At 32.4% G+C, this 243,793-nt stretch overlaps 12 protein-coding genes across 20 annotated transcripts; 7 read left to right on the top strand and 5 right to left on the bottom strand.

The window, feature by feature from the left end:
* The first annotated feature begins 938 nt into the window (after positions 1 to 938).
* LOC124535261 (eukaryotic translation initiation factor 4B) lies at positions 939 to 8,090 on the top strand. Its single transcript, XM_047111399.1, has 14 exons — positions 939 to 1,016; positions 1,482 to 1,598; positions 2,081 to 2,265; positions 2,375 to 2,482; positions 2,568 to 2,656; positions 3,723 to 3,832; positions 4,770 to 4,872; positions 5,295 to 5,357; positions 5,428 to 5,495; positions 5,593 to 5,779; positions 6,027 to 6,111; positions 6,217 to 6,256; positions 6,354 to 6,976; positions 7,062 to 8,090. Exons 1-14 carry the CDS (start codon positions 1,004 to 1,006, stop codon positions 7,122 to 7,124), a joined length of 1,854 nt encoding a protein of 617 aa, XP_046967355.1. The 5' UTR covers positions 939 to 1,003; the 3' UTR covers positions 7,125 to 8,090.
* Positions 8,091 to 9,471: 1,381 nt separating this feature from the next.
* On the bottom strand, positions 9,472 to 19,617 carry LOC124535055. 4 transcript variants are annotated; one of them, XM_047111083.1, is made up of 6 exons: positions 19,111 to 19,615; positions 13,102 to 13,180; positions 11,649 to 11,909; positions 11,390 to 11,516; positions 10,630 to 11,303; positions 9,472 to 10,547 (listed from the first exon to the last, which is right to left on the bottom strand). In XM_047111083.1, the coding sequence occupies exons 3-6, from the start codon at positions 11,817 to 11,819 to the stop codon at positions 9,963 to 9,965; spliced, it is 1,557 nt and encodes a 518-aa protein (XP_046967039.1). In that variant the 5' UTR covers positions 11,820 to 11,909; positions 13,102 to 13,180; positions 19,111 to 19,615; the 3' UTR covers positions 9,472 to 9,962. The 4 variants fall into 4 exon arrangements, with proteins under 4 accessions (XP_046967039.1, XP_046967038.1, XP_046967041.1 ...); XM_047111082.1 differs by lacking the exon at positions 19,111 to 19,615 and adding an exon at positions 14,846 to 15,137; XM_047111085.1 differs by lacking the exon at positions 11,649 to 11,909 and having other exon boundaries at positions 19,111 to 19,617.
* Positions 19,618 to 21,909: 2,292 nt separating this feature from the next.
* Positions 21,910 to 29,102, top strand: LOC124535056 (transmembrane and ubiquitin-like domain-containing protein 1). Of its 3 annotated transcripts, XM_047111086.1 has the most exons (10): positions 21,910 to 22,025; positions 22,148 to 22,248; positions 22,557 to 22,735; positions 23,032 to 23,091; positions 23,241 to 23,378; positions 24,099 to 24,263; positions 24,995 to 25,223; positions 25,713 to 25,887; positions 26,909 to 27,051; positions 27,672 to 29,102. In XM_047111086.1, the coding sequence occupies exons 3-10, from the start codon at positions 22,561 to 22,563 to the stop codon at positions 27,817 to 27,819; spliced, it is 1,233 nt and encodes a 410-aa protein (XP_046967042.1). In that variant the 5' UTR covers positions 21,910 to 22,025; positions 22,148 to 22,248; positions 22,557 to 22,560; the 3' UTR covers positions 27,820 to 29,102. The 3 variants fall into 3 exon arrangements, with proteins under 3 accessions (XP_046967042.1, XP_046967043.1, XP_046967044.1); XM_047111087.1 differs by lacking the exon at positions 21,910 to 22,025 and having other exon boundaries at positions 22,027 to 22,248; XM_047111088.1 differs by lacking the exons at positions 21,910 to 22,025; positions 23,241 to 23,378 and having other exon boundaries at positions 22,038 to 22,248.
* A 3,044-nt stretch (positions 29,103 to 32,146) lies between these two features.
* On the bottom strand, positions 32,147 to 34,960 carry LOC124535190 (60S ribosomal protein L15). The gene is made up of 7 exons (XM_047111291.1): positions 34,855 to 34,960; positions 34,418 to 34,610; positions 34,170 to 34,306; positions 33,877 to 33,987; positions 33,201 to 33,670; positions 32,949 to 32,996; positions 32,147 to 32,557 (listed from the first exon to the last, which is right to left on the bottom strand). Exons 2-5 carry the CDS (start codon positions 34,587 to 34,589, stop codon positions 33,476 to 33,478), a joined length of 615 nt encoding a protein of 204 aa, XP_046967247.1. The 5' UTR covers positions 34,590 to 34,610; positions 34,855 to 34,960; the 3' UTR covers positions 32,147 to 32,557; positions 32,949 to 32,996; positions 33,201 to 33,475.
* Positions 34,961 to 36,164: 1,204 nt separating this feature from the next.
* On the top strand, positions 36,165 to 52,113 carry LOC124535043 (double-strand-break repair protein rad21 homolog). 3 transcript variants are annotated; one of them, XM_047111068.1, is made up of 20 exons: positions 36,165 to 36,418; positions 38,146 to 38,445; positions 38,935 to 39,050; positions 39,317 to 39,500; positions 40,113 to 40,302; positions 41,227 to 41,339; positions 41,742 to 41,875; positions 42,594 to 42,696; positions 42,820 to 42,967; positions 43,147 to 43,367; positions 43,774 to 43,887; positions 43,959 to 44,049; positions 47,104 to 47,223; positions 47,352 to 47,426; positions 47,606 to 47,767; positions 47,861 to 48,133; positions 48,462 to 48,646; positions 49,290 to 49,382; positions 49,730 to 49,903; positions 50,028 to 52,113. In XM_047111068.1, the coding sequence occupies exons 2-20, from the start codon at positions 38,188 to 38,190 to the stop codon at positions 50,151 to 50,153; spliced, it is 2,880 nt and encodes a 959-aa protein (XP_046967024.1). In that variant the 5' UTR covers positions 36,165 to 36,418; positions 38,146 to 38,187; the 3' UTR covers positions 50,154 to 52,113. The 3 variants fall into 3 exon arrangements, with proteins under 3 accessions (XP_046967024.1, XP_046967023.1, XP_046967025.1); XM_047111067.1 differs by lacking the exon at positions 36,165 to 36,418 and adding an exon at positions 37,823 to 37,916; XM_047111069.1 differs by lacking the exon at positions 36,165 to 36,418 and adding an exon at positions 37,938 to 37,955.
* Positions 52,114 to 58,672: 6,559 nt separating this feature from the next.
* LOC124535422 (zinc finger BED domain-containing protein 4-like) lies at positions 58,673 to 60,992 on the top strand. Its single transcript, XM_047111634.1, has 2 exons — positions 58,673 to 59,022; positions 59,314 to 60,992. Exons 1-2 carry the CDS (start codon positions 58,803 to 58,805, stop codon positions 60,990 to 60,992), a joined length of 1,899 nt encoding a protein of 632 aa, XP_046967590.1. The 5' UTR covers positions 58,673 to 58,802.
* Positions 60,993 to 62,455: 1,463 nt separating this feature from the next.
* LOC124535291 (ATP synthase lipid-binding protein, mitochondrial) lies at positions 62,456 to 65,556 on the bottom strand. Of its 2 annotated transcripts, none has more exons than XM_047111463.1 (4): positions 65,423 to 65,556; positions 64,891 to 64,967; positions 64,235 to 64,421; positions 62,456 to 63,067 (listed from the first exon to the last, which is right to left on the bottom strand). In XM_047111463.1, the coding sequence occupies exons 2-4, from the start codon at positions 64,933 to 64,935 to the stop codon at positions 62,904 to 62,906; spliced, it is 396 nt and encodes a 131-aa protein (XP_046967419.1). In that variant the 5' UTR covers positions 64,936 to 64,967; positions 65,423 to 65,556; the 3' UTR covers positions 62,456 to 62,903. The 2 variants fall into 2 exon arrangements, with proteins under 2 accessions (XP_046967419.1, XP_046967420.1); XM_047111464.1 differs by having other exon boundaries at positions 65,286 to 65,451.
* Positions 65,557 to 65,605: 49 nt separating this feature from the next.
* LOC124535290 (juxtaposed with another zinc finger protein 1) lies at positions 65,606 to 75,118 on the top strand. The gene is made up of 5 exons (XM_047111462.1): positions 65,606 to 65,889; positions 66,228 to 66,416; positions 66,844 to 66,952; positions 68,659 to 68,805; positions 70,486 to 75,118. The coding sequence occupies exons 1-5, from the start codon at positions 65,790 to 65,792 to the stop codon at positions 70,931 to 70,933; spliced, it is 993 nt and encodes a 330-aa protein (XP_046967418.1). The 5' UTR covers positions 65,606 to 65,789; the 3' UTR covers positions 70,934 to 75,118.
* A 131-nt stretch (positions 75,119 to 75,249) lies between these two features.
* On the bottom strand, positions 75,250 to 87,698 carry LOC124535289 (vacuolar protein sorting-associated protein 16 homolog). The gene is made up of 15 exons (XM_047111461.1): positions 87,396 to 87,698; positions 87,052 to 87,241; positions 86,538 to 86,684; positions 85,900 to 86,026; positions 85,228 to 85,361; positions 84,631 to 84,806; positions 83,963 to 84,209; positions 81,644 to 81,900; positions 80,303 to 80,441; positions 79,830 to 79,964; positions 79,113 to 79,274; positions 78,387 to 78,606; positions 77,036 to 77,213; positions 76,182 to 76,382; positions 75,250 to 75,601 (listed from the first exon to the last, which is right to left on the bottom strand). The coding sequence occupies exons 1-15, from the start codon at positions 87,443 to 87,445 to the stop codon at positions 75,457 to 75,459; spliced, it is 2,508 nt and encodes an 835-aa protein (XP_046967417.1). The 5' UTR covers positions 87,446 to 87,698; the 3' UTR covers positions 75,250 to 75,456.
* A 5,148-nt stretch (positions 87,699 to 92,846) lies between these two features.
* Positions 92,847 to 145,948, top strand: LOC124535171 (chaoptin). Its single transcript, XM_047111269.1, has 7 exons — positions 92,847 to 93,183; positions 137,193 to 137,450; positions 140,752 to 141,015; positions 141,273 to 141,372; positions 141,700 to 141,989; positions 142,284 to 142,430; positions 142,611 to 145,948. Exons 1-7 carry the CDS (start codon positions 93,103 to 93,105, stop codon positions 145,524 to 145,526), a joined length of 4,056 nt encoding a protein of 1,351 aa, XP_046967225.1. The 5' UTR covers positions 92,847 to 93,102; the 3' UTR covers positions 145,527 to 145,948.
* A 34,715-nt stretch (positions 145,949 to 180,663) lies between these two features.
* On the top strand, positions 180,664 to 181,594 carry LOC124535421. The gene is made up of 3 exons (XM_047111633.1): positions 180,664 to 180,868; positions 181,151 to 181,427; positions 181,591 to 181,594. Exons 1-3 carry the CDS (start codon positions 180,664 to 180,666, stop codon positions 181,592 to 181,594), a joined length of 486 nt encoding a protein of 161 aa, XP_046967589.1.
* Positions 181,595 to 211,603: 30,009 nt separating this feature from the next.
* Positions 211,604 to 213,699, bottom strand: LOC124535420. Its single transcript, XM_047111632.1, has 6 exons — positions 213,688 to 213,699; positions 213,364 to 213,528; positions 213,019 to 213,135; positions 212,842 to 212,949; positions 211,900 to 212,050; positions 211,604 to 211,776 (listed from the first exon to the last, which is right to left on the bottom strand). Exons 1-6 carry the CDS (start codon positions 213,697 to 213,699, stop codon positions 211,604 to 211,606), a joined length of 726 nt encoding a protein of 241 aa, XP_046967588.1.
* Positions 213,700 to 243,793: the final 30,094 nt, after the last annotated feature.

Genomic DNA, 243,793 nt, shown 5'->3' with positions numbered 1-243,793 from the left:
TTTGCATATGACCTCATCCTCATCCTCCTCACAACAACAACAACAACAACAACAGCCTGTAAATTCCCACTGCTGGGCTAAAGGCCTCCTCTCCCTTTGAGGAGAAGGTTTTTGGAACATATTCCACCACGCTGTTCCAATGCGGGTTGGTGGTATACACATGTGGCAGAATTTCTATGAAATTTGTCACATTAAGGTTTCCTCACGATGTTTTCCTTCACCGAATTATAAAGACAAATTTAACACATGTATCAGCGGTGCTCGCCTGGGCTGGGCGCACTGGGCCATCTCGACTCTCATCCTCCTCTCCTTATCGAAATTGTAATTGTGGTCGACGTAGAATGTCTTCTCCTTCCATAGCTCTCTATCGGACGTCATCTCACAAGTAACATTCTTTCTAACCATATCGTCTTTCACACAATCCATCCATTGTTTCTTTGGCCATCCTCTACCTCTCTATCCATTCACATCAATGCATGCAACATTTTTGCATAATATGACCTAACATTTTATATATCATTAAAATTGTTGAAGCAAAAAGTCCAAAAAATAATATTATAAAAAATATATTTCTTTAATATACATATAATGTTACAGTGAGAGGGCTTTATTTATTATAACAAAGATTGAAATGTTTTAACCGATCTAATTTACAAATCTGACTACTGCTAAGTGCTAACCGACTGTAGCCATCGTAATTTTTTTATTTAATTTGGTGTAAGTCCAATACATTTGAATATTCTTTTTATACTTTTGTTATAAATATTGTATTTAAGATTTACAAATATACACTAATACAATTGTTTTCTTAATAAAAATAGAATTTAAAATTTGTATACTTAATTAGTTTCGTGGAATTTAAAACTACAAAACTGAATTGGGAAGGTTTGGAGGTTTAAAATATGGTAACAATTTTAACTTTGGTGAAATAAAATATGGTATACTCTCGTTTCAGAACTATAATCTGTGATGTCAGTGGCAACACTGGCCCCAGCCTTGTAATATGGCCGCTACAGGTTAGTTTTATTAATTTAGTCGTTTGTAAAACTGTTATTTTTCATTATATTCTGTGATTTATTTTCAATTATTTTGCATGTATTTTATGTACGTTCCTTTAATTTATCAAAAAGATAGTTTACATACGCATCAGATTTAATTAGGTAATGCTAACGTGTCATCAATTCACCTTTGCGGACGTTTGGATTTACCGCGTGGCCACATTTTCAACTTTTAATTTCTTAAACTTTTTCCTTTAATCGAAATGGTCCTATTCTGTTGATTCTGTATACGTATGGTAAATCTAGTAAACTTTTATCAAAAGCCAGCTGTTGTAAAATCATCGCAATGTCCTTTGAACTTGCATACGAATAACCACTTTCCAAAATCGGAGTAGGTCGTTCACATGCTATGCGTCATCGTAGTATTCCAAAAAGATATGCCTGAGGGTTAAAATGTACATAACTTGACGCAACTTATCGCAGGCAAGAAATCAAAGAAAATAAAATGGATCAAAGCCGACCCCACAAACTTCATTGCGGAGTCAACCACAACCACAACCCCTGCAGCTAGTGACTGGGCAGATTCTGTAGACGATGGACGTAAGTTAAAGAACATGTTTATTTATTTTTTTAGTGTACGTGTAAAAACATCACCCGATGATGATATTTTACGGGTAATGGCAAGCCAATGGTAATCTCGTACTTGGGGCGCACACACTGGGTGCACGTCACTCACTCCGCCCCGGGAAGGTCTGAGTAAAGGTCTTTGTGTTTTCATATATTCTAGCCGGATGCTTTCATCACAAGGAAGGTGGGGGAACCAGAAATACCAAAGCCATATTAAGCCTAGGATGCCTGACCAGTGGGTTAAGGAGGAGGTGTAGATTTGGCATTGTTGGAAACCCTCATGACCAGCAATTTTAGCACGATCTACGAGATGACTTAGGTCACAACTCAATTCAGACTAGTCTTTCATTGGCCTGCTCCCATAACTAACTGAGGGTGCATCTTTTTAAAGCAAATTATGTAAAACCATCTAATACAGAATATAAGGATCATTACATCAATGTAACTGCTTTCAGATACATATGTATCATCGCGACATCGTGCGCCGGTGGTGCTACCATCAGCGTCGCGCGCCGCCCGTGGTGGCCTTGCGGTGGATGATGAGTCTATACCGCGTCGTCCTCCCTATATCGCGCACATCTCCAACTTGCCTTATGATGTTGAGGAGAGTGCGATCATGGAGTTCTTTGAAGGGCTTAAGGTATGAAATTTCATTAATTTAAGTATCATGCTAAGTACAACTAGAGACACTTAGAAATTATCTGATAATATTAATATCAAATTATTGATTAAAAATTGTTTGCACATAGATAAACAATTTGCGGCTGCCCAAAGAAGGAGGCCGTCTTAAAGGCTTTGGGGATGTAGACTTTGAAGACAGAGAGAGCCTTGTCAGTGCTATGAACATGCCTGATTTGGTAAGTTAAACACAGTTTATTTTAAAATCTACAATTTACAAAAAAATATTTTGAATTGTAATATGGCTCAATTATTTAAATATAGATGATAGGAGGCAGAAGAATCAGAATAGAAGTGTCTACTCAAGACAATGATCGTCGAATGGGTAGAAGTGGCAGATCTGACAGAGACAGGTAAGAAAAATAAGTCAATCAACTATAAGTACTTTTTCTTGTATTAAATGACTTAAAATACTGGTAGTTTTCAGTGAATCTTTGCAGATAACCTTTTAATAGAACTAATATTGCAAAATAACAAATTATTACTATATACATGTTTGATGTATAGTAAAAATTGTTACATAATTCTGTCTAAGACTACCTATGAATTAATTAAAGTATAAGGAGTATTTTTTAAATGTTATTGAACTTAGGACATTTGTAGGTCAATTGAACATTTGCATTAGTACTTATTTTTTTGCTTTTATCTGTATAAGTTTGAAATGTCTGTCTGTCTCTTGCCACACATTATGATGGAAATATTCTTTGATAGACAATTTAACAGCAGCAATGTATGTGGTTGATGATGACAACTTGGTATTAAGTGCATATATATGCACGGTATATATATATAAATATGTGTGTGTGTAAAAGTAAAGAGTAAAGGAACAGGCTGTAAATTTCCCCCTGCTGCTGGGATAAGGCTCTTCCATTAAGGAGAGGGTTTGGAACACATTGTTCCAATGCGGGATGGTGGAATGCACATGTGGTAGAATTATCTTGCTTATGAATTGTTGTTACACAACAATTTCAACATACACCACTTAGCAAGATTTTTAACAACATAAAACAAGGATTAATTAATTGCTTGCATTGTTTTCAGTATATTATAATCAGAAATTATTTTTAAATGTTATAGTTTTGTTAGAGTCGAGATGGCCCAGTGGTTAGAACGCGTTCATCTTAACTGATGATTGCGGGTTCAAACCCAGGCAAGCACCGCTGATTCATGTGCTTAATTTGTCTTTATAATTCATCTCGTGCTCAGCGGTGAAGGAAAACATCGTGAGGAAACCTGCATGTGACAAATTTCATAGAAATTCTGCCACATGTGTATTCCACCAACCTGCATTGGAACAGCGTGGTGGATTATGTTCCAAACTTCTCCTCAAAGGGGGAGGAGGCCTTTAGCCCAGCAGTGGGAATTTTCAGGCTGTTGTTGTTATAGTTTTGTCGGCTACTAATGGATATGAATTTGCAGAGAATATGACCCGGAGCGCACGATGGGCGACTGGCGCTCCGGGCCGCGCGCCATGCCCGAGCCGGCGCGCCGCTCCGACGCCACGCGCGACCGCGAGCGCGAGCGGGACTGTAAGTTATATTCACACGTTTTGTACAACATATTATATAGCTTATTCCATGCGATTTAGTAGTAGATTACCGTTATTTAAATATTTATAATTGAACATTGAACTAATTCATTCATTCAATCACAATAACAACTTTGATGACATTCAAAATTTCCATCTCTTAATCAGTATGAATATCATAAAATATTACTTTTGGACTACTGATATAAATTTCATTTCAATATTGAATAAAGAATTCAATATTATGATTTTTTTCTTCACGCAAACATTACACTTCTCCCTGGAATAAACTACATTGTTGCATTATTTTATATATAAATAGTATTCTAGGTTGTTATTCTTAAATTACTGAATCAAAACTTTTTTTATATGATGTGATATGTCACTATGATGAGTATGAGATTTGGCTTGGAGTGAGCTTTAATGTCACACTTGGGATGCACATTCAGAGTACAAAGTTATCTATTCAATATCTATTTTAGTAACGACTGTTATTTATACAATGAAATTTAAAACTTAGTATTTCCACCTTTGCAGCAGCGTGGTGTCGTTATGGAAATAAAATAGATGATAATTAGTTACTCCATTCATCTCGGGAAGGTCTGAGTAAAGGCCGTTGTGCACTGTGGTCACATAAAATCTTTTAGCAAGAGACGTTGCTCACAGCAATGGCAGGAAAACCAAAAAAACCGGCAATTGGGTTAGTTGAGGACTCTATAGGTAACTCTAGATGAGACGTAACCCTTGCGTCGATGGAAGTTTCCTGTGGCCTGCAATTTTAGTACAATCTGTGACACGACTCCCGTCGCAACTCGATTCAGACTAGTCTTGGGCTCGCTCCACCTTGTCTCCTCTGAGTGAGACTACCAATCTCATTACCGCAGCAAACTTAAACTGATGTGTATAATGTATTTGATAACGTTCGTCTTGTCCTGCAGCCAGCGCGGACAACCGTCCCGGCGGCTGGCGCGACGCGGAGCGCAGCGAACCCGCTCGCACGCCTTACGGCGGCCGGGACTCCTACGGCCGCGACCGGGACAGGTGTGTGGACTAAGCTTGATTTACTTAGATGAACATATAATTAATATTACTTAGATGAAATTATATAAATTTTAAACCATACTTAATTGTTATATATACAATGATTAAATTTTAAGAATTAGCAGTTCATAAAAAATTGGATTGCCCAAAAGTTCGATCCTACAGCGCAACTTCTTTGTAAAAAAACTATTTTTGTAATACGTAGTCAGCGCCTGCGAAAAAGAGGCTCGGTAGAGCTTATTTTACTAGGTAGTTTCAGAAATCCTATTATTAATGTCTAATCTTAGCTCTGTTAAAAATAAATAAATTTCAACCAGACCAACCATGATTATGTAACAAACATCCAGTCACCCGAACTTTCACATTTGTAATATTAGTAAAATTGCTGATTTTATATTGCTATTTTATTTCTTTTTTTATAGTGGACGAGATCGTGGCTACGGAGGTCGTGATGGTTTCCGTACAGCCGAACGAGATGGATATGGGTATGGTGGTGAAACATTTTGTAATATTTTCATATTAAATAAAAAACATTTAACTAATTTAATTTCTTAGGAGTCGCGAAAGTAGAGGATTTGGTGGTAGGGGATTCGGAGACAGGGACCGTGATCCAGTGAGAGAAGGTATTCAACCATTATCATTTGTAAATCATTGAAGAAAATTTGCGATTCATATTTATGCAAGTGCAAAATAGTTACTGGTATTCTTATCCACATTTAGACAGTAAACCTCGTGAACGTCCCAAACTTAATCTACTACCAAGAACTGTCCCCCGAGAGACCGAGACGCCTACAAAACCTGCAGATGGAGCCTTGCTTGAAGACAAAATCCCAGAGAAGAATGTGCCTAAACCCGTCCCCGCTGAAAAAGTTTTCGGAGCTGCCAAGCCTGTTGATACTGCAGCTAAGTAAGTCCAATTCATGTTAATAATTTTATTTTTTTGCGCATAAAATAACAGTCTCAATTTTGTTATTTTGATTGTTGAGGAGACATATTTGTCTATGCGCTAAATTAAAGAGAGGGTTAACTAGACACCGTGTCATGCGATTTATGCGCGACTCGGTCGCTTTACACCCACAACTTATCTACGAATTTTAATCAATAACAATATTTAAAAGAATAAATTCTTTGCACTTATATATATATACTTATAGGGAACGAGAAATAGAAGAGCGCTTAAGAAAACAAGAGGAAGAATCAAGGCGCGCTGTTGAAGAGAAAGAACGTTGGGGTCGCAGGGTGAGTTAAATCATCACTGTAGACAAATTACAATAGTAATTATATTATTTTTTTATATAATTAATAAAATCTTTACTAAACATGCGTTTTTTTTCACATTTTTAGAACGACCATTCTGGCGATCGTCGTGGTGGCGCTAGACGTGGTTTGTACAACCTTACAACTTTTGTACCTTACAACTTATTCTGAAGTATAATATATATTTTTATGAGATGTATTTAATTTATTTTTATTATTCACAGATGATCGTGGTAGAGATTCTCGTAGTTACAATAGAGACCGGCGTGACTATTCCCGCGACGACAAAGACGATAGAGATCGCCGCGACTATTCTAAAGACGGCAAAGATAGACGCGACTATTCCAAGGATAACAGAGATAGGCGCGACTTTTCCAAAGACGATAGAGACCGGCGCGACTATTCAAAAGATGACAAAGATCGACGCGAAAGAGACGACAGGGACCGCCGCGACAGAGACGATAGGGACCGCCGCGACAGAGATAATAGAGACCGCGATTACAGGGACGATAGAGACCGCGATTATAGAGACGATAGGGACCGCGATTACAGAGACGAAAAGGACCGCGACTACAAAGACGAAAGGGACCGCGATTATAGAGACGACAGAAACCGCGAAGGCAAGGACGACGACAGGCGCGACAAGGACGACGGCGAAAGCGAAAGAGACAATCGTGATAGGCGTGATATTTCCGGTGAGCGAAATGAACGCCAGCGCGACCCGTCGTCGGAGCGGAAAGATGGAGAGTCACGCGACCATCATAACGGTCGCCAAAGTCGCAGCCGCGACAGACACGACGTTGTTGTCGACAAACCTATGCCTAAGCTGAAGGAGCAGGAAAAACCGGTATGTCGTATATAAATATTACTGAATACCGTTGAAATGGTCTTTTTAGTTCATATCTGATTTACAATATATCTTATTTTTTCAGAACTTTGTAGCATCAAATAAATTTAGCTTCCTGGAAGACGCAGACGACGGCGGTTCCGATTAACACGTGCTTCATTTACCAGTTTCCGTTTTTACTGACTCGAGTGTAAAGTGTAAATTTACGAGTATCAAGTGCCGGCGTGTGCGGTGCGACTCTCTAAGCGCTCAGACGATCATCAATTGTGCTATGTAATAGAACTCATTAGTCCTTAGTGCGGTGTGGTATACGTGTATATTAGGGTCGCTGATGCTCACACTGCTTCGAGGCCGGCCCCAGCCTTTATTGTGCCCCATTAAGTACAGCTGTATCTTTACTTGTCTTATTATTCTAATGTTAATCGCAATTCATTCCGATTCCTAAATTCTTCTTCTTTCACATATTTTAATTAATTATATAGCTTATGTATTGGTCATAGTACAGGCTGGGGCAGCTAATTTGTAACCATGAACTGATTGGTGTAAATTTTTCTATGGTTTGTTAAATTGTAATAATTATAAGCAGGTTACATAACGATATCGGCCGAGAGCAATTATTCCTACTATTTTGCAATGAACTGATAAACTGTTACAGGTGCTCTCAAATTAAATTCTTTTGTGAATATTTTTTTATTAACATTGTTCATGTTTCTTTTATGGAAATTTCATTAAGAAACATTTCAGTACCACCACTGGGAATCTGTTTTCCTTATTTAGAGTATGTCTATACTAAATATTTAGTCGATTTAGAATTATTGTTAGAATGTTAATTGTATTATTTATCTTTACACTCAAAATTTTCAAGCAGTTGTAAAGTGTTTATTTTGACGCATTTTACATAAATTTTGCAAGTATTTAATTTGCCTGCCTTGAGTGAATAAAAAAGTCATACAAAGTACCTAATTGTAAATATTACAGATTAGGCCTGGTCACAAGAATATTCTGATCTATGACAAAATATAATATTATGTTTGTAATATCTATCTTCAGGATTTTTTTGGTACATATTCTCCAATTGTGAATTATAAATAAATTACTCTTTTTACAGCCAAAATTTCATTTAATTTCTTCTCCTTTAAAACAAAAATGAGGTCTTTAAAAATTTGTTATACTGATTTATATTATATATTAAAAATTAACTTGGAATGTACAAACTATAAAAATATACTTGAACTGGAAAAAAACCTACAAATACTCAAAAGTCAAGGCAAAATCTCTATATTAAAAGTTATATACGACCTTTCCAAGATTAATATGCCTTTATATACAAAAGTCTACCGCCAGAAAAGCTATGCCTTAAATATGAGAATTAAATTTAACCTTTTCTAGGATTATCTTGCTTAAACGCACATGACCAAACAAACTTACTCATTCTGTGGAATCTAAAAACAGGTTATAAGTTACAAGGTTACTGGTTAAATTTGGACATCTTTGAAGTATGTAATTAATTAAAATTAATTCAATGACACTTAAATTATATTAAGGCCATAATGTTAACTGTTTTGTGATGAGTCGAATCATACTTCATATAATATTATATACATACTTCAAAATAAAAACAGCAGTAGATCAAGACTTCTTGAGAATCTAGTTGAAACCTAGATATACTACAACAATTTAGATGTAGACAAATCAAATTATTATTAATTTTAATTTGTCAATGCTTTTATACTGTTATATTATAGTGTTCTAAATTTCCTTACTTTTACTTTTAATAAGGTAAATAGTGCCTTTTTAAGACGGGTATTTAGCTATTTCTCTAGAATATTGGCTATAGACTATTGAGTAGCAACTCGTTCCATCAAATTGTACCTTCTAGCTCCATCCAGCAGAGCCATCTAAATTTTAAAAATTTTGAGGGTCATTTTTTATATACAAGATACTTCCCCTTACCTCTACAGGTTAGACTAATTGTATAAAGTCTATAGAATTATAGATCCGATTCCTCCTTGACATAATTGACAACCGGGCTCGGATATTGTTGATTTATTGCAATTGTTAAAATATTTACCTCACACGGCTTATGACAATAAATATTAGACAAATTACCAATTTAGAAATACAGTGAAGACGTATCAATAATAGAAATCATTTATTCAGTAACAAAAAAGGATTTCTTAGTTTTTTTTTTTTTTCTTTGTTTGTTTATATTCTGTTTTTCGTAATTCATGTGATTAAGTGCTTCTTATATATGAAATTGCGTAAGTGAAAAAAAAAAATGTTATGTCAGCTCTATTATTTTAAGTTGAAGCTGTTTTTATTGAAAACTTAGGGCACAAAGGCGTAGTATTTAATATCGATGTGACCTTGATCACTGTGTGGACCCAATGTAAATTTATTGTAAAAAAATTAGCCACAAACTTCAGCTTTTCCTGAACTAAGAGATAAGTAAAGTATTTTTTTTGTATGGGTTCGGTTTAGAAGTCAAACAATTGTTAACAAAATGAAATCATTTATTCCAAATACAATAAAAACAATAAATCTATTTGCTTCATTCAATTGAACATCATGCATAATTTAATAAACTAACAAATGTTCTACATTATAGATGAAGATTTTTTTTTTTATTTTTTTAACATTAAAATCGAGCATTGTATCAGCATCGAAAGACTAAGATAATATGACATAAGTTTGTTAAACTTAAGAATCTTCTGTAAAATATATTTCAAATGTATCAATAGTTTTTTTATAAAATGAATGCTTAAATCTAATACATCATAATAGTCAAGTCCATAAATTAAAATTATATTTGTCAAATCCGAGATATATAAAGCAAATTTGTAATGCTTATGTCATGGCTAATTGGGCTATCTATACAATATGTTTCAAATAAAGTAATTATAGTTATAGCCCCCAAAACATTTTTTAAATCTATTCAAATAGATTTGAATGTATAAAATAGTGCTATGCACCAATTTTAATAGTCTTATCCTACTTTTTTCTGGGACACAGCTGTCATGAGTGCGTCCCTCAACTTCTTAGTCATGTCTTCAAGAAGATCTGCTCGAACTTTAAGTATCTTATTTCTCTCTTCTAATTCATCAGCTAACTGTTCCATTTGTAGCTCTTTGATTTTTCTATTCATTCTAGATCTTTTTGATGCTTCATTATTCTTGTCCCTTAATTCTCTGTACTTCATCTCATGTGTAGATACTGATGAGTTATCACTTACAGTAGATAGTGTACTCTCTCTCCTCTTTGGAGGTCTACCTCTTCGAGTTTTTGTTGGCTGCTGTGCACCTTCCAGTGCTTTTATCATTTCCTTTATAGGTATATTAGGCTTTCGCTTTCTGTATTTCCTAGGTGATTGTTCAGTATACGGAGTATAAGTCTCATCTGAATCTTCACTGTCATGGCGTCGCCGCTTTTTTGGATTCGATGTGGTATCTTCTTCTGAATCAACTATAGGTTCACTTTTAGGAGTTATAGGTTCATAGTCTACTGGGGCTGGAGATTCTTCTGTTTTTGCTCTTTCTGCGTAGATCTCGTTCTCGGATGTCAATGCAGTAGTCTATATGAATAAAATTATGAAAATTAAACAAATAATAACAACAATAGTTAAACAAACTATATAAAAAGGAAAGGTAGCTTACCGAGCTTGGAAGTATGCATTTTTCTTTCTCCAGCTGCTCAACAAAACTGAGGACTTCTGGTGTACTTATAATATCCACATCTTCAGGCCATGTCTTTGTGTGCGCAGCCACATCTACGGAGAGCCGCACCCCACGCCTCTCTGGTCGTGCAAGCAGTGCTTGTTCATGCGTCCCCACATCCCTTTCCTTGTTGATTATGTACTCTGATATTATTATGTTGTTATTTTCCACCTCTCGCGGTGTAACCGATACAAATTTCATGTCCAGTGAGTCATCTTGATGGATGAAGGGCATTGTGTTGTGTGTGTCTGATATTGATTTAGTGTAATCTATGTCGTGTATATCCTGCCAAGCAGACTCTGTTGCTTGCCACGGATTCATGTCAGCGATTACTTCGGACGCTAAATCACCTATTACCACTGGCAACGTGTTAATATCTACAAATTGCTCTTGGAATGGTACTTTATTATTGTTTGCTATACTTGAATTATAAAAAAAATCTGTGTTAAACTCTGCCAACCCATCCACGTTTGGTGAAACGGGATAGCTGGGTGTTTGATTAATCGTTTGGGCAGACGGCGAGTTAGCGTCAAATACATCCCAACCTTGCGGCGAGATGGGCGTGTATGGTGTGTCGGTTTTGTGTGCCCTTGTTTCTGGTTTGTTTGGAGAATCTGTTAATAAGAAATATGATTACGATAAGTTGTTTGCTATGAACAGTGAAACAATAAATTTTCCTATAGCTTGTTTTACTTCTTACCAGTGGACTGTATTTTTTCTTCCTCGGCGACTGGCGTGGCGCACCATTCTACCAGATCTTGGAAGAACTCGCAGTCCGAATCGTGAAACATCGTATTCTCGAATATCGGCTCCGGTTTCAGATAGTCCTGAAATTTAAGATTACATATTAGATTGTGTTTACAAAAATTAGAGAGCTAAAAATAATTTAAACGAACTTATTATAGAACTTAAAAATAAAATTATGATATGTACTCACGGACTCGAAGACACCCCCTTACCTCGGAAAAGCTGGTTGTAGGCACGGGCGATGATGACGTTGACTTTGTAGTTCCGCCGGTAATTACTCCGGTTGGACCGTTCACCTGTTGATTCTTTTCGGACTTTAAGCGATTTATTTCTACCACTTTCAAATGACGTTGAGTATTGACACTCGTTTGCGAAAAAACCATGTCTTTCGGTATTTTGTTCGAACTTATTTCCGTTATCGTCTCCTCGACACGGACTGACGGTGATCTTTTGAGCAACCATTTTGAATAGAACTACAAACAGAAATGATACGACGTAACATAATGTATATATTTTATGAAGCATAGGTAAGGAAAAAAGGTGGACCATAAAAGCATGATAGGATCGTGGGAATGTTTAGATGTCTGAATGTGATATAATTTTTTTTTATTTTAACATATGCAAGGGTAAGATATTGAAAGATTTTAAATTAAAGAATCAGTTTTAAGATTCGAACACTAACTCCGTGCACACGTACAGGACTCACAAATAGATATATAGAATATCGTTTACATGACATTGCAAGGAATGGTGTGAGCATAAATATCATTTAAAATATATATATGAACCGCGAAACATATCACGCATTTTTCTATTAATTTGCGTTTTCGATTTCCAATAATATAAGTAGTTTCGATTTAATTTAACATTGTAAAAACAAAACGAACTCCCAAAGTCATGTAACCGATTAGAAAAGAAAAGAAATAGAGCTATGGTTGCTATTCTTTGTCGAACTATATAAAATGATTTTTTTCTTTCGTTCAACCGCCTTTAATGATAAAATTTTGTTTTAAACAGAAGAATAATTGCATATAATGTGTATTGTAATGACGGCAATTTGGTGTCATGTTGTGTGTTTGTTAGTGATTTGGAAAGGAAATGAGAATTTGAAGTTTCTATGTTATGAGATCCTAAATAATAAATTCGATGCCACCGTAACTAAATATTGAATATAAAATCCATACTACGTTTTTTGATTATACAATTTAATATTCTTGCCTGGTAGTTGCTATTTAAACGCATATTACTTGTACTACAATATCGCAAGATGACCGAGAATTCGTTATAGATATGCGTTTGTGTGTCCAAAGCTTATTATGAATCTTTTTCTTGACTTATGTATTAATTGGCCAAAATACAAAATGAATAAAGACGCGATTATCAAACAAAACTTGATATGTAATATACCGTCTAAATTGCTGTAATAAGATGAAAAAAATGGTGTATTCAATCCTACAATAATTATAATATTTATTAAGTCCATCTCAATTGTACAAAATAATCTATTTGAAATGAACCCTGATAAAACTGCTAAACAAAGTTTTTCAAAAATTTGAAACAATATATATTTTCTGGAGAAATTTTCTCTTCAATGCGCTGGAATCTTGCAGTTCTGTAACAAAAAAGTCATTAGGGGAACAAAACCGCTACAGCGGTAGTACTTACTTTATTGAACTCTTCTTGAGCCCCTAAAGAAATTTTAACCCTCTAGGCTCCCAGACAAGAAACTGTCGCAGCGATAGACCTGCAACAATAGATAAGAAAAAATATTAATAATGGAATTAATTAACACAACTTATACAATTACATTATTATATAATAATAAATGGAGAGACAGTTTGTATTATCTTAGTCACTGTGGACTGCGGAAATATGGCATTTTAACGACGATCATGCTGTTAAACGAACTTTGGAACTAAAATCAATGATGATGATGTATGATTAGTTTGTGTTTTTTGTATGAGAAATAATGATTTATCAAACAAGTACTGTACGCAGTATACAATATAACTGAGCATTGCATGAAATACGTAAATCGAAGGTTGTTTAACTTTATTCCGTCTTTATTGAAATAAGCCATAATATAACAAAAAATTCGTTGGTACGCTGTAATTACAAAAGTTATTTTAATCTCAATAAAAAATATTATTTCTAGATTTTTATACCACCATATAAAATAATATTAAGGCTATGCAAACTTGATATATATAAATTATCAAGCTATAACAACTTGTAGAGTCGAGCTGACCTTGAATAGTCATGATGACCCGCCTACACTTATCGATTGATACTACTTTTAACGTTATCTTTACGTGTTGTATATATTACAAAGTTTCTACATTAAAAGTAGAATGGACGAAAAACTTCTAGAACATCATAATTGACAGTATATCAGTTATCAAACATTACAGTGATTACACTATTCCTACATTTACATACCTAATTATGCTATCATTAGATATAATTGTGTTTCTTGTCCTATGACTAATTATTATAATTTATATATACTTTATTTGTGACCACCTTTATTAAGTACCAAAATGGTCACCAACAGTCACCATTTTGATACTTAATAACTGAGAAATAGATGACAATATAGAGATATAGACATACTTAATAAAATTTGTTCGCAGCATGTCTTTGATATATATAACTTTACCGTATGTAATTTACAAGGAATACTTTCACATTTACTAAAAAGTCTACCGAACAACAAGGTCACCATTGACGTAAACAGGCGTTTATATTATACTAGTTTCCGGCCGTGGCTACACCCGCGTGTGAAGGGAGGTGCGGTGGGGGGTGAAGGTTTTAGTGATATAAACTAGCCTATATGACATTCCCGACTATGATCTATCTCTGTACAGAATTTCATTCATAGCCGTTCAGCCTTTTTGCGTGATTGAGCAACATTTATCCATCCAAACTTTGGTATTTACAATATTAGTAAGATTCGCATAGGAAAAATCGAACTACGGAAACCAAGACTACTTTTTATTCGACTAGAGTCACTAATGAGAATTTAATAGGTCATTAAAATTTACTCAAGAATAAATTTAATTGTTACGCAATAACATATTTAAAATACTTATTTCGAAATAAAATTGATACGCATACACATTTTTACTTTTCAATGCGTACAATTCGAAATAACAAAATATTTTAAATATTTTTTTTTAATTCTGAAACATTCGAGAACTTTCTTAAAACCACAGTCTACAGGTACTCATGCAACAAAACAACGTGAGTGAGCAGGTCTAAACATGCTCGCGTGTATCCAATCAGTAACGTTAGATTAAATTTCTTTATGTACAATTTATGGTTCCAAAAAATTAAACAGGTGGAATATGTATAACTTAATAATAAAATTACTTATAGATATTATTTTTGCTTAGTTAAAAATACTCACCTTACAAAAATAAAATTTTTGTAGGCACCAAGATGCACAAAAGTAACTAATTACTTTTTAAAATTAATAAAAATAAGTAGCTGTAAACGCTGTAAGAGCAGCAGGCAATGGAAACTTTGTCAAATGCAATGACAACCGTGAACTTTCGACAATTATAAGTATTCCAATCACTTAGGATTCAAGTATACATTCGCTCTATGAGAGAGCCAAAAACATTGTGCAACATAAAGAGCCGAAGCACCGCAAACAATTTTCCTTAATCCCCACTGTCGCGTTCACGTTCTAAAAATATCTTGGCTAGTCTCCGATTGGTCTTTTTATATGACGTCAATTACATTGGCCAATGGGAAACGAGTCACGAGACCATCGCGTTTTCTCATTGCTATACTACTTTTATACTTGTATTTAGTTGATTCTCGCAAACAACGAGTTCGATCAAGTAGTTCGGTGGGGGATTTTCACTGGGGTTTTACACTGTTCAAATCTGCCATCTACATAGCATAACAACATGCGCGAAGCTAATGTTTCTTTATGAATCACCTGATAATTTGGTCTTCGTTATTGAATTATTTAAGCTATTCAGACATTTATTGTTTGTTTTAAGAGATAAACTAAATAAAATATGATCATATTTTCATTCCGCTAAACTTTAAGCCCATTGGAGCGATAAGATTTTTAAATAAATTACTAAAACTAAAATTATTGTTGTAAAATAAAGCAAACTAAATCTATCTATAATAATTTGATCCAGTTTTCAATAAACTCTATCTAGCAATCAATAAATTTAAAATATTTTTATCAATGATTCATCATAGCTACAATCACGACATAGAAAAATATTATTTAATCATCTGTTACAACATGAACGTGAACGTAATTGATTAAATGCATAATATTTTCTCAGAAAATCTTCCTGTAAATAGAGTTAATTATATTGTAAAGTTTAAAATTCATACACTGACGAACTTTTATTTCAAACGCTTATACATATCAACAAAAAACATTGTTTTAGAATAACGTAGGTAGTTAATCCTCATTTTTTAACTTACGTCATATCCGTCTGTTACACCATCGTAACTTAATTTTTATAAATAATATTTAAAATTTATAGGTATTGCTTTCACCGAAAATCATATACTTATAAATTATAAACAATTAAAAGTATTATAACATTGATTAATATACTTGAGGTAATCAAAAAATATATAATTAAAAAATCAGACCTATCGTAGTGCTTCATGCACATAATAGAGGATAAAATTTATTTTCAATAGAATTTCCTTTTCAATCAAAAATGTAGCGCATCAACCACTGTCAATAACCACACGAGCATTCCCAAAATCTCCCAAATCTTTTTCAGACAGTTCACGAGTTGTTTTTAAAAACCCCTATTGCGTGGAATTTGTGAATTAAAACATGACTTGGTAACATTTTAGATAATCATAAGTATAATATGTGCAATTATGTTTATATGATGAATCATGCTAGCTTTTAGTTGAATGACCTCAAATTTATTTTTGTGTTCCGTTTTTTTGTCATAAAACAATGACGCCAGAGAACTATTGCAATCTGAAGCATGAACAAAATAGGAATATCTGTATGTATATGTAAAAAAACATGTTGTAAATGTATTTGTACAAAACATTCATTACAATGGCGATGTCATTATATATGGCAATTATGACTTAATAGCTATACAAACAAAATAAGGGAACTATGCAATTACTAGACTACAATAGCGCGTCTTATATGACCTTGAACATAAGAATGAAGTCCTAGAAGTATCAGTAATGGAAAATTATGGTTAAAAATTCTAGTATTCAAAGGTATTTTGGAGTACGGGTATTATAACGTATACTAAAACCTTGTAATCACATTATTATTATTATTCATCTAATTTTATGGCTCAAAGTAAACTTTAAAACATAATATTTTATTATGTATTTTCTCAATAACTGTATTGTTTTATTTGTAGAAAGTTTCCATGTGTTAAAAATAACATATATATAAGGTTTCCAAGCGCCAAAGAAACCTTAAAAATTTACTCTAATCTAAGCTGAACGGGAGACAGAGTACATGGCATTGCCCACCCTTCATGGCCTCTGTCGGCACTACGCCATCGACATTTTGCAAAGTCATTGCGATAACATTGTTATATTCACAGATTGTACGAGACTGTTAATATTATTATCACTTAGACATGGTATTTACGATTGTATCTTATTTTTATCAATTTTTCATTAAAGTGAAACGTTACTTGATTCAAATAATATTTTTTAAAAAAACGGTTCCCGATAAAAAAATAGATTTTGTTTCTGAAATAACCACAACTCCCATCCCCGTAAAAGTTTGGGCCGCCTTCCGAGTCAAAACATTGGGCGACGTATATTTAGCAGAATTTGTTTTTGACGACACGCACCACACGACCGTGTCTGATGGTCCAGTAGGGGTTTGCGCTCATTTCAAAGGATTCTATGACTCTTTACCAACCTCTTGGTCTTTTATACTGATCACAATTACGAGACAACAGAGGTACCTATATAGTATATGGTTCTTGGTCATAATCCATCCCAAATGTTTTAACAGCAAGAAATTTGAATACAATATGTCTTTCTTTGACAATTGCATCAAACGCTTAAAAATAAAAATTTCATTAGAAATTAATAAATGTGGTGTTTATTTAAATATTTTATTCGGCTGCGGCTGCGGACAACATTTAGATTATATTAGGCCATTCTGTAGCAATAAGCATATTGCGACGATCAGAATAAGTATTATCAACAATCATTCTTATCAAATGTCGTCAATGTCGAATGAATTATACGCCAATGTATAAAATACGCCAAATAGTTCGATTTGTGATGCAGACACTGGCTTTAAGTGTACTGGTAGGATAACACTCATGCTGAGTTTCATGTGCATCATTTTTATGTAGTTCTTTACAAAGAAAAACGATTTTAATCTGCTTTGAATATATAGATTTGGAGCATTACAAGTAAGTTTGGGTTAATGTAAATTGAGCTGACTACAAAATAATCATCAAAATTTTTTGATAATGAAGGCATGATGTGAATTCGAGAGATCTGCTATGAATACTAATTAACCATTAAATTTTTGGACTGAATTTAATAATATTTCAAATCTCAGATTGCAGATCTGAGATAAACCTGCAAACAGCAGGCAAAAATACCCTTGTGTATATCGGCAGATCTGAAAGTTGAATCCTTAATATCTATTTCTAAAAAAAATCTAAAAAAAATATAAACTAGTAAATGTTTATATATTTATATGTAAACCCCAAAACTAGATTATATTGTGTTTAGTTCATCATATGTTCTAGTTCCAAAGTGCAGAAATTCTTCAAAAGGGTATAGGTATCAAATGACTGCATTTATAGCAATGAGTCACAGAGAAAACAACAATCTGCAACAGCAACATGCCATGCCACTCTTATAAAGTGTAAAATAACCTATTATTTTTATTTAGAAACAACATTTAATTTTATCATTACACAATCAATGCAAACTTTTGCTTTGCACTGATATACTCATAAAAAACAATTAAAACAGACACAAAAATTAATATGGAAAATTTTTAAAGTACAACCTGGTATCTACAACATTATTTTCTTTCTATTTAACAAACAATAACTGCCAAAATAATAATTTGTAACTTAAGTTACATTTGTTTTTTTGAAACCAAGCTCACACTTTCAAAGCCATATATTTATTAATGTTTTTATTTTCAACCAGTTGTTTATATTTTTTAAATAAAATCAGACCAAATCAGACTACACAATAAAAATTAGTAAAATATTTTACATAAGTCTTTATCAGACCAAAATAAACAATACCAAATAAAAAAGAAGATGTATGAACAATGGACTCATCATTCATCAAATTAATTCTGAAAAAGACTTAATCAAAATATTTTTTAAAACAACTTATAATAAGTAGCTTCCACTACCAAAGTAAAATTTGACACTTATGGTAGCAAAAATAGCATAACATTCCATGGCATTCATGATTAACTCAAAGTTAAGTTACATAGTTTCTTAAGACCAAATGTCTTAAGAAGCAATATGCAATATTATAATATTAATATTTTTAGTCAATAAAATAATTTGTTTTACCTTTTTTATTAAAAGTATATACTTCAAGGATTAATATTTAAGTATCAATGGAGTTATTGAATATAGTTATAGATTAAATAGTACAGGCACATATAAAAAAATTGTTACCAAAATTTGTTCATTATTTACTTACATATTGATGTTTCTTCTTGTAATAACTAGTTTAAATTTCTTTATTTTGTCCTTTCGCATAAAACAATAATTCCTTCGACTATGCAACTGCTTGGTGGTATTGTAGTTTATGTTCAGCAAATTGTTATAGTAATTATTATTTTTTTGTTCAGTATATGCGTAGCTCATGTTAATCACTTAATACTTTTGAAAATATTTATTTTTGGATATACTTCTTTTTTCTCTCGTAATATTTGGAAATATATAACCAGTCGGCGGTCTTATTACTTTACAGTTAATAAGACCAAAATAAAAATAAACAAAAATAATAACGTCCACTAAGAGAAATATTTTTTTAAGGATACAAAACACTTTAATATTATTTAATGTGTTGTAATTAAATCAAAGCTACTTTATGAACTCCAAAGACACTCCTAAAATCAAAACTTTAAGATTCCTCTTAAGTTATCTAGTGCACTGCTCTTCTCGATTTTTATAGTGATATGATGAGAAAAACAGTTATGTGTGAGGTTAAATCCAAATTGTATGAAAGAGCGCGACTGCAAAACTAATAACATTTGTAATAAGAGAGAGTGAGAACGACATTGGTGGGCTTTTGACATTTGGTCAGAAATGATGTCTCAAACATTCAAATCCATTCTACGCATATAATTTTGTCGCAAATTTTCTGTCTAACTAACTTTCGCCAATAAAGATAAAGGGTATGATAACAAATAAATTACAAATGCGTCTCATATGTCATTTTTTGTTTTATTAGCTCTTATAAAATTAACTATCAAGCATTAAAAGAAACAAATATTATTTTTATTTTCTGCGTAAATCGTTGCGTTGTCAAATGATTGATATTCTTAGATGATGCAATTTTCAGACAAATTAGTTAATACGTTTAAATCGATAATGTAAAAATTATATAAGTTGCACACTAGGCATTATGAGAATATTTTATAACATTATATTATCATTTTTTGAGTCAATCAGTTTTGATAACAGAATCAGCTAAAAATTGTTTATCACAAACAACTAGTATTTTAGAGATTAAACAGATGAGCGATCCTACTATTAAGGTATTTTTTTATATCAAGCTGAATTACAGGTAAATTCGGGGTAATTTTTTACAAAGAAATCAATTATTTATACCAGATGGTTTAAAAAATTGCTTAATATGAAAGTTGAAAATAATAAACGAACAAAGTTCTCTCTATAGAATACCAAAATTTAAATTGTGTTTCGATTTTATTACAACTATCCTCTACCAATATTCCAAAATACTAACTAACGTACAATTTGTTGTATTATCTTATCTTGTCAAATATTATATATTATAATTATATTATGTAGGATTCTTTAAGTTAAGTTAAGTTATCTTATTGTTCTTTCGTTTGTGTATACATTTAATTGAATTAAAATATGTCTTAAGCGAGTGGAGGATTCTCTATGTATATATATTAATTTTCGAAAATCACTCTTTACCCGACAGATTTGATAAAAATCCGAATGCTATAATTAAAAAAAAATGGAACTACCATTTCAATCAGAAGAAATTTCTTCTATACTACTGATGATATTGCTTAATCACTTAATTCCAACAGTTTTTCCATATATTTATAATTGTAAATTTAAAACAATTGATAATGGCTACATTAAACCTAGACCTTGTCTGATGACTCATGACTGTATATTCCGAAACGCTTCTGCTGAAGAACACGAAGAGCAAACAATTAGAGAAGCGTTTATTGATGGTATTACTTCTCAAAAAATTAGAGAGTAGACTTTAAACATTACAATTATTTGGGATAAAGCTTAAAAATAAACTATATCATAAGGAACCGGAGAACATTCGTTCAGAATCCTTACATTCTTGAGTAGTTGATCTGGACCTGCAATAACAAAAAAAAATTGATCCATATTTGAAAAAGTTGAACAATACAAAGTGTTCTTATAAATAATGAAAATAGACGGAAATCAAGAGATTTAAAATGGAATTAAGCTCCACTATCCACTCCACTGAACACTGTAAAGATCAAAATTATAGATGGTCAATTTAATTATTTAAATATATTGGATTTATATACAGAACCACAAAATATCGTAGATGTATGTATAAGCGAAACATAATGATGTAGAGGATATACAATCGGCATTATACGCTTACTTTTTCTTTTAGTTTTTTTATACTTATTTATTCTTATTGTTTTATTATGTAATGCGTCCTAATAAACATTTCTTTCTTTCTTTGCGTAAGCGCTAAGTACGTCTGACCTCTGACGTTTGATGATCATCATCTTAGAAGATTCGAAAGAACAAGACGAACAAAAACACTGTCAGGTGTGAAAAAATTATAGAAATCTTTTATATTCTTAAATGTAATTATTTTAACTTTATTCTGTATATTTATTTAAATTAATGAAAGTCAAGTTATCTTATGGTTTTGTCATTTATGTATCACTAAACTGTTTTTGTATTTAAATCTAGTCCACTTTATAATTTTTAACGTACTTACTTAGTGTTTATTTATTGTAGGTATATTTTATGTAATAATTCCAATAGAATAACATAAAAATACCTTTTGTAAGTTAGGTATATATACACATATCTTCAGATATTTTTTTGGCATCTATAGGAAAATGTCTCACTACAGTAGTTAAATATATTCTTGATCACATATTTTAATTTTTAATTTCAGGTTTAATCATTATGTAGATAAAAGTAAATTGTCGTTGGTCGTTGCATAATATGATTGCCATTTAAAAAAATCCATAGGTATTGTAGAAGTATGACTTTTTTTAATTATTAATGACATTTTATCGTTTGCCATTTAATAAAAATTGAAAATACGATTTGTCAGTTCGTAAAGTAAAAATTTATACTTTTTATTAATAAATAGATATAATACTACAGTGCATTCATTATTATATAGTGAGTTGTATTACTAAATGTAGCTTGTGTGCAGCGAGCGTTCTTATGTTATAGTGACATATTGAAAATACCTTGATATTTCGTCAATAAACCATTATTCTTATTTAGGTAATTATTTTCAGATTTTTCCGAAATGTCTTACGATAACTCATACTACTTCGAACGAATACTTATGTAGTTTATACTGTTTGTATCTTCAACTATATAAACACAACAAAACGAGGTAAGTGCATATGTTGTTACTTGTTGTATATTATTCGTTGTCATGTATATGACCTTGATGGGATTGTAATTTATAACAAGTATCGTAATCATCTTTCTTATAATAAACCTGTATTTATAAGTATAGCAAAATATTAATAATTTCATCATTATATATTAATTTTACTAAGCAAATACATTTTATAAACACTGAGGAATATCCAAATATTTTAATATTGATGTAAATATTTAAATTATTAATTAGTTTTTTTTTAATCTCTATAATAATAGGCCAATCAAATGAATTAAATTTTTTCATTACTGTTTTAGAAGAATGTCTTTAATAGAAGGTGTTGGGGATGAAGTGGTGCAGTTCGTGGTTGTTGTGTTAGTTGTGGTGGTAGCTTCTCTAGCTTGGTGGTCCACCAATGCAAGACCTGATAGATACAGAACTGTACTTGTGATGAGATCTCGACCTCATCACCCTGTTACAGTCAGCATTTTAACGAGTGAGTTCAGTTGTTCCTTTGCATTGTAAAATTACTAGGTCAATTAATTAAAATTTAAAAAAGGATATATTTCATAGAGAAAACACTCTAAGCTAATAACATACTTAAGTTTCTGTTGTAATATTAATATATTATTTATTTATACAATTTAGTTATTTTTAAAAAAAGTTCATGGTTACCACTGGTTTTCATGATTCATGAGGCTTTCTGTTTGTTGCTTATATTGCTTGGCCTTGTTTGTTCTATGATAATTTAAATAAATATTGTCTTGAAAATTATAAATTTGCTGCTTTCAGGATCAAACATAACCAATACCCAAGTAAATACTACACCACCGTCAACTTTAGAACCTATAGGTATATACTTTGTTGTTTGACTGATTTCATATTGTAAATATTATTGAATGCTGTTGTTCTTATTTTTAGTAAATTATTTTGCAGTATATAATAGAGCTTGAATATGAAATATAAAAATTAACTGATATATTTATTTCTTTAAATGACAGCTGCAAATAACACAAGTTCTGATAATGAGAACAGCAGAGACAATAGAGTGATACCTCTACAGGAAATGGACAGCATTGTTGATGCAGATATGGCGATGTTGAACAACAATCGTTTACATTTCTATCGAAGGATTGATTGTAAGATTATAAATGCATACATGCTTTTTACATAAATATAAACCTATTTGAACATACAATTTTAAACCAAGGAAATTTCAGTGTTCTTCTCCTGATTTTTTTTAAGTGAGTCGGGGTCACCTTTTATATAAAATGTGTCAATGACTCCAGAATTGATACTCGTAATATTATTTCTTTTTAAATCTTTATATTACTTTACTTATTGGCTGACTCAGTGGATCAGCTATCAAATTTTTTTTACAATAATTGACATTTCCCTCTTCATATGATGAAAAATAATATTTTCGTCACCTTCATTTCTCTGTTTACTGTTTACTTATTTTATATACCCAGCGTTTTTATGCGCAGGTACATATTCACAGAAAACTTGTGTGTACAATTACACACCTGTGTTTGTTTGTATTTTATTTGCTTACACTGCATTCAACTGATTGAGTTGAGTTAAAAAATGCACAATGCATTTGTCAATTGAACTTGCTTGAAGTTATACCAGTTAGAGTTAAAACAGATGGGATTTAATAAATTCCAATAAATAAGCTTTTCGTTTGTTATCCATAGTTATAACATTTTATTGTTATTGTTATAATAATCAGTATTTCTTCAGAATAATTACTTGAAAGAACTATTATATTTCTATTCCTGTACTTTTTCTAAAGTTTTAAAAGGAAATTACATCATAAAAATAGTGGTATTAATAATTTCATTGTATTTTACTTTTAGCTCCTCCAAATAACCAAACCATCTCTGAAACTCAAAGTGAAGAAACAGATAATATGGAGGAACAAGAGCCCGCCAGCAATGCTCAGATAAGAGAGATGGACAGCATAGTCAGTGCCATGGAGGCTGATGTCACGACTGGATGTGACTTTTTTACAAGATCAAGTGGTATTTATTACAAATATATTTATAGCAATTCTAATTATGACTGATATTGGCTTTATAAACATTCAGTTTAAGAAACTTCTTTGTTTACAATGACACAAGTGCCTCAGTATCATATGTAGATAGATATATGTACCAAATACAAATATAATCTTAGTTTATTTGTATGACATCCTATCCAACCAGTTATTCAGTTTTGGAATTTTAATTTAGAACTTTAAAATTCTAAAGGAAGGATTATATATATTTCATCACACTAAAATATATATAATCTATGTATGTATTGTACTGTTAGTGTTAATGTATCAGATTTTTTTAAACATTATTATGTTAATTTTTTTTTGTTAAAGTATTTCTACATTTACTGATAGGTTTCAAATTTTATAGAATGAGAATTGGACAATCAAATAGTGTTTACAGATTTCATTAGTATTATTTTGTATTAAATTAAGATAATCATATAATAATATTAAATTATAAATTAAATACAAGGAATATTCAAAGGCAGAACATTTTTTTGTTTATTGGCAATACCAGATACATATAAATCTAATCTACAATGAAAGTGTTGAGTTGCCGTTATCACTAGTTCCCTCTGGCAAAAAGTGAATAACTGTTTGGACAGGGTATAAATTTCTCTTTTTACAACATTTTAGCAATGTTATCTACCACTTTTCACATCTACAGCTCTATAGCTCTAACTGACTTAACTTTGTCTTTTTTTTAATATTCAGAATCACATTCTAATTCAAAACCAAAATCAGCAATATCCAGTCAAAAAGAAGAATCATCTACGGACAGAGAAATTGCAGATGTTGAGACAGAAAATGCCGTTGGGACATCAAGTGATGTAATAGACAGTGCTGGCGATGAAAGAAAAATACTAATTAAGCTTAAATATCTAAATGACACGTTAAAAGAAGTAGAAGGAAGCCTTGATGAACTTTTAAAGGATTTCAAACAGTAATTTTTTTTTTCTCGACTTATAGTTACTATGTAAATTTTTTTTTTTATCGTATAGGTTGGCGGACGAGCATGTAGCCCATCTGATGGTAAATGGTCACCATCACCCATAGACAATGACGCTGTAAAAAATATTAACTATTCCTTACATTGTCAATGTGCCACCAACCTTGGGAACTAAGATGTTATGTCCCTTGTGTTATGTCCCCTGTAGTTACACTAGCTCACTCACCCTTCAAACCGGAACACAACAATAACGAGTACTGTTATTTGGCGGCAGAATAACTGGTGATTGGTAGGTACCTACCCAGACGGGCTTGCACAAAGCCCTACCACCAAGAAATGTAAATATGTATGTAAATATAAATTGTTTTAATGGAGTAATACAAGAATCATAAAAATCAATAGATCTAAAAAAAAAAATTTTTCGCTAGTGAGCTTGTCACAGTTAGCTCTTTAAAACTTTAATGTGTGGTGTTCATATTGCAGACGGCACTTCTCGGCGGAGCTGTGCGCTGACCGTCGCGTCCGGCTCATATTCCGCGGTCGTGTGCTTGGCGACGAGGCCGCCACGCTGCGCGCGTGCGGCCTGCACCACCAGGCCGTCGTGCACTGTCTCGTGCACCCCTCGCACTCGCCCAGAGCGTCGCGCGGCGCCTCGCAGGTGACACATACAGGCACACATGCACACACCCGCACCCACAAGTTCACACACACACCCACACGTTCACACACACACACCCACACCCACAAGTTCACACACACACTCACACACCCACAAGTTCACACACACACACCCACACCCACAAATTCACACACACACACACCCACACCCACAAGTTCACACACACACACCCACAAATTCACACACACACACACCCACACCCACAAGTTCACACACACACACACCCACACCCACAAGTTCACACACACACACCCACAAGTTCCCACACACATACCCACACCTCTCTAATATATTGGATTTGAAGATCTCTGTATTTAAATCAGAGGCCCTCATCGGGCCTATCACAATAGCTATGGTTTTTCATTCGGGAATTATCTACTCAGTCTTTCATTTAGTGCCTTGGGCCTGATAGAAAATGGAGTTTTAGGCCGCTTATCACTCAACTCACATAATGGCCAATAAATCATTGGTGATATAACGCGTTATTATAGCACATCATCATAATTTTCTGCTCCACGGCAATACACGCTGTACCCTTGGATTATCTCAACTCACAAAATCTTTTGAACACACTAGCACAAGCACTCCATCACAAATACTTACTACTACCAGACTATGGTGCACTGTCTCGTGCAACACTCTTTTCTAAAACTTAAATATAAAGTAACGTAAGTAAAGTAACAGCCTGTACATTTCCCACTGCTGGGCTAAAGGCCTCCTCTCCCTTTAAGGAGAAGGTTTGGAACATATTCCACCACGCTGTTCCAATGCGGGTTGGCGGAATACACATGTGGCAGAATTTCTATGAAATTTGTCACATGCAGGTTTCCTCACGATGTTTTCCTTCACCGCTGAGCACGAGATGAATTATAAGGACAAATTAAGCACATGAATCAGCGGTGCTTGCCTGGGTTTGAACCCGCAATCATCGGTTAAGATGCACGCGTTCTAACCACTGGGCCATCTCGACTCTAACTTAAATATATTTGTTTATTATCAGCAACAACAAAACTTATCAGAGACATCCGCGAACACTCACGAGCTGGTGACTGAGACCGCGGCGGTGCCGGAACGTGCGTGGGATCTCGAGAACATCCTTATGACTCTAGTCTCCGTCGCACTCACCGTAGTATGGTTCTTCAGGTTTGTTATAAAAAAATATATTCAGAGAAATGTTGAAAATATTACAATAGTTTGTTCGCGTTAAGAATGCAGTGAGTTGTCATTGTTTACCGGCTTTACTCCGCCCCCTGACCAATCAAATCTTTTTTAACAGCAGGGTGAAGGTGTATGCATATTTGTGTTAAAATTCCAACAAATTATATTTGTTTTAAAGACTAAGTATAATGAATTTAAAAAATACACATTATAGTAAAAATCGAATCGGGATGTTTAATCAACAAAATTCTAACCACTAGGTATATACAATCGTTTGCGAATCTTGCCATCGCGATGTAGAAATTTACATATTTTGACATAACGTCATCTAGTAGCTATAGGTTAAAATAATTATTACGTGTACAGCTTGAATAAATTAAATATAAATATATAAATAAACAAAATTTAAATTATAAAAATAAAAATATCAGTTAATAATTAATTAAATGTGAACTTGACTTTGTAATTTGAATAGATTTGATTGGTCAAAGGGGGCGGAGTCAGGCCGGTAAACAATGACAACTCACTGCATTCTTAACGCGAACAGACTATACATACATTACTTTTTATAATTCAAAGTTTAAAAATAAATATTTTCTTTGCAGGTGTGAATATTCCAACATGTTTACGGCCAGTGCCAGTGTTGCCCTATTTGGATTGACCGTGTTCTATAGTGTTGCTATATTTGGTCTCTATCTATCAGATACATTCCATTTCGACCGACGACCTGCGCAACCCGTACCCAATAACTAAAACGTATCTAAATGTACACATTACTTATGAACCGCCTTTTGTAAACTTTAATGTATTTCATGAGCCTGTGGCCGGTTTATGTAATAGTAAATCGGTGTTAAAGAGATATATATTACCACAGTATATTTGCTCATAAAACATTTTAGCTTGAATTGCAACATTTAAAATAGTTTGCTGCGTGAGGATATTTAATGCATAAAAATCTTCTCGAAGTTTCTAAAAAAAATGTTTTAAAACTTTGGATAAAATGCTTGCGTAAAGTGAAATTAATATAGACATAATTTAGTCAAACGGAGGAAGTACCAAATAATAAATTAGGTACAATTTTCTATAAAATAACACTACAGAGTGTGATATTTTTCATCATTTTAAAAATATTTTAATCAGATGATATTTTATGCTTCCTTGAGTTGAGTATAAATAAAATAATTACTTAATTATTATTAAAAATTAGTATACATTCATGTAAAGCACAAAGCCTTTTTATTTTTACCGTCCAATTAATCTCAATCATTATTGTACCGCTTATTTATTTAATTGAAATGGATCATATCGCCATCATGAAAATATTAACGACAGTATCTGAATAAGTATTCAGAAACTGTAGGAAATACCTTTCCTGAAATTATTATTATACGTTTGAATATAGTGCTATATGACATATTTACTTATATCCTTTTGTTTTTGAGGTCAAAACATAAAGAAGTCATTAAATCAATTAGTGTATTTATAAATCAATATAATAGATATCATTCATAATGGTGAAATTAAAAATGAAATAAACATATGTTACTAAAATTAATATTAATTTAATCGTTATCATTAGTCTTGTGAATTCAAGACAACAACAAATAAATTTAAGAAACACTTTCATTTTCCCTATATATAATAAACATACATTTGCAAAACGTAGAAATATTATTATGTAATAGTCAGCCGTTTCAAAATCTGTGCAATATAATTACATTCTAAATACAGTTTGTATTATAAATTATATGATCGCGACATGATCCGATGCAGGTATATAGCGACGGTTTTTGTTTATAATAGAATGAATATATTTAATGTAAATGTATAAAATCATTATTGGTTTCAGCGAATGTAAATAAAAATAGGTTAAAAATTAATGTATTTAATAAGAAATACGGTGACTGCTGCACACTTTATTTATCTGAAACAGCTTAGTTGGCGCGTTTTCTCGTGTATATTGTACATTACTTTTCTGCTAAAACATTTTATTGTTATTTAATTTTTAAGTTCATGCAATAAACCTAAACCAAAAAGCTTTTCTTTTATTTTATGACGTGCATAGTTAATAACGTATTTTCATGGTTCGAAAATAGAAATTCATTTAGAAATGGCTCCTTTACAAAACGAAACCATATTCACCAACAGTAAAAACTCCACTCAAGACTCAAACTTAAATTCCTTTATTCAACATAGAAGCATTACACTTACTTATTGCTGGTCAAATTAAAGACTATCACCGGTTCGGAAAAAGGAACTCCCTGACCTAAGAAGAACCGGCGAAAGAAACTCAGCGAATATTGATTTTTTTTGTCAAATTAGTAAGATACATAATTGTATATAAATAGAAATAGCCGGGAGGCGATCGTTTCATTCCCAAGGTGTAATATCAAACTTAAACTCGCCAACTGCATAGTAACCTTTTGCACACATGCGTTCCTTAATATATTTTTTTAATTTGGCAACAGAAGCATTTTGAACGTTTTCCGGGATCCTGTTAATGACTTCTATGCAGTCAAATAAAAGGAGTAACAAGATTGTGTTTGTTCCTTGTACCAATGTTATGAGGATCACATTTTCTCATTAAATCATTAATATTTTTTCGTACATACAAAACATTACAGAATATATATTGAGAAGCAACAATACATATTTTAATTTATTTAAATTTATACCTTAATGATAATTTATACCTTGGTGGTAGGGCTTTGTGCGAGCCCGTCTGGGTAGGTACCACCCACTCATCAGTTATTCTACCGCCAAATAACAGTACTCAGTATTGTTGTGTTCCGGTTTGAAGGGTGAGTGAGCCAGTGTAACTACAGGCACAAGGGACATAACATCTTAGTTCCCAAGGTTAGTGGCGCAGTGACGATGTAAGGAATAGTTAATATTTCTCACAGCGTCATTGTCTATGGGTGATGGTGACCACTTACCATCAGGTGGCCCACATGCTCGTCCGCCGACCTATAACATAAAAAAAAAAAAAAAAAATGATTCCTTGGCTCCTAGGTTATAGATTGCGCGAATAGCCCTCATCTACAGCAGAATTATAGTATGGCTTTAATTAATAATATTATATTATATGGCTATAACATATTCACACAGATGATAGTCTAATTCTTATCGAATTTATCAAAATAGAAAACACGGTTGGAAAGAAAATGAAAGCAAAAATATTAAAGGTTCGTAAGTACGTATTACTTGGAATGTTATCTTAACGATGTCTTATATCGACTGGATTAGCCCAAATTAGAATGACAATAGAATTATATTGAGGAATTATACATTCGATGTACATCACTTAACAATTTTTTTTATATATTTGGGGGCCTCAAGGCGAGCTGTAATTTAAAATTATACCAAGGAATTGGTTTTTCCTAAAACATCCATTGCGTCCTTATTTATACTTAAAGTCGGTTTTCAGATCTTACATTTGATTGGTGAATTAAATATACCTAAAGTTTTTTTCTTTTTGCTATTAGTTACAAGTTTGCCTTTTCAGATATATTCAGCAATGTCATTGAAAAGATCATAAAATAAATGGGAAAGGAAAAGAGACTACCCCAGGAGACGTATTTCCATTTTCATCGAAGCACTAAATCAGATTCCTTTCATAAACTGATTGCATTCTCTAAGGGCATAATGATGTAGCTTCTTGACCAACGTTCTGTGTTGCACACGATCAAAGGCCAGATAAATCACAAAATATACCTGAGGCATTATGTGACGTTTCCTAGGGTTTTTCAATAATAAATATAAATTGGTTTTAATAGTGTAGATTAGTGTAAAAACATGTAGACTAATTATTCTTATGCGTAGTAAAATTGCATATTGTCGAAATGAACTAACAATTAATTTAATATTTTTAAAGATTGGCTACATAATTTAAATAATAGGACCTTAGGTATAATTGGTCTTATTCGTTTACCCAACATTTCGATTTAATAATATCGGTCGAGTTATACACATTGATTAAATTTAAATACAATCGAGGAAAGAGACGAAAACGAAAAAGTGGAGGCCTGAGGCCAGGGAATTGCACTCCAATTTATTTCAACAATGAGCGTGCGCGCTGCTTTGCTTGGCACTGGCAGTCCGACACTACAAACTAGTGTTGCATATCGGTAGTTAAGATGTTAGCCAAAGTATCGAATCTATCGATATTATTGTTACGTGTTAATACGATCGGTAGTTGCCCATGAGCAAAAGTATTAATACTATCGAGAGTATTGCAAAAAAATTACTTTTAATTCAGGCTAGAAAAATACTTGCATATTAAATCCTGAAATAGACTTTAAGGTCAACTATCGATAGTTCCTTGAAAAAATTATTGTGCTAACATGAGATGGAGGAGATTCATTATGAAAACTGCTTTTCGACGTTTTATAGAAATACAAATCAATACAATTGATATGCATATGAATTCAGTTTTATATCATGGTATGGAGACTTAGAAGGGGTTTTCAGTCTTGAAATAAATTTAAGTTACTGACAGTATTATGTTATACAGAATAATATACAAAGATATTCCATAAAAGCTGATTTACTATTAATACAATTAAGCATAAACTTGTTAGGTTATTCAACCAACACAAATATCAACTAGATGAAAAAAATATATAATTTATTTAAAAACAGTGCAATGTCCCTATGATTGAAAATAGTGAATGACTAATGATTAAATAAAATTACAATAAATAATAGGTTGGGGAAAAAGTTTCTTCGTATTTTATATGAAAATTCAAAAAGTTTTTTTTATAGTTTATTTACATTTGACTAAAGTATGTAGACTGACTATGACTAAATGGCACATTTTGTTCCATAACTTTTTGCCATCTTGTTGGTAGTGACATGATCCCATTGCTGTAAAAATTTTGGGGCTTCTGATCGAAAAACTGCGACAAGTGGTTTTGGCAGTCCTCTCGTGATGTTAACCTGACACTGCCTAAGGAATTCTGCAGAGACCGAAACAGATGAAAATCTGAAGGTGCAAGGTCAGGACGGACTATACGGCTATATTTATTCGATTAATCCAAATAAGCACCGTTTTTGTCTATGCACTTTTGGTATCTCAGTCTTATCTCAAGTTAATAGAACTCTTTACTAACAATACCATGGGGGCGAGCATCTATACTCTTTGAAGGCAGTTTGGATTATAGCTCATTGAACTTATTGTTTTGTTGTGCAGTAAGTGGTCTTGTTGTCGTAAAACAGCAGTGGCCTAAAGTGATTGACCCATTTAGATGGTTTAGTAGTTAGTTCTTTCTTCATAGTTTGTAGTTACTGACAATAGATGTGCCACTGTCAAAACCACTAGTCCACTAATTTTCATAGATGAGATCATCTTTGGATTGAACAATTTCTAGTGAGCCAGGTCTGCCTATTTGTTCAGGTGGTTTCTTCTAGGTCAAAGAAGAATGCTGCCATAAAATAACCACAATAGTGGAGCTTCAGTGGGGCATCACATCTTAAACTTTATCTTTAGCACCTGAAATACAAAATTTGACACTGAATAACATTGAAAAACAAATTTAAGAGCATAGATTACATATGTGTATTTAAATTAATAAATGTATTTCGCCGGATTGAGGTTTATTGAAAATTTAATAACAATAACCTCACCTAGACGATAAATTTATTATATCCAATTTATAAACACTTTAACAAATAAATAGTTAAGTGCAACAGTCATTGTTGATTGGAATAACTGTTTATCAATAATGTATTGTGTTAAATTATTATTTCTTTATGAGCAATCAGTCAACATTTTAAATTAATTATCTAAGCCCTCTAGATGAATTAAGACAAATTTGACATAAAATATTAGCTTAGGCAAGTTAAAAATTTGAATATTGGAAATAAAATAAAATGATATATACCTTTATTTTGCATATATTCTACAGCTGATAGTGACGCTGAGGAAGTACCTGAAGAAAAATAAAACATTAAGTAGGTATTCTAGCAATAATTAAAGAACAGTTATGAAGATAATTATCAGCCATCCAAGGAAGTTAATAATGCGTGGTAATCATGGTTGCGCATCTCATAAAGCATTTTAACATCATTTAATTTATTCAGTGAAATAAATCTACTAGTATTACTAAAACAATAATTGCAAAACAAAAATTTACCTTCTCATGTGTTAATTAAGCTGAACATTTTTATTCAGGTGAGCCTGTAATATAAAAACGATTATTAAAAACAAAAATAAAACACGAAATACATATTCCGACATACTTGAGACAAGAATAATACTTACATTTTTTTATTGTTTTTTTAAAGATTGTAAGAAATGTAACTCAATAAAAAGATATTTTTTTAGAATTATTTTATTGGAATACCACTGACTTTCCATCTGAGAATAATACACACAAATAGAAAGTCAATAGTAATGACAAAAATGTTTTTATCGCTTGCGACGAAGTTGGAGAGTGTTGCGTCTGATCCAGGCAGCACGTCGAGAACCACCCTTGGTTTGAGAGAAGCGGTGACCCTTTCCAAGGCCACGGGAACTCTTGCCTGCTGATGTGAGACCACGCATTTCACGGTGCTTGTGCACAGCGTTTACTATCCAGTTGATCTTAGGATCACGACGAATAGCCTGAAATACATATTACATTTACTTACAAGGCCTTTAAGTGAATTGTTTAAATTGGGATATAATAAAATTATCAGATAATACGGTAGGTGAGTATTCAGCAAAACCTTTCAGATTGGTGCATGACAAATTTGATCATCATATAAAATAATAAAGATACTTGAAAATTAAGAATATTTATATAGAGTATTAGTAGATGATTATTTTACCTTGTGTGAGGGATCAACTAAGATGACTTCAAAGTATTTGTAAGAAGAATCTTGAGCCACCCAGTATGAATTGAGTACACGGAGTCCTCCACAACGACGACCGACGCGTTCCTGTAATTAATAAAACTATTATGTATGGATCTTAAAAATTAATATAAATGAGTAAATTAAAAAGTGTATGCTTATTGTTTTTCTCTAAAAAAATGTAAGTTTCGATGAAGGTATCATTCACGTGGACATAACATAAGCTGTAAGTAATCGAAATACATGTGTGTATATTAAAAAAACAATACCTCTGCAATAGATTGTAGATTGCGAGTGGGTTTCAGTTGGTTTACTCCGTGGCTTTTAGGTTTGCCGTAAGTAGCACCCTTGGGGACTGGACGCTTGCGACCACCTCGTCGCACGCGGATTCTGAAGACAACATAACCTAAAAAAGAAAAAACCTTTAGCATACTTAGAGCCGACTGGGATGGTTTAAACAATATTCTTAGAAGTTCAAATAATATATAGGTCATTAGATTGGTGTCCTGATGCTTACCTTGCTTGGCGCGATATCCTAATCTCCTGGCTTTGTCTGGCCTCGTTGGCCTAGGAGCGCGGTGCATACGAGTTAATTGGCGGTATTGCCATACTCTTACACGTAAAAGGAAACGCATAACATCGCTCAGCTTTTTACGATACAACTCTTGAATATATCTGTAAGCGCCCATCTTGGGAAGCCTGTGGCAGACCTAGCAACAAAATCAATACAAATTGATCAGAAGTCACATCATCGGTCTGGCCACAAATGGGGCGATCCGAAACACTTAACAAACATGCCGTGGGGTATTTTCTGCAATCGAATTAATACGAAACACATTGATAAAATATACGTAACGTAACAACAGAAAGATAACTAACATAGCTTGAGAAGTCACAAAACACATTAATAAGTCTGGATTCAAAAGATATAAAAAGATTAAAAATTACACATACGTCTCGCGCACTCCACAGGTAATCAGGAAAAGAGAACTGTTACCGCTGAGATTGACAATCCGTAGTGGCTACTGGTAAGACTTTGTTGCCATTTGTAAGGCACACTATTCATAGTATTTTTAATTCAGGCAATACATTACAGCGCTATATATCTTAACTATCGAAGTGTAATTTAATTATTAATAATAATAAATAAAATCAAAGGACTTGTATTTAATACAAATAAATATACATATTTTCGTTTTACTCTAAGATTTTCTATGAGAACTTTTCATGATGGTTCTTTTCATAATCGATGAGGGTTTTCAATCGTGCATTTTTAGATTTACCTTTTTTTAAAAGCTGGTTTTTGTGAACTATAATGTTCAATATTTTTTGTTTTATATAATTTATTTTAGTTAGTAATTTAAACCCATCCTTAAAGTAAGTGAAATAAACCAAAAAAAAAAACGTTTTTACAGTTCTATAAAATTGGAGGAAGAAAATTTTTTTTTATCTATTCAATGTACGATCTAAAATATTTTTTATTCTATTACATAGTTTATTAATTAATATATTTTTTTTACATTGATAGGGCTAAATAATTTTTTATTATACACTAACAAAAACATTTGTGATCGCACATTGCATTGCATTGCATGTGCAGCATGGAGAACAAGGCAAATAATAGATTTAAACTAGTAATTAAGGCAAAAAAATGATTTCTGCGGCTTCGATTTGTTTAGGTCTATTGAAAAATTAGTGTTACATAACATGGTAAAGACTTTTGTAGCACCTGTGTTTTTAGAAGAAACATTTATGGACTTTTAGTTATCCTTAAAACAATATTATTACTGAAAAATTTGCTTCTACGTCGTGATGAAATTATTCAATTATTGATTTTCTCTGATATCCCCTCGCAACAAACAGCTCATGCGTGTATCACGACTGGACCTATAACTATAAATATTTTAAAGGGGTATCGATGATAGGGGAACGAATGCAGTTAGTGGCATTTTCGTTTTAAAATTCATAGTACATCGACGTATACAATATACATTACTATTTCTGTAGAATATCTCTAAAAATAAAATAAATGACTATAATAAACCTCGTATTTATAAAAAAATTATCGCGTATTGAAAGAGTTTTTTTTAATAAAGTGTTACCTCTTGAAAAAGGAAGGCAATTAAAAACATACTTTCAAACATTTTTACTATATTACAAATATGAAAAGAAAAACTCAATATATTCATAATACCAAACTTAAGGGCCATATTAGATCCACGTCTAAAATAAGTTCCATTGGTCGTAACTGCGCAAGTCCTTGTAAGTAAAAATGGCGAGAACAAATTTGCGGTGGTGCTTTAAAGAAAATATCAAAGACAATTTTTAAACAATTTACGACTAAGTGGCATGTTTAAACGAATGTATTGGTGTTTTAGTACTCTGAGCTGAAATTGTTAGTGTTAATAATCAGGAAAACATTTTAGTTTCATACAAATGCTGTGGACATTGTATTGATTTTATAAAAGAGCGGCCCCTGCGTAAAATGTGGGATATTGTAGATTACCCGATATGCACAGTAAGTATATAAATATATAATTTAACTGACGCAAATAGTTTTATATATGATTAAAACAAGAACCTAATTCGTTTAAAAATAGGTAAATTACGTTTGCTTACATTAACATTTAACAGAATTGGATGCGTTGTATTGTACTCTTATTATGATATACCCAGTTAAATCTAATATAAATATGTATTCGAAAACTAAAACTTTTCTTTATTTTGTTTGTGATAAAATTGGTCGATCACTCGAATAAATAATCTATGGTATTCATTATGGATTCGCAAAAATGGCTTTTGAATATTCGTGAAGTTGCCATCGCAACTTCGGAAGTAAAATTAAAGTGGATATAAATGGTAAATTTATGATTTGTTCATAGCTATTATCCTTCTTTGAATTGAATACAAGTAGTATTTGCATCGTTGGCTATTAATAATAGGATATATCATATAGCAGATAACGCATTTACGACCTTTTTCTTGACAATTTCACTGCTGCCTATTTTCGGTGTGCATTTCTTCAATTTGATTTTGTGGATCACTTTTCATTCTACTGCTAAGAAGGTACAACCTGTACTTTAAGTTAATATTTATCAAGTATATTACCAAGCCAACCAAGCTTGAGTACCAAAGTCGTTCTTAGACACAGTCTTCCGTTACCTAGTCATAGTCCTTCTGGAGTCTAATCTTAGTACCTTTTTTTTAATTTACAAAAAGATCTTGTTATTACTAGTAATTACCATATTATCCTACTTACATTAGCCTTACCCGAAGTTTTCTGTTACTTAAATTATATGAGATACTTTTTGTAGGACCGCGCGTATATACGTTGAGTAAAAATGTAGAGAATAACATAAAAAGTCAATAACGGCCTTTTGTGTTATATTTGCATGTTTATTACCTTTTTACATAACTTCGAAATAATAAAAAAATATTCTTAATACCGACAATTGTAAGTACAATCGTATATGTTGATTTTGAAAACGAATTTCGAAAACCGACATTTTCGACGAACCATATTTTGAGAATCGATTCAAAATTAAACTAAATTCTCGTGGAAGGATCTTATAAGAGTAAAAATTCAATTTAGTTAGGTATTAATTACAGCGATAAAAAAACTACAAGATAGAGGCTAAATGAAATATTACAATCATAATCACTTTTTTAAATTTACATTGTTATGCTTAGTGAAAATATGCATGCAATATGGATACAGCATCATGAAAATTACTGTAAAATCTATCAATAGAAAATAAGTTATATGTGATTATTTGAAATAAAATTTATAAAATAGCACATTATAAAAAAATAATTACTTTGAAATAGTTTTATAAATAACTAAGCAGTTAATTTCATAATCAAAAAATATAATATACTAAAAGTAGTCATGTTTCTGAACGACTTATTTCCATAAATTAACAAGAAAATTAGGACCCAGCGCCATCTTGAAAGCGTAATTGTTGTCATGTTTACGTTGTATGTGGAATCAGGAATATTTATTTCTAATAAAATAGGTGTGAAACGGTTTAATTATGTTTTGAAAGTATAGATAAGTAAATACTAATCACTGAACTTCTAAAAATAATGATTTTTTAATTATTTTCTATGTTAGTTATTGAAAAGTAGAATAGGCGCCAAATCGACGAATGATTAGTGTCGTTACTTTAATGTTTGACCATTTGTTTCGAATATGACTATTATTGCTCAATAAAAGTGTATTTGTGAATAACTCTTTCTTTTCAGAACAAATTTGATGTAACTGATCAGATTAAGTAAGTTAGCACAATGTTCTACGCACATTTTGTGCTGGCCAAAAAGGGCCCTTTGGCCAAAATTTGGTTGGCAGCTCATTGGGATAAAAAACTCACAAAAGCCCATGTATTCGAAACGAATATTGAAAAATCAGTTGATGGAATATTAAAGCCTAAAGTGAAGATGGCTTTAAGAACATCTGGTCATCTACTTTTGGGTGTGGTGAGAATATATTCAAGAAAGGCTAAATATCTATTGCAAGACTGTAATGAAGCCTTTGTTAAAATCAAGGTATGTTTACTAATATGAATACATAATTTAAACTCAGCCTGGTTTTCCCGAACTCCAACAATATTATACAAAAGTGTTGTATTTACTTATTCTATTTCAACCAGAAGTATTTTTTACAAAGGGTGTAAAACACTTTCAAACATAGACATAAAATTAGCCTTGTTATTTTTAAAATAGTTATTTTATATAAAGGCTTTTATAGAACTAACAGCCCAAAATGAAATTTGTATGTTCAATGGTTTTAGGTTACATTGTCGGAAACCATAATTGTTTAATCTGAGAAAGTTATACTAAAATATGCTTAAAAACAAAGCCAAATTATTATTATTTAAAATCTGAAACAATCACATAATCTGATTATTCTGATCTGAAATTATAAATCCATGACATCCTTGATTTATATATTTTGCATCAATTTTTTATTGAATGTGAATGAAGTAGTTTATTAAATATGAAATGAAAAATGTTTACATTTTTGAGTCCTTTTAGATGGCTTTCAGGCCTGGTATGGTTGATTTGCCAGAAGAACACAGAGAAGCAGCAATGAATGCTATTACTTTACCGGAAGTCTTTCATGACTTCGATACTGCAATGCCAGAGCTAAAGTAAGTGTTAAACCATGTTGATTGATATCTAAACAATGCTATAATCTCAAAGAAATATGTAAATTTTTATATAAAATCACCCATCAGAGATTCTACGGTCAAACAGTTACTTATTATTGTTATATTTAAGTTTGAAGGGTTAGTGAGCCAGTGTAACTTAAAGCACAAGATACAAAACATCTTGGCTATATGTTGGTATAATGGCCAATTTTACACATATTGCATAAAAAAAGGAAATATTTTTTATTAATTATTATTTTCTACAGTGAGGTTGATATTGAAGCTCAGTTTTCCCTAAATCAATCGAGAGCTGAAGAAATAACAATGCGCGAAGATTATGGCTCCTTGAATATGGTTACACATGATGATGGATTTGGTGACATGGGATTTGATACAGACAACCCAGATATCATGAGAGAAGCTATTGGAAATGATGGAGGACTGGAACAGGTTTGTAATTAGAAAAAACATACTAGAAAATATTATACAGTACATCATTATCTTAGTTTTAAAAATTATCTTGAAAACAGAATCCTATCACAAGAATGCTTTAAATTTTTATGGTAAATTGTACAGATACAGTACAGAAGACAAATATGTATTAATCATGCAACTTGATATGTAAATCATGCCAGCATAATCTTTATCAAATTATGCTTTAAGTTATAGTAAGACACAAATTAGATGTAGCATCGGAAAATGCCATGGAATGAAAATAAAACCGATTACTGCCGATTTACACAACCAATAGAAATAGCTCCCTATCGCGCCATTCGACGCTATTCGTCGCTATAGATTCACAAGTCAGAGAAAGCAAGAGCATGTACATCGACGCGTCAAATTGACGAATATATAAGGTCATATGATATTACAAGTTATTACGTTTGTGCAAAGATCATATTCGCGTGAGAAATAAATATTGATAATTTGGGATAGCGTACTTAATTCGGATGTGATCGGTTTTACGAATTTTGCCGATGCGACATCTAAGTTGTGTCGTACTATACTTGACTGAGTGGACTAATTTTAATTTTGTTTTTTATCATTTTCTTATGTTTTTAGAGTAACTTACTGTTTGCTGATGGGTCGTCATTGGAGCTGGCAGGCAAAGATGCAGGAGTGGCCAGTACTAGTGCTGCAGGAGTTCCTACTCTAGCTGCACCTTCACACGAACCAAGAATGGAGGCTGCTCCACATGGACCGATGGATGATGGCTTTGGAGGGACTATTGGCGATGTTGCGGATTTTGGACGTAAGTAGCTTTTGATTATTATTTATGTTGATTGATATGATTATTAATTTTTAATTTATATATTGGTTTTCATTTCTACATTTTAATTGAATTATATATTACTAGTGGTTCACCTGTGAAGCATTTTTTAAGATTTTTTTACAGTTGTCGAAACTTATGACAGATTTTGTTTTAATTAATTTAATTGTAAAGTGGAAGTTGAAGTTACTCATCTTTATTTGGCACCACAATTATGAAAACTTATTCATATTCAATCTCAAATAATATCATACATAATAATTAATAATGTACATGAGTTAGAATTAAGGTTTTTTGGGAACAATTTTGTTCTTTTTATACAGCCATCTTATATTATATATACATAACGTATATCAACACAACTATCTTATCAGTAACTTTTCCTGCTTTTTTAAAATTCTTACAAAGCAAAATAATTCTTTGTTAACTTGTAACAATTTATTGATTGCAATATTCTTTAATTTCCTGTAATTCTAAGGCATGAGTTCTTCAAAATGAGACCATAATCATTGTTTTATGTGCACCTTTCGTCCTATAATCACTATTGCTCAGTAATTAACTTAAATCTAAAATTAACCTTATTCCAAATGCCACTTAACATAAATATAGGTCCCTGATTATGTACCAATATAAGTCTCTAATGCTTTTTTCATAGAGTTATATTAGGTGAATCCATGTACTACTCATTTATTTTATATATTTAAGGCAATAAGGCCATAACAATTACAACCGATTATATAAGTAAGCTCACCAAAAAGAGCTGTATAGTATGTTTTATTTGTGAAGCTGGTCACTGTGATTAAGATAGATATGTACTCAGATAGATGAACTGATATGTAACTTCTTAACAATAATATGTTTAATTTTAGATAGATCTAAATGAGTTTATTTTTGTATCGGTAACAGATGCCGGAGGTCTATTCGAGGGTGACCTCTTCGGCGACGTGACCGCTGGTAGCTCGACCGGAGGCGCCGGCACCGGTCTACCGGGAACTTCCACTCAGCCTCAGTCGTTGCAGGTAACGAGTTGCACAGTCTAAATATCTATAATAGTATTGTTATGAATGATTATGATATTACTTGGTGGTAGGGCTTTGTGCAAGCCCGTCTGGGTAGGTACCACCCACTCATCAGTTATTCTACCGCCAAACAACAGTACTCAGTATTGTTGTGTTCCAGTCTGAAGGGTGAGTGAGCCAGTTTAACTACAGGCACAAGGGACATAACATCTTAGTTCCCAAGGTTGGTGGCACATTGACGATGTAAGGAATAGTTAATAATTCTTACAGCGTTAATGTCTATGGGCGATGGTGACCACTTACCATCAGGTGGCCCATATGCTCGTCCGCCAACCTATACCATAAAAAAAAAAGAATGATGATTGCAGTGAATAAGAGGTACTTACTATGCGTGTTGCGCAGGCTGAGATCGAGGCGGCGGGCGGCAGCGCGCGCGAGCCCGACGCGCCGCCCGACGCCGACCCCGAGTCCGACGACGAGATGCCGCACTACGACGCGCCGCCCTCGCCCGCCTCGCCGCCCTCGCCCGCGCACAGGTACGCCGCCGCGGACCGACGATTACTCGCCGTCCTATACATTCGTCTCCGCGTATTTTGTATTGTTAAATATTTGTTTTTTTTTTTTTTTTTTTTTTTTTTATATGGCTTTTATTAGTGCTGAAAAGGCACAGATTATTTCGCCAATGTCACGTGCGATGGAGAAGACACGATGGAGATTGATCGGTTCGGTCGAGATTACATGCTCAAATTAATTTTGAAGGCATAATAGCACTAGACGAATTGGAGACCCATAACCTAAAACAACACAACAATAATAATTACATAAAAAGTTCATAAAATAAGGCAACTACTATTAAAAAGCATAACAACAATCACAAAATAATTTACAACTTAATCTTATTACTAAATATTTGTTATAGAGAGTCGAGATGGCCCAGTGGTTAGAACGCGTGCATCTTAACCGATGATTGCGGGTTCAAACCCAGGCAAGCACCGCTGATTCATGTGCTCAATTTGTCTTTATCATTCATCTCGTGCTCAGCGGTGATGGAAAATCATCGTGAGGAAACCTGCATGTAACAAATTTCATAGAAATTCAGCCACATGTGTATTCCAGCAACCCGCATTGGAACAGCGTGGTGGATTATGTTCCAAACTCTCTCCTTAATGGAAGAGGAGGCCTTATCTCAGCAGTGGGAAATGTACAGGCTGTTACTTTACTTTTTTTTTTAAATATTTGTCACTCCGGTCTCAGCTGGGGAGGATCACCTCCACATGAAAGTGAAACTCCGAGGTCGGATGACGCCGGCCTCATGCCCCCGCCTGCCGCGCCGAGACCTCCGTCTACTAGACCGATGGTAAGTTGTATAAATAAACATATACATGTATATATGTTACGCAGATGCACTATCATTGACCCTTTGAAATAATAAGTGTCTCTAAGTAGTATTGGAAATTATTGTAAAGTTTTTTCCAAATAGGAAGTGGATTGCGTCGATACTGTAGCGGAGGAACCGCCACCGGCGGAAGCTCCCGCCACCCCGGCCCCTGCTATCGATTCTACAACGTTGCTCCAGAATGATGAGGAGTCATTTGCTCTGGCACCTGTGGATGCTACTGTTCTTAAAGGTATTCATTCGCTAGATAAAAATTAATAAAATTACTTTAACAATTAAGTATTTTTGACTAACATGTAACCATATCGGGCCATTTGCCACAGAATTTATTGTCATACTTAATGTATTATAAAAGTATGTTTTTATGTGTAGTGATAGAAAAATCTTAAATATACTATTTAATTTCTATAGGAATTACAAAAGCTAAGAGAAAGCGTAAGCTCATCGTTGACGAAGTTAAGAATATATCCGGAGAGGAAATGAAGAACCAGCTGAGCAACACATCAGACATTGTCACCACATTAGATTTGGCGCCGCCCACTAGACGACTCATGCACTGGAAAGAGACCGGGGGTGTTGAGAAATTGTTCACTCTGCCGGCCAGGCCTATACCTTCTAGAGTATTATTCAAGGTAAAATTATTTTTAGTATCTTTCGCCAAGAAATACTTGTAGGTATACCCAATGGTGATTTATTGTAAACACTAAAGCCAAATACGACGAATTTGACGACCTCCGTGGTCGAGTGTGTACACCGGTTTTCATGGGTACACCACTCCGAGGTCCCGGGTTCGATTCCCGGCCGAGTCGATATAGATTATCATTAGTTTTCTATGTTGTCTTGGGTCTGGGTGTTTGTGGTACCTTCGTTACTTTTGATTTTCCATAACACAAGTGCTTTAGCTACTTACATTGGGATCAGAGTAATGTATGTGATGTTGTCTCATATATATTATTATTTATTTAAATAATATACTCATATTCCAACTCGAAAGTATTTTATAAAAGAGAAGGTTCACGCTCTTACCCATGTTTGCAGAAATACCAGCGCAATATGACGCTGCGCACGGACGCCGACGACGGCGAGGCGCGCTCGCCCGACCCCGAGCCGCCCGTCGCGCGCCGCGCCGCTCGCAAGCGCCGACACGAGGAGGTGGGTGGGGCACGCACGCACCACGCACTCGAGGGGAGACTGATTTTTCATGGTCATTATCACCGTTTCAGACCATTCAACCGCCGGAAACCCCGGCACCGACTCCTCAGCAGGACTTGGAACCCCCCACTCCGATACCGCAGGAATATGAACCTTCAGTCGGTGAGTCGCCGACGATTATGCATCGTTTTCCACTAATCGATCTAATTCCTTTTTGTACTATCTCAAACTCTTTCTAATGTTCAAAGATAATGATAATAAAAATGAAACCTTCGCTTAGTGATGGTGCGTCTGTAACCTTCTCGCTGTGTCCGACTAAAACTTTCACTCCTCTATGCTTTGTATTAACTCGCGTATGAAAAGTATGAGCTTCCGATAGTAAGGCAAATATGATAGTATAGTAGGACACAAATTAGATGTAGCATCGGAAAATGCAATGAAATGAAAATAAAACCGATTACTACCGATTTACACAACCAATAGAAATAGCTCCCTATCGCGCCATTCGACGCTATTCGTCGCTATAGATTCCCGCGTCAGTTATACCCAAGAATCATCGTCAAATTGACGAATTTATTAGTTCATACGATATTACAAGTTATTACGTTCGTGTAAAGATCATATTCACATAAGAAATAAATATTGATAATTTGGGATGGCGTACTCAATTCGGATGTGATCGGTTTTACGAATTTTGCCGATGCTACATCTAAGTTGTGTCATACTATACCTTACGGTCGGTAAGCTCATGCGTCACGCGCGGTGCTAACGTGGTGTGGTGGCAGAGGCGGAGGGCGAGCGCGGGGCGGCGCCCTACGCGTCGCCGCGACACGACGACGTGGAGCCGCCCAGCACGCCAGGTACTAACCCGCACTACTCACTGCTCACTACTCACTGCTCACTACTCACTGCTCACTACTGACTACTCACTGCTCACTACTCACTGCTCACTACTCACTGCTCACTACTCACTGCTCACTACTCACTGCTCACTACTCACTGCTCACTACTCACTGCTCACTACTCACTGCTCACTACTCACTGCTCACTACTCACTGCTCACTACTCACTGCTCACTACTCACTGCTCACTACTCACTGCTCACTACTGACTACTCACTGCTCACTACTCACTGCTCACTACTCACTGCTCACTACTCACTGCTCACTACTCACTGCTCACTGCTCACTACTCACTACTCACTGCTCACTACTCACTGCTCACTACTCACTGCTCACTACTCACTGCTCACTACTCACTGCTCACTACTCACTGCTCACTACTGACTACTCACTGCTCACTACTCACTGCTCACTACTCACTGCTCACTACTCACTGCTCACTACTCACTACTCACTGCTCACTACTCACTGCTCACTACTCACTGCTCACTACTCACTGCTCACTACTCACTGCTCACTACTCACTGCTCACTACTCACTACTCACTGCTCACTACTCACTGCTCACTACTCACTGCTCACTACTCACTGCTCACTACTCACTGCTCACTGCTCACTACTCACTACTCACTGCTCACTACTCACTGCTCACTACTCACTGCTCACTACTCACTGCTCACTACTCACTGCTCACTACTGACTACTCACTGCTCACTACTCACTGCTCACTACTCACTGCTCACTACTCACTACTCACTACTCACTGCTCACTACTCACTGCTCACTACTCACTGCTCACTGCTCACTACTCACTACTCACTGCTCACTACTCACTGCTCACTACTCACTGCTCACTACTCACTGCTCACTACTCACTGCTCACTACTCACTGCTCACTGCTCACTACTCACTACTCACTGCTCACTACTCACTGCTCACTACTCACTGCTCACTACTCACTGCTCACTACTCACTGCTCACTACTGACTACTCACTGCTCACTACTCACTGCTCACTACTCACTGCTCACTACTCACTGCTCACTACTCACTACTCACTGCTCACTACTCACTGCTCACTACTCACTGCTCACTACTCACTGCTCACTACTCACTGCTCACTACTCACTGGTCACTACTCACTGGTCACTACTCACTCGACATACAATATTGAATATGCAATTAATTACTATGTACGCTTGATGCACAGCTAACTAAAACAATATATGAAGACTTTTTGTGAATTAATAAATCAAATCATAAAAAGTCATCAAATATTTATCTGGGTCTGTTAGAAAATATGTTGTTATACATGTATTGGTGCTTTGTTGTAAATTTTCTTTGCCTCATATATAAACATCCCGGCTAAAAATTAACAAATAATACAACAATCATAATCATAATATATTATATAACAAAAAAAATTCTATTCATAGAATATAGTGATTGCTATCACAACATTAATAAATATTTAATCACAAAAGTGTGTACGTGCAATAATCATTGAATCAAAAAAAATAATTATTCTAAATATATTTGATGCAATGCGATGCAATTAAAGTATACATATTTTATCAAGTAAAATTAATGAAACGACGCTTTTCGACGAAGATCTTGGACACAATTAGATTTTTTTCGCAAGTAGTGTTTTCAGGATGGAAAAAATTTGACCCCATTTAATTATCTTTAGAAGGGCATGCAAAAGTCTGATTCCAATAATTACTTACCAGACTATAAGAATAAAATGGAAGTCCGGGAAATAAGGCTAAAGCCTTTTTTCTTCATTAAATTAATTCCTTAGTTTACCATAACTGATAAGCATAAAAAATGTAAATCCGAAATTGGCTTCTGTTTGGACAATGTATTTTTCTTTTATTAATTACTTTTGTATAAGCTGTGGATTTTGTTACAAATAAATAAACAAATAAACAAATAAAGAATTCTCTGATGCTTCGCATTTCGAGTCGTGCAAACTCGTTGCTCGTCATTTGTACCCTTAGATCTTTTAAATTACGTAAATAAGTTCAATAAACAGGGCGATTAAAGAGGGAGGTTAACATGTATTATAAATGTAAATAGCATTTTCACAGCAGAAATATTATACATTTTCTTTTCACTTTTCAAAGTTGTATAATATAGAACCTCATTGTACCCACATGAAGCCGGAAAGGGTAGCTAACTATAAATAAAATTTATTTAGTTATTTAGCCACTTTCTATAGTGGAACTAACTATTCAAATGTGGTCTTTGGTTTTGGTCATTACTAAAAAAATATTTAAGTTGTGAAAATAAGCAAAATCTATCGAATTATTTAAGGTATGCTGAGTTCTCTCGGGGCACCTCTCACACCTGGTGTACTGGGACCTCTGACTCCGGGTACATTGCTTCAAGGCGGACTCACGCCCGGTAGTTTACAACATGGGTCTATGACGCCAGGTGAAACATCTTTCACTATTTTTTTTTACATTTATGTAATTAACAATTATACAAAAAAAATGCAATGAAATAAATTATGTGTGTATAATTTTTGTACTTGAATATTAAATATTACATTTCTTGTTCAGGTGGATTAACTCCTGCTGGACTTCAACATGGTGACCAACAAGTAGATTTAGGATTGTCGGGAGCTTTACATGGAGGTAACTATTAAATAGAATTCAGTAGGGGTTGCTCAGAATACAAAATTATAAATGTACCAAAACCAACATCAATAATTTAATTTGATTGCTTCTTTTAAGCTGACTTATGTTTAATTGATATTGCAACCTATATAAAATTATTAATTATAACAGAAAATAATGTTTTGTTTTCTGTTTAGGCATGACCCCAGGTGGCATGACTCCAGGTGGTATGACGCCGGGTGGTATGACGCCAGGTGGCATGACGCCAGGCAGAATGACTCCAGGTGGTATGACACCTGGTCTGGGCTTAGATGGTGGTATGACTCCTGCAGGTTTGCATCATGGTACCATGACGCCAGGTATGCAAATATATTCACATATTGATTAGAGTTTGAATAATACGAGTCCTATAAAATTTTTCTGTATAAAAAAAACTGACTGCATTTTTCTAGGAGGACTAGATCACGGTGGTATGACACCTGCAGGACTTCAGCACGGAGGAATGACTCCAGCGGGATTGCAGCACGGAGGCATGACGCCCGCGGGATTGCAGCACGGTGGTATGACTCCAGCTGGTCTGCAGCACGGTGGTATGACTCCCGCTGGTCTGCAGCACGGTGGTATGACTCCAGCGGGCCTCCAGCACGGTGGCATGACGCCTGCGGGACTTCAGCACGGAGGCCTCACGCCGGCCGGTCTACAACACGGTGGCATGACGCCCTCGGGTAAGTAACCAAGTCGGTTAATAAATTGAGTTGACATATATTAATTCGATGACAATAGCATGGAACACTGCTCTCTTATTCGTTTTTAGAGCAATTTTTGTGCATAGCCTCATCGACCTAAAGTTCTCGATGGCTCGGTATTAACATGGTGAGGACGTTTAAATAAAACTAATTATAACGGATGAATCGCGTATATTAATTATTTTTAAACATCCCGACGTTTCGAGCACTTTGGAGTGTTCGTGGAGTCTACCCGTGACCACCCGTGACACCAATGTGTAATAATCGCGAAAATTTAAGACAACATTATGGTGGGGACGCTCGGCAGGGCTGCAGCACGGCGCGCTGCTGTCGCACAGCATGGAGCTGCCGATGATGCCGCAGATGGGCGGCGAGCACCCGCTGCTGCAGTCCGTGACGCCGCACGCGCACCACGCGCACCACGCGCACCACGACCTGCACACGGGGCCCATGGAGCCGCTGCCGCTGCCGCTCGACCACACGGACTACCAGGTCAGAGACATTACTATGGTCGGGTTTGTTGACCTCGATGAGAAAAAGATTAAGCCAGCTCATTTCCATTTCACAATATGTTATGCAACTAATATTGTTGTGATTTACAAAACGTGTTAGTAAAAACAAATAAAAATTATTCTAATATTTATTCTTTTGATAAAATATATATCAAAATGCTTATAAAAAAGTTACTTTTGTGTTTATGGTGTGTTTCGTGGTAATTACTAACAAATAACCTAAGTGCCTATAGTGAGTGCGTAATCTTCATCAATTTGACTTTTAATGTCCATGTTACACAAACATAGGATTGGATTTTCTATGTTTGTAAACATTGAAGCATATAAGCTACCATACCATAGTCAAAACTATAAATCACGAAGATATCACTAGATGCGGTAAGATCATTAATAGTAATAGTTTTTGTAGAAACAGTTATTTATTTTTGCTTTTTTGTGTTCATCAATGATTGCATTGCGATTGTTTTTTTTTTGTACGCGTACACGCGCGTCCATATATATATATATGTTAAATGTTCTTTGAGTAGACATCTGACAAAGCGTGTGATATTTTTTTATTATAGTTGTTTGATACGTAGCTCACTACTCATATCAATGACCAAGTTTGCATCACTCTATTTCAGAACGGCATGCAAATGACGAACCTGGGATACGACGAGCAGCACGGACAGCACAGCCCTCAGCACGACTACGACCTGCCGCTGAGCGTCGAGAACGTAAGTAGGGGGGCGGGCGACGGGGGGGGGGGGGTGACGGCCGGCGTTGTTTATACAAGGTGGTTGTGTGCGTGGTGTGTGAATGAGTTTTGTACATATCTCGGAAATCTATCAATTATCTGATTTTGCGTTTAATTGTTGCGTGTATACAGCCCAAACTGAATGCGTCTCGATTTTTCGGTTTGTATCCATTTCGGTTCATTTCTTGACTTGAAATTATGTAAAATTTCCAAAATTGAAGCATTAAGAATGCCTGGAACTGTTTATTAAGTTAAGTTACATTTAGAAATTTTTGTAAGAATGTATTTAAGAGTGACGGGCGGGGCACTAACGAACGCTCTGCGCAGGCGGAAGATGGCGAGCGCGAGACGCGCGAGGCGGGCGAGACGGAGGAGCAGTTCGAAGAGCGCGTGCTCAACAGACGCGCGGCGCAGCTGTTCGCTGCTCTGCGCGGCAAGCTGGCAGCGCAACTGGCGCTCGCCTTCGCCGACCTGGCGCCGCCGCACAACAACCGCAAGCAGGTGCGCGCATGCCCGACACGTGCTTGTTGCTCTTTTCGTTTGACGTCTTCTATATTTGGACACGTGCTGGTTTTACTTTTCGTTTGACGTCTTCTATATTTGAACTTTGTTTATATCCCCGTAGGTGGCGCAAAAGTTCTACAGTTTGCTAGTTCTCAAGAAGCATCAGATGCTAAAACTAGAGCAGAACGAGACTTACGGACCTATAACTATAACGAAGGGTGCACAGTTCGAAACGGAGGCGATTTAGTTAAGTTTTTTGTACGAGCGAGACGGAAATATCAGTTAGATATAAAAAGGGTATTTTTAATATGATTGGTGACTCTTCGCGGTTAGTTCCCTTTGGAGTAGATTGAGCCAAAAATGTTATGTGTAAGTGAGGCCGATTCGAATTCATAGAAACCTATTTTGGACCAAAATAATATATTACATGCGAGCTGATCTGAAAATCAGATGGCATTTAAATTTACTTGACTAAAATGTACATATAAATTAAAAAAAATTAAACAACTCCTATTGACACGAATATATAAAAACATATACAATCAAAAAATCTAATGATCATGGAAATATAATAAGTACGCGAAAAGTACTATCAAGAATATCACATAAATACTTCATATTTTCGTTCATTTCGAACGCAGCCCAAATGTAGTTAAGTCATGAAAATCGAACATACATAATCGAAATTATATTTTTATGTGCTTTCTTCTTTACTTATTATATTTCAATGGTTTTATATAATATGCTTTTTAAGTTTGATGTTGCATGCCTATCTGTCATTTCAGTAACAAATACTGTACGAATAATGTTTTACACTTTTCTTTAGTTGGCTGCAAAGATATGTGTGTGTGTGTGTTATTTTATTTTTTATTTTACGTATTTATACAAATTTGAATTTAATGTGGTTAAGTATTAAAAGGGGATTTGACTTTACATTTAGGGCAGTTTCTATGGACTCGATCGCTTGAAGAGTGCAGTGTTTATTGCAGTCCGTTGATGACGTGTAGGGAAATGCCTTAAGTTGTTTTGCTGTAGTTATAAGTAAGATTATTGTGTTTAAATTGTTTATAGCTTTCCCCTCAAGATATTGATATATTGTTAAATGATACATAAAGTAAATAAAGGGAGTTATCCATTGGTGAATAAATGATTGATCATGTTTATGAAAGGACAGAATCAGTGTAGTGATAAAAATCTAAAAAACACTATATTCGCCACACTAGGAAGTGGTCTCCTGCTACTTTCATTAGCTATAAAAATATGCCTATATAAAGTAACTTATTAATACACATCATTTTCTAGAACATTAAATTAAAAATTATCTAATCGTATGATCAAAAAAACCGCCGACGCTATCATATCAGGTGACACTGCCAATGGGTCACCCCTTCGAGTGTTCTGTTCTCATTGTTTCTAGAGCAATGAATACGTTGTGTAACGTAAACTTGTCTTTCAAGACCCCAAACAATACACGAGATGCCGACAACGCGGACACAGAGAGATTGTATCTCGAGTGACGACATCTTTTGTATTGCTTTGATAGATGTTAAAAGCGAGGGTAAACAATCATTAATTGCCTTAAATTTTGTTATTGTTAGAAATATTTTAATGTTAAAAACCATTCTGCGTGTAAATTACGTGTAACATACTTGACTTCGAAGACTTTCTAGTGATAACAGTATATTTTATTTAAACCGATCACTTTCGATTTATAGTAGAGAATGTAATAAAGAAAATTATGTACAAGTAGTCTTAAGAGGTAACTGAGAAACACCAAATAAAATCATGCAGACAATGTCTATTACAAGAAGATTTAAATATATTTACATGTTTATACAAGGTGGTTGTGTGCGTGGTGTGTGAATGAGTTTTGTACATTTCTCGGAAATCTATCAATTATCTGATTTTGCGTTTAATTGTTGCGTGTATACAGCCCAAACTGAATGCATCTCGATTTTTCGGTTTGTATCCATTTTGGTTTATTTCTTGACTTGAAATTATGTAAAATTCCAAAATTGAAGCATTAAGAATGCCTGGAACTGTTTATTAAGTTAAGTTACATTTAGAAATTTTTGTAAAAATGGATTTAAGAGAATACCTCCGTCGCTACTACAAACCACGCAAACAGTGCGGTCTGCTAATACACACGGGGGTACTCGCTTAGATGCTTTTCAGTGAAATTATTTGCAATAAATTTGTTGATATAACGTCTTTATCTTTGATTACCTATACATTACGCCTCGCCTTATTTGTTACGGAAGCTGTTGCTGCGCTTGTGTTTGTTATGCTTTACATGTTCTCTGCATGGATTCTTAAGAACGAATTTCAAACATATTGTTCGTACAATATTGGCCATCAATCCGTCTACATTGACTGAACCTGCTACAGATTTAGTATCTTATGGTCATTGTATGACCATAACATGCTAAATCTATTAATATTAGTACACATAATGTACCCATATTAAAGACATATACGACACTTGTTCTAATTTTATTGCTTCTGAACTTTTATTTCTAAAATACAAATTTAAGTAATAAGTTTCACCTAAGTGTTACCACAAAAAAAATAAGCATGTTGATGTCGGATATTATTTTACCTAAAGACTAAAGCCAAGTGGCTAAACATTTTCTTATTTATATACTTTTGCTTTATATCTGTATCCATTGATTGGCTAATATAATACTCATTAACATAACATGTTTACCCCAAAAATTAGATAGGTATTAATATCCTGTTAATATTAAATATTTAACCTGAAACAGTTTCATACACAGTTACACACCAATAATTATATTATTTTGGTGTCTCGGGAACTGATCTCGCCTGTTGTATGTATTAAATACGAACTATTTAAATAATAATCAAATACAATTATTTTTTTCCAGTAGAATGATTTTTTTTAAGAATAGGCTATTTGACTAGTTTTTAAAATCCATTTTATATTATTTAGTAGAGGTTAACCCAGTAAAAGTAGATTTTTTTTATTTCTAGTACATATTTGCCGAAATATATCATATTAAAAATTCCATATTAAATAGCGCGCGAAAACCCTACTTGGACAATATGGCGCTGCAATGGGGTCAGTGACGTCACCTTGCTTTATTTTAATCTGGGGTACATATAGTAGAAAAGCAAGGTTTACAACAAAGTGACTTCATCATAAACCCGGCCAATCAGGAGCGTTTTGTGTCACGTGACAAACGTTTGAAAAAATGCATTTTTATTTATTGATTTTTGAATAAATTTAGTATTATTTTCAAGTTTCGTTAGTAAATAACCATTTTTAAACTCATAATATACACTGATTACAATAATTCACAATTTATTTTTCGCATTGTCAAATAGCCTATTATTGTAAAAAAATAAAACAAATGTATTCATAAGCACTTTTTTATAAATATAAACCTTATATATTTAGTATTGTAACGCACACTAAAGATAATTCCATTGTTACTTGCTATGTGTGCTAACTATTAATTTACTTACGTGCAGAATATTGCAGAAAAACGTAATCAAAATTCTTCGTTGCCTTTTTTTATCTTACTGTTAATATTACAATATTTTGATCAGTCAAGTAACATTGATTTTAATAGTACATAAGTAGTAAATTGTAGTGTAGTAAAAATATCATTAGAAGTGACATCGGCTTCAATCCATGTGTCATTCAAGTACTCCAACCATAAAAGGAAAAAAGCCAAATAACATTTGACAGCAAATTGACGCCATATTATTGGTTAAGAGCCTATTTTCGGAAATCCATAGTGAATATCATAGATTAAGGCATTTTTGAACGACAGCGAAACTGTTGTCGGTATTTTCGAAGTTAAATTAATGTGTAGTTAAGTATAATACTGTTGTATTATAAATAAAGATATAGTAATCGTAAACTATGTAGTGTTTAGAATTAAATTTTTAAAAGTTAATAAGGATTATGGGAATGTCAACGTCTTCAGTTTGAACTATATTATATGTATGGAATGAACTCGTAATTGGGCTTGTTGGTTCTGTATGTTTAATATTTGTGCAAGTTAGCTTTGAATGTCTTTTTATTTTTGCACATCTGACATGAAATTCTTGTGGTTATAATGAATTTAATAAATACAGACGGAGGATAACTTTGTTTAAAGTATTTTGAACAAAATTTTAAATATCAGCGCACATAGCACCCATGCAAATACGGAAAAGTTATGACGGATAGGGATTGGAACCGGATTCCCATCGACCCGGTGGGATCGGACCAGATCTTAAAATGAAGTAGTGTAGTTAACTAGTAAAATTTAAGCGATGTTATCTATACCTATAGTAAAATTGGAGTGTCTGTTTCAAATATTAAAATAGCCATTTTTTATTCAATGCATATGTATGTATACGCGGTACATTTACCAAAATAACATTTTTTACAATTTTTATGTCTGTTTGTTCCGGCTAATCTCTGGAACGGCTGGACAGATTTTGACGGGACTTTCACTGGCAGATTACTGATATAATACGGAACAACTTATCGCACGTGACATTGGCGAAATAATCTGTGTCTTTTTGGCACAAATAAAAGCCACAAAAGAAAGGAACAACTTTTGCTACAATAATGTGTTTTTTGTTAAATTCAAACGCGTATATGGTCGCGGGTCTTATATTTATGTCATACGCAATTATGATTTGATAAATCTGTCTAATGAATGGCACAATTATCACAATAATGAGGATGTATTATAATTTCCACTTTATTGTTTAATCAACTTACGAAGAATGATTATTTTAAGTAGCATTTTAGCGTCGATCTAACATAAGACCTTTTTTCTTCTGTCACGTAATTTTGCAGATATATATCGTTTTTAGTAGATAATCTTTTGAAAAGTTTTACCACTTTTCGTACTTTTTGAAGAATATGATTTTATCTAAGATACTTTGCCTTAGAAAGATAAGGATGGAATAAATCAAGGATCCGTTATTGTTAATGTAGCTTCTTGCTCATTTAGATGTGTCTTCGCAGTGGCGCAGGGTTTTCGCTGCCGACCGAAAATCTGCCGCCCCCTATTTTAATTACATATATCTTATTTAAAGTTTTAAATATTATATTGAAGGCACCTAAGGGTTACAAGGTTTCTAATATTATTAAATATTATTATTAAACACGATTTTTTTCAAAGCAAAACCTTTATACAATCGTCAATACCAAATTTACAATTTTTACAAACTCTGTATTTGATTCATTTGATGATGACGTTATTGAAGGGTGGTCATCTAGCAACAACGCTAATCATAGCCCATGTGGGAAGCACCTACTTAGACCATGACTCTTACTGAAGCCAATAATATCAGTTCAGTATTAAAACCGAACATAAATCTTGTTTAAAGTTTTTGTAGATTTTTTTGCATTTAAAGTCTTCTGATACAAAAGCTCTATCATTTTACCAAAATTACTAGCATCGGATATATACCGCCGGATGCGTTTTACCCGATAGCAATCTCTATCGCCGTGGATAGAGAGAAGCATTCAAGGAACAGATAGAAACGTTATCATATAATGTTCAATAACAATATAAAAAATGTACAAGATTGTCCAAAATTTTCTAATGAAAATTATTGCACTAATTTTATAAAATTCATTATAAAACAAGAAATGGAAAATTCACATTACGAAAATAAAATTTCAAGTTTTAAAACTACATGTTTAAAAGAAATAGACTATTCCAGAAACTTTTTTATTTTGGATAATACACTATCATAAATCGTTATTTTCAATGAGGTATTCCAATCTACCGTAGCATTTAGTTTTCATATTCCACAAACATAGTCAATTCAAGATTTTGCCTGTGTTTGTGGACCGTGGAAATTCGAAGCTACTCAATTCAAACTACGGGCACCATTTAAATGAAGAAACCACTCAAGACGAACTTCAGCGCTTCTAAAATCAAGTGTTCATTTAAGCGTACAAGTTTTCATATTCCACAAACATAGTTATTTCTAACATTACCTGTGTTTGTGGACCGTGAGAACTCGTAGCTGTACTGTTTGAATAGCAAGGACCGATTTTATTAGAAAAAGCCATTTTATTTAAGTACATGTCCACATCTTTATGTCCCTTATTTTAATGTAATGTCCATTTCAGCACATCAAGTATTCCTTTAGTTTCCATATTCCACAAACATAGACATTTGTAACTGTTGCCTGTGTTTGTGGACCGTGAGAGCTAAAAGAGGCATTCTACTGGATGAGACCAAGACATAGATAGACGAGAACACATACGAGAAGATATTATTTTCGTCACTGACGGCCGAATACTGAAATGTCGAGGGTCGTGTCGTGTATTGATTATTATTTTCCATCTCGTTCGATTTTTAGCTTCCCTTAGCGCAGTTGTTATCTATGTATACCAGAGCTGTTACCAGGTGTTCGGGCGCGGAGTCTTTTATTTTCTTCTTTATCCACTTCTATCAACTTCTCTGTTAGCTGTATAGATCTTCTCTGTACCTTTCTGACCGAAATGTTGTAATACTTTTCAGTAGTATATTGTCATTTTCAAAATATATTTACTTTATAGTATTCATCTTTATACCTATATAATGAAAAATGCCTGTGTCTTTTTATTTCCTAGTATTTGTCTGTATTTTTAAACCATAAGAACTAGTAACACTAATCAAATATTTGTTTATACTTATATATATAAATAATAATATGTAATTCATTTATTTTACAAAAAAATATGGTACATTGTTGTTTTTGCACTGTGTATAATATTAATGAAGAAGTATGTAGCCATAGTTTACCAACATACTCTATTTCTGATATTATTTTTGAACCCTGAAAACTCGCAACTACATTTTGTTTAGCGCCGTGATCAAACTAGATCGAAGAAATCTATTTGACCGAGAATTATTTTGATGCTGCATTTGTGGTGATTAATTGTACATAGCATATTAGTTTTCATATTCCACAAACATAGCCATTAATAATGTTGCCTGTGTTTGTGGACCGTGAGAACTCGTAGCTATGATCACTGGACCGAAGACAGTTTATTAGAAATTGCCATTGGATTCAAAAGGTCTTTTTCTTCTATAGATTAAAAAGAGTATATTGTTATGTAGCACATCATGTAGCCAGACTATTAGTTTTCATATTCCACAAACATAGTCATTTCTAATATTGCCTGTGTTTGTGGACCGTGAGAACTCGTAGCTATTTTATATAGATCGAAGGCAGTTTATTAGAATTGCCATTTGATTCAAAAGTTTTTTTTCTCTCCTGTAGCTTAAATATAGTATATTGTAATGTAGCACATCATGTAGCCAGGCTATTAGTTTTCATATTCCACAAACATAGTCATTTCTAACATTGCCTGTGTTTGTGGACCGTGAGAGCTCATAGCTGCTCTGAAAACTCTACTCTACAATGCGCTGTGATCAAACTTAAATGAAGAAGCCTATTTTATCAAGATTTTATGTTGATACTGTATTTGTGATGATAAATTCGAGCACATCATATAAGTTTTCATATTCCACAAACATAGTCATTATGAATGTTGCCTGTGTTTGTGGACCGTGAGAATTAATAGAGATGTCCCACGGAAGTCGATCAGGGGCTACACGAAGAGGCGCTAATAATTGGTACGTAATCTTGTATTCATTATTATTTTTTTATTTACCCAGAAACAGCTTCTAGTTTTGGACATGTAAGGACTGCAGCATATAAGTTTTCATATTCCACAAACATAGTCATTTCTAATATTGCCTGTGTTTGTGGACCGTGGGAACTCGTAGCTGCTCTGATTGAACCATGAAGATCACCTTGCATTGAAGAAGCCATTCACCTATTTCAAGAAATAAATTAGTGTTCTGTATCTTAAATATAGTGTAAATTATGTCGCTTGTTTTGTCATATTTCACAATCATAGTCAATTCTCAATGTTGCGGGCCGTGAAAACTGGTAACTCACATAAGTCTTGCTATTGCTAATGAAACTATTTGAAAAAAAAAACAAGTAAAAATAATAGTTTTTTTTTGAGTCTATTAATAATCCAATATGTAAATTACTGATGTTGCTAATCAACAAGTAGAAGGCACATGTATCAAATGGATTTTATTCAATTGTTTGGAATTAATAAGTTTTAATATTTCAAATAAATAAAGATTTGATGGCATGTATATTGTTTTCTTTTTATCTTATTTTATTTAGCGTTGTTTTGTTGAGACTCTAATAAAATAACGTAACAAAAAAGCATAATCTAATTTGTATGTTTTTGCTGCATAAATTTACTCTTCTCGTGAATACCTGCTAAGGTATTCTGTAATTACGCGCGTCTTGAAGTCATTAATGTACACTCTTAATAATTTAATTTGGATTTAAAATAGTTGGAAAAGAGTAACTTTTGAGTATCCTATTCAACTTCGTATTTAAATAAAAAAAAATATTAATATTTTACATATTTTAAAATAAATTCCCTTACAAAATGTAAAACGAAACAATTGCAAGTCTTGATCTTAAATCGGTACTTAATTTTAACGTTCCGGAACAAGTCTAGGAGACTTCTAATTCCAATACAATTAGAATCTATTTGTGTTAGAGGTAAATAAATATCATGTTCATGATAATTTTTATATTTAGATCAGGGCGTTGTAGACAGTCGCTTCCGAATCCGCGAAAGCGGAACTTCCGTGTCAAATTATACATCCGCAATAATCGATACGAAGTTACTAACATGCGGACGCGGATGACACACATGTATACTGCAAGATGGCGCTTGGCCTCATTGGCCAATAGGAGCGAAGGTTCGCACGACGACAAGTATCGACGCGTTTGTAGTCGTGTCTCATTTGATTACTGTGAATTAAGCGCTACGTATCCGCTTATCGTAGCAGTTTGTGTCAAGAGAGATTTATTTGCAACAAAAATTACAATGCCACCACCGAAACAAAGTGATATTTGGAATTATTTTAAGCCAAATGAACATGAGCGAGATAAAGCTGATTGTAAAATATGCGATAAAACCTACTCTCGCAAGGGCCGCACCACCTCATCTTTAAGAAGTCATCTGAAATCGATGCATCCAGAAGAGTTAAGATCATTTGAGAGCTCGAGTAAAAAAAAACAATTGCCGATGGAAAATACTGACGCAGGTAAGTTTCATCATAAATTAAAGTTAAGATCCCCCGAGCTATATGTAAGATTTTTTCCATTTTTTGCTCCGTTTGGTACAGTCCAGAAATCCTTAAAATTAATAAAGATAAATACAAGAAATATTAAATATTAAAAAAGTTATTAAATTTAAGTAAGGCCAAAAACAATTAAATTCCACATTTTTTTTATTTAAATTATTTAGGTCTTTATACATAATGCCAATAATTTTTTGTAAGTTTTTAATTAATTATATAAAATAAGTAAATTTTATTTATTGTGTTTTGTTTAAGATAAAATTGCCATTCTTCTACTAGAAGCAAAAAGACGGCTATCTTTAGAGGAAGTCGTTTTAAAAGAAGAAAAGTGGGACACTAACGATCATAACGCGGAAAAAATTGATAAGCTCATTGGAGAAATGATTGCACTTCAAACTATACCGTTTAACTTTGTAGAGGGGATGGGTTTTCGCAGGCTTATACAAGAATTAGCACCACGATATAAATTAAGAGGACGAAACTTTTTTACCGACTTTGTGTGCAAAGACTTATACAGCAAGGTTGCAGAAAATGTTAAAGAATTAATAAACAAATTTAATTACTTATCGTTCACATCTAACATTTGGTCGGATCCAAGCTCAAATGTCTCTTTTCTTAGTCTGACTTGCCATGCAATAGCGGAAAACTTTGATAGATCATCGATTATATTAAAATGCGATACATTCGACGGCCGTCACACTGGAGATATAATTTTCGAAAATTTTAACTCAATGCTCTCTGAATGGAATATCGAAAAGGATCGAGTGCATTGCTTAATTCGAGATGAAGGATGTAACATGAAAAACGTCTGTCGATTGGCATTGAATGATATCGATTGCGCGGTTCACAAGATGCAACTTACTATTGACTGCAGTTTAGATTCACAAGAAAGCATTAAATTAGTCATACAAAAATGTAAGAAAATATCAACTCATTTCAATCATTCTACTATCGCTCAGAAACAACTGCAAGCAATTCAAGATAGACTAAATCAACCACATCTCAAAGTATTCCAAGATTGTATAACACGATGGAACAGCACATTTTACATGTTCGAGCGTTTTTTAAAGGTAAAAGATGCCTTAAGTCTTTATATAAATAATGACAGTAAATTTAGCCCAATTTTACCTGAAGAATGGAAAATAATTGAAAGTTGTATAGAGCTATTGATACCTTTCGAAGAAGCCACGCGGGAACTCAGTAGTTCTCATGCTCTTATTTCTTCTGTAATTCCAATAATCCAAATGCTTAACAAAAAAGTTGAAGACTTAGCCAGATCAGAAAACTTTGAACCAATTCAACAGGCCGTCAGGACTCTAAAAACTGAACTTATAACAAAATTTTCTAACTTATCAGACAATAATTTGTATGTCATCGCCACCTACTTAGATCCTCGCTATAAGCATAAATTTTTAACACCAGTGATTGAGGTAAAAATTAGAGAAGATATTTTGAAGATTGGTAAAAATATTGACTTTAATGATTCCGATTCTTTTAATTTCGGAAGGGTTAAAAGAATTAGAATGTCAGTGTCTTCGGAAAACGATTTGGAACAACCAGAACCAGGACCGTCCGGTTTGGTCAGAAAGTCCTGCTTAAAGTACGAACTTGCCATGATGCTGGATTCGTCGAGTGACGATGACAGTGAGCTAATAGGGGAAAATGTAAGCGTTGAAACTATACTTAAAAGAGAATTGCTATCTTACCGGAACAAAAAAAGGGTCAATGTTTATGAAAATCCTCTAAAATGGTGGAGTGTTAATCGAGAAGAATTAAAACTTTTATCAGAAATAGCTCGCAGATTTTTATCGACACCTCCAGGCAGTGTTCCAAGTGAGCAATTGTTCAGTACTTGTTCAGGGCTTGACCCCGAGAAAGCGGCAATATTGCTTTTTATTAAGTATAATGCTCCAATTTTCAATTTCTGCTACTGAATAAAAGAAATATGAAAAATAAATTTAGTTTTTTTTTTGTATTTCTGCACCTAAACATTTTTTGTTAAAAAAAACTACATCCACATATGCAGATGTAATCGAAAAAATCCGCATCCGCGGATGTGAAAACATATATAGCATCCGCAACATCCTTGAATTAAATAATCATATTATGCCGTTAGGAAGATATTTTAGAACAAATCCGAACAACCAAATTAGTTGCGAAAGGACAAGATTGAGTCGTTCAAATCGATATCTTCACCATTCTTCTCGAAAATCTGGAATTTTCACCAAACAAATAATTTAGGTCAAAATAATTGCAATTGCATACTGAAAAGAAATAATCACTTTTTTCAGATTCACTTCAAAGCATTATTTCTGTTGTCTGACTTAATAGTCCAATATTTAGTCTTTACTCTCAATATTCTAGCTGTGTTTTAGCAGCAAGTATCCTCATATACCTCGACTTGTTCGCTCTAATGGCATAATTTAGAGGCTTGAATTGCGCATCTTATTGTGCGAATTGACGCAAAAGCAGTTGTAAAGGCAAGAACGAAGTAAGTCGAATAGCAGGAAAGGGTGAATGACCAAGTTGTAACAGTATATTTCAATAGCTACGTTGTCTACAACTAGGTTGTACCTAGTAAAAAAAAGTTATAATGCAGTAAGCAATAAACTAACATGAAAGGTTTTTAAATTATTTAGTGATTCCATTAACAAATAAACAAAAACTGCATTAATACTCTAGCTCTAGCGATGCTAAATGTGTATACGAATTTATTTTAGAATTCTATTTAGAGGCGCACATTTACCGTGTTTAATGATCTAAAAACTGCCTGCCCTAAAAATCGACAACGCAGAAGTTGAAATAAAAATGAAATGTAGAAGCAACTTATGTTAGGAGTAAGTAATTGCTATTTTTTTTGAACAGTTTGAAGTTATGTTCTTAATTTATAGGATATTTGGAGAATCTTTATTGTCATCAAATGAGTCAAGGATAACCTGTTTTCTTATATTTCGTGAAATTAATTATAAAATTTTAATATTATTTATCATTGATATATTCAGAATTTCAATTTGTATAGATACGTAGGCTATAAGCGATAAGTGTTAAGCTAAATAGTAATAGTATATTGTCACATTAATTATTTATGATAATAATCAAGCCACAAGTCCAGATTACTGTTTCGGTTATCCTAAATAACTTTAACTAATGCTTGCATTAGTCGTTTGCTTTTATAAAAGATTTGAGCACTGCATAATAAAAACTATTATTAGAAACCAAATAATGATGCATTCTTATTAAACTTTAGATTTTAAAATAATCATCTTGTAAAAAAAATACTAAGTCAGTTGTATTAATTTACTGTATATGAGGATGAGGGTTGTACTTTTCTATCTGACCATTTGAACAAAAATCTGATTTTCTGTGAATATACAGGTGTACTGTGAAAAAATTCGCATTGAAATTGGTTTGTATCATTTAATCGCCCTAAAAATGTACAATACAGATGCCGACATTCCCAAACAGCATAACAAGTGTAAAGTCGATGACAATACTCACACGCAAAGTGCAATTACTGGCTTAAAATTATCATCACCGGCTTCTGACATAATTATACTGAGAATATATGCATAACATGATTTGGATAACAGTCTACAATGTATCAGGAATAGGAATAATTAAGTGTTTACGTACAATATTTTATTTGCAGATTTTTTTTATACTACATAATTAAATAAATTGCGTTTCCTGATGATGCACTGAAAGTGTAACACTTAACACATAAGTCCTCGCACCACTATGAGGGTGAGGTTTCACACATTCGATTCCATGGCCGTCCACTCCAGATAGTATACACTGAAACCTCATCTAGGATGGCAGTAGTAGTGTTCTTAAAAGTAAATAGCTTAGAAAGCGAACAGCAGCAAGAAGGCCATCATAAGACAGAAGAGACCCATGGCCTCAGAGAGGGCGAAACCCAAGATGGCGTATGAGAAAAGTTGCTGCTTGAGGGAGGGATTTCTGGCATAACCAATGATGAGGGAGCCAAACACCGTTCCGATACCAGCACCTGAAAGTTAAATATATTCTATTACACACTGAACTATATTATGTAATACAAAGTATTTTTTTCTACAGATTAGATAATAATTACGAAAAACAAAATTTAGATACATTGCCAACTATTCTATATAAGAGGTTATAAGCATTGCAGTCAATAAACCTTCATTAATGGCTAATAACTAACCTTTTGATGATAAAATATATTATGTGTGTAAATGATTTGTTATATACATTCTGTTGAAACAAATTGGCCAGAATCACAGTAATTCCTTTTTTATTTGAGATATATATGTTATAATAATCATCCATCATTTATTTTATTTGTAGAAAATCAGGAAGTGGTCTTATATTACGATAAGCTTGGTGATTAAGTTTTGGGATAATATGTTAGCAAAATGTACTCACCGTATGTGCCAACACCCACAGCATGCAAATGTTAGTTGAAATGTACACACATCATGCATATTCATAATATATATTAGTTATAGTGCCCAAATTCCACAATGATAATATACACTGTACAAAAAATGTCTTAAAAAAATAGAAAATTAAAAAGCAAATAGCATTAGAAAGGCGATCATCAAACAAAAAAGACCCATAGCTTCAGACAGCGCAAACCCAAGGATGGCATATGAGAAAATTTGTTGCTTGAGGGAGGGATTGCGTGCATAGCCAATGATTAAACATCCAAACACCACACCAATGCCAATACCTGTCGGTGAGACAAAGGATAAGCCAACCAACTAATTTAGTATTCAATTCTACTGTTGTTATAAATTATATAAAAATTTACTTCCCCACACACTAATCCCAAAATTTTGAACACCAAATCCAAGCATTAGTAGAGTATTCAAAAGGCTTTGGTTCGTCTCTAAACCAATTAGGTATGAAGGGCCCAAAAATCAATAACTCCTCCATCTTGTTATGCAATCTTGGGCGGTTACATAAATGATTTTATAAGGAGTTTTATGTATTTAGTAATGCTTTTAATTTTCCCCATAAGGATGCTAAGATCATTTATAATATGATACTCTTGATTAATTGATAAGATGCAGATTTTTAAATGTTTTGACATTAGGGGGCATGCAATATATAATTAACATCTAAATAAGCAGGTTTTGGTAAGTAAAGCGAAACAAGATGAGGCACTAGAACGTGATGTTATGACACTTACCAGAGCCGGCGACACCGACCGTCGCAGCACCAGCACCAATGAATTTGGCAGCAGAGTCAATGTCCTTTGTGACCGAGGTGGTCTGGAAGGAACGGACTGCTGACAGCTGAGCTGGGGCAGCTGGGACAATCTGTGTCTGGGTGGGCACAGCCGCCAGCGGCCTTACAATAGCTGTGTTGCTGAAGATCTGCAAAATACAAAGAATTCAATATGATTTTGCTATATAACTATTGTATCTGTCAAATTAGAATCAAGTCATATGACATGCAAAAAAATTTAAAAAATTTGGAAATTGTGAATGAATTAGTGAGAACCAATGTATGAATAAGTATTTTTATTATCAGGTTTTATATGAATTGAAGATTTGTAATAAATACTGGCCTCCTAAGTTATCATATGATTGTGTTGTTATATAATACTGAAAACTTGATATTGGAAATCAATGGTTTATTATATTATGTATTATATCACAAATTTAAAAATTGATAGCACATAAGTATTACTATTTAATTATAAAAATAATAAAATCATAAAATGTTAACATTTTTAGTGTACAGTTTTAGTGTGTAAAATAATTAATAGAATCCTAATAAATGGTATGATTAATATTCTATTCTGTTTTAATTAAAATGTTTGTGATAATAGTCGGTACTTACAGCAGACCTGGCTGCAGGGGCGATCAATCTAGCAGCAGACAGCATTTTTGTGTTATTAAGGGTGCGGCGATCGAGAACTGAAATAAATATGGTACTAGTGAACGTTAAGCTGCTTTACTTGAAGTAATTTGAAGTAAATTAACTTCAGGAGACTTGACAGTTTGACCGCAGAGCGTTACGTAATTTACTGGGGCTACGTAACGTAGTCGGAGATAGAGTTTAATGAAAATCTACGATTTTACGTAAGTGACAATTTTGATAACACTATAAACCGACGGTTGCAGTAAGAACGGATATATTATCATATATAATAATACACGGTATTCGGCGGAAAATGGCTGAATCGGCGATATCTATCGTTTCGAATTTAATGACTATCTTCAATGATAACTTACAAAATCACTGTAAAATAATTGCACCGACACACACTGTGCGCTTTTCTTAAATGATATGAGCACTTTTTATTCGACAATCGTCAAAGATTTAAACACTTTTCCACGATTAGTTTGTTCACAATTTCTGTGACACTTACCAAAGAACACCGAGAAGGAGGAGACCGGCCTTTGGAATGTTCAATTTCTGAGTGGTCAAAAGAAACAGAGTATAAATTCCGTGTCGGCATTGGCTGATTTGCGCAGTGTGCGCAACTTCCTCTCGGCGCAGCCAACTATTGATCGAGCTGCGCAAATGACATAGACTTTAAGTACCAACTACTCGAAATATTATGTAAGTTTTAGTAAAGCTATTTTATGAAATGTGTAAATACTTGCATTTAATTTTAAATCAGCTTAGAAACGGCTTTTAATTAGATAATGTTTTAAAATAAAAATTATATCTGAGTATATATTTTTATATGAATATAGTTCTACATTTGACTAGTCCATTATCCTACATTCGACATGGCCGTCTTCATGATAAACATCTGTAAATTTAATGGCTGCGGCATAACATTTCCACGACTAGCGGATTTAATTGAACACATCGAAGACGTTCATATCGGTGAGTATCAAAGATTTTTTATAATATTGTGCTATAATCATTATTTCGCTGTTGCAAAAATTACGATAATCCACCCATAATACGTCTTATCAATATATCAAAGTTGCCAACATTGAATTGAATCTAAGCAACAAATACAAATTAATGCGGGAATAGTTATTTAAATGTAGCAAATGCTATTAATAATCTTGAAATGTTTTATAGCTAACAATGCATAGAATTTTCGGCTTATTTATAATAGTAAACATTGAACAGCTGATTGAATTCGGAAGGGGCAACTTAGAAAAATAAAAATAAATGAAATGCTTAAATCGCTGTTTCTGTTCTGAATATTTCAGATTACGATCCAGCAGTCGTTGAGCAGAAAGAAGCTTCACAGCCAGCGTGTATTCCGCTAAGTTATGTTTTAAAATTTTTCACGGAAGCCTCGAGGCGGGAAATTCAAAATATGCCAGCTGCAGCCGACGTGCGCCGGCGCTTGCTCTCTGCGCCGAAAACGCCCTCTGTCCGAAGCAGTACACCTACAGGTTATTGTTATTAGATCTTAACACTGTTGTAGGTTGTTTATATACTATGTATAATAATCGAATATACTAATGTTTAAGATCATCCCATTGCTCTATTCGATGGCAGGGATATTCTTGTGAGATATAAAGCTGAGTTGTGGTGTACCGTATCGGTAGAATTATAATAAGTATGTAATAAGAATTACATTATATAGCGACCGATAGGTCAATTTAGAACAAAAGTGATTCGTTTAGAACAAATATGGCAAAAAAGTCTATCATTTGTCTTTCTGTCTTTCGATCTTACAGGTTATTTTAGAAATATCTTTTTTAAATCAAAAGAATGACGGGCAATTTTAAACTTATAATTAATTGTGAAATCATTTTAGCTTTGTCTAATATAAAAGAGACTGAACTATTCTTTATATATTTTTTTTTTAAATTTCAGGGAGCGAGGTGGATGAAGATGAGCTGATGAGCCCCTCCGAAGACAGTAACGACTCTTGGACAACAGTCGAGGAATACAGCTCTGAGTTTATTCTTCGCTATGGAGTGAAGTAAGTTAAATATTTATCTCCGTACTTGAGATCTTGACGAATTCTTAAAAACAAAATCAGTATTTTTATGTAGATAATAAGAATTAACAACTTTAAATGCTTAAATATATATATACAGGTATGAAATAAAACTAGTTACTGTATAAATCTTGACCGCGTGGAATGGTGGCAGGAATGCTAGCAGCATTTCCCCGTTGAATCGCAATTCAATTTTAATTTCAATTGTAGATAATTGATGATTTCAATAATATAAGGCCTAAACAAAGCTTAGCGTTGCTTAGTGACTGATTTTTATCATATGTCTCGTTCTTCTACCATATGAAAGAAGAAGAAAGCATGGTTTACCTAAACAACATCGTAGGTAAAGTCGTTGAATTGAATTTTAAATTTGTCTGCACTTGTACATCTGTTACGAGAACACTTTTCTTTCGTCGTTTCATCGGAACACTTGAGTCTAGACATCTGGTTGCATAACTGCCATAGACTGGATTTACTGCAGTATCGTGGATCGATTTGCACACTTTGACTTCAAACAAGGAGCAGTTTATAAGTACTTGAATCGCAATTTAATAAGATTAATATCGATTTTCGCAATTATTCTCGAGAAGAACCTTAGTTCTTTTTGGTTGATACACTTTTGCGTCAATTTAATTTCGTTTTTAAATGTATCCAGAGTAGCGACGACATTATCGCATTTAATAAAACAACAATTAATACTGGATAATATTAGGTTGATAACATTGTCATAGAATAAAAAAAATGAAATTTTCGAACAAAACACATGGAAATTAAATTTAAGCACTGTTACATTTGTAAAAAGAAAAACTGCAAAGTCATCAGCACCATATAGGCTATTCCAATTGCAGTAGAAATAAAGATAAATCAACCTTACATTAAGATAAGGGATTTTTTAATAGTTCAGCTATATTTTGCTTTAGATTTCATTGTAACAAGATATTATAATTATTATATCTTAAATACTTATATCCACTTTAACTTTACTTTCAAAATCCTGATAACAGTTTCGTCGATGTTCAAAACTCCATTTTTTCGCAGATCCATCTTGAAAATCATAGATTAATCAAACTCTGTGCGCTTTGCTGACAAATGTTTTTTATTGGACTTTTTTCTTATTGTTGGAATACATACTGTATTAATGTAATGTATGAATACGCAATTATTTTTATTACTTTTTGGTGCGTATTCATTTGTTTTAAAATAGTGTTTTGTTTAAAGTCGGTTTTTCTTTTTGTTAAAATTTTCATTTGTATCTACTCACTTCGTCAATCAAGATCATTTATTTACCACATCGGCGTACTCCGAAGCCGTAAAGTTTACGCGCTACATGGCGTAAGTAGAAGAAAAAAAAATTAGAAACTAATTTTGCTGGTGGAAGACCAATCACTTTATTCAATGATCAAGATAAACATAAAATACAAAGGAAATAGTCGATCGTCTAAAATAACAATAATCTTACAAACCCGTCAATAATTAAAACAATATAAAAATTTAATGGTTACTGAATTATAGTTTGTAAATCATACGTCATAGAGATTTGGTTCCATCGAGCACTCTTTCCTACCCGCTAATACTTAAATAAATAAACAAATATTATTTTCAGCAAATAAACGGACGTCGTAACTTCATGTACACAGGGGAATTTGCAAATTAATATAATTAATTAAGAAAATCTCTTTCAATTTCAGAATGAACGCTAACGCATCGTCGGGAGCGCTCGGTCCCGCAGCGCAGGAGAAACCCTTCGCGTGCCCGGTGCCAGGTTGCAAGAAGAGGTACAAGAACGTTAATGGCATCAAATATCACTCAAAGAACGGCCACAAAAAGGATGGCAAGTGAGTATCCATACTAGTTTGGCTATGTTTGTTAGCAATGAGACATTAGGAGATTATTAATTAGTTTTAGGCTATAATCAAAATTGTAAATTATATAAATAAGTGTTTATCGATTTCATAAATGACGCAATCAGAGATATGCCTATGTGCTGTTTTTAATTACAATTAAACAATCTAATCGAATAACAATGTAATAAGTTTAATGAGACCAATTCTATGATAACATTGGTTTGGAGTAAATATAACCATTTGTTCAATCGAATTGTAACCCAAAAGATTCATGTGTCGTTATTGGTCACACCCAGTGCTGTTGTTGTTGGGCGCCAAATTTAATGAAGTGTCTTGCGCTACTTCGGTGCTTCGAATAACGAATTCAGATAAAAATTGTATAGAAATATATGCCTCTATTAGAAAGTTCTCAACGGATTTAGATGCAAAATATTTCCTCTTAAAATAATCAAAATAATTCACATAGAAAATACCCAGTCGCGCCAACTCCAGCTGCGTTTAGACAAAAACTAATCGCCGGACATAAAAAGCGTCTCACTGCCCAAGAATATTTTTGGAAGAAATGGGTATTTTACATATTTCGTTTCGTATTCGTCGATAGATAATAATTTGTGTATGAAGTTGAATTAGAGTGTACAGGGTTATTGGTAACTTGACGTATATCCGTTAGGAGGTGATAGGGGTGACTATTTGCAATAATTTTAACCACCATATGCATAATCCAAAAGTGACCCATTTATGAGTTATTATGTTTTTTAGCTTTTTTCAAAATTTGGCAAAAATGCAACTTCAAAAATTTATTTAAAAAAAAGTATCAATTAAAATCTATATTTTTCTTTTGTTTTATAAAAACGATTAAAAACTGGATATTTGTCAATATTTAAGCATTAAAATTTTCCGTCTGGCATTTTAAAATTTGTACCGATAATTATTGTTTAAATATTAACAAATATCCAGTGTTTAATCGTTTTTATAAAATAAAAGAAAAATATAGATTTTAATTGATACTTTTTTTTAAAATAAATTTTTGAAGTTGCATTTTTGACAAATTTTGAAAAAAGCTATAAAACATTATAACTCATAAATGGGTCACTTTTGGATTATGCTTATGGGGGTTAAAATTATTGCAAATAGTTACCCCTATCACCTCCTAACGGATATACGTCGAGTTACCAATATCCCTGTATATTGAATATAGTTCGAATTATTGTTGTTAGATATATGTATATTTCCAATTCGTCACTACTCTGTAGTTACATAGTTTTTTTTATTATTTAGATGAGGTAAACTTATATTTGTTTTGAATTAAGAGACACATAGATATTTTAATAAATGAGTAGTTCAAGAGCTTAATATTAAATGTTCCTCTTTATCAACGGTGACGTAATATGATGAATTTGCTTCATGATGATGGCAACATTATTCTAGAAACATGTCAGACATTCTCACATTTTACAATAAAAATATGTAAGTAAATATGTCTTACGATATATTATACTGAAATGTTGTCTTAAATTTTCGCGATTACACATTGAAATAAAACTAGCTATAACGGATTTGAATCGCGTATATTAATTATTTTTAACATTCCGACGTTTCGAGCACTTTACAGCGTTCGTGGTCACGTGTAGACTCGTTATAACTAGTTTTATTATTATTCTCGGATTTCAGGGTAAAAAAGGCTTACAGGTGCCAATGCGGCAAAAGCTACAAAACGGCACAAGGGCTTAAGAGCCACTCGATATCGCAGCACATGGCGGCGGGCGATGCGCGCGCGCACGCGCCCAAGATGGCGGACCTCGTGGTCACAGCGTCGCCCGCGCGCGCGCCGCCCGCCGCGCCCGACGGCCTCGACGCCACTAAACTCGTGCGCATCTACGACACGATCAAGGCCAAGGACCTGCCCGCCTTCACGATCCCCAAGCACAACCTGACCCACCTCAACATAATTGCGGCGAATCAAGGTAAGGGTCTGCGACACTCGGTCCTGCTGACTCCGAACTCGTCGCCCGTCACCAGTCTCGATAAAATCAAGTACGATAGATCTCCAAAGGTGACGGTGACCCAGGAAACGTATGAGGTGTCGGGCTTGTCTATGCCGAGCGATCGTAGAGGCTGACTTGTTTAGTATACATTAGAATAGATACGATCACGCAGTTCCTATATGAAAAATGAAAAAAAAAATCCTCATTTTTTTTTAAGTTGTTTATTGAAGGTGGTGATATAGCCTTGAGAGTTATTTTAATTATTTATTATGTTCATATTATTTTAAATGAGTCTAGTCAAATTACTTTTGAATTTGGAATTTGCTGCGTTACTAATATAAATAACTGATCTGATTATAATTGAATTAGTCCAAAATGATAATAATTCGTATTTAAAGTATTTTATCGATTGGGCATGTAGACATAGACAATCTTAGTCCTTTTTTTTGTTACTCTATTGATTTATAGTTTAAAGCAATTTGACTAGACATGCATGTATTTGCATATTTGCACATAATTATATTATTTTAATTTAAAAGCACCTTCGTTTGGTTTGCTCATTTATTTATCGAAGTAAAGAGTTTATTTCATTGTTACGTTTAATTAACATTAGTTTGCTGTGATTGAAATATTTATGTAATTATTTTTTACCAAAGTGACTTAAATCGCTAGTATAGCGTTAATCCAAAGGATTATAAACATTTGACGGAGTTATGGAAAATGGAGTCGGTCCTTAAAACGTGTTTTTGGACTATTCTCATATTTGTATATTAACTTTGTCCTTGCAAAAAAATCTAAGCCTCAGAGGTTTTTTTCAATTATATTTTAAGTCTTGTTACGTCAATATGACTATATTTCAAATTATCTCAAACAGTTTTTGTGGCTGGTTCCGTTTTGCATAACAACGTCCATGCTTAGTTATTAGATACCCATTACGTGCAATAAACCCTTTTAATTTCGCTTTTTAAATTGATATTTCAAAGGATTTTCATATCTGTTACAACAGGGTAATATATTTGATTAGAGAAGTCCTTTGAGCTCCATATCCCTTGACGTTGGAAGTTTCCTTTAGTAAAGTGACATCACAATCGCGACTTCCCGTGCCATCTCATGTATCTTCGCTCTATGTACTTAATGTGTATTTCACGCTTTCTAAATACGTGTTATACATTAGAATTTTGTATTTAAGTAATGAAAAAAAATAACAAAAAACAAGCATTTGCTGTTAAGAGTATCCATCTAGGATAATAAATTATACTCGTAAATGTGATAATATTTTAGAAAAAAAAACAAAAAAAAAATGCTTGTAAGCGTATACCGTATTAATGGTAATATAGGAATAAGGCCTGATATTGTTTGTCCTGTCACAGGATATAAGATGCTTATAATTAGTGTGTAAATATTAAACGTATGAGCTATGAGTTTAGTCTGAATGTATCGGGCATATTACGTTATTCAAACGAAACGACATAAGTCCTGGTCTGATTGTATAAAAAGCAGACCTTGTGGTTTTGAAGCATTAAGAAAATTCACTGAAAGATTACGTAAAACTACTGAACTGGTGAACGTAATTGACGTAAGTTGCACCAATTATAGGAGTTTTAAATTTAATGATGCTATGATAATATTGTCTCGAAGAGATTCGCACGCCATCTAATCCTAGTCTAAAAGACAAATGTATGGTAAGGAATGCTCCTTCGCAGACAGCCTTTTTATTCAATTTCTATAGATATTAATGACTATAGAACTATATTTTTTCATGATTCGAACAGCTCCGAATGTTTGGAAGTAAAATGTTAATCGTCTTTGGCACCTAAGTGCTCCGTGCCTGCTTGCCAAATATCTAAATTACGTGACATTTTCATTTCATGACCATTGTTATATGATATACTTAATATTCTTACGGCGTTTTATATGTGTTAGATACTCATAAATGTTAAAACTAATGTTATTATGATAAGGTTAAAATCTCTCGTATTTTAAATGTATGATGATCAGTTTCCAAACGCATGCGAGTAAATTTTCAAGGTCGAACGTTGTGATATAACATTTTTGATGCAAAAAGGTTTTACTTCTGACACGTGTACTGGTTGTGCTTTAATTATTTGTTTGCATGTCAATAATAAGCGGAAATCGATAGTATTTGAAATTAAAATAAAAAATATCTTGAAAAAAATTGTAGAGGTGCTATAAACAAGGGAATTGGAAATGTTACGAATGAAAATAGGTAACGTTCGTAGTTATTAAAGAAATGTATGGAGTAAAGGATATACGGTGCTTAACGGGTAAAAGTGTGATATTCGGAAACATGTAGCTGCGGTGTGAATGGTAGAGAAGTGATATCTTATTTTAGTGGTCGAAATAGAACGTCACAGATGATACAAGTCACAATTGAAAAGGATTAATTTAACTCTTTGCTGGGAAAAGAGGTTATATTGAATTGACATCCTTGCACAGATAATCGATCAAAAAAATTGGCAATTATTGAATTGTCAACACGCGCTGGAAACAAAATATTCTGTTTCAAATTAAACTGCCATAGCAGTTGATCGTTGCAAACACTGAAATTGTAGATTATAACCGATCAAATACCATTGGCTGTTATAAAAAGCTCATTTAAATGAAAAAGTGTTAACGTTTTTTTTTATTATTGAAATTATAAATGTACGTAATTTTTTAAGCTCCATACTAGATCTTCTTAAGGACTCGTCGCAATGTGTGACGATTATTGTGTGTTTGTCCGTCCTCGAAATTAGAAATTTTATCCGATATATATTATGTTTCTCCTTCGAAATAATAAATACATGCCAATACTGATGTTTTAAACATTTCGAGGTGTTATTTATTTACGAACTTACTTTAAAAAAAACTAAAGAAATTGTCAGTTACGCCTATAGGATATTTGACTTTGTATAGAATGTAATTAATATCTCATTAAATTAGAGCATAATATGTTATATGAAAGTAATAATATTATATATTATTATATAGTTTTGTTGACGCTACATTTTATTTTACCCGTGTAGTTTGAGGGATACCATAGTTATTCCCATATATTCATCTAACTGGTCAAAATTGTCAAATTTCCTATAGTTGTAACTTTACGTGCATATATATTGTACTGGTTCATTACGACTACTATAACCCATATTGTTTATTCGACTAATGTATGTACATTATTTAATTAAGACTGATTGTTAAAAAAATATTTATAGATACATTCGTGTAATTTTAGTGTGGTTTGATATTCATTTAAAAAACATATTAATATCAACATCCTATATATTATAAGAAATATGAACGGAAATATCATTGGAATTACACGTCTGTCTTTATTACTTGTTATTATTTATTTATTTGTTAACCTTAGAAAGACATGGTGTGCTCATTTTTCTCATTTTGTTAAAACGTGACTGAATTTGTGTGTTTGAAAATTTAGTGGTATTGTGCGGCGATATAGGTGTGTAAATAAGAAAGGGCAAGTTTTATATGTAAACTCAAATACGCAATTTCGAAATTCTCGTAGTGAATATTAAACTCAAATAGTAAATGTTAACTAAAGATCCAGAATAATTGTAATTCTTATTTTACACCCAATAATGCCATGCTTGTAGCTTTAATGTATTGCTAGTCGTGAATAAATTGAAATGGCAACTTTTAAACATTGACAAGCCAATTGTCAATTAAAATAAATATAAATGACCAATTTTCGAATGTAATGTTGTAGGGACGAGTTTTGTAATGAAAAAGTGTTCGACATTTGAATCGATTATTCGAATGTATGGTTCCAATATTATATCCTTGTATATATTGAAAATATGATATTCTTCCACGCTAAATGTTTTTCTTATACATTAATCCATAAATGGTTGTGAATATTATACCGACGATATACTGAATATATATATTTCAATCTCGTATGTACGATTTGTGATTACTTCAGGTACTGTGAAATTGTTTTTCAATTTATTTATTCAATTTCTATTTGGGAAATACTCAATCGTACTTCAATAAGAAATTTAGTAACACAGGTGCAATATAATGTAGTTGCATAAATGAATTCGACGTTGATTTTAATTTTTGTGAAATTAATGTGACTTTGCACCTTAAAATGCTTTAAGTAATTCGTGAAGAAAATTAAAATTTTCAATGTTATTAAATAATGTATGGTTATAATTTTTGTACCAATTTTGTATCGTAAAGTATAGGATTCACTCATCGGTGTTTTATCTGCGTACGAAACAATACCAACTACCTTCGTTGATGTCGAAGTCATGATTGTAAGACTAATTAAATAAAGCCAAACTGCAATCACGCCATACAGGAGTTTTATTTACCAATAACTAAATTACGATTACAAACATATCTATTAATATCACAATAAATAATGCTTAGTTATAACTTTTATAATATATTTGACTTACAATTAGCACTATAATGGGTATTATTCTGATTTTATATAAAAAAAGACTAAAGGTAAGATTAACAAGGTAAGCAATTGAGGCTAATTTTATAGTAAAAAAAAATATAATCGGTTGCTTGTAGACTTCATTCCTTATTTATATATTAACGTTTTATATTATATGTGAGCACGTCTAAAAAAGTACATTGACTATTGATTTTTTATATGAAATTTAATAAATTTTTGTTTAATTTACTACTTTTTGGTTGTAAGTTGGTCCAAGAGGGCTTGAATTTTGGCGTGCTTGCTGGACTCCCGAACCGGACACTTGTTCTGGACGAAAAATAAAGCGCTCTCGTCTTTCTGATCAAAGGCCACTTGTGCTGCTTCTTCATAGAACCTAAAGTCATGAATGTGTTATTGATATTAATTCATAATGGATTAATGTTCATTTACAAAAAAAAAAAAACACTCAAAATTAATGATGAATTGAGATAAGCTTACACTGCTTATATTATGAAAACGCCTGCTTTGTTGAATAAAGCTCGCGTGTGTATCGAAAAAAATCTTAAATGTCAGAATTTGTTTTTATTATAATTAATAAAAGTATTCCATTTATTCCCAACCACCAAAGAAAATTCTATACCAAATTCTATGTATAATGTACAGTTGAATTAACTCTGAGTAAAACATCCAAACACAAATTTTCGCATTCATAATAATATTATGCTAAGGGTAAAGCTGGAATTACTTAGCAATAAATCTATTTGTAGAAACCAAGTTTTCATGTCTTCTACATATTATTTAAGTTTATCAATTAAATTAAATAAATATAATATTATGAGAAGCTATTTTGAGGTCATTTTTGATTGAATTCTGTGTTTTTAATTTAAAACAACAACTACAAGTGTTGCAGAAAAGTCGCTTTTTCATTTATAATACTGGCCAATAGGACAATTTAAGAAAAAAAAAATACTTACCCGGCCTTTACGTAATATTTGACCTTGATGTCGTCCCTGCATTTCGGTAAATAGTTAAGAGCTTCGTCGTTCTTGCCGTATTTGAGACAGGCGTCGACGAAGGGCTCGTAGCCGACGGGAGATTTCTTTGATTTTGAAAATACTTCTAACTGTGCCCATTCATCTTTTTCGGCTAAGGTCAGTATTCGTAGCCACCAATATCTTAAAAAATTATAATATTATTGACAGATCCTTTATAGGTGATAAAAAAGCGTGGGGTTAATAACTGTTGACTTCCAAGTAGGATATATTAATTTAAATAATTGTATTAACTAACATGACTTTGTATTTTTTAAATGTTGAGAAAGAGTAACTAATAAGTTTCTTGCCGGTTTTCTCGGTAGAATCTACTTTCCGAACCGGTGGTAGCTTCACTTAATTGTAAAAAGACGAATAAAGTTTATTTTAATTGTGTTTTTTGATTAATAAAAATAAAAATTAAATAATTGTAACTTAAATGTTCACTAAAGTTTTTCTTAGATAGGTATTTAAGGTGTTAAAATTTATTGGAATTAACTTGGCCATTTTTGTAAGATTGGTTCCTATATAGTGAAACAGTTCAGTGTCTTCTTTTATCGAACGTTAAATCAATGGCGTTTTTAATGTTAGCGAAGTTTTTATCGGTACTTTGGAAGGAGAATTATATGTATGTTTATATAGTATTGTACATAACGTGATAAAATTATGCTGACCCTACTCTCCATAGCTAAATATTAATCTTAATTTATACCATATTTCCACTGGATCTCAGAACAAATAATAAACGGGAATGGTATTGTTTAAATATATGTGATTCTTTAAAATATACGTTTTACCTTCTGTCGGGCATTTTGTATTCAGATCGTAGTTTATCAGCCAATTTAACTTCGCCTTGATTTAGAAGTTTTTTTACGGTATCCTGCAAGGAGAGACCCACGAAACTTTCGCCGTAAGTTTCCTGGAGACTGGACTGCTGTTTGCATAATTTCCTCGCTTCTTCACAAATTGCTACGCCTACGAATTAAAATTATATTTATTTTCAAAATACATATAAAAATAATACTACGAACAAGAAAGAGATAGACGATGGATAGCCTTCTCATTCTCATTTTAGACAATTCTCAATAGTCATAGTTTTGAAAAGAAGACAACATAACGAATATTTGATGAGCGATATATAAGATACAAACATGTGATCAAAAAATGAAGCCCAAAAGCTCTGTAAATATCATAGGAGAAACGTCCTTGAAAATGTATTAGAATGTGACCGGGACATGGACATTGGCGAATGACATAGGAAATAACTTGGTATTCAGAGGTCACACACTGACGTGAGTGGACATTCACGACAAGGCTAGTCCACCAGTTTAAAGTCGCTCAGCGTGCTTCTCTGAGGGATCGCATCAGAAATGAGGTGATCCGTCAAAGAACCAAAGTTCGACGACTTCTGTGGTCGAGTGGTGTGTACACCGGTTTTCATGGGTACGCCACTCTGAGGTCCCGGGTTCGATTCCCGGCCGAGTCGATGTAGATTATCATTAGTTTTCTATATTGTCTTGGGTCTGGGTGTTTGTGGTACCTTCGTTACTTCTGATTTTCCATAACACAAGTGCTTCAGCTACTTACATTGGGATCAGAGTAATGTATGTGATGTTGTCTCATATTATTATTATTATTATATTAAAGTCATCGACATAGCCCACAGTGGCGTGCGCTTGGAGAGGTATATCCAGCAGTGGACAACAACAGGCTGATGATGATGATGAGGATGATGATGATGATGAGGATGGTGATGATGATGATGATGGTGATGATGATGATGATGGTGATGATGATGATGATGAGGATGATGATAATAATGATGATGATGATGATGATGATGATGGTGGTGATGATGATGATGATGATGGTGATGATGATGATGATGGTGATGATGATGATGAGGATGATGATAACAATGATGATGATGATGGTGGTGGTGGTGATGATGATGATGATGATGATGATGGTGGTGATGATGATGATGATGGTGATGATGATGATGATGGTGGTGATGATGATGATGATGATGGTGGTGGTGATGATGATGATGGTGGTGATGATGATGATGATGGTGGTGATGATGATGATGATGATGGTGGTGATGATGATGATGATGATGGTGATGATGATTCAGAGGTCGCTCACCGAGGTCGTGTCGCGCCTTGCGGTAGCACTCGCGCGCGGAGAGCAGCGAGGCCTCGGCGCTGCCGGGCGCGGGCGGCGCGAGCGCGTCGCGCACGTGCGTGGCCGCCTGCGCCGCGAACTCGTCCTCCTGCACGAACACGGCGCGCAACGCCTCGCGGTTGTGGCTCGCGCAGTACTTGATGTACAGCGCGTGCGCCAGCGGGAAGCTGCGGATGGTCAGCTGCGCCGAGCGCACCGAGCGCCCGTTAGTGTCAAATTGCCAAATTTGGTGTCTCGGCGGAATTACGTCAACTATTATAGTAATTTCTCTGTGGAGGTTAGAGGATATTTGCCCTCCCCTTAATCTGTCCCTTGGTGGAACTGACGAAATACGCGCCACGCGAAACGTTTTCATTTTGTATTTATATTGAATTTATATAATTTAAAGAAAATAAAAGTGCATTAAAGTAATCGATATTAATCATGTTATTTCTGTGTCCGAATTGAAACTCATTCCAAACTTTAAATCAAGTCAAGTACCAGGGACATTTGTGCAAACAAACGGATGCCCGTCATGATAACTAATTACGATAACCGTAATAATTTTTTTGCATTCATTTAAGTATGACCTTTATTATTTATTGTGTAAATATATGTTGGTATAGTACACATAATTTAGATAAAACTTAAATTAGTATATTATTTTTTCTTACTATACAAACATAATTAAAAAGTACTACTACTTACTTCAAATTCATGTTTTCCCATCTTTTCCTTCAAATGCAACAATACTATATAGACCAAGTCCGTATCGCCGCTAGCTGTAGCTTTCAACAGCGCAGTAGGGCCCTCTCCGAGGGCCAATAGCAGGGGAACTTGAAGTTTACTTCGGGTTTCGTATTCTAATATCTGTAAAAAATATATTATAATATATAATACGCGACAAAATAAATCTATAATTTCAGTACGTGCGGTATCAAACACGTGGAATTACTTAGTACCTCGTTCCGACAAGCTACTTTAGCCTATTGTGTTTCGTCTTTATTATAAAGTACAGATTTAACATTTAACAAACAGAATTATAGAACATTACAGAGACAAAATAAAAAACAAGAGATAATGAAAAAATAAGATATAAAAGGTGAGGGCACGTGGTAGTCCCAGGCGGTCCAACTAAGTATTTGACGTCCTCAGAGATGCTTAACTTCGGTGATCGGATGAGAACTGGTATACTAACAGTGGTATGGATGTTTGACTGCCCTGACAGAGAGAGACGGCTAAGAACTGATTACATAATTAAAGAGCGATTGAACCCTTTGTTTATATTTATTAAAAGGTTGTTCTAGTATTACTGGCCACCTGTTTGATTTGTTTTAAATTACAAACAAAATGCACCTTAAAAAGCATTTGAATTCATGCCCTCCTGTTTCCTTGTAACGCCTACGATTTTCTTTCAAAACCAACCTTAATAGCTAGCGTCTTTCGTCCCTTCTCTGCAGCTTTCATAGCAATCGTTGAGTAGGATATACCAGGAATGTTTCTTAGTTTTTCGCCAATCTCTCGAGCGGCACTTTCGTTGTCCAGGTGCGGCTGTGTTACCTGGGAAAGATCGTACAAAGTGAGATACGAAAGTTTTATTTCGACCTTTTTTTTTACAAAATCCTCCTTTCTTTAAAACAGAATATTTCCTGTTGTTTTCATTGGTAGGTAAACTTAAATAAAAAAACTTCATTTACTGCTTTTTTTTAAATTGGACCTTAAAATGAACATTGGACTAACAATTGGACTGGAATTTCTATGTATAATTTTTTTTTTAAATCGATAATTATATTGTTTTTTCTTATTAGTTTTAACGTGTTATGCACACGCGACTTCAAACTGGTGTAAGTAGAATGTGGTAATTTTTCAAATTTATAAATGAAGGTTTGAGGTGATACCTTATAACAGGCCCAATGTGACAATACTCTCGTCTGTCCGTCTTTGAGCTGCAGGTAGGACGCGATGTGTCCCGCGAGGCAGTGCAAGCGCCGCCATATGAGCCTGTCTAGTAAAATTCTCTCGCCTAGATTTTGAACTCTGTTTTCATTGAGGAATAAAATTGCGTTTTTTCTTAATACTATTGCCTTAATTTTAAGTTTTGACAGTATATATATCTTTACACATCAACAGTGAGTACATTCTGATTTATTGAAAATTATTAACGCATTTTGAATTTGAAGTAAGGTGTTTTAATTGTTATACTCATAAAAATACATTTATCTAAATTTTTTAACAAAATCCTTTTACATTGTATTTTGTTATTATGTAGATTTTCTATAGTCATTATATAAAGTCACTGATAATGCGATGCAAATTGTATACGGCTAAGGACGTTAGACTAATCAATGAACCAGAAGTTAAGGGTTACAACTAAGACAGACAGGACAGCTAAACTAACTAAATATTTGGATCAACATTTTTCAAGGCTACAATGATCAGTTTATTGTTTATGTTTTTGGGTGCTAGCGTAGTACTATAGTCTGTTCGCGTTAAGAATGCAGTGAGTTGTCATTCTTTACCGGCCTGACTCCGCCCCCTTTGACCAATCAAATCTTACAAAGTCAAGTTCACATTTAATTAATTATTAACTGATATTTTTATTCTTATAATTTAAATTTTGTTTATTTATAAATGTATATTAAATTTATTCAAGCTGTACACGTAATAATTAATGTAACCTATAGCTACAAGATGACGTTATGTCAAAATATGTAAATTTCTACATCGCGATGGAAAGATTCGCAAACGATTGTATATAGGTGTTAAGAATTTGATTTGATATTTTATTTTAATGTGTATTTTTTAAATTCATTATACTTAGTCTTTAAAACAAATACAATTTGTTGGAATTCTAACACAAATATGCATACACCTTCACCCTGCTGTTAAAAAAGATTTGATTGGTCAGGGGGCGGAGTAAAGCCGGTAAACAATGACAACTCACTGCATTCTTAACGCGAACAAACTATAGGTTGTATTTTGTACAAATTTTCTTTAGTGAATATCTGAAATCATTATAATGCTAGGCAAGTTCCAAGAGCTTTAGTCGTATACAGATATAGTTGCTGTTGGATTAATCAATTTACCACAAGTAAGAGTTACAACTAAGATTTCCAACAGAACAGCTAAACTAACCAAAATTTTGGATCAACAATTATCAAGGCCACAAAGATCAGGTATATTTTTTTAATGTTTTGGATGATAGCAATGGTCGTCGGTGGGTGCAGCGGCAAGGATACTGCAGGTAGGTGAGCGGCACGGCGACGCGCGGGTCGCGCACGGCGTTGAGCACGCGCAACCAGCGGCACGTGCGCACGTAGTGCTCGGTGAGCGCGGCGTCGCCGAGGAAGCCCTTGCCGAACTGCGCCGCGCGCGCCAGCTGCTTCTGCACGGCGGGGCAGAACTCGAACGCCGCCGCGTCCACGCAGTCCTGCACGGCGCTCGCCAGGTCGGGCTTCACCAGACGGATGTACTCGTCGGCGCGGTGGCTGCGTCTCTGCGCCGGACAGAACCCGTCTGACTGTAGTCTATTCCGATCGCAGGAGGATTTACGGAGGAAGAGGAAGGAGGAAGGAGCCACCTGACGAAGTTGACCACAGCAAGTGGAGAAGTCGTTTCTTCTAAGCCTAAGGTTATACGCATCGCATGCATCTCGACCTGATCCCGAAAATGAGGATACTAGAGCTACATTAACACGCCATTTCGCCGAAGACCTGCCTGAAGTCAGTATTGGCGAAATCGAGACAACTCTTGGACAGCTTAAAAATGGAAAAGCCCCTGGAGAGGACGGCGTTACCACAGAGCTATTAAAAGCGGGAGGTAAACCGGTACTTAGGGAACTTCAGACGCTTTATAACTCTGTCCTCTTCGAAGGGAGAACTCCGGAGGCGTGGAGTAGGAGTGTGGTCCTCCTGTTCTTCAAAAAGGGAGACAAAACCCTGCTGAAGAACTATCGTCCCATATCCCTACTGAGCCACGTCTATAAGCTGTTTTTAAGGGTGATCACGAAACGTCTTGCGCGAAGATTCGACGAATTCCAACCCCCGGAGCAGGCCGGGTTTCGGACCGGATACGGCACCATAGACCACATCCATATAGTGCGGCAGATTATACAGAAGTCCCATGAGTATAATCGGCCCCTGTGTCTTGCATTCGTGGACTATGAGAAGGCCTTTGACTCGGTTGAAATCTGGGCTGTTCTGGAGTCCCTGCAGCGTTGCCAAGTTGATTGGCGATACATCCAAGTGATGAGATGTCTCTACAAAGGTGCCACCATGTCCGTCCGAGTACAAAATCAGCAAACAAATCCCATACCATTGCATCGAGGAGGAGACAAGCGGACGTTATTTCCCCCAAATTGTTCACTAATGCAATGGAGGATATGTTCAAGACGCTGAACTGGAAAGGACGTGGCATTAACATCAATGGCGAATACATCTCTCACTTGAGATTCGCAGACGACATCGTCATCGTGGCAGAAACGCTGCAGGGCCTACAACAAATGCTGAACGAGCTGGCTGATTCTTCTAAGCGTATCGGCCTACGGATGAACTTGGATAAAACCAAGGTCATGTTCAATGAACATGTTCTACCGGAACCGACTACGATACACGGTACCGTCCTCGAAGTTGTTCAAAAATATGTGTACCTCGGGCAGACTCTGCGATTAGGTAGAAACAACCTTGAGGACGAGGTGAATAGAAGAATTCAGCTGGGTTGGGCAGCGTTTGGGAAGTTACGTCGAATCTTAACATCGTCGATCCCACAGTGCCTTAAGACAAAAGTCTTCAATCAGTGCGTCCTACTCGTCATGACATACGGAGCCGAAACGTGGACACTCACGACAAGGCTGGTCCACCAGCTAAAAGTCGCTCAGCGTGCTATGGAAGGGTAATGCTCGGCGTTTCTTTGAGGGATCGCATCAGAAATGAGGTGATCCGTCAAAGAACCAAAGTCATCGACATAGCCTACCGGATTAGTAAGCTGAAGTGGCAGTGGGCTGGTCATATTTGTCGTAGAACCGACAACCGTTGGGGAAAACGTGTTCTAGAGTGGAGACCGCGTCTCGGCAAACGTAGTGTAGGACGTCCTCAGGCACGGTGGAGTGACGATATACGCAAGGCGGCAGGCAGGAGCTGGATGCGAGTAGCCGGAGAAAGACCACAGTGGCGTGCACTGGGAGAGGCCTATGTCCAGCAGTGGACAAAAACGTGCTGATGATGATGATGAATATAAACAATGTCATAAGGCATTGGGTCTTACAAAATGACTTATCGACAAATAGGTCCTTAATAATGTTTACTGGCTATATAGTTTTTTGTTCTTTTTTCGTTTGTGTGTCAAACGAGTTTACTTGTATTTTAGAATAGTCTCGAATAAGTTAGTACGATAATTAAATCCTTTGACATCGTTACATTTTGTTTGCTTTTCCACATTACATTTTCTACATCTTATTATCTACCAGTGTGAATAATTCTATGCTTGTTCTCTGAGCGTTCCTGAACCCTTGATCCGAAGTAGTTATGTACCCTAAAATATACATATAAAAAATTACCAACCTGAAATTGCTTGGAGGCCTCCACTAAGTACGACCCGGGCGCCGTACTATTTATCCTGAATATTTTTTCAACAACGACCGGTACTTTTTGTATAAGTTCGTGTGTCATTTCCGAAATGATCCGAACGCAGTCCATCTCTGGTATGAGGTGGAAGGGCCCGTCGTACGGGTACGAGACCGTGGTACCGTTGAAGCCGTAGATACACATCGTGTCATCCCAATGGCCTATTATAGCTTGGGAACCACACCTGAAATACCATATATGTCGCAGTCATCTGGTTGAATCCGCTATTTGATTGTATGACTAGCGCGTTCGTTGAATGACGACATTTAATTGAATGACTAAAGGCTAACTAGTCAAATTGTTTAATGTATCTGTGACCCACGGAGCAAGAACGTTAAGCTAAACAAATATGATATATAGAAAGAAATGTTTATTAGGACACAGTACATAATAAAAGAATAAGAAGTTTAAAAAAATTAAAACAAAAAAAGAAAGGAAAAACAGCAAAAATGAAAACATATTAACCAACTATAACTACCTACTCACTAACTACAATACTATTAATACAAAACAACACAATGATACCTAACGATATACTACGACTATGGTTAAATACTATACTAAGACTATGTATAAATAATATTTATTTACGTTATTTTACTCACCAAACTAATTCTTTGGGTTGTTTGATATACCCGGTATCGATTTCACAGTATTTGCTCTTGAATTCCGATGAACCAATCCATAAAATACCAGAATCAGTGAATAGGGCGACATGACGTCCATTTTGTGAGGGCACTATTGTTAGGATTTGCGTGTAAGCGTTACTTATTTCAGGTCGCTGTAAAAATAATAATAACACATTTATAAATATTATTTTACTTTTAACGTCTGGATTACCACAGAATGACGTCAGAGAGGGTTAGCTCATTCCGTTCAAAAGCATCTGAGTGCTTACAATAAATAAAGTAAAATTTATAATTATCATTCTCACATTTTAGCAAGCATTACTCTTAAGTAAATAATAATGTTAGCTGTTTTTTTTTGGGGACAAATAACTAATAATTATTTATCGACACTGTATGTTCATTGGTGTTTGCATTTTATTTTTTATTTTTCAGGTAATATTTAAAATTTTACATGATTTTAATAAATAAAAAAAAAAAATTGGCTGAATTTCTATTTTATATAAGTGTTTCATTATGTACATACATATTTAAGGGAAGGTTCATTATAAAAATATACGTATCTAAAATACTAACCATAAGAAGGGGTCTTGATTCACCAAGTTGACATCTATAGACCTCTTTGTCTCTGCATACAAGGAATCCTATAACAGCTGAAGATCGCAGACCACTACTCAGAACACACCAACATGTTATCGGTTCATTGGCTCCTGGAAAATATGTATTTATTTGGATTTATAAGATTGAAATGCATCACCCATAACAACAGCCTTATATATGTCACCGTAAGATTACAAAATTCGTTAGATTACAATCTGACGAGACGGACAATTTAACGCGGGACAGATTGTAATCTAACGGTTTAAATTCGATAGATTACAGTATAGCGAAAAATAATACGTTAAATTGCAATCATATTTCAGACACTACTCTATTGCATAGACCATAATATTTCAACAGTTTACAGTCTGTCTCGTCAGATGGTAATCCAATGAATTTTCTTATCTTACGGTGACATATACAAAACATTTTTAAGTGAGTGCTTGTTTAAGCGGTGTTTTCTTTCTTTGTTATTATTGATTAATATTTCTAGCCTCTTAGGTTTATTATTAAGTTAGTCATAAATAATTAGTAAGTAATATTCTATTATCATTATTAATGTAAGACAAAAACAATTCTTTTTATAAAGAAACAAAAGTAATTAAAATATTAACAAATCTAAATAAAGGTAGAGTAGTTGATTCTTACTTGGCACATCCGGCACAGGTCTTACTTTTGGTTCAGATACATTACTCACTAGGAACATGCGATTTGTTGTAGTCATAACAGCCAGACCGATCCCATGAGGGTTTGAGAATAATTGTGCCTTACAGACCTGAAAAAGTTGATTTATTTTCATTAATATTTATTTTAGTACATTTATGGATAAGTAAAAAGTTATATAAACATTTTCATAGCTTTTTAAAAGGAACACTATAAATGAAACAAATTATACTTTATTCAAGTAAGCACAATTATTAGCCATTAGGCTAAAGCCAATATCTATGAGTGTTAGTGACCACTTATCTTACAGTGGTTCATTTGCTTGTCCAATATTATGAAAAAAAAAACAAGGATATCTTTTATTCACACTTGTGTCAGATAAATGTGAATTTTGTATATATTGTAAAAAAATGCTTGATAATCATTAATCAATTTTAATATTTTTTTTTTTCATTGAATATTTGATATCTCACTGGATAACAGGAAGATCTTTGACAAATTATATCATTAAAACAAATCAATCTAAGTTTATTCAGTATTTCTTAAAGAACAAAATAGGGATTTAAATGTGATCACATAAAAAAAAACTTGGAATTGTTAAATAATACTCAGCTTTTACTTACCTTTGTATCTCTTGCTTCTTGTCCCATGCTAAAAGTTTTTTGATAAGCACCAAACATGTCATAGATAAGAACATCTCCACTCTCTTGCACACACAGCAACTGTTCCCCATCCGACCATCCCATGTGCACAAGCACACCATTATTCCACTAAAACATTCACTCTTGTCAATGACTCTTATGCAAGCAATCTTCATAAACTGGCTACTGGGCCATTACAATTTCAAAATTAAGGCAGCTTTAGCTCATTTAATAAACTTATATTAGTATATATAAACAAAATGCTACTCATTATGTCTTCAAAAACTATAGATCATATTGACTTGAAATTTAGCATAGTTACTTCCTACCCTTCAAGAAATAATGATTGTATATTTCAATTTTAAGGGTGAAAAATGTATAAATTCTATCCATACAAATCAGAAACCAACAAGTAGATAATTTATTAGAGGGAATGAATGTACACAGATGATTATTTAAAATAAGTAAAAACAATTTTAATGAATAGCGTACTGACCAAAATTTTTGATATGATATTTCCAACACCATTATAAATAGTAATGACTGGTTTGGATGTTGTCATAATACGAACAAATTGTTTTCTGTCTCTCACGACAGCAATTGGACCCCCATATGGAGCACCACTTACAATCATGTTGCCTAAGCCTTCGTCCATAGACCAGACCATATTATACAGGTCAAATTTCCTAAAAAAGTTTCAAAAAATCATAATTATGGTCAAATAAATAAAATATTCTAGATTCAAGTGTTTTGATATTGTTATAAAATTCTATATTTATTTAATTTGATTTTTTTCAATAAATATTTTTTGAATGTTAATTTTTTTATAAATAAACTAACCTGTAATATGAATCCAGTTGAAACCAATCCGCGGTTAATAACGCTGACATTTTTGTATCTTGTTTTTATTTAATAGTCGGAAATATAAGGAAAAACTTATCACAAGTTTATACTTTTAGCAGACATTGAAAAGGATGGAAGCAAAAATTTAACAGCTTTTTTCGTGTAATATTAGAATACTGATAAACTGTTTTCACCCACAAAGAATAATAATGAATTACAGAATTATTATAGATCCAATTAATGATGTTTCATGTTTTGTTTTTCAATTTTTGACAATACGATAACATTTGACATTGACACTTGACAGCCATTGAATTCTGACAATTCTGTAAAAATGTTACCCATTAAAATTTGTTAATATATTTAATTTATATGTTGTGTACATACTTAAAGTTTTAATAAAATGAATTTTATTTGATTTAGCTTAAGCTCATATTTCAAACATATATGCTCAAATACTTTAGATCCGTAGTTTACGAGGTCGATTAATTTAAGATCATCGTTTCGAAATATTTATTGTACAAATAAAAACTCGGCAAGAACCAAAGCGAAAACATCCATAGATTCAATTTTAAGACGCGTTACCGCTTCCGTTTTCTAATCTCTTCTCCTCTTCAGACCAAGAATCTGCAAGTCATGTAACCATGTTGTAATTCCACGTAATTCTTTAATAGTTGTAGTTGTCTGAGACGGACCAATCAAATGAATTTTTTTTAGGAAATATATTATCATTAAACTTACTAATTTTTAAATAAAACACTGCGCACAGAAAACAACAAACTTTGTCTTATAAATAACAATTTTAACAAAAATAAAAACCGACTTCAAACAAAACAATATTTTAAAACAAATGAATATGCACTAAAAAGTAATAAAAATAATTGCGTATTCAACATATTTTTTAGAGTCCTCCTAAGTAAAATGAAATGAAAAATATTAGACTACTTAAAAATCGATTTACGATTATATAACGTAGTTATAGTTATTGTTATATTTGGAGCCGGTGTCAGTCAAGAAAACCCTACACTATATCTATTAAAAATCAATAGACAGACAAGACAAAATATTGATGTTATATACATTATAGAATTAAAATGTTTATTTGAGTTAGCAACTCAACTTCGCTAATTTTCAGTAGTATGAAATGATTGATAATTAAATGGTGAAAATATACTGGTTTTAAATAATTTAATAATGACTACGTCTTTGACGATTTTCACTTTCTATGTATGAAAAACTAAAGGAAATAGGCTCTTGCAATACCGCTTTCAACGTAAACATGCCGGACCTCACGGTCATGTGTTGACGATTTCTTTAAAAGGTGAAGCCAGTTCTCAAAACTGGAATGTGAAATTCACTGAAGCTACAAGCAATTTGTATTTATAAACGTCAATAGAACTGCAGTATTACGAGGGGAAGATACCTAGAAATATTGAACCTTTCTACTTTTCTAAATTATCAATTGCTTGATTGATAACTTTGTGAGCCGTTTAGCTTATCTGGTAAAAGCATAATGTATAATCGATACTAATTATTTCATCTTTATATTCCATTAATCTATAGTTCTATACATATAACAAAATTGGAGTGTCTGTTTGTGATATTAAAATTTTGTCCGTCTTGACTTCCACGGGCAGATTGCTGATGTAATCAGCAGTAACTTAGGCTACAACAATAACTTTTTGTTTCAATTCAAGCGCGCATGAAGTTGCAGGCCCATCTAATCTTAAATGGTTTAAGCATTCATTTACTCTTATGTTTTACAGCTTTTTACTTTAGAGTAACGCCATTGATCTTGTACCTGGAAATTTCTATCGGGATGTTTTAATTACAGTAGGAATACCTATTGTTATAATCGTGATAATAAATACCGTAATCTTTCGTCATATTTATATATCTAATTTCGAGTTGAAAAGAGTAAGTATCGAGCATATTGCTGGTTGTTTTCCTAAAGTCTGCACTCCAACGGTCGTAGCTGTAAGCATATAAATTTAATGTAATCGTGATAATATATACGTATAAATGATATATATAAAAATGTTTAATAATGTAGATATTTTGTACATGTAGCGTTTGGATTAAATTGTATAGACAAAAATACAATCAAAGTAATGTTCGGTAGTTGATCATCGTTAATGGCTGCGATGAATGTACTTTGGTTATTAATAGCCGTTAACATTTCAACAGTCTCAGTTGATAATTGAACTCCAGTAAATGTTATTGTATGGTCGTAATTCCCTGCATAATATTATTATGTTGACACATAAATTATTAGGTTACCTTGAGTCTTATATAAAAAAGAGTACAAATACTGTATTTATACTAGTATTTTTTATCTCTTTGGAAGAACGCGTTTCCCCCGCTTGGAATGGAATTGGGGGAGTATGTGGGACTGGACGCCCCGTGTGCGCCCCAAGAACACCGGAATAGCCACAAAAAATCCAGCGGTACCCTCTCCGTCTTTTCCGCAGACGCCAAGGGATCGCTTTCGCATGCTTTCGTGACATCCTGACGTTCGGCCCGCCTATGCAAGCCTCCCAGGTGGAACACACCTGCTTTTATATTATATATATGAGTAAAACACTTAAATAAGAATGATTAACATATTTAACATATTTATTATTATTACATACTTGTTTTTGGTAAACTTAAAAAAAAAAATTTTTTCTCGCCGGGGCGTTCAAGGTAAAGGATTACCTACCTAAAAGCCAGCAATACCCACTTTATCTTAGGAAGCATCATGGGATCACTTGCGCATGAGTGTCATACTCTAGTAATAGGTATACGGTATACATGTTTTCATGGGTACGCCACTCCGAGGTCCCGGGTTCGATTCCCGGCCGAGTCGATGTTGAAAATTCATTAATTTTCTATGTTGTCTTGGGTCTGGGTGTTTGTGGTACCGTCGTTACTTCTGATTTCCCATAACACAAGTGCTTTAGCTACTTACATTGGGATCAGAGTACTGTATTTGATGTTGTCCGATATTGTCCGACATACAGTATAATTTGTTTTTATGAAATATTCATATTCTGTTAACTCTTTTCAATAAATAATTAATTATTCTGTTTTTTTATCTATTTGGTTTATGATATATTCTCCGAGAAGATATTTTCTTGGAAAGTGTATCAATCAGGCATAAAATTATGTTTTAAAAAAGTTATATAATTTATGATAATTATCCTTGAAAGATAGGTTGATAACCTCAAGCAAACAAGTTTTAATAGCTACTGACATCATATAAAAATTCAAGGCGTGCCATAGACTTTTAGTATTGACTCAGCTTAATAACTAATTATTACGTTTTCGCATGGATGAATGCTTGGAAGTATTTTCTCACGACTGGTCCCTTGTCCGTGGACTATTAAGCGGTTGAAGGAATTTACATGAATATCTTTAGTAATGGCGTCTCTTTCGGTTCGTCACCGGTGTGAGAGAGACGACAAATACGAAAGTATAATTCATCATTGAAAATAACTTCTCCTTGCACATACCAGCGCGAAAGGTAATATCGGTTTCATAGGTACTGTAAGTAATTGTTACTTCGTGTGACGCAGTTATATATTTTATATAAAAAATATATGACTTTAAAATTAATTTGAGAATACATATTTTACTCGACTCTATTTAAAAAAAAATCAACTAAAAATAATAATCACAATTTCTGTTTTTGAACCCTTTTTAATATTCTAATAAGTCTATAAAGCGATTAGTAATTAAATTAAACAATTAAAGATTAAAGCAAAAGTATTTATTTATTTCCTGATGAATTTACATGTAACATACATTTATATAACACACTAATATTATAATTTTACATTACAATCAAGATTCAAGGCAATTTCATATAGCTCTATCAAGGAATGTTGCTTAAAGTTATTATTAACATTTTTAATTTACACAGCCGTTATTTTCTGCGAGATCTGTGCGAAGACAAAAGATCTAGAGCCTAGATAGCTTATTTTCGTAATTCAGTTGGCTTCCGTGTCGGTTATAATTTAACTCTTATTTAACCTTTAACAACATTTTTTGTCTTGTACACAACATAAAAATAAAAAGTAACAGCCTGTAAATTTCCCACTGCCGGGATAAGGCCTCCTCTTACATTAAGGAGAGGGTTTGGAAGGTATTTCACCACGCTGTTCCAATGCGGGTTGGTAGAATACACATGTGGCGGTTTCGATGAAATTAGACACATGCAGGTTTCATCACGATGTTTTCCTTTACCACTAATCACGAGATGAATTATAAACACAAATTAAGCACATATAATTACATAGTGGTGCTTGTCTGGGTTTGAACCCGCAATCATCGGTTACGCGTTCGGACCACTGGGCCATCTCTAGAGCTGAGACACAGCATAATCACAGTTTTATTGTTTAAATAATAAATATTAAGTAGCGAATGTTAAAGAAAATATGTTCTATGTATGTTCTTCCTGTTGTATGTCGTGCGTATTATAGTCCTGTCGTAATAATGTTTGAAATTTAACATCAATTATTGCATCACGAGTTTCAATAAAATACAATTAAGAGTATATTTTTTCTCTGATTATAATTAATTTTCTAATATTTGATTCTATAATATTGAGAATGGAACGATATGTAGCTTGAAAGAAATTTTTATTTAATATTTTCAAACGAAAGTGATGAGATTACGATGTTATATGTATTCGATTTTCTGAGAATGTAAAATGGACGTACAAATGATTACAAGACGTCTGCATAAACAATATTCACGATGAAAGAACATGGAATCTTAATGTTTAAAACATTTTTTTATTCAATAGAAAACTGTGTGTACGCGTTGAAATCTTTTATATGCATTGCTTATGCGCAACTAATGCTTATAATACTTTAATACGTAGTACAGTAAGTAATAATGATATTTGAAGTACATACTTTCTAGCGCAGTGATAATTATAATTTGTCTTAGGGTTCGAAGGTATAATGGTAGTTCGTGTAATAATAAATATAGGCCAATGTTGATAAGCTTTACCCACTACAGAAATTAAATAACTCATTTAAAAGATAATAATGTGACTCATTTAGTTCTAGGTAGTAAGTAGCTTAGTCATTATTATGTTATAAATAGTTCAGTACATTTCAATGTATAAATAGCATACACTATTATGAAATATTATACGATATAGATAAAATTAAAAATTAAAAAGTATTGGGAATTCTTAAAAGAGATCTTTATTCTTAGTGTTTTTTAATAAGTTTAACCCTGAACAACTTATGATTTTGTGTTAAATAATAACACTATTGGTCTAAGCTTTACTAATATGTCTCAATCAACGTATTTAAGGAATGTCTCGTTACGGTATTGAAATTTCATTAACGCCTTAAACGTGCCGACATGTGCAATCAAAACACTCATGACATCGAAAAGTAATGAAGTTAAAAATACCAAAGCCTAGATGTATCTCGACCTCGCTCCCACTCTCAAAACAACGGTACTCACGTCGCGGCAGGCGCAAGCGGCGGACTGCTCACAAACTTGGGTCTCTGCCCTCACACGCTCGACTGCGCTCGCGCATCTACATTCCAATAACTTATTTTTAAACGAAAGCTTCCATACAAGTGGCATAAACGAACGTAAATAGTGCCTCTGAAACAAATACGAGATTCATATGGATACCTTGTATTTGTGAAATTATTTGTGATATGTGAAATGTTGTGGATTTTTCTTTCGAGTTCGTATGACGGAGTGGCTTAAGTGCTTCGACGAAGTGTTTGTGGATACCAAAAGCTTTGCAAGTCGGATGTTCGTTGCGTCAAAGGCAAGTTAAAACATTTTACATTTTAAGCGCGCTTTTATCAATATGAATAAATGTTAAAGACGGGCAAATTTTGTTTTGCAAACTGCGACTGTTTTAGTTTGGTTAAACGAATTAAAATATAAGTTGTTTCGTAAGAGCAAACAAAGTTCAAGTACTTATTCTGAAGTATAAATAATTACTTTATCAAATTGTAATTATTTTAAAAGGGTATTTGCTTTCTTAGCACTATGCACTACAGAACAGTATCAGCGTCTCGTTTAAATAACTTTGATTAGACTATACAAGTAAAGTATATTTATTGATATTATATCTGTGTATTATGTACGTTGGAGATCGAGAATAAACAATTGTTTAACATTAAGAGGAAAGCTTGAGCAAAGTCGTCCTACTCTAGTCAATAACATTGTCAATACGCATCAAGTCAAGTTTCCAGCTTTTGACGTTACTTGTGCTTTACAGCTTTTATATAGCAACGTTGTTACAACGTTACGTTATTACTTAGTGAGTTGGTAATAGACCGGCTATCAATTATGGGCCTTGAAAATAAGCAATTAAATTTGTATGATCAGATTACAAGCTATTCGTTCTATTTCATATTTTATTTGGTATTCAAATATGATGAACTGCAATGCTTGCTGCAATTTGGTGATTTCCTGTTATACAAGTTTATTTCTTTATAACGTATGTATTATTAAATTAAAATTTTATTTCAATTTACATTTGATTATAAACACACACGAGAAATTTATGAAATGATTTATATTTTGTGAATGTTTTGGTTTTATTTTGTAAATAATATATGTGTGAATTTATCTATCATACAATGTTTGCATATAGATAATGCAAGGAATAGCAAACATTCCTTATTCGGATTATGCGTCTCCAACCATTGGAACTGAGGTAGCATGTACGGGAACCTGTTGTACTTACTCCAGTTTTTTTACGTTTCATTAAAAAATTTAAACGGTAGCAGTCAGACCTGCAAATATACACGTATGAAGAAATCCTATTTAACTACGTAAAGTATTCATACATTTATAATTAAAACCTGGAACAGCTATAAAAAAGGAATAACTGTCAACAGTTTCGGAGAAAAGTGGCTGTAACATACGGACAGACATAAAGAATCAATAAGGGTTCCGTTTTCTGCCATCGGCTACGGAATTCTAAATAAGAAAAGTTAACAAGAATAAATGATTCAGAAATTTATAAGACAATATATTGACGCCTTATTTCTAATCCAATTGAAGGTTAGCTACGTATGAATGAGCAAGAATTTTATCTTCGTTGAATATTATTTGAACTAGAAAATTCTCACGCAGGTTTTTTTACTTTCGGTCAAGTATGGAACTCTATAAAAGTACATTGAGAGTAGCGTCTCAAGGGGTAGTCTTAGGTATTTGAAAATTTATGTAAGCTCCACGAAATGTAAATTTCTTCTATATAAATAATGTTATTGTATCAAGATAAGCATACATCGAACACGATGTACATTTTCAGTACCTTAAGTTCATAGTTACTTGGAGGACTAAGGCATAACAAGGTAGCAACCTATCTTAAAAAAGTGAATTTATAAATCGCACTTCAAACAAAAGCTTTAAAATTTAATTTCAAACAATAAAGCAATCTAATAATGATGTAAGATTAATTAATATTGCAAAGAACTTAGTAAACAATACATTTAAACAGAAATCGTATTGTAATATAAATGCATTCAAAACATATAAAGCTCATTAAAATGCTTCAAAATATCAAAGTTAAATCGACATGAAACTGTACCAAGCCATTTACAAATTGCATCACAGCTATTTGAACGTGGCCTACTGAGTATTAAGGAAACAGCACATAGTACCAGTTACTGCTCAACAAATAGAAAGGGGAATAAGAAGATCTTCGTATTGAAATGCATTGGAAATCTTCATGGCATAAATTATCTTCTATTTTAAAATATTTATATTACAAATAAAAAGACTATAGAATACATTCTATTATATATAATAATATATATAATTATAATATACTAAAGCCATTGTCTATTAAAAGTATACTGTATACTAAGTATATTTTTTAATTAAAAAAAGGAAATACATTCAAAATATATCAGGTTAATTAGGATTTTTACCAACTAGGTAATGTTAACTTTTATATTCTGATTTCTTTTACGTTTAAAATTATTTATTCGAAAAACTTCGAATTTAATCGTAAAACAAAAAAAAAATCCTTCGATGTTACTCAATAACTTCAAAAATAAAGTTAAAAGAACTGTGAAGAATTGATATTATTCTTTAAGAAGTTATTATAACACGACTCAATCTATTTCTTAGATAACTTACCACGTTGTTACGTCAATATTTACAAGAAATGACCACTTTCTTTTAAAAACAAACTGTGAAACGATAAATATCGAATAAAAATGAATTGTTATATTCTGTTACTAGGTAAAATATTGTTTGTATACGTCATATTAAAATTTTTAATTTATAGTTTCGGTAATTCAATATTGAATAATTAATCTTTTGATCATTTGTCATAGCAATCAATGATAATAAGACCTTAAGTATTATACTTATTTATGACTCTACTGTTTTGACAATAATTTAATTAACAAGATTATTAAAAATTGTGTTAGAATAGTAGTAATACGTACCTTAAATCAATGTGTTAAATTAAATATAGAGTTTAATATTTTTGTATCACAAAATAATCATATTAAAAAGCTTTTAAAAAATAAATATGAAAGCGACTCTAAAATTGCTTTATTTAAAATTTATGGATAAATTGTATCAACTCAACATTTTTTCGATTTTGTTTTAATGATTAAGTGGCATTTAAAAAAAAACGCTGTAAATATAATTAAAAAAATATATACCTAAAAACCTTAACCTTTTTGTGTTTTAAAATGACTGTCCAATATTATTTCAGTACAGAAAGTAAAGTATAATACTGTTTACGTATACGAAGTAAACATTTACAAAGGTGGAATGGCGAAACTCCTACCACAGAGCTATGAAGATAATGCCAGTCTATTCAAACGTCAGTTAAACCTATTTTTATTTAACAGCGTAACTAAAGTTAGTTAACATGTACATTGTCACACGTATTTTCACTTGAAAGTGAGTAAAAGTGTAATGTTATAAGTTCCCTTGGCGAGACGAAAGCTAGTAATATAAATCCGTTGACACCTTAAGTAAATGTAATTTAATAGTGTTATTACAAACCGACTTTCCTTAAAACATGCACATCTGATGTTTGCTGATTTCTAAATCGATATGCCGTTTCTTCTCGTTGGTTTTATGTTTAATGGCGAGTGTAAATAGAATTTCGTAAAATCTTTCTATTTGTCTGCAATGTATTTGAATATTTTTAAATATTTTCACAGGGTGGGGTCATATGTTGTGGTTGAACTTTAAAATCTTTTCAGTCAATCGAAAGAGTTGTTATGTTGATTTTTTTTATGTAATAGGTTGGCGGACGGTGGTAACTACCCAGGCGGGCACAAAGCCCTACCACCAAGAGTTTGATCACAGTTTATTCGTTACTGATGACATTTTGCAAGCAATTTATAAAATCGTACATTTTATTGATGTGGGTTAAATACAAACTTGTTTTAAAACATATTTCTTCTTTATTTTTTGTGGCTTATGCTCTTTCATTAAACTAGATTTTAAGTATGTAATATTACTTAGAAATTAAAACAATATAAAATACGTCAAATTCCTCGTGGTTAAACCGGGATACAAATATAATTAGTTCATTTTCCAACTTATGAGAGCATGACTTCGACGCGTACGCCAAACTATTCGCCACCGTTTGTATAACTGATTTCTAGATGAATTAGTTTTATGTTCGTATGCAAATTATATGTTGATTCATTAATTTGATATGTTTTTATTCTTAGAAAAGCATCATATAATATGGAAAATATCTACAGTGAACTATAGTCTATAACTATAGTTTTAGCACAAATATAATTTTAGTTATGTCTTTTCTAGGTCTGTTGCTACTTAAAATATGGCCTCTTTAATTTATTGTATATGATACGTAAAAGTAGTCTTAGCACAAATATAAATTTAGTTACGTCGATTCTAGTTCTGTTGCCAATTAACGCATTTCTTCTTCAATTTATTGTATATCAGTGTGTAGAATGCATATTTATTAAGTATATTAATTTGTCCTTTGTTTTTCAGGACAATTATATAAATATCCTTAACGTAAAACTACAACATTTTTAATTACATTTTTTACTCTGCACAGAATCGAAATTGTGAACGTATATAGCGGTCTCAGTAGTCAATAGAAATTGATACAATATTTACTCCAACTATAACCCTTCACAAGTTTGATTGCCATCCACTTATCCACGGTATAGTTAGTTTACGTTTAATTTATATATAGTAAATAAAGCGTGCTACACAAGTAGGTACATATGTAAATTGAAGTTAAATTTGCATGTTACAGTTAGTTAAGCCTTATACGAAGTTACGTTTCAGACTGAATATGTTCAGATAGCCTGACTCTATTCATAATCTAACTATGATTACTCGTACAGAAGCTATTGAGAATGTAGTTAAAAAAATCAGTAAGTCAGGCTCAATTAAAACACACCATATTCAATTATATAGGGCTTAATATATTCAATTGTATGAATCATAAAATGAATTTAAAACTTCAAATTTTATTATAATAAAATGAATATAATTATAAAATCACAATAAAATTCAACCTAATGTGTAACTTATTAATTTTAAAACGGAAAGTAAATTTTAGTGATGTTATTAAAATTTTATATTTGCATCAGAAGAGAAGAGTGAGTTACTTATTTAAGACGTAACTCTTTAGGTATTCTGCGTTTTGTTTTATATTTTATTAGTCAATTATAACAGAGAAAGTGCTTAGAATATATTTAATTTGAATGTTTATAAACGGCATGTAAAAGAAAACATGTTAATTTAAATGTAATAGAAGAAGCTGAATATATTAGTAATTGATGAAATTTTGATATTAATTAAAAGTTACGTTTCTCATTAGAGCGCGAATATTATTTAACTTTATTTAAATATTGTTTAGATAATAGGTGTTAGACATACTAAACGTACGATACATATTAAACGAGGCTCTACGTGGGTCTTAGCTTTATGGCTGATCAACAAACGGGCTATCAAACACAAAAAGTTTCAAATTGTTCTGATAGGCCCTGAGATTATCTTCTTCAAACTACACGAACTCTTTCGCTTTATGATATTAATATAGTTAAATATATGAATATACAATATAGTGAATACATTCTAATTCATAAAATCTTTGTACTTGCAAAGTTACATCCGTGCGTAGTTCCTTCGATTCTCTAACGTCTGCCCTTTTTGAGATGCATAATGGTTAAATCAGATTTAACGACGTTTTCGTGGATTGAAGACTTATTTGAACGAAAATTTACAAAATACTGGAATTTTCCACACTGGATTTTTTTTGAGAGTTTATGATTTATATTAGAACTTTCTGTCGTAATAGCAGCTTCTATGATTTTATGTTTGTTAATACAGTCACTTACTTATTTAAATAAAGGGTTTAGCGGCACGTAAATTTATTTCACAAATATCAATTATTTTATTTTTATGAGTGATCGTTTATTTGAGTTATATTTTAAAAAAATGGTAGGTCCCATCCATCATCATGTATTTTGGAATAGCCCAAAGGTTGACTGGTAAGAATGTCTTCAGGCATTAATTGCAACATTTTTATAATATTTCGTTTTCTAAACTAATAAGTCTGTATGAAATATATATGAATTAAAAGATATAAACGTACGCAAAAAGAACAACAATAACCGCTAACTTTCTTCTGCCAATTATTTTCTTATTTGGGAAACCTTGCATAAATTTGAATGATTGATTGAACTAAATTCGACTTATTTACCATACGTAGAGCAATTAAAACATGTGTAGTTCTAAAATAATATTATGCGGTTAGGATGACATTACAAATGACAATATTGATACATTGAATATGTTGGTTATCTATAAATATAATAAAATTGGAGTGTCTGTAATATTAAAATAGCCGTTTTTTACTCAATGCATACGTATCTATACCGGTACATATATGTAACAAAATAACATTTTTACAATTTTTGTCGGTCTACCTGTCTGTCTGTCTGTTTGTTTCGGCTAATCTCTGGAACGGCTGGACCGATTTTGACGGGACTTTTACTGGCAGATAACTGATATAATAGGGAGTAACTTAGGCTACAATATTTTTTTTGTTAAATTCAAACGTGTACAAGGTTGCGGGCACAGTTAGTATTGAATAAATGATTCGTCCCCGACAATGAGGCGCTCACCAAAAACTAATCACTAAATTTAGCCGTATATTACAAAGTAACATACATTTTTCTTTACTATTGAGATGAAAGTACGTTGTTTGTAATATTTTTTCACACGAACCGATCTTATCGACGCTTAAGCTCTTTGAGTGTGACAATATGAGATACACATCAGAATGAGTACACGTAATTATATTGTCATTTCGACATGAAAATGTAATAAAAAAATCTTGTTAAGATGACAGATTGAGTCTTTACATAAGTACTTTTATAGTCTTTTCCGCTATTTATTTTCAAGCTGACCTTTAAACTAACACTTTCACATCGAAATCTTTGAACATGATTTTCATATTTATTTGTTATCGTTTATCTCTATGGCCGTGTTATTCTGTAAGAACTCACTTCGAGTCTCGCTCGTGAAATGTTGTGAAGCCTATTTCGATCGAAGATTTCCTATAATTTTCTAATAAATAACAATAATATTGTGCATTACTAAGAGTCTATAATAAAACACTATGACACTTAACTACTTAGTTTAACTTTAATTTTACTTCCAAAATTTCGATAATAATGACATGTCTATTTTTATTTGTTAAACTGAAAACACTTCTTCAAAAGAACTGGGAGGTTACATTATGGCCGTTCTTAATATAATATTAACTGGGGTAAGTCTATTACATGTATAGCGGGCACAGTAATAAAATAAAAGTACTCACGTTTATTTCCTAACTTGGGACAGTAAGCTCGTAATTATGACAGGTGCAACCGTGAAGTTTAAGTATACGATGGCTATCAAAACTCAAATATAATTTAAACTTTTCATTTGAATAATTAGAATAGAATAAAATACAACTTGATATATACGCGATAAAAGTTACCCGAAAAATATTTTCTTCATATAATATATAATAATAAAATATAGGTATATAAATAATAACATATATTTTACATTTGTAAATGTTTAATGTTATCTTTTAAAAATAATTCCTGATTACGTTTGAAAATTATCAAATATAATGATATATGTTAGTTATGTGCGTTAATATTAAATTAGCATACAATTAGATTATGTCAATTTAATGGCAAGCATAAAGAAGAATTTTTTTAGTAATACAAGTATATAATAACTGTAAATAAATGCTTGGAAATGTCATTCATATGCCGCAGAGTTCAAGTGTACGATTACCCAACCGCAGGAGATACCGCGTGAATAATAAGTATCACGCTGAGCGCATTGAAGATCATATGAACTAAACAATGTTATGACACACTCGTTTATGAGACTTTAAAATATTGTGACCTTAATTCAGCTGCAAGGATTTCAAAATAAAAAAAAGAATAATTGTTTTACATAATTTGCTACTTAATACATAAAAAAGTATCTTGTTTTTCCTCCACGCGATCCTAAACTGGTCATGCGATTACGATGAAACTTTTGTAATGTGTTCTGCGTACATACAATAATGCCAATAAGTCAAAAAAAGATAATTATTTCGTAAGGTTGACCTTCAATCTTAACTGCGCTAGACCCTACAGGGTTGTATCTTGTGATACATAAAATTGAATATGTTAATCCTTTTTGCATTCCTATTATTTATCTCATAATAATGAAACTTTTGTTATGTGTTCTGGGTAAGCAATAGAGTCGACTCGACTCATATATATTTGTCTAGCTGATCCTGCAGCTGTTTATTAAAAAACAAATTTTCCCCGTTTCACCCCCCTAGAGGTGGATTATCGTAAAATCGTTCATAGCGGATGTCTGCACCCGATAAGAAACCTACCTACCGAATATTAAGTTTGTAGGTGCTATAGTGTCTGAGATTTCGTTATAAATAAAACTATTCATAATTATACAACTGACAGTTTGAATTAGTCTATGGTATATAAGTGAATTATCTAACTGACATTTAGTACTTAGTGCGTGTTAAGCCGTACGCTTACGAGTGACGTTACTAAGTGGCAGCTAGCGGCCTACGGATTGGCAGATATCTTATCCATTGCACGGGATTTCGGTATTGAGATAATGTAATGGAATCATGGCATAAATATCTTGATGACCTAATCTGCTATTTACTCATAATTTTTATATGCTTACCACACAATCACCTTTCATTACACTGGCAATTTTTTAACAAGTACAAGCGTTAAATCAGCTTAGATTGGAATTATTTAATAATAATAATAAACATACACTACATTTATATTTTTGTATTAGAGGTCAAATTATTGAAATTATGTTCTCCTTCTTATCTTTGGTTCCGTTTTATACAAAAAAACACATTTTTTTTTATAAATTAAACATTCATTACAATACAATTCTTATTTTTTAAAACATCTACAGCTAGTGGTGTAGGTTTTTACGTCGTCAATGCTAAAAGAAAAACAAAATTGATTAAAAACTCGATTTGCATAACTAAATTGCATAAATTTGAAACTAAGATGAAGAAATCTGTTCTGCTTATATAATATTTCTTATTTTCTTTAGAAGATTGAAAGAATATAAATAAAAACAGACAGGTTTTTTAAATGTCTAGTTATACCGGTATGTATACAGATCGCCTCAGGATTCTAATCGTTTATGGTACAATACTACATGACAACCGTTAGAGATCGGTCAATAACCTTTTAATTACCCACGTAATCAACGATTGGCAACGGGATGTGAAGCATCTTAAACTATAAAAAAAATATTTGATTAAAAACGGAATTAAAAAAGGTAATAAGAGAGACCTTTATAGCGTGTATGATTTTATGTATATAAATATTACGAAGAACATGTACAGCCTGTAAATTTCCCGCTGGTTTAAGGCCACCTCTTCTTTTGATGAGTATCAAAAAGAAGTAAATTGAAGTTATACAATCGATAATAATTGTTCCAAATAAGAAACACTTATTAAATTTTATATTTGGAAACACTTACATTTTCATTGAGCTGAGATGGCCCAGTGGTTAGAATGCGTGCATCTTAACCGATGATTGCGGGTTCTAACCCAGGCAAGCAACGCTAGATATGTATATGTGCTTAATTTCTGTTTATAATTCATCTCGTGCTCGGCGTTGAAGGAAAACATCGTGAGGAAACCTGCATGTGTCAAATCAAATCAATGGAAGAGGAAGCCTTATCCCAGCAGTGGGATATTTACAGGATGTTACTTTACTTACTTTACATACATTTTCATTTATCAAATACAAATAATATAAAAAAATATATATTATTTATGTCTACTGCTAAAAAGATTTGAATAATATTGTAAGTGAATATATAAACTTACATATATATAAAGTTTCCTGTTTATATGACGAGCGTTAAAATTATAAATAAGCCTGGAGCACCTGTTAGCTTAGACTTAAGTTAGCTTGGCTTACGACTTCTAAGTTACTGAGCACGGAATTGTAAGTTACAAGTTTTGAAATTAAATGAATTTAGCGTTCCTCGAGTGATTTCAATTATTTGTTTCATTCATTAAGATACGAGTTAAAGTATTTTGGAAGATACTTTTATACATGTGTGGTTCTGTATATAGAACATCAACATAATTTGACTAATATACAAGTTGTTGTTATGACTAAATTGAATAAGTTATATCGAATTATAATTTATGCATCTGTCGTAAATATCTTATTACCAAATATGCTTTTACAATGATCTCATAGAGTTTATGACTCAGCATTAGCTTATTTCAAAATATTTTAAGAATTAATGGGTTTGAGCATTAAAATACACATGCAAGCAAATATTCAAAAATATTCATTATTATAAAGCTAGCCCATCTAGGTAGGTACCACCCACTCACCAGATCTTCTATCGCCAAACCAGTATTGTAGTATTTTGGTTTGAAGGATGAGTGAGCCAGTGTAACTATAAGAACAAGGGACATAACATTTTAGTTCTTAAGTTTGGTAGTACATTGATGATGTATTACAGCACTATGGCTGTGACCACTTATCATCAGGTGGCCCAATGGTTACTCTTCCACCTACTGATATTATAAAAAAAAAAATCATTAATATAATATCCTTTTGAATATAGCATTGCAATAAGTTAATATATGAGAAAAGTCACACTAGGAAATAAATATATAAAGGAATACGTTAAAACATATGTCCGTTTTGATATATCATATTATTGTCATTACTAACATACACGTAATATTTTTCGAGACAACACATCGTAACGTTATTTTCATATTTCCCTCATCAAATTAAGAGCTCTGAAGATAAACAAAACAATCTCGCTAAGTACCGAAGCTTTTTGTGAAGTTGAGAGGAAAATGTCGTATTATTTGTCACGGGGATACGTCCGCGCTTATGTTTGTTTGTTTTTATTTTTCTGGTTAATGTTGAAACACATTTGTCGGAAAGGAAGGAACATGATGTTGGTCAAATCTTTTTTTAAAAATAGAATGTTTGTTTATAATTTGAGAGAAAGAGAGAAAAGAGGTTTACTTCCTCCACGCTCACTGACGTATACTCCATGTTATTGGTTCTTTTTGGTTCTAATTTTTGGTGTTAAACAAGCACACCGTTAGTAATGTTTTAAGGTAAGACTCGTAAGTCGTTACGGCAAACGGCATGTCGCTTTCTCGGTCCGCAGTCCCCACTCCCCACCGCCGCTATCTACCCGTTGTGTGATAGTGGCGTGAAAACTTCGTTGCCATGACTACGTATTATAAAACAAAGTCCCATGGCGTGTCTGACTGTCTGTGTGTTCGCGATAAACTTCAAACTACAGAACGGATTTTCATGCGGTTTTCGTTAATATACAGAGAGAATCATAAGGAACGTTTAGGTATATAATTTATTAAGGTTTTGTGAAAATAAGTTGAAATAGAACGACATTGACAATTGTGACGACAATCATTAAAAATGGTGGAAAAAAGCAACGAAATTTATAACGAAAAGGTAAAAAAACTATATTAAAAAGCCTTTGTCCACCCGGGCGAAGCCGGGGCGTGCCGTTAGTGTATTATACAACTAGCTGTGGCCGCGACTTCGTGGGCGTTTGAATGTAACAAAAAATTTATTGTTGTAGTCTAAGTTACTCCTTATTACATTAGTTATCTGCCAGTGAAAGTCCCATCAAAATCGGTCTAGCCTTTACGGAGATTAGCCGGATTAAATAGACGGACAGACAAAAAACAAAAAAATTGTATTCTGGTATATGTACATACACATACATACGTATATTCATTTAGTGAAAAGCGATTATTTTAATATTACAAACAGACACACCAATTTTATTACATGTGTAGATGAAAAAGGTTAAGGTAATTAGAGTGCAAGATGAAATGAAATGCGGTCACAAAAATGCGGTCAATTATATTGATATACCCACTAAGACACGCACACACGCGTACTGTTGACTGATCGCAATGACCTCCAAATAAGAATGTATCTATACAGCTAGGTTCGTTTCTGTTTTAAATATGTCTTGCATTGTTATTATTTTCACATTTTATTACTAACATTTGTTTTTCTATTCAATAGCGTCTTAGAACAATATCTCTGAATCGTCTTTGTAACGCTCGCAAAAAATAGCGACATGATTTGTTCGGTGAGAGTTAATTAGATCGATTAAAGATTAAAGCGTTTTATACGTATATTAGTAATTAAATTTTGTGTATGTATATATACTTTTAAGTTTTTATTTCACCTGATGGATAGTGGTCACCACTGGACATAGACATGCACTGTAAGAAATATTTATCATTTCTTACGCTGGCAACACCTTGGGAACCAAGATATTATGTCCCCTGGGCTTGTAGTAACACTGGCTGACTCATCCATAAAGGTGGAATATAATAAGCTGGTTGGTGTTAGAATGTCTGATGAGTGGATTGGATGAATGTGTTTGCATTACGTTGCACCAGATAAAATTTCGCGGGGAAAAGATTATTGTTTCAAAATAATTTAGCTTTATAAATAAGATTATTGTTGTAACTACGCCTCACTTAATACCTTAAAACATATTAAATCTACCATAATGATATGTTTTTCATTTGTTTTTTTTTTTAACTTTGGAATAAATAAGTACCTATATTTTACGCTTGTATTTCAACCCGCATATTGCGTTTTAAACAGTTATAAAATTCAGGAACTAATTAGTATAAATTGCAAATATAAGTGAAAGTACATAATACTTTCCAGCCGTTTTAAAAATTCTAAATTTGCTATGATATTTTACGTAATTTATTTTCTTCAATCTGTAAGGTTTATAATAAATGCCTTAAGTCACATTATTATGTATGTATATTTTATGTAGCTCTACTGTAATCATAGTTCTTGGTTACGCTCGCGTTTTAGAGGGTCGTCGTTTGATTTAAATGTTAAATAATTAACAATGCCTTGTCTTGAAGGTCTAGCTTATAACAACAGCAACAACAGCCTATAAATTCCCACTGCTGGGCTAAAGGCCTCCTCTCCCTTTGAGGAGAAGGTTTGGAACATATTCCACCACGCTGTTCCAATGCGGGTTGGTGGAATATACATGTGGCAGAATTTCTATGAAATTTGTCACATGCAGGTTTCCTCACGATGTTTTCCTTCACCGCTGAGCACGAGATGAATTATAAAGACAAATTAAGCACATGAATCAGCGGTGCTTGCCTGGGTTTGAAGTTGCAATCATCGGTTAAGATGCACGCGTTGGGCCATCTCGACTCGTTTGATTTAAATGTCAAATAATTCACAATGCCTTGAAGGTCTAGCTTGCTTCATATCAAATTTGATCAAATTAGGTTCAGTGATTTTGACGCATTTATAATGTAAGTATAGACTAGTATAGATTAGATCGTGTAAACACTTGAGACAGTTAAATATTATTGCAGTTATTTATGAAATTAACAGAGTTACAAAATTAGACACAATTTTTTATTAAATATTATCAATCAATTGCTGACTACTGACAATTGTTCACGCTTGAGCAAAGTTATTAATGAGCATGCAGTCTCTACTTAAGTTTGCGTGTTCCAACGTAATGTTCATTGACATGTACATCCTGATTATAAATAAGAATTAGCAATATGATAGTTATGTTGTTAAGAACATATATAATAAATAAACATTTTTTCACTTACGTTGACGCGCCTCTGGTAGTGCTTACAATGTTTTAGTGTGCGTGCGATGAACTGTTACAGCACACTAATGCTGCTTAATCTCGTCTAAAAAAGAATATGTGCAGCTTATTAAACTATACTACCGATTAACGGAACCACTAGTAGGAATATACGTGGCAGAATTTTGAATATGGTTTAATGATGAGGCGTTAGCCTAGTGAGATAGCTATGGCTGTTTTATATTATATTTTACTTTACTTTTTTCTGTTGCTCTCATGTTTAGATTTACCAAGAACGATGTAAATTAAAGTTTGCTATTTAAGCACACCGTGTGCTCAGAAGTTCGCGAGATAGATCAATCGATGCTTAGAATTTGTGACATTATTTATATTGCATCATTTTTGGGCTCCGTAAAAAAAGGATAAAACGGGATCCTCTATTAAGACTCCGCTGATCGTCTGTCAGATCGTCTGACTGTCTGTCACTATCTATCATTCGTGTTCGGCTATCTCTCGTGAACCGTGATAGTTCGACACTTGTTTTATTTTTATTGTACCAGATGAGTACTGATAATTTCATCAATATCAGGAACAGATCTTATATATGTATAGATCAGAATAGCTATCCTGTAAGAATTAAACTAGAAACTCACCACAGATTTCGGAACACGATCGTGAAATGCCAAAATATTACACGTGACATTGACTATACTTATAGTGACATTTAACGATTGACGATTTTTGGTATTACACGATAACGTACAAAGTGACTTAAGGATGTGGATAAAAAAATGTATCGGTGTGACAAATACGAACAAGTCCGTATTAAGGACAAGTTTATTCGAGCAGGCTTTTACAGTGAGTTACGTAGGCGTTGACCTCCATACTTGAGCTTGACTGAGATTTCGTTGCGAGGTATTGGCGGTAAAAAGGAATCATTAATATTCTCTTATTGACTGATAAAATTTATAATAAGCGTAAAGACTTTTTCTTAATTTAAATATTTCATATTCGGGATATTTCACATTGCGAAATAATGGATATGACAAAAAAGGTTAATTAATATGGAATGTGAAAATACACTCGATTTAAATAGGCATCATCTCATCATAGGAGCTTAAATCATATTACAAATAAGGTAACTGTAAAAATTCATTACAATTAATTTAGATGAATGAACAAACTGCTTCTTCTTAGCTAGAACTTGCTTGCTTTACATTGTTGGTTAATATAGGCTTTTTCTTAAGTCTCGATGTGCATGGCCTGACCAATTTGAATAATTATTATTTATAGGTTACATAATAATATGTTTATTGAGGAAGGTTATAGTTATATAACTTCCTGTTATAACCCAGCTAAGTAAAGAAGCAATAGCCACAAGCGTAATCATCATCGGATATTGTATACACGTACTCATTATGAAATTAGCCGTATAATATAGTCGTTTAGTCTCAAATAATCCTTATTACTTTTATTTATTCTTAGTAAACGTTACTGTAATACATTTTTCTAAGAAATCTGTAGGTGAAGGTACTATTTATTATTACACTTGAACTTCTGAATAAAACATGATTGACCTTGTGCATTCTTAATGGAAAAGGAAGGTGTGATTGTCATTTGTAATATCGAGGTTTAGATACTTTATAAAAATGCATGTGTTTATAACATTATATAACTTTTTTATTTATTGCTCGTTGTTTAGATTTTCAAAGGTACAATTGAAGTTGTTAATAAACAGAATATAAGACTATAACGTTCTCACGGATTTTTAAATCTTAAAAAACTAATTAATATTGAAAATGAGAAACAGAGTTTGCTTATAACTCTTTCATACTTTCACTTCTCAACTGATCTCTACGTTATCAGAATAGAATAAACAAGAAGAAGAACAATGTAGAAATATTTGTCGACGCAACCGCGGACTGAAATGAGTATTATAATATATTTTACCAATCCGCGACGTACTACGGTTCCTTTAAGACAAGATTGCAGTATTTGCAATTTTAAAGGTTCTTACACAAATATTCATAAATATTTATTGTTTTACTTAGCGGAAATAAATCGCTTAATGTATTCTCAAGAATGCAAATTATTACTGAATGAGCTCTAGAAGGGAACGCCTTAATAATTTTGTAATCCGCTTCGTATAATTAATGTATGGGACCTTTTGATTCTAAATTACCCCATTTATCCGTGAAGCCTATCGAGATTTTCATTTGCTTATTTTTCATCCGAATATCGTAAAGAGAAATTATTCATTGGATTGGTCTATTATTTTCCTCGAAAATTTCTTTAGGAAACCCTTCAGAATTTGTTCGCTCATTTTATTTTAAGATTATAGTTAATACCCACGAAGATTCGAGTTTTCGAAATGATTATAAATCGCTTATCAAGAAATTTCGTTGGAGTTTTCGGAGCAATATTGGCAAAGTTTCTGAACGTACCCAATTTGTATACGTCTGCTTATATGTATATCTGATAAGAACGACTTATTTTAATTTATAAATTGAGGTCTTCATAATCATATGACAAAGTAATATTGTATGATAAAATTACAATATCAATAATAATAAAAACTTTTTTACTCAATTTTCATTTGAAGTGAACTATACACCAGCATTCAGTTTCTTCTTAATAAACATAGTTTTTTAAAAATAAATAAGATTAATTACAAAACTTCATATTGTGTTCGAATATATATGTGTTTGTTTGTGTTTAATATGTTGAGTGTGTTTTGTCTATTTAATTTTTTTTAGGTTATTCTAATAATGATTTCATCATTACAGATTTTTCACAATCTCATTTCGATAATTCTACTAAGAATAAAACTAATTTTCAATAAAAAAGTTTTTTCCAATTCAATCTGAGACAACAGTTCTAAAAACGCAGACTTGTCTTTAAATTAAGAATCATTTTATTTCTATTAATATGCTAATATATTATATTTAAACAATAAACATATTTGCCGATAACGATGCCTCTTATAAATTTACATTTAAAACCTGTTAAGCACAGATAATTAGTTTGCCTTATATTTCAAAAGAGATTTATCGCAAGATAAACAGAAAAGAAATAAGAAAGGCGACTAAGCGCAATGTTGGCTGAGTAAACAGGCTTACAGACGTAGCCTACGTTCAGCAAATAGAACGATACCTTGCGAAAAATCTACCTTATATGTGAATGGAGAATATTTAGATTTAAATTTCTAGTATTTCCATCGATTTTTTTTTCATGATTCAGAAGAAACTTGGAACAAATACCGAATAAGTGCGGTGCAAACGATTTCGAATCATTTTCTTTTAGGTTGTCAAAGAGAATATAGAGTAGATTTGAATTATTTTTTATTAGTAAATTTGAAAACGTTCTTTTTTTATTCATATTAAACGGGATGTGGCACTGTATAAGATTTTATATGTAAATGGGTGGTATGGGTTTCTTATTTTTTTTTAAAGTTCAAAGGGCAGAAGCAGAACTGTTTTTTTGTACGTTATGTATAGAATCGTTACACTCTCATTGGTCTTTTCACCTTAACACTGTTATGTCACTGAAAGAAGTTTATCACTTCAAAGAGAGCAACTTAAAGACTACCTGTTCCAAGAAGATCGGTTGGACGGATACAATGTGAAGCTTGAAAACGAGACATACAATATTTGCCATCAATTTTATTTCAATTTTGTCATAATTTATTATTGATAAATTTTAGTTTCTTTTTATTGCATAATTAATACATTAGATTTATTTACATTTTGCATTACATACAATTCCATATTAAAAAGTAGTATTACTGTAGTTATAGAGTATGAGTTTGATATAAAAAGATTGATCATGAAATAGTGGCAAGAATGTTAGCAGCATTGACGTTATGTCAGGTGACAGAAAAGCTGGTTAAGAATGAACTAGCCCAAGTCCAAGGAGGTTTTAAGACGAGATGTTATCTGTTGAGAAGCGTATTTGTATAACTATTCCAAGCTCAACGTGTTTCAACTTAAAGTCTTTCAAACGGAACGAATATTATTTTAAAAGATTTTAGGAATTAAAAAAAACTTTACAACTTAACTTTTTAGTAAGAAATTAAATGATAGATAATTGAATTCCATATCGATGATTATATTTTTATTAATATTAAAATATAATTAAAACCGAACCGCATACTTGGTAATTTAAGAAATAACCGTATCACGCTATGTCACGTGAGTTACAATACGTTGCCATCATACTGGTTAGTTAGCATACGTTAACTGGTACCGTTCAATAATACAATAGATTGTGTTAATTGATCAAACCAATGAACGGAATTTGATGAAATTTGGTATAAAGCCAACTTGAACTTTTTTTTGTCTAACCATGACAACCAACAACCTAAAACGCGAGTGAAGCCGCGGGTGACAACTAGTAATAACATAAAGTATGGCAGTTTGGCGGTAGAATAACGGCTCGCAATAAGCCATCTTACTTACGATATGTAGTACTTTATATAATACATCTCTGAAATAAATTATACAATTTTAAAGCAAGTTCTCAACATATAAATCTCACGTTTTGACGAAATAGATTTCCATTGCTTATAAAATTGAGTCATCGTTGTAACAAAACGAGTACAATGTAGAATCTGAAACGTTGATGTAAGAATATGCATTTTAAATATTTCGGTTTTAAAAGTGCTCACACCTATTCAATAAGTTTGCTACGAATCATATTAGTGTCAGTATCATTAAGTGCTAGTATAATCATGATTATAACCTTAATAATAATTATGTATAATGTATAACATACATCGCGAAAGTTGTAAGTGAAATAGGAACAGTTTTTACTGTTATAATTTGATAACGTTATAGTAGGTACAAATAAATACTTACTCACACATAGCTCCATCGAATATTGATATATGTTTATACATATGTGTGAGTATACTCGTATGCGCGTATGTGTATGTAATATTCTTATAAAATATCCCATGTTAAAATGATACGTAAAAATAACACTCCGCTGAAGAATTGCAGCAATCCTTCAGTATTACGTATTCTACACGTATTTTATTTCACGGTGCGAGTGCAGATATCTCACTGGCCTCGGCGAGCCTTATTTTATCAATGTCAGCGTAACTCCACATCCCTTGCAGATATCGTAAGATTTCAAATCCTATAAAATACGCAGTGATAGATATTTATTGAATCCATTAGTACGTTGAATTGATTTGTAGAATTATTGGATTGAGATACGTTACTTTCGTGAACTGTTTTATCCTACTTATCGAGGCTGTTTGGAACTTATGTTGGAATTGCTATTGTTTTTATTTGGCTTTTTTTGCAACATAAGTTATTTCTTGGTGGTTGGGCTGTGTGATGTTCTACCGCCGAACAACAGTAATTGGTATGGTTGTGTTCAGGTTTGAAGGGTGTGTGAGCCAGTGTAGCCACAGTCACAAGGGACATACCATCATCGGTCCCAATGTTGGTGGCAAATTGGCGATGTAAGGAATGGATAATGTTTTTATCAGCGCCAATATATATGGGCGGTGGTGACGAGCATATGGGCCACCTGGCGATAACCTATCATCAGGTGGCCCATATGCTCGTCCGCAAACCTTTAGCATAAAAAATATTATTTTTAAGTGCATTAATTTATAATCTATACTATTATTATAAATGCGAATGTAGCTTTGTCTGTTTGTTAATCTTTCACGGTCAAAACACAGCACTGAATTTGATGAAATTCGATATGATGGCAACCTAAAGTTTAAGGAAGAGTATAAGGTAGGCATTTTTATGTCAAACACCTGACAATCAAATCTTAAATCAATCGTCTCTAAGTAGTAGTACAAATAGTCTCTAAGGAAGGTATGGCCAGTGTGATAAAACGAAACATACAAAAAAATACAATCTAGCTTAGCTTGATTGCTCAGGTGTAGCGTTACAGAAGATCCTCCATCGCTCTTGTTTCGCTTGGTCGCTTCAGTTACTTAACGTGCTAATGAGCAAAACTGAACAATAGACGTCTGTTTTTAACGATTGCTAAATAATAGGAGGCGTCTGCACATAATGGTATCGCTATCCTAAATTTAAATGAATTTGTTTAAATTAAATATATCAATTTTTCTATATTTACTTATATGACATTGAGAAGCTTAGATCAAGGTTTAGAGAACAATAAGCTTATTGTAAGGCTAATTATATTTCCAAAGGTTAATTCATATCATTAAAAATATCTTTTATTCAATTAAATGTAATTTTGTTAAAAGATTTAATTGATAAGATAATTAAATAATATTTCACGTTCAGTTTAAATATTGTACTGGAGTACTGAGTAAGATTTTATATTTAATTTTATAAACTTTGTATAAATCACTAATTAATTCAAAAGTAAGTCAAACGTCGAGAGAGTTCTCTCTAATCGCAGCTTAAAATTTTGTGAATTTACAATCAAGAATTATTAAAGACGAGTGTTCAATAACAACTAATCCTTTAATATAGCTTTGGAAATATTTTAATGTATAATAAATTATATCCGAAAATCCCAAATTATGGATGTAGAATACATTATTATCAATATTTAGTAATACTTTTTTTTTTAATTTCGTTCATGAATAAAGACATTCGTTTAGATGAATCACTTGATAATAGTATCAACAATAATGTAACACTGTATTTGAATGTTTTACGGCAACGATTCGAAAGAAATGTCAAGAGTACTATTCGGTGAGACATAACGCAGCCCCGAAGATACGCAAGGTAACAAATTGCCAATAAAAAGCCAACAAAATGCTGTGGGTAAGCATTTCGGTCAAAGCTGTAAATCCGACGGCTTGAGCAATAAATCTAGGAAGGAATATCGGAAGCGCCGTAATATAGTTATAACATCTTTATAAGAGCGTTTTTACGATGTGTACTATGATGTGATGTACTTTATTTGTTTATGAAAATTTTTAAGACAATTTGATTGGACTTTAAGTTAAAAAATAGTATAACAAGTCTTAATGTAATGCCTATGTATTGCATAGGTTGTTAATGGTTATTAATGTATCAACTAATTACCAATCACTAAATGCGTTACCGAGAATTTGCATATGAAAAATTACATGTTCCATGTACTCCTGCCATTTATATTTTTATAATTCTGAGATGTATTGTGTCAACATCTATTACATAAATAATAAGCTGAACCTGCAGCTTTACTTGCGAAAAAAATATAAAAATTTACTTACAACACACAAAGTATAAAAGTAGCCTCAATTTTTACCCAGAAATTAAACTAACTCCGTACCAAATATTATTCAAATCGGTCCTGTGGTTCAAATTTGAACTAAGACAGAGGCAGAGTTATAATCGGATTTATTATTTAAAATAAATGGTAATGAAAAGAAGATGAGGAATATTTTTTTTAATCTCAAACATATTTTTTCCTTCAAAAATTTTTTTTTTTTACGTCTCTAGTTCACTTTAGTTTGTACGTGTTGTGCATACTATGCTTGCTATATTATTACTTTTATAAAAAAAATAAATTATATTATTTATGTTATTAAAAAAATTCATTTATTTGACTCTCTACTTAGGTACAGGTTTTCTTTAATAATAAATGTTTTCAATGATCATCAATTTTGATCATTCACAACTGGCATGCCGTGCTTTGACAGCAACATTTTTTTAATACATAATTAACGGTTATCGTATGTAGGTATGACAGAATGAGGAGGACTACGTGATCTTGGAACTTCAGCTCGATCGCGACAGAATGAGTAATTGGGGTCTGTTATACACAAAAGTAAAGTAACACGTCATGACAATTTATTGCATAGACTACTACATATTAAATTTACTATATATTTAACTGTAGATTTGTCATTGCAATCTTTGCTAAGATCCACGTGTTTTAATCACATAGTTAAAACTAATGGTTGATACAGATATTGATATTGATAAGTTTACTTGGTGGTAGGGCTTTGTGCAAGCCCGTCTGGGTAGGTACCACCCACTCACCAGTTTTTCTACCGCCAAATAACAGTACTCACTATTGTTGTGTTCCGGTTTGAAGGGTGAGTGAGCCAGTGTAACTACAGGCACAAGGGACATAACATCTTAGTTCCCAAGGCTGGTGGCACTTTGACAATGTAAGGAATAGTTGCTATTTCTTACAGCGTTATTGTCTATGGGTGATGTTGACCACTTACCATCAGGTTGCCCATATGCTCGTCCGCCAACCTATACCATAAAAAAAAAGAAAAAAAAAGATTCGAGTATATTTGATCTCAGGATCAGTAACCATATATACAGTTAGAATATTCAGTTGAGATTAATAAAAATACAATAAAATAGTACATTATTATAAATGCTAATTAATAGCCTATTCAAACTGAAGTATGACTAAAGAAAAAATTACCTATGCCAATCACAAAGACTTAAATGCGTATGTTCACTTAATTTGACTTCCAAAGTTCCGTTAACGACTTCACTAATTCTAAATAATAAATACTATAGATGATTGGATAATTCGGTCAATGATATCATGTCACTTAAATTCGAAATATATTCAATTATCATTAATCTTCTTATGATTTGATATACGAATAGGCTATATCTATTCATAGTATTATAAGGCAATCATTTGTTTGGTTTTACGATACGCAACCTCTCGGAGTAGCAGTCATATACATCAACCAAAATAAAAACTAAAAGAAACTCACACGTATACCTAAACCAAATTTAACGCAAGTGAAACTGTGTGGCACAGCTTGTACGGAACAAATGGTCAACAGTTGCTTAACCAGGTCACGTGATATCTGGTAATTGTAGTTACCGTGCTAACCGGTACGGTAAACTGAAATCGTTTGTCCAATTGTATTGCCTTACTCATTGTACCGAGGTTACTTTTGTAATATTACTTTATTGGTCATGTCACTCGTGATTTGACTATAATATATGATTATATTCGGTAAATGATTTGGCACAAATCTTTGGGCCAACGTTCTGTGTTACGGAATGATTACCGGAAAGAACAGTTTGTGTGCTAACAATGTATAGCTTGTAGACTAAGAAAGTGTTTAGGTATAGTTAATGTGGATGATATGTTTTGACAGATCAAGATAAATTGGCTTATACGATCGCCAATCTTCATTGAGACGCACATCATGAAGATAAATGTTGGAAGTATGAAACAGGGTGAAGTAAGCTTTAATTTTATTTCTACGTGATAAATTTACTAACATTTTTCGTTATAAACGAACTATAACTACAAGATCAGGACTTTAATTTGAAATGAAATTTTAAGCTAAAAATAAAACTAATATAAACAGTTGCCAAGGCAGCATTATTATACTAAATACACAGGTGTAGTCATCGTCGAGGAAGGCTGCTTTGATGATTTATTTATGTATATAGAAACATTAAAAAAGCAATTATAGAACATTTTTGATTGGGTTTTTTAAGTTTTAAGTAGGTAGGACTCGCAAATCTCCAGATAGCGAGTGGCGATGTAAGAAATATTAATCATTCCTTATATTGCTAATGCTATTCCAAACTAGATAATTGAGATGTTATGTCGTTTGTGCCTGTAGTTCCACAGGCTTGCTCACCTTTCAAACCCAAAGATACTCAGTATTGCTGTTTGGCTGATGATTAAAAATGAAAAAGGCTTGAATATAATGAGGAACATTTGTCCATAGTAATAGAATATGAGACTAACAATACAACGCGAAACAGTAACAATAAAATCTGTGACACCGTTATTTTAGCCTAAATTCAAATCAAGCCAGTATGATACTTTTTACTTTCATAATATATTTAATCTCTTAAGACTTTATTTACTGGGTCAGTTTTGACAAATGATATAAAAACTTTTTTGTAACTGGTTGATTTTATCACGAATGATAATTTTTTTTTGTTCAACATTAAAATAATGTTTCTTTTATGTGTTAATGTTTTTAAATAAGGCAGCTAACTAACTTTGTGTAAAATATGTTTTTATTATGAGAAATGTTAAGGATTAAAATATGCTTTTGTTATAAAAGAAAAATATTAAGTCAATGTCTATTTATCTAGGTTAAGTTTCTTAAAGAAATATACCGCTATGATAATAAGTCGAGGAAAGTCTAACGCGGAGAGTGTTTTATTGTTCAATTAAAGTAATTCAACTCAAATACATTGGCTGGCCTTTACAATAAAATTATACTTGTATGAAATATTAATAGCACTAATGCGATATTATCTTTATGCAAAAAACTAAAAACGTAATCGTAAATATGACTTTTAATACTAGGTTTTTTTTTTTTTAAGTAATTATTTATGACTATGGACTATGGACTATAACCTCCTTTTTGGTACTAATACAAATTATTATAATACGTTGAATGTGTATCATCTAAATTATTTTATTATCTATCAATCATTGTCGCCAAAGTAATAAAAAAACAAGATACATATATACGATAACCGTTCATTATGTATTAAAAAAATGTCAATGCACTGTATGCCAGTTGTAAATGATCGAAATTGATGATCATAGGTACCTAAATAAGGTCTTAATATGTCGATTCATACATTCAATAGCAACGCGAACATATTTGCTGAAATGAACACCTATCCTATGTTTAAGAATTATGCAAAAGATCTCTTTGAAGATAACTCTTAAAGTTATACTTCAAACATCGCACGAACCAAAATCTTTAGTTGTACTTTCGCAGTACGTGTTAATTTGTAACTTATCTCCGCATCGATTCTTGAGAATGTAGTCATAACAGTACTGAAGGCCATTTAACGGTACAGCAGTGTCTTTTTGAGCTCAAGTAATCTTGAATGTAAACACAGGACGTTTCTAAGAAGCAACGGCCGCGTACCTTTTTTATAATTACGCGTAGTTCAGCTCAGGTATGAGTGTTAAGAGATGTCAGATCTAACTGTTTTAGAATCTAACAGTATTAACCCATATAAAACACAGAGCAGTCATATTTGTTAGACAATTGTTGAAATTATCAAAAATAGGTTATTCTTATAAAGAGAAAATGTTGTTTTTTAAACCAATTTCTTAAATAAATAGTTTCTTAATAATAAAAGTTAATATTTTTAAATGTGTCATGTCATTAATTTATTATAATTTTACTATTGCTCTTTAATACTTTTAATATGGATATATGTATCTACCTACCTACCTTATATTCCATGATAATACATAAGGGTTGACGACACGTAACTAGTGTAAAAGTTACAAATAAATTTATTTTCAAATTAAAATATATGGTAGATTTCTCCATCGAATATATTCATATAAAATAATCACTTTGGATTCATTTAGCAAAATACAAAAAAGTGGATTAGATTTGAGTTGAGTTTTTTTGCCCATAAGCAGTGATATAAATATCTGTTAAACCATTAAGTTAGGAAATAACAAATTTTCAGTCTGAAATTCCAAAACTCATAATCCTGTTTAGGCTCCTATTCCGCTCGAAGGCTTAAAGCTAAATGAATATTTATCGTACATATCCACAGCTCAGATTATGTGGCGGTTATACAATCAAATTTGTGTCATTACTCGTATTGTACAAAATATTGAATTAATTTTAGATAAGCTTATTAATTATTTAAATGATTATTATCCTGTTATTATTAATTTAGAATCGTTAATAAGTCTGTCTCGATCAGTCGGTACTTTACCCTACTAATTAATATTCTACTGCCAAAATGTAATACTTTGTATTGCTGTTTGGCTTAAAAGGAGTTTGAGCCATTATAATTTGACACATGGTGTAAATAGGTTATATAATAAGCGGGGTCATGGTTGATGGTCTTGGTAAAGTTGATCGCTTTCCCGGAAAATGTTCTTCCTCTCCGTTTATAAATAGAGCATAATTGGTTGACATGTTCATTAAACATATTGTTATTTAAATAAATTAAATTTAGATATAAAAATAAAAACGGTAAAATAATAGTCGAGGTTAAATTATGAGGATACGGAAGAGGAAAATGAATGCAATATCAAATTAGATTAGCACTGATATCATTGTACACAATCTATAAAAATACTAATTTTTTTACCAAATATTTTTCAATAATAATTTTTTTCTGTTAATTAAAATTAATATGTACATGTATAATACTATATGTAAGCCACATATGTGGGCTATTTTAAGGTGTACTATTATTCAGGGTACAGGGTACAAGGCACATTCGATTACTAGATAGACATCGTTACAAAAAAGTTCAGTATGAATACACTTGTCTTAAAATTAAATTTTATATAAATTTATAGGATTCTTCCTGTTAGTATTTTTTCTATGACATTAAATGTTAGATTCCAAGTAATATTAGGCCATGTTACATACATATATCCTACTAATATTATAAATAGGAATGTTTGTATGGATGAATGTATATATATGTTTGTTACTCTTTAACGAAATAACTAATGAACGTAGACTACGATTTAAAATGTTATTAATTTTGTCATAATATAACGGTACATATCAAGTACCGTCCAAAGCCAGGGCGGGTCGTTAGTATTATATAAATGCAATGTACACAACACTTATAAGAAATATAATGTAACCAAAGTAATCATACTTCTTACTACATAACGTATCACATAGTACGGGAGGATTATAAATGTTTATTGAGATAACTTAATATGTTTTATTTAGTGTATTGGCTACACCAATAACGAAATTATTTCTCAAATATTTTGTTTGTTACGAAATGTTTTGGTTACGCGTTTACTAGTTAGGACAGATCTGACCAAATTTTATTATATAATGTTATGAAAATACGAGTCTACAGAATCTAGTACAACATTTTTTTAGAAAAAAGTCTGTTGTTCACTTTTCATTCGTATTTAAAATACATTTCTATACAATTATTCTATAGGAAAAGGATATAGATGAAGTTTCATTTACAAAACTAAATCTTCGATTATCAATATTTGTTTTTACTTATTAATAGAAATAAAAATAAACATTATTGTATATATTTATCCAATCAACTAATCAACCAAAATTATCAAATCTAGTGTTCCTGAGATATATTATGGCTTACAAGATATATTTTATTAAGATTTAAACTTATCCGCATTTCATAATTTCCAAGTCGTAGAAAAACATTTAACAATAGATTCATTTGTTCTGCGATTTCGCTCAAGTATCACCAATACAAGAAATGAAAGGAAAAACGAAACCCAAAGCCATATCTAGGAAAGAGAGCGTCTGTGACAGTCGCAAGATACACAGAACAATTCGTCATTACATACGTACCATGATATTCTTTACTTCTCTAAATAAAAAAGATTTTTTCAGATTTTTTTTTCTCTTAAAGATTCACAACGACAGCCTGTAAATTTCCCACTGTTGGGCTAAGACGTTTTCTCCTTTTGAGAAGGTTTTGGAACCTATATATTCCACAATGCTGTTCCAATGCCGATTGGTGGAATACGCATGAGGCAAAATTTTTATGAAATATGACCCATACAGGTTTCCTCACGATGTTTTTCTTCACGGCCAAGCACGAAATAAATTATAAACACAAATTTAAAATAATTCAGTGGTGCTTGCCTGGGTTTGAATCCGCAATCATGGTTTAAGATGCAAGCGTTTTATCCATTGGGCCATCTCGCCTCTGATGCACATTGCGACCTTTTTCTTTGATAATTTGCACTGCATATTAAAATAGTCGTCTAAACACAAGAAACATTTATGTTCATACAAAAGTGCTTCATAATGTCTGATGATGAAATTTTAATATATAGTTACTAGCAGTTCAATTGTGTATATAATTAGGCAGTCCTATGATAATTATTTAGGCATTTCTAGTTATATATTTAGCTGATACACATCGTTGACGTATAACTGGTAGAATCAATGTAATTATATATTTAGATCAAACTATACATAATAATTATGTCAACTAATAGATACAACTCTGTAATATGACCCCCAATGATTAGTATTTGATTACATCGGCTTTGATCTCCACGAATTTGTCAAGGTTCGAAATGAAACAAGATTATAAACAAACGGAGGTATTTCATTCGATATCTTGTTTAAATAACAGTTTTAATTACTTAGTATTTACTGTATTTCTGGTTTGCTTTTAATTTGGAAGTGTATTTAAAACCCACGATGGTATACTGAAACTCAATATAAGACGAGAATCTATATATAAAGGAGCATTATACCACTCATTTATTAATCAAGAAATATCAGAAACTATAACACCTTCCTTACTACATCCCTTTATAAGGGGGAGTTATCCGCTAAGAACAGATTTTACCAAAATCAATCCCTAAGGGGGTAAAATAGCGTTGGAAATTTGTGTTTTTTCTAATTTTCTAAAGCCGTATCTTCAGCTACTGTTTAATAAAAAAATGAGAGTTAAAAATGCATACAATTTGTCTCTTAATTTTTTCTAAATTTTCAATTTCTGGATTGACCCAGTTGTGATATGCATTGAAGACTATTGATAGAAAATATTTTGATATAATATCGTTAGTGGGCAGGAACAAAGGGAAAATTATATTTACTAATTTAATTTAAAACCAAATTGGCAAAACTACCATTGTGGCGCTTAAGCCTTTCATCTTTTTCAATAACGATATGTTGATATAAATTCTTCTATGATAATAAATAAACAAAAGCTCTATAAATTAAGAGTTAAAAAGTAGCAAAATCTACTTTATTAATTTATTAAATTCTACGAATTACATTCTAGTACCATTAGTGTTATAACTTAGACTTAAACAAAGGCGCACACAGTTTTTGTGATTACTTACCATGACGACCTCCGTGGTCGAGTGGCGTGTACATCGGTTTTCATGGGTACGCCACTCTGAGGTCCCGGGTTCGATTTCTGGCCGAGTCGATGTAGATTACCAGTAGTTTTCTATGTTGTCTTGGGTCTGGGTGTTTGCGGTACCGTCGTTACCTCTGATTTCCATAACACAAGTGCTTCAGCTACTTACATTGGGATCTGAGTAATGTATGTGATGTTGTCTCATATATTTATATATTTTAAATACTTTTAAATACTAAATACCATAACAATTATATATTTAATTGGAAATATTGTTATTAAATAAAAATGTAAGGTAGAGAGTGTGAATAACCCGTTTGACCTTGTATTTTATAATCGTGAACAAATCAGACATGCTATTCTGTTGTGAAAGTTCTATAACATTGATTTATTCATTTTTCTGTTACGTCCGTAACTATTCACCTAATCTAATTTTTTTATAAGATTTTTTATAATACTATAAATACTTTTTATATACAGTAAGGGCAATAATACGGCCCAGCTACGTGAATAGTCGTACGCTGCAGATCCGCAAGCGACTTTTATGCGTGATTTTGATACGCGTGAGCCGAGACTGTCCAGTGGTTAGATCACGTGCATCTTAACCGATGATTGCGGTTTCAAATCCAGGCAAGCACCACTGAATATTCTTGTGCTAAATTTGTGTTTATAATTCATCTCGTGTAAGGAAATATGCATGTGTCTAATTTCAACGAAATTCCGCTACATGTGTATTCCACCAACCCGAATTGAAACAGCGTAGCGGAATATATTCCAAACCTTCTCCCAACGGGAGAGGAGGCTTTAGCCCAGCTTTTGGAAATTTATAGGCTGTTGTTGTTGTTTATTTGATACGAGACAAGAATCAGCGGTAACGAACTATAAAAAAAATACAGAGCATGCAATTACACGCGGCGGTTCGCGCGCTAATAGATTATAGCACTAAGTCGTATTCTATAATTATAAAAGAGAACTAAAACTATTATAACTTATTTATTAGGTTCGTAATAAGTATGTTTTGACTTTCGAGGCATCGGACGTATGTTTATCATAATATATAATTACATAGGTAATTTCGTATGGTCTCCGAAATATAATACGGCATTGTAACTCCGACAACGCACCTTTAAGCCTCCGGTGTTGCAGGTGTCCATGGGCGAGAGTAATCGCTTTCCATCAGGTGACCCTATTGCTGGTTTGCCACCAGCAATAGGGTCACAAAAAAAATGTATACGTATAATTACGAGACACATTTCTCAAAATAATATTCAGTTAAATATCAATAGACATAAAAAACAAGTAATGTGCTCAAGAAGTAACTGTAATTTGAGTTTGGAAGGACCATCAAGAAACTATGTAGTTTCTTAATAGGACCGATAGAATCTCCTAGACAAAAACAGTATCTGCAGTAGCGTTTCGAAAGCTTACGTGAACAAATATTTTATAAAGCCTAATTATAACTAGTAAATAATTACAATATACTGTAATCGCTGATAATAATTACGATCGCGTTAGGCCAGTATAAGATAAATATTCTGCTATAATTGATTCTTTAGTTGTTGAAAATTCATTCCTCATTTAATAAACTACTTTTAAAAAAAAGTCAATTTCTAATTATGCTTGGTAAAATAACTAAACAGTTTGTAATATCAAATTGATTACCTTTTTTGATCGCAAGCGTGCAGTTAGCTCTTTTAATTTAAAAATAATTTATATCATACATATTCGTATCTTCTAAGTCTATCAATTTTCAGCTTAAATAGTTTCATATTAGAGTCGATTACAGCTCTGAAAATGTACAGCCGACGGAGCTGGTTTGATCAAAAACAATTCAGTGTAAGCCGTAAGCCAATTTACCGTAAAATCGACCAAGTCGTTTAAATTTATCGAGAGGAAAATTTAAATATTCGATGAGATTTATGACTTTACTCGTGGTCTTATCGTTATAGTATCGTTATATTTTTCATACTTGCAATTTGAATCTTAGACCTGTTGCATTTTTTAATTATTGCATTAATATACTCTTTTTTATAACAGTAACAGCAAGTAAATTTCCCACAGCTGGGCTAAGGCTTCCTTTCTTATTAAGGAGAGGGTTTGGAACGTATTCCACGCTGTTCCAATGCGGGTTGGTCGAATGCACATGTGGCAGAATTTCTATGAAATGTAATACATGCTGATTTCCTCACGATGTTTTCTTTCACCGCTGAGTACGAGATGAATTATGAACGCAAATTAAGCACCATAATATATAGTGGTGCTTACCTGGATTTGAACCTAAAATCATCGGTTAAGATGCACGCGATCTAACCACTGAGCCATCTCAGAACTGTCACACTTTATTTTTATCAAAATAACATCTCCAGATTTACTAAGAATACAAAGACGATTGCAAATAAATCTTTTTACGGTAGATTTGAGTAGCAATACGTTTTCACTGGGACTAACGAACCAAAAAAGCGCCCTGCGATCCTTTACGAACGACAAGGGTATATAATAGAGGCTGCGATTTTTATATAAATCGTTCTATGTATCGGAAATCGAGTTACGTTTGTTATCAAATATTTACCTGTTCGAAATAAAATTAAGTACATTTTTTGTATTGATAGTACGAGCTATTGTAATTTACTGTTGCTGCTGCAGGCATCTTTGGGTAAACCATTTCCTGTTATTTCAACGCCAATCATTGCACTGTTGTGTATCAATGGTGGGTTAGCCTGGCACAAGAAACAAATACTATATAGATCCCTAAGCTGTAAGATGATAAAATCTTAAATTACTGTGATAGTATTTTGAGTTTTAATTAAATAGTTTGTTTTACTATTATGTGTACTTTGTCAATATTATATTGATATATATGTGATAGATTTGAAGTTAAAATTATTTTGAAGAAAAAATGTTAGGTTAAATTTTTATAGCCCGTGTATATAGTATTATAGTAAAGTATTATTAATATCCATTATTCTATTTTTTATAAAATTTCTTATATTTTTTTTATTTATAAAAAAATAGTATGTATTCGTTATTAATTCTTACGAATAAAGTATATTTAAATTATAGTATAGTATGGTGTGATATGAAAATTATGATTGGCAGTATAGTAAAGAAATTCATCAGATTACGTTTGTTATTAAGAAGTTCTAAGTAGACTACTTCACATCTTATTAACAGTGCAGCACTTGCTTTTATTAGAAATTTAAAATGTGAATATTTCCATTTTCCGGTGTTATATCAGTCTCAAGAATAATTAGTGTACGTAATATATTAAAATTTGCATGCAATTAAAAATTTTTAATTTACTCTTAGACGCATAATTTCTGAGGCGCATATATAAGTACACGCACTTTTATTTGTATGTAAATATGTTTGATAATTCAATTTATATTCATGACATCATCGTCAAATATTTCGTAATAAGTAACTCGTTGCATTTGAATTAATAATAATTTTATAAAGTAACATATTTGAATGAATGAATGAATGAATAACTTTATATTGAAATAAATATAATTTCGACATTATCTGTAACACATGTATTGTATTTAATGGTTATTAGTTACAAAGTATGTACTTTATTTAAGTAAACATTATTGATACACTAAGCAAAGTTTGCACAAGCACACAGATGCTCCAATTCAAATAGATTCGTGTTTGTTAATTAATATTTGGTAATGGTTTGACACTATTATGGCTTTACAATAAGGTTGTCCCTTAAATTGCGGTTGCATTATGCATAAGAGCGGATAATCTATACGTTCTCATACAATTGTCCAGACTATCAACGATCTGTTAAAACTACTGTCACAAAGTTCAAATTTGGAACAATGGATTTTTACGAACGCTACACGGCACAGATAAAAGCAAAAAATATAGAAATCGATTTACTTTATGCAAGTATTTATTAAAAAGTTTTTTAGTTTTTTGAACTTTAATGGATGAACATGGTGAATATTTGTATGATTTTTTAGAGGTAGTTAATGCATATCAAAGTTTTTGTATTTGAATTAAATTACAGATTGCACAGGAATTATATGTTATCACATATCACGATATACCAACATTTCTGATATAAACCTAACAATTCATTTAATTCTGAGATTATTAGAATAAACAGAAAAAAAATATTATAAAAGATTACATTGAATTACTTAAATTAATTAAATGTGTTTTGTTAACTTTTCTTTAAACGCTATTTCGGCTATTAAAACGTATCTTAATACAAACATGGATTAAGATTAGGTCGCTGCACTTCAATAGAGATAATTAAGCAGACCTCGGTTGACAGGTCTTGTGGAAACATCGGCGAATGTATTCAACAGTTTGTCTTTGATGGTTATAACACTGTTACAATTGTTAATGTTATCATTATTTCAGGTCAAATGTAATCTTGACTAAAGAGGCTAGCCTCGCTTCAGAATATAAATCCTGCGTCTGAAAGCAGATTTATTATATTTATAAGAATAAAAAATTGTGCCTTCAAATTGTATAATGACGATCATATTATAAATTATATTATCTATATTTGGCGACCTCCGTGGTCGAATCACCACCCGGTTTTCATAGGTACGCCACTCCGAGGTCCCGGGTTCGATTCCCGGCCGAGTCAATGTAGATTATCATTAGTTTTCTATGTTGTCTTGGCTTTGGGTGTTTGTGGTGCCGTCGTTACTTCTGACTTTCTATAACACAAGTGCTTTAGCTACTTACATTGGGATCAGAGTAATGTATGTGATGTTGTCTCATATTTATTTATTTATTTTTTTATTTTATATTTTACATAGGTTTTAAATATTATAAATCATAGTACAAAGATCCCATACACGTGTCTCTTCTAGAAAGCACTTAAAGATTTGACTTCTAGATTATATAGAACCTCTAATGCATGGAACTTTTTTTAAATTTTTTTAAATTATTTCCATTTTCTTAGACTTTAGCGATCGTGCCATGTTTGAATTTTTTGTGTTTTGGCTTTATTTTGCTCTCAAATCTGCACATATATTTACATCTTTTATACTACTTATTATTCTTTTTTTTATAATTATTATTCGTCTGTTATATAGCAGTCGTGGTTCCCGCGCTGCAGAGTAACTTTAAATAATGTCTATCTTCAGTCAGATTCTCGAAAAATTGTTCTGCCTGTATCATATACTATAGTAGTTTCCGGAAAGTTGAACAACCGTATAGAATATATCGTGTACAGTCCGCGTTAACATTTCTGTTCTAGTTTATAGTGATTTATGGGTTTTATTGCAATTATAATGATGTGTTAAATATCATTTCAAAGCGTTACTAAATATTTCTACACTTGTTTCAAGACATGAGGAGTATTAATCATGATCATAATTTCACAAATCATTATAATCGCAAGAATTTTCCACTTATGATATTATAATACTGTCTGCTAAAATTATCTATTTTGATGGTGATAGTGATGTCATAAATCAGACTGATTCGTATGCCGTGACGTCGAACGATATGACGGTATTTTATGCTGTCGTGCCGTATAATCTATATGTGTAATAAAATTGAAGTGTCTCTGACATATACTATTGTACACATGTGCAAGTTAAAAAAGACGATATTTGTGTATCTGCCTATGTGTCTGTTTGTTCCTGCTAATCTCAAGAATACTGGGACCGATTTTGATGGGAGTTTTACTGGCAGATAGCTGATGTAATGAGGAGTAACAAATATTTTGTCATAAACAAGCGTGCACGAAGTCGCGGGCACAGCGGTATAAAATATTACGAATACTGCACAACACTTATATACTTTAATTATTTAGAATTTTTCTACAGTGATTTTGTCGGTAAAACAAAAGACCAAAGAAAGAAAGTAACATTAGTACAAATCTAGTACATAACAGAGATAGTGTTAATATCTGAATTCCTAACGTTGTAGTTTCATCGGTTAGCAGGAATGTTAAATTAAAAGCACAAATAAGGCTCATACAAATATAGTCGTTGCACTTTATTTCTAGAGGGATTCGAAATCTTGGGACACTTAGTTTGTCGCAAAATTCTCTTCTAAACATCTAACCGGACCATCTTGGTATATAGTACCTGACGTAATCATTGTTTTATTATTTGAAATAGGTAGGCAGACTGCCAAATCAATTACCTGATGGTAAGTGGTCACTTACTCGTTATAGCTGCAAGAAATATAAACGATGCTTTGCAAAGCCAATGGTAATGGTACAGTTGGTAACTAAAATTGTATGTGTCCATCCGAGCAGTCACCACGACATCGGATGTATGACACTGGATAACTCCAGGTGGTAGAATAAGTTATCACCTATTATATGAGTTATCACTCACAAGTACACGTACAGTACCGGCCTTGAACAAAGCCCTCCTACCAAGTTTACACAATTTTCTGCATGTATACAATAAAAACAAAGTGTTTGATGATGAAAGATTATTATTGTGTATTTTGTAAGAAAGGAAATTACTTTTAATAATGAAGTATAAAGCGCCGCTTTTATTATTATGCTACTACTAGTACTATGATGTTTTTAAAGTGAATATTCCAATAATGCGTTATATAAAACGTATATTTCTTTTTAAAACGGTGCAATCTCGTCGTCGCTCGCACCATTTCATCGAAGCGTCGGAAGTGTCATACGCCTTCCGGATATTAAGCCGCATACGTCACTGACTGCGAACTAAAATACGTTTTAAAAATGTTCCGAAAGAGAGATTTATATCGCTGAACTGATTTTTTTAAACAAAACCAAAAGGTTGTATACAGACAATATTCGCTAAGCTCTTATCATAGGTTATAACGATCGTTATAAGATTATGCAGTTTCATTAATTCTTGTCAAGAAAACTAAGTAAAAAATAGTAGTCTTTGGACAATTATGTAAAGAAATGGTTATTATTTATTATTTTTTTATAATGCTCAACATTTTTTTTTAAATCATTATATTTCATGTACACTATGGTATGAAGGCGGAACGAGAGTTGGTTATACTGTCATTATACTTAATCGAAAATTGTGTGTATTTGTTTACTATTAAAAAAATGATGGAAAGGTGTGGTCGAATTCGGATTCCGCCTTCGTTTCCCATTTAAATTATTTCTGAACATAAAAGTGAAGGTAAAATTTTGTTCATACTTTATTTACTTGTAGTGTATAAAATTAAATTGAATTTATTCTTGTTTTCGTTTCGCTTCGCTAAAAGATAACGTTGTATCCTTATTAACTTATCTTTAGAAAACGCTAAGGTTTTCATAAACATAGTACTAACAATTTACAAAGCAATGCTTGTATTGCTGAAATGAGAGAAAAGTTGTTTTAGATTTCAGCTTAAATAAGACTTTTGAATTTGGAATAGAAAACAAATAGCTTAAGCAGATAATCTTCAAAAGATTTGTTAAATATTTCGAATGTTTTTCTTATCATATTTTTCTTTTCATTTTTTTTGTATGTATTGTAAAACTTGTTTAAAATCTTGATAAAGACCAATTACGCATTGAGAGGACAGGTAAATATAACCTTGCATTATTATTTATTCCGTACTTGCCGTACTTGGAACTTTTTTTCACAAAAAACTCTTTACTAAAGCTTATATAGTTTACGATTTTTAAAAGCATCTTACTATTTTTTCTTTACCCGTATTTTTAAATATTCAAAGCATCACCAAAGTTTGCGTTATCTCAGGTGTAAGTTTGTATGAGTTCGTAAAATTTGATTTGGCTTTCGTTTGTTTTTCAAGCAAAATTGCTTACTATAAAACTTGCTTACATTGAGAAAATTCTTTGAAGAAAAGTACACATTAGACAAGTTTCCCTTTTCGTTTTGATAAATAAAAAATAGTAGATGTTTTAATTTTTTTTGTCTAAATTACTTAAAGTTTTATTTATCTTTATAACTGAGCATCATATCTTATGATTGATTTCCAAAATTTTATGAAAATATATAAATAACTAGCGACCCGGCCCAGCTTCGCACGGGTACTTGATATGTATCGTTATATTATGATCAAATTACATAAAATCATTATAAATTGTGGCTAATATCTTATTTTATGTATAACCTGCATTATTGCAAAATTTCATCCAAATCCGTTTTGTAGTTTCTTCAGGAAACAGTAACAAACAAAAATACATCCATCCATCCTCAGAAAGTTGATAGAACAGTTGATAAATATTCACTGAAAATGTTGCAAGTTGCAATGACATTGCAACACTTGTTAAATACTAGCTAGTATTTTTATAGTCATTTTTTTATAATAATAAATTAATCTCATAGATTCTGAGACACTAGCTATAGATATACCTTTACGTTAATTCTATTACAAAGAAGAATACTTAAATTACGGATGATTAAGATACGGATTAGCAATATTTACGCTGACATAGTTCTATATTTTTTGCTCTTACAGCTCTGTTAAAGTTGTCTTATACAACTTTAACAGAGCTGTAAGAGCAAAATAGCAAAATACCTGTATATAGCCTAGGAGCAGCGTATCTTATACAAAGACAATTCAAATTAAATGAAGCCTCTGTAATTAAAAATGCAGCGCGATGTTACAAACAAATCTGTGGAACCAGCACGGCAACACGGGTGGTTTCGCCGGCGGTTTGTCCGAACCGATACGACCTTAAAAAAAGATCCTGCTTATTTTTACAAAGCCGGTGACTCTTAGCCTTTCGGTATTGGAGATGCCCATAGGTGTTAATAGTCATTTTCTATTAGGTGTTCCTTTTGCGATTAAATGATATATTAGTATGAAATATGTTTGGTGATTTAGTAAGCTTAATATCCTAAAAGAAGTTTTAAACGACGTCATTATCAGACGTAAAATTTTTATAATACTATTAACTTTAATATGTTATACTAATCATTTTTCGAATTTTGGAGTCAATATTTAATTCCATTATGATAAATAATCTAAATCCTAAGTCGCATGCTGCTGTCTGTCCCTATATATGCTTAGATCTATAAAATTACACAAAAGATTTTGAAGCATTTTTTTTAATAGAAAGATGGATTCAAAAGGAAGGTTTATATGTATAATGCATGCATATAGTGAAGAATGACTGAAAAACTGTACACATTGAAAGACATTTTCCAGTATATTTAGTAAAATCATTGCAACCGTGCGAAGCTGGGGTAGCTAGTACAATTTAAATTAAGTTCTGTTACAATTTTGTAGATAATATAACATCATACGTGCATGAGTAGTCGGTTTATCAAATGGTAAATCGTCCGTATATGTTAAATAAGTTAAACTTTAGCTCAGAGGCTCTTTAATTGGTGTTAAAGAGAAAGTTTTAACTGGACCGCCCTCAGAGGTCTGCTGTAATAGAGCGTAACGATCTAACAGTTACTCAGAAAATGAATGTTATATGAAATTGACCACTTTATTTTGTAAATTAAGTAATGTTGAAAGTCGTAATTGTTTTATGAACAAACTTTCTATGTGCATTATGTTAAATAGAACAACAATTAATTAAGATAGCTCAGTGGTTGGTATATATAGATCTTTATCGAAGATCGCGTGTTTATTTCCGTGTAATTTTATTATTACATTACGTGCTCGACGACGAAGGAAATTATCATGAGGAAACCTTTATGCTTTATCGAATCAATGTTCGTTAATAACTTCTTGGTAAACTAAGCTACTTTACTTTCAAAAATAGTCCGTTAGACTCATCCAGCGGTGGGGAAGTCATTAAGCCTGGTTTGTACAGGGTTAGTAACGAGGCAGTACAGTAAGCGATTCCAGCGCTGATTTGATACTGTGCTTAATATGTTTCAAGCTATTCCAGCGCTGACCTTGTGCTTAATAGTCAGACCCATAACTAGCCACTCCTTCTATTTCCGAGCCCAGTAAGTCAGTCCATTGTGACTGACGTTGGATGGAGAAGTTCGGGTAGTCGCTGCCAGTTTGTTGTAAAGTGTCTACGTAGGTATTTGTAAGTTTCTGAATGTCTTACAACTGACTTATTGCCCCATCCTGTCTACAAGTTACCAGCCAGTTAATGAGGTCGTAATACCGAGTCACTTGGTCCAGTCATTGACCCCGGGTAAACCATGCATTATCGTTAAGGAAAAAGAGGAAAGGAGAAAATGAACAACAGAACTTCAATAAATTAAAAAGACAAAAGTAAATAATGCATGCATACATTTTTATATTTCCAATTCTAATCTTATTTTCATATTTTCATGAATATTAATAAAAAATACATCGTTTTGTATTAAAATATTTGAATATCAACTTGTAAAATCTGTACCAATAAAATGAAGTAGAATAAATATTTGAAATATCATACTAAGAAAGGGAAAAGGAAGTGAGTGATAAAATAAAAAAAAAACTAATTTTATTTCCACAGCACGATGACGTCACAGATGCTTGAGTTTAAAAGGTCACGAATATTAATTATCAATATGCTAAGGAATAAATTCGAGTTATTGAGTACTTTTGGTCCTTTACAAAAAAATAATTTGGTTATATATAAACCAATGAGCTGAGATTGTTTACTGAGTTTAAAACATTTGCATCTTTGTCGAAGTTTGTTGATTCAAACCAGGTCAAGTACTACTGATTTTTTATTTGCTTAATTTGTATTTATTTTGTGAAATAAAATTTCCTTCTCAAATTTTCCTTAAACGGAGAAAGCCTTAGCCCAGCGGTAAGAAACTAGAGATAACAAAACCATTTAGAATTTTACAATTCGTGAGTGTATTATAATCGATTTTATAATAATAGATTGTATAGAAGTATTTATTTACGAACGTTTTTTTTACAATTAATCGATGCAGGACGCGATTCGAATGAAATGCAATAACCCGTCGGATTTTATAGACCACATGTTATTTGCACAAACAAGTGTGGAGTTACGGAAAAATATTCCTGTTATTACGATTTTTATTATAACCATAAAGCCTGTTTCTGTTGATAAAATGAAAATATTTCGTAACGTGACGTTGTATAAAAGTTATAAATAAGTTGAGTGAAAAATTCAACGGCCTATGTAAAGTATTGGATGTTTCATACAATGGATATGATAATAAAGCATTGGTTTTAGTTTACACATAAATATTCGCTTTTATGAAACGGTCACATCATATCCGCCCATATGACTGTCTATTTGATGGTATCTCATAAACAACAACGGATTCTATTTTAGTTTTTATTTACGTCGATCCACGCAGGATTTACGGTGTGATTTGTATATGTCAGATGCACGCATTGAAATGAATATTTTGTATAAAATCGTGGTCCTTAGAAGATTTTTCTTCCTACTAATATCACAAAGGCGAAAGTTTGTGAGGATGGATGACTTGGTTTTTTGATAGTATTTACGGATTTGAAGTGAGTGAGTGATAATGTATAAATATTATGATAAAGCCAGAAATATTTCATCGGTTCTGAAGCGTTTTATAAAGGTACACAATATCATCAATGAGTGAAATAAAAATGAACGATTTTGTATCAAATATGCATGATACTCGTCACGTTAAATGAGCTTATTGTGTTATATAATTAAGCCGTATTAAGTATTAACATTCGTTTGAATAAATATTCACAAACAAAATAATAAATTAGGTAGATATAAAACACAAATTGTTTTAAATCAGTGTTATAATTGCAACTCATCGCATGCATTTATACTCCAGACTGGCCTTTATAAGCAAGGTTGTTTAATTTTTAATCAATTATTATTATTTGGAAAATCGATCATTTTTTTAAAGACATCATAAATAGCTAGCGAGTGTTATATCACGCAAGCTACGGCTGAATTTATATAAACCTTCGATTCTAATAATAAATATCTAGTCGAATGCAGATTCTGTTTTTATTGCATCACTATATATATAGCATATGAAAATCGACAAGGTATACGGTTTAAATGACGACCTCGACGAGTGTATACAGCGGTTTTCATGGGTACGCCACTCCGAGGTCCCGGGTTCGATTCCCGGCCGAGTCAATGTAGATTATCATTAGTTTTCTAAGTTGTCTTGGGTCTGGGTGTTTGTGGTACCGTCGTTACTTCTGATTTTCCATAACACGAGGGCTTTAGCTCCTTACATTGGGATCAGAGTAATGTATGTGATGTTGTCTCATATTTATTTATTTAATAACAATAATAAATATATTGTTATTTGTTATGAGGTTATATATAAGGTAAAATAAAATCTTTTTTAAATTAAAATCAATGCTCAAAATAAACAATAAATCATGTGTATGCGTATCCGATATACTAAAATTATTAGAATAAAACACGACAATCATCCCAGCTGTGTGATTCTGTGATAATTCACTTCGTACCTCACTCGTGAAATTTTGACAAATGCCTAAAAGTAATACGCCATTTCTTACAAAAAATTTTAGAAATTAACTCGAAAAATTTAAAAAAATCAACTCGAATAAAAAATTATTTTTTTAAATAAAGAGATTATTATAAATAAAAATGTAATCATAATTAAAAGTATTTTTTTTTAAACCGAGATTACCCAGAAGGTTGGTTATAATCAATTTCGGATATAAAAAATGAAATTATGTTTCGAATGAAATTCTGTCAGTTTGTATTGAAAATTAATTCAATTAATATGACAAATTATTTAAATTAAGGCCTTAATTTTAAACGAATATTTGTGAAAATCAATTAAATATGATTACAACCGAAACCATATTTAAATATCTGCAAGGTAATTGAAGGTAGAACGAGTTATATTAGAATGTCGTTAACATTGCTCGACTGCTAATGAGAAAGGATTGAATTAGTTATAAAATATAAATGTAAACAAATATATTCAATGACATTTTGAATAATTATAAATGAAATATCTACTAGAGGAATTTAAGATTAATAGTATTTATGAAATTCAATCAAATCGGTGCAATATAAATAAATGGTCAAAAATAAAAATCAAATTTTCGATATTTTGCTTGATATTGAGATACCAAATTAATACTTACAGACTGAAATATACTTTATCTTTATTTATTTGATTATATAATTAATTATTTAATAATAAATTAATGTTGTAGGTCGTGTAATTCATGCTATTTCTGTCAAATGTAACTGCCGTCCTATCCTATATATTGAAGTTTCAAGGTTTGTGCGTTTTCCAGACTATATTGACTTGTGTAGTAAACATAGATTTATTTATATCATACGATAACATAAATGATAAAAGTATCGAAAATAATAGTTTGCTATGTATTCATATCATATCACCATTGTTTATTATTTCTTGCTACTTATTTAATATATTAATTTTATATTTATGTGTTAAGGGGTAAGTACAACACGACAGAACTTTGAACTTTGATCTTTAATTACGAATAGGAAGTTAAAACACGCTATTAATCCGTAAACGTGTACATAGATTATAAACGCGTGTTAAGCGAGCGTGTGCGAATGCTCATTATTAATAATCGGGAATCGATTGTCCTATCAGCAGTGGGGCCTTTTCGCCCCTGCCGCTTTAAACGCGTTCGAATTTTAAAATCATATAATGTTTGGTATTTAATAAACCGCTTTATATGAAAGCATATATTTTATTACATGACTAAACACCTAAAGGAGTAAAATAGTGTAGACTATTCTGTAATGTTTCGTCGTGTAAATAAAAAATAATTACGATTCGAATTAAGCATTTGTAATAATGTATATGCATTAAACATATAAGATGTATTTGAATACTATTTCAATGGTATTGATACGAATGATGGGGCTTTGTGCACATCCGCCTGGGTAGGTTACCCTTCCCACTTGTATTGCCGCTAAACAATAATACTACTTAGTTTGTTTTTTAGTTTAGCCTCTATCATTACATACACGAGGGGCGAACTTCTGAGTTCTTAAGTTTTTTTGGCGCATAAGTGATGTTCGACGGTGTCAACGTCAGGTGGTCCATTTATACTGATAAATTGTAATTAATAAAAAAAAAACGATTAAATAGAGGTCGTTGACTGACTAAATTGATATTTAAGATTTGATGTAATAATTACATCACGAGTACTTTGCAACTTGATTAAAACAAATTTAATTTGGAATGCCGCTGGACTAATTCTAATGGAATAATTCATGTGTAATTATAATATTTGAGTGCAGTTTTCCGTAAAATTAACATACCATAAAATATTTACTAAAATTGGGTTGATCACTTTATATCAAAATCTGACTCTAAGTAGTTTTGAGGGAAATAATAGGTAATGTTGGTGTTGAAAGTATTTTAATTCGAAAAAAAAAATAACTAAAATAATTTTTTAGAAACTATAATTGAAAAATAACAAACTGATTATAATCAATTTTTACCTAAAATACCGACCGTGTTATCATAAGATCTTATCAATTTTTAGTAGTTGATCTAAAGTTGATTTTATAACTTTTCCAAAAAAAAAAAATGAATAATGTAGAGCCACTTCAAATGTTTTAAATTAAAAACAAAAGAAGTGAAGTTTAACAATTACGTAAGCAGGTACCAGATAGTTCACCTGCTAGTAAGTCCTGCCTGTCCGGTGCCATAAATGCCAAAAAACTAAACTAATACACAACTTTCACAAATGTCTCGATTCAAATTGTGCCTCACATGAAAAATAGTACTGTAATTCTCCAATACGAATATAATGTGATACCCGAGTCTACTCATATTCATACTCATCAGCCTTTTGCTGTCCACTGTTGAACATAGGCCTCCCCCAGAGCGCGCCACCCTGTTCGGTCCTCTGCCGATCCTGCGAATGTCGTCGGATCAGCGGATCGGAGGTCGTCCTACATTACGCTTACCGCGACACGGTTTCCAGTCTAGGACTCGTCTGCTCCAGCGGCCATCGGTCCTACGACCATGGCCAACCCACTGCCAGTTCAGTTTCCTGATCATCCTAGCTAATGATTAGTTAATATTAGCTTAAATTAATATCAAACAAAGATATACCTGGTATATTTATATTAGTGAATACCTTTAATATTTTCATTTCGTCTACAATATTATAAATGTCAAAGCGTAATAACATCGAATCATAAAAAAATATGTATAAATTTTGATGGCGTGATTAAATATTCATGATTTCAAATAAGTTATCTTTTGGGTGAACGTGTGAACTGTGAAGAGCGTGTCTTTTAATATTCACCAAATTGCTTTGATAGGATATCAAAGGCGTATGCGGGCTGGAAAAGAAAATTTTCTCGCATAATAATAACCGGAGTACCTGTCGTATCCATAATGTTATATTGTTATTGCAGTTTTTGCTTCAATTTTTTAAGTAAAAGCGGTACTTACTAAGGTATACGTAATCAGCTCAATGCTTGGTTAAGAGGTTAGCTGGAGAACCTGAATTTAAGTTACAGTATATCTAGTAAAAGACTGGATATTTTTGTTACTAAAATATCGAAAAAAAAAACAGTTATAATCAAGTTGGCAACATTTTCTCTTAGGAAGTATATGTAAACAGTATACATATACGTTATTCATTGCTTCTTTTCGGTCGTATAGCGTTACCAAACTAATGCCGTCTTGTCGCCTTTATAACTCGTTTTTTTTGGGAAAAAAGAGTACAGTGTGTTTGCGTAGACACTTGAGTTGTATGATATACTTTGTGAAATTGGCTAGTCCAGCTAAGAAGTCAGGCACAGCCAAAACTAATCCATAGCGTATTTTTTGAAATAACTAACACTAGCGCGAGACAAATTTTTGAAGAAATCATCATGTTCTATATTTAAATTATGTGCAAATATGCTGTACTTGCAATATTTATATACTGATAATCTTTCAAATTTTATGTGTATGTTAAATTATGTTATATAACTTTAAAATATAATCCATTAATTCGCATTGAAAGAGAAGAAAGATAGATCTAGTATAGATCTGTTGTTTGCAAAACTAACAATCTCTGTTTTTACTTTCAGATGGCAATGTGGATACTTCTGTTGCTCTTTACGCCGTTTGTGGTCGGCCAGCAGCCGTGGGTGCCGTGTTCGGAACTTAACGATGACCTTCGTTACCCTTGCCGGTGTCGAGTACAAGTGGACAGAGCCCTACAGCTGCGTATCTTGATGAATTGTGACAGGGTAGTTTTTGCTGGAGATTTTCCACCGCTACCATATGGGGCACCAATTGTCTCGTTCAGTCAAAAATGGGCTGGTCAGCAATCTTTGCCAACACAAGTTAGTATTTTTTCCTTTTTTTTTGTTGATGGAATTCGATAAGCAGGCTGGTAAATGCGCCACCTGATGAAATGGTTATCACGTCCAATAAACATTAGCGTCGAAAGAAGTATTAACCGCTCTTAGTACACGTACCTTTTGTCAATCTTCAATTGCCTTCAAACTGGTCTATAATAATATTAAGTATTACTGTTTGTAATACTTAAAATTATTATAGACCGGTGGCAAGTAAAGTTGCATAAAATTCTGGCACCAAATGAATATGTCATTTCTTACCAAAGTATTACACGTCGGATATTACAAAATAAATGAGAAATTCTTATCAAATATGATTACAAAATCCATAAAATTATAAAATGTGATGAATATTAAAATAAAATTAAACTTACGTAACGCGAATGAGAGAAAGATATTAGAATCTTGTTATGAAGTATAATTTTACTACTAAATGGTTTAATAATCTCGAATACTATTCTATAACTACTCGTCGAACCATGTTGAGAATATATCGATAAATAATTAAAATAGAAGTAGTTAATTTAAATAATAATTAGGGAAGATATACAGGGAAAACATTACTATTTAGGGAATCGTAGAAGTGTAGTAAGTGGCCCTTATATAACGAAAAATTTCCAAGAATGTTGCCGGAAATTGAAAATTATCCATTGAAACACTGATCTGATTTCTATCTGTTGTCACGCGATCATTCATGATCTGATAACCGTAGCCGGCAACGCTCTCGATACATCTCGGTGTGATCACAGGAATGTGGAACAAATCTATCAGCTATTTTTATGAAAATAACTCTAACGACTCGCACTTTCACATATCTACTAATTGTTATATGAATCACTGTTTATAGTAACTTTATATGTGTATGTTGATACGCAAAGATAAATAGGGCCACGTTTTTTTCTCCTTAGTTTTTTTTCAATCTAGGAGCAGAAATTCTCTTTGAAGCTAAGAGCACAACTGAAACTAAGTGTAGAAAAGTTTATGTCTTTGATGTTGAATTTATCAACAAATTTCGACCCCTGATTGATCACGTTTTTATGAATAGTTAGACAAGACAAATATTAACCGTTTTATAAGTGTCAGGATTCAAACGAAAATATCCTTATGATATAGTAAAGACGATTTTTAGTATGTTGTATGTGTAAATTGTTTTTCTCATAAATTAATTTAATGATCTTTAACAAAAGTGCAAACATCCAGTTACATTATATTCTACACTTCTAAAGGTTGGCTAGCAGAAATGCTTTCAGCATTAAGCTCGCCTTCTGCACAATATATTATTATGTTTTTGTTTAGCAATAAAATGGGTAACTAAACCAAATACATAAAGGCCGCAATGTTAATTGGAGTTTTACTACATTCCAATTGGAATAAAATGTCGAAATTTTTATAAAAAATTAGGTAACTTTTTTACAATATAATTTGAGGCGAAAATTTTTATAAATGGTTAGTAATTTCATCCAAAAACCGATTCTTGTTAATCACGTTAATCAATTAATTCCGCAGCTCGCAGGCATGTTCGCGATTTAACGCAAATTTTCATCGGTTCATTTATCTGCTACGATAACGCTGCTTTATATAATTACAATAATGTAATGAGAGTATTTAGTTTCATAAAATATTATGTGATAGATTTTATTACCGAGTAACAAAATCCATGTGACATTATTACGTTTAACATCACGGGCAGAACCGAATTACGTCGTATATTATGTTTGTTATGTCACGAAGTTTTAAATGCTAAATGCCGTATTTGTATCACAGAATAAACTTTAAATAAGATCTTTTTGCTTGAATATCATCAAATTTAAATCGAGTGAACGATATGAATGATGATTAATAATTATTAATTTACAACATCTATTTAATTCGGATTCATTCGGCGAAGAAAAATATCGTAAGGATTTTTTTGGACCAAATTTTATTTTCTAGATAATGCGTAGAATTCTTATTTATTTAATTGGATTTGCTCAATGAATTTTACGGACGATATTGTAGGAAAAATAATATTGTATATTATATTTGAAATAAGTGAGCTGTTAATATTTATTAATATAACTTATTTAAATATATAAATGACTTCTTGATTTGTCTTTTAAATATAGAAATATTAAATATGATAAAATTAAATTTATTTCTACGTTGCTTGGGTAATTAAATTTCGATATGGATCCAATGGTAAAAATATATTTGGATCCATACGTATTATATTATGCATTATATCTTTAATTGAATATCTTAGAATAAAAATGCAATGCTCATACTAAGCTAGCTTGTAATAAAATTTAGCTTATTGTGAAACTTCTAAAGTAACATGTGATTCCATCGAGTTTATGAGATTGTGTATCGATATCGTATATTGGATTTTAGTTCAAACAGCGTGGAATAAGTTATTTTTGGGAAAGAATTACGAGGGGCGATATGGCGAACGAGAAGAGCTCAGGTATTATATGAGGGGCATATTTATAAGATCATATCTTACTTTTTCGTTGGATTTCCTGTTGGATAACATTTATTTTTTATTTAAAATCGTATGACTGGTACATTTGCTACTTGGTAAGTGGTAACCATAACGGCTTTTGGTACTGTAATAAATATTAAACATCCCTTTCATCGTCAATGTTATACCAATCTAGGGAACAAAAATGTTGTTCTTTTGTGTCTGAGTTACTATGTACACCTTCCATCCCACAAATCGGAACGTAATTGTTGTAAGTATTGCTAAGTAGGATGTGTAATGGGTAACTACTTAGGTGTATTTACTCAGACAGCTTGAAAAGGCTTATAGTTATTATTGGCTTTGTTTATAATTATTCAAAAGGTAGACATCATTCCCAAATGGTATTTTCATCCAGCTAACTTTTAGTTGACCAGATGATATATGGCGCACATAAATAATTATATTAATGGTGGTTAACTTTTTTAAATTAAAGGAAATAAAAAAAAAACATTTAAAACTTTAATTTTTATTATTGTATTTGTAATAGATATGTATTATTGCTAAAACGTTATGAGTTCTTGTAGCAGCTTATGTACATATATTGTATTGAAGTACCTTGCTCTATTGTAGAATTTCTAATGATTAGTCATGCAAATTTGTGTCAGTTTGGTTTGTCGAATTCCTATTGTAGTTTAAATTATATTTTAGGTCATCTAAGATTTATTTATTATTTATTTATGATATATACTTTGTGTTGCATTAGATAAATTATTGTCCTTTAACTTTTACTTCTTTTATAAAATCCTTTCATATTATTTTGTAACCTTTTCTTAATTTATTTTTCAGATATTTTCGTCATACGGCCTGCCACTTAAAGAATTGGACTTCTCTCATAACAGCCTTCGACGTCTACCCGATCGTCTTCTATCAGGCGTCCGTGGCAACATAACCAAAGTAGTTCTAGCAGACAACCTGCTTGGAGATAATCTGAACCCAATATTCTCCACCGCAGAGTTTCATAACTTACCAGCCCTGGAAGAGCTGGACTTAAGCGGAAATAGCATAAGAGGTCTGGAAGAGGGTCTTTTAATAGGATGTGATGTTTTAAAAGTAAGTCTCGGTATTTTTATAATTAGATTATTTGATACACCTAAAAGTGAATGCATTGTTATATTTTTATCTCAAAATTATAATTCTACCTTTTAATTTTATATATCATAATAAAAATATAAAATATAACGTGCAAAGGCACAAAGCCGGAAATTCTCTCTTCAATGAAATTCACCGCTAAATATAAAACCTTTTTACACCGAACATTCCAACTTAAAATATTTCCAGCCAACGCTTGAAGTAAAAAATTCTTTCAGGTATTACGCCTGGACCGTAACAATATGAATTTCGTTCCATCTTCCTCACTCAACGGCCCACAGTCATTAAAAGTTCTCTCGCTCAGGGAAAACAGAATAGGTAAGTTGGTTTTTTTCCCGGTTCTATTACAGCCGTAACTCTTTTGACAGAAAGTTGTCAGAAAGTTTCACAAGTTTGACTGTAATTTAGCTCTATGTTTAAAAACTGATATATCATGAATTCCCGAGTTTAACTAATTTTAGGACTAGATGTTCTTGAATGATATTAATTAGCCTAAAATATGAAATCAAAATTAGTATGAATTACAAAAAAATATTATTACTATTTTTGGTTCCATATTATTTTCATAAATTTTATAGTATTTTATGAAAGTCTCATGTCGAGATAATTAAATATAAATCTATTGGAATTCTTGCATTATTTCAGGTACAATAAGGCAAGCGACATTCGTTTCACAGAAGACACTTGAGGAAGTTGATTTGCATAGTAATATGGTTTCGACGATTGAGGGCGGTGCGTTTATTAGCCTGAGCGAACTACAAAGCCTCGATCTCGGACGTAACAGGCTCTCAAAGTTCAACAGTGATGTATTTCAAGGAATCGAGAACTTGGAAAAATTGGATCTCTCTGAGAATTTCATAGCTGATTTTCCGACCGTTGCCCTCAAGTCATTCGCGAACCTCAAAAATTTAAATCTATCCAGCAACATGATATCGGTAATTAAATCTTGTATTCGGACGAAATTAAATGTGATAAAATATTCCAGCATTTTGCGTCATTAATATAATTTATACATAATTGAAACGAGAACTGGTTCTTGTTTTAAATGTCGAATGTGCAATTTATTCATATAAATCCTTAAAATAATTTTCCATTTTTTAGATAATATTGATATTTGAACGATTAATTGAAAACAATTTTTTAAATTGAGAATATTTAACAGAAATACGACCAACTATTATTAAATATGAAATAAACTGAAACGATAAACTGTTACTATAATATTTCAGAATATGGATCCAAGTCATCTTAACTCCTTGACCTCATTGCAAGTATTGGACTTAAGTAGAAACAATCTGGTGAAGCTGTCTCCTGGAACTTTTGTTGGTCTCACTGATTTACGTTATTTAGATGTTGGAGTGAATTCACTGCGAACCGTAAGTATATTTTATATGAAAATAGTAATCATTAATTTGTCAACAACTCATTGACGTATTTCTTAGGAAATATTAAGATTTCATTTATATAAATACTCATTTTAACTATTAATGTCCTTATTTAATAAAATATATTCAAATATTCTGGTAGAAGTTGTAATGATGACAATTTGATTGCAGGTGGAAGATGACGCATTTGACGGCTTGACAAGTCTTCAAACTCTTTTGCTGAGGGATAATAATATTCTTCTAATTCCTACAACTGCATTATCTCGACTGCCAAGCCTTACATCTATTCATTTGGGTTTTAATAGAGTAACAGCTCTTTCAAGCGATATACTGCGAGCAGTCTCTGATAGAATTAATTCGTTGGTGTTATCAAGAAACGTGATCAGAGAACTACCACAAGGAGCGTTTGAACATTTTAAAAATTTAAGACATTTGGATCTATCAGGAAATCTCTTAAACTCTATATCTGCGGAAGTTTTTAGTGGGTTGGAGACTACTTTAGAATTTTTATCCTTAAATCAAAACAGAATACTGGGTTTCACTGGACAGCAGCTCAAGTTTGTTAATCTTTGGTTTTTAGATATTTCTGGTAACCAAATGTCGGAAATTCCTATTGATGCTTTTCAGTCAATACCGAGTTTAACTCATCTTAACATGAGTCACAATTTACATATCAATGTTTTGCCACAAAGTGTATTCAACCAAAATGATGCTTTGTTATCAGTTGACATTAGCCACGTTGGTTTAAAAGCACTTCCGGTAAATTTGTTTTCAAAAAATCATAACTTGGAAAGGATTTACCTGTCTCATAATAATTTACAAGAAATATCGGAGAATTCTTTTAAGAATCTCAAAAATCTAACGTATCTCGATCTTTCGTATAATTATATTGTGACAATAAGAACTCCAGCATTTGTAAATGTTATGTCTATCCAATATTTATCGTTAAAAGGAAACCAATTAAACGCTTTTAAAGGAGAATTCTTCAATACAGGAACGAGCTTAGAAGTTATTGACGTTTCGGATAACCAGTTAAGCTACCTATTTCCTTCTTCGTTTAAAATTCATCCTCGCCTTAGAGAAATTATACTGACGAACAATAAGTTTAACTTTTTCCCGTCTGAATTAATAAGTACTTTACAGTATTTAGAACTAGTTGATTTATCTGGAAATGCGTTGAAAAATGTTGACGAACTTGATTTTGCACGTCTTCCAAAATTAAGATCAGTTTTGCTGGCTAGAAATGAGCTCGAATCAGTCAGTGAAATGGCATTCCATAATTCCAGTCAAATTCAACATTTGGATCTATCATACAACAAAATTGATCGTATTGGGGACAGGCTATTTGAAGGTCTTATAAGACTAGAACATTTAAATTTAGCTGGAAATCTACTAACTGAGCTACCAGATAACGTTTTTGATAGGTCTAGACTTCATATGCTCGAATCGATCACACTCAGTCATAATTTATTTGAGCAAGCTCCGCTTAAGGCCCTACAGAAACAATACTTCTTTGTCTCATCGGTCGATCTGTCACATAATGATATTGCCGATATACCGGCGGAGGATAGCGTTATGGTTAATATAAAAAAATTGGACCTCTCATTCAATCCTTTGTCCGAAAAAACTATTAATAATGTTTTGACCGAACCAAAAACGGTGAGAGATTTAAATTTAGCAGGAACTGGCATGAAATCGGTTGGACAGCTAGAAACACCATTTTTATATAAGTTGAACTTATCATATAATAATATTACTAAATTATCAGAGAAAACATTTACCAGAACTACTTTATTGGAATCTTTAGATCTCTCGCACAACCAAATTGGAGATATATCTAATTCATTAGCGATTTCTTGGCCAAAACTAAAGAATCTTCAAAGGCTAAATGTTTCTGATAATCCAATCATCATGGTCTTGGAAGGCAATTTTGAAGGTCTTTCGTCACTTCGAATACTGGATATGAGAAACTTAGAGAAATGTACAAAAATTGAAAAGAATGCCTTTAGAACATTGGCTAATTTAGTGGAACTACGTGCTTATGGATATCCGAGATTGGGCTACTTTGATGTTCAGGGTGCTTTACAATATGTATTAGCTCTTGAAAAATTAGACGTTGAAGTAAAAGATACTAACATTGGTGCTGATCAATTACATTCAACATTACATCCACGTCTGGAAGAATTGGGATTAAGAGGCAACAGATTAAAGACAGTATCATCTGGTGTACTGGCCGGTCTTAAGGCTCCCGCTATTATAGTCCGTTTTAGAAATACTTCTGTTTCAAACCTTCCACCAGCATTATTATTTCCCTTGCCACGTTCATCACGCATAACGATAGACGTAGGCGGAAGTCAACTATCTACTTTACAACCACAATTATTAGTAGCGCTAGATGATCGTCGAGCAGATCTCTCAATGTTTGGCTTAGACACAAATCCTATCCGCTGTGATTGCAACTCAAGAGCTTTGAGACGCTGGATTCCAACTGTAGGAATTGAAGAAGTCCGATGCAATTCTCCAGATCATTTATCTGGATTCTTACTCGTTGAGATAGGGGATGATGAGTTATCCTGTGACAGTAAAAGAAGAACCACGGCTACATCTTCTAGTGCTTCAACAACTTTACCACCACGACTTGTACATCGCACATCTGCCGAACCTGATATTATCTGGTCAGTTGCTCCATCCCATGAACGTCCAAAAGTCGCAGGTGAACCAAAAGGAGCGCCTGTTATTGGTGTAGCCACTTCAACAAATGATGATAATCTAATAATCGGAATAGTCGGTGGAGTGGTTGCATTTATAGCTATACTAATTGTTGCCATATGTATCGTTCGTTTGCGAATGACGACGACTTCGTACAGAGGTGGTCCATTAGCCAATAGTCCAGGAGCAGGTGCGGCGCAAATGTGGGGTGCTGCTTGGCCAGGCTATGCAGCTACGTTGCCTCCACCATCACTATCTACTGCTACATTGCCCCATAAAGTTCAAGGTGGTCCTGGATCAGTTCGGTACTTAGCTCCACCTCCGCCAGCGCCTTATTTCATAAGCTTGCCACCACATGATGATAAAATTTATCGGTAATATCAGCACTTTAATTGTATTTTCAAGTATTGTAATAAAATATAACCTGTAAATAGAATACTAATAAATTATTGGATGTGGTCCTTTAGAAAATTACGCTTCTAATTTTTGTTTTATTTTAATATCAGTGTCAAGTGTTGTGCTTTAGTGTTTGTTTATTATTATATTATATTGTGAAATACTCCGTACGTTGAATTGGTAATTGAATACAGTTGAGCTCGGGCTAGGTTTGAATTATCTAGTCACAAGTTACAGGTCGGGTCCACGAGGTTGCTTGAACAGATTAAAATACAGCACGAATTTTGTATAATATAATTTATTAAGCATAAAACTTCTAAATTGTTATGAATTTTAAGTCGATAAAATAGAGATAGCGTAGTCTACGTTTAATAAATAATTAGAAAATAAACTTTAATAATTAGTTTTTGTGTTTCATTTATGACGTAACTTCAGCAGAATATTTTAATATTGAATATGTTAGGGTAAGTTAAGTATAAGCTTTGCATGTAAATAAGTTTTATTTAGGAATGTATATATTTATATAGATTTAATAAAATTGAGGCACGATATGCGTTGAAGATAAATATTGAAACTCGTGTGAAGCCACACGTGGTAACTAGTGATATGAAAACGGTTTATATGGGTCACTCACAGTAAGTGCAATCGTAGCACATGGATTTCAGAATAGTGACATGGAATTGCAATTTAGCCTCACCTGCAGTGCGGATTAGAGGATAGGCTATCAGATATTTTAAAAAATTTATGCAATATGCAATTTTTATTCCATATATATACATATATTGTTTGAATTGTGTGCGTCAGTTTTAGTTAATAGATTTTAGTCAGCGAAAACGTTGTAGGTTGAATTTGGAAAATAAATAAATTTTAGACGACATTTCAAACTTGGAAACCAAAAAATGAGTTCCTTTGTACCGATACACATGATTACTTAATAGTGCTGTTTAATGAAATAATAAGTCACAAAGGTAGTACCTATCTAGACGGACTTGCACAAAACATTACCACCAAGTATTTTACGATACTTTAAGTTATATTCATACATTCATAGAGGTAATGTAAAAAAGCGATATAACGATATCTTATCCAATCTCATAGAGCATTATTTGTCTCTGTGTAGACTAACCACTTCTAATAATGTTATTATAATCGTGTTCTTTGATCCATAAAATATAATTAAAAACAGATCATTTAATAGAACAGTAACGTCATAAATATATACAGAGTGGGCGTAGACACAAATGAAACCTTATTTTCAATGGAAGTTTGATTGTATCCGTATGCAAATATTCTGCATATACAAATAGAAACTATTTATCGAAACGTGATAGGTTTGGTTTAGTACAATCGTTTCAATAAACATCGAATGTTTCGATTGTTTACGAAGCCATAGTTTGACTGTGTTTTAAACGTAACAACATTTTCAATATGTGCAAAAGAATGTAGGATTATAATCATTACGAAAACATTTTATGAAATTATGAACGTAGTGAATACATGACCAAAGATGATTTTATAGACTGCATTAAATTTATAAAAGATTCATTATATTTATAACAAAAAGCTGCTGATGAACAAGTATAGTATTAGCGATATTTTTTTCAACTGTGCATTCAGACATTCATAATGAAAAACATAAAACTAGTCTAAGAAAGATATAAGCATAGAAATTATTCGAAATGTCTTTTTTACGCAAATCCGAGTTGAATGTTAAGGAATTTTTATGAGACAATTTTTGTGTAATCTCACGCGTGGCGGCACATTGCGCGGAGTTGGAGAAAATGGGAATTCTCTGCTAGTTCCCTTGAATTTACACCACATAAACACAAATTGCGTCCACAGTTAGCAAAGCGGCATTTGAACACATTTTGTCTCTTAATTTGCATGAAAATAGTCTTCGGATATATTAAAATTTTATTAATATAGCTCCCAGCGCCTGTCATCTACATGTTCTTTAGTCATTATTAGAACTACTTACGCTATAATCATTAGTTAGAGTAGTTAAAATCATATAGATTAATATTTTATTTGATGGTGATGATTATGACTTTTAATTTAATTAATTATTAAGTGTAACTTTCATCAAAGATGTAATAAGTATAGTCTTTTTTTTAATGAATATTGATTTTATTGTGATATTTTGGTGATATTCACACAATCACAGATCAAATTTGAGAACAATATTGAATATATAAATAAATATTGGACAACATCACATAAATTATTCTGGTCCTAAAGCACCTGTGTTATCGAAAATCAAAAGTCACGACGGCAACACAAACACCAAGATCCAAGACAACATAGAAAACAAATGAACTTTTTCTACATCGACTCGACCGGAAAACCCACGAAAACTGGTGTACACCCTACTCGACTATGGAAGTCTTCAAACAAGAGTCTTTGAAATTATAATATTGTCATCAATCTATCGTAGTGCACTGCTGAGTATTGACTTCTTACAATCCAGTTATTGACCTTGACTACATCCAATTGATCTTTGGTACATGAGCTTGAAGCGTATAATATGATATAAAAGAATATTCTCCATTTTTGTATTTCTTCAAAGTGTACCCTTGGTAGTAGATGTGCTTAACATATAATTTTCCGTTCATTTCATCTCGCTGCTCTAATGCAGCTTGGGTGATACAAACTGGGAGATTATTTTCTGACACCTGCAGAATTCCTTACAATATTTCCTTTCAACGCTGGATGTCAGAAGAATTATAAGCACGATTATTAAATTTCTAAAACTTAACCGTAAACAAATTGACATGGCTTACGCGACAAAATTCCTAACATTAACCTTATTTTTCATAATCAATCATAAATCTGTACATAATTATCATTATAATATCAGATTATCTTTTCCTTTGTATTAATATTAAAGTTATTTTTAATATGAACAAAGCAATATGATTGCTTTAAAAACATCTAGCGTTTAGAAATAGTTAATATCGTTACGTTTTGAATTGCTATAAAAATATAAAGTGAACGGACCGTAAAGAAATTCCACGTTTTCATATTGTAGAATTTATATCCGCGAAATTTTGCCATCTTTGTTATTACATTCTGTCCTCCACTCCTTAGACAACAATATATTGTTGAGTTTTCGGGATCAGCAAAAATGTTTCCCGTTCATAACAGTTATTCTGCGCTTGGATCATTTATTTTATTTATTAATTGGTAATCCAGCAGCGTTCTATATTGACAAAACCTAATTAGTCAATCACAATAATAATACCAATAAAATTGTAGTACTAGTAATGTATTATATATATTGTGATATGAATTTAAATATGATGTGTATACAAAATAAATAAGTCAGATGACAAAATGCAGCAGACAATGATAATCGTAACAACCTGTAAATTTCCCACTGCTGGGCTAAGGTCTCCCATTGAGGAGAAAAAACATTTTCTACCACGCTGTTTCGCTGTTTGTGGTAAATTGACATGTGGCAGAATTTCGTTTAAATTAGACACTTGCAGGTTTCCTCACGATATTTTCTTTCACTACCGAGCACAAGATTAATTATAAATTATAAATAAAATTAAGCACTTGGAAATTCAGTCGTGCTTGCCTGGGTTTGAATATGCAGTCAACGGTTAAAATGTAAGCGTTCTCACCACTGGGGTATCTCGGCTACGAACATATATAATTATATACATATATATATATATATATATATATATATATATATATATATATGTATGACAAACAGCTAACGATGACAACCGTTGTTTTGTTATATCGATGTAGGATATTTTAGAGTCAATCCCTATACTCTTGTTTTAATTAAAAGTGTGATTTTACGCTGCATTTTATGTGCGAAGTCAAATGAAACCCAACACTCCACACTAGCAACCGTTCACAGTTTCAGTTCACTTCAGTTTTTACGTTCAACTTGCAACGCTGATATATAAGCTTCTGCTGTAGTAGTTACGCTGTGTGCTTTAGCAACTAAAATTATTACTTGGGTATAAAAAAGAGCCGAGATAGCTCAGCGGTTAGAACGCGTGCATCTAAACCGATGATAGCGAAACCCAGGCAAGTACTGAATTTTCATGTGCTTGATTAGTATTTATAATTCATCTCGTGGTCGGCGGTGAACGTAAACATCTTGAGGAAACGTGCAGATGTTTCTTTTCAATATAATTCTTCAACATGGGAATCAACCACGTTGTATTGGAGCAGTGTAGCTCCAAAAAACCAAATTCTTCAAGGGAGGGGAGGCCTTAGCCCAAAAGTGTGATATTTACAGGCTATGACTTTATATTAAAAGAAAAAATGACTAGGTTCTGCTTTGTTTTTGCGTTTCCGCAACTTTTGCAATCTCAAATTCTTTGTTGCTGGTTTAACACGGAATGTTAGCCTGCGGTTTCCTCTTAACGCCATCGACGCTCACAGCGACGTGCAGTATGTCGCGTCACGATAGTTAATATAAACTTACTCCTGTAGTCTCTTTTAAACACTGATGTCTGCATATGAATCTCATGAGCGACATTCAAATGTTATCTGCTCGTCTCTGGTGTTTTGTCAAAACAAACAAAAGGTCGTCAGTACAAAAGGTCAAAATTAGAGCTACTCTTGGTATCAGTCATACTTTAGTCCTACTCGTGCCATCATCGAGCAGATCATTACTTACCATTAGGTCAGTACGATAATGATCACAGATTATCTTACAATGTTGTCATAACAAATCTTCATAAAGAGGTTTAGAAAACTAGGTTTAGAAGTATACCAACTTTTTATTGACATTTAATTTCTTTTGATACTGAGATGGACAGATGGCGTTGAATTAAGTAAATATGAGTAAATAGTTCACTTTTAAAGGGAATTTCAAAGGGATGTTCATGATCTGAAACCCTAAGGTTTTTTAAAAGGTGAAGTTGTGCCGTTTCCGCGACTGTCTTTGTATTCGAAAATGCGCAGCGTTTTACAACTACGTTCATTCTCCCGGCAGCGATTGTCGCTAATGATGTGTAATTATGGTGCACTGTGTAATAGAGTAATCTGCTTCATTTGTAATGCTACCTTCACGCCATTTAGAAGTTACATTTATCTTAGCGCGGGAGTGCAGCCTAGTTTCTGAGTTTTTTGCAGCGCCTTGCTACTTATTGATAATTGTTTCAATTTTTTTTGTCTCGGCAGCCACTATCATTCACATGTTGCGACATGTAAATATCTATCCTTGCTACTTTTTTTATTACAAACAAATAATAATAATAAACTACTTTTGTAAAATGTGAAAAGTGTTTTCTTTTACTGTTGTTTGTGTTGTTGTTGTTGATATGAACCCATGTATGTTTTTATTATTGGGATTTTTTAAACTTTTCTCGAATATATACACAGTGTAGCAGTCAATGATTAGACAAATCGTCTAAGACTCAATTTATGTTTATAAGACATGACACGACAAATATAATTTGAAATTATGTTACTCAGATGAACAGTATATGTTGTTGTACTAATATTACTGAAAAGAAATATGTATTTTTCTGGGCTGTCTGCTTCACGTAAAATGACAGTTGAAATGTCAATCAAGTAAGTCTGCAAGCCTATTCGTACGTCTGGTAACTCGTCTAGTCTGTCCGAGCAGAGTGGATTGCGATCATGTACTTGTGAATGCGTATTATGTATCAAGTTTAATCCTACGTCAATACAGAACTCAAGGTCAGATAATTGTTATTTAAATAAAGATTGTAATACCATGGAATATGCATATAATTCTTTTTTGTTGTTCAAAGGAGTTAGTTCGATACGGACACTTATAATATTATCAGCATCTACCCGCAAACTTCAGTCTCGTGAACAAGACATTCGTAGACAATGTCGAAATATCGAGCTCCACCGAACAAAAATAAAAAAAACATGGTAAATATCCCGAAATTAATAACTTTATACCTACGTTTGCTAGAGCTCTTCAAAATGAGACCATGACCGATTTTTTCCGTGCAGCGATCGTTCCATAATAACTGGGACAAAAATCGGCTTACGCTATTAATCTATAAGATACACATATAACGTTAAGTACATTTCAGTCTTCATTATCGGCTTTTGCAATTTCATGCAATTTCCGAGACAACAGATTAATTTTATTAGTACGTGAATTCGTTCGTCAATTACTGTCTGTCGCGTTCATTTCATTCGTATTTACATAATTGGATGAGTTTCGTATGTTGTGGGCTTATATGTCTACTCGAGTAAACATATCTCGTTTTAATGACGTCACATGTACGTGATCAATATATAGTGGTTGTATTGATTAGTATTGTATTATATGAAAATATGGTAACGTAAAATACCTTAAATATTTTTTTCTTTGGGACTTTTTTTGTAATGTGTGTAGGTACTCTAGCTTTTTTTTAATAATGAAAAACAATTTGATTACTGACCATCTTTTTATGTATTTTTTTTATGGCATAGCTGGTAAACGAGCAGGAGGCTCATCTGATGGAAAGTAACTAACACCGCCCATGGACATCTGCAACACCAGGGGGCTAACAGGTGCGTTGCCGGCCTTTAAGAAAGGTGTACGCTCTTTTCTTGAAGGTTCCCATGTCGTATCGGTTTGGAAAAACCGCCGGCGAAAGCTGGTTTCACAAAGTGGTTGTACGAGGCAGAAAATGGCTAAGAAATCGCGCTGTTGTGGATTTTCGGACATCAAATTATTAGTTAATTATTATTTATTAATTAGGTAATGTTAGGAATTAAAGTCTTTGTCTTCTTTTGGAGTCCAAGCTTTCTTCATACCATTTCAATCAAATAAGGTTCAGTGGTTTAGTGGTGAAAGAGCAGACAGACAGCCGAGATGACTCAGTGGTTAGAACGCGTGCATCTTAACCGATGATAATATATAGTTCAAACCCAATAAGCACCATTGATTATTTATGTGTTTATAATTCATCTTGTGGTCGGCGGTGAAGGAATCTTGAGGAAACCTGCATGTGTCTAATTTCATAGAAATTCTGCCACGTGTATTCCAACAACCCGCATTGGAACAACGTCGTTGAATATGTTCCAAACTTCCTCAAAGGGAGATGAGGCTTTAGCCCAGCAATCGGAAATTTACAGGCTGTTTTTGTTGCTTTAGCAGAAAAATAGTAACATATTTTATTCTACTTACATCAATAAGTCATGTAATAAATAGTAGTCACCTTCATTCATAAGCATTGGTATTGTTAGAAGTATAAGTCTTATTAAAATAAACAATTTTAATAAACATGTACATTTAAAAGTCACTTAAAAAGCATTTAATTATATAGAATTTGTTATCATACATCTCATACGTGACGTAATCGTAGAAGGACGTTAGAGCGAAGTGATTAGAGATCTCGAAGTTTACCCAAACTTTATCACACGAACTTAATATTAATATTACCCAATTAAGCTCTCAAACTTCCACATCTGAAACGTGTCCCCGACGAGTTGGAAAGCATTTTAGATAAATACATCTGTGAAAGCTACTCGATAGTGTTCTAACTTGTTGTAACGTGTACATTATAGTCATATTACCTATACTTTAATAATATTAGAGAGTGTAAAAGTAGTTCGAATTCGTAAATCTAATACATAAGAGATATTATTCTCATCATACTAACAGCCTAGCAAACAGCAAAATCTCCTCCTCTTCCATTAAGGAGAGGGTTTGGAACATATTCCACCACGCTGTTCCAATGCGGGTTGGTGGAATGCACATGTGGTAGAATTTCGATGAAATTAGACACATGCAGGTGTCCTCACGATGTTTTCCTTCACCGCCGAGCACGAAATGAATTATAAGCACAAATTAAGCACATATATATAACTGTGCTTGCCTGGGTTTGAACTCGCAATCATCGGTTAAGATCCACGCGTTCTAACCACTGAGCCATCTCAGCTACCTACTGCTAACAGCCTGGGCACGGGAAATTCGCCGACGCGAATATTCGCGTCTTGCGACCGAAACAAACGTACAGTAATGTACTGAGCATGCCACGCGCAACGGCGACCGGCGAATTGTGACGAGGGAATCGCACGCGTGACTTGCGACGCGACCGGCGGGCGAGCTAAACAAAGCTATGAAACTGTATGGCGCACACCATGGAGTCGGCTGCAGTCGCGGCGAATTGGTGCCGTGAGTTACGAGTTAAGTTGTTTTCAGCAGCAGCAGGCCGTAAGGACATAATTATAGTATGTACTGTTACAATTATAAATTACATAAATTTTTACGATTGAATATGATTATATATTACATAATAAAGTTTTAAGAAAATCCATTTATATTAGCTTAGGCTCCTTGTGTATTAGGTAATTGTACTTTATAAATGTTTAATACACACAAAACTAAAAACCACTAGGAAATTATTATATAAAAACAAAGTAGCTTCAAAATTCCCCATGTCATAACCTCTATATATCCTCCTGAATTGTATATAGCTTGAGGGGAGTTAACTAATGTGCCTTTATCGTCATAAGTCTGTTCGGTATGTATCCTGTAGATGTATATCATACATCATACATATATAGGTAATCTGTTTAGCCATTATTTATATATTATAACTGTAATTCAAAAGAACTTTAGTATGTAGAAATACGAAATTAAAATGCAGTAAAAAACAAGAGGTTTTTTGTAGGTCGTGGTTCTTTACATCACTAATGCGCCATCAACCTTGGGAATCAAGATGCTTAGACCTTCGTGCCTGTAGTTGCACTGGCTCACTTGACATTCAAACAGGAACACAACAATGCTGTACTCGTGTACTGCTGTATGGCAGTTGAAGTATCTGATGAGTGGGTGGGCAGTCAGTCAGTAAGGGGGCATCTACTGAGATGGGTGTGAATAAAGCCCTACCAAATAAAAATACTATACATATACAATAAATATAATGGATAAATTACTATATTTGTAAATTTACCTACCAATACCATTATCAACTAGTAATAGGTTATCGCAAACAATACGATTATCAGTTTATTTTCACTCTTACATACAAAGCAATAAACTCAGAAAATTACAAAGAAAAATTATTGTTTGCTAACATGAAAGATAAATAATACAAAAATACATAAGATGATAAAAGAACAAGGCCTTTCAAACTAATCTCATTGAACATAAATAATAAAAACGCCGTGAATATTTTATTTATCAACGATATTTTGGCAACGAACACCAGAGAAGTAGGGATTCGGGTATGATCTCAATACTCTTACAACAACAACAACAACAGCCTGTAAATTCCCACTGCTGGGCTAAAGGCCTCCTCTCCATTTGAGGAGAAGGTTTGAAACATATTCCACCACGCTGTTCCAATGCGGGTTGGTGAAATACACATGTGGCAAAATTTCTATGAAATTTGTCACATGCAGATTTCCTCACGTTCACCGTTGAGCACGAGATGAATTATAAAGACAAATTAAGTACTTGATTCAGCGGTGCTTGCCTGGGTTTGAACCCGCAATCATCGGTTAAGATTCACGCGTTCTAACCACTGGGCCATCTCGGCTATTACAATACTCTTAAGCCAGGTAAAGACACCGGTCTTGTACGTTTAATTTTAATTTTAACACATAATTCAAGTAAATGCAGTTGGCGATTTCGAAAAAGTTTTTTTAAATTCAACGAATTCAGATATAAAAGCGCCCAAGTCCGTCATACTTGAGTTATCATGCGGTTTTTGAGTCGTAGATTATTTTTTTGTGTTTGTAGACTTTAAGCTACTTTAAACGACTACGAGTGTGTAGTTTTAACATATTATGTAACCAACAATTCAAATTTTATATTGATATGAGTATTTTAATATTAGTATTTGAGTGTGGGACAATTGGTTCGAAATTTGAAATTGGATTTTTTAGTTTTTAATCTGTCAAAGAATGACATTTGGTCCACGTTTTTTGTATATTAATTTCTTATAAAGGTTAAAAGTTTTAAGATGTGTTTTAGAAAATGTAATATTCCATAAAGGTTATTCAATATTTTCTAAAGAAACAAGCACTTTGATAGCATTGCTAAGCCGATTGAGGCGAACTAGACTGTAATCCTCTTATTTTGCTGTAACATCTTCATAACTATTTCTAAAATCTGTCTAAATAATAAACAATAAGTACATTAAGTAAATAAAAACAGATATCTCGTTCATATTTAATATTGGAATAAAATAAAAGTTTTTAATTTAAGTATTAGTTCATCTGGTAGTTTTCGTGTACTGAATTTATTTTGATTAATAATGCACATTTTGTCCGAAAGCGAAGGAAAACGTCATTATGCAGATATAATTCTCCTACATGTGTAACCAACCCAAAGCTGCAGCGTGGTAGTTAATTGTACGTCACATAAAAGCAATTTTCTTAATAATAGATGGTTCTGTTCTGTAATAGGATATTTTAGAGTTGTTACCATCACCATACCTAGGTTGTCTCTACCATTCAGTTGGTGTTATTACGTATCTTACAGTTGAATCCATGTTTCACCATATTATTATTATTGAAATTATTACTTAAATAGATAGAAATCCAAATATAGACAGGCATGCACAAAGAAAACATTAAATTTATGGAACACTACGAAACACACACAAATACCTATCTATTTTAATTCAACTCTGAAGTACCAAATGTAATAAAATAAAAATACAAAATTATATAACAACAACAAAACCAAAAATTGTAATTGAATTGGAATACCGATTGCCGAATTTGCTCAATACTCAATACTACATTTATTGCTTTTATACAACTCTAAATACAAATTATTATTTAATTATTTCTCATCGAGTTTAATATAAGCGTCACCCCCATTTACTGTATAAAATACCAATACGCGGAGATTTCTTCATCTTCCTAATTTTACTGCCCCTGAAATTGCCACTCTAAGCACTGGCCCCGACTGTTCCCAGTGTAAAGTGTGTAGGGTTGGCTAAATAAATAGTCAATCATAATCCTTGGCCATTTATAATTATATACCTACAATAACGGTGCCCATATAAGTTATCAGACAACTTTGTACAAAAAATAATCACTATTTTTTAAACAAAGCTTAGATCTTTTCAAACTTGCCTTAATTATTATCTATTCAAAGTGTTATAAAATGCTAGAATAATGTTCATAACAATTGATTTGTGTGTCACTTCCAATTTAGATCCCTTTCAATCCAAATATGAAATTGGCCCTAAAAACGTAAACAATCATAGACGGTCACAATACAACAACCCCGTTTTAAAATAAAAATGCTTTAGTTTATTAACAACGAAAATTGTTCATGCTCCAAAAGAAACTATTTAAGCATTCAAATATATATATACAAACATATAATAAATATAATTTGCAATTAAATTTGAACTATTAATGCAATTACTATTTTTATTTCAATATTAACTCGTTAGATTTGATGAAATACGCACAACGCAATAAATAATCATTCAATTTATTAAAATATACCAACGTGATTTTTTGGATCGTTGAATTTTAATCAGTATTTTCATTTTAAAACGACAAAGTATATCATCAATTTATTAAATTGGTATCAAGAGTAATATTATTTTTAAGATATTGTGTTTCAGCGTAATGAAACAGCGGTAGGACTTCAATGATACCGCTTCGCTGAACACCAGTTAAATAGAATTATCCTGCGTTTGACATTATCTGGTGCAATATATGCAAAATGAAATGAATATTCATTTCGTCTTGTTTAATAAGCCGTGTATCAGATATACAAAAAGCCATATCTATAGATACACCTGTCTTTAATACGCTCGAGTGAATTGTCGATAATACAAAAGGAAATAAACGATTTCAAAAGAGTAAAATATTCTTTGAGTTTGGGTAATAAATTCCTCATTTACCTCCGTTTATATTATGACATATATATTTGCGAAAGATAACGAAAAGTATACGCTCCTAAACAAAAAAAAAAAATTTCCAATTCGGTTCATAAATGAAGGATTTATGTTCGGAGAAAGTTCTGAGGGCACGAAAAAATACAATTTAATTGATAGCCTTCTTTTTTTTATGAAATTATTTAGAGTTGAATATAGGCTATATTTAGGTTTTATACGTATGTGTATATGTACATATAACGATAACTTTAATATGTTCAATGATTTACGAATACTATGTGAATGTATTGTTATCGTACATTTTTCCAGAGAATAAGATTCTATTGTATTATGAAATTTATTTGGTTTTGTAAATATAATTTTAAGAAAACACAGTTTGTATGTCGTGTATTTGTTGAAGTGTATTTCTGAAAATATATTTTTTGTGTAAAAGTAGGCCTTTTTATAAATAATATAATCTTTGTTCCGGGTTGAAAGACAGTAAATGCCTTTCCTCTGCCCTTTTGAGGTCACCATTGTACTTTAGTGAGAAAAGTGTGTCCCTTAAGCTTAAATTAACCCTTACACACACTTCCCTGTAGCCGGCGGGGTTAGAAAAATAGCTATCTGTTTTAATTTAACTGTGGAACTTCAGAATATTTTTATACATCACATTGAAAGTATGGAATTACCAAAAACAAAATATGTATGATGATAAAATTTATGAAATCTGTATTTTATCGGTGGATTTTGATTGCATTTTGAAATGCGGAAAAACTCAGAAACCAAATCAAATTTATAGGTAGTATTAAAATGTTGCAATGCACACACGACAGAAAATAGGGAACTGTGGTATTCGCGTGTTTTCATTAAATATATACTTATAATTATAATTTATTAAATATATAGTCTATGTATTTAAATACATCGATATTTAACAGATATAGATACATAAACAATAAACGTGATAACAACTAAAATCAGAAACAAAATGGAAGGTTTAAAATGTTTCTTTAAACTTTTTTTATTAACCTTATATAAAATATTGATGAGTTGAGATGGCCCAGTGGTTAGAATGCGTGCATCTTAACTGATGATTTTGGAATCAAACCCAGGCAAGCGCCACTATACATATATATGTGCTTAATTTGTGTTTATAACATCTCGCGCTCGGCGGTGAAGGTAAACATCGCGAGGAAACCTGATGTGTCTAATTTCATCGAAATTGTGTCGTATGTGCATTCCACCAACCCGCATTGGATCAGCGTGGTGGAAAATGTTCTAAACCCTCTCCTGAATGCGAAAGGAGACCTTAGGCCAGCTAGGGAAATTTACAGGCTGTTACTTTACTTAACTTTATATAAAATATTCGCAGTTGAATCTGAATGATAAGTTTCCACTACCTGGTTTACTAGTTTATGTATTTCATATCTAGTTTTGTAAAGTGTCGATAGCTTTGTCAATATTAACAAGAAACGGGACAATATTATCTCCAGTCACCAAAATTGTGACGCGCAAACATAAAAACGATTGTTATGTAGATGAGTTTCTATCAATACATAAAAAGTACACATTAATCGCATTAGCAGCATTAAAAAAATCAAAGTATTAAATACGTTTAAACGTGATTTTTTTCCTTTCTTGTTAGTTCCTGAGTGGTACTTCAATAACGTACTATTCGTTTATAAATTGGGCACAATTGCTCCACAAAGGAAGCGATTTAAAGCTACAGATCCGGGGCTGATTTAATGTTTGTTCTGCTTTGGAATTCGAATTCGACGCACATTCTCCTAGTAATTTTAGTTATTAGGTCTCTTTAAAGCTCTTTTAAGCATCTATTCATAATGTTACTTCATTTCCTTATATTTTTAGTAGGTAAGTGTGACGTGCAAAAAGGTTTGTGAATAATCGTATAGTGAAATCCATAGTTTCATATCGATTATAATTGTTACTGATTATTAACTCGAGAAATATCGAATAGAAATTGCTAATAATAATTCTTATTAAAACAGGTAGTTAAATGCGCATTGTCTGATTGAAGTTACACATACTCTTCATATCTTTCTTTTTACTGAGACCAAAATGAAGATATACAGTGCTTACACCTTTTCACATCTGAAGTATTCAGCCAGTTAGCCGGATGCGTCACGTACAATGGATATGTCATCGTACTATTTGAGCAGCCCCCATGAAAGCAACGAAAACATCAACAATTTGGGCAACGAAATGGTAGGACGATAGCGGCACGCGTCCACTACACACTGCATTTTAAGCAAGCAATCTGTTTAGCGCTTAGATAAGAATATTATTGATTTTCGGTTTTGAGGATATATAAACCAGTGAAATTGCAAGTATATTTTATGAGGTGCGCTGAGTAAGAAGTGTTAAAAGCAGTTATTGCTGTAATAGGAAACAGTTTGCATTGTTTTAAATCAATATTATAATATATAATATAAGTTAGAAATGTATTCTAAAGATTTACATCGGTGAATTTGAGATAAGTTCGTCAACTAATCTTTTAGTATGTTATGTTATGGAGCTATGTTATCTTAGTTAATTTGAGAGTCATTAACAATCCTTAACATTACGCTATAACAACTAAAATAAGTACGCCTATTCTGCTAAAAATGTATGAGAATGTTTTCCAATGAGGTATATATTATTTATCAATTTAAATCTAAATAAAAAAATCCCGTGAGCAGATCTGCCCACGCGTGCTATCATATTTCCCTTTTTCGTTATTTCAGATATCATATCAATATATTTGATCCAAATTGCTGTCACAGTGAAATAAAATAATTTATTATTCATTTCAATAAGGATCACAGTATTATCAACATTTGCCTGAAAATACAAATAGTCTGGTAATTTCTTCTCCGATTACATTAAATATATATATCGAAACATATACAAATTATAATTGTCTTTTCTATATCCAATCGTCCTATAAATAAGTAATTTAATTCTGTAGACGTACAACAAAATTGAATACTTTATTGAATTATCTAATAATGCTTATTTAACAAATAGTTGACTTATGATTATGTATTTACTGTTTTAAAACTAAAAACTTAAATAAATAAACGATTACGCAATTATTACGCAAAAAAATATATTTTTTCAAGTTCCATATATTTATATGGTAGTAACAGTTTTTATTTTTCAAATAATCATTCAACGTCTTACTTTACAACTTTTTCCTTGTGGAAGACGGAACGGCGTCATTTCAGCCATTTGCGTCACCCCTGAATTTCATCGAGGATGGACGGCGGTAATAAAACTGAATGTTATGGAACTAATTTTTTCTCCGCTTTCAGCAAAGTAATCTTATTTGCGTTGTATAAACTGTTTTTTTTTTTTAAGAATACTTTGACAAATTTTAGCCTGCGATTTGAAAAAGGAAAAAATGAATTTCTTATTTCAAAAACTGTATTAATTATTCTTTTTATAAATATTTGAAACGAACATCAGAATGCTGATTGGTCTCGTTTAAACTACGACTACCATTCGAGGAGTCGGTGATAATTAATATTTGGCAGATTTTTCTGTTAATTATTGACTTAATGTATTGTGAAAGGAGATGTTTAATATTTGAACAAAATTAATTGAAGGCATATAAATATATTAAAAAATTCGTTACTTTTATTTTGTTTTGTTTAAATAATAATAATAGGTTTCGTTAATTTGTTTTTGTAATTGCTCAGTGGCAGAGAAGCGAAATAAAGAATTGATTGTGGCCAATAAAAACACAAAAATAATTCGAAGTTAATTAAAGATTGACAGTTATTTTTTTTTTTAATTTATTAAGAACCTTTTGATGACTGCAGATACTTTTACAACTAAATCGGTTATTAAACGTCGAATAAAAATGGTCTTACATATATATCATTTATGTATATAAGTGTAAGACATATATGATATATATGTAAGACCATATTCAGATATCGTATTAAAATTACGGTAATAAAAAGAAACGAAACAGAAAATGAATTTCTCGCTTACTCTATTAAATTTTATGACAAGGAAAATCAGATATACAACAGAATCTGCAGCAGAAAAAAAAATTTCATTCGCCAAGGTCGTAAAATGTAGGCAGCGACAAACAAATGTAAATTACAAGGGTTACTTACTTTAATTAAACTTTTTAGAGCCTCGACAATACTGACGGACATTTAAATTTCTTTGTGCCGCTACATTTAATATTAAAAGAAAAATTTAATTAAAACTCATAATATGAGGATGCCAAAATGGAGCTAAACGTGTCATACAAAATTATGAACACTTGGTGAATAATATGTTTTATATTAATTTCTGTCATCTAATCTTAATATCTTCTTTTATTTATTTCAATTAAATTACACCGCGACACATATGTCGATTATTTTCATAATCACGTTACAAAATATGTGATTGTTTTATTAATTTTATTAACGATTGATTTGGTTTTAATATGAATTTGCATAAGAAGGATACAAAAAGTTTTAATGGAATAAAATATAGAGCGTTATAAAAAATTCAAAAATATTAAACATTTTTTTGATACTGACATCTTTCAAAATAGAGGGGAAAAGGTGGTATATACGTCCTTTGTGTAGCACCCACAGTTTATACTCAAAATGACGTGATCGTCAACTGAGTTAAGATATATAAGTGTAAGAAACATAGAAATAAACTCACTTTTGGCATATTTGAACTGAGTACGAAACCATATACTTACAATTAGTAGTAAGTAGTAGTAATTTTAATTATATGTTTTTGAAACTGGCAATCTGAGTCGAAGTTACTGTGTGTTTTTTAACCATCTGTTTATATCCTGGATCAAAGAGAGTGCTCTTTTTATCTCCGCAAATGAAGGGATGAAGGGTTACTAGGGGATAATTAAAAAACTCTCATCTCTCTAAAACTCCACGAGAGCGAAGTCGAAGTCAAAGGAGGAGTTTCCGCTTACAATAAAAGCAGTGTTGCCACAATTCGACGTAACCAAGCCTTCGTATAACAGACAGGGTTACCTACTCCATTTGATATTTATTTTCTCTCTAGAAGTATTGTACCGAATACCTTTGTAAGAATTCCTAAGCGTTATTATTAGATGCTTCGAGAGTGTGTTAAACGAAAAGCACACGAATGGAATCGGTAAGGAGGAATGTTGTTGAAATGCGTTGTAGTTCTCAGAATTTGGTGTTAAGTGTCCTTGTACCACAATTATGATGATTAACTAAGTTGGTATCCTAATGAATTTACTTTAAGAAATAATAAATATTGGTTATTTATTTATTTATTTATTTAAAAGACACCATCGGCATACACACAATAAAATAGTAGTTAATAAAAGAACATCAGACTTATTCTGTGTGGTACACCATTACAGGCGTGTACGATACTTGCTACAATAAGAATATCAAATAAAAAAAAAATGTGAGACAATATTTTGACAAAAATGAAAACAAACATAAATTTAACACAAATTCTAACGAAAATTACTGCTAACTAATCACACTAAAATAAACTGAAGAAAATATAAAAAAAAAACTAAATAAGATAAAATTTAAATTAGATTAAGACTAAATAACAGAAATATTTTTTTTTCTTTTTAAATATGACGCTTATACTTACGGATCAAATTCGTATTTTTAGCCTCCACGCATCTGAAATATTTTCGAGTAATATTTTGTCTCGAATAAGGATTGCATCAACTTTTCATTTCAAGAGATAATAAACTCATACATGATGTCGATTTACGTCCAAATTCATAAAAAGTAATATTATGTAATGTCATTTTGACTTATATAAAAGTTAAGTAAAAATCAAGATAGAGGAAGTAATTGAATAGGAACTCATTAAAGCTGCGGATCTCTGTTAAAAAGAAAACTTTAACTATTATCACACTGAGCTCTTCACAACAGCGAAACGGTTCGAATTTTACAGTAAACCATTTTAAAAAGAGCTTTGTTCGTCTATTCAGAGCTGTTGTTCGTGTAGTTTTTTAATCAGCAATGCGGGTCAGACTAACCTGGTGGTACTATGGTTCGGAATGCTTCTTTCGTGTTACGCAGCGTATTGTATAGGATAAGCGTTCATTTACTGAGAGCCCCGCCTCAAGTGTCGGTCGAGAAAATACGGCCTCTTTTATACCTTTCTGCGGTGAAAAATATTTTTAGATAAAGTAAAACATTTTTAATATAAAATATAAACTGGATATAGTTTTTTACTTTAACCTCTAAAGTATAAACATTTATTAATTTATTTTAATGATTATTTTCTTTTTCTTGAATAGTATCTTATTATTGATAACTATATTGTATGTGTAAAAAAGATTTCGTAATTTAAAAATTGATACAAATAATGATGAGTTTATGGCGGTGGAAATAGTAGTGATAGCCACGAGGGATTACCGCGGATATCTTCTAAGTTCAAAGGTGCATCGTTAGTTGAGAATAAAATTGTATGTGGATTACAAAGGTAGAAAAAAGTCTTTATTGCATATACAGAAAAAGAAAGTTCAATGCACTTTTTTTCTTTGGGTATGGCAAAGGAGGTTTTATGGCTTTAAGTGATCTCTTACAGGCAACATTAAAATAGGAAAACATTAGGAAATCGAGATAGTGCAAATGGTATATATAGGCATATTGCGAATCTGTTACAAATCTGTACTAGGAAATAAACTTTAAATTTTTATTAAATATTATTAGTAAAATCGAAATTGATTGAGCCGAAACTTTATCTATTTCACTACATTGATATAATGGTTTTAGAACAATGTAATCACGATTTTGTATTTCTGTCCTAATTGCTTATGTTTGCTTATGTTTTCTACATGTTACAATTTATAAAGTCATTGCCGGTTTTTAAATACTTAATATTAATAAAGTTATTTATTAATATGAAGTTATGTATTATTACATTAAGCTTGTTATCTAAAAACCCCCGGGTATATCATTGGCCCATACGATAGCCCGAGACAATTCACATAGCTGGAAAGATCTATCCGGGAAAGTGTTTGATAGTCGAGACTGTTCAGTAACAATTTCCAGCTTTTTTTTTCTTTTTTTTATGGTATAGGTTGGCGGGCGAACCTATGGGCCACCTGATGGTAAGTGGTGACCATCACCCATAGACAATGACGCTGTAAGAAATATTAACTATTCCTTACATTATCAAAGTGCCACCAGCCTTGGGAACTAAGATGTTATGTCCCTTGTGCCTGTAGTTACACTGGCTCACTCACCCTTCAAACCGGAACACAACAATACTGAGTACTGTTATTTGGCGGTAGAATAACTGGTGAGTAGGTGGTACCTACCCAGACTGGCTTGCATAAAGGCCTACCACCAAGACTCTCTCTAGCTTTATTGTTTTTCCAGACTATGACAGTCTCATCATTGGAGACTAGGTTTTGCTTACTCTTTCAAACTAAGTAAATACCATAGAATCGCTCGCATAGTTCACTCTGCTAATCAGGCAATAACCATGGGCTTGCTCTTACGCCTACGCCCAGGAGACTGAACTCTATCCCAGCATTGACCCCTGCCTTAATGAGCCATTAAAATTAAACAAAAATCTACATAAAATACAAGTAAGCTAAGCTTAGTATTAATATATTCCTTTTTTAATGGACTTTAGGTCTAACTTTGGAGATTAATTAAAACCAATACCCGTTGCAACTTTACCTAATTGAGACTCAGGAAGAAATGTTTACTCGCGTTCAAAAGTAATCAATGCCGTAAAATATTTAACAGATTGAAAATATTAAATGGGAGTTACGTAAACTTTGTGGTTATTAAAAAGTTTTTGAACGTTATACTTTTAGCGATGAGTATTTTTTTATAAACTAATAATTTTTGTATTTATACTAACCTGACACGTTTATGTGATACTAGTAATCGCACGCGGCTTCGCTTGCGTTTTATGATATTGGTTGTCAGGTGTCAGGCAAAAAAGCAGTCTATGTCTTTACTTGGAGTTCGAGTTTGCTTCATACCAAATTTCATCAAATACGGTTCAGCGGTTTGGTCGTAAAGAGTGACAAATAGACAGACAGATTTACTTTCACATTTATAATATTAATATAAATTTATTTAGTTAAAATTATTAATAAAAAAATACTATTTCCGAGTAAGACCTATATTATATTCTTTAATATTTAAAACACACCAAAAATCTAAAACTTATTACTCACTCAAAATTTATGAAATATTTTTTAATATAACGTGTGTTTTATAAGCCTAAAATTCACAGAAGAAAGTTAAAAATGTTATGAATTTTAATGAGTAAAAATGAGTGAGCCTGGCTCGTCTAAGCTTTTTCAACCGACTTCCAAAAGGAGGAGGTTATCAATTCGTCTGTATTTTTTTTTTTTTTTTATGTTTGTTAACTCATAACTTTTCAAAAAAAAAATTATCAAAATCGGTCCACCCAGTGTGGACCGATTTTGATAATTTTTTTTTTGTTTGAAAGGTAGTGCTTTCCGTGGGGTCCCATTTTTTTTATTTTTTTTTCCGATGATGGTATCCATGTGAAAACGACATAAGTCTTAAATTTGCATTATGTATATGCGCGACAAATAGGTGAATAACTAAAAATCACGTTAACCAATTTTGATAATTCTTTTTTTATTATAAAATATATACTACAAGGGTAATTTGGTGAAAGTTTGGTAAGGTTCTGAGCACAGGATCCATGACAAAGTAACGGAACGGAAGGGAACGGAACAATTCTGAGGAGCACGTTAGCGATACTCGGTCGAATCTTTTATTTATAGGTTATTTGGTTATTTGAGTCACCTTCCTTAATGTGGTTATGTTTATGTAATTATCATAGTCGAATATTATAATCAACTAGCTACCCACCCCGGCTTCGCACGGGTGCAATACTGATACTAAATATACTACAGAATTTGTTTATATACCACCGGCTCCAAATATACCAATAACTATAACTACATGATATAATCGTTAATCGACTTTTAAGTAGTCTAATATTTTTCATTTCATTTAACTTAGGAAGACCCTAAAAAATATGTTGAATACGCAATTATTTTTATTACTTTTTCGTGCATATTCATTTGTTTTAAAATAGTGTTTTGTTTGAAGTCGGTTTTTCTTTTTGTTAAAATTTTTTCCATATCTTTACCGTGTAATCTACAATTTCAGTCAATGCGATGTCAACATCACATTTAATTAACTTATATAATGATCGTTCAAAAGTGCTTCTAAGGGCTAATTACTCATAGAAATGTTTATCCTTCACGGGTCATTTGAGTGTTATGGTAGATTTTGCTAGAAATCTCTCTTTCAAGAAGAGGGGATGCCTTAGATCAGTAGTTAGTGGGACATTTACAGACTGTTACTTTTCTTAAATGCAAAAGCGTAGTCAATATTGATAAATGGCGTGACGCATAAATGTAAATAGTCAGTCTATGCGGCCGCGATAACTAGCCTACTGATGTACTTTGAATCTCTGGGGAAATTTAAAACCTTTCGAATCTGTTGTATACAATTTATATTCTTCTTATGAATAAAAAAAAACTGTGAGACGTCGACTTCGATATTTAAACAATTTTTTTTTTCAAAGATAAACTATGAAGGAAGTTTTATTTCAAGTATAACACATTGCTCAAAGGAAAAAGAAATTATTGTGGCATTAATTAATTTTCTAATTTAAATGAGTGGTATTCAACAAAAATCATTTATATGCAGTGAATACATTACACGAAAATATAAAATAGCATATTGATGACCACTTACTTTTTGAATTTCGTTAAAAAGCTTGAATATTGAATAATCGAAATATTTTTTATTCAAATACATAGAATGTTTACACATACACAGAGTTTTCCTAAATTCAGTTTTGAAATAGCTTTTGTTCTACTTGGAATTATCAGTCTGTATTTTTCCATGAAGGAAAATTATTTGTAGTTTATGATAGGATTTTTGAGGTATTCTGACTTCAATAATTATTATGCTGAGTAGTTTGCTCTTTAGAGAGTGTGTGCTTATAAATGGAAAACTAGAAAAATATAATGTATCATACGTATATAAGTTATAATTTTCGAAATACAGATATCTTTTTTTCTGGTAGGTAGAGGTTTTTAAGTTGTTTTTAATTACTTTCTTATCCATAGAAATGAACTATTAATAGTCGCCAGAAGTTGCCAGAGACAGACAGAGTTACTTTAATATTTATAATATTAAAAAAAGGTAGATTAAGTTATCAAGTTGGTACTCATTGATTTAGTTAAAATTAGCTGTAGGTTATTTGGAAGTACAGTTCAATTATTACGAAATTAATAAAATTTTGAAAATAGTATTTTAATGTCAGAGTATGTCAGTTAAGTACAATTAATTTCATATATCCTGCCTAGAAATCAACATAAAAAGTACGCTTATTTAGCTTTAATATAATCTTATGGCTTATGGAGTACTATGGTTTATTTATGAGTGTCTTTTTGAATATGCTTTAGATTTTGTTAATAGGTCAAGTAAGAAATAACTGTGGAAATGAATACCAGGCTCCAGGAATGATTTAAAGAAACGGCTTAAATCAAAAAGAAAACAATGTTTCTTGTACTTATAGTTCATGTTTGCACGACGCGACGCCTCGACGACGTCTCACTTTCGTTTTTCTCGTTATAGACTGTCAAGAACGTGGTCTGTTCCTGATCAGTAAAGAGGCGCTGCTAAACTGCATTCGTATGAAATTCACAATCCAATTATAATATTAGAATGTGGTATCCAGTATTGAATAGCATAACATTCGTAGAATTAAAAATATATAACGATACAAATACTCGTAACGTAAGATTTGAATTGAGTTTCGATAATTATATTACTTAAGGACAATGACCGTATTATCAGCCTCTTTCGAAATTAAAACAAAATGAAGGATTCTAGAATTTCAGCTTTGCCTTTATTGACGGCTTCATTGTAACGACAGGCTATTTAGAAGTTTGTTATAACCCTTGTCCGAACCCCCGAAGGTCGTTAACGTGTCCTCTCAAACGCCGGATGTTGTGTGATGTATCGGGAACGTCGAACATTTTCCTTTATGTTATGCGCAGTTTCGTGGGACAAACGAGCCCAGACTGTGAAAATAATACGTTTGTTAGAGCCTTCGAAGTGCTTTTATACAGATAGCGTGTTATGTAAGCAATATTTGTGGAAGATTCGGACATATCGTGTCTAATTCTTTTAACTAAATATTGAAGTCGTACCAATTCAATTTTTCGTATCTTGTATTGTTAAATAAGAAAATAATTTACACTGTTATTTAAAAAATTAATAGCATCAAACGAAAGTGTATTTAAATATTAATTACTAAATGAAGGAAAAAATGATATTGTTTTTCTTTTAATGAACGTTATGGTTAGTAGTTTGTAAATGTCATAACCATAAAGCTTCCGTACGCCGTTCGTACTGAGCAAGAGTGGATATCAATCCCCATCCGCAATTCGTGAGATGGTTCAAGCTCTAAGCATTTTCTTTCGAGAAGAAGAACAGCTACAGTTTTTAAACACATTCAGTTGTGTTTTACTTTATATATTATGTATTACTTTATGCAAAAAAAATCGAGGATTAGGTAAGCCGTCTTAAAGGATTAAGAAATTCCCTCTAAAAGGATTATTATAAATTAAATAATTTAGTACTTGCTTAACACTTTAACTGACTTAAACAGTTTTATCTCTTTAAAACAAAATTAAACTTCAATCAAATCAAGAAAAGTTTGTAAAGTAATAAATACAAAATTAAATATAATTTTAACAAACGCACAAAATTATTATATATAAAAATTGGAACATATTTACTGCTACAATTCAATTTGCTTGGTGGTAGGGCTTTGTGCAAGCCCGCCTGGGTAGGTACCACCCACTCATCAGATATTCTAACGCTAAACAATAGTATATATAGTGAGTGAGCCAGTGTAACTACAGGCACAAAGGACATAGCATCTTAGTTCCCAAGGTTGGTGGCGCATTGACGATATAAGGAATAGTTAATATTTCTTACAGCCTCATTGGATACACCATCATGGATTATGGTGACCACATACCATCAGGTGGCCCATATGCTCGTCCGCCAATCTATTCCATAATTTTTTTTGTATTGTATAATTAGTATATATTTTTGTGTTGTTTATATTATAATAACCATTCAAAAAATATATAAATAATTTAAACAATTATAATTACACATACAATTTACAATTCAAAATATTAATTAAGATTAAACCGATTTTAAAAATTAAGACATACATATTTATTTGAGAATAGTACGAGTATACCTAATTCGACAAAATTTAACTGATAATAACTATATTTTGAATGAAAACAGTTTTTATACATTGTTGGTACTTACCGTAAGGCTCATTAAGATATGAATTTATATTTGAGTCCAATTCACTGAACCTTTAAAGTTCGAATTCTAAGGACTTTTAAAATCTAATGGTTGTTACACTGGTTACGACTTATAAGAATAGATATAAATAGTATAAATAGGTAGGTAACTCAGATAGAGTTACCTACCTATTTATCGGACATCGTTGCTGCGGTAGGTTACCTATAGAACACTCTAGCGTTAAGGCCCGCAAAGTTGGACTAACCGCCAGGCATCATAGAAGCACTCACAAGCTCGTGAAGAGACGGAGTAGAAACCCTCAGCCTTTAATTTGTGGGCTTCATGTGGAAAAAACTGTAAGAACGTATTTCCTTTTTGTTTTTTAACTAAGCATCGACAATGACAATTTACAAAATATGATAATAATTCAAATAAATCAAAGCTCTTTTCTCTTTATTTCATGAATAAGAGAAACTGATATTACTTTGAGGTAACTACGGATATAGAATCTGTTTTCAGTTTACGAAAGAGAGTAGCCCGGTGTGTATATAATCTTGAAGCTAGAAGCTCCCTCCGGGATGTTTTTAACAAACTTGGAATACTCACAGCTACGTCACAATATATTTACAACAATGTTATGTATATTCAAAGTAACATTGATCACTTTGATAGAAGCAGTGCAAATCATTGTATTTGCACGTGACACTAGGATAAGGCTAGCTTATAACGCCAAGTTTCCGTATTCGCAGTCAGTAAATCCTCCTTGGGGCAAGATATTGGTTTCTATAATAAAATGGTATTTTATTGGATATTTTTAACTTTGGCAATACATCATTTTTCATAATTTGTTAGAAAAACATTAATAAATAAAGCATGTTATTCAGTATAAGGTTATGTAGGTGACAAAAAATGTTTTTGTATCTGTTGTTGAATATAAGTTTCGATAACTACTTCGTTGTCGATAATAATGGTAACAACTAAAGATATCAAGTCAATTTAATATCAAAGCTGTAATACATATTTACACATATTTAATTGACCCAACGCAAACAAGTGCGACGGTTTAATTTATAAACCAAAAAATAATCCCTCAACAAAAATATTTTTCTCATGAAATATGTTACATATACATTTTATATTAAAAGGACTCCCTCTCAGAAAACATGTTTTTCTAGTTAAGTATATAATAATATATTTCACGTTCGTTTTGTAACGGAAACAATTTTATTATACGATAAAATTTTTAGAGGAGAAATTGTACATATTACTTAGAACATTCGCCTTTAGAACTCGCAGTAAAATTCAAGACAAGAATTTATACTACAGAAACCAAATTGTTAAAGCTGAAGCTACCAATAATGGACTTCTCTTGTACTTTCTAAGACGTATTCTACGTGTATAAGCGTAAAGTATTTGCTATACGACTCTTTAACAGCTTTGAAAAAGTAATAAAATTAAGTCGTTTCGGTTTTATGTAACGTTTATATGTAAATTTCATAATAATTTATTTTATGGAATACCAATTTAACTAAGGAAATAATCTTTGAAGAAATTTAACTAAGAAAATAGATGATAATCGATAGTATTTTAATATATATGTGTTTTTAATCGACTAACACCTTCACTGCAGCACCTCACTAAAACGAATGTATCGTCCAAGACTGTAACATCCTTCGCTCTATTATCTCTGAAATAAATATATGTGATCTAACTTTACAGAGTATTAGAGAAGAATGTAATAAGAACTCATTATAAAGTTTAAATAAGTGTCTACCCAATTTAAGTTTAAAAATGTTTTCAGATGTGTTACCTCGAGAGTTTCAGAGCGAATGGTGTTTCCAACTCAACGCGAGCCAACTGTAATCGCCTAACTTGCTTGTAACTTATGTATTCTTTTTATGATATTTTTTGGAAAAAGACTGTTCCTGTTCTGGCTTGGTTCAAAAATTTGGAATTTCGAAAATATAAAAATAAAACTATACATACATTATGAATGTACACAATATTGGGTGGGTAGTAAATACAAAATTAATCAAAATTGAAATATCAAATATTAATGTTCTGAATACCCAATGGTATGGTATGGTATGGTATGGTAAATTACCCAATGGTAATGGTAAAATGGGTAGGCCCCCCACAAGGTGTTCCGACGACCTGGTGAAGGTCGCGAGAAGGCGCTGGTTGCGGGCTGCACAAGACCAGTCTTTGTGGCGACCTTTGGGGGAGGCCTATGTCCAGCAGTGGACGTTCCTTGGCTGACATGTTGATGATGATTCTGACATTATACTAAATTCAAGATATTAACAACAACAACAGCCTATAAATTTCCCTTTGCTGGGCTAAGGCCTCCATTTCCTTTGAGGAGAAGGTTTGGAACAACAGGTATAGAACAACATTCCACCACGCTGTTCCAAAGCGGGTTGGTGGAAGCACATGTAGCAGAATTTCTATGAAAATAGACACATGCAGGTTTCCTCAGGATGTTTTCCTTCACCAACAAGCACAAGTTGAATTATACACACAAATTAAGCACATGAATATTCTATTATTATATATGTTAGTGGTGCTTGCCTGAGCAATAGCCCGCAATTATCGGTTAAGATGCACGTATTGTAATCACGGGGCTATATTCGGGTTCGATATCACAAATTCGGAATATATGTAGTTAGTAAACGAAAAGAACTGACAAAACATACGGTCGAGATAGATTCTTGCAACCTCTAAAATCGAGGTTTATATCACGTATACGTTGCACTTTTTCGGCTATTTTTTATGAATATAATCCCTTAATTCATTCAATATTTTAGCAATTAATAGCTTGCCTTATCCTACCATCGGTATTTTTTTGGCAGAATGGCAAATTGTCTATCTGATGGTACGTATTCTCCATCCCCGTTTGACATTAGAAAAGTAGTAATCACCATACCTCGCATTGCCAATGCACCTTTATATCTACATCTAAGATGTTATTTCCCTAGAGCTGGTTATAATATATCTACAAAGCGACGCAACAATAACCAAATGGCAATACTGAGTCTTGCCATTGCTGTAAAATATGTGATGAGTAAGGTCATACCCAAAAGAGTTTGCACAAATTAAAATAATAAAATTAAATTCGTACAATTTTTAATAATTATATTATTTAACATGATACAAAATGACTAATATAAAAGTTTTTAAGCTCTTTTCAAAGTACAATTCCACGATTCAGAAAACTCCGAAAGTAGTAGCGTGATCGCACGTTTAATATGAGCTCCGCAATCAGAATTCGTCCCAGTTTCCGTGACTCCAAACTTAAATACGCCAACTACAAAGTCAAATACAAGAAACAATGCAACTTAGTGTATATTTCTCGAAAACTTGTACTGTACCGCGTACACTTTCTATGTTTCGACAAGAAAAACATACTTTAAAGTACAATCAATATGTATTACTTGTCGGTTGATTTGTAAGAAATTTTGATAATTGTTTGATAGCTGATTGATAATTATAATATAATAGTAATGATACTTATTCACCAAACATGAAAACAGTAAAAAGAAAACAAAAGAAAAAAACATTTTGGCATATGTATGTAAAAGAAAAAAGCTGCTGGTGAAAACGTCGTGGACTCAGATATTAACTGATATATGTTGCCAACTCATGTATAAAATAAATAATAATAAACCCATTAGATTAATCCAAGTACATAATATGGAAAGATTTTTGGAGCTGCGATGATGGAAACTGTTATTTGATCTGTATCTTTTGAATATATAATGTGTTACCGACCCTATTTCGGCCAGGCTCGCCTATCTCAAAGAATTATTGACTGTGTTGAAAATCATTATTACCATGTCTTGTAAACGCTGATAAAGTTGAGACATCTATATACAAAGGCGACATCAGGCTGTACTCTCTAAGCGAGCGCGCAGCAGTCTTACTGCATTTTAGTAAATAGGATTAAAAGAATTTCTTATATATTATTTATCATGAATATCTAATTTTAGAATAAAAATAAACATCAGTATGGGCCACGTTTTCCAAGAAGACGACAAGCTTGAAATCCAGCGAAGATCTGCTGATGTTTAGTATAAATATAAAACGCAAAAATGTATAAAAGCAGATTGTCCGTGGATGTCGCAAATTAAATTTAAAAAAAACGCTGATAAGTGAAAGCAAACACATAATATCGGACAGAGTTCAAGCATAACTTACGTTTTTCCGCCTCTTACAAAGCACGGGACTGTAACTGTCATAACTTCCCAACACAACTATACTACTAAGAATTTCTCGACGGAAACATATTCGCATATTTATCAAAGTGTAGAAAAATTTCGACTGCGATATAAAGACGAAGCGTAGAAATGTAAAGTTAGAATAAAATGTCTTACCGTTATGAATAATTTAGACTGAAAATGATGAATATTTTAACTCTGTTCTAATTTTCCAGTCCTTGGATACGTGTCAGGGATAAATGTGTCCGAAACAATAATTTACAAAGCATATTGTAATCCTTTTGTTGAGCCTTCGCCGTGCTCATTACACTTTGGAACTATTGCTATAACTTATACTTAAATTACGAAATCTATGCCTTTTTATTTTCATTGAATATATTTGAGTTTGCTATGAATATAATCATTCAAACTAATGGTTAAAATCTGTATTAATATAAAGCGAAAACTCTCTGTCTGTAACGCTTCCATACTAAACTACTGAGTCTAAGATTTGATAAGATTCAGTATAAATCTAGCTTCGACATAGACAGGCATATGTTTTACTCGAAACCTACGATTGCTCAACACGCGATTGAAGTCGCTGGTGAAAAGCAGTGTCTTATACTATTACGAGGAAAGTATTTTTTAAGTAATATTTAGTTACAGTTTGTAAAGTAATGATGTAAAAAGAGTACTTATTGTACCATAATAATAAATATATTTGCTAAGTTTAAATAATAACTGAAGCAAGTAAGTTATTGATTAAAGTTATTCTTTAGGCAAGGTAAATTATTCTGCTGGTGTTAATGCAACATTTTTTAAAATACAAATGTAAACTATTCTATTCAAGCTAAGTCGTTAAACGAGAACATAAAATAAGCTTAGTATTAAAAACCTTAAGTAAAATAAAACACATTTGAAGGCAGGGTTCGCAAAAATCCGATATTCACGTTAAATATAAAAATCTCCGATATTTAATTTTTACTCAATATATGTTCATATGAAAATGTGATTTTAAACATCAAGTGACTTTATATAATATTTTATAGTATAAATCAAATTTGTAAAATAAAGAATGTTATTGATATTTAATATTGTTGGTCAAAATAAAAATAAATATTATAAATATAAATTGATATACATCATGATGTATATTATATGATTTTTATCACCCTTGTTAGAAACTGACACTAAATAAACTTAATTATTAAATTATTTTTTTTTAAACTAATAAGGTTGAATTTTAAAACGGGGATAAAATAGAGGTTGTATATATTTTCCTGTGCACTTATCATTATCTTTCCGAGTTGTTTGTTTTTAATCACGGGCCGAGAAAGTGTTTTTAATTTAAAAAGTTTAGTGTCGCTGGAAGTTTAACCGAAGAAGAACAAACAAATTTAGATAATTGCGCATCTCGAGAGACATTACGTTTATTTGCTGTGTTCGACAATACCTACACAAGTTTTGAGACCTAAATAAAATAAAACACTTTTTTTATTTAGGTTCCTACAAGTACTTGAAACTTCATTAATCAAAGGAATAGAAGTGAAATTCTAATATACGAGTATGTTAATGATCCTGGCAATAAAAAGGCTTTCCGAGATATACTTAATCAAAAGATTACAACTCCATAGAATTTAATGTTCACCGAACAAAGCCTTACAACGATTTAAAAGCTAACCATTTGCCTTGTTGATATATGTGTTAGACGTGCAACATATAATCTGTCAAAATCACATATAATGTAAGAGATAATATGGGATAAAAGATTGATTATTTTTGCCGAACCTGACATATGTGATATGACATATGATGCGTGAAAACATGAATTAATACCTTCATTTTCCGCGAAAAATCCTAACCCTTTCAAATGTGAAGGCTTTACAGTGTACACGGGTGAATATCTGTACATATATTTTTAAATAAAGATGGATGAAACACGATCCACTGATAAAATAGTTGAGGATAAAAATCTCATTATAAAACTTCCATGTTATAAAATAGAATTTCATAAAACGAAATAACATTCCTCTTTACATAATACAATTTAAATAAACATACTACAGTGCATTTTCTCTTTGTAATTCTATTAATGAAGGAATAATTACGTATTTTTATTACACTACATTTTAAGATAGGTTTGCTTATGATGTAAGAAGATCTCCATTGCTTTTAAACGCCAACCGAAAATTGAATTTTTTAGCATTGTATTTTTTTAATAACTGTTTAAAATAAAAATGATTGTCTTTTACAATAAGTAACAGCCTGTAAATTTCCCACTGCTGGGCTAAGGCCTCCTCTTCTATTAAGGAGAGAGTTTCGAACATATTCCACCACACTGTTCCAATGCGGGTTGGTGGAATACACATGTGGCGGAATTTCGATGAAATTAGTCACATGCAGGTTTCCTCGCGATGGTTTCCTTCACCGCTGAGCATGAGATGACTTATAAACACAAATTAAGCACATGTATGTATATAGCGGTGCTTGCCTGGGTTTGAACTCGCAATCATTGGCTAAGGTGCACGCGTTCTAATCACTGGGCCGTCTCAGCTCTTTACAATAAAGTAATATTTAGATTATAACACGCAAAATTGAAGAGGGTTATAGATATGGTAGATGTGTGTACTACAAATTAAACTTTTTCTTTTAAATGGAATATATTTTTGTCCAACTGTTTTCAACAAGTTCACTTGTATTCGTTTATATGAAAGTACCGTCATTTATCTGAAAACAAAACTATCAGATTCGGATCCAATATATCTATAATATGGATGTTTTTATCGCTTCGAAAGCTTGGGATTTGCGTATCCCACGCAATCGGAACTCTAAGACGATATAAGCGTTCCCTAAATCCAACCTAAGGGAATTTTCCTCATCTTTGTTTCGATCTATTCTGCTTAATTCAATTTGTTTCTTGCACTTTCACCGATCGTGTATGTATGTACGAGTGACATATCTATTTTAATAATAAAGAAGCAAAATATGTTTGTTTATAATTAGGGGTAAAATCCGAAATTAATTAACTTCACTGTTCACTGGTCCAAAGTAACATTATTTCTGAGCGCTATAAAATTTTCTTTGAATATTACAATGCAACTGGCCCGGGCGGGTCACTGATATATAATTACATTAGAAAAATTCACAACAATGAATTATTTGATACAGGGATTTCAAACTCCCAGGTTGATGGTAGAATGTAAACTACCACGTTTGTGGAGCTGTAAAGTAACCGGTTTAACTAAAGTTTTATTACAAACACTTTATTGTGGTCATAAACGGCAGTCCAGTATTTGTCAAATAAACTACGGGAAGGGCGCCTTGAAACTGTGTCTTACGTGCTTCGTTTTCCAATCTTAAGTAGTCCCAAGTTATCTTATCCTAGACAACGTAATACGTAATGTAACTTATATTTATGTTGTACTAAATAAGTGGAAATCACAGTAAAACTAAATTTAAATATTTAACATAAATACAAACAGAATATAATTCATAAATTTGAAAATCAAATCCAAGTTTGCAAAGGATTTTCAACTTTCTAGTCGTGTCTTAAGGTTCTAAGTCAAATGAACGTTTAAATATATTGTCATTTTTCTTTATTAAATATTACGATAGAACTTCGTTTATAAGACGCTTCGTTGTATATTTATAAATTCAAAATGAAATAACAGTGACATTATATTTGATTTTCTCTATCAGAGATTAAAATGTTTCATATTGAAATTGATTCAATATTTATTTAATTTTGTAAATGGATTAAATCATATAATAGTATTCAAGTAAATATTATTTTAAGTAGTTCATTAATTCAATACTATTATTGACTAATATAATACTATTACATACTACTACTACAGGTATGTAATGGTATCTTATAAGATTCCACAAGAAAATCTCTCTTGCGGCGCCTTTAAACGAAATTTTAATTTCCCATGTAATCACGTGATTTTTAGTAAAAATATATTTACACATCTTCACTAATTAATAATTTCACTAAAGTAATGGTCTTTCAATTATACGTATACCACAACCACTGAACCGTTTTTTAACAACTTTAGGATGCAAACTTGAATACTAACGACAGACGTTGGCCTCCTTTTTTCTAATTTACCTTTCTAGGAGTTTCGGAGACAAAGAGCTAAATGCAAGTTCTTAGACTTTAAAAAGGTTGGTGTGCTCAACAAGTTAAAAGGAAAAACGTAAATTATATAGGGCGCAAATTCGGACTCACATTTAGAATTGCTACCATTTCTGGGTAGAAGCTTTTTTTCCAATTGACTCGGCTCGATTTATCGACGATCAAGCCATACTATTGATGACCTATGTGGTCGAGTGTATACCGGTTTTCATGGGTACACTATTCCGAGGTCCCGGGTTCGATTACTGGCCGATTCGATGTAGACAATTCAAACGTTTTCTATGTTGTCTTGGGTTTGTGGTTCCGTCGTTACTTTTGATTTTCCACAACAGAAATGCTTTAGCTACTTATATGAGGATCAGAGTAATGTATGTGATGTTGTCCAATATTTATTTTTTATTTATTTTATACTTTCTTGACTTCCGCTGCATCATAGTATTTTTTTTAAATCTATAATTCAAATGTCTGTAAAATAGCACGTTAGCAAGACATATTTTGAGAACTTCAAAAGTAAAGTAAAGTAACAGCCTGTAAATTTCCCACTGCTGGGATAAGGCCTTCTCTGCCATTAAGGAGAGGGTTTGGAACAAATTCCTAGTGAGAACTTCATTTATTTCATTTTCAACGCTAGGAGTATGCAGCCCGCCTTTTGTTTAATATGTGTTTTGTATTGTGCATGTTTTAAATAAATAGATAAACATATTTATATGTTAGTATAATATATGTGAACTGTCATAATAAATAATTCTGTCAACAGCGCTGAATGTGCAAACACATTCAAACAGTACTTGAACGATATAATTACGAAAATATTTAAATTGCCAGCTATTGTTTTAGTAAAGTTGCAAGTAAGAGTTTACTTTAATTTTATTTCTGCTTAGTCATTATTCTCGTTTAATTGTGCAAATAAATATGGCAAATTTAGCGCTTTCGCGTGAAAGAGAAATTGTGAGGCTGGGCAAACCTCGGAGAAAAGTTTTTGTCAACGCTATTATGATGTTTTATATTATTATAATTTGTCCACAGATGTTTAGCCTGTGCCGTTGTTATATGATAAATAGTTATAAATGTTCGAAAATTTCACATACATTTCCGATCCCAAAGGAAGTAGCAAGCAATTGTGTTATGGAAAATCAAAAGTAACGGCGGCACCACAAACAACAAGACTCAAGACAACACAGAAAACAAATGAACTTTTTCTACATCGACTCGGTTAGGAAACGAACCTGGGGCCTCGGAATGGCGTACCCTACTCAACCACGGAGGTCGTCGTCAACATTTTCTATTTCTATGGTTGTGCTAAACACTTACTGTTAAAGTACATATTTCAAGGAAGACTACTAAATACCTAATTAAATACTAACCAGTAATGTAAGTGTTTTACGTAACCATATTACACAGTTAATTAACAAATAAGAAATAGCTTTAAGCAGATAATTGTTGCGTAGCAAATAAAGTTCTTACTAACAATAACTTAAAACTCGGGAACAAAGTCGACGAGTTTAACTCAATGTAGAATGAAGTAAGGCTATAGATACGGATGAGACAAACATTCTTTAAAAAAATCGTATTCTTGCACTTTGGGTTCACAAGGCATGTTGAAATATAATTCTTGTTTATTTAAAAATATGCTTCTCCAATACGAATAAAAAAATATATGTAAATATTTCGAAACGCAATTACAGTGTATCATAACTGTGTGTTGTAGGCCCTTAAGATTTCGCCATTCCGACAATTTTACTATATTCATTTTATTCTCGTGCAATTAAAAATAAAACTTTATTTATTAATCGGAATCTAATCATCTTTATAGATGTGTATTTGATTTAGTATAGAGAATTATAAACATATACCTAATCTCTATTTTATAAGCCCAAATCTTATATAAATTTTATTTAAAAATGTGGCGTAATACCAAAGCATTTCTTTTCCGTTTGCGTTTAGAGAATGTCTTTATTGTGGAGTCTTTCTCGTAGGAGCCACTAGCCTTAGCGGTTCCAAAATTGAACCCTGTGAAACCCTGAAATCCAACAGAATATTTGCTCGGACCGATAATTTCAACATAGATGTTTTTTATGCGTCAGTTCGTGCTGCGGCGGCAGATTCAGAATCCGGTCAGTATAAAAACATTATATATATCATCAATATTACCGAAGTAATAATTATCCAAACTACTATACGATGATTATAAGGTTCTTTAAGGTTTTATACAACTACAAGATAACTATGTACGCATCTAGCAGCAGACATAAGCAACACACAAACATGTGTCTGACTTATTTGAAAACTAGAGCTTTTAATGTTTTTGCATGCTCGATAATATTATGCTACACGTGTTGACTACGCATAACGTTAGAAGACATCTTTAGTAACACAAAATGACACATAAGTAATATTAATCTATAGGCGTTCGTCATTAGTCTAAATATTTTAGTTTGAAATCAGATAGTTCGATATTTAAAATAGTCTACATGTATGTAATATACAAACTTAATTAATTAATTACATTTTAATATGAACATTGTGCCCACATTGACGAGTTATTAGTTTTGAATTCAATATCAATTACATTAATTGGATTAAACGACGATCGATGACTTTTGTTAGTCCATTACAATAATGATCCGTTTCGAGAGCCTAGTTTGAACGTTGAACTGTCCAAATATGTCGGCCCAAGTGCCACCGTTGAAGCGTAATAATTACTTGCCAACCTCAAATATTATACAACAGATGAAATATTTGCTTATACTTGAAACATTGTTCGGGATAAACCGTTTGTATATATGTGGGTATCGAAAGTGGATCCTGTGGCTGAGTTACATTTACGACGTGATGCTACATATCTTGGTGGGATTTTTAATAATTATAAGTATATTCGGCGTAACCCATCAGTATTTTTATAAAATAACGACAGGCGTCGAGTATATGTTGTTATCCTCTGGCGCTTTGTTGCTACAAAGGAAAAAAATGAGTAGATTTTTTAAGAGCCTTCAAACGTTTGATGATGATCTGAACATTGGTACGGAAGTGTCCCAATTGTCCCCAAAAAGATGGTACCTATACGGTTTGGGTGTTATAATCGTATACAGTGTCCTTGAAAACTTTTACTTAGTACTTTTTGTCTTTCAATCGCATGATTTATCGATGTTAGCCGACCTCACTTATATACCAGTTATGGCTCATGACGTGGAAATGGTTTTGTTCTGTTATTTACTTGTTACAATATTAAGAAGACTTTCGGTTCTAAAAGCGCACGTTGCTAAAGTATTTTCTATTAACATGGAAGATCGTATCGATTGTGAAGATTCGAGTAAATTGGAAGCTTTGTCAAATAGAGCAAACCTCAGCGTTAGTTCTGCGCACAGACTCTACGATCTACTTCATAAATGTTCGGAAGAGCTCAGTTCTATCATGAGTCTTTCGGTAAAGTACTGCTTTTTCTTACATTTTTATAATAATAAAAAAGACTTGCGTATATTTATTTACTTAAATAAAGTTAAATTAAGTCTCATTGTTGTCTATTAAAGTGTTTTGTTAAGGAGTAATATTACTATAAAAATACAAATTTAAAAAAAATTGGTATATTTCCAGATGATAGTGATGATAGTGACATCAGGATTATCGACAATATTCTTTTTAAAAAATACGATAAATTTGTTTCAGTCTGCTACAACTCATCCTTGTTTAAACGTATGTATTCATATTTTATGTTTAAATAAGTTAATCATGATTTGTTAACACTTAATTTTTAATGACTCATAGAATATCCTCACATCATAGTTTTCAATACTTTTAAAACTTCGATGTACTTCCGAATTTATAATATTATATATAATAGTATGATGTACCTTATACTTTTAAAAGTGTAAGTACTCTTCTTGTAATATGTACTTTAATCTATTTTCAATACCTTCAAATTTCCGATACCTTGTGTATTAAATTTGGAATTTTCCCATTCTCTCTTATTTAATAAAATTAATACATTTTATGCTCGTGTCAAATTATAAAAAAAAAGGCGAAAGGTGGAAAGCGCTGATAATTTACATGAAGCAAGAAAAGCGAATATAACATTTCTTATATTCAATGTAATTATATTTTTATTATTTACTTCAAATTAAATTAAGAACCATGTAAGTATTTCTTGTTTGTGTTTCAGGGTAAGCATCAATTAACAAGTAGGCAGGCAATACTTATTTTTTCAATCGGACGTTCTCTGAAGTACATATTAATGTTGACTTTTCCTTGTTATATATCAAACAAAACACAAAACCAAGTTGCTGTTATACGTACAATGATTTATGACACTCTGAATTCAATTCAACTTGGTAAGTATTTAGTAGTTGTGATTTATTTTCAAGTTGAATACTATTTTTTTATTAAATATACAAGCTTAATAATATACAAAACTTAAATCAATTTCTTCATTCGCAAGTATTTGCAGTTCAAATCTTCAAAAATCAAAATCTACTTAGTCCTTAAATGTTAACTTCGTAAACTTTTAAGAAGATTTCGTATAAAAATCTAGTATAAAAGGAGTACAATAAAAATATTCTACAACCTACATATTTATAGTTTAGATAAAATAATATGATTTGATCGTTTAAACATTTTTAGTCATAAATTTATTACTAAATGTTTTATATAAATTATTCAATGAATTTGTTACTAAATGTTTTTTAAAACAAGTTTCCATAGAAGTACTAATTGATGTATTGATTTTAAAGAGTCAAATGTTGAATCTTATTACTTTTTTATATTTCTCATATTTCTGTATATACATATTTAGTTTTTGAAATAATTCTCATTGACACTATAATATTTTTTATAGATAGAGTCGAACGTCGCAAAGTTAAGGCATTCTTCCAATTGGTTTGTGAGAATAAATTCGCGTATGCACTGTATGGAATAATAAGCTTGGACATGTCACTCCCCCTGAGCTTCAGCAGTCTCTGTACAACCTATCTCATTATTGTCGTACAATTCTCAAAATTCTTTGATTAAATTTTAAATATGGAATACCTTATGTAATTAAGCCTTTACGTGTGTGCGTGTAATGAATTATTTATTTTAGTTTATGTAAAATAAAATACATATGTTCATTGTTTGTGTGCGTTATTAATTCATTGTCTAATAATGTATCTGTATTATAATTTAATGTCTTATTGCGTAGGAAGTATTATAATCTCTCTTATAAAATATATTATAATATATATTTCCTTGATAATACCAATAATATGTCTTTGTCTACCCACTACTGTTCTATATATAATTTAGTACTTTGTATAACTTTTATATAATGACAACGAACCCATTGTTTTCTCAATAAATAAAAATCAAATAAAAGTTTAAGCGTTTCTTTCTTCTACATTAAGTGTTACAACATTATAATACTAATTATGAAATAACATACTAAAATGTAAATAATAAAGTAATAAAATCATAATATATCAGTCAAACGATTAATTGATATTTGAAAATAGTTATCCTTTTCAATAGAATTTTGCCAGTTTTTATACAATATGTTTTAATTAAATTTACAAAAAAAATCTCTAAATACGGTTTAAATGAATCTATTAAAAATGGCGGGTTTATTTCAGACGAACACTGCAGGTAACTTAAATTGAATAAAAGAATAACACGCTCATATACAGTTAGTTTATTTGTACTCGGACAGAACGCTCTCTGCATACTTTATAACAGCTTTCATAGGACCTTATGAGCTTACCATATTTTCCTTTCTGAAGATTTATTATTATGAATAGTGAACGTACGTAAGTTTCTTTTTTATATATATATATATATATATATATATATATATATATATATATATATATATATATATATTATAAATAAATCCTGGCAGACGATTTGTGGTTTGTGTATGGATATAAATTTTTCAAGTGATTAAAGATATAATAAATTTGATAAAAATATATAGCTATACCTATGTGAATGGGTAAAAATAAATGAAAATATATTTTTATTCTCGTGCTGGTGGGTGATTAGATACATGATTGCACTTTAATTGAATTTTGAAGATTTATAAAGACAAATTCAGCGACATGATCCACAACTTAAATTCATAATCTTTAAGATCCATCAGTTCTATTTAGTAGGCCGTCATAGCTGTTAAAATAATTAATTATTACCAGATTGTCCTCTATCATACACTTAATGTACAGTCAGAGTAAGAAAACCTACGTCAGTTTTCAAATCAATCCCTTTATCAAGTCTTAAACTGTTAGTACCTTTTGAATTCTAAACGTCATTGCGACGCAACATGTCATTCTATTAAACATTTATCTTTTCTTTGTTACGATAAATAAATTTAAAAAAAAAATATGTATCAGAACAACTTACAATGATAAAATTATATAGAGACGTTTTCGTAGTAATGTGAAAGAGTTCTATCTTAATGAGATTAAACATGTTTATAAATCAACGTAATTTTCTGCTTTGTAATTTTAGTACGTATATTATAACGTTGCATAGCTTTAGAGCGAGAGCATTGTACAGCCATTGTTTATGAGTCTGTAGCGAACTAAAATTGATAAATAATGCGCTGTTTGGAATAGTAATTTCGCTAGCTTCACGTATCCCAATAAAACTTTCTGATGAACTTTTCAATAAATCATTGTATTGGAATTGTATTTGTATAAAGCTTCGTTTCTGTGTAAATATATTGTTATTATAATGTGTTCGATTCCAAACGGATTCCAATTTTGAAATTTTATCCATATTTGATGTGAAGCTTTTGGAGCGCTTTCGGTATAAGACTGAAGTCATGGCTGCAAACGGCATGACGGTCTCTTATTTCATCAAGTCATAGTTCAAAATCAAACTCAAATTCCTTTATTCAATATAGAAGCATTACACTCACTTATTCACTGTCAAATAAACACTACCACCGGTTCGGAAAAAGGAACACCCTGACCTGAGAAGAACCGGCGAAAGAAACTCAGCGGGTCTCTTTTTTTTGTTATATTTTTTTGTCAAATTAATAAGGTACATAGTAGTATATGATTAGAAATAGCCAGAAGGCGATCGTTTCATTCCCAAGGTGTGCTATCAAACATAAACTCGCTAATTGCATAGTAACCTTTTGCACACAAGCGTTCCTTAACAATTTTTTTAAATTTGGCAACAAAAGCATTTTGAACGCTTTCTGGGATCCTGTTGTAGAAGCGTATACATTGCCCCACAAAAGAGTTACTGACTCTATGCAGTCGAGTAACAGGAGTAACAAGATTGTGTTTGTTTCTTGTACCAATGTTATGAGAATCACATTTTCTCATAAAAACATTAATATTTTTCCGTACATACAAAACATTACAAAATATGTATTGAGAAGCAACAGTCAATATCTTAATTTCTTTAAATCTATACCTTAATGATTCCTTGGCTCCTAGGTTATAGATTGCGCGAATAGCCCTCTTCTGCAGCACAAATATAGTTTGGATAGCGGCTGCGTTACCCCAAAGCATAATACCGTAGGACATTATACTGTGAAAGTAACTAAAATATACTAGTCGAGCCGTATCAACATCAGTAAATATTCTAGTTCACCGCCGTTCTCTTCTGAGTGTACTATTGAAATAAAATCGGCTTCCGTCTCACATTTTAAAAATTGGACCGATAATTGTAATTTGAATATTGACAAATATCAAGTTTTTAATCTTTTTTATGAATCAGAAAAAAATGATTTTAATTGATACATTTTTTTATAAATTTTTGTAGTTGCATTTTTGACTTGTTTGGAAAATATCTAAAAACCGAGATAACACAAAAATGGTTCACTATTGTATTATGCACATGGGAGTTAAAATTATCGCAAATTGTCACCCCTATTACCTCCTTACTGTCGAGTTACCAATAACGCTGTATATTGGTTTTCTTTAATTCTATAACTAACCATAAATTCGATGGTTCACATTCTCCGAAAACCTCCGAAAATCGTAAGGAAAAGCGTAATGCGAACTTTCCCAGTATTTTTCTTTTACTATTGTTTTAATTCAACGGATTTTTTTAATAACGATGTTTTTTTGACATTTCTTATTATTATTTTGGAAAATGAAATATTAATAGTGTGTGTATAAAATCACGCACAGACGTCAGAATACATGGATAACCGACCACTCTCAGAAGCTTAAATCTGTTCGTATTTGTTGGCCAAGTCTATAGCTAAATTTTAAAACAGTCCAACTTCATCGTTTCAATTAAAGTTTTGCTCACATTGATTTGTATGACATTGTTTTTTAATTGCTAAGGCTAATAAAGGAGTAACTTTGCTAAATATTAAATCAATACGACCGGTACGGACAAACATACTCAAGTGCTGTAATAATAATAATCATTCTATACTTGAATTTATTATTCATGATTTAAACATACGTAGTCAAAGAATACTTTTGTAGTTCCTAATTTATTTTAGCCTTTCATGCTTTAAAATAATTTAATCTTCATGCAAATTACAATAAAAAAAGTTCTACATTCGTTTTCGCAAATTAAGCCTTAGAAATCATCCGACGCTTTGATAACTTGTTAATTTATTGTAACATTTTGTAAAGGCTATCTGAATAAAATATGGCCGGTATAATCTGTACACGTTTGTATCGCCTTGTAAATGTACTTACGTAAGGAACGGATGGGATCATGTCTAGTCGGATTTCATCGTACGTGCTAACGTTGGTTTTGTTTAGGGATATCGTAAAATATACAACGAAATATATTAGATTAGACGGTTCACTCACGCGACTTTCTTATGCATCATCTAAGTTCCGTATTTGTTGATCCGTAGATAAGGCAAGAAATGTATCATATTCGATTTCGCAGAGATAATTTGAATTAAATACAAAGAATCAGTTTGTAATATAGTTACAAGATTTTATAAATATATCGCATCCTCCGCACGTTCGGGCTCAGATCGCTCTTCCTCCATTACTTAATTTTTAAAATTAAACCGTTAACGGATTTCACAATATTTTATTTTCACGGAACAAATCGATATTAACAAACGAATGCTTGACAGCTACCAAGAATGCAGTGTTGTCGTTTTGCAAAAACGATTTCATATTAGTGTCAACTTCAAGAATTTATTAACTAGTATCAACAAGGCATAGTTCTTGATCGTATTGAAGGCGTTGCTCATTCTTCGACAAATATATATTTCAAGACATAATTATATCTACAGGTGCTTGCAGAGTTTTAGAAGTTTTTATTACTAAATGAATATAAACTTAAAATACTAATTCGGTTACAAGCTAACAATACATGTAAATTATCTATCTACACACCAAATATGGAGAATATAAAGAACACATAAATGTTTTACAATCATAAATAGTCAAGTAGATTGTTTTGAAGAAAAAGAACTGATGTTATAGAAAAGAAAGCGATAGCGCACTTATTAAACACTCGTAACAATTATAAAAGTCGGCTACGATTAAATTACAGACGACATGTTTGTGTAACCTTTCTCTGAAAACAAAGTCGAAACTCACTGTAGAACGGTCGTAAATTATCAGAAAATGATTTGTAACAGTGAGTATTATGTAGGTATAAGATTCATGATATGTTTTTCTATTGAAATAAAATTTAATCTATACAAATAAATGAAATATAAGTGTCTGTAAAACCATAAATTTGTATGAATATGATGTTTGTTTTGTGTGATCTTCGAAATAACAATAAAATGATTTATAGTTAATAGTCTAGGCCACTTTTTTTTAATTTCTACACAGAAAAGACTGCCGGTCCACCTAATAGATATTAATTGTGTTCTGAATTTTTTCATAAACTTAATGTATTGAATCTTCATGACTTGAAGTTTATTTTGTTTCTTTTTCCAATAATTTTATCATTACTACATATTTAAAAACATCATACATAAAATATATACGTTGCAAATATAATATGTAAATATTTAATAAAATCTAAAAGTAAATATTCTTATCTTTAATATCTATAAAATTGTTAAACTTATTTAGGGGTTTTTGTATCCCAAACTATTTATAAAATTAATAAAATTCAGTAATTCGGTCATTATCTGTCTAATATTAATAAACTTTTATGTAGCAGCTATAATGTTGCCAGGAGTATGGATTTAGTAAATAAAATACTGTTTTAATCGACAAGATATTTTAATATTTTATATTTTACCCTGTTTTATATAAAATATGGCAGAAGACGGTATTTAGCCTCATCTTCTCGTAAAACTACAAGAGCTTAAAGTATGGTTGTAAAATAAATGAACCATCCATAATATAATTCCAAACAGATTTGGAATATTACACTCTTAGTAGTGAACTGTAATCAGTTTTACATATTTGAATGTTATATTATACCATCAACCCTTTAGATAATATTACTGATATTCTTTAAAACTTAAAATCGATATTCTGTATTTGAAATTATAACTTTTTTTAATCAGATAAGCAGACGAGCATAAGCCAACTTATATCCAACGTTCATCGAAAAAAAAAATGAATTATACACGGACACGTTATATGTACATAAATTTATTTATAAATGAATTATTAATATTAAGGCCTTAATGATACAAAATTAAAAATAGTTGCTGTTCAAATTACCGAGTGGAATGGTGGCTAGCATTTCGCCGTTAAATTGGCAAAAAATTAACCAGCTCTCCTGTCAGTGGAGTGGAGGCAATAAGGCGAGGTGTTATACTTTTAATGAAACTTTTTGCACTGGTACTCCTACGTTCAAGTGTTTCAAATGGACATGTGATATGGACAAAATTTCGAATACGGGATAATATTTGGATCGATTGTTATTTTATGGAAATTAATTTCGATAAAAATAATAATGCTTTAAATTGTACGGTACGGTTCATAATGTTTCGACTATTTACAGTCATCCTTGTTCCTGTAATTACACTGGCTCACCCTCCATATGTATCAGATATTTAAGTAGTGTTAAAGTCCTATTAACATAACTATAAATATAAATATATTGTGTACCAGTCCCAGCTTCGTTGGGGACAATGCTGATACTCAATATACTATAGATTTTGTTTATTTGTTTATATGATGATATAAGAAACTTCTAAAATTATCAGTGTTTTTACTATATTGTTTATGTATTATATACAAAAACATTATTCACGATTCACTCTGTCTATTAAAAAATCGCATCAAAATTCGTTGCGTAATTTTAAAGATGTAAGCATACATAGGGACAGACAGCGGTAGGCGACTTGGTTTAATACTATGTAATGACGATGATAATGATGTTATAGTTACATTTTGTGAAAAAATGAAATAATTTCCAGGAATAAAGATTATAAATACATGTACATACAAACAAGTATATATAAATTATTCTGTCAATATGATATCTTTCAATTTTCAGATGTGTGTATATTTGAGTTCCATTACACGGTTAAATAAAATATGAATAAATGTTTTCAACTTGATAAAAGAGTTTGGTAAAGCCACGCTGCGGCTTGTATGACAATGTGAAAACTATGAAATTCATTCGGTTGTGAATATGAATGCTTTGTTCAATTCCAGCCTTTCATTTTGCGAAATTTTAAAGCTGAGTAATTTTTGTAAAAAGAATATGTTTTTTTTTCTTTCCGAATATACCTTTGACTGTGTAAAATTTTATACAGCGTATATATAATTACGTAAATTAAATTCTTGTTATTTTTTCCATACTTAAAATTAATTTATATTATATATATTAATTTATATTATATTTATATTTATTGTATAAAATACATTATTGGGTATATATTGTATATAGTATATATTGAAACAGTTGAAATAAATAAACGGACGTCAGTTTTTAATATTTGTTGAGTAATAATAAAAAAATATATATAGAGTATTTTTAATGTATATAAATATATCCTTTTTATCGAGGCCAGCAATGCGAACCAGTGTTATTATGAATGAAAAACTGGATTTGTTTGTTTGCCTTGGAATATTCAGGAAAAATGTATTTTCAAAATATTTATTTCTCTTAGTATCTCTCTCATAACACTTTAAAATTGAACTAACGACTACTAACTAACCCTAACTAACCCTATTTAGCTTAATGATTTTTATATTATAACAATTATTATGATCAATACCACGTATCAATTTCTGTTCTTTCACGATCGAATTCTGCGATTCGAATTGGTTCTTACAGAACAGTTCTTTAAATTGAATGATAAAATATAGATTCAAACTTTCCGTGAAGTATTTTATTTATTTGAGTATTAGAAATATCTTTGACATTTTAAGTTCTGTTTATGTAAATGAAATGTGTGATTAAACGAAGTATATTATGAATTTAATTATATTTATAATAAAATATAAATGAAAATGAAGTCGTGATCGCCCAGTTGTTAGAAGACGTAAATCTAAAACGATTACTGTTAAAATCCAGGCAAGCATTATTGAATTATCAATTGCAATGTTTTTATGTTAAAAATTTACCTCGTGTTCGGCAATAAAGAAAAACATTTCTCAAAATCTGTCATGTGTGTCACATCACATGCATGGAGGCAGCGTGGCGGACTGTGTTCCAAACTCCTCAAAGGGAGAGGAGATTTTAGTTTAGAAGTGTAGTAACATAACAGTCTGTTACGTTACTATTTTACTTTTAAGCAAACAACACGTTATTTCTTCATAGTATTCAATTACAATGCGTTAACAGTTGAATAAGTTAAACAGCAACAAGATACATATCCTCTCCCGACCCCATATATCACACATGCAGACTGGTCCAGAGTTCTAGAAAAAGTAAGTAACAATATACTCTATACTACAATATATCAATTTATTGAAGGAGTACTTGATTAATTACCTTTGCTTCCAGTACAAAAACTTTTTTATATTATTGTTATTATTTTTAAAATAGACAAAAAAATGAACAAAGCGAGTATAGCTTTATTACTCTTGCGAGAACTCCAAAACTAGTTTCTTTGAAAGTCAAATCGTTACGTCAAGAATTAGTTTTAAGTGTCGCTAAAACTTTAGCAATTTCAGACCTTGTTTTACGATCTTTAAAATTTTGACTTAAGTACCCACTTTAGAAGTTATTACAAATTTCGCTTTATTTAAAATTTTATATAAGACGCCATATTTAAATATGCGTAATATACACATGTAGACGAAATTATCATTGGGTTAAGGCACCATGGATGGCCATGAACGTGAGCCTCAATCGTAAGTTTTGGGTTCAAACCGGGATAAGCAACGTTAAAAATTTTAAATTTGTGTTACGTACTCTACAATGTACATATGTTGTATAATTGACCTCGTGTTTGGCATTGAAATAAAACATTACGAGGGAGTATCCATGAGTTATATGAAATGGTACCACTCGTGTATTGTCTGTCATCCACAGAGTAGAAATATTGTTGACATTTTTGTAAAAAAGAGAAAAATAATTTTAAGGATATATATAACTATAAATTATATCTTTTATATCAGAACGTTGTTTGTAATTCTACTATTTACAAAAAGATTAGTTTACATAATAATGTATCCCAACAAATTCCAATAACGAAATAAAAGTACATATACAAAGTTAATTAAGATTTTTTACCAACGAGAGTTACTAACTAATTCGCCACAATAGGTTTAATATTGCAGGGTTGCCCTCTAACAAAAACTAAAATGAAGACGTGTGGACGTGTACTAAGACTACAAAGTCGTAAACAGCACGCGAGCGTAAAGCAATTATGTAAATTAACGAAAGTTGTATGCACAGCAGAATCTAATTGGATAAACAATATAAATGTAAACTAAATCATAAAAACCTATTAAAGATTACCCAAATCAGATATTTTCAACAATTCATGCCCGTAATTAAACAAAAGTCTTGCCATCTCAAAAAAATGATCTTAAAAATTTGATAGATTTTTTATTTCATTATCAAATTTTGGTATTTTTTCTACATGCTATTATGATTTGAAGCATAAGTAATTGAATATATATGATAAATGTCATAATTGGGAAAAGCAGAAAATTGATTAATATTTATTTATTATCTCGGCGGTAGATCTTTGTCTGTCCGTATACGTGCCACCTAATAGTTACAAATTCTACCATCAAACAATAATAATACTTAATAATTGTGTGATAAGTTTTCAAGGATATAACATCTTAGTTCTTAAGGTGTGGCGCATTAGCTATTACCATCACATTTTAGTGATCAGCAAATGAAAAAGCAACTTCAAATGGATTTATGTGTATGTTGGGAAGACATGGTTTTAAACCACAAATACAGCAACTGTAGACAACTGTATCCCTGTGGAGTAAATATTTACTCACCCTCAGTTTGCTTTCTTACGTGATTTGCATGTTCCGTTCATTCATAAATAACCCAGTAGTTTAACTAACTAGTTTATAGTCGGGCTAAATCATTTTACACTGCACTGTTATGAAATTAAATGGAACGTGATTGGAAGAATGAAGACAAAGCTAATAATACAATAACAAAGGTTTGATCAGTTCATTAATGAAGAATAACGATACGTAACGAAATGTATACGTCGATCTTTAATGAAATATAAACAAAATCGCTCCAACGGGGTGGAGTGTCGGTGACTTCTTGTTTTAGTAGCATTAATTTCAATAACCAAAGATACGACGTTGATTTAAAATTCTTTATTCAGAAGCTTATCTCTTATTTATTGATACTTAAAGTAATATCTGATATGTATTCCGTTATAAAAAACAAAGTCCGCAAAGAGCCTCAAAGAAATACAGCGGATATTTTTTTGGTTGTCAAAATTTTATAATAAAAATATATATTTTTAAACAAATGGAAAGGATTAACATCCTATATTTTTTATCCCATCATATCCGTTCCATATAAAATCTTAATTGATGTGAGAGTTTCATGAATGTTTATATTATTTTATTTGATAGTAGGGCTTTGTGCAAGCCTGGTGGTACCAGTCACTAATCAAATGTTCTACCCGCCTACATGAACATAATATTAGTATAGTATATAATATTATAAAAAAAAAAAACGTTTATGTGAGATCGATTAATAATGTTATATTTGGTTTTGTAATATAAAAGATATCTAGATTATACTATCTAATAAGTAAAAAAATATATAAAATAAATATGAGACAACATCACATACATTACTCTGATCCCAATGTAAGTAGCTGAAGCACTTGTGTTATGGAAATCAGAAGTAACGACGGTACCACAAACACCCAGACCCAAGACAACATAGAAAACTTATCTACTACATCGACTCGGCCGGGAATCGAACCCGGACCTCAGAGTGGCGTACCCATGAAAACCGGTGTACACACCACTCGACCACGGAGGTCGTCAAATATCAAAGTACAGTGTAATGCTCAAAATAATCTTATCATTTTACCAGCAGCATGTCTTCTTCTTCCACATTCTCTGTTTGTTGTCATCTCTCAAGTAACATTTTTTACACAAAAAATCTCAAAACCTCTAAAATATAATAAATTTAAATAGAATCAACTAGCTAAATATAAATATATTTATGTGGTAATAAACTACATATTTTTAAATTTAATTAAAATGTAATCCGTAAGTTTCCCTGTCCGTCTATTCGTGTGCTAATTGGACTCTCTGTGTCCAACGATTCAACGTTCCGGTCGACTGCTCATCTAAACAAACAGGTGCAACTACTCAGCAAATGGCCTCTCAGAACCCGAACTCCCACTAACCGCGCATGGATGCTTATTTTGAACCGAATTCCTAATATGATTCAAGCCTTGATTAGTTATTTATAGTATAGGACGTTTTTCTATAACATCGCTTACATAACAAATGTATACCGTCATTTTTATGAATGATTTTTAATGTTCTGTAATTGAAAATTTAATATCGCAAAGATTCTACAATACTTTTAGCTGACCGCGAACAAAATGAATTATTATCTCCAAAGTCGGTTTGCAAACATATTTTATAAATTATTAATATCCTGTTCTTGTACTATGATCCTCTGCTTTCATAGAAACATCTTCTTTCGCCATTCTCCTCCAATTCGAGCTGGAAGTTGTATGTGTAAAAATGACACCTGTCATACAGATTTACTTGTTGTATTATTCTTCTACACGATATGAATTAGTAACTCAAATTAAAGAAAGAAAATTTGATGTACTAAAAGTAAAACGAATTATTTAAAATAAAGGAAGAAATAAATAAACAAATAATTCATTCTTTTTCTGGTTTACAGGTCTGCGTTGTTGCTTTACAAATCGGTGGTAGAATTTTGACAATCAATAAGAAAGTGTAATCTATCCATCTTGAATAAAGATATTAGAATTTTAAATTTGAATTTAGAATTTAAGCAGAAAAATGACATAATATCTTGCGGATAAAAGAAAAATATTTACATATTGTGTAAGCAGTGCAAGTTGCGGTGATAGCGAGCGGTATATTAGGGATGAGGCTGTGATGGAATGTAATAACAGATATAGCGACGTTCTCGAGAATATAATGCCTACAATTTGAAATCGTGAAATTCCTTCACGGGCAATTCGCTTAATATCTTTTACCGACGCGCAAAAAATAACGAATTTTTACCATCTCTGAGCTCTAGTGTGCTCTTTACGTAAGTTGAATTTAGGGATTTTGGTAAAAGATGAAGTATCAGAAAGTAATGTACGATGTTGACTGTAATACATATTCAATTAAATGAGACATACTCATGTCTAGAATAGCGAATTTCCTTAAGGTAATTCAATTCAATATTTAGATAGACAATGTGACATTATTAAATAAATTGCAAACATAATATATAGGAAAATCAATTAGTGCTTACTTTTTAGCGTACCAATTAAAAAACTAAGTCTGAATAATAATCTGAAATTATATATATGAAATTGTATATTTTTTATTTCGTGTTAGGCCGTAAAAGAAAATATCTTGAGGAAGCCTGCATGTATTTGATGAAAGTCTTCCAAATATGTATCTACCAAATCGCACTAAAACATCGTAGTGTAATAAGTTCCAAACTTTCTGATCAAAAAGTAAAGTAGGCAAGAGCCCAGAACAGAAATGTTGAATATTTACAGCTTGTTATTTTACTTTTAAATTAAAATTTACTTTTAATACACAATGGTCCATAAAATAATATTGCACACAGGTATTTCCTTTTGTTCTAATCCAAAGCTTTACCTTAAATGATTACTAAGAAAATTAAAATTATTTCCTCGTAATTTACAATAATCTCGTGCCCGTTTCAACGGTATTACAAAATTAGCCACTATAAATATATTGTTCGTAATTTATTGAACAAAACTATGTAGAATGCGCCAAGATTAAACTAATGTTGTATTCGCTTAAATTAGATTTCAGACTGAATTAATTAATCTCAGAAAGAATGTGTAATTACTCCGTGAGACTTCTGTATCAATTAGGGTTTTTAATTAAAACTGTAGGCTTGTACAAGTAACATTTTAGAAGAAAAGGTTTTTAAAAGTGTTTCGAAGGTAAACTTCTTTAGTAATAAAAACTTAAATGTTAAGCATCGCAGGTAAAGTTAATTGTATGACAGTACAGCATAATTAACGAATATAAGTGTTCCACGACTTCTATGGTTCCATGGCAAGATTAATCGGACACGTTTCTTTTTTTTCTCAACGTTCTCCTACAATTCCTTTTATTTGGTCATAAGGCTTTGTGCTCGCCTACTTGAATATGTGAATGTGAATATATTGCCAGCCTCTAAATAGGAATTATAAGTATTGTTGTGTTCCGATTTGACGTTGTGAGTGAGCCTGTGTAACAAAAGGCACAAGGGAATAACAGCATCTTAGCTGTTAAGGTTGGTAATGCATTAGCTATGTTAGGAATGGTTAAAATTTTTTTCTATGGGTGGTTGAGAAGTATTAGGTAATTCACTTACCTTGTAACCTACTTATATTATAATGAAAACCTACCAGTATGAGCTATATGATACTAACAAAATAAGCACTTAAAACATATTTATTTGGACCGGATTTGAATCTTAAAAAAATTGAACCAATATTATCAGCCTTAAAAAAAGTACTCCGAAATTTGTATAAACCTATTTTATCTTGAGCTGGGCGTTAAAATAAAATATCTCTATGATATTGCGAATATTGGAAATACTGAGTAATTACGAATTATAAGTATCTCTTGGCATCAATGTAAAAGAAGTACAAAACAACATACACCAATACTCTTTTTGACATAATCTCCATCAATTTGGTTAAAATAGTAACGAACACTAAATTTCTAACTTTTTTATTCTTTCTGTAAAAAACATTTTTCGTATCAGCTGTGTAAGCTATAACTGCGTTATCCTCGTTAGATTTGTTGTAATGAATATGATCCATTAATTTTGAGAATAAGGAAAATCATTAGGGATTAAATCGGGGAATATGATGAGAGGAGATCTAATATCAACCAAATGACCGCAAAAATTCTTTCGTGGACATTTTCTTTGGCAGTCATAACTCGATTTATAACATTTTTTGTATTTCATTTTAGTTTTTCACGAATAAAACTATATTAGCGAATGATGTGAATAAATCCAGTGGATAAAATTTATAATATTTAAGACAAATATTTAACGACTTTCGATAAGATTTTCATGTTCAATTTTAAGAGCTCTACTAAAAAAATACAACTGATACACGATGAAAGTAGTTCTTGAAAAGACGATATTTATGACTTTTCTATACAGACTAATAATAAGTTATATATAATAAGTAGATATAATTTAAACTTTAATATCAAAATGAAGTCAATGAACTCGTTCTGAGAAACATGACGCAAGTACTTTACTGGTGTGGGTAAAGTCTGCTGATGAAATCCCAAGATAATAGACTAGAACTATTGCTTACGTGCTCAATTTTCCTGTATGTTCTACAGCAATAGTAAATAGTACTGTAAATAGTTGACAGCTACTGTTTTGCTGTTTCATGCAGCTTACTATACCGGTATAAATGGAACGATATTTAGTTTAGTATTTAGTGCTTTTTTACACTGCCATTTATCTTCTAAATACGAATATACAAAAGTATTCATAATACAAAAGGGAATATATAATATATAGTTGACGAGTTGGTGGTATCTATATAAAGAGATTTGTTAAGATTACTCGTAATTTTATCACAAACCTAAGGTCGATAATAATGTTAATCGGAGTTAAATAGTCTAACCCGAAATGAGGACTATTTTAATGCCATAACAAGCCATATTTTTGTAGATTCTAGTATATAAAGTATATAATGGTAAAGGAGATACATTTAAAGAGCGCAAGCGTTAAATTAGCAAATCAAATGAAGCCCGAAAACGGAAATCTTTGTCGATAAAATTATCTGCAATAAGCTTGTTACCTCTACGTGATTCCCTCAATCATTTTGGGCAGATCACTGTAAAATTTTAACAATAAAAAATTGTGCAATTCTAAAGATATTTTTTAAATAAAATTTACTTTTAGAAGCGGAAACATCCTACGTTTGAGATAAAAACCAATCAATAAAAAAAAGTTGACAATCGGTAAACATAAATGGAGGAAAGAAAATTACATCGATAACGTCCTAGTTTTTGAAGTTTGCTAAATAATTGTCAACCTTATACATGATACAGTAGATTCAAATTTTATCATCAACCGTTTCTTTATTATCTTATCTAGATATAATTATGTTTGTCAGATGAGATCAACTGTTGATCATCAATGTTATAATTCGCATACTCCATCAAGATAAAATGGTTTGTTTAGGCTGAACCCAAACAGGCTATATCAGTCAAACATTACACTGATTGCGTTTGCGAGAAGCGAAATCCGCAAACAACCAACACTATTTCCATAATTGCATATTGCGACCATAACATTAATGCAATAAAACCACATGCGATATATTATATACTAGTGATGCGTCCAGTCTACATCAGCTATATACTAAAACAATGTATCCAAACTAAAACATGTTTCATTTTATTATTAATTTCGTTTCAAAATGTTGTAAGTGTTTGTTAATTATTACTGTCATATGTTCTCTTAGAGCAGTTCCTTAAACATCGAGCATTCGACTGTATCAGATTGTATTGTAACAGTTTAGATTCGATTATTATATAAATGCGTTAGAAGAACTGGACATTACGTTGTGGAACTTGTAATGATACCATTTGTGGGATGTGATAAAAACAAATGACTGGTTATTAATGTTAATGTTAACAGATTGTAAATTTAACACTACTGGGCTAAGAGCCTTCTCTCCCTTTGAGGAGAAGGGTTGGACCATACTCCACCAAGTTACTCCAATGCGGGTGGGCATACACATGCCAGAATGTTGTTGAATTTAGTCACATGCAGGTTTCCTCACGATGTTTTCCTTCACCGCCGAGCACGAGATGAATTATAAACACAAATTAATTACATGAGAATTCAGTGTTCAGTGCCTGGGTTTGAACCAGCAATCATCGGTTAAGATACACGCGTTCCCAGTTTCACTCCAAGGGATAAATCGCCCTTAGAAGTCTTCGACATGTCTTGTGTCTATTTTTAATGATAATTAATAATTTGTAAATGCTGCACTGCTAGGCTTATGCCTTCTCTCTCTGGAAGAGGAGGTTTGGAGCTTATTCCTCAAAGCAGACCCTACATTTGATTGAATACACGTGTGATATAATTTTATATAATTCTGTTCTGTTTGACTGAGCTCGAAAAGTACTGAAATAAATGATAAAACTATGAGTAAGAAAATAGTTAAAAAAGTCCTTAAATCGCATTTTATAAACTTCAATATAAGGCTTCCTACCTAGATTTCACAAGTTATTAGTTACTATGTATTATCTTTATTTTATTTTTACGTATGAAAACAATAGTTAAATATTATTGATAAAATATATTAAGAAAAATAAAAGTTCGGCGGTCACTCCGGTGAAACGCACATGTTATTCAAAGTGCAAAATAAATGAGTCACTACGCTCGAACATAAGATATGTATACTAGACGCACTCTTTTAAACACTACCCACATTAAGAAAATCATGTTATCTTTGTTTATAATGTATTTGATCTTTTTTTTTACTGTATTTTCTATAGGTATATCTTATATTATAACAGTTTGTGCTTTGTTTATATCCATAAATTTTTACTTTAATGTTATTGTTTTAAGAATTGTATTAACTACAGCAAATTGTACTTAATTAAGAGAGCTTGTGTCTGCCGATAAACTGTTTTACAGTTTGGCAGAATTTTAGTTAATATATAGCAGTAAGTATCTTTTGTATGCGAAAAAATTTCAAATAAAAAATAAACCCGAATTGTTTGTTAAACATCTATGTATTCTAGACATCTCGGTTTCAACAAAGTTCTAACCTGTAATAGACAAAAACATTATATGTATGTAATGCGAAAGCAAAGTAATAAAACATACGAATCAAACATATAAACTCTCATTTCGAAGTTAACACAGCTATTTTCGAACCGACATTTCCACTGGCAGATGTTAGATATATTGTGTCTGTAATAACATTCCCCGGGCTTACAAACGCAACGAAAAGAAGTATATACTTAATGACGAGTAAGGCTTTGCCAACTGTGGTATGTTTAATATCGATCGGATCATCTTAGGTTCTGTTTTACCAAACTGACTCGTGTGTCGCGCCGGCTGATGACGTCACGCTCCCTTTTCCCTTGCGTGTATTATTTATACGACCATTGGTGTTCATAACTGCTAGGCAATTTTTTTTCTTTAATGTTTACGTATATAATACTAATCACAAAAAAAAACATATTTTTTGATAAATCCAATAAAGAATTGAGCACCTTTTCTAGTGAAGCACTCCGCAGGTAACTCAAATTCAATTGAGTAAATATACTTACTCAGCTATACTTATATCCCCGGCTAGGACAACCTCTGCATATTTTATGAAGAATGTCATTGGACGGTGACATTGAGTGACTTTATATTGCAAAAATCAACAAGTACGTATAAGAATAAGTAACACTTACGGTAATATTTTAATAATAATTAATAAAGTTTGTTAAATGACGATTGACAAGTTTTTGTAAAGCCTACTCGTATAAAGTATTTTGATTATATATACATACTATCCGAATGTATGTTAATATTGAAACGTCAATTATATTAAACTGTAAAATTATTTGGTAATTCATTAATTAAAAAGTTTATTTAACATAAATTATAAAAGTTTTTGTTTCAATCAAATATTAGTATAAAATTTTATGTTAAACTATTCGGAATGTATGTAGTACTTACTCCTTAGAAAGAAGCCAATAATATAAACATAAGCCACTATTAAACACGTATTTGAAATGAATGAATGAAAATCAGTATACTATTAAAGTTTACAAAATATATTACTTACAATTTAACAAAAATACTATAACAACATAATTATATTGTGTCATACTTATCTAGTAATCCATTATAATGAATAAACTCAAACTCAAACTCAAATTCCTTTATTCAATATAAAAGCATTACACTTACTTATTGATTGTCAAATAAACACTACCACCGGTTCGGAAAAAGGAACACCCTGACCTGAGAAGAACCGGCGAAAGAAACTCAGCGGGTCTTTTTTTCTGTTATTTTTTTTTTGTCAAATTTATAAGGTACATAGTAGTATATGATTAGAAATAGCCAGGAGGCGATCGTTTCATTCCCAAGGTGTGCTATCAAACATAAACTCGCTAATTGTATAGTAACCTTTTGCACACAAGCGTTCCTTAACAATTTTTTTAAATTTGGCAACAGAAGCATTTTGAACGCTTTCTGGGATCCTGTTGTAGAAGCGTATACATTGCCCCACAAAAGAGTTACTGACTCTATGCAGTCGAGTAACAGGAGTAACAAGATTGTGTTTGTTCCTTGTACCAATGTTATGAGAATCACATTTTCTCATAAAAACATTAATATTTTTCCGTACATACAAAACATTACAAAATATGTATTGAGAAGCAACAGTCAATATCTTAATTTCTTTAAATCTATGCCTTAATGATTCCTTGGCTCCTAGGTTATAGATTGCGCGAATAGCCCTCTTCTGCAGCACAAATATAGTTTGGATAGCGGCTGCGTTACCCCAGAGCATAATACCGTAGGACATTATACTATGAAAGTAACTAAAATATACTAGTCGAGCCGTATCAACATCAGTAAGTAATCTAATTTTTTTGACCGCAAATGCCGCAGAACTCACTCTACCCGCCAATCCGTTTATGTGGGGGAGCCACTGTAACTTGGCATCAAGAGTAAGGCCAAGAAATTCAGTTGTTTCAACTGGATCCATCGATATCGTATAACATGTATTATTAGATAATAAACGTTTTGTTTTGTGTTCAACATTTCTGAGTCTTTACGTTAATTAGTTGGCAATACTGTCCAATGCCTTGGAATGTAGATAGAGCCTGCAAAAGATTCATTAATTGTCATATCACTGTGCCCTTTATGCACTTTAGGTGCTGGTAAGTCACCATTTATAATGATTGATGTCGCGAAATCCTTCACCAGATCATTAATTATTTAGTCAAATAAATAAAAATAAAAGTGAAATATACATTCATTATTTTGTTTCAATAATAATGATCTGTAAAATCAAACGCGGCTTGTATGACAATGTTGTATGAAATTCATTCTGTAGTGAATATAAAATGCTTTTGTTCAGTCCCATGGTTATATTCTACAAAATTGCAACGCATATTTTTTTATAAAAAATAACCTTGATATTTTATGTTTATAATAAAAATCGTAAATATTGTTACTTTTTTTGTTCAACAATGCACGTATCGAGACTTAATTTTACCAGGCTTTTTTATATTTAACGAATTTCTGTTATGAACGCAAATATACTTTAGTACTGATTTTGCTTGAAAACGAACATCATGGCTTCAACTTAATTCAATTCAATTTGTACTATTTACATAATTGTAATCTAATTTTTATTATCGCTATAAAAAAATAGAAGGTTAAAGGTTTCGTGTTGCCATGTGCCGCTATAAAGCGATTTTGTTTGATAATTGACATAATCGAGAGGTTTTTAGTTATATCGGAGCAAATTTGTTCAGATCTGCTGACGATCGTCAGCTGTTTTTCATATCTGGAAACATTTTTAGAAATTTACACCAGAGGTATCGTGTTTGAGCTCATTGGAGTACTATTCGGAGTAATAAACAATAATCATTGGAATAATAGGATGTTTAAATTTATGTTTCGTCTCTTATAATAAGTTATTTTACTTACGATATTTGTCGAGGAATTCCTGTCATATTTTTTTTTTTTTTTTTTTTTTTTTTTTTTTTTGGCATAGGTGGCAAACGAGCAGGAGGCTCACCTGATGGAAAGTGACTACCACCGCCCATGGACATCTGCAACACCCGGGGGCTTGCAGGTGCGTTGCCGGCCTTTGAGAAAGGAGTAGGCTCTTTTCTTGAAGGTTCCCATGTCGTATCGGTTCGGAAAAACCGCCGGCGAAAGCTGGTTCCACAAAGTGGTTGTGCGAGGCAGAAAATGTCTAAGAAATCGTGCTGTTGTGGATTTTCGGACATCAAGATGATGCGGGTGAAACTTAGAATTTTGACGAGATGTCCGAAGGTGAAATTCAGCAGCCGGGATTAATCCGAACAATTCCTCGGAACATTCCCCGTGAAAAATTCGGTAGAAGATGCAGAGTGATCCGACATCTCTACGCAAAGCCAAAGGATCAAGGAGATCGGAAAGGGCTTGATCGTCGATAACTCGAGCCGCTCTACGTTGGATGCGGTCAAATGGAAGGAGCTGGTACTGGGGAGCACCCGCCCAGAGGTGAGAGCAGTACTCCATGTGAGGCCGAATTTGCGCCTTGTAAAGTTTTAGGCGATGGGCCGACGTGAAATACTGTCTCGCCTTGCTGAGCACGCCCAGCTTTTTTGAAGCCAATTTGGCTTTGCCTTCCAATTGACCGCGGAACTGAACGAGGTTCGAAATATCAACGCCAAGTATTCCGATACTACCTGTAGCGGCTATCGGAATGTTCTCAAATCGTGGAGATACGACAAATGGTGTTTTTTTAGCGGTTAACGCGCAAACTTGCGTCTTTTTGGGGTTGAAATGGACTAGATTTAGCCGGCCCCAATTCGAGACTTCGTTTAATGAAGACTCGATTTCAGACACAAGTTTGTTCCGGTTCTCTTCGACGTTTTCCCGAGAAATATTAGCGCGGCCGGTGTATAAGGTGTCAACGGTACTGTCGTCTGCATAGCAATGAATGTTCCCGATTTGCAACAAATCATTGATATGCAGAAGAAACAGAGTGGGTGATAGAACGCAGCCTTGTGGAACACCAGCATTGACGAATTTTAAGTCAGAGCATGCACCGTCGACAACGACCTTGATGCTCCGATCTGCCAAAAAGCTGGTAATCCAATTGCATAATTTCCCGGGAAGCCCATAGGAAGGAAGCTTCGAAAGAAGCGCTTTGTGCCATACGCGATCGAAGGCCTTCGCTATGTCCAAGCTGGCTGCTAATGCCTCCCCCTTGCTCTCAACTGCTTCAGCCCACCTATGAGTAAGGTAAACTAGAAGATCACCGGCTGAGCGACCCCGACGGAAACCGTACTGGCGGTCACTAATCAGCTGATTCTCCTCTAGGTACCGCAGGAGCTGGCAGTTAATAAGGGACTCCATTATCTTGGAGAGCAAGGAGGTGATGGCTATAGGCCTATAATTGGACGGGTCTGAGCGGTTGCCTTTTTTAGGGATCGGATGCACCAAAGCTGTCTTCCAGGAATTCGGGACGACGCCTAATGTGTAGGATTGCCGGAAAAGACGCGTTAAGACCGGTGCCAACTCGGGAGCACATGTCCGTAGCACGATTGGAGGGATACCATCGGGTCCGCTCGACTTATGAATGTCCAAGGAAAGAAGTGCTTTACGAACTGCACTTTGCCGGAATTTAACTTCCGGCATCGTGGTATCACACCGCGGAATTGTTGGTGGAGATTTTCCTTGGTCATCCAGAGTCGAGTTCGACGCGAAGAGAGAGCCTAAAAGATCAGCTTTCTCTTTCGCGGTATGGGCCAATGACTCACCGTCCCTGTGCAGAGATGGAAAAGAGGGCTGACAGAAATTCCCTAAGACAGCCTTAGCGAGAGACCAGAACGCACGTGTTCCTGAAGGGAGACGCACCAGTCTCTCGCCAATTCTGCCAATGTACTCCGTCTTCGCCCTAGCAATCACGTTTTTGAGGGACCTAGAGGCAGAGTTATATTCCTTTTTGAATGCGCTGGTATTTACATCACGAGACGCAGATGCATTAGCCCAGGTTTGATAGCGTTCCCACTTTCGGCGTGATGCCGTTTTGCAGAAACGACCAAACCAAGGCTGGGACTTGCCACCGATGGGTACTGCAGAGTAAGGAATGAATAGTTCCATACCCTGAAGCACCACATCGGCAACAGAGTCAGCAGCAGCGTTCGGATCATCCGGCGAGAAACAAATCTGCCCCCATGGGTACGATGCAAAAAAAGACCGCATCCCATCCCAATCTGCTGACTTGTAGTGCCATACTCGGCGGCACCCAACAAAGCGAGGCCGTGAGTACCGCACAACCGGCACTGTACTCCGGACGAGACAGTGGTCAGACGAGCCCAGAGGGGGATCGACGATAACCTGATAGCCATCCGGATGCGAAGTCAGCAGAAGGTCCAACAGGGAAGGTGTATGATCCTCCACATCCGGTATTCGCGTTGGCGAGTTGACCAGTTGTGTCAGATCATATGCTAGAGCGAAGTCCAGAACAGATCTACCCGCATGATCGGTGGTGCGTGAGCCGAGCCATTCTGCGTGGTGAGCATTAAAGTCACCCAGAATAATGATCTCTGCGGATGGAATCTGCTGAAGCACGGAATCTGTAGCCATTTGGACGTGCTCAACCAGTCGGTCGGTTTCGGCATTACCGCTATGGGACCTATAAAGGCACGCATAGATTCGCGGATGATCATCGCAGTCTACACGTAGCCAGATAATCGATAGGTCCTGTCCTTCAAGGCTGCCGAGGCGTCGAGAACAGATATCATCTCTGACGTAAACGCATACCCCAGCTCGTGGTATAAAAGAATGTTCCAATTTGTACCCAGGGTACGAGAGAAAAGTCGTATCGGCAGGAGAAGATATCTGGGTCTCGGTTAGAAAGAGCAAGGCCGGCTTCGCCGTTTCCAGATGGTAGTGAACGGCGTTGAGGTTGGAGTTGAGTCCCCTTATGTTGCAGAAGTCCACAGCGAGGGTGGTAGGGGTTGCCTTATGATGCCTGCTCCGCTTGCCCCGAACAGTGGCGAGCGCAAAATTGCCCCCCCCAGAATTCGGAGGGCAGCCTGGGCATCCCTGCTCAGGCGGTGTACGTCCTGAGCATGGATGCCCAGAGAGGGATTCTCCACCGCTGTCGCTGATGGTACCCTCCTGGGGTAATTTAACCAAATTCTGCACAACCATCAAGTTTTGGGGGGGAGGGGGATTGGGCCTCCGGAACTCTCACTTACCGGACGAAACGCGGTAGCATAGCCACCACTTTACGCCGATTTTAAGTGAGAGAGTGGTACTTCCCCGGGCGTGCCGGCCCATTCGGCTGTAACCCAAAGGTATACAGCGTGGCACTACCACTTGAAAAGAAGGCGATAACTCGTTGACATAATTTCGCATTGCTCGACAAATAACTTACGACTAGAAGCACTAATACAATAATATAAGACTATGGCTACAATATAAATAAAACAGTATTAAATAATATTGTTAATGTATTTTTAAATAAAACTATGTCACAATTTAATTCTATTTATACAAATACAATTGCGTCCCGACTTCAGAAAGCTAAGAGTTAAGAGTACATTAATAAGATCTACAAATTTTCCCGAATACGTATTATTGGAATACCTGTGTTTTGTTTGCGTCCTCTAAACAAACGCTCGGACAGGCGATCCCAACTCATCCCAACGATTACATTGTAATATAGATCTGATATAAACGTGTTATGGTCATGTCTTGTATCGACCTATGGACTATGTTGGGAGCAAGTGCCTTGATATATTTGTACCTGAACTTAGCCTTCCGGGCGCTCAAGGAAGCTATGACTGGATGCTGTATAGCAAGACACGAGAACCTGGTATGAACTCATAAGGAATGAAACTATACACCGTGCTAAGTATATTAGACCTAGTCGGAAGGACCCTGGCAGAATAGCTGGGATTAATAAATGTCAGGCAGAAGAAAAATAAGTTAGCATATGCCCATTTTGTAATTAAAAATAATGGCTCTGTATCAAAAATAATGGCTTCGAATTTTGTTGAACAACTTTACGAAAATCAATACATATATTCTTTCGTTATAATTAAAGTACATTTGACATTTTACAATCAAATAAGTTGTATTAAATTAAGCGGACAAAATATGTAAGAGAAATATTTGAAAACAAATATTAAACTACGGGCACAAGGGATGAACATCTTAGTTCCCAAGGCTGGTGGCCTATTAAAGATGTAAGGAATAGTTAATATTTTTTACAGCGTCATTGCCTATAGAACCACCATCACCCGATGGTGACCACTTCCCATCAGGTGGCCCATATGCTCGTCCGCCAACCTATATCATAAAAAAACAACTATCTAAGTAAAACCGGTTGAGAGAGACTACAAATAGATTAGTACGAAGTTTGGGACGATTGAATAGACTTCTGATTATATTTTCTTCATGTTGAAAAAAACTGGTAAAAACCATTCGATCATGTGTAAACCATTCATCCAAGTCATGTGTAAGCCGGTTTCTTGTATAAACCTCGGGAAAATTAAAGACGTGAGACCATCAATCCAAGTTATTGGCAAATTGCAGTAGATATTTCCAGACGGGTCAAATCTCTTACAAAAAAAGACGCAAATCAATAAATGCTAGTAAACTTCTATTGAATTGATGTTTTGCTTCAATTTGTTTGAAATACTTTCTAAGCGGATTAAATCGCTTTCGATTAAACGGTTGATCGAATAAAATCGGCTTACTTGGCTTATGCAAAATTCGAAACTTGGCTCAGACTACAAGACCCGTAAGAAAAGATTATATAGATCAAGCAAGCAGCTTATAAGCTAATAAATAATATACAGTATTATCTTTATATTTTTATACAGATTAAATATAGATAATACAGTCTATTCTTCTTAAATCCGCTGTGGGTTTGTACCAAGTAAAATGTAAATAAATGGATTATATATCAATTAATAATCTTTTGATGTTACATATATCCCTTATATAGCGAAAGTTTTTCAACGATAATTATAAAATCAGGCTTCAAACGAGTGGAGTTCCGGAGTGGCAAGTAATCTGTAAAACCTAACTCATTTAATTACATGAAATGTTTTGACAATAACATTAACAGTTAATTAAACTCCTATTTGCGTCGTAATTAGAACTCACGACGTCACCTTCCTTACAAATTGAACGTCAACTTAATCAAAATGAATTAAACGCTTATACCTAAAGAGCAGTAAACACCTAGGCGGTGTTAACATACGTACAAATAGGTTAATTACCCTCCTAGGCTTAGCTACGGAGAGGTAAAATACGTTGTGTCTAAGACGTCGCAGAGTCGTGCACGAGAGTGCAATCCAATTATGTAAATAAGCGTAAAATGCACGCGAAACACGGAGTCCTAATTGAGAAAGGAATTTGCATGCGAATAAAATTGAAATCGTGCCTCGTAGATTGCATGAAATTGTGACTAAAACTTTGTTGTAAATGTTTATTTTGTTTTATTGTTCGTTTCGGCAGAGTGTTATTTAATTTATAGTGTGAATATATTATTATCCTGTCAAATATTTAAAATTTATCATAGATATAGATGTTATCATGCTACGTATAGAAAATATAATGAAAAAGGATCGCTGCTTGATGAGTTGTTTGTACAGTTCGCTTATAGCAGAGTAGAAATAAGCTTTCTGTTGGTAGAAAAACCTTCAAAAGTTATCTTTTTCTTTACTTAGGGAAAATCTTCATAGATACCCGACTCTTGGGGGGTCGGGTTATGTGAGATTGTACTCACTAAAAACCCTGCGATGGCAGCCATCAGCACGGAAACGGAGAGGCTGCGGGATCGCTTTCGCAGCACGTCCGCTGCCCCTCCCGTGCGTTGCTCCGCTCGTGGCTGGCGGAGTACGACTCAGGAGGGCGAGTAGTCTCACCCTCCCGGCACCCCTCACTGGTGCGTACACCGGCAGTCCGGGGTCAAAACCGGGATGCCGTCCTCCTCTCGGCATGCATGAGACCTCCATCTCACGCACCCATGGCTGGAAGGTCAAAAATGAACCGGGACCTACGAAAAAAGTTGACAGATAATATGGGATTATTATATTTTAAAATTTTTGTAAAGGCTAAAATTTCATTTTTTTCTATAGTACCATCTCCTGTCTCTTTCCCTACTTCCTTCATAGCTCAGATCGTTCTTCAGACAGTATAATTTACTCCATATCAACCCCTATTTATCTTTACGTCCAGCTAATGGAGTTTTTGCGAAGTATATTCATCAATCGATCCCATAAGTGTCTCAACTAACCCTATTGTAGCGAAGAATTAAACAAGTCATTTTCAGCGGGTTGACGTTAGGCAATGTGTCCATTCACTAAGTATGTATATAATGTGTTTGTATGTTTAAGATAAAAGTCGCTACTGATAGACTATAAAATATTTAAATGATGCACAAACTATTTTAAATTTTATCAATAAATTAATTTACGAAGCTCACAAGGTTCTAATAAAAAGTATAATATCAAAAATATATCATAATGTGTCAAAAATTACATTGCAAGCCAAAACAATTTCTGATTCCCTTTATCTACAGATGTGACCGGAGATGTACAATTTTTATGTTCCTGTACTAATTGGGATTCCTGCGTCCAACATTGCGACATAACAGTAACTTTCTCTTCCGAATGCATTCAAATACATGGAAAATTTTCCGGAGCCCATTTAAGCGAACTAGCAACATGAAAACACGCGTTTTCGTTGTGTATTCCATTTTCGTTCTTTAAAATAATAAACAATTGTAATAAAGCCTTTAAATTTTTTTTTGACATTGAATTGATTGTTTATTTCTGTATTTGCAAACTTTGCTAACTTAGTGTTATTGTATGCCAGTTTGATTTGGGTAAACTAGAGTATCTGCAGGTACACGAGACAGAACATCTTTAGCTCCCAAGGTTGGTGACAAATTGGTGAGAGCACCTATTTATGTGGTGACCACTACCCGTTCAATCAATTTAATTACATGCTATAATCAATATAAATATGTACCATAATTAATTTGTTAGTCTGTCTGATTACATGACATAATAAAGCACTTAATATTCTTCTCATAACAATATAATACTTTGTGCAATAGTGGAACATTTATAAGTTGTGGCTAATTTATTGGGAAGGAGATATTCTACACTATAACGCATATTAATAATTTTACAGTAATCGATTTTGTCATGTAATGTAGTGTTTGCACTGGTAAGCACATTCACGATTTGCTATACGGCTTCACACCAAGTTATTATATAAATCAAACTCCTGTCGCCTGTTTAAGCCGGAACAGATGCTGTCCTCCATGCTATAATTCTCCTCTCATGGTGTTTTTTATAGTGTTGAACATGTTATTTCAATATAAATTATAAATATAAAAAAAATATTGTAGCCTTATGATAAAAAAAGTATTCTTATAAAACCTCATTTACTAAGCACAGATTACGACTTAAATTAAAAAAAATTATTGATATTTGAACAGATATCACTAGGAGAAGTATATTGATTTTTTTAAATACATATTTTATCTTGGTTGAATTCTCGCTTGCAATTTTGGATACAAGTTTAATATTTTAAAATTTCTGCACTAAAAATACAGCATTCGCAAATATACATTTAAACAAACGTTCTCCTTTATTTTTACGAGGTTTTTAATCGTCTGAAATTTCATTTTAGCCCATGTCGAAACCGAGCTAAAGCGTTACGTCCATGTTGACAAAATGAGATGAGAGTCACATTCGAATTTATCCTTTCTATCCTACAACTCATATACGTATAAAATATTATGATTCATATTCATCATTGTTAGTTGGTGCCCGCGATTCTGTTCGCGTGAATTTAAACCTCAAAAGTAAGGACATCTTTGCGCTTTTCGTGGTATCGTAGTTCCCAAATGGATGGACAAACTAAGGTTTTTTTTTGGCTAGATGTCATATTTGAGGGCTTAGCTATCGATATCAAAAATAAAAACCGAACATTTTTAAAGTTATGTAATTTTTATTACACGAAGTGCTATCGGGGATTAAATCATAGGTTTTTTTTTCATTTGCAAACACGTGACTGAGCTGCATAAAGCTGTCCAGCCATGTGCACAAAAAACCTGGAGTCGCTTTAAAGTAAACGGAAAGTTTTTTGTAATGAGAAGGAACTTGGGTATAAACATAAAATCCTTTGCACCGTACCTATTTATTTTTACAGTATACTTATTATAAAATGCAAGGGGATGGTCCATCACTGGAATTATTTAAAAAGTTCAAATTATTTAAAAACATGTAAAACCTTATTAGATATTTTAATATTATTTGTAAATTAGGCACTTTAATTATAAAATAAAATAATAAAGTCTGACCATTTTAGATATTTAATAAGAAATTTTAATAGAACATACGTATGTAGGACATTGGGTTGAATATGAATTACGTAGAGGAAGCAACTTTTTGATAAAATCAGTGTATTTTCTTTAAAAAAAAGTAAATTAACAGACTGTAAATTTCTCACTGATGTTTTCCTTTCGGTTAAGATGCATGCGTTCTAACCACTGGGCCACCTCAGCTCCGTAAGGTTGTATTTTCTTACAACCTTAAAATCATAAGTAACAATAAGTCACAGAACACTAAATATTCAATCACTGGATAGTTCCTAAGCAGTTAGTATGGTGGCCATACACTCACAACTGAACTGAAACCATCTACGGTGGTACCTACCCGTCTGGGTACTGGGTTCTTACAGCGGCATTGTCTATGTGTGATGGTAACCACTTTCCATCAGGAGGCCCATATGCTCGTCCGCCAACCTATACCTTAAAAAACTGAAAGCTCAACAGGGTAAAACCCAAATAAAAAACATTTTTGACATCGAATTGGCGTGACATCATCAGTAGCTTTGAGAAGAAATTGCGTTTTGTTCGTTGACGAAGACGTTGTTTAGACTTCGGAAGAAAAAATTACAGTGGATATAAGTAGTAAAATGAAATAGTGTTGTATTAACTACTTTATTAATCAACACAACACACCACTCTACACACTTGTAACTTATTATACATTGTAATTACTAAGGCAACAAAGACACATCTACACTGCCCAAAGCACTGTTCCAAATTAATGAATTCAGCTAGCGTATCCCTGAAGTTGACTCCCAAGAACTTCACGTTGCTCAGTGCTGACATCCTTAGAGACGAAATTTGACCGGAAATCGGATGGCGATAACAGTAGTATTATAAAATATTATATTATATTATATTTGTCATGTACTGTAAATAGTGACCATTATAGCTAGCAAATTGCATGGAATACCTACATAAATCAAAGGTTTGTTCCTCCTTGTGAAATAGCTATAGATATACAATAGCTCAATCAATAATTTTCGAGAACTGTATACTAATAATTAGATATGTTACGCAGAGATTATAGAAGCTTAGAGGAAGTGACAAATCAAACTTTATTATACCCCATAGAGCGTAAGAAAACGTGTTCTCATGGGTCAGCAGAAGAAACGCCTTTAGCTTTCGATACGCGGTTTTATCTGAAAAAACATAAGTCATATTTTCTGAATAATGAGCCACGTAAAATGTTTTTTTTTTTGTAATATAAATTAATGAACAGACTGTCAAAAATGTAAGACTATAATATTATAACATACCATAGCATAAATTTGTGTTACTCAAAATATCGTACAGCATACTCCTAATACAGGCGGCTTGATTCTTAGTGACGTGCGAAAAATAGCAGGGAAACATCATGATCACTGTAGTTTTTAAGCACCTCAGAACAACAAATATGTAGAATAAACTATAGAACTAGAAACAGAAAAATAAATATTAAAAATATACTTGATCCTCAATGATAAAAAGGGAAGAAAAAGATTATGTATGTTGATATTCCACATAATATCAATGTCGGGCTAAGGTACCCTTTTGAGGAAAAAAGCTTATCCACCAAGCTTCTCTAATGCAGGTTAGAATATAAGCATGTGGCAAAGTGTGATCCAACACATGCAGGTTTTTTTGCGATATTTTCTTTCACCACTGAGCTGAATGATATAGATGATTTATAAATATAAACTAAGTGCCGGTTTATGATACTTGTCCGAGCCATCAAAAAAATTGTCACATATGTCTGCATAGCACTCACTCACTAACGCTAGAGGAGTATTCTGCCCTGTAAACTATTATATTAAAGTATTAGTACGGGGTATTTTTAAACACGTTCTTCTTCATGTTGTAACAACCCAATTTGCTTCAGTAGCTTATATTAGCTCACAAGGTGTAAGAAGGTCCAAGGCACAATTATCTTTCCAAAGATTAATTAGACTTAACTATTTTATCTTGTAGTCTATATCTGAATAGTACTAATCACATTAATGGGTTACGATTAAACAATCAGCTACAAAGCCTTTTACTTTTCAGGCCATTTTACTTTTGGTTTATTAGATAAAGCTTGTTTTGCTTTGAGGCATACATCACATAGTGTAAATATCTCCGTTGTCTTTTGTAAATCAGTATTATATACAGTGCCTTCTAACAGGCATTAAAATAAATCACGAACAGAAAACGATAAAACGCCTACGATAAAAATAATGAGCTCTTACTTCTTCATCCTCGGTACCATACAAATTATATCCATTCTTAATTAGCATGTACGCTTTCTTTAATAAAGCTATCGTTGACATCGCTGATGTTGTTAGTATTACTATTATCTGTAACAATAAATTATTTAAATAATAGAATAGAATATAAAACCACAAAGTCAAAGATATATTTCGTACCGGAAAACTGATGATGGAATTCAGTTCTTCGAAACACTGGTGTAATAAATCGTAAACTTTGTGCAGAGTACTAATGTCTAAGTTAACTTTCTTGGAGAGCACTTTGAATTTATCAATCTGTTGACCAATCTCATTGGATTTCTTGCATTGTATTTTGGATACATGATTTTTTAATACGTGAAGTCTTCTCATAACTATGACAATTAATATGCAAAAAAATATTGTCTCGATGTCTTGTGCAATAATTGGTACATAAAGGAATGTTAGTGTTGGAGGTAACGTGAAGTAAGAATATATAAATGTTAAAAAGAATATATATTCAATGATATTATAAAGAAGCGTTGCTCCGAACATGAGTGATAAATAACCAAACGTTGTTATTGTATCGTCAGTATCAATTTTGAGCATTTGGTCATAAGAGTGAAGTTTACGAAAGAAAATCATCAGTTTCTTCTTCTGTAGAATTATTGCACTGAAACTCAATATGATATACTCGATGTGTTTAATATCCTTGTATAAAAAACGAGTGCTACTAAATGGTTCCGTAAATATAAAAAGTAGAGAAACAGTCGCGAGTACTGTGCAATAAATATAACTCAATAATTTAGCACTTTTTCGATAATTGTAAAAGAATAAACGGTTTATCCCAAACACCGTTTCGAAAATTACCAAATGCTTCATCTTATGTAATATATAGCTGGGAATTGAATTATGTGGTCTTGATGACGGCAAATTGAATTTCAATTCTTCACAGACAGATCCCATTTTTAAGTACTTAATATACGTTTTAGAAAATAATAAAATATATACACCAAGTCGAATTGTTTTGGAAATTTCCCAGAATTGTTTGTTTAATTTGTAGAATACATGATAATAGAATTTGATTTCACTTGTGATTAGTTTATTGTAAATCGGCATTGACGTTCTATTGCGTGTAAGTAATATCATTAACTGAGCCAGGCTACATAGAACAAGTTGTTAAATGTTCACTTTAATATACTGCAGATAACGCAGGAACGATAAGCGTAGCGTGATAACCAAATGACTGCAAAATAGGCAAAAAAATGTTCAATTAGAAATTATAGCTGTTAATGTATTGAATGAAATTATTAAAACGTTTTTTTTTTTATGGAATAGGTTGGCGGGCGAGCTTATGGGCCACCTGATGGTAATTGATCACCATCACACGGAGACAATTACGCTGGAAGAATTATTAACTATTCCTTACATCGTCAATGCGCCACCAACCTTGGAAACTAAGGCGTTATGTCCCTTGTGTCTGTAGTTACACTGGCTCACTCACCCTTCAAACCGGAACACAACAATACTGCGTACTGTTGTTTAGCAGTAGAATATCTGACGAGTGGGTGGTCCCTACCCAGGCGAGCATGCACAAAGCCCTACCACCAGGTAAACGTTATAAAAACGTTCTTTCATTGTTATCATCACTCTGGTTATCAGCCAGTTTTTAAGGTTCTTTGGGTAAAAATAATTGTAGTTTAGTGTTTAAAAACATAGCATCATATACTACTTTAATTTGTACTGCAAGTCATTTGGTATGGATAAAGTTTGTGGGACTTTTGTTACTTATGAATATCATGAATGCTGGAATATGATCTTGCTTCCTCCTTTTTGACTCAACGATCGTCTTTCAAGCTACGGTTTGAAATTTTAATTTGAGAAACGAAAAACTATCTCAAACTTATTCGAATCGGAGAGTTAAATTTACTAATGCTTTTTCTTTGAGAAAAAAGGACGGAATCCGGTAAAACAAAGCTATAATAATTGGAATTAAAGGGTGTTTTAAAAAAAGAAATGAATCAGAGTATTAAAACTTTACTTTACAACATTATATCAATTAAAATTATGCTTTGTTTGGTCTCTCGAGAAAAAGGAAACGACCTCATGAAACAAAATTAAGAAGAGAAAATATTCGAGATTTTATTCTAATGAGCTTTGGGCCGCAGTTATTGGATTAATTAAATTCGCGATCCCAACGTTACTGCCTAAGAGGAATTTGAATATTTTGATATCCATAATTTATTTCTTTGTTATTATAATTTGTTGCTACCAGTTTTAGTTACTAAGATTATATAAAAATCGATATCTCGTACACAAAATAATAAACGGTTGATAAAATATTTATTTATTTGGACTCTATAAAAGATGATATGATGCACAAGAGCATTATGATAATATTATAATTAATTTTACAACCATATCGGTTGTAAAATTAATTATTAATATTGACTCTATGAAAGATCATGTGCACAAGAAACAGAGTGACGGATGATAATGACAAAATATTTACAAAATATATATTTTTTTATTTAAGTAATCAGTTTAAATGATGTCTACATATTACTATATACTCAAACAGAGTTGCTATAATAATAGAGTCAGAACAAGTAATGGGGTGAAATAAAAAAATATATAAAATTATGTCTATAAATATTTTATGAATGCTGCTAGCATTCTTCCCACCTTTACACAACAACAACAACAACAGCCGGTAATTTCCCACTGCTGGGCTAAAGGCCTCCTCTCCCTTTGACCACGCTGTTCCAATGCGGGTTGGTGGAATACACATGTGGCAGAATTTCTATGAAATTTGTCACATGCAAGTTTCCTCACGATGTTTTCCTTCACCGCTGAGCACGAGATGAATTATAAAGACAAATTAAGCAAATGGTGGCAGGCCACCATTACACGTGGCCAAGATTTATACAGTAACTAGTTTTAGTTAATATTTGTACATATTTAAGCATTCAATGTTATTAATTATTATGTTAATAAATGTTTCTTTTTTTGCTTAGTACTTTATTTATATCTGGGTATTGCAATTTACATGAACTTAACATTTGTGATGTATTATTTATATTTTGCGCTTTGTTTATAACTAGCCAAAAGTTTAAAATAAAAAAAATATTTTATACATGACCAAGCGTTGTTAAATGGATGGTTGGAACGTGTCACTCACCCTGTGAAACAATGTAGCTTATATATTTTTTTCATAGTTATAGAAATATACATCGACCAAGCATATAGTAAGTACCTATACGAGCTACGCACAAATAAGCGACAGCAGTTATCCCCGTAGCACGACAGCGTTAGAGCGGCATAACCGCTTGAAAATATAGCATACGGGTCGATTCTCCCCAAGGCATGCCGATAGATATTTTACACATAAAAAAATGGTGAAAGACAAAATACATTATTTTGTCCTATCATAATTCTTTTGTGTAAGCTAAATAGAAACATCTCATCTGTTATAACTGTCAGTGACTGTAATAATTGAGCGGTGACAAGGGTCGACGTTAAAAGGAAATTTCGAAGCTACGGGGTTAAACATCAAATTGCAAAAATAAATAATATAATATATCACGAAGAGATTTTATATTATATTAATGAAATACCAATACATTTATTACAAAATATTTTGAAAATTCGCGGAATCCACATATTCCTTCCTCAGATTCGAAATAAATGATTAAATATTAATTCGTATCTCCAACTAACGAATTGGTTCGATTTTTGATTTTCAATGGTGTTTGTTCACTATTTCTTTGTTTTATTTTTAGCGGTCAAACCTTGTTCATTTCCTATATTAAAGTAGCTTAAGTAGCTAGTAACATTATTTGTATGCTACTGAACTCGGGCTAGCCGTTTCGTAGAGCCCTTACCGTGTAAAACGCAAACGCAACGCAAAAACACATGGAAAAATTCATCAAATGGTGAGAAAGCCAGCATTACAAACTTATTATTACCTTGGCAGAAATAAGTCTTAGAATGATATTCAATATGGTTAAACAAATGTGATTATTTATAAACTTGAAGCTTTACCCGTGCGACCTTTATAAAACTTTACCTATAGTTGTTAATAATGGCGGGTTTTAAATATCGGTTTGGAACAATTAAAATTATTGTGTTTCTATAAAGAAACTCATAGAATAACTCGTCAAAGTTGCCAGTCATATCCATCCATGATTCGGAAAGCATATTAAAAAGATAGAGGAAGCACCTGTGTTTTCAATTATATGTGTGCTTTATAATATCTAAACATTTAATAAAATTGGCGTGTTTGTTTGTAATATTAAAATAAACGCTTTTTACTAAAAGCATATAAATATGTACAATTGTACTCATTTTAGATATACCGAAAAAACATATTTTTCAAGTTTTGTCTGTTTGTCAGACCGTTTGTTCCGGCTAAACTCTGGAACGGGTGGATCTTTTTTGACGGGACTTTTACTGGCAGATAGCTGGTGTAATAAGGAGTAACTTAAGCTACAACAATAGTTTTTTTATTATCCAAAAGCGCACAAAGTAACGGGCACAGCTAGTCTATTTTTATGTTTTGAAAGCTCTCCATTTTAACTCGCAGTGACCATTGTTGGTCATAAATAAATTGTCATAATATTTGTTAGTTGTCGTGCAGAAGGCTTGGAAGCTCGTATTTTTTTAAATTGTATAAATTAATATAAAAATCTTTGTGAAAAGCGAGATATTAAAATATAATTCTTCAAAGAATATTAAAAAAAGTAATTTTAAATACCATACAATATTCACGACATCATAATTGGAATGTCACCGCAAGAAAGTATTCCGAGTAGTTTTAAAGAAAATGTAAAGAAAATAATCTTATGTATCTAAGTTTTATTTTGTAAAATTCTTTATGAAAATGTTTATAACGATGCGATGTTTTGTAATTTCAAGTAATAATTTATTCCTGACAAAGGAATACTTTTAGAAGCATTTTTATATTTTCAAATTTACATAGGGTCAATGTACTTGAACTTACAAAGAGAATGATTATTATTCAATACATAAATATTTACTGACTTTCATGAAAATTGAAACAAATAGCTTTGTACATAAAATATAGATAATAATAATAATCGTTGTGATATTTCCAGCGTTTTTTCAAATATCATATGGCAATTTATTTTTATAGTCCAGTAAACCAGTGCAAATTTAATAATAAATATAATTTTATCTCACAGATAAAATTAATATGTCACTTAATTGACTTTCATTAATATTGTGATTTATTTAACTTAAATAATAATAATCCCGTTTTAATTGATTTCATCTTTAATCCCATGTTTAACAAAATAAATAGATATTGACAAATATAATACCACAAATATTTAAACATCAGCTGTTTTCTTTTTCATTGATTTATATGTGCAAAGCATTTCTTACAAAATATATACAGTATAAGATACATCTTAATATACATAGAATTAATAAAATTTAGAGCTACCAACGTAAAAAGTTTTCAGTTAAATTTGTAGTTTTTTTTTAATTTTAGTGCATTCTGTATGGATCTACAAATCAAAAACACATTTTGTTCCGTTCACAAGCCGAAATGGCAATAAAAACAGCTTCCGGTACCATAAATGGCTAACTGCCGTCGTTTATACCTACATAATTGGCAATTAGTAAGCCATCTTTGTATATTTCGGGCTGAATTAAAGCTCAAATTACCTTTTAATGTTAATAAGAACAATGGTTATATGGATAATATTATCAGGGATATCGATCACGTTTCACATGCATTTTAGACTTGTTTAAGTCTAGCAGTTTAAGTAATATGTATGCAATATTTCATGGCGATCGGTTTAGTAGAAAAGAAGTAAAGGCGTAACTAATAAACAAATGTACATAGAAAAGTGACTCTTATTAACATCTTAACAAATAGGCTTATGCTATATTCATCAATAAGAGGGATATTGCATTACAAAGTAAACGAGACTGAAGTTATTTAATATGTGTTGATAAACCTCTATGACTCAGCAGTAAGTACCCAATTAATTACGTAGATTACACAAATTCGATTTAAAAACGTTGGACTATCATCGTTTTGCTAACAGAAATAAAGTTTTCTTTCTAAAATTCCCACTAATGGACTTAAGGCTCTTTTCTATTTTACGTAAACATAATAATTATGATATAAAAATATTTTGTAATAGTAAGCTTAATGATAAAGTATTTTTTATATGAAAAATTAAGTAGGACATAAATCTCTAGGGTATTAAAACTGTCGACAAAATTATCTTAAACAAGCTCGTTATCTGACATTGTGATTGAGGTTCCTCTTGGGATAAGCTGATATTTTTTTTTTCAATGGATGTTATAACGCAGAAAAAATGTTATAATATTTCTTTAAACTTTTTGCATTTAAATATAAATAGTAAAGACTTTTTTTTTGTATCTTTAAAAAAATAAGTTTGGTGTTTTAATAAATTTAAGATATATGAGTAGTAAAAAAAAGGTTTGTGAAGTGATTTATAATTATTATTTTCATTATTACATTGAATCTTATTATAATTTATTGTTCTTATCAAAAACCTTTGATGTGACTAAATAATTAATTATTGTAAAAATATTATATGTAAAAATAATGAAATTCCGAAATCATTATAGCAAATAACAATTGTTAACAGAAAACAAGAAATATAAACGTGGTCGGCGATTTTTCATTAAATAAAATGTTGTAATAAAATATCCTTAATTTTATAAATCTTACTAAAATTGTGTACATAAGAAAAACATTCTTGGGCTTATGCCTTCTCATGCCGCCATGACTAGATTTATTCCCTTGCAATTTGTTACACGTGTTCCTAAAGTAATTCCGGGAGAGATATAATCCAACATGAGCGTAACCGTAAGTAAGATCAGTAAGATTTTACTAGAAAACCTTTTCAAAGCAACTGAAAAAAAAATTAGAAGAAAAACTATATTTTATGTTGTATAAGTTCTTATAAAAAAGACGTGCTTGAAAATCATTAACATTTGTGAACTTTTATAATCCTTTGCTTTGAGGTCAATGGCCTTAAAAGTCAACTAGATTTTAAGGTGTTGTTACGGGTTTAGTGGTAATAAAATAATACCCAAATGCTGAGATTCTTTAACTGGTCCTTTTCGTGTGTTTCATCGTGAACGAAGATTTTTCGAATTGATTAATGATTTTAAAAATAGGAAAAAAATGAAGTCATTACAAAAGTTCTAATAGCCATTTTAATATTTTTTTGTAGTGATTCGTCTTTGAAAATTGGGACGAATCGTGATGTAAGTTTTGAAGATCAAATTCGATCAAATTTCGATCGAATTTGACCTTCAAAAAAATAAATAAATGCATTAACTAAAATTATTTTGATGAAATGTCATAATCATGTATTGTATACGTGTAAGCTATATGTGCATTTGGTTTACAGTTTGCAGTCGAGTCTAAAGCAAATGTGACTCTTTACCGTGAGGTCATTATTAGTAGTTTACATATATATAAAAATGTAGTGCTTTTATTTGCTTTTCTTGGCACCTCAGTGTAAGATTTTTCAGAGAGACTTATTCTAAAATGAAAGTATTATGTGTTTAAATATAGTTGTTGAATTAAAATAAACCTTTTGTAAATTATTGTAGGGGTTTAGAAAAAAAATCGTTTAGTTTTGTGCCCCCAATGTGTTGGGTTCGTATAGTTTCACTATGCAAAAGGGTTCAATAAATACAACGCACGTCTTAACCCAACCTCCACAACCCCGAGTAAGTACCAACTCAGCGCCATATGTTCATACAATCCGTGCCAAGACTTAGAATTAAATAAAACTTAAAATATATTAATATTTTCTTCGTTAAAATAAATCCTTTAAAAGTGAAATAACACAAAATAAATATTTATAAATTTTATTTACATAAGATCGTATTATTGTCTTATTGCCTTTCTTTTCAACCGACTTCCAAAAGGAGGAGGTTATCAATTCGTCTGTATTTTTTTTTTTTTTTTTTTTTTATGTTTGTTACCTCATAACTTTTTACTGGGTGGACCGATTTTGATAATTTTTTTTTTGTTTGAAAGGTAGTGCTTCCCGTGGGGTCCCATTTTTTTTATTTTTTTTTCCGATGATGGTGTCCATGTGAAAACGACATAAGTCTTAAATTTGCATTATGTATATGCGCGACAAATAGGTGAATAACTGAAAATCACGTTAACCAATTTTGATAATTCTTTTTTTATTATAAAATATATACTTCAAGGGTAATTTGGTGAAAGTTTGGTAAGGTTCTGAGCACAGGATCCATGACAAAGTAACGGAACGGAAGGGAACGGAACAATTCTGAGGAGCACGTTAGCGATACTCGGTCGAATCTTTTATTTATAGGTTATTTGGATATTTGAGTCACCTTCCGTAATGTGGTTATGTTTATGTAATTATCATAGTCGAATATTATAATCAACTAGCTACCCACCCCGGCTTCGCACGGGTGCAATACTGATACTAAATATTCTACAGAATTTGTTTATTTACGACATCACATCGCAAACTTCTAAAATTATCAGTGTTTATTTACTATATTGTTCATGTATTATATACACAAACCTTCCCCTTGAGTCACACTATCTTTTAAAAAAAACCACATCAAAATCCGTTGCGTAGATTTAAAGATATAGGGACAGAGAATGCGACTTTGTTTTATACTATGTAGTGATGGAACTCCTATACGGCTCGCAGTTAGGGTGCGATATGGGGCAGAATTTCTTACTATCTTTAATCAAATTTTGTGTATGTGATGTGATGTCATATGATGTACGAAATATAGTTGGTCTTTTTCAAAGTTTTTTGCTGAGTTCGATTACAGCTCTTTCGAGGAATCCTTGTAGTTTACGCCGCGTGACGTATTAAATCCGCATTTTCAAAAGTCTATTTTTGCTTTATTCGCAAGTTTCCTTTGAAATTGTCCTCGAAGTAGTTTCTGATTCATATAAACGGAACGCTAAATCTATCCATATTAAAAAAAATTAGTTAGTCAACATCAGCTTCACTTAAAATCAAAAAATAAATAAAAATTTTAACAAAAAGAAAAACCGACTTCAAACAAAACACTATTTTAAAACAAATGAATATGCACGAAAAAGTAATAAAAATAATTTCATATTTAACATATTTTTGAGAGTCCTCCTAGGTAAAATGAAATGAAAAATATTAGACTACTTAAAAGTCGATTTACGATTATATAATGTAGTTATAATTATTGCTATATTTGGAGTCGGTGTCAGCCAACGCTATACTATATCTATCAAAAAACAATACGAGAATACTTTAAGAAATATGTTTCTTACACGAGCCTCTTGATTGACCCAGTATAGGTAATTACCTTTTATACGATATTATACTGGGTCAATCAAGAGGCTCGTATCGCTTCTTTCTTTTGATTGTTGAAGCGTGTGCCTGTGGCTGACACCGGCTCCAAATATAACAATAACTATAACTACGTTATATAATCGTAAATCGACTTTTAAGTAGTCTAATATTTTTCATTTCATTTTACCTAGGAGGACTCTCAAAAATATGTTAAATATGAAATTATTTTTATTACTTTTTCGTGCATATTCATTTGTTTTAAAATAGTGTTTTGTTTGAAGTCGGTTTTTCTTTTTGTTAAAATTTTTATAATTTTTTCTTTAAGTTAATTTTTTCTAGAGGATCAGAGAGATCTATATATTAGAATAAATACAAATAAAAAAAATACATACGATAGACAAAACAGAAGTAGTAACATATTATATACATCTATAAGATTATCATACTCATGTCTTAATATATATTTCTCCTACTTTGAAATATGAGGCATTAGAAATGCCACATTGTCACAAGATACATTATTAAAATTTGGAGATATTGATAATTTATGATTTGATACATGCTCCTAGACTCAAGAAATCATTTATGTGTAATGCTAGCTAGGTTTATATTCTACGTCATATTTTGCACCGTCTATTGTTTTGCTGTGTTCTGGCTAAGGTTCTATAACTTTCGTTAGTCGGATAATAAAAGCAAGGAATTCATGTTCGGCTAATGTTGTGGTGACAAATTTAACGGAGGCGGTTTAAAGTAAGTGTCTCAGATTTCGCCTGTTACAATTTGACAATACTTTTTGAACTGACATTTCATGCTCTATTGTCTTTATGATATAGAGCCTTATTTCATGATCTCATCTTATCTTAAAGAGATTTAGATCGATATAGATGATAAATATATGTATATCAGTATCAATTGCCAAACAGAAGATTCTTCACCGATGAATATTGTCTATATATATACTATGAATTGTAAGTATAATTATTAATGAAATACATAGCCCTATTATCTTGACCAAAAAAAAAAAAATTTTTTTATATCCGTTCGAAATATATTTATACTAACTTTAATTAAATAAAAGCTTGCTTAACATTAACAGAGGTTGTATACTTAATGTAAGGGTCATTAACCTTTGTTAAAGTCGAAATTGGAATCTGTCTAAGAGTTTAATTTAATCCTCTAATTTGTAGATCAATTAATTTAGATTAGTAATTTGGAATTCATTATTATCATAATGTAATCAGTCTCTACTGTTTAAAGGTTTTATAAAAACTAAAAAGTCTCTGAAATAACTATCTAATATATGATATATTAGGTTGGGGAAAAAGTCTTTTCGCATATAGTATGTATGAACTTGTAATAAAATCTCTTTGGCTATACCACTTATATCTGGCTGGTTTTGGTATCATAAAAAGTTTTAATTTTAAAGAAGGCACTTCCAAATTCAAATTAGCAATTTGTGTGATTTTCATTTGTTTTTGTTGTTGTTTAAATGAGTGAACCTAAAGAAGAAATTCGATACATTTTAAAATTTTACTATAAAAAAAGGTAAAAATGCAACTCAAGCCGCGAAAAAAATTTGTGATGTTTATGGACCTAATGCAGTATCTGTGAGAGTAGCGCAAGTTTGGTTTAAGCGTTTTCAAGCCGGAAATTTTGATATCAAAGATGCATCTCGCTCTGGTCGCCCTGTTACGGACAAAATTCATGCCATTTTTGAAAAAGTGGAGCAAGATCGGCATATTAGTAGTTACGATGTAGCTGAAGAACTGGCAATTGACCACAAAACGGTTTTGACTCATTTGAATAAAGCTGGGTACACAAAAAAGCTCGATATATGGGTGCTTCATGAACTCAATGAAAGAAACCTAATGAACCGAACCATTTTTGAAGAAGCTGATAACTGGTGATAAAAATTGGATCACATACGACAAGAACGTGCGAAAAAGATCGTGGTCAAAGGCCGGTCAAGCTTCACAGACTGTGGCAAAACCCGGATTAACTCGCAACAAAATAATGCTGTGTGTATGGTGGGATTGGAAGGGCATAATTCATTATGAGCTGTTACCGCCCGGCAGGACCATCGATTCAGTATTGCTGACAACTAACTAACTATATTGCGAACAATTGATGAGATTGAAGCAAGAAATTGAGAGAAAGCGGCCAGAATTGATCAACAAAAGGGGTGTGGTTTTTCACCATGACAACGCTAGACCTCACATATCTTTAGCCACTCAACAAAAATTACGAGAGTTTGGCTGGGAGGTATTAATGCATCCGCCGTATAGTCCTGACCTTGCACCTTCAGATTTTCATCTGTTTCGGTCTCTGCAGAATTCCTTAGGCAGTGTCCGGTTAACATCACGAGAGGGCTGCCAAAACCACTTGTCGCAGTTTTTCGATCAGAAGCCCCAAAATTTTTACAGCAATGGGATCATGTCACTACCAACAAGATGGCAAAAAGTTATGGAACAAAATGGCACCTACATACTTTAGTCAAATGTAAATAAACTATAACAAAAAACTTTTTGAATTTTCATATAAAATACGAAGAAACTTTTTCCCCAACCTATTAAAACAATTGGCGTAACTGCTTGAAAACCCTTTCGGACCTTGCTGAAACTTTAAATTTTGTTTTAACTTATAATTATCAGTTTGAACGCTATCGATCAAAATTATCATTTGTTATCGTTTAACTATTTAAACTATAACAATAAAAATGCAGACACTTATGAAAAAAAAAATAGGAAAATAATACAACCATTAAAATAAACAATGATTCCAAAGACATAATTGGGTTAACGATATCATTTTCAGACAAATTCGCAATCACTTGCTTTAATTTTTGCAAATTCACTATATCTTTATTTACTTAATTCTAAGTTTGGGGATTTTAATGTCAGGGAACTTTGAAGACATTGTACACCGCAATGGTTCTATTATAGCTAATTCACTGAAAACGAATAATTATACAAACAACTGATTTAAAGAAGTTCCTGACCTGATTTTTTTTTTGGTACAGGTGGCAAATGGATAGTCGGTTCATGGACATTTGCAACACCAGGGGGCTAGCAGATCCGTTGCCGGCCTTTAAGAAAGGTGTAGGCTTTTTTTTAAAGGTTTCCAAGTCGTAATTATTCGGAAAAACCGACAGCGAAAGCGACTTGACTTAACTGTAAATGTAATTATTGATAATTGATGAATTATGTATTGTGAAAATACTGCAGGTAAATTTATGCAATCAATCTAGAAAAAATACTATATATGTAAGTACATATATTTGTGTGTGTGTGTGTGTGTGTGTGTGTGTGTGTGTGTGTGTGTGTGTGTGTGTTACCTATAACCTACGACTTTCACATCGTTAGTCGCCACGTGTATCGAATTATTCAAGTTGTTCATTTTGTTTTTCTCCGTTTAATAATTAACCGCTGCAAAATAACATGAGCGTCATATACGAGAATGCAATTATGTAAGTTAATGACAACAATTACTTCGGAAATAAACATATAAAACAAATAACACAGTGTATCAGTTTGTAGGAAATATTACTATTTATATGAATATATTTTAATGAGTCTTATTTTTTCACCAGTCCTTTGTGTGAGTAACTTGAAATTTGTCCCAAATCTTCCAGTTAATTAATGTGAATATTTATATCATGTTGAAAGTATTTGAAAGATATTGGTCTTCAGTAAAATTAGAAAAAACGGTAACTTAAAAAAAAACGTTTTTTTCAGGATCTGTGCTTACTTTAAGCGGTTGAATCTCTTATTAGTAATTACTTCATAAAATCCCTAAAACGATCATTTTATTCAGAAAATGATATCATCTAGAAAGTTACTCCTTTTATAAAAAGGCTTTTGTTAGCACAATTGTTGCTTTGTAAAATTTTCTATTTAATCATTAAAAATATTTGGTAGAGCTCCTCACCAATCATACAACTGTATAATATAATATCGAACGGGATGTATGGTTGCTATATTTGCATATTTTACGGTAAAATAATTGCGATCTAAACTATGAGCAAAAATATAATTTAACTGTAGATTGATCTGTCTAAATTTTATTTTATTTATCTCAGCAGACTTTTTGTGTATCTACCCCGATACTATCTCTCTTTATATCAAATATCTGCATAAACAGAGCCGCAGTTGAAGCTTATCGTCAATGTTATTTGATGAAATGTTACGCTACGAACGTTTAAGTGTTTCATTTACATTATTGCAAATTAACGCTACGCATCACGTTCGTGACATACCACGTACGTAAAATTGCAAGTCAAGCCTTGAATTTATATTTCTAGTACAAACTCAAATAACTTTATTCAATATAGACGTATTACACTTTCTTATTGAAACAGTACCACCGGTTTGAAAAAGAAAACACCCTGACCTGAGAAGAACCGGCGAAAGAAACTCAGCGGGTTTTATTCTATATATTATACATTACATTCCCAAGTTGCGCTATCGATCATAAACTCATTAATTGTATAATAACCTTTTGCACACAAGCGTTCCTTAATATATTTTTTTAATTTGGTAACAGAGGCATTTTGAACGCTTTCTGGGATCCTGTTGTAAAATCGTATACATTGCCCCACAAAAGAGTTACTGACTCGAATAGCAGAATGCAGTCGAGTAACAGGAGTAACAAGTTTGTGTTTGTTCCTTGTACCAATGCATGAATATCACATTTTCTCGTAAAATCATTATTTTTTTTGTACATACATAACATTGCAGGATATATATTAACGATTATTTAGCTCTTAGGTACAATTATTACAAGAGGAAATAAGTTTCAGTTTCAAACTTACAAGATATACCTTATTTTTCTATTCAAGGAGAATAGAAACGACCATGTCATGATATATTGGAAAAGAAAATTTCCAAAAATGCCACGGAGAGGTTTTATATCTTCGTTATGATATTCATTACTTGAATGATTCGAAGATCATAAAATCATCATCACAAGTAAGGGTTAATTTACAAATTTTCATAATAAATGCCAACTGCAATATGATTTACATATGATAATTTATTACATATTGTTTTGAATAACTTGAAGCAAAAAATAAAGTAATTTAAATATTCTAAGGTAGAAAAAATATACATGGGAGGGTCAGCGTTACAAAAAAATAAACACAGATTCGTATTGGCGCCCAATGTGGGACGTAATCCATTATCTGTTTTCATTTCACTTAATATATTTTTTTCGAAATCAATTAGATGGAGATTGATGAGTATTGATTACAAAAGGAAGTGCTTATTTATTTAAAATGGGACTCAAAACTGCTCTATTAAAATCAATTCCGCGTATACCGCATATGTTATCAAATGCCCCAAACAAAAGGTGGAGAAGCGGTACGTTAGTGGAATGATTATGTATAACAAATATAATACATATGTCGAAAAGTCAAAAAGATTAATTGGATTTTATTTATTTTTATATTGTACATGATGGCGACGTTCCTATGACTTAGAACACAGGAGACGAAAGTCATTTTTCAGGAAACATCAGAAAGAATGATATTATTAACGTGAACGACTAGAATTATATTTCGACTATCATCAACTATCATTTCTGATAACGAGTTTGATGCCTATATCCTCGTTATATATAAAACACTTGGACCTTGAAGTCATAACACAAAAACCTTTGTTAAACTGTATAAAACTTCGTCTTTATAGATATATAGGATAGAACAAGAGGGTTCATTTTTCACCCACTGGATTGGAATTGCTGAAGAAGCTATGAAATGCGGCTACTATGCAAGCCAACATTCCACAAAACCAACATTTGCATAGTTGCTATTTTTTGTATCTAAAATATTATTTATTATAATATAATAATATTTACAATATATTTATATTTATTTCACATGCAAATAGGTGATATAATTTATTTTTTGAACTTCGATCGACTTTATAATTTTTACAGTTAATGAAATATCATATATGTATATCGTAAGACTTTGTAGTTTTTCTGTAAAGTGTAATAATATTTTTAGTAACATTATGCATTGCCTAGGGATTAATATAAAAGTATTCGTGATTTTATAAAATTTATTCTCGTCACAACAACTCAGTTGCTACCGCTTTAAGCGTGACTGTGCACTTTGCGAATATGCGAATCTGCACAACGAGGTAATTTTAACTTTTAACAATATAACAGCCCCACTAGCTCTATTATATGCGAATAAGTTACAACATCTCTTAATAGTTATTAGCATACTAAAGTAAGGCGAGTTTCATGCATATTGAACACGTACAAAGTTAAAACTTCTGTTAGTAACGGTCACATAAGACAGACAAATATATTACATACGCCATCGATATAAAGTTGATTTTCAGTTGATGATCTTAATTGTAATCTAACAATGTACTGATCGATTTTTTTTTAATTGTAATTGATTATATCAGTATAAGAAAGAAATTCGAATTAGGTTTTAACAAGATTTTAGTTTGTTTAAATTATTTTTACATTCACAAATCTTTTATATTCTTGTTTTGAATGAGTGAATGAATGACAATATTTTTTATAATTGCAAGACGCTTCTAATAAATGTTGCTACCGTAATGGTACTTTACACATTATCGTATGATAAAAAAATTATTGTACATACGCAGATGGGCTTACATACAGCTCTACCGAGTGAACCGAGATATTAGAATAAGCGCTTGAGAAAATAAGACGTCAGACTTGCGGTAAGACGTTTTAGCAGTAAGCAGATCAGAGTTGAATGTATCGCATATAAATGTAATATTATAATATGCTTATTTTACCCTGTAAAGTCGTAATAATTATTAGGTAAATATTTCAAATGTTACATATATTGCTAATAATCTTAAATGCTTAGTTTAAATGTAACAGAAATGCCATATCAGCGTCATCACAATTAATTTGCTGACTGTCATATTCTGACAGCCTTCAGAAACAATATCACGGAGCCGACACTGACTCGGTGATAATTTGATATGTAAGTGTTATAAGCATTATCAAGCTGATAATATGAATTTGAACTTGGAACCCGCATAAGGACATATGCATATTCATTACGGGATTGTGCTTATGTCACTTTAGAGAGCTCGTTACATACATTTCTGAATTTCAGTCACTCTTCTGTGATATTATTGTAATATTATGTTTTGTCAGACTGTCAAAGACAGAATATTATATACAAATATGCAATTTCTATTTTTTAAATGTCACTGTTCGAAAAAAAATTGATATCTTATTATTTAATTTCGAAAGCAAGGGCGTAATTTTGATTCCAAACACTTTTAGGGCTTCTGCACTCAAAGCATATACAATAAAAACTTCTTTCTGCTGCTTCAGTGTGAAGCTACATATAAGTAATTTGCTTTAAAATCCCTTCCGAGTCATTTCATATTTAAACGTAACTTGCCGTAATTAATATTGGATCTCACCCTAAAACTCTCGGGTAGCAAGCCGTCCCCTTTTATCGCGTAATAAAATTCATTTCGCTTCATTCATTATTGAAATTGAATAATCGTTCTTAATTTTATGCCACAGTCGTGTAGGTTTTAATTAAGTAAATCTTACTTATGAAATTTTGCTTGAGAAATGCAAATGTGAAAACATTGGGGTAATTGCTTTTACTGTTACACTTATTTTAAGACGATCTTTTTAGATTGATAATATTGTATGCAAAACGTAACATTGTAATATTATTGCTACCTAGTTTAGAATTTGCATTGTTTGTTTGTCAGTCGGAGAACAGCTGTATATATTTTGAGAGTAGTAGTTGTAACAGAAATGGCAGCTTGAGTAAATAGTTTGCGGCCTTTGTCCAATCTTCATTACAACGAAACAACGGCAAGTCCTATCTCATTTACGGAGGCTTCTCACGTCCATGGTATTAATTTTAGGTTTATTGAATAGTACGTGACCATGGTACGCAATTTTCTTAAAGAATTTGAAAAAAATATTACCTTCCGGAAACACTTATCAACTTTATTAATAGTTTGATAAAAATTTCATAAGAATAATTGAAATATTCCAAAATAATATCAAATGAAATTAGTTTTTTGAAATTTAAATTATTTATACATAAAATCGTATCCTTATAAAGGCTATGAGAATCTTTATCTGAATTTTTTTACAAACAACACTGTGACAATTACGTATTCTTGTCATTCAATTCATCCTCTTCTATTTTTATTTAAAATAGGTTAGACATTTCATGCAACCAATGGATTTGGTAGCCAGGCCAGCTAGCTTGCTTGTCGTTAAATGACGGTGCTTCACTGAATACCCTGAGTTAGCTCTTACGACACCCGAAGATTGTTATGGAGTGGCTGTATCGAGACATGCACTTAGATCTATACATGGCGACGATCTTGTAAATAGGAGAATTTGCTATTAATATGCTTGAATTTAGCAGATTTATATTCCAATGTACAACTTTCACTCATAATATAAAAAAAACACACTCATTCTTGTAAGAGCGATTATGCAATAGCCGTTTTTTAAAGACTTTTTAAAGGGATTGAGAGTCCTTTTTAATATAATGTTTTGAAGGAAACTTAAATAAATATTTCTGATAGTTGGCAAATTATTTGTTAAAAAAACATACTTTCAAAAATATCTACATTTTTTCGATGTAAATTGAACGCCGTTTGAAAACGCAAGAAAATGCACAACATTTCGTGTTATTTTTGCATCTATGTACATTGTTAACCGACTAAGTGCTTATGCAATTACAATTGTTATTTTTTTTTCAATTTCACAATACAATTATGTTTTTTTTTTATTATTGCTAGGTCAGAACCAATTATCACACATTTATGAGTTATTTTAAATTTATAATAAACTACCACAAATATAAAAAAGCCGTATCTTTATTTATGAACTCATAATTTAGTTGCCATTGTAATTAGTTGATCAAAGGTAAGGGTAACTTTTTTGCAGATTTTGTATTAATTGTATTTCTGTTTCATACAAAAATTTGACTTCAATATTAGACATCAAATATTTGTAATAAAACTAACTAAGAAATCAAAAGCACCGTAAATTTTTCTTTACATTTCATTCATTCATTTTAATATCGTATGTGTTGTTTTGTAGTGTACTTATACAATTTGGAACCATATTGCCTTCCTAAGCCTTATCCAAGTATTAAAATTTTTCAATAATCGTAATTTATTTTGAAGTGCATATGCTGTATAATTTTCTATTTTATTAATTCGAAAAATGTTCTTCTAAAACATATAAAAAGCTACAAACAGATTCAATGGCTTGTATGTTACTAACTTGTATCATTGTGATGCAAATTAATTCGACTCTCAAAGAAAACAATTCCTTTGCGAGTTACGTAGTCTCAAAATAAAATAATACAAACAAAAAGTAACTTTTTCAAATACTTTATTCATAGAAAAATGTTTATTGAGTATTGTATTTATTTTACTATACTTTTTAGCCGACTTCGGACGGATATTGTATGAGAGGGCTATGCGTGTTATTATTATAGAAACCGATATATTTCTTTTAGAGCCGTGGTAGCCTTGTTTTTAGAACACGTTCATAATAACTGATGACTGCGGGTTCAAATCCAGGCAAACACCTCTGAATTTCTGAATTTCATCGTGCTAGCGGTGAAGAAAAATATCATGAGGAAACTTGCATGTTTCTATTTTTAACGAAATTGTGACACATAGGTATGAATACACTAGCCCGAATTAGGTCAGCGTGGTGAAATATACTCCTAACCTTCTCCCCAAAGAGAAAGGAGGCTTAAACCCAGCAGTCCGAAAATTTACAGTCTGTATTTTGTAATTTTTATAAATACCATAATTTTATGACGTGATATCATTCGAAGCTTATTGATTGCCCGCTTAATATATGTGAATAAAAACATAAATATACTATAAATTAATTAAGAAAGCGATTACGCGATAGCGACGTTACATTTATGAACATTAAGCATCAATAGTATCAGAAAACCATCCAGCCACGTTCTATACAAAGTCTATCCTGCGGGTACCAAATACCAGCACGAAATACTAATATAGCATAGTTTCAGAAGTTGCTCGGACGATATCTCTTTGAAGACTTTGCAATTGACCTTTGAATTTGTACCCAATTTTTTTGAATAATATTTCGTTTCTTATTTGCTTTTCTGCATTCGAGCTTAGGTATTACGTATATAATTGTTCCATAATCATAATCATCATAATTGTTTTCGTTCCCCTACACATCTATATCTGGGCTCCTATCTGAGTCAATCGCATTCATCGTTAATTTGTTCATTATCTATAGTTTTGTAAAAACTGCGTTTTTTATAATTGATGGGAGATCTATCAATCATTGTTACATATTAAAAAATAATTACCTTTTTTTAGATTTTCTTAATTATAAAAATAAATGTTGTTTTTGTGTATTATTTTCCAATATTCATTTGGACTTCTTTCCTAGGTGTTAATATTTTTATATCATTCACATAATGAAGATAAATTTTGATAAAACTTATTAATATCATCAATTTTATTAAACTAATAAAACATCTCAATTCTTTAAATATATTCATTTAAAATGTAATAAACGGATGTAGTGAAAATTGAAGGTTCGTCTTTAGTAATAGTTAGATTCGAGTTTGGGGCCGCAGTTCTTCGTGGATTAATTAAAATCGAGAATCCGCGTTGCGGTTTCAACGTTTTCGAATTTCAAATTCTTGTTATAATTCCTTTGCTGTTGTAATTGGGGAACTCGTTTTTATAACTTAAATTCAATAAAGATACAAATGTATATACGTGTATTTATATTATTTTATATAAGATAAGCAGAATGGCAAATAATTAACCTTATGGTAAGTGGTCACCAACCAATGTTGGCCACATTGGCTCTATAATGAGTTTTAACCATAACTTACCTAAAATATGAGTTATCAGCCTTAGGAAATAAAATGTTTTGTTCTCTGGGGCTTGCTGTTGTTACATTGCCTCGGCGATCTATTTATATAAATATCAAAGAAATATATCGTAATAATATAACATATATGACATAACTTTATTCTTATAAAGAACATTTATTACGCATTATTAAAACATTAACCGAAACGTAACAAAAAGGACCGGAAACGTAGCGTAAACAACATCCGCTTTGTAAGTCTTTCAGAAACCGCGCAGTTGTTACTTTGTAGGTAACAACTGCGCGTAGGTAACATTAAAAATCGTAATTAAATCAAGTTAATCTGAATCCTATGTGGACATCAAATTAGTTTTTTTTTTTAAAATGATTAGTCATGTCGAATTTCCTTTCGATTCGATTTTCTAATTTATTATTATAAACGGACTCTGAATGGCTGTAAAAGGACGCTTCAGTCAAGTCCTGTTTTTACCCGACTGCCAAAGAAGGAGGGTAATGTTTTTCGAGTGTATGTAAGTATGTATGTATGTCTTTTCCTTTGTGACCTCCTGTAGCCTAAACGGCTTGATGGATTTTGATGTATGAGGTATCGTTAGATTTGTCTTGATTACGGGAGTGTCATAGGATACATTTTATCCTAAAAGTCCCACGGGATAAAGACATAATAATATTTTTTCTAAATTTCCCTTTAAAAAAATATGTATGCGGTATCATTAGATTCATTTCAATCACGGGAGTAATTAATATAGGATACGTTTTTTCTCAAAATTCCCACGGGAACATGTTAATTCTGCGTCAACGCAAAGTTTTACTCTTTTTTTAGTGTGCAGTCGGGTATTTTGTTTTTTTAATAATACATCGATATGTTATTATGTCCCGTTCTGTTACTTAAAAAGATACTTAAATTGAAGCTGCTTAGCCAGGGTTGGCCTTTATAGGCGGGCCAACCGTCAGGGCGTCACGGTAGCATGTGTAAGCGATCCTGTGGTGCCCGCCGAAAGACGGAGACCGCTGGTTTTTTAGTGGGTAAACCCGGTGGACCTGGGCGCACTCAGCGTCCAGGAAACCGGGGAGTCTCACACAACCCCCCACTTTCCATGACGTGGGGGAAGCGCGTAAAGCGTTTTTCCAGCGGAAAAAAAATAGTAAATCATATAACATCTTCGATAGTTGATAGCGTATTAACAGTGTGTGTGTGGAATATGTTTTAGGGCAGAAGTGCTTTACTTGTATATGCTGCTATGTGTTGCTAAAATAAAAATTATAATCTTAGGTTCTTCGAAATAGCACATCATAGCCCAGATTACTTTTATTATCTTTTATCCTTGTTACCTTTTTTATCACTTGTTGTCAACACCGGTTTCGCTCGCGTTTTAGGTTTGATTGTCACGTTATTCCTTGAAGTTCAAGTTTGCTTTGCAACAAATTTCATCAAATTCGGTTCACTGGTTTGTTCGACGGATGGACGGACAGTTACTTTCACATTTAAAACATTAATTATTTAATTATTAACAAAATGACGACTAGTTGCCACTTGATAGACGATGCAAGTGACTAAATAAAAACATACGAGTATAGCAGAACACTTAAAAGCAAGCGCATGAATAGCTCACGGTTTTCACAGTCATATTGATTTCAAGTTTATAGTTCGCAGTGAAAACTTCAAGAACTCCACCAATTTTATGGTTTCTTGTTAGGCCATATCATTACTTTTTTTTGTTAATGTGGGTAACTCATTCCTTATTATGCGACACATATTAGTATCTTCACGAAGTATTCTTAAGCAGTTAAGTATGAACAAATTATGATCTCAGCGGTCTTTGCTCTGCTTTGAAACCTTCTGTTAAAATTCATGTATTAGTTATAAATTCTGGGTAGGTCATCAGAGCATAACACGTATTTATGTACTTTCAAAAAAAATTAATTATGCGAAGTAATTTAAAATTAAGATGACCTCCGTGGTCAAGTCGTGTCTACCGGTTTTCATTGGTACAGCATTCTGAGGTCCCGGGTTCAATTCCCAGCCGAGTCGATGTAGAAAAAATTCATTAGTTTTCTATGTTGTCTTGGATCTGTGTGCTTGTTGGACCGTTGTTACTTCTGATTTTCCATAACACAAGTGCTTTATCTGCTTACTGAGTAATATATGTTATGTTGTCCAATCACATATATATATATATATATAGCATATTTAAAATGAATATAAATCAACAATTTGTCAAAACTAAGTATTAACAAAACGCGTTATAAGCGGTTTAATTTTAATATGAAGCAATATTAATAGCTGGAAATGGAAAATTGTTTGTAAAAGAATTATTAAAAATATTGAAGCGCTTTCCGCTTTTAAGAAAGAACGAAATGTCTTAAGAGCATCTGTTGTACGCCATATAAGCTTAGTGCCATATTTTGGAGTTGGGAAATTGTAGGTAAAAGATTTTACTTTAACTATATCTCTATTGACCTTATTTTATTGTATCATGTTATCTGTGCGATTTTGTATATGTGTCTTCTTTGTTTGTGTGTGTGAATTCTTAGTTGACGTATTGTGTTTCATTATGCAAGTATCATATCATTATATATTTTTTTAAAACTAAATATATAAATAAAACAAGAAAGAGAGAAATGTCGAAGAGATATCTTAAACAGGTTTGTCGTGTTCCAGTGGGAACCAAGGTTATGTTACGTAACCGCTTTTTATTATGTTTTTAATAACAGACGCAATAAAATGGATAAAATTGTAAGACTAATTAAATGTAACATATATATTTTGAAATTAAAAAGATAACAAAGGTTCAATCAGGTTGTTGTCATCCCCACTCATTGCTCAAGTTTTAGGCTGACTTAGGTTCTCCAAAGAAATAGAAATATTAGTAACTCCTTAGAATGCGACATAAGTATTACTCTTGCTTAAAAAAGTTAAAAAAATAAAATAAAGTTAGAACATGATTCTCTTTTCTACTTTAAAATAAAAGTTTTTAAATATGTTTAAAGCATACTGCACGTTTATAAAATATTAATAATTTTGCTTTAGATATCTTGCATAAACTTCTGTCTTAAAATATACATTATGAGTAAAAGGTAGCTCTATATACATATAAACTTATATAAATAATATTTTCTAAAAAATATGATTAGTTTATTACTTGTTTACCCAATTGAAACCTTTTTATGTAATACCAATTAATTTATCACAATTTGTATTTTTCGAATACTTTTGTGATAAATTTCTTATAACAATTTTAGTGTAAATATTTTTATTCAACCTGTTGATTATATTATTTTAAACATTGAAAATCAATTAAGTCCGTATTAAGATGATTCTTCGCAAGTATACTGTACGTTCTCTTAAAGAGAAAGCTTTAGAATTTAACTAAATCGACACAGCTAGACTAAGGAGATACTTAACTGTAAATACAATTACATAGTTAATTAAAAACGTTAATATATTTAAAGATGTGTATCTATATGTATGCTATGTTTTATTATGATTAAATTCTAAACATTACAACCGCTCTATATGTTAAGAGAAAGCAACAAGATGGTCGTATGTCTGTTAATTTGTGAAATACGTTCAGTACGTCGTTTATGACCACAATAAAGTTAGCAATAAAACTAAAGATATAGCCGTTGAAGTTACGCGTTATTTTATCGGATCAATACGTACCAGTGACGGGTTCTGAGATCGTGACACGTTTATGTTTTATTGCCTTAAACTATACAATAAAAAAGCTTCTCAAGGAAATGTTACATTCATAGAGTTACATGTAAATATAACGATAATATATAACGGAGCAGCATGTCCGAGCCCGTTTTTAAAAAAAAACATGACGTCAGTGTAGCTGACGTCACAAGTGTCAGGGTTTCGATCTTTAACCATCTTCAGTGGTATGAAATAAAACTCAGGAAATAATCCTCTCTGATTTATCCCAATATGAGGCGGTCCGATCGCTCCGACGACTCGACCAAGCCTGTCGATGGCCGGGCGCTTGTCTTTTATAACAAAAATAGGTGGGTAGACTTATTCACTCAACAAAACAGCTGTTTACAAACACTAAAATATTTCAGACTAACTAACATTTCAAAATTCCCTAAAAATTATTAATTTAACAATCAAACAGTTTTAAATTATTAAAATAATAATTTCTGGACACGTATTTTTCTTAAATTCGTGGTTTCACGCCGACATATATATTGATGAAAATTTCAAAATGAGCGTTGTTTTTATATAAAAACAGAACAATTTGATAGTACAATTTATCTTACTTTAGTCAATGTAACAGGCTTTGTTCTTGGCTATTGTTATACCGTATTTAGAGCACTAGTTTTTATTCGCGTCTTTATTCTTGAACATTTTTTCTAGGATAAAAGCCTATGGGAGTCTCCAGCTTCAATCGGCTGCTTTGTTGCTGCTGTGAAAAGAGGACGAATATGCTTTCGTATTCACAATATGAATATTTTATTTAACACGTGTCTAACACGATTTGATGTATCAGAGGTAGCCTTGAGCTAATCCTTTAGTATCTAAATATATAGGTTATTATACAATTGTGTATATGTTTATTTTTCATTAATTTATCGATCATTATATATCGATCATCTCAGCCGAATATTGTGTATTTAATTTCGTTTGTGTTCATAGATAATCTCTCTCGTGGTGAGGAAACCAATATGTATTGGAACACCGTAGACCTCAAAACCTTCTGTATATGAGGTTCTTTAATTCGCAGTCTAACTTATAATTTCTTTATAGTATTATACAGGGCAAAGTTATTTAATTATATGATAACGAAGTCAGGTTATTACAGCTAGTAAACAATGAAAATCTAAAGCAAAAAGCTATTAGCCTAAAACTGCTTGTTGTCTCAACTTTGAACCTCAAGCGGCACCAACTTTTTAAATTAAAACACTTCGCTCTTTACATTATTGAAAGCAAACAAGCGAGAATGACAAAGTACTCTGGAAAATATTTTTAGCGATAATATTAAGTACCTAGAATAGAATTTATAGTTATAAATAAAGAGCAATTTTTTTTCTTCTAAGTCCCCAAAATCGCAGACAAGCTGGTTGCAAAGACGAGTAAGCAAGCTGGAGCTACAAATAATATAATATTTGCACTCATGGTTAACAACGCGTTGGCACTGTGAGGGCTGGCTTATATTTCAGCAGTACCAACATTCAGCAGTAACTTTTTTATTCAATATGGACGCATTCCATTTACTTATTGATAGTTAAATTAACACTATCACCGGGTCGGCAAAGGAATCAAAAGTGAGAAGAACCTTGGAAAGAAACTCAGTGGGTCTCTTTTTTTGTCAAACTAGTCATATACATATATTAAATATGAATAGAAATAGCTAGGAGGCGATCGTTTTATTCCCAAGGTCTGCTATCATGACCAGAGCATCAGATGGGTAATCTGCATTCTTAGAATAAAGAAGTCATAAACTATTTCTGATAAGACTTCAGTGGATCGATACATTTTGCTCGCAGCTTTTCAACGAATTTTAATCCTTGTACAAGAATGTTTGACGTTTAATGTGACGAGGGTCTTTTATAGAGACAGGTTGTATTGTGACCGAGAATAACTCCTATTCTCAGCGAACCTTCTCAACGGATATTAAAGTCTTGTAACCTGAAATATGCTTGCTCATCTTACAAGCCATTATATTCAAGAAAAGGTCGATAGGTACAGCCATATACTTCTTACATAATAATGTTTAATACGATGCTGATAATTAACACGCTATGTGTAATATTTTTGAATAATAAGCATGGGGTCCTTAATTGACGCCCTTACCTCATTTACCTTTTTTTAAATTAGTTATAGTAATGTAAGGCAAATGCATTCACATATAAAAAAGAATGTTCTCGTATATTTTTAAACAACAACAGTCTATAAATTACCACTGCTGGGCTAAGACCTCCTCTCACTTTGAGGAGAAGGTTTGGGACATATACCACCATGCTGTTAAAATGCAGGTTGGTGAAATACACATGTGCCTGAATTTCTATGGAATTAGACACATGTAGGTTTCTTCTGTGTGCTGTGACTGAAAACTTAAATATATTAACTTGGTGGTAGGGCTTTGTGCAAGCCCGTCTGGGTAGGTACCACCCACTCATCAGTCATGCTACCGTCAAAAAACAGTACTCAGTATTGTTGTGTTCCGGTCCGAAGGATGAGTGAGCCAGTGTAACTACAGGCACAAGGGACATAACATCCTAGTTCCCAAGGTTGGTGGCACATTGACGATGTAAGGAAACCAACCGCCAACCTATACCATAAAAAAAAATGAACAACAATATATTTAAAACATGTTTTTATCTTAATATTAATTTAGTTACGATTTTTCTTAATAAAATATTATATGTATATTGGTAATATTTACGATAATTCTGAGTTCAAACTCAGGGCATATATGTACCTCTAAATTCATTTGCTTGATTTGTTTTTTCATTCATCTCGTGCTAGTTGTTGTAGTAAAACATCGTAGAGTTACGTGTATTCACCGACCTGTCAACGGAGCAGTGTGTGGAGAGATTATCTGAAAAAAGTATATACTTATTAAAAAAAATATTTCGAAGTTCGAATACACTTCTGAAACTAAGTGAAAATAACTACGGATCAGAAACAGCTGTACGATCGCAGCTTTAGAGATGATTATCTCGTGCGATTGTGTCTACTTGTCTTCTTCACTACTTGCTGATAGAGTCGACATGTGCTAGAAGGAAGATCACGTTTAGTCAAACGTAGTGAGGGACGCTCTGTGGCGAGGAGAAACGACGATTTAAAAAAGGCGACTCAAGATCAGGATGCTTGGCAATTGACCAGACTTTCGTCCAGCAGTGAACGGAATCTGTCTGAGAAAAAGAGAAAAAATGATTCTATATTCTACGACTGGGACCAAATATATTCGGTTTTAGAATACATACGAAATAATAAAGGGATTTTTTTTTGATAATTAAGTATTCCAAGATTCCTATTATCGAATATAAGAGATAAGAAAAGGCGCTATTACAAGAGAGCCCAATTTTCCTAAGTCCCCGCAACAGATTGCCTTTCAAGATCACGTCTCATTCAATAGACCCAAATTAATAGAACTCACGTAAGACGTTTCTGAGGAGGTTTCTTTATTTATCCGTAATTAGAAAATTCGATACTTATTTGTTGCATAATTATCTTACGAATAAACCTTTTTATTCCATTTAAATTCATTAAAACTGAATTTAGAACGTCTTACCTATTTTAATATTTATGAGATTTGATTCGCGACTTTTTACTTTACTTTTTACGTTAAGTACGTTACGTTACGTTACGTTACGTTTGTACATATTTACAAATGTATTATACAAGAGAAATTAAAATAAAAGAAAAATTAAATAATTAACAAAACATATGGCGATTACAAAGCTTTTTGTGTAAATAAACTAAAAAACGGGGAAAATTTTATAATGATTCGGAAAATAACCTTGCAACCTCCTTTTCAATTCCAGTAAAACCTTTTTTTAAGAATAAGTTGTAATCTCGGATACCAGTATTACAAATTTCTACATCTCATTAGACGATGGAAATAGACTATCGGAAAAAGGTTTACTGTTTTTCATAAAAATGTTTCCTTTCGTTGAAGATATTCGATGGAAACATGCGAAAAAATTCTATCGCCCGTAAATGACCCACGCTGATAGGTTTTCCCAATAGAATTCTTATTTGGAATAGGTACATAAGTCTATACACTATACAATATATATACAACACTGTGCCCCTAACAGGGTACTCTGAAAACAGGGAGCAAAAAGTCTGCGTCCATCTTTGAGGTTCGAACATGCTACGTATTAAATCCCATTAAAATAGATAAAGTTGTTTAGTCGTGAAGGCGTAAAGTATAGACAGACAAGGTTACTATATAATAGTAGTACAGATACCTAATATTTAAAGCTAAGGTACCACATACTTTATGGTAACTGTAACTTATTCCGTTAGCTTACTTTCTAACTATCCTTGCTTTGCCTTGATAAAGGGATGAAATAGTGGGTGAATCTGTGTTTTGTAGACGGACTGTACGTTGAAACAAGAGGTAATATCCGCCATATCCGGTAACTTACTGTTAATATTACTTTGAAAAGAAGATGTTACTTATTGTAATTGTGACTCGTATATTATGACTTTAATTATTCTGGTGTTAGCCTTTTCAACCGACTTCCAAAAGGAGGAGGTTATCAATTCGTCTGTATTTTTTTTTTTTTTTTTTTTTTTATGTTTGTTACCTCATGACTTTTCACTGGGTGGACCGATTTTGATAAATTTTTTTTTATTTGAAAGGTAGTGCTTCCCGTGGGGTACCATTTTTTTATTTTTTTTTCCGATGATGGTATCCATGTGAAAACGACATAAGTCTTAAATTTAAATAAAACTAATTATAACGGATGAATCGCGTATATTAATTATTTTTAAACATCCCGACGTTTCGAGCACTTTGCAGTGTTCGTGGTCACGGGTAGACTGAAAGTAAAAACTAAAGTTTACAACTACATGATATAATCGTTAATCGACTTTTAAGTAGTCTAATATTTTCATTTCATTTAACTTAGGAAGACTCTAAAAAATATGTTGAATACGCAATTATTTTTATTACTTTTTCGTGCATATTCATTTGTTTTAAAATAGTGTTTTGTTTGAAGTCGGTTTTTCTTTTTGTTAAAATTTTATTTATTATAGTAAATTATTGTCTATTTATCGCGGCAGTTGAAAATTAGCCCGACTCAGACGAGTGAGTGCATAATTAGTTATCCAAGTAAATAGATAGGCATCTATTGCTCAAAATCGATATGAAACTTTTCATGCTATAATTACAATAAGGAATGACCTAGTAGTATAGTGGTGGTGAGGCTTTGTTGTCAAGTCCTTGTATGTAAGTACAATCCACTTAGTGCTGTTTGTTGTATGCGGGTTGAAATGTCAGTGATCCTTTGTTACTTTAGCCAAATATCTATATAACATTTTAGTTTCGTAGGGTGTTGGCACGTGTAAAAAATATATACGAACTAAAATAGTAACTGTATAAATCTTGACCGCGCGGAAAGGAGGCAAGTATACAAGCAGTATTTCGCCGTTGAATCGTAATCTGATCGTCTGGGCAGAAAACGAACTAGCCTTCCTATCACCAGTAAAGGCAAAAAGGCTGTACTAAAAATGGTTAGTATAAAAATAATAAATAAATTCAATCAGCACTATTCTCTGCAAGCGGCGGTGACCACGTACATTCGGTTGCCCATTTTCCCGTCCGTATAACAAAACATATTAAATATTTTCCAATAAAACCATTTTTCTTAAGTTATATGTTTAAATTTCAAATCCTATTTAAGGTACTATGTATTTGTATATTTTTTTTATTCCCAGGAAATTGTTATTGTTCTTAGTATTTTCGAAATTTCAGTCTTCTTTTTAATATTTAATTCATCATAAGAAAGTCACGTTCTATATTTGGTGCTAGTGGAAATAAATCCAGCAATTATAGCATTTGACAAGCCATACTAAGATACTTTGAGAAAAGTATTGTTGACTGTAAAACTAGAAATAGCGTATCAGGATTTATGTTTTGTAATATCAACACGCAGCTTCTGGTGTCTTTGTATTTTCTTTAAATTTCGTATAATTATACCACTATTATGTTATAAGAATATTTTCAAAAGTTGTCTGCAAAGCCTGTATTTTAGATATGAATATATTTGGTATAGTACATTTTCTAAAACCTATATGAGTATCGAATCAAAGTAAATAAATAACGATTAATCATTAATTGTACTAGGTACAGTTATAATTAAAATAAGCTTGCAAATACAAATACGGGCTTAAGGAAAGAGGATTTTGTTTTAAATACTTTCAGCTGCAATGAAATTAAAGCGGCCGTATTTTTTTTTTACCGTCACTTGAGGCGGGCTCTGGGTAAATGAACGCTTATCCTATACAATGCGCTGCGTAACACGAACGTAGAAGTATTCCAGTATACCAAGACCAAATTAACATGAACTACTGCGCTGATTAAAAATCTCAACAAACAACAGCAATGAATGAAATACTAAAGTTCTTTTTAAACGGTTTGCGGTAAATCCAAGCCGCTTCGCAGTCCTGAAGAGCTCAGTGTGATAATAGTTAAGGTCTGCTTTTTAATACGGATTCGTAGGTTTGTTTTTTCCTGTTCAAATGTTGAAAATAATTTAATTTTTTAAGTTAACGTGTGAACATAGTTTTATATATTGTAATTTAAAAATTTACTGTACAGATAAAATAAATAATATTTACTTATTGAGATCACAATACACAATTTATTTTTAGTCTTCAAATAATTCGTATAAAGTTTGCAATTGAATTATTTTGCCAGATTCCATCCATCCAACGAAGTATCCAATAACATAGTATAACAGGAATTCGTACAAGATTCTTTTTCTAGTAGGAGCCAATAAATACCAGATAATGGAGGAACGCTGTCTGGGATACAGAGGTATGTCTGAACTCGTAAGGTGATGTTTTCTTATATTCGTTTATAGCGTCGCTTTTATTTATATAACAAAACGCTTACTACACGCTATTTTGTATTTGTCATCAAATATCAAAGTATTTCTTCGTTTACTGCATTTGAAATTACAGTACTTTCATTTTACGTTTGAAATAAACTGTTACTAAAAGATTAACAATCAATCAATACATTACAAAAACTATAATTACTGGCAATTATAATTGCCTTTGTAAATAT

This window comes from Vanessa cardui, chromosome 14, assembly GCF_905220365.1.
Source record: "Vanessa cardui chromosome 14, ilVanCard2.1, whole genome shotgun sequence".
In the NCBI taxonomy this organism is placed as follows: Eukaryota; Metazoa; Arthropoda; class Insecta; order Lepidoptera; family Nymphalidae; genus Vanessa; species Vanessa cardui.
The sequence above is the reverse complement of the archived record's forward strand: the minus strand, read 5'-3'. Positions and strand labels throughout refer to the sequence as shown.

What these genes read in the sequence shown, in the direction of transcription:
- LOC124535261 (XM_047111399.1), top strand. An exon ending in AGATTCTGTAGACGATGGAC is followed by an intron (nt 1,599 to 2,080) that starts GTAAGTTAAAGA and finishes AACTGCTTTCAG; the next exon opens with ATACATATGTATCATCGCGA. An exon ending in TACGGCCGCGACCGGGACAG is followed by an intron (nt 4,873 to 5,294) that starts GTGTGTGGACTA and finishes CTTTTTTTATAG; the next exon opens with TGGACGAGATCGTGGCTACG.
- LOC124535055 (XM_047111083.1), bottom strand. Translation starts at nt 11,819, where the DNA reads ATGGTTTTTTCGCAAACGAGTGTCAATACTCAACGTCATTTGAAAGTG. An exon ending in AGAAAAAATACAGTCCACTG is followed by an intron (nt 11,304 to 11,389) that starts GTAAGAAGTAAA and finishes TCTTATTAACAG; the next exon opens with ATTCTCCAAACAAACCAGAA. An exon ending in AATGCATACTTCCAAGCTCG is followed by an intron (nt 10,548 to 10,629) that starts GTAAGCTACCTT and finishes TTATTCATATAG; the next exon opens with ACTACTGCATTGACATCCGA.
- LOC124535056 (XM_047111086.1), top strand. Translation starts at nt 22,561, where the DNA reads ATGTCTTTAATAGAAGGTGTTGGGGATGAAGTGGTGCAGTTCGTGGTT. An exon ending in TACAGTCAGCATTTTAACGA is followed by an intron (nt 22,736 to 23,031) that starts GTGAGTTCAGTT and finishes TGCTGCTTTCAG; the next exon opens with GATCAAACATAACCAATACC. An exon ending in CTTTTAAAGGATTTCAAACA is followed by an intron (nt 25,224 to 25,712) that starts GTAATTTTTTTT and finishes TTCATATTGCAG; the next exon opens with ACGGCACTTCTCGGCGGAGC.
- LOC124535190 (XM_047111291.1), bottom strand. Translation starts at nt 34,589, where the DNA reads ATGGGCGCTTACAGATATATTCAAGAGTTGTATCGTAAAAAGCTGAGC. An exon ending in AGGATATCGCGCCAAGCAAG is followed by an intron (nt 34,307 to 34,417) that starts GTAAGCATCAGG and finishes TTTCTTTTTTAG; the next exon opens with GTTATGTTGTCTTCAGAATC. An exon ending in TAGTTGATCCCTCACACAAG is followed by an intron (nt 33,671 to 33,876) that starts GTAAAATAATCA and finishes TATGTATTTCAG; the next exon opens with GCTATTCGTCGTGATCCTAA.
- LOC124535043 (XM_047111068.1), top strand. Translation starts at nt 38,188, where the DNA reads ATGTTCTACGCACATTTTGTGCTGGCCAAAAAGGGCCCTTTGGCCAAA. An exon ending in CTTCTAGAGTATTATTCAAG is followed by an intron (nt 43,368 to 43,773) that starts GTAAAATTATTT and finishes CCATGTTTGCAG; the next exon opens with AAATACCAGCGCAATATGAC. An exon ending in GCAAGCGCCGACACGAGGAG is followed by an intron (nt 43,888 to 43,958) that starts GTGGGTGGGGCA and finishes TCACCGTTTCAG; the next exon opens with ACCATTCAACCGCCGGAAAC.
- LOC124535422 (XM_047111634.1), top strand. Translation starts at nt 58,803, where the DNA reads ATGCCACCACCGAAACAAAGTGATATTTGGAATTATTTTAAGCCAAAT. An exon ending in GATGGAAAATACTGACGCAG is followed by an intron (nt 59,023 to 59,313) that starts GTAAGTTTCATC and finishes GTTTTGTTTAAG; the next exon opens with ATAAAATTGCCATTCTTCTA.
- LOC124535291 (XM_047111463.1), bottom strand. Translation starts at nt 64,935, where the DNA reads ATGCTGTCTGCTGCTAGATTGATCGCCCCTGCAGCCAGGTCTGCT. An exon ending in CCCCTGCAGCCAGGTCTGCT is followed by an intron (nt 64,422 to 64,890) that starts GTAAGTACCGAC and finishes TGTATTTTGCAG; the next exon opens with ATCTTCAGCAACACAGCTAT. An exon ending in GGTCGGTGTCGCCGGCTCTG is followed by an intron (nt 63,068 to 64,234) that starts GTAAGTGTCATA and finishes TTTAACTTTCAG; the next exon opens with GTGCTGGTATCGGAACGGTG.
- LOC124535290 (XM_047111462.1), top strand. Translation starts at nt 65,790, where the DNA reads ATGGCCGTCTTCATGATAAACATCTGTAAATTTAATGGCTGCGGCATA. An exon ending in CCGAAGCAGTACACCTACAG is followed by an intron (nt 66,417 to 66,843) that starts GTTATTGTTATT and finishes TTTAAATTTCAG; the next exon opens with GGAGCGAGGTGGATGAAGAT. An exon ending in GGCCACAAAAAGGATGGCAA is followed by an intron (nt 68,806 to 70,485) that starts GTGAGTATCCAT and finishes CTCGGATTTCAG; the next exon opens with GGTAAAAAAGGCTTACAGGT.
- LOC124535289 (XM_047111461.1), bottom strand. Translation starts at nt 87,445, where the DNA reads ATGTCAGCGTTATTAACCGCGGATTGGTTTCAACTGGATTCATATTAC. An exon ending in CAACCCAAAGAATTAGTTTG is followed by an intron (nt 84,210 to 84,630) that starts GTGAGTAAAATA and finishes ATGGTATTTCAG; the next exon opens with GTGTGGTTCCCAAGCTATAA. An exon ending in TACAAAATGCCCGACAGAAG is followed by an intron (nt 76,383 to 77,035) that starts GTAAAACGTATA and finishes TAATTTTTTAAG; the next exon opens with ATATTGGTGGCTACGAATAC.
- LOC124535171 (XM_047111269.1), top strand. Translation starts at nt 93,103, where the DNA reads ATGACGGAGTGGCTTAAGTGCTTCGACGAAGTGTTTGTGGATACCAAA. An exon ending in AGCAATCTTTGCCAACACAA is followed by an intron (nt 137,451 to 140,751) that starts GTTAGTATTTTT and finishes TTTATTTTTCAG; the next exon opens with ATATTTTCGTCATACGGCCT. An exon ending in TAGGATGTGATGTTTTAAAA is followed by an intron (nt 141,016 to 141,272) that starts GTAAGTCTCGGT and finishes AAATTCTTTCAG; the next exon opens with GTATTACGCCTGGACCGTAA.
- LOC124535421 (XM_047111633.1), top strand. Translation starts at nt 180,664, where the DNA reads ATGTCGGCCCAAGTGCCACCGTTGAAGCGTAATAATTACTTGCCAACC. An exon ending in GGGATTTTTAATAATTATAA is followed by an intron (nt 180,869 to 181,150) that starts GTATATTCGGCG and finishes TATCGATGTTAG; the next exon opens with CCGACCTCACTTATATACCA.
- LOC124535420 (XM_047111632.1), bottom strand. An exon ending in ATTTATCACTCATGTTCGGA is followed by an intron (nt 213,136 to 213,363) that starts GCAACGCTTCTT and finishes ATTGGTCAACAG; the next exon opens with ATTGATAAATTCAAAGTGCT. An exon ending in ATGGTACCGAGGATGAAGAA is followed by an intron (nt 212,051 to 212,841) that starts GTAAGAGCTCAT and finishes TTCTGTTTCTAG; the next exon opens with TTCTATAGTTTATTCTACAT.